Source organism: Leiobunum rupestre, chromosome 8 (genome assembly GCF_980474605.1).
Source record: "Leiobunum rupestre chromosome 8, qqLeiRupe1.1.hap1, whole genome shotgun sequence".
Classification (NCBI taxonomy): Eukaryota; Metazoa; Arthropoda; class Arachnida; order Opiliones; family Sclerosomatidae; genus Leiobunum; species Leiobunum rupestre.
In genome coordinates, this window is record NC_143391.1 from 31,053,051 (window position 1) to 31,301,065 (window position 248,015).

At 38.0% G+C, this 248,015-nt stretch overlaps 5 protein-coding genes and 2 non-coding genes across 20 annotated transcripts; 3 read left to right on the plus strand and 4 right to left on the minus strand.

Moving 5' to 3' along the window:
• Positions 1–8,361: 8,361 nt before the first annotated feature.
• Positions 8,362–9,142, minus strand: LOC149933159 (protein lethal(2)essential for life-like). Its single transcript, XM_090156090.1, has one exon. It carries the CDS (start codon positions 9,040–9,042, stop codon positions 8,443–8,445), a length of 600 nt encoding a protein of 199 aa, XP_090012216.1. The 5' UTR covers positions 9,043–9,142; the 3' UTR covers positions 8,362–8,442.
• A 1,579-nt stretch (positions 9,143–10,721) lies between these two features.
• LOC149933160 (body wall muscle protein HR-29-like) lies at positions 10,722–11,656 on the plus strand. Its single transcript, XM_090156267.1, has one exon. It carries the CDS (start codon positions 10,868–10,870, stop codon positions 11,606–11,608), a length of 741 nt encoding a protein of 246 aa, XP_090012393.1. The 5' UTR covers positions 10,722–10,867; the 3' UTR covers positions 11,609–11,656.
• A 5,423-nt stretch (positions 11,657–17,079) lies between these two features.
• On the minus strand, positions 17,080–44,103 carry edl (ETS-domain lacking). Of its 3 annotated transcripts, none has more exons than XM_090155731.1 (3): positions 43,992–44,103; positions 20,694–20,983; positions 17,080–18,752 (listed from the first exon to the last, which is right to left on the minus strand). In XM_090155731.1, exons 1-3 carry the CDS (start codon positions 44,000–44,002, stop codon positions 18,538–18,540), a joined length of 516 nt encoding a protein of 171 aa, XP_090011857.1. In that variant the 5' UTR covers positions 44,003–44,103; the 3' UTR covers positions 17,080–18,537. The 3 variants fall into 3 exon arrangements, with proteins under 3 accessions (XP_090011857.1, XP_090011860.1, XP_090011858.1); XM_090155734.1 differs by lacking the exon at positions 43,992–44,103 and adding an exon at positions 29,786–30,016; XM_090155732.1 differs by lacking the exon at positions 43,992–44,103 and adding an exon at positions 21,066–21,146.
• A 17,655-nt stretch (positions 44,104–61,758) lies between these two features.
• On the minus strand, positions 61,759–61,830 carry TRNAP-UGG (transfer RNA proline (anticodon UGG)). The gene has a single exon. It is a non-coding gene; the product is annotated as a tRNA-Pro (tRNA).
• A 381-nt stretch (positions 61,831–62,211) lies between these two features.
• On the minus strand, positions 62,212–62,283 carry TRNAP-AGG (transfer RNA proline (anticodon AGG)). Its single transcript has one exon. It is a non-coding gene; the product is annotated as a tRNA-Pro (tRNA).
• Positions 62,284–81,715: 19,432 nt separating this feature from the next.
• Sik3 (Salt-inducible kinase 3) lies at positions 81,716–118,245 on the plus strand. Of its 6 annotated transcripts, none has more exons than XM_090155174.1 (15): positions 81,716–81,786; positions 106,661–107,020; positions 109,285–109,465; positions 109,537–109,698; positions 109,770–109,894; positions 109,965–110,088; positions 110,157–110,392; positions 111,798–111,948; positions 112,048–112,172; positions 112,346–112,676; positions 112,736–112,869; positions 114,403–114,512; positions 114,582–114,730; positions 114,793–115,028; positions 115,109–118,244. In XM_090155174.1, exons 2-15 carry the CDS (start codon positions 106,874–106,876, stop codon positions 116,672–116,674), a joined length of 3,777 nt encoding a protein of 1,258 aa, XP_090011300.1. In that variant the 5' UTR covers positions 81,716–81,786; positions 106,661–106,873; the 3' UTR covers positions 116,675–118,244. The 6 variants fall into 6 exon arrangements, with proteins under 6 accessions (XP_090011300.1, XP_090011302.1, XP_090011298.1 ...); XM_090155176.1 differs by lacking the exon at positions 81,716–81,786 and adding an exon at positions 96,083–96,238 and having other exon boundaries at positions 115,112–118,245; XM_090155172.1 differs by lacking the exon at positions 81,716–81,786 and adding an exon at positions 96,083–96,238.
• Positions 118,246–118,452: 207 nt separating this feature from the next.
• Positions 118,453–239,628, plus strand: CdGAPr (GTPase-activating protein CdGAPr). Of its 7 annotated transcripts, XM_090155167.1 has the most exons (20): positions 133,649–134,162; positions 161,687–161,816; positions 163,480–163,570; positions 198,757–198,866; positions 204,178–204,262; positions 205,848–206,120; positions 222,669–222,764; positions 229,214–229,336; positions 233,172–233,249; positions 233,317–233,419; positions 233,485–233,634; positions 233,703–233,805; positions 233,879–234,023; positions 234,103–234,290; positions 234,378–234,520; positions 234,673–234,862; positions 234,936–235,098; positions 235,173–235,305; positions 235,370–238,149; positions 238,242–238,413. In XM_090155167.1, exons 1-20 carry the CDS (start codon positions 134,057–134,059, stop codon positions 238,275–238,277), a joined length of 5,226 nt encoding a protein of 1,741 aa, XP_090011293.1. In that variant the 5' UTR covers positions 133,649–134,056; the 3' UTR covers positions 238,278–238,413. The 7 variants fall into 7 exon arrangements, with proteins under 7 accessions (XP_090011291.1, XP_090011293.1, XP_090011290.1 ...); XM_090155165.1 differs by lacking the exon at positions 133,649–134,162 and adding an exon at positions 118,453–118,814 and having other exon boundaries at positions 161,695–161,816; positions 235,370–239,628; XM_090155164.1 differs by having other exon boundaries at positions 133,650–134,162; positions 235,370–239,628.
• The last annotated feature ends 8,387 nt before the right edge of the window (positions 239,629–248,015 follow it).

The window sequence follows — 248,015 nt, forward strand, 5'->3', positions numbered from 1 at the left end:
GCTGAAATTAGATTTACAAGTTATGGTTTGTAAGATTGGCTAGGTTTCCGCGTTAAGGGGTTTTCCCCCGAGCTCTTCGGTTTCCCCTTCCATAAAAACTTGTTGAGGTTAACGGCAGCGTTGCCAGACGTCCTATAATTATAGGAAAAATCTATAAATTTGTCACGAAATTTTGGTGTCCTATAATTTTAACATTGTACTATATAGGGCAACGCTGGTTAACGGTAATAGGGATTAGGGAGCTGTTGGCTCACGTGGCTTGCAGGGCTTTCCACCACCCTCCTACGCGTTGTAACCCGGCCACCCGAATTAAAGGCTTTAAAAGTCGCTCGATAACTTAGGCCTAAGGTGGTGCCTTGGGTATTAGCCTAGCGGATTATTATTATTCAGGTTTTCCGGTTAAGTTATTTTAGATTTTCAGCTTAAACATATAGGTTTTTGGGTTTATATTTTTAATTAGGAGGATTTAATTTAGTATTGTCCAACAAAGAGTGTCTGTTTCGGGTACCCTGCGTTACCAAAAACATACTCCACCAATACTGCAATTATGTTTCCCATTATTTTCGTATTTTTTCGGCTAGTAAACACTTGATTGTTAGTAATTTTATCGATTGCGAAATGGTTACGTCATAGCGGGGAGAGGGCCGGTGATTGGTTGGTTACGAGTGCGCCGGTCATATACCTTTCGCTCGTAAATTACGCGAAAGTGACGCGATAAATTTGAGTTCCCTTATCGACAATTACTCTTATCCTTGACCAAGACGGGCTTTACTAAAAGATGCTAACAATTAGGGGTGACAAATAAACTTCATTGTGCAAAATCCGTACACATTACTGTTCTCTGGTACTAGTCTAGACGCCAGACGGAGATACGGAGAAAATTTATTTTATCACAAAGCTTAATTTTGTAAATTTTTTTATGGAAGATACGCGTAAGCGTGACATTTTCCAGATCCTTGTCATAACAATGTTCTTCAACTAATTATTGTGGAACAACGAATTTAAAATTTCAGCCACTAGGTTTAATCAAGAATGTATTTATTTATACTCAGGGAGAATGAATATGTCGAGACTATCGGTGGACACGTTGAGGCCCTAACGGCCTAACCCCGTCACGCTAAGGGGGGGGGGGGGGAAAGGAGGGGGTCTTATTTTTTGCGTCCTCGCAGCAGCGTTAATCGCGTCGAAAAACGTAATTTTTAAGAACCAATGAGATTGCAGTATTATTTGATTTTATTAAAGCGGAGGAGAATACCGGGGGCCCCAACGGGTGGAATTGGGGAAACGTTAAAAATAATCTCGACATATTAATTCTCCCTGAGTATAAATAAATACATTCTTGGTTTAATAGAAGCTTGGGGCGATTGAAAGAACCTTAAATTAACAGTCTTCTTTATGAGCAGTTAATAGGGCTGTGCGAGTAGGGGTTAGTCGAGTATTAATAAATTTTTCATCGGGTAGTCGAATCGGGTAATATTTTGATCGAGTTGGGTTGTGTTGGAACTTAGGTGTTTCAAAATGGTATGTTCTCATTTAACCCAATTTTACCTTCTCCCAAAGTTATCAGTTCTCCCAAAAACATGGTGTCCCATTTGTCCCAATTCCATTTCTCCGAACCGGAGTTCATTTAACCCAAAAATATGTATACCCATTTTTCCCAACGATCAAGTTTCCCAAAAAAATTGATTCCCATTTCTCCCAACGATCAATATTCCCAAAAATATGGATTCCCCTTTCTCCCAATCATTATTTGGAATCGGTAAACAAAGTAAGTTTACCGTTTTGTGAATATGTGAATTGACTTGGCGTTAGGTTAGGTTAGGTTAGGTTAGGATCCAAAACCCCAGAAGAATTCCTCGAAGCGATAAAATGGGGATTCGATGTAAAATAAAATGGGCAAAATTTGATGTACTTGCATATTAAAATAAAACTTAGATTCATGTTTATACCAAGTGTAATTTTGGGACAAATGGGATTTGGGATAACTATTTTGGGACAAATGGGATTTGGGATAACTATTTTGGTACAAATGGGATTGGGACAAATAGGATTGAGAGAAATGGGATTGGGAGAAATGGGAATTGGGAGAAATTGGAATTGGGAGAACTATTTTGGGCGAAATGGGGGTAAACCTTTCAAAATGTGTCGAAACAAAAAAGGAAAAATATATTTTTGTAACAAGTGTTTTTTTGTTTGTTGTAACCGTGTCGAATTTGGTTCGGAAGCAAGCGTTTGTGTAAAAACCCCAAAAACGTTTTCTAGCAGAGCCCCGATTCCAAGAAAAGCCCGTTACCCGGACCCGAACAATAAGAGTGGAAAAATTGGGAAGTAGACCTGGAGGGTAAAATCAAATTACAGGTGGGCCTGAGAAGACGCTCGAAATTGAAGGCGGAGATTTTTGGAGAAAAACTTCGTAGAGAACCAAGTTCGAAAAAATAAGCTCTCCCATAAAATCAACCATTACCTATTAAACTATTTTATATATTTTCAAATAAGAACGACTTTTTATTTAACCTTCCAAACCAGAGTTAAGTTAAAATAACCTCTGTCATAGTTCCCGAGTTATTTTAGGTTGTCCAGTATTCGATTACTTCCAACTTTCCCTTGTTCGAGTAGTCAAGTAGTCAGAAAAATCCGTTCGGGTATCCAAACAGTTAGAAAAATCGTCCGGTTACTTGATTAATCGACGAGTTCTATTCGTGTAGTCGAATAATTAGGAAATATTTAAAATAGCCTACTATAGGGACAAGGCACTTGACGCCATTTTGAGGGAGGGAAACGTCACGACATCGTACCGTTATAGCTAATTTCGCGCGCTTTTCCCCCAGTGGGTGGATTTTCAGGAGTGTGAGATAGAGCGTAGTGACGTTCTACCTCCCCCAACTGCCTTGTCCCTATAGTTAATACTTAAAAGGATGTTGGGTAACAACTAACAAGTTAGAAAATATAAAAATAATTAACAAAACGCGTGTTAGAAGAAAATTTCTCTATTTATTTTCAGTTCGCGGAATATCTAGGAATTCGGACGTAGTGGTATTGCGCGCCACCTAGCTCACATAACCTACAGAAAAACTTTGAAGTTTTGAATTAATTTTTTACCCGAACTTTCTAGCAGACTTTAAATCATTTCTGGGTACTCGTCAGTTGCAGGTTAAGAAGGCAAAATATCTAGTTCATTTGGCGGAAATATACTAGCACGAATTTCCGGTAAAATAAAATAATAAAATTACGCTATAATGAAGATTAAAAATAATAATGTACAATAAATATTTAATGATTACTTTGAAATTTACGCAATGGCCATTTCTAAAATGGATTAATATAACACGGCGTAGAAACCTTTAGGAATACAACAGAAAATAGGTGAAAATCGAAATTTCCGCCACCGATTTACCGGAAATTCGTGCTAGTATCTTTCCGCCAAATGTACTAGATATTTTGCTTTTCTTAATCCGCAACTGAAAATTGTGAGTATAACGCGTAGACTGTTTCCAATATTCGTTGTTTTTACGCGTTTTCTATATTTAAGGGAGTATACAACCGTAACAGGGTAGGTGAAGCTTCCGTCAATACGCACACGTGGCGCGTCAGTCTAGAATGTTCTAGAAAATCCTGTTGCTTATGTAATGTATACTTCTGTAAACTTTGCAGCAGGATTTTTAATTTTATCCTACGTTCTAGACTGTAGCGCCACGATTGAGTATTGGCGTAAGCTTGGGTTTCCCTGATAAGGATATATTCCCTTTAAATACGGATGTTCTATTAGCACTTTAGCAGGACGAGAGACTGCCTCGAGTAAATGGCGCCATAAATGTCTTTGTTTTCAGCGCATCATTTTTCGCGCATTCAGAGTCAAAGGGAGTCGATGAAAACAAACAATAACGTCACGTTTTCGACAGCGTGTTTAGAAATTGGAAAATAAAAATTAGTTAGCTTTACAAACGTAACTGTCAGCTAGGAGCAACAAACACAAGGAGAACGCGGCTAGCCTTTAAACACGCTAACGCAGTGTTGTGTACAAAATTCATTGGACCAGCCTTTACGCTGAACGTTTTACGGAAAGGGGGAAGACAATTTCAGATTTTTCCCCTTCGACGGCAGCAGGCGCTAAAGCGTCTAACCGATGAAAATTGTACGCGAGAAAATCGACGACTTTTAACGGGTTGCGTTCTCCTTGTGTGGGCAGTGCGGTGTTTGTTTCTCCTAGCTGCCAGTGGCGAAACGCACTGTACAATTTTTTTATTTCTTGTTTTACTTTTTTTCATTGTGTGCCCTCCCCAAAACCAAGTCCTGGCCATTGAGTTGGGAATATTAATCTAGAGGTCCAATCAAAACGTCGGATTTCAGTATTTCGCGAAAAAAGAATACTGCCGTCTGCTCCCAAATGACGATCAAACTTTATCATTCTACACGTGGCGCCGTCTATCTCTCAATGGTTCGTTCAAATAAGACGCGTTTTCCGGCAAAAATATATTTTTTCAAAAATAATGGATGGCGCCATGGGTCATATGATAACGTTTTCTCGTCATTTAAGAGCAGGCGGCACATTCGTAATTTTCAAAAACTTGTTTCGCGGGGAGCAGATTTGATTGGATCTCTAGATTAATATTCCCAACTCAATGATCCTGGCTACGCTACTGCAGGTACCTTCACTCTATATACGGAAACTCAAACTCAAACTAGCGTTTCTATTTAACCCTCGGCTCCGCTATTTTGTTTGTTTACATCGACTCCCCCGTTCAACACGATACAAATTTACAGCGCTGCCAGACTTTTGGACAAATAAGGAGAAAGGTATTAGCATAGGCGACTCAATTCATTTATCAGTCCCGGTAATAGAATGTCGCTGCTTTAGCTATATTTGAGACGTGCGTCATAAACCATCAACGTTGTGTTACAGTACGCGTAGATGCACCACGGTAATTTCCCCGTCAGATTGCGCGTTTGTATTGAACACCTGGAAGACTTTTTTGAATCCCAATTGCAAAATATTTGGCTTTGTGTCTGATTTACCGGTACAATTGTTACGCGTTTATTTTTGCAACCACCTAAATTTACACCTAGCAGGTGAAACCAGTGCGGCGAGCATTTTTACGAACCTTGAGGTAAAACGAGGGTAGAAGATGATGATTGACACTGATTGCGGCCAGCACATTTTAAATAAAATAATCAATATAGTATTTCTGGGTAATTTAAAGTGGGCTAAGAAAAGTAGAGGAGCGTATGGGTACAAACAGAAATCAACACGAAAATCGCGCTCTGAAATCTCAAAATCAATTTCTGATTTCTGAAATCACTTTGAGATATAAAATGCCGTGCACAAAATGTTAAAATGTCGGACTCCTCGGCTTGTACATAGTATGACCCCACTTGAGGAATTTATAGCTACGCAACTGCTACATTCATATATTTATCAACTAAACTGTGCCCAAAATATCATAATTTTTTTTTACTTTTTCCAGTGTAAAGAAAACCGATATCGAGATTGGTTAACATTTCACAGATCGTAGCGACATCTGAAATTATTTCTATTAATAACCATTATTGTTTGTAATCGTTAGTGAGTAATTAAATTTTGCGTCACCGGGTTTCATAATACACTGGTGAATATTTAGATAAATGACAAAATATTTTTATGACGCTTAAAAATTTCTCCCTCGCAATGCGCGTCATGTTGTTCGAAATAAATTCGCCATTATCTACCGGTAAAAGATCAGGCCGCGTATTCAATAAAAATCAGCGTTTTCGCACGTGCTTATCAATGTGAATTAAAAATATCCGAGTCGTACAAAATTCGACTCTAATCGCAAAAAAAAACTTTTTTTTTCCAGCTAAAGTAATTCTCGAGCTTTGACTTCCATCAAAATTCCCGGATACCCCCCCCCCTCTCCATTCAATATCTTTAAAGGAACAAAGATAACAATTTTCGTAGTATTCTAGTGTACATGTTTATAACGCATTAAATAGACGCCAAATAAATTATATAAACCAGAATGTTTTCTACCATTCATTTCGCCTTGTTTCTTAATATTTCAACAATAAACCTTTTGGGCTTACCAAATTTACATAAAGCCACGCAATATCAGACAGTTTGCTATTATAAAACGCAAAAGTGTTCTTAGCAGACTAAAATCTAGCAATTCAAGAGCTTCTCGCGTTGGCCGCTACATGACTTTATGTAAATTGAAAAGATTAACTCAACTTAGCGTGTTTATGCACTGTCCAAAAAGTGTAAAGAAAAATGTCTAAAATATTATCTTTAATCAGTATGTTGCTTAAAGGGCCACACCGGCATTTGAAAAATTCGGCCCGAATTTACACGTGGTAACACTGATCTAAAATATTTTCGGTCGGGCGGTAACAGGGTTGCCAATTCAACCGGTAACCAACCAACTTAGCCGACTTGTAAAATAGATTTTGCGTTTCACTTTCACAATGCTTTCACAAAAGAGACAAGCCTTTGCACACGTGTTCGTCCTGGTCGAAGTAAATGATAAATTTTATATGATATAAAGGTAAAATTTTATCTTTTTTTAACTTTTATATAACTTTTACCTCCTAAAATGTGGTCTTATTTTCGGCACCGCTTCAAAACCAAGAGACAAGAACTAAATAAAACCTAGCTTTATATTCTAGGCTCTCAGTGCTATTACTCCTTGGGGTCTCGCTGATCTGTTTTTATTGAGACGCCTATTAGCGCGTTAAACAAGTGAAATTCAAACGCCGGTGTGGCCCTTTAAGCCTAACGAAAAATAAAACCTTTTTTGGTAGGTGTTCAAGATCCTCACTAGGGTTTTATTAATTATCAAATATTTTATAACGTCTACTTTACATTTCTTTAAATTATCAAACGCTGGTGTGTACCTTTAACTTATTTTACCAGCGTACAGATGGCGTGGCATACATAAGTGAGTTGCTCTGACCGAAAATATTAGTTTATTAGTAATAGAGGAGGCGGTAGGTAACTGGAAATATGATCATCTTACAGTTATACAATCTGAAAGGGAGTACAAAGGGTTTTGAAACATGGAGGTAATACTTTAGCGGTAATTTAAATTCAAATCCTCATTTCACAATCATCCACATCTACATTTCTTTGCAGTGCAATAAAGTGTTGTCGTCTGAAACCCTGCGACGTCACCATTGTAATTTCCCTATTGATAAAAAACGGTAACTGTCATGGCGGCCAGAATTAACACTACAGCTGCTGTGACGTTACAAGTTTTCAAAATCGTATCAGACGACAACACTCTTTCAAACAAATCATTTTCCAACTAAACTAGGAGGAAAACACCCACGCGTTCGAATTTTTAATAAGCTCCAACTGATTTTTCATCCTAAAAGTCAATCAAAAACGCGCCTAGTGGATAAAACGTGAAATTCGTTAAGACATCGTACTTTAAATCTAGATTCTTTTATATCTACGCCATTTCAGCGATGTAGTATTCTTTGATAATTAAATGTATGTGGCGTGATAGGACTCTTTAATTGACTGAGCAGCCAGACTGGCAGTGTTAAAGTTCACTTTCCCCGTACTCTCTCTCTCTCTCTTTTAATCTCTTCTTATCCGAATGGGGGGGGGGATTTACGAATTGTCACCCCCTTTCAATTGATGATGAAACTGCGTTTTTCGGGCTGCCAATGACCAAATGTGAAATGAATCCCGTTCGTTGATCTTGGATCACGTGATTGTCTTTCGTCCACGACGATTGCTCCTCGATTTCATCATCACTTTTACAGTTTTCGTCGAAGGTTTCGAGCATGCGCCTTTTATCCTTTTTTTTATTGGATATCCTGACCTGTTTCATTGAAGATAGCTTAACTTTCCTTGTCCTTATCATTTATTTTCTATATTTACTTTATGATAGTGGGATTAAGATATGAATTTTCGCCCGGGCGTGTTAAAGTCAGCTAGGTTTATAAAATTTAGAGGTTTGAAATTAACGCCTTACAAATACTAGGGATGGACTGCCATCTAGCGCGAAAGTGGTCATAAAATTGTATATTGGTTTTCACTGATTTTGTAATTAATTTTTTTAAATTTTATTTACGAACGGGTACGAATTTTTTTAACATAATTTAGAAGAATTTATTGAAAATTTAATTAATTTATTTTATTTTATTAATTTTGGATCAGTACTCAATATGAAGAAGCTATCGCCATCTGTTAGATTTAATGTTAAACTATAAATTGTATAACAACGATTAATTTGAAGGAAATGATATTGATTAATTTTCTAAGACCCCTTTAATTTTTTAAATATATTTAACTGTAATCAAGAACTTACATAATGTAATAATATGAAAAATAAATCAATAAAGCAGAAATTTATTAATTTACAAAAGATTATTAGTACTCGAATATGTCAGGAACAATAATGTGAATAAATAATGGTATTCAAAAAGTAACGTCATGATATAAAGGAATGTTCAACCCATAAATTAACCTTCGACCATTAAGTCTATTTCCGATTTATCGTTTTCGACTGGGATTATCCGTTCGTTTTCGACTGCGGGCGACTTCGCCGTCGCTTTGATGGTTAAGAGTCCTTGGCTGGTCATCTCGCAAGTCACCGTGTCGGGATCGACGGACTCCGGAAGTCGGAATTTCCGGTTCAGCCGCCGGAAGTAGTAAGTGCCTTCCTTTTCGCTCTCCTCCTCTTCCCGGGCTTCCAGGGTGACGTATCCCTCGCGAACTTTGACCGCGATGCTCTCGGGCTTGAAATGTTGGGCGTCGACTTGCACTTGGAAATCTTGGCCATCCCGGTTCCAGCCCAGCGTCTCCGTTTGAATCGAATCGACGCGTTGTCGGCGACTCTGAGATTCTTCATCGGGCTTCGATGTCTCGACACGGTTGTTGATTAGGTGGGATAATTCCCCCAAGGCATTCAATAGTATCTCCTGGTCGAATATTTCTCGTTCCTGGAGTCTGGAGGGTGACAATTTGCATACGGTTTGGGGTCTAATTTGCCGAGAGCCAATCAGGTCCATCAGTAAAGGATGGTAACAGGCTGATCCGTTGTCCATTAAATAGAAAACCATGTTGAATTATTTGTACAAGTTCAAGGTTTAATTTATAACACTTCAAAATATCGTTTCAAGTTTTATCCGTATAGCTGATAACTTTTCTCGAGGCAGCTCTTGATTCATGCCGCTTTGTTGAAACGCGCGGCTTTTATATTCGTAGTGAAACTTCCCGGAGTCACTAGAATTTTCTAGGCTTCGAAAGCTCCAGAAAAACAGGTCGTCCCGCTAGAAACCCTGGTAATAAAGTTCTATATTTAAAGGGACTACAGCTTAATAACGATTAATTTAGAGCCCCTCAATCATGGAAAACATGGAAAGTGTAATTTTTCCATATAAAAATATTTATTAAAAAAACTCGTTGCTGATATACTTAAAATAGTTAAATTGATTTTTAGTCATTTTAAAATAATGGTTTTCGCGTGGCAGGGACCTTTACCAAAAAATACGGGGAGGTTAAATTAAATAGAAATTTGAATTGTTAAATCGTAATTAAAATAATTTAATCGGAATGGAAATAATTTAATCGGAATTGAAATGATTTAATCGTAATCAAAATGATTTAATCGTAGCTAAAATGATTTAATCCTAGCTAAAATGATTTAATCGTATCTAAAATGATTTAATCGTAGCTAAAATGATTTAATCGTAGCTAAAATGATTTAATCCTAGCTAAAATGATTTAATCGTAGCTAAAATGATTTAATCGTAATCAAAATGATTTAATCGTAGCTAAAATGATTTAATCCTAGCTAAAATGATTTAATCGTAGCTAAAATGATTTAATCCTAGCTAAAATGATTTAATCGTAGCTAAAATGATTTAATCGTAGCTAAAATGATTTAATCCTAATCAAAATGATTAAATCGTAATTAAAATGATTTAATTGTAGCTAAAATGATTTAATCGGAATCAAAATGATTTAATCGTAATCAAAATGTTTAATCGTAATCAAAATGATTTAATCGTAGTCAAAATGTTTAATCGTAATCAAAATGATTTAATCCTAGCTAAAATGATTTATTCGTAATCAAAATGTTTAATCGTAATCAAAATGATTTAATCGTAATCAAAATGATTCAATCGTAATCAAAATGATTTAATCGTAATCAAAATGATTTATTAATTTTTTAATTTTGGCGTTTGATCAAAATTTGGGTTGTTAAGACGATTTTCACAATTATAGGTGTCCTTTTTTTGGGAATTTGAGGTGGTTTTTGTCGGATTTCGGCGTACATTTAAGTTTTTATTTTTTATAATTCCTTATAAAATTGATATTTGTACCTTATTTTGAATAAATTTGAGCAAAAGCACCATCGGATTCAAATATTTTAAAATTATTGTTCAGGTGAAGTTTATAAAATTGTCAAACAATAGTTATAATTTTGGGATTATTAAAAACGAAATCAATCCAATAGTTCAAAAAGAAAATACTTTTTGAAATTATCAAATTCAAATAAAGATTTAACTTTGTTCAACATTGGTTCTTATATTAAAAAGTTTCTATTTTAACCTTTTTTATTAGGAATTATTATTATTTTCCTGTCTTCATTTCCCAGCTAAATAAATGTGATTATTGTAATTATATTTATGCGCACCGACAAAGTGTTCGTCTCCATAAGCCCTCGTCCCTTTGAATGTTGGCGCGTCGGGAACATTCTCTCTACGGCCGCCTCGATCGATCGCGAAACATCCAGAGAAATCTCGTCATCGGAACTTTGTAGTATATAAAAGCCGGGCCGCGACGGAATCGTTATATTTACTAGTTCTAGGTCGAAGCAGGTTGACCGCTCCGAGAAACGATATTCGAGTTCAATTTATTTATAAACAGTGATTCGACATCATGCTTCTACGCGGATTATTGATCAAGTTACCGGGTCGGTGGAACTTACCGAGTCGCGGTTTCAGCAAAGACCTGGCCAACGTCGTGTATATGTTGGAACGTCTTCAACGACCCCGACCTTTCGCGGTGCCACGGGTCTTCCTGGAGCCATTCCCGACGTACCGACGACAACTGGACGACGTCTTCGACGAGGTGTCCCTCCTGACGCGACCGGACAGGATGTTCCGGGAACTGGACGATCTCTCCCGAATGACCACTTGGGGCTTCGAAGACGCGCCCTTGAAAATCCAACGGAAACCGACGGAAGGACAACACGATGGGCAAGTGGCCACCGGAGAAGCTGGCCACGACGACCAGAAGTACGCCGTTCGGGTACGAGCGGCAGAGTTCAAACCGGAAGAGATCGTGGTCAAGATTCGGGATGGGTACGTGACCGTTGAGGCGCAAAAGGAAGAGAAGGACGTTGAGCACGGCACTTACAAGTACCACCAGATTAGGAAGAAGTTTCTGTTGCCCGCGAATGTGGACGAGGGCAGCGTCAATTGCGAGATGACCAAGGATGGCTACTTGAACATCCGGGCTGAAACCAAGCAAACGGGCCAGTTGGAGGACAATACGCGTAGGATTCCAATCCAAAACCAGCCCGAACACCAGCCCGAACACCAGCCCGAACGCCAGCCCGAACACCAGCCCGAAACGGAAAATCCCTCTAAGGAGAAAGACGAATCAGCCAAAGAATAAGCGTAGCTTCTCATTATCATTGTAAATACCATTTTAATTTGTACATCAACAGTTATAAGATGTAACCAATAATTAATTATTAATAATAAAATAAATAAAATATTTTACATTGTCATTTCTTTATCAAACAATTTTAAATGTAGTTTTCATTTAGATCCCTACTGATTTTTTTCCCATCGTTAGGTGGAGCCTGTGAAAATGTAGATCAGTGGCGTACAATTGTTTTTTTCAATTGTGTGCCCACTCGGAGGCTACTGTTGTAGATTTCATTTATACAGGGTGTTTCAAAAAGGGTGAAGACCTACGGGTTCTACAGATTATTTTAAGACGTAAATGTTTTATGACATGGCTGCGTTCAACAACTATCAACGGAGAAAAACCACTGAGTTATCGTTGACTTCTTTTAATCAACGCTACGTCACAAAAATCTAAAAGTTGTTGTACGATTTATAGCTCGCTGACTTAACGAACAAAATATCGTCTGCTACCCCTCCTTTAACTTTGTCGAATGACGTCACGACACCGATGAGAAACGGAAAAACCTGCTCCTCCGACCGCTGACTTCGTTGAGCAACATGACGTAGAAACCGGAAGTTAAAAAAAGCGTACAGTAAGCTCAACGCTCAGCGCTGACCTCAGCGCTGAGTCCGCTGAGTCCCGCTGAACGTAGCCAATTGTTTCGATTCGGGCCGCCGTTTAGAAGTTACGAGACGCTAGTTTTAATCAAATAATCAACGTAAATAAATCGTTTCATTCGTGGCTCTCTGCACGCGCCCAAATAATATTTCGCTGTGAGTAGCGCGCAAACGTACAGCTTTGAATATGAATGAAAAATTCACGCGTGGGTACGCGCTGCTCACCACTCTCCCCCATTTCGGCTTTCCGTTGCTACGCAACTCGTTTTGAAATTTTTAATATTTAGGCTTAGTTTATCCACGGCCAACTTTGATTTCTCGCGCATCTCTCGCGCTACAGCGGCCATCTCATTCGTTGACGTTTCTGTGTTAACCTATGAGCAAAAGATGTGTATGACGTCAGCGCCCCTAGCGGATTATTATTTTTAGTATAGTTTTTACATTGGGGACAATATAACCACCGAGCGTGGCGCTGAACTCCTACACATTATAGTACAGTTTATAGGGGGAAAATCCTTGCTCGCGGAATTTCGACGAATGTGTTGGCCGTAGTAGCGCGAACAGCGCGTGATCAAAGTTGGCCGTGGTTTATCTATTCGGTGTTTTAGTCGCGAGCCAGATTTCCCGCACGGTACTGACGAGTCACAAATAGGACGAAACCGGTCTACCGTTGGAATTTCTGGCTATTTAATTTAATTTAATTTAGTTTTTCACTCGAAGATCTATTTGGTCGGAGTTTCGCGTCTTTTTTTGTTCGCTCGAAGACCTATCGGTACGAGCTATTAGTAAGTTTTTAAATTTCTTCAAATTTGTTGGGTTTAGCTTTATTATCCCTTTTCATAATGGACTTATCTACTTATTCGCTAATTATATAATCCTGCACAAAACAGTTTTCGAAGCGCGTGAATATTATTTTGGGCGCGTGCAGAGAGCCACGAATGAAACTATTTATTTACGTTGATTATTTTATTAAAACTAGCGTTAAAATTAGGGGTCATCCATACAGCAAGTGTCTCGTAACTTCTAAACGGCGGCCCGAATCGAAAAAATGTCATAAAACGTTTTCGTCTTAAAATAATCTGTAGAACCCGTAGGTCTTCGCTTATACCCCCCTTTTTGAAACAACCTGTATAGTCTAGAATTATATAATATTATAGGAAAAAGACATTTTAAAACAATGTCAGTCGTTATTTAACATTTTAAATTAATTTATTATTTGTTAATGAAAATATTTTAAATAGTTTTTAAAATATACTTTGTGACGTATTAATTATCGGCAATTACCGCGAATGCTAACTCTAGCACGTGAACATATGCCCCAGAGTTTTGACCAGGGGCTGATTTACAACCTAAAAGTTGTCATCCATTAAACCATTAAACAAACTTTCTGACAGAGTGATTGTTAGGAGGCAGGACCAGGATTCGACATAAGGATATTTTTTTTAGTAGTCAGCCTGACTAGTGAGCCTGCTAACTTAATTTATTTTAGTAGTCACTAACTAGTGGGGGTAAAAAGGGGGGTATAAAAACAAGAGGTACAGCCAACATTTGGCTTTACCCGTCAGAATTAAAACAGGAATTTATTATCACTTGAGTTACGTGACTTAGGTCGATCACAATTGTTTTAAAATAAAATGGGATTGTTAAATGATGAATTTATGCTACGCCATATTCGCCATTATTTATGAATATTTAGTTAAAACTTTCAATAGTCGACTTGACTAGTGAGATTTCAATGGATCTTCCGAGAATCGTACCCGAGTCTTTAGATTGATAAGCTACGTAACTGTTTTACAACCGAATTTCAAGATTTCAGATATACAGATTTCACGTCGGATTTCAAGATTTCTCCTCGGATTTCAAGATTTATCGTCAGATTTCGGGATTTATCGTCAGATTTCAAGATTTCACGTTGGATTTCCAGATTTCACGTCGGATTTCAAGATTTATCCTCGGATTTCAAGATTTCTCGTCAGATTTCGGGATTTCTCGTCAGATTTCAAGATTTCACGTTGGATTTCCAGATTTCACGTCGGATTTCAAGATTTCTCCTCGGATATCAAGATTTCACGACTTATTTCCAGATTTAAAGTTGTATTTCAAGATTTTACGTCTGATTTCAAGATTTCACGTCGGATTTCAAGATTTAACGTCGGATTTCAAGATTTAACGTCGGATTTCAAGATTTATCGTCGGACTTCAAGATTTTACGTCAGATTTAGGGATTTATCGTCGGATTTCCAGATTTCACGTCAGAATTCGGGATTTATCGGCAGATTTCAAGATTTCACATTGGATTTCAAGATTTATCGTCGGATTTGCATATTTATCCTCGGATTTCAAGATTTAACGTCGGATTTCAAGATTTAACGTCGAATTTCGGGATTTCACGTCAGATTTACGGAATTATCGTCGGATTTCAAGATTTCACGCCGGATTTCCAGATTTTAAGTCAGATTTCGGGATTTCTCGTCAGATTTCAAGATTTAACGTCGGATTTCAAGATTTATCCTCGGATTGCAAGATTTAACATCGGATTTCAAGATTTTACGTCAGATTTAGGGATTTATCGTCGGATTTCCAGATTGCACGTCAGAATTCGGGATTTATCGTCAGATTTCAAGATTTCACATTGGATTTCAAGATTTATCGTCGGATTTCCAGATTTATCCTCGGATTTCAAGATTTAACGTCGGATTTCAAGATTTCACGTCGGATTTCAAGATTTCACGTCGGATTTCAAGATTTTAAGTCAGATTTCGGGATTTCTCGTTGGATTTCAAGATTTATCGTCGGATTTCAAGATTTCATGTCGGATTTCAAGATTTCTCCTCGGATTTCACGTCAGATTTCGGGATTTCTCGTCAGATTTCAAGATTTAACTTTGTATTTCAGATTTCACGTCGAATTTCCAGATTGCACGTCGGATTTCAAGATTTCACATCGGATTTCCAGATTGCACGTCGGATTACAAGATTGGATTTCCATATTTATCCTCGGATTTCAAGATTTCACGTCAGATTTCAAGATTTCACGTCAAATTTCGGGATTTCACGTCAGATTTACAGAATTATCGTCGGATTTCAAGATTTATCGCTGGATTTCAAGACTTTACGTAGGATTTTAAGATTTAATGTCGGATATCAAGATTTATCGCTGGATTTCGGGATTTACTTCCGGATTTAGAGATTTCTTCAAAATTTCCGGATTTCGAGATTTTTAAGAAATTCAGGCCGGATTTCGTATTTCTTGGAAAGTGTACGGGATTTCTTAGAATGTCCGACCCCTCGGCCTACCTTCTTTGAAAGTTAGGTATGCCTATGACTATGTCTCCTCCAAGCTCGTCCTGCTCAGCCAACACTAAATTTATTGATCACACTTTCTCGAAATATTATGAACATAGTAAATTGGTTATTTAGTTCTATAATTATCCTATAAATTGGAAATTTTTATGCTATAATTTAGAAATTTTTATGCTATAATTTAGAAAATTTTATTCTATAATTTAGAAATTTTGATCCTTTAATTTTGAAATTTTATCATTTAATTTTGAAATGTTGATCCTATGATTAGGAAATTTTTTCTTATAATTGGGGAATTTGATATTATAATTTGGAAATTTGTACCTATAAAACGCTATAGGGTCAATGGAGGTAAGTGTGATCAGGGGGTAAGTGTGATCACCCCTTATTATTTCCCCAAATATTATTAAAACCAAATATTTGATGAATAGATATTGAAATATACATAATTATACACATTTTGTATATTTTCAATATTAATTTAAATTAAATTTAGTTTTTAAAAATTTTAGTTGAAAAAATGTTATACTTTTCTACTCGTGTTTAGAGATTTTATAAAAAGAAAAGTTTTGTAATTTTTTTTCTAACTGACAAACCGGTTTTACATTTTGGTATTTTGTAGTCTGCTTAACCTTTTACCTGCTTGGAAAATTTTGTGTTTTTACTAATATTTTGAGGTTTTCAGAATTTAATCTGAAAAAAGTCTTTCAAAATTTGACCACACAAAGATATTATTTTACAGCTACGAAAAAAATTAAGCTTTATTGGGACACCATATTTATCCGCTGAATGCAATTTCATTGCGATTGATCAAGGATTTCTCAAGATCACAATTAACTAACCTCCCTATCACACTTGCCCCGCATTTTGGGGGTAAGTGTGACCACACGAAGATATTATTTTAGATCTACGAAAAAATATGGCTTTATTGGGACACAATTTTTAACCTCTGTATGCAAATTCATCGCGATTGGTCAAGGATTTCAAGTGATCACAATTACCCCACCCCCGTATCACACTTGCCCCGCATTTTGGGGGTAAGTGTGATCAGTAACAGAGTTAAACTAAATAATTAATATTTATATAAATATTTAATTGATAATATATTTGATTGCGTGGTTGTGTAGCATACATGGCCGTATTAATGGTACCAATTCTTAAGAGGGTGCTATTTGTAATTTAAAGGGAATATAACCCGCAAAGCAATCTTTACGGAAGACCCCTTCAATTTTTCAAATTTCCCTGTACAGTGGCGCCAAACATTTCTAAAGAAAAAGGCAAGAGCGACCAAAGCTGCAAACGTTGGTGTTCCACACCGAATACCCGAGGTTATATTCCCTTTAAGAGTAATTTCAAGTAAACTCCCAAAAAAATATTTTGATCACACTTACCTCCATTGTCCCTAATTTTGAAATTTGGATGAATTTTATATGTTTAACTTCGTATTGAATGAGACAAACAAAATGGCAAGAATTGTGTTATAATCATAGCGTTTTAATTTCACACTTGACAATAAGGAAATGTTTGTTTTGTACATGTATCTCTTAATTTAATACCGTATGTTTTTCAATAGGAACGATATAAGCCCTAACTTAATTATACAGACAAAGAAAATAACTCGAAAGAATACGAAGAAAGAAAAGTTCTTAGCACAATATTATCCAAGGGTATTTGCTCGGAGTTTACGAGAAAATTTGGGGGGAAAACTATACATAAAAAAAGCCAAAAAAAAAAACACATTGTATTCTATTTACATATATTTGGTGGACAGCTGTGATTGGCTCGAACATAATTTTTCAATATTCGTTAGCCATGGAAGTTTTAAAAATTGGCACAAAATAAAAAAACAATTAAATATTAGCTTTGAATACTTTGAAAACTAAATCTATTTGGACGACTTGTTTTACGTTTTTGTTTGTTTTATTCACCGTTGGTAACCAGTCAAATTACCATTAATTTCGGATGGGTTTAACTAATGGTATAAATTTTAGTCAATACCAACAGCGAATAAGCTATAGCTCAATAGAGTAAGCTATTATTAGTGACGACCTCAGACGGAGAGATTGGGAAACTATAAAACCGTATAGCTTAAAATTTGCTGATTTTTGGAATTGGGCGATTTCGCTTTCAGATTGAAATTTACTACGTATAAAAATTATATAAAGCACTGTTTTGAACTTCTGTTATCACTATATTGAAACTATTTAAGTTATTACTAGTATTAAATTAGTTTTTAAACTGTTTATTTAAATAAGTGAAACAACTTGACCTTTTTCATCCTTAATTAAAGAAATTTTTAAACGGATTTTTTGAGCAAGCGTTGTTTACTTTTAAGGACGAATTTTATGGGCCACAAAAATTGAAAATTTTAATTAATTTTAAAAGCGGGAAAACACACGGTGAAAAAAACACGTAATTTCATAATAATAATATAATGACTAGTTATAATAATTAAAATATACAGGCGATAGTGTAACCGCGCCGAGTAGGAGGGACAATGGCTGGAATTTGATGTCAATTATAATTAATTAATAGCAATGTTAGCAAACCGACATATTTGCGTTTCTTGTTCTAGCATTGTACTTATTTTGAGGGCCAAACCAAGCGGGTTCGAGAACCATAATATTATCAAGTTAATTTCGTCTCGAAATTTCGACATTGTACGAATAGGCATTGTCATTGTTAGCAGTTTTTCTCTCTCTCTCTCTCTTTTGTTTTTAGGTTAAACGCGTATAATATTCACACTTTTACAGCACGGTACGCAGCTAAATATTTGTATTTATTATATATGATATATCACAAAAAAGTGGACCCGATTTTTGTCAACTACGGAGAGAAAGACACCATTATTTTTTTGTTTAGGAATACGACAATTATTCCTCGTCTGCTATATTTATATATTGAGTTTTTGTATTTTAGCGGGGAATGTAATTTTCTTCTCTTTCCTCCCATCTTGAATAACGAATTTATCCGGCGACGAGAGTGGCGTTCCTTAACTGTAGATGGCGCTACTGAGCCGTAATCGGAAATCTTTGTAGAGCAGCTTCCCTCCGAGAGGCACGCGTTTCACGAACATGTCCATTGTCATCAAACAGAGCGCTTTTCCGTTCATCAGAAAGCGGTCGAGATGGATGGCCGGAAGTCGATGGACCAAGGTCATGTGTATTAACCAATGAGTCACGTCCTCTCTTCCCCACATTCGAGGATCTGCAACAGAGACCAAAATAAATACAAATTAGTTATTCTCGTTGCGCCAAACGCGAAGAATAACAAATATAAAACAAACTTCCGGTAGTTAAAGTGGTTAAAGCTATTTACAGAAACCGCGAAGCGTTTGGATCTCGATCGGAATTCGGCGATCATCAAAGACACCTTGTTAAATATCGCGTCACGCGAGGCCTTTTCAACCATTTCCTCTCAATTTTGGGAGATGATTTATTTGGAATTTCGTCGTAACGATCTTCCGAATGACGCGCGGCCTAAAGGGACTTATTAGCTTTCCACGTGACGCCTAATAATCGCCATTTCGTCGCTCAAAAGTGAAATGAATTCCACGCGAGTCCGGTTTGAGACGCGCGACGTAACGGCCGACGTATGCTTGGCGCTGTCAGAAGGGGATGCGTCTTCGTTATGTCGCAACCCATTTCCGTCCCCGCGATATCCTCTTCAACTGAAAATGGTAATTAACACGACACGTTGTGGAAGGAGGGGGGTTGTACTTTCTTTAAGAAACGGAGAGTGGAGGCGACGCGCGGTTGGGCAACGTTCGTTAGTCTTAATCGAAAGCCATTTCCTCCCTGGCGTAGTCTTCCCCGGAAACGCTCGATACGTTTCCGGGCAAGATCTCTGTCCTTTTCATCGCTCTTCTTTCGACGATTCAAATTTAATTTTATCCTTTCACGTTCTCTCTGAGCGAGTTCGTCTTCAACGAGCCCATCAGACTTCGTCAGGATATCCCACTTAAAAAGTTTCTTTTCATTAGCGCTCTCAACATCCACCCCCCGCCCCTTCTCGCCTCTACACATATGGTTTCGATTTCAATAGTTTTTTCACATTTTCTGGTTGATATCTCAAGATCGCCTTTTTTATGTTTTCATATTCTAAATATCGGATTAGGATTTCACGAGGAGTCAAACATTTAAAAAAATCCCGTACATTTTCTAAGAAATCTGGCCTGTTTCAAAAACTCTAAATCTGGCAAGAAATCGGACGCAAAATCTCGAAATCTGGCCAGAAATCCAGAATTGCGACGAGAAATTGCAAAATCCGGGACAAGAGTTTAGAAATCCGAAATCCAGAGTGAAATCCCGTACACATTTTTAGTGAATGTCCGGGATTTTCGCATCGTAAATATCGGATTAGGATTTACAGAATCGTAAATATCGGATTAGGATTTTCGCATCGTAAATATCGGATTAGGATTTACAGAATCGTAAATATCGGATTAGGATTTACAGAATCGTAAATATCGGATTAGGATTTACGATCGTAAATATCGGATTAGGATTTACGCATCGTAAATATCGGATTAGGATTTACAGAATCGTAAATATCGGATTAGGATTTACGCATCGTAAATATAGGATTAGGATTTACAGAATCGTAAATATCGGATTAGGATTTACGCATCGTAAATATCGGATTAGGATTTACGCATGGTAAATATCGGATTAGGATTTACGCATGGTAAATATCGGATTAGGATTTACGCATCGTAAATATCGGATTAGGATTTACGCATGGTAAATATCGGATTAGGATTTACAGAATCGTAAATATCGAATTAGGATTTCCGCGTTCTAAATATCGGATTAGGATTTACGCATGGTAAATATCGGATTAGGATTTACAGAATCGTAAATATCGAATTAGGATTTACGCATGGTAAATATCGATTTAGGATTTAGAGAATCGTAAATATCGAATTAGGATTTCCGCGTTCTAAATATCGGATTAGGATTTCCGCGTTCTAAATATCGGATTAGGATTTCCGGATTTGCCCATTTATAGGGACCCACAAAATATTACCTAACCCAGGATAGACTATGTTATTTCGACAAATATTTACACTGATACCCTCAAACGTGTACGTGACATTTTGGGGAGTCCTAAACGCGTATGCTAGATGGAGACAAGAACGAGGCTTACCCTTGGGCAGCAGCGGCTCCTCGATGATGGTTTTGGGCTTGGTGACTCCGTAATCGGCCAAACTTTTCCAACTTTCGGCCACGACCATGCCGGCGGGAGGGTTGGAGGTCACTCGGGCGTTATGGTGAGGATTGGGCAGCGAGTGACCTCCGCTGCCGGCCAAATGACGGTGGCGGCCCCAGGGGTCGACGTATCCGGGAGCCACGGTCAGGGCGGAAACGCCTCGGCACGGATAAGCCGGCGAATCCGGGAAACACATTAGTGTCGGGTACATCACCACGTCGTCCACTCTGAAACGACAATTTGAAAACAAAATTAGAAACTAACTACGAATTAAAAAGCTTAATCTAATAATAGTATAACGCGACTCACAACATGTTTAATTCAAATAATCCTTCTGTTTGAAATATCGACAAAATAATACAATTGAATAAGACTCTATTTGATCGTCGAAACGCGTCAGGCCAAGACGCGGCGTACGCGGCGAGTGAACCTTTCCGGCTGCCAACGAACACGCCGAACAGCCGCTCCGAAAATATTTAAAAAAAAATCGACTACTTCCGTTCTTTTCTACCGACGAGCGCGCGTTTCGCTCGGCACCGTTGTCGAAGGCGGGAGGCGCCTATCCCGAATTAACGACGGAAGGAACACCGACCCCGCCATGAAAACCGGGGACCTATAAAACCAACTATTGTTATTAATGTAATGGCAATGTGGAGGGGGGGTCGACGCGAAAGTACAACTAACGTCTGCTCTCGCGGAGGGGGGGGGGGCGAAGGGAGAGGGACCGGATGTAAGCATCATCCGCGCGTGCCACCACCTGGACAAAATGGCGAAAACACCTGCCCCCCCCTCTCTCGCTCCCCCCTCATCTGCGGATGATACCTATCGAGTTTATCCTCCGGAGTGTTTTGGCTCGCTTTTGAGGAAATGAATAATTGTTTCCTTCAAAATAGGCCATCTCTTTCAAATACGCTTCGCACTCTCGATCGGTTGCGCCCGATTGCTCATTATTTCCATTTTAGGCGAGTTTCTCCGCGGATCAAATGTCTCGTCAGCTGGTCTCTCTCTCTCTCTCTCTCTCTCGCTCGTTGAAGCCGGAATAATCACTTTCGAGATATTTTTTTTACTCGCTATAATTATCCCGTCGAAATGCTTTAATTGCGGCTTTCTCGCTAATTGCATTTTTTTTAAATAATCGGAGCTCTTCTGGTTTTAAAGGTATATTATTATTGTTATTATATTATATTATTTTATAATATTATAATATTGAAAAGTATTATTGCTGTTTTTATAACGTATCGGTTTGTAAATTAGATCTTTATCAATACCGTTGAATAGTAAAATTAAATAAGTTATTGTATTGAACATTTTAAAAATATTGTTTTCAATAGAATCACAGGTTTTGGGGATAGCCTCGAAACAACACGTAACCAAAAGTATTACTACTTTGAATCCCTTATATATTATAATAATATTACAATTTTATATTGCAGTAATTATTTAAATTTAAAATTAGAAACAATTCAACGACAATTTGTAATTCAACGGCATCAATACTTAAAAAAAAAGCAGGTACAATTATCTAACAATTCTTAAACCAAACGAACTAATTTTCTTTTATAAATTAATAAACAACATAAGCTCCTGCTCAAATCATTTACCCCAAATCAATTTATGTGTGCCTATTTATCAAACAAATTTTTTTAATTTGTATAAAACCAATTTAACCCTATTAACAGAGCACTAGTCACTGCAAATATATTTAGCAACGAAATAGATCTTTTTATTTGCAAAATTGCCAACTTAAAATTACTATAGAGACAGATATTTCATGGTTTAAAATAAACTTTTATTAAATATTAAATATTCTTTTTTAATAAAAGTTTATTTTAAACCACGAAGTCTCTGTCTCTATAGTATATTACTTACTATTTACTAGTTTAAATTAACCATGGTTAAATATATACACACACACACATATATATATATATATATATATAATTGAATATTTGTTTATTTCCTGCAAAATAACATGATTTACATAACTTTTTAGAATTTTACCGGATTAAATTACATTGGTTTATAATGTTTTAATTTTCGGTCATAACCTATGTCAATTGTAAAAAAGAAAGCAGCAATACGTATTTGTCTTGAAATGTAGAAGATAAAATATTTATATAAAGCACTTATGTACTCTTATATATATATAAACAAAATACCCTCCAAATTGTTAACGTTGTTTTAAATTTATCATTTGTTATTATAACAAAATACCCCCCATTTCATTTCATTATAATAATATCATAATTTTATAATAATATCATAATTTTATAATAATATCATAATTTTATAATAATATCATACCTTTATAATAATATCATACTTTTTATAATAATATCATACTTTTTATAATAATATCATACTTTTTATAATAATATCATACTTTTTATAATAATATCATACTTTTATAATAATATCATAATTTTATAATAATATCATAATTTTATAATAATATCATAATTTTATAATAATATCATAATTTTATAATAATATCATAATTTTATAATAATATCATAATTTTATAATAATATCATAATTTTATAATAATATCATAATATATACCGTTTTGCTGTAGCCTTTTTAATGGTCCCGCTTACAAATTTCAAAGGTATATTTCATAAAAGTGAAACTTGTACCTTCCCAGCAGGTTCGAAACAGATGCGCAATGCTGAACGAGGAATCATGGCCCAAAAGTTTCCGTCTGTCGATGTAAAATTTACTAATTACCCTGCATATGGATATTAACTTAAACCCAGTGTAACTGTTTAGAAAATCATTGCTGTGATCAGAAGTATTTGTCTTCCTATATTGCTAATGTTATTCACTTTAAACATATTACTTCGCGGGTTACAAGATCTCGTTGAAATGAAATAATTCTTGATTATAATGAAATTTTATACTGTATCGCGCTATATATAAAATTTGGAGAAACTTTTAATTTTCAAAATTAAAATAGGACACGCAATTTTGAAAATAGGAATTTTTTTAAACCAATAGGCGCTTAAATAAATCATCCTTCGAGGAAATCGCCAAGTAGTAATATTTCCGAGAGCCAGGACCCGCAAGCTATTGTTTATATAGTGCTTGTTGAAATAATGGAAATTTTCAGCTGTAAACAGAACATCATGTTTTTGCTAAGCCTTAATATGTCAAAAAAAAAGTTACCTGGTTCAAAGGGAACGCTTGTTACTGCCGTAAATGTGAAAAATCTCCATTATTTTCACAAACACAATATAAACAGTGACTTGCAGGTCCTGGCTCTCGGAAATATATCTTCTGGGCGATTTCCTTGGCGAATGATTTATTGAAGCGTCTATTGAAACTTTATCTTGAATTAAATTATCCAATAATCTGACACTCTTTTCAAATTTATTTAGTTTTTAATCATCCCATTAAAACCTACTTTTGTATTAAAATGTATATATTACGTATCGAGATGCCTCATCTTTGACATTTTTTAAGCAGTGGCGTAGGAACGGGGTGGTATACGGTAATGTATCCCTTAAAATTTAAATGGCGCCAAATTGGTCCGTAAGGGGCGCCAAAAACGTGTTGAAGAGGAGGCGGCAAATTCAATACCCAAGCTGTACCCCCTTGATCTAAAACTATCCTACGCGCCTGTTTGTGAACTACCCTTAATAGAGATAAAAATACAAATATTTGAAGTTTATGATGCACCCCCCCCCCCTCCCCAAAGTTATTTAAAATAGGATTCTTAATAAGGACCAAATCTTGATTTTAGGGTGGGTTAAGGACTTTGACGAAAAATATAAATTTTACTTAAAACTCCCGTACACTCTAGACAAAAAATTAGTTTTGAAATTTTGAAATCAGCTTAAACATTTCGAAATCTGGCCAAAAATCAGTTCCACAATTTCGAAATCAACACGCAAATCGTACTCAAAAATCTCAAAATCAGTGTCTGATTTCTGAGATTCAAAAACCCGTACATAAAATTGGCCTCTGTCTTTTAGGCATTCAAGGGATCCGATCCTTTAATTTTAAATTTACTAATAATATTATTATTCAGGTCAAAACAAATTTAAATTATTATTCCAATTTCTTTATCATCGTCTTTGCAAATCGTCAGCCGCTTATTTATCTCGTGTATATGTTTTGCTTCTCCAAAGTAAACAAAAGAATGAGAGAAGGGAAGTCTGTCGCTACTATGTCGCGTCTACTCGCAATTATAACAATGGGCACGCTCGATAGATCTAATTAGAGTTTTATCTCTTTTCTGTACACTTTTTAGCCATTGAAAAATGCATTCTATTTTTTTGTGGTGCAAGCCCCGTCTCGAATGCGTGGCCCGGGTTTCGGGGGGGGGGGTGCCTTTGCCTGGTGGCATCCTCTTTCTTCGCAGCGAAAGAAAGAGCGGATCATCTTACCGCGAGCCGCTCAACCAACGCCCCTTCCGTCTCTTTGTGCGCCCGTTCCGCCGCGACGATATATTTTTCAATGGGTGCGCTGCACCGGGCCAAGTGTCACCTCGATTCCTCCTCCCTGTCCCCCTTCGAACGCGCGAACATAATCTGGGGCCGTCTTCAAAATCAGTTTCTATATTTCTGAAATATACAAACACGTTTAGTTACGCGCGTTTTTACGATGTTAAATAATTTGTTTTAAATTTTGGCAGAAAATCGAGGGGCTAGCCACTCCAGAGAAAGTTGTACACTTCAATTCAGATTTCAAGCGATTTCACTGATTCCCAATAATTTCATAGTGATTCTCTGTAATTTCATAGTGATTCCCAGTAATTTCATAGTGATTCCCAGTAATTTCATATTGATTCCCAGTAATTTCAAAGTGATTCCCAGTAATTTCAAAGTGATTCCCAGTAATTTCAAAGTGATTCCCAGTAATTTCAAAGTTATTCCCAGTAATTTCATAGTGATTCACATAATTTCATAGTGATTCACATAATTTCATAGTGATTCACATAATTTCATAGTGATTCACATAATTTCATAGTGATTCACCTAATTTCATAGTGATTCACCTAATTTCATAGTGATTTCAAGGTGATTTCACGCGATCTCAGGGTGGTTTCAAGTGATTTCCCTGAATTCTGAAGATTTCAAGTTATTTCACTAATTTCACTGTTGATTTCACGTGATTTCATTATGTTTGTACACCTGATTTCAAGAGTGATTTACCCCTCGCAGAAAATGAATGAGATTTGTAATGAAAATTAGGGGAAATCCACTCAACATCCTATGTAATTTGATTTATTTATTGAAAAATAACGTCAATTTATTCCATAATTCATGGAGTAATCGGAAGTTACGAAACCGGAAACTCGTCACTCCCCAGTGGTCTAACTAAAGTCTCTTGGCTCCTCCCGACAAATTCGTTTTGGGGACCCTTCTTTTTATGAGGACCATTATTTTTTTCTGGAATCTTTGGAAGCTCCGATTCTTCGGGGCCCTGCGCTTTTAGGTGTGTCAAATTCGATAATATCTACCTTCTGTTATTATTCACTGTTTATTAAAGAAAATTCCATAATTCATCATTATTTTTCCTGAGTATTTTACTTTTGAAAGAATTTCAATTTTTAATGATCTTTGGCTGCTCCGTAAAAAAACGGCTGACGTCTTAGATTTCTCGGACATAGTTACATGGGAATTGCAAAGAATAGTAAAAGAGCGAGGAGATTAAAACGTGTTAAGTTCGTTAATTAGTAACGAGGAGCTTGCAACAGATTTCCTTTGATTTCCAATTATTTTATGATTTCAAAAACAATCTTTTTAAGATTTATTTACCAATTTTTTGAAGAAGCCACGATTTTAAAGATTTTTTACCATTTAATAAAGATATCCCTGATTTCCAAAATATTATATTTTTTAAGATACGCATTAAAGATTTCCAGATATTTTACCATTTAATAAAGATATCCCTGATTTCCAAAATATTATATTTTTTAAGATACGCATTAAAGATTTCCAGATTTTTTACCATTTAATAAAGATATCCCTGATTTCCAAAATATTATATTTTTTAAGATACGCATTAAAGATTTCCAGATTTTTTACCATTTAATAAAGATATCCCTGATTTCCAAAATATTATATTTTTTAAGATACGCATTAAAGATTTCCAGATTTTTTACCATTTAATAAAGATATCCCTGATTTATTTATTTTCTGATTATTTTCGATTACTTTTTACACTTCGCAGATTTCTTAAAATTTAGAGATCTCTCGAGTGGCTGGTCCCTCAGTTAGTGACCACATCAGGCATAGGAAATATTTAACCGAATTGAATGAATTGACGAAGACCATCCTATCTGTGACCCGAGATAATTGAGGCCAAAGTTTATAGCTCACAAATCTATGGGAACTTTGAACCACCTGTACTTCCAAATCGACCCCAAAGTTATTTCCAGATACACGGCTAGAGCTGTAATTCAAAGTTACCATCGTCAATCATCCGCGTGTAATAGTTTTGTAATATATCCATTGAAATGGTTTATAAGCAAAGCTAAAAATTAGTTTACTGCTCCTACAAAACCAATAAAAATTTTAAATATAGTGAATTTTCGCTTGTACAAAAAATTGTAAATCGTTGAGTCAGGCTAGCCACTAACCTAAGTGGTTTTGGCTGATCTTACCTTCACTAATTTCTAAAATGTGCCCAGGCCCGTATATGGAGAGCGGGGCGCCAGGGGATGCTCAGCACCCCCAAAGGAATACTTAAGCATCCCCAACCCAGCCGACCCGAAAAAAATCGATTGCTCTAGCTGTATTTTTAATAAAATATTCTGTTTTCAACGAAGTCAAAATTCATAAATTGAAAAATAACAAAATAAAGCCAATTTCTGTATATTTACCAATTTCTGGAGTGGGAGTTAAAAATTACGATTTCTAGTATAAAAGCATTGGCGCCCACGAGTTGTGGCGGCTGGAATCTCCTTACGTCCCCGGGTGAGCTTTGTTGAATCTGATATCCTACAGAAGGGATTGCCCGGTCGGGGGGGGGGGGGGGGCGCGAAACCAAACAAAAAAGGCTCCAGCTCTAGCTTGTCCACGTCATAAATCTTCAGCCGGGACGTCCCGGCGGAGGAGGACCAAAGAAGAGAAGGGCCGTCACACGCGGAAGATGAAGCGGAGTTACGAGCGTGACGGCCTGTTTCCGAAAACCTCGCCCCCCTCCTCACGTGGATATAATGATATTTAGGATTCACTGTAAGTAAACATTGCTGGCTGAGAGGTATTTTTAGAAGCACTCTCCGAAAGAGCGGATTTTTCTCCTTTGGGGATTTCTTTTATACCGAAAAAGCCTCTCTTTTCGCGTCTAGTAAGACTAGTAAATGCAATTTTCTTTCTTTTTAAGGAGGACGAAATTTGCAAGTTTAAAAGAATTTCAGGCTCTAGGAAAAAGACTAAAAATGGGCCTTTTAAAAAAATCATTCAAGTTATTTTAAACCATACTATTCGCGACCGAAAACTATCGCTACGCCCCCTTTGGTTCGCCATTGAAACCTAGATAGGTAGAGGCTTTGAAGCAGACTTTATTAGTTCGTCCTCATCGTTATTCGTAAATTTTACTTTATAAATAATGATACTTGCATTATAATATAATTTTTACATCGGGTGTTTATATTTTGATAAGTTTATTTAAGAAAAAACGTTCTTATGACATTAAAATTTGCCTGTAGCAGACGCTGGATCATAGCCGCGACCTCGGAGAAAGATTTTCAGGTGGTGCGAGATCTCTGAATACCCGAGTCTCATGACAGCGGGAGGTCAGGCGTTTCGGTCTTGCGGTCACAGGTCGTTCTACGGCACCCCCCCCTATGACAACGCTGCGTTTCGGTCGCGAAAGAATGACATTAATAAAAGGGAATTATCTTAAAACAAGATTAATGAAAACCCGATTCTGAGTACTTTGCCTTTTTAGAGCCTTAGGCAATTGCCTGTCTTGCCTAGTCAGTATCGCGGCCCTGATTGCGCTAGAAAATATGACTGGTGAGATAGTAAAAAGGTTTTAGTCTTTTCAGATGCTATTATTTTTGTTTAGTAACGAATGAAAAAGTTTAATTACAGAGCCATAATTAAAATATTTCAAACATGGGACAAAATAAGTACCATTGTTGGTAAACTTTTTAACTACGAAAAAGGGAAATTATTATTATTATTAATAATAATAACGTGCAATAATCCAGAAGGAAATTGTGTCGAAATGAACCGGGTAGAAAGTAGAGACGGGTATATTTTAAAGGCAGCCCAGGATGACAAAAGCAAGAAGGCCCGAACTCCCCAAAAAAATTGCCTCTTTTTCGTGCGGTGCAGTATGAAGAAATTCTTTTATCAGTAGCCAGGGATCGTTGGACGCGAGGGGGGGGGGGGATGACGGAATAGAGCCTGCACTAATCAGCCTTTTCTCCGAAAAAAATCCATTCTGCAGTCACGAGCGGAAGTGAGCTTGGTCCTTCCGAAAAACTGGCTAACTGGAAGGAAGCGTCGTTGACCGAATTTCACCCCCCCCCCCCGCCTCTGGTGTCCCGGGCTAAACGTTTTTGCACGGAAGCGAGCCAGATTTCAAACCAGTGATCCTCTCGCCGAGGTATCAATTTATCGCGATTTTTACGTGTATATTTCTGCAATTTAATTCAACATCTTCGTATAAATTAACCGCGGGAGGTACATTCTAAAATTGTTTTGACAAATTATACCGTAAGATTTGACGAAATCTTAAGACGATACGCTTGGAGAATCGCGTGCCCCTGTTTTCAACAATAACAAATACAATTGTTTTTTTTGCAATCGTATCCTCGTTTTATATCAAGCTATTTCCTCTTGGAAGAAACTTTCCCAATTATTTAAAAACTTCGGGTACGCGATAAAAACCGTACCAAAGTATCACGTTTTTACGAATTGAATAAACGCCATAAAAAATGGGCTTTAGGCTTTCAACGCAATCGATACTAGGTCGCTCGAGGTTAGGCATCGCCGTTTCGCTTCGGTGCCGTAGGAGAAGCCGAACCGTTCGCTTTTCCCCGGGACCCGATCGCGGACGCAAACACTTACCCGGTCAGAGCGGCGGTTTCGCTTTCCAGATTTCGATTCTTTCACGCTATTGTTAATTTCTCACTTTTAAATCGCGAAGCCGAAACGGGATGAGACGCGTTTAAATATTATTCCTCGGCAACTCCCGGAGCGAACACTTCGACGGTCAAAGCGGCGAGCAACGCGACTTTCTCTATTGTAGGTGGCGCTACGGACAATATGGGAGTCGGAATTGCTACCGCTATTTCAACGGGCGCTCTCGGTCTCCTGGCGGAAGCAATCCGCGATTTCGCGTTCCCGCGAAATCGATGATCTTGGAGCTTTCGCGCGCGCCTTTCTTCGCTTAAAATTGCCGTTTCGTCGGGGGTCACGTGACGCTTGGCTCGGCATTCTATTGGCTCGTTCGCCGTTGTCAGGCGCTGGACTCCCGCCTCGCGACCGAAAGGGGGTCGCGATATGTCTACTTTCCGTTCCCCTTATTAATGACTATACCGTTAAGCCGTATATTACGCTGTACGATAATTTTTAAAACCACCGAATGTTTGCACCGCGCGTCTTTTAATTACGAGCCTCAGCCAGCGCCACTCGAATTATACAACATCCTTACTCCGAGTGCGCACTAGTCGAGCTCTGGTTGGAAACTAAATATACCCCAGTGGATGGGCGTGGGTTTATTTTGATGATGATCAAACTCTGATTTCCCAATTGACCTTTTTCAAAGCGACTAATAAGCCTATAACGTATTTATATAGAAGACGATAGGCTTAAAAAATACCCGTATAAAGGTCGTAATGGTCGACGAAGAAGGTATTTTGGTTTGTCAACGACTCTATAGCGTTGCAATTTGACTCGCAGTTTTGAGAAAAAATACTGAAATAAAATCTTAACGAAATTTTATATTGTTTAAAGCCAGCAGAGTATTGATGGCGAAACCTTGGATTCTCTAAGGATAACTTTAAAATATAGCGGTTACGATATTTTAAATTATTTTTTCTTTCTATACTCTTTTTAAATAAAGGGGACTCAAATGTCGTTACTTCGTAATTATTTTCAATATAATACGTACGTATGTACCCGGGTAACAAAAGCCTTTGGGAAAAGATTCGATTGTTTTAAGGTTTCCACTTGTTTCGGTGGAAACTGGAGGAACAATGGGTGTTTTTTGACGTCGCGACGTGACAATTCGAGGACTGTTTTCCACGCACCGAGAAAAAGGACATTGTTACTACGCCCGTTATGAAACTTCATGTCTAGCATTCGAAGCTCATTTTCTACAGACTTCCTTTTCGCAAAAATGTACGCGATAAAGTTCTCTTTATGAATTATCGCGTATATTGTTTCAAAGAACAAATTAATTGGTACGAGACTTACCATCCCAAATGGAAGTGTGAGAAAAATTTAAAGCTGAAACAAGGCTTCTTCATCTGAACGTGCATTTTATTAAAATCAGGAAATTTTTCACTCGCTCTTTTGTGAAAATAGTTTTTTGTTAATTCAGGGCCCCACTCAAATCTTAAATTTTTTATAGGAAAAATAGGATTAAATTTCTAAAAATATAGGACTTAATAGGACCATTTTTTTCAAATTTATAGGATTTTATAGGACAATTTTTTCAAATTTATAGGATTTTTTAGGACTTTATAGGACCATTTTTTCAAATTTATAGGATTTTATAGGACTTTATAGGACCATTTTTTTACGTTTATAGGATTGTCTAGGACAATATATGCCATTTCATTTACTAGCTTTGTGCATTAAAAAACCCAACCTATATTTAGTGAAATAAATCTTTAATTTTCACTTAAAAAATATTGTACAATCACAAAAGTATAGACTAGAATGAATTTATCCTATAGCTAAATCTAGCAATTTAACTGAGTGGCGGGATTTGAAATGGCCAAAATATAAAAATTATAGGATTTTATTTTATAGAAATTGTAGGACCTCTTGGGGGCCCTGCTATTTGTCAAATGCTCAAATTTTCAATTTCTATGTTACCTGTAATAATATTCTGTGGAATTTTAAGGAATTTAAAAGTGAACCTGCAAAGGTTTTAGCTGATTTTAAATTTTTCTAACCCGTAGCATACCTTGCGTACCCTCTGGGTCCTGGCGCCGCCACTGAAAATCGGTGTTTTTTATGAAATGTTTGCAAAACATTTTGCCCTCTTATCAGTCTTAAAAACAGGGCCGTATTAACCCCAATATCTGCCCTAAGCAATTTAAGAATTTTTGTGCCCCCCCCCCCCTCATTAGTTAGTAGACGCCGGACTCAGGAAAACAAAATTCTTATTTGGAATCAAGGATAATACTAAATTACTAATACAGATGCATTTACATTTTATTTATATCTTACTCCGTAACTTAATTTTTTAACGTGTATGAGATACATTTTGTAGGATAAATTTTATATTTTTTAAATTAAATTTTATGGTAAATCCGCCACTGAAATAAGACGAAGCGTCTACAGCTGACATCGGCAATTCGCCAAAACGACTACCTCAGTACCTCTATAATTATATTGGATACCGCAAAACTGGTGGCGATAACAAAATGGTAACACGAAATGTTTGTATTATATTAAAGTATAATAGATGATGCCAGACTACCATTATTGCCAAATTTTTTCCGAGTTAAATGTATTTACTGAACTGTGAGTTTTAATAAATAAAAATTTTACCAAAATACCTGACTTTAGTAATATTTAGTGTAGTCAAAACATTTCATGTATTCAATATATTTATGGAGGTAATCGTTTTGGCGAATTGCCGATGTCAGTAGACGCTTCAAAGGAGTATATTATTATAAATATTATATATTTATTTATACTGATATAGTTATTTTTTTATTTAGTTTTAGTTCCATTGTATCATTATCACATTTTTTAGTTTTTCCTAACGAATAAAATTTCGATGGTGCCCCTAATTTCTATATTTCTTGATGCCCTAAGCAATAGCTTTTTTTTGCCTAATGGTTAATCCAGGGCTGCTTAAAAATAAGGTGGTACTGTCGGCTCAGATATTTAAATGGTCATATTGACCAGTTGGTTTTTTAATCGAAAGTATATAATTAACTAAATGGAATTGGTCATAGCTAACGGCCAAATTAATAACGCTCTTACAGGGTACGTGATTTGCTACGATTCACTTATTTTTACCTCTCCGAGGGCACTTTGTACCCTAGGAGGGGTTATACAACCACCGTGTTTGTCTGTGGATCTGTCTGTGGGTCTGTCTGTCAGGCCTGCGAACGCGTTCGCATTTTCGGGGCAAAGCGTAATCACTGCGTACCCAGTTTCTTAGAATCAGGAAAAAGGTTTTTCTAAAAGCGCCCTCTTTTTGTCATTGGGTGTAGTATAATTTTTTAATCGGCCGAGATTCGAACTAGAGGCCTGCGCCGATCTGATATGGGTCGGCGGCGGCGTTTGACCCAAAATATACCGGCGGCGGTGGCTTACGCCGGCGTTTAGGCCTACGGCGGCGGCGTCTTCGGCGTGGCCAAAATGACCGGCGGCGGCGGCGACGTACGCCGGCGTTTGTATAAATTTTAGAGCTATTTCTTGTAGTGACAGTTTAAAAAACGCGCGACCAGAAGGGCAAGGGCAAATACCAACTCATACTAGTCCTTCCATGGACTAATTAATGTACTTCGCAAAGGGACGCCCCGTTCCCGAATATTTGCTTCGGGCGATTGTTAAATGTGCGCTCTGGCGGCGGAGTTAGGAACTAACTCACTAATGATAACCGGGGAAGAAGGAAAAGGGGTGAGGGGAGGGAAAATACAAATGTACCTCAGCAACTGGAAAACACGTGGGACTGTCCCAATTTGTAAAACGTTTGTTTTAATATTTTGAAGTACATTAATTAGTCCATGGTCCTTCCGAGCTAGGCCACTGGCCTGACGTCAAACGACAACCAAAAATATTCGCAGTTATGCTGGGTCGAAATTCGGTTGAAGGCTCGATATTGGCTTTTTATTTTTTTGATCGTGCTCTACGATAACGCTCTGCAGTGGCGTAGACAAGGACTGTTCAATGTCAACTCCCTGGGCCTACCTTGACTATACTAAATTGACACCCCCTTCTCGACACCCCACTTAATATTAACATTCTTGGACCCACTGACGCGCTGAGCCTTCCAATCAGAAATAAATCCGAGTTACGAATAATATCATTTTTGCTGCCGAAGGTTATCATCGCACGGTGAACATACATATTGCTATTTTGATATGTTATTTTCCATTTAAATATAATTTAAGGTATTATGATGTGATTTTATAAACGTATTGGACGTCTAAAATGCAGTATATCAAATGCTTCATTTATTGAATTTCAAGTAAAAAATTATTATTAGTCTCGGACTGGCCATAGAGGTAACCTGCCCGCGATGGCGTGGATCCCATGGACCGTTCATGAAGTGGGCCTCCGTAAACATGGTAGCGTTATAGTTGTTAAAGCTGGGACCCTTAGTCTCCTAGCAACCGAAAAATATTAGACCCAGTCCGCCATTGATTATTATAATGCAATTTTAGAAAACATATCGATAAACCAAGCAACATTTAAATTTAAAGATAATTAAAATGTGGATAAGCCTTGGTTATATTAGTGACTCTCTATAGCCAAGATAGCAATGCTGGAATCTATTGACGCTAACAATTGTAAGTGAAAATGCTATTAATCTGCGTCGACCGAAATCCGAAAACCAAAATTTGACGTTCGACGTCGTGTTCAAATGTCGTTATTTTCGCGTAAATGAAAACCAAGTTTAATATACCAAAAACAAAGTGTATAAATAAAAAAAGAAACGGCGGCGCGCCGTTCTTTGTATCGGCGGCGGCGGTGGCGTGCGCCGATTTTCGAACAATCAGCGGCGGCGCGATCGGCGCGTTAAAAATTATCGGCGGCGGCGGCGTTTAGCGGCGGCGCAAGTTTCTAATTCGAACCCGAACCCTCTTGCACGATAGGTGAGCGTTCTACCGCAGAACCACGGATACAGTTACGCTTCACTGAACTCTTCCGAGGAGAGGTATATTTTGGCTTGCCAACTTGTTCATCCTGACACCGAAAGTAACAAATTTGCATACACGATTTTAAAGCTGCTAATTTCAAACATTCATTCAACTTTCAACACTATTTTAGGCGATGTTTTATGTAAAAAATGGATACTCGGGAATGTGCAGTTAAATTGAGTTAATTTAAAATTGTTAAGTTTTAGACTGGCCGGGAGTAGTGGCTCACTCCTGTAATCCCAGGCGTCCGGGAGGCAGAGTTTGTGGATGGCCGTGTGAGGACGACCACCAATCCCCCAACGGGTTGTCGGAATACTTCCGCCACGGGTGTCCCCACCCCTGTCCCCACGTATCCCCCCGTTGGCGTGGCCGTTACACATATCTCGCCCTGATTAATCAGATGGTGTCTTCGCCGGGCTCGCGGTCTTCTCGGACTCAAATCAGCCCGTTCTTCTTTGAATTAAAAAAAAAAAGTTTTAGACTGTTGATAGCGCCCGCTAGAACTATTAAAAAATATCCCTCTAATGGCGTTTACCCTGTAAAAGGATGTTCTCCCTTGACAAATTAGCCTCCCCGCGTGCATTCTGTCAGATGATAAAAAATTATCAGCTTTAGCAGTAGCAACAGTCGCGGTAACACAATCTATAAAATTGAATTTGATTTAAAATTTTATTGTAGAGGCCATTATCGAGGGAATTAAAAATTTCATACGAATGTGAAAACGTAACGAAGGTTATAAAAAGTACGTTTACATTGTTAGTTAAATTTAACAGAAAAAAATCCGCGGTTGATTTCGAAAACAGTGTCAGAAAGACAATTATTTTCAACGTATTCCGTTTCTTGAAAAAAATTCTTCGCAATTAAGTAATGAGACTACCGTTTCTTACACGGGCATTTAGCGAAAGACTAAGAAATGGAGAGTAAAGTTTTCCACTTGGGGTGGAAAATTGTCGAAAGGTCTACTTCTAATAGGCGAAAAACCAACCATCCGAGAACAAATTGGAAATATAGACACGCTGTAAGACGTAGCGTGGAAAAGTCGCTGTCATTTGACGCGCGTTCGCGTGGAACGCCGCGCTAGAATTATAACGAGTCGCCCGCCCAGCATACAAGAAACGAAAACACAAATCTCTCGTTGAAAAAATAGCCTATTCTTTCCTAGGGTTCTTCCGATTTTCGAACAAATCTTGGCTTTCATTATTTTTACAAAATTCGTTGGTTCGGTAACGCCATAAGCTTATAACACGGGATTTTGAGATTTCAAAGTGATTTTAGAAATCAGAAACTGATTTTGAGATTCCAAAGTGATTTTAGAAATCAGAAACTGATTTTGAGATTTCAAAGTGATTTAACTGATTTTTAGATTTCCAAGTGATTTAACTGATTTTGAGATTTCCAAGTGATTTAACTGATTTTTAGATTTCCAAGTGATTTAACTGATTTTTAGATTTCCAAGTGATTTAACCGATTTTGAGATTTCCAAGTTATTTAACCGATTTTGAGATTTCCAAGTGATTTAACTGATTTTGAGATTTCACAGTGATTTAACTGATTTTGAGATTTCCAAGTGATTTAACTGATTTTGAGATTTCCAAGTGATTTAACTGATTTTTAGATTTCCAAGTGATTTAACTGATTTTTAGATTTCCAAGTGATTTAACTGATTTTGAGATTTCCAAGTGATTTAACTGATTTTTAGATTTCCAAGTGATTTAACTGATTTTTAGATTTCCAAGTGATTTAACTGATTTTTAGATTTCCAAGTGATTTAACTGATTTTTAGATTTCCAAGTGATTTAACTGATTTTTAGATTTCCAAGTGATTTAACTGATTTTTAGATTTCCAAGTGATTTAACTGATTTTGATATTTCAAAGTGATTTAACTGATTTTGATATTTCAAAGTGATTTTAGAAATCAGAAACTGATTTTGAGATTTCAAAGCACAATTTTCATGTTGATTTCTGTTTTTTTAGGCTGATTTCAGGATTTTTGGAACTGATTTTCGACCATATTTCGAAATTTCCAAGTTGATTTCACGATTTATAAAATCATTTTTCTTACGGCTCAAATGTTACCGCTTTTATTAATCCGCCTAACGATGAAAAATTAAAAAAAAAATTAAAAGGCGTAGCCATATTTTCTTTAAGACACTGACAAATTACGTAACGCAGTAAGGGTTTGTAAAAGTGTTACTAAATGTTACAGTGCACGGGAAGATCACTCAAATGTTACGTCACAAAAAATAAAGGTATATACCAGAAACTAAATTATAATTTTTTTTTAACGAACAGTCGAAATTTAGTACTTTGTTGTTTTGTCATTTATAACAGTATGATTAGTTTTCTAGAGGTAAAAGAATAAATAAATAAGCATTATTTTGAATGAAATTTAATAATTTTAAGGTTGATGGTGCTATTATATTTGTTAAGTAATTTAGGGGTAGGGTCTTCGTTACGAGTGGTAGGGGGTTGTCGAAAAAGGAAGAGTATTTGCATAAGTTAAGTTAGAAGAGACCACCTATGGACTGTGAGAAGAGTATTTGCATAACTATTACGTAATTTGAGAATAGCGCCATATTTTCGTCTAGAATCTTATTCCGAAACGTAAAAATCTCGTTCACTCTTGTGATAAATAGACTTAGAAATCTTGAAATCAACTTGAAAATCCCGAAATATGGGCGAAAATCGGTTCCAAAATCTCGAAATCAGTCTAAAAAAGCCCAAATCAACACGATAATTGTGCTCTGAAATATCTAAATCAGCCTAAAAAAGCCCAAATCAACCCGATAATTGTGCTCTGAAATATCTAAATCAGCCTAAAAAGCCCAAATCAACACGAAAATGGTGCTCTGAAATATCTAAATCAGCCTAAAAAAGCCCAAATCAACCCGATAATTGTGCTCTGAAATATCTAAATCAGCCAAAAAAAGACAATCAACACGAAAATGGTGCTCTGAATTAAATATCTTAATCAGCCTAAAAAATCCAAAATCAACAAGATAATAGTGCTCTGAAATATGTAAATCAGCCTAAAAAAGCCCAAATCAACCCGATAATTGTGCTCTGACGTTACTATGTTCACTTAAAGGCCGACTACATAGTTATTCGGTTTACTCCGTCTTTCACTTTAAGCTGGCTCGCTGCGAGATACATATACTATACAAGCAGCCAACTACCAGTGAGAAACAGAGTTAACCGAATAAATATGTAGTCGGCCTTTAACAAACAACAACGTGAGAAGGGAGCGCGCGCAGAGGAAATTATATCTTGTAGGCGGGGCCAAAGCCGTCATGAGTGATCTTACCACACGAGATACGGCAGGATAAGCATTCCAAGTAGAGGTATGGATTCCTGCTGAATGAAAACCTGGTCAGCGTTGCCATATTATTATTAAATAATAAATGCTGTTATAATTTAATTATAATAATAACTATTCTAATATTAATATTTAATAAATACACGAATCTATTTAATTAAATAGATTAATGATAAATACTGCAAAAAGGAACCATAACGAGTTCTATTTCTGCAAAATAAATTATTATTATTATTATTATTATTATTATTATTATTATTATTATTATTATTATTATTTCGACTACGACACTATTAATTGGCCGGAGGTGACCTAGGGTATTCCAGTTGAATATTCATGGGTTAAATAGATTCATTATTATGGGTATATAAAGAGTAATACTTTTCTCTTAGATTATTTATTATATACATCTGGTAACACCGAAGGGATTGCCTTTGAGAAGAGTATCAAATTGTTCGTAACAAAACTCTATTAGTAGAGTTTCTTGTCGACTCACATTGTAATGGCTTTTTCGCAACTTCGAAATTCCGAACGAGATATATTAGAGTCATATCCTTCTGATTAGAATTTCATCGGAAAGCCCATCAAAGCGTATCGATATAGACCAATTTCCATTAACGACGAATACTTTTCTAGACGATCGTCGTGTATCAGGGTAATTAGGAACGGAATTTCTCGCCCGCCAAACCAATTAAGTACTAGTCAAGGGAAACGGCCTGCTAACACGCGCCACGAAGAGACCCACTGAAGTCTAGACATTTTGAATTAAATTACGGATAAAGCTTTGGAATTTTGGATTCTTTCTTAATTATTGTTCCGAATAAAATTAATTCGTTAATTAATAAGAGATTATTTCTGGTTTTAATCGATGTTGTCCCTTTGAATTGGGAATAATTTTGACGATAATCTAAATCTTAAATTTTATTACAAAATATGAATCCCGACGTGAACTTCCTTTATGCAGCAGGTTTTCATTTTGTAATAATTTTAACGCGAACCACAATATTAATTCGATTACAAAATTATGGATCCAAGCGTAAAACTCGTTTATGCAGCAGGTTTAACTTCTACAACAATTTTAACACAGTATTGTATTGCAAAATTATGGATCCTAAAGTGTAACTCGTTTATGCATCAAGTTTGCTTCCTATACTTCAACAATGTGAACAGTAATCTAAATTCTATTACAAAATTTTATTATTGATAATTTATCCTAAGATAATTTATCAATAATATCATACCGGTAATTAATATGAGCTATACGTCTTACTAACATAAATTATTTTCTGCCCGGTGAATTAACAACGGGCTAGCTGGAAAGGGGCTCATAGGTAAAGCTAGAGGGGCGTGAAACGAATATATATATTTTCCGCCCTAATAATGTCGCCATACCGAAACGCTCTGTTTCGACGAGAAAATTGACTGGGAGGGGGGGGGGTAAATGAAGAACGTATGTAGGTCTTTAAGAACGTTCAGCTAAGGCAATGTTGGGGCCATGCTCTTGGTTTTTTTTCAGAATGATAATTTGCATATAGCTCTATCTAGATGTTTCCTTTTTTCAACGACCCAGATAAAAAATCCCTAATATAATAAGACATAACATATATCCATAATTAATATAATAATATAATACAATATAATATATAATATATTTATATAAAATAGGGGTAATTAAATTTCTATTCGTAACGTATTTTTCGCGTGTTAAAAACATTTTCATCATTTCATGCTATTTAAAACTTAATGCAAGTGGCGGCTCGACGTGAAGTAGCTCTTTTTTTTCAATAGATGTCGCTAGCGTAAAATAAAAAAGGCGGGACTTATAGGTACCCCTCGCGTTGATTGCATCGTTTGTAAATTGGTCAATAACATAAATTGCAGCAATTTTTTTACACGGGATATAATTTAGGTTAAAGTGGACTTTAACCTAAATTATATATCCCGTGTAAAAATAGTAGATTATAAGTGGTCTAACTATAATACTCTACAATGGCTTTCTGACAACGTTTTCATTTGACTATTTTTAAATTTAGCTTACTTTGACATAAATAGATGGCACTACGCTCTCCAGTAAAGTCGCGTTTTTTGAAGAATTGGATAGATTCATGGCCATCTCTAATAACGGGGGCCTTTTCATAATAAAGGTGGTAATGATAGAGCCGACACTTGCTTTGTTCAAAGTCTTTAAAAACACATTTGATGTGTATAGAAATATAATTTGAATAATAACTAGTCAAGGGATTCGGTTCATTTTATAAAGAAAATATCTTGGATTTTAAACCTACAGATGGCGCTACAGTGTGGCAGCTGGAGCCATTGCTACCGTCCAAGGTTCTCAGGGAGCTAAAAGCGTTCATGTTTAAACCTATATTCCGGTCGGCCAGCTTAATGGTGTAGACAACAACCTTTGTGTGGCCATAAAACAATAAGTCTTTTCAGGGAACCTGTTCACGTACGGTAGTTAAATGACTAAACACGGGGTAGAAGGAGGAAAACGTCTGCCTAGTACTGTGCAAGTTTAGAGGCTTCCGTTCGGAACGTAAGTACTTAATCTCGGTAATAACTCTTTACACCGGTACGCTTATTTCTGGACACGTGAAACAGTAAGGCCTAGCTATAAATACTCCGTTACTACCTGCTCAGAAGCAGGCGGAAATTATTCGCTTGGAGCCGTGTAGGGCAGTGGTGTAGCCAAGGGGGGGACATGCCCCCCAAAACGTATGGTTGCGCGTACAAATATTTATTTTAATCTTTTTTTATGGATGCCCCCCGCCGAAATAAATACTGGCTACGCCACTGATGTAGGGAGACCTTGTAGACAGTGGCGTAGACAAGAGGGGGGTTTCCGGGTTATGGCCCTCCTTGGGCCTACCTTTGACTGTACTAAATTTTAACCCCCTTCTCGACCCCCCTCTTAACATTCAAATACTTGACGAATTTCTGGCTACGACACAGCTTGTAGAGTTGTAGAGTGTACGCAATGTAGCCCCGCAATATAGCTACGTTTACAATCATGCACGTTTCCCGTAAACGTTTTCTAGCTCTGGCTTAATAGCTAATGCTAGAAATCGATGCATTTGGTCTAACCCCGCGGGGAGGGGGGCCCTAGGGTGTCTAAGCTACGCTACTGCTAGGAAGGGCGTAGGAACGTCCTAGAATTTGGAGGGGCCAAAGAGAAATGAAAAGGGGTCTGGAAAATGGTTTTGAATTTTTAATGGAGTGTAGCTTCTCAGAATACATGTGTACTTTTTACTAAGAAAAGACTGAAATTGGAGGTTCTATAAGATTTAAATGCTTTTAAAATGATAATTTGAGCGTTTTGAAGATTTCAACTGACAAAAAAGTTGGAGGGGGCTATAACATTAGTTTCCCCTCCCAGCAAAACTAACTCTAGGGGGGGATTGCCCCCCCCCCGTTCCTACGCTCCTGACTGCTAGCAAAAGTGTAGTTCGAAATTGGCCTGTTAACTTCTCGGAGCAGGTCAAAGGTATTCGCCTACTAGCAGTGAAAGGCTTCTCTGATTGGCTTGAATTGTGGTCTGCTTTATAAATCGTCCGCTACTTTAAATTGGTTAGGACGCGTTTCTCTCCAACGTCTTCGGAAGCAAAAATAATTCGGGGAATTTTTTTTGTTAGGCGGAATAATACACACGTTAAACTTTGAGCCGTGATGCGGTGTATACCTCCGCCGTTTGGTGGGAACGTTTTGCTCAATGAAAACTGACTTAAACCTAAGAAGGTACATGTTTTTTTTCTACATTCTAAATGTACACTTAATAATAATAATAATAATAATCAGCTAGGCTAATACCCAAGGCACCACCTAAGTCATCAAGCGACTTTTGAAGCCTTTAATTCAGGTGGCCGGGTTACTTATCTGGCTATACTAACAAGGAGACATCCCTAAGTGTAAACCACCGATTTTGTTCAAACTCGGGGGATTGGTAGACGTTCATGTATGATGAAAAATCCTAAAGGGAATTTATTCAATGGGCAACCGTTTTGCCATGGCAACGAAAAATGTTTTTGACAACAAAAAATTGAAATTTTCCCATTGAAAATAACATGGGATTCTGACCGATTCCCTGTGAAATATTTAAACAAATTTCAAAACTTCGAAAATGCCAAAAAAGAAAAAAGAAATAAAAATTGACCATAAAAACATCAAAATTGATCAATTTTTGATCAAACTCCCATGTTATTTTCAATGGGAAAATTTAATATTTTTTGTTTTCAAAAACATTTTTCGTTGCCATGGCAAAACGGTTGCCCAATGAATGAATTTAAATTCCCATTAGAATTTTTCATGATTCATGAACGTCTACCAATCCCCCAAGTTTGAACAAAATCGGTGGGTTACCCTTTGGGATGTCTTCTTGTAAATGTTTCTGGTAAGATAATAATTTGTTGCTCGTGAATGCTTTTACGTTGACTATTTCCGCTACATTTCGACAGATGGCGTTATGAAATTCATTTCTGGAGGTAATAAAATTAGGCGTAGCATTTGACTGATTTCAAAATGACGTTTTTGAAACACTAATGCCACTAAAAACACCACGACGACGAGTGTCTATGAAAAAATCTCCGTTAGGCCTAAAGCCAATATTTTTGCGTCGCCACTCGTAGTTTCGCTCTAGCCTTAATTGTAACCCTCGCAAACTTTACCTTTTACCGTTCAACTATGTATAGCTAACCTTATACAGCTAAGTTATTCCGGAAACGGGCTATTAAGGGTATACTTTTAAAAGTAACTTTTTAGAAAATTCAACGAAAGAAATGTAAGTAAAGAGTGTCGGAGCGGATATTAAGCCTTTTTTTGCGGTTGGGTTAACGTCTTGAAAAACTTTACAAAATCCTACGCGTTTTCGTCCGACTCGCTGCGCTTAATCTCCGCAACTTTTTTAGCAATTTTCTCTCAATTTAACCACTATTTCGGTTTGATGCGCGCGACCAACTTCGGGAGCGATGTTTTGGCGCCAAAAATGGAAAAAAAGGGAAAAAAAATCCGGTTGCTAGTACGTTAAGTTATATAAAAAATGGGCTATTTGGGAAAATCCTCGAACCAAGAAATCGTTTGAGACGAGCGCGTAATATTCTTTTTGATGAATATATGTACGCGTTTGGCTGGGAGAGTCTGAGAGATTTTGACGCGTTTCTGGGCAGCGTGTGGATGGCTGTTTCCGGTTTCCCATCATTCGGTGGGCTCGTTGGAACGTGTCGTTTCCGAAATTATCGGAGCCAGCCCCAAAAAAGCTCTGCTCGACTAAGAAATAAATATTTTCCCATGACTCGCCATTCTTAATTATATTTATAATCTTGAAAAAAATACGCCTTTATCAAAACTTGCAAAACCTTTTCCGATATTTTGGTGTTTCGGTTTCCATAGTAACGACCTAATTAATAATTACCGGATTTCTGTACGCTATCGTTTACCCGAAAATCATATTTCTGCAAGCAACGTCGTTTATTTTGTTTCCAATAAATTTAATTAAACATTTTCTATAGCCTTTTATTAACGTTTAATTTAGTTACCGAATAACGATTTAAATTACATCAAAAATAAATACATTGTAGTCTATTTAGTCAATTAAAGTAATTAATTTAATTAGAAGCATTTAAAACTTCCCGATTTTATGATGTTTAAAATTTATTTTTAGTTTCCAAATTTGCCATATCGGAAAGAACCCATATTTTATCAAATTATCTGACAATCTGAAAATATATATAATCGTATTTTCATCTTCTTTAAAAGCTAATCTTTTTTAAAATTAAATTTTTAGTCATTAATGCTTCTATAAATCCGAAATTACGCCCAAATACATTGCAAATCACGTAGGATAAGTTAATAAACACGAAACAAATTATTCAAATTGAGGATGCAAATTAGTAGAAAAGTGAGAGTTACCTTTGCTTCATGATGGTCGAGAATCTACTTCCTCCAGATCTGATTCTCTTCGAGGATTCTTTCACGAAGAATCCCGGAGATTTTTCAATTAGTTTCCGTATTTTGGAAGCCGTTTGGCGCGGACCCTAAGCCGCGCTTTTAACAAATCCGAATAAACACGGTTTAAAGTTTTGGTTGAGCCGCTTACGCAGTTCTCCCGTAACTGTCTCTATCAGCTTGGTGGCATGTGTTCAGTCTGCGTTGTCTCCCAAAATCCGTCGGATGCTTTGGCGCTCCACCGACGGGGAACCCCCGAGTTCGGGGGATGGCGTTCATATATCACAGAGTGCAGGGGGGTCTAGAAACGGGGGACGACATTGTCGTTGCGTTTCGTCATTGGCTACGCGACGGAAAACCGGAGAAATCGCTCGTTCAGAACGAGTCACAAATTGCTGTTTATTTTTGGCAGACCACAATCCGTGAAATAACGCGGGTTTTGTCTAATTATTTTTTTCTGTTAAAGGAGAACTGTCACCACACTAAAATTGGTTAAAAACCATCTTAATGGATAGAGGACGTCCGAAAATGGTTATACAAAAAAATTTATGTTAATATTTCGAGTATTTGATTTATTAGAAGCAACCAAATTTCGTGTTTTATCCCTCTTGACTCGAGAATCTCAGAACCGCTTGGTTGAACCTACCTGCAGCGCCATCTCATGAACGAAATATTTTTTCCCCGGTTTTATCGTTTTTCGGTCGGAACTTCCGTCTGCTACGACATTCTCCTTGGCTTTTTAACCTAGGTAAGCGTGTTTAAAATCTAGCTGCGTTCTCCTGGTGTTTGTTGCTCCTAGCTGTCATGCTGAAGTCGATTTCCGACGTAGTTTCGTAGAGAACAGCCTTGAAAATAACGGTGGTCAGGTGGTCAAAGACCAGTTAATTAATTGCTCAGACCAGTTTATTTATTCAAAATTTGGGGGGTCACTGGTCACCGTGTCCAGTTTATTAATTCGAAATAATAACAAAAAAACAGAAGGTGACTAGTTTAATAATTCCAAATAATCAATCAATTTTGATTTCCCTATTCACTGGATTTATATGTACAGCGACTCCGCTTACTAGCGCCGCGGCCGCACGCCAAGGTTTTATGTAGAGTCCCTTCGCTCGCATCCCTTGAACGAGTCGAACTGTCTAACCCCCCTCTGGCCTCAAACCCTCAATCCTCTAGTCTCGCTTTCCCTGGAGTACGGTAGGCTACCTGGCTACGCGGTAACGGACCGGAGACTCTGGAGTTACGGGGCCTAGAGAAAGAGAGATAATACGGTAAATTACGAGCGTCTTCTAGGCTATGGTAGTAGTCTTAGGTGAGATAGTACTATATTGTACTATTCTTGTGGTACTCATAAAATACAGTTAACTATTTTGAATACGTGTAAAGTTAATGTTACCAACATAATCTAACTTCTAAACATGTAGTATAGGTTTTTTTAGGCTTATAAATGACATTAGAACATTTTATATAAGACCAGTTTAATAATTCCTAAGCTAGGGGGTCACTGGTCATAAGGACCAGTTTAATAATTCATATGCTAGGGGGTCACTGGTCATAAGGACCAGTTTAATAATTCATATGCTAGGGGGTCACTGGCCATAAGGACCAGTTTAAAATAAAACCTTATTTCCAAGGCTGGTAGAGAAGCCATAGCTTAACGGCAAAGACTATATATACGCTTCGCTAAATAGACTGGCGTGTTCAATGGCTCCACTTGCATACGATAGCAGAAGCTGGTCAAAATTTTCCCGGCGCTTCAGAGTGCTACTAGTGGCGCCTCTACCGGCTGGTCAAAGGCTTCTCCCGTGTTTCGAAAGTGTTAACAGGTTTTTTGTATGGAGACTCCTGTCTAGTAAGCGTAGCGTATATATAGTCTTTGCTTAACGGGCTCGTCTCACACTAAGAACCCGAGCTCGATTTGAGACGGACCCCAAGCTTTATTATGAGAATGATACGAGCCCAAGAAGAGACGAGATTAGTATAAAATAATTCCTATAATATTACACACTTATGAACTGAGCATTTTATTTCTTTACGAAATCGGTTAGTACAGAGCCAAAAAGAACGCAATTTTTTACCATTTTTAATTATCCGCGGTTATGCTTAAAGACGCGAAAAACGCAAACACAAAACCATAGCGACAATGTTTAATGCGCGGATAGCCCGATTCCACCTTAATGGCAGCGTTCTAGCTTGCCCCTTTCCTTTAAAACCATTGGCGGAAAGCGCAGTGGTTCTAGTCTCATTTCTATTTCTATGATCGGAACCTAAACTCGGTTATTTAAAAAATGTACTTCGTATTTAGAGGTAGGGTAGGGACGGGCAACATGGAACACCTTTTACTAATACCATAAGTGTATAATATTTTTACATAAGTGTGACACTTCCTATTCTTCACAAGCAAAAGTTTTACTGAGAGCTATTCACGAGACAGACTGCATTACGGGCTTCGCCGCAGTTTTGCGTCCGCTTGCTAACGCGTCACACGTAGCCTTTGATAGCGCCTCGCTAGAGGGAGATTTTCTTCTTGTGATGACGTCACTCCGTTACTAGCTCTCACTGGTTTAAGGGGTTTTCCCCCGAGCTCTTCGGTTTCCCCTTCCATAAAAACTTGTTGAGGTTAACGGTAATAGTGAGTGTAGGGAGCTGTTGGCTCGATCGCGTGGCATGCAGGGCTTGCCACCACCCTCCTACGCATTGTAACCCGGCCACCTGAATTAATGGCTTCAAAAGTCGCATGATGACTTAGGCCTAAGGTGGTGCCTTGGGTATTAGCCTAGCTGATTATTATGATTATTATGATATTCCTCAAAGTGACAAACTTATGGAACAATATTATAAACTTATGTTAATACTTAAGTAATTTCCGTATCAATAAAGCCAGAAATTTTATTATTCTTGCAATATTTTAAGCCACATTTCCACCCTGCATTCAGCTTTTAAGCCCCTTTAGATATTGCACAATCTTAATTTTTACAAAGGCTATAACGAATGTCCACTTGGAACAGAGTATGGTAACTTGGAACGGCCTTACGCCAACTTGGAACACTCACTACTAACTTGGAACACCAATGATAATGAATGGCAAATAAGAATTTAGGGTAGGATGTGGTAGTTCCGAACATACAAATCCTTGAATAAATTAGTTATTTGTAAGCATAGAGAAAAGATTATAGGGGGATATTAAGAAAGATTCTTAAAACACTGTCACACAAATTTTCTACTTTCTAAGTTAGCCAAATTTTAAAGAAACTCAATTTCGGCAAAGGTATTTTTTTCTGGCTAAATCCGAACACCGTTGGATAACTACGAACACTTAAAGGGGAACGGTCAAGCTTTAACCAGTTAGATAGCCCTATAGCCCATTAAAAAGTAAAATTTATGGCGAAAACCGCATCAAAAAATATTAAGTGATTAATTTTTAATAAAATAAAGAAATTTCGGGAAATCGAAAAGCGCGCGTCCGCCGCGACACTTGGTGAGAAGTCGGTGAGACAGAAAAACAACGTAAAAGCGCGCGCTGCTGAAGACGCAAAAAATTGTTTTGCACGCGCGGCGCGTTCCAAGAGACCTAAGCCTAAATTGCGCGATTTTAAAAGTTAGGATAGTTCGCAAATCGCTCATACGGGATTAGGGGCGCTGGCGTCAGCCCCTAAGATGGCGGCGAAAATTCAAACCCAAACACCTGGCGTTATTTTTCGTTTCAACTTTTTGGGCCAAAAGCTATTTTTTCAAGACAAAAAAAGGTACGTGTTAAGCAGCGTTCAGACTATGTGAAAATATTACGTTAGCATCGGTCGTGTCGTTTCGGTTATGTTGGTCGCGTCGGTTCGTTCATTTCACTGTTCAGAAAGGAACCAACCTTGCACGGAGATTAACATAAAAAGTGATTGTTCATCCAATCAGAGCTCAGTAATAACGGCGGAAAAATTGAAATAATTTTTTTCCACCTCTGATTGGTTATAGTATTTCGATGGTTCTAAAGGTCGCCACTACCTAGAGTCAGCGCTGATGAGGCATAAGGCTATATGCCTGCTGTGAACTTTTTGAGCGCAACGAAATGAAAAAATGTAAACGACACGCGCGAAAATTTAGAGTCTCTGTTGAGAAGTCTGAACGGTGTAAAAACTCGAAAGAACCGACACGATCGACGCAAACGTAATATTTTCACATAGTCTGAACGCTGCTATAGTATATTGAACGTCTTGTTAATCTTTTGATACGGAAAAAGGGCAATATTTGGAAAAGCTTGGCCGTTCCCTTTTAAGAATGTGTATGCCACTTATGCCTAGGTAGGTATAAAAATATTAGTTTTCGATATTTGTACCTAGGGTCTATGTTTATAGGCATAGTTCCTTTTTTTATAATATTTAAAGCTTTAAATGGCTGTTTTAAAGGTTAAAATTTTAATAAACTTGAGCTGTCCATCGTCAAACGGTATTTTACCTCTGCAATCATTGAGCCAACGCAAAAACTCTCCGCTAGGCCTAGAATCTTTTTTGTCGTCCACGCTCTCGCTCGTTGCGTTTTTGCTTTAAATATCATAGTCTTACCATCAAGCAAATATTTACTATTCACAATACTGGGTGTTCGGAGTTACGAATATCACAAGTATTTTTTTAATTAAATTTTGAAACAATTTTGGGTCTAAAGAGTTGATATTGCAGAAAAGATTTTGCCCTTTCTATGGGTTACACGATTGTTTAGATACGGGTTTTATATCATTTGTGAACCCTTATTTACCAGGCCTTATGAAGTGAACCGGCATCAAAATTTGCGCTATTTAACCAAGTAACTTTTTTAAACTATTATCTACGAAAGCGAAAAGTGTTCGGAGTTACCCGCAGAGTTGCTAAATGAGTGGATTTCCCGCCTGATTGGGCTTCTTTTCAAAGTGTTTTGCGGGATAAAAAAAAAAGATTGGGCGGGAGGCGGATTTTTGGGCTTGTTGTGTGGTTTCCACCGAATAGCGACTGCCCAGCTGTTTAGGGAATAATTAATATATCGTAAAATGTGCAAAAAAGAGGGAAAGAGGGAAAGTTGAACGAAAACGAGGCGATATCGTCATCGCGGAAGTCCAGGGGGTAAAGATGAGGTGTGACTACCCCTGGGCCGTTCAGAAGGGGAAATCCCCGGAGCCTGGCGAAAAAAGGGCCCGGAAGCATGCCTTTTAGGGGCTCATCGGCATCCCCCCGCCCCTTGAATATTTCAGTTAGAAAAGCTTCAAAAGCCCGAAATGTCTTTGCACGGCCCTGGACTACCCTAATATTAGAGCGTAATTCTGCAAAAACAAAAATTATTTTTTTTGTTTTGACCGAAAATTCGCGCTTCTATAAAAGTTTCCACTCTATTTTCTGAAAATTTGGCTGTAAAATGTGCATAAATGTGGGCTATTTTTCGAAAAAACATTTTTGACGAGGGGCGCTTTTTGGGCTAGTTTAGTTTTTGATTGGGCTGCAAGACGTCATTTATACCTGGCAACACTGATTACCCGTACGTTATAATATTTTTCTAATTTGCGATGCAAAGTTTGATCTGGAACCGAAATTTTCCCAAATATAATGGGATCAGCTGAATTTGCATTTGATACTGTGAATTATGAAAAAAGTACTACCAGTAGTCATGTCTCCTGGTACTACACAATGACTGTTAAATTTTTGTAATATTTCTACTAATTTGCAACGAATAAAGTAAAAAAAATTTTACTTTATTCGTTGCAAATTAGTAGAAATATTGCACCAAAAATTTACCGAGTAAAAAGAAAAGTCTTGCGCCGGGTTCGATATTTTTGGCGAGCGAGGCGCTTTTTTCGTCTGCCGGAAATGCCAAGAAGCAGCTTTTCTCACCCGCTTCCGGCCCTTTTGTACTATTCTCCTGAAAAAGACTCTAGAGAGAGATTGTAGGGAAATTTCGAAAGAGCCGCTGCTACGTACGGGACAAGAGGCGAAGGGGTGCTCGCTATGAATAGAAACTTTTATATAGTCATTTTTACGTTAAAGAATTGGGGAGGGCTCGAATTACAAAATGTTGCGTATCGTTCATTCTTCGAATAAAATTTTCGGATTTATTAAACTAACGTTATGGTGTCTCGGAGAAGTTATCGGATTCGTTTTGGTATGATCCTCTCACTTTCCGTATTTCCTACAAAAAAGAACGGTCGTGAACGGGCCTGTCCGGGATTTGAACCCGGGAACTCTAGCATCCTAAGCGAAAATCATGATACCCCTAGACAAACGTACTTGTAGTTCGGGGACTGGAAATAACTACTACCGTGGCGCCATCCGAAGCGCTTTCTTCATACTAGAGCTATTGCTTAGTTTCGTATCTTTTGGCTAGATGGCGACTTCGTTTTCATTTTCGACTTTCGGAAATTCGGTGTCTAGCTACTGTCGAATGTTAAGGTCGTGCAATAAGATACAATAATTCATACATTTATTTAATATTTTGGCAATATGGGAACGCCCCCCTTCGCGTTAATGGACGCAACATTGATTTCACCAGAAATCAAGTCGTGGTAGAAATTTCTCTAAGTGCATTTCGGTATTCCAGAACTGCCTTGTTTTGGTAGTGTAAAATGCCCAAGTATAATTTTTGTTCTTGTAGGTACAGAAAATAAATTAGGGGCAAAGGAGTCACGGAAGAATTTGGCAATTTTGTAAACCGAGATGGTAAAATATCAGTTTATTCCCTCCCAAATCATTACTTCGCTAGTCCCTAGGTCAGCGGTTCCCAATTTGTTTTTGCTATGGAACCCTAAATTATCTAGCTAATTCTGGCGGAACCCCAACTCATTTTTTTTACTTATCTTAAAAGACTCTTGACACAAACAAAGATGGCCACACTGCGAATTCTCGGAACCCCTGTGACCCTTCCACGGAACCCCAGGGTTCCGCGGAACACCTTTTGGGAACCGCTGTCCTAAGTTACGGTTCAAGTTGCCCCCAAAAGCACCTATAAGATGTTCATTTAACCTCGGAATTCAAATAACGTCATCGATGACGTCCGGAAGTAGGCGGAGTGTCTTTGGAGCTATTCCTACTTTGCCAAACACATTCTCCACCTGACTGGAGAATTTATCGACTGACAATATGAAATAGTTTTTAAATAGATTTAATTATACAGATTTTTACTAACGCTATTATTATCATTAGATCGGGTAGTTGAAATTAGGATTTTTAGCTCGATGGAGAAAGTAGGGTCAAGGACAAAATAAAATTAAACAGTAGGAAATAAAAATCGACAATTTTGTGAAGGCATGGCTACCGCGCTACTGGGAGAGAGGGGGGGGGAGCAGCCTCCTGCGCTCGCTTCGGTCGTTGGTCGATTTTCTCTCGTTCCGAATACCAATGAGACCCAGTGACGACTATGAAACGTCATTTGCTATTGTTATTACGTCAGAGGGATAGAGTTCGCGGCTATTTCGCTATAATGAGTCTGGCCAATACGGTAACACCCTTCCTTTGACCAGATTAATAACCACTTTGTACGCGGCTCGGTAAATAAGAAATATATTTTTCAGGTCCATTTTTAAAACGCGACGTAGAAAAGACGACACATCAGGGGCTGACAAGTCGGTAAAAAAGATGATTGTATTTTAAATTATTTAACGAATTTTCATTATTTGCTGTTCACGGGAAAATAAGAAACTAATAAAAGCCAATAAAGGCTAACAACCTCTGGGACGTAGGAATCAGGGTGGGTCAGATGTCATTGTACTCCCAGTTGAAGAGTTTAATATAAAAAGGTTTAATTAATTAAAAGTTAAAACTTCCGGTAATTTGAAAAATAGTTAAATTATCAGGTTATCCGCGTACCCTCTGCGTTTAAAAAAATTCCCAAAATCAAAATTCTTTTAAAATTGTTGCGATTTTTGCTTCGAAAAGCAACTTTTCTTGGAAATCCTTAAATAGCTTCTGATGAGTTTAATGGCTATACATACACTTCAAGCGCAAAATAAACTAAACGTTTTTTTACCCTTTTAAAATATACGTTGATTTACGCTTGGTAAACTCTTTAAAGTAAAAAATTATAAAGGGAGAAGCTTTAAATATTTCTTCAAAGTCAGTTAAATGGGAACGCAACCTGGTTTTAAAAGCCACCCTCGCGGTCTCATATTTCTTGAAATATTAAATTTCTTCGCGTGTAGCGGAATGGTGGGAGGGGTTGTCAAAAAGTAGGTTACGATGTAGGCGACTTTGTCATCGGACACACATTGTCCACCTTATGTGGTTTTCTCAGGTAGACATCGATCCAAAGGCACGCGGTGGACATGATCGCAACACGAGGTTATCTCGTGGATTGTCTCTTCGTAACATACCAAACCAAGAATGCATTTATTTCTAGAGAATGACCACATTGTGGAGACAATGTTTAACGTTGCTCCAATCCACCTTAGATTTAAATTCTGAGAGCTTCCCGATTAACAATTTTGTAACGAGCGATTACCCACTTCCGGCCATAGGTCGGCAACACTTTTGGTCTCCAGTCTCCGGTCCTCCAGTCTCCACTGGAATATTTGGCCTCGGGGGTCTCCGGTCTCGGAGGACGGAGCCGCCGATGTATGATCGTGACTATAGGCATTCGGTCTCCATCACGACTTAAGGCCTTCGGTCTCCATCACGACTTAAGGCCTTCGGTCTCCATCACGACTTAAGGCCTTCGGTCTCCATCACGACTTAAGGCCTTCGGTCTCCATCACGACTTAAGGCCTTCGGTCTCCATCACGACTTAAGGCCTTCGGTCTCCATCACGACTTAAGGCCTTCGGTCTCCATCACGACTTAAGGCCTTCGGTCTCCATCACGACTTAAGGCCTTCGGTCTCCATCACGACTTAAGGCCTTCGGTCTCCATCACGACTTAAGGCCTTCGGTCTCCATCACGACTTAAGGCCTTCGGTCTCCATCACGACTTAAGGCCTTCGGTCTCCATCACGACTTAAGGCCTTCGGTCTCCATCACGACTTAAGGCCTTCGGTCTCCATCACGACTTAAGGCCTTCGGTCTCCATCACGACTTAAGGCCTTCGGTCTCCATCACGACTTAAGGCCTTCGGTCTCCATCACGACTTAAGGCCTTCGGTCTCCATCACGACTTAAGGCCTTCGGTCTCCATCACGACTTAAGGCCTTCGGTCTCCATCACGACTTAAGGCCTTCGGTCTCCATCACGACTTAAGGCCTTCGGTCTCCATCACGACTTAAGGCCTTCGGTCTCCATCACGACTTAAGGCCTTCGGTCTCCATCACGACTTAAGGCCTTCGGTCTCCATCACGACTTAAGGCCTTCGGTCTCCATCACGACTTAAGGCCTTCGGTCTCCATCACGACTTAAGGCCTTCGGTCTCCATCACGACTTAAGGCCTTCGGTCTCCATCACGACTTAAGGCCTTCGGTCTCCATCACGACTTAAGGCCTTCGGTCTCCATCACGACTTAAGGCCTTCGGTCTCCATCACGACTTAAGGCCTTCGGTCTCCATCACGACTTAAGGCCTTCGGTCTCCATCACGACTTAAGGCCTTCGGTCTCCATCACGACTTAAGGCCTTCGGTCTCCATCACGACTTAAGGCCTTCGGTCTCCATCACGACTTAAGGCCTTCGGTCTCCATCACGACTTAAGGCCTTCGGTCTCCATCACGACTTAAGGCCTTCGGTCTCCATCACGACTTAAGGCCTTCGGTCTCCATCACGACTTAAGGCCTTCGGTCTCCATCACGACTTAAGGCCTTCGGTCTCCATCACGACTTAAGGCCTTCGGTCTCCATCACGACTTAAGGCCTTCGGTCTCCATCACGACTTAAGGCCTTCGGTCTCCATCACGACTTAAGGCCTTCGGTCTCCATCACGACTTAAGGCCTTCGGTCTCCATCACGACTTAAGGCCTTCGGTCTCCATCACGACTTAAGGCCTTCGGTCTCCATCACGACTTAAGGCCTTCGGTCTCCATCACGACTTAAGGCCTTCGGTCTCCATCACGACTTAAGGCCTTCGGTCTCCATCACGACTTAAGGCCTTCGGTCTCCATCACGACTTAAGGCCTTCGGTCTCCATCACGACTTAAGGCCTTCGGTCTCCATCACGACTTAAGGCCTTCGGTCTCCATCACGACTTAAGGCCTTCGGTCTCCATCACGACTTAAGGCCTTCGGTCTCCATCACGACTTAAGGCCTTCGGTCTCCATCACGACTTAAGGCCTTCGGTCTCCATCACGACTTAAGGCCTTCGGTCTCCATCACGACTTAAGGCCTTCGGTCTCCATCACGACTTAAGGCCTTCGGTCTCCATCACGACTTAAGGCCTTCGGTCTCCATCACGACTTAAGGCCTTCGGTCTCCATCACGACTTAAGGCCTTCGGTCTCCATCACGACTTAAGGCCTTCGGTCTCCATCACGACTTAAGGCCTTCGGTCTCCATCACGACTTAAGGCCTTCGGTCTCCATCACGACTTAAGGCCTTCGGTCTCCATCACGACTTAAGGCCTTCGGTCTCCATCACGACTTAAGGCCTTCGGTCTCCATCACGACTTAAGGCCTTCGGTCTCCATCACGACTTAAGGCCTTCGGTCTCCATCACGACTTAAGGCCTTCGGTCTCCATCACGACTTAAGGCCTTCGGTCTCCATCACGACTTAAGGCCTTCGGTCTCCATCACGACTTAAGGCCTTCGGTCTCCATCACGACTTAAGGCCTTCGGTCTCCATCACGACTTAAGGCCTTCGGTCTCCATCACGACTTAAGGCCTTCGGTCTCCATCACGACTTAAGGCCTTCGGTCTCCATCACGACTTAAGGCCTTCGGTCTCCATCACGACTTAAGGCCTTCGGTCTCCATCACGACTTAAGGCCTTCGGTCTCCATCACGACTTAAGGCCTTCGGTCTCCATCACGACTTAAGGCCTTCGGTCTCCATCACGACTTAAGGCCTTCGGTCTCCATCACGACTTAAGGCCTTCGGTCTCCATCACGACTTAAGGCCTTCGGTCTCCATCACGACTTAAGGCCTTCGGTCTCCATCACGACTTAAGGCCTTCGGTCTCCATCACGACTTAAGGCCTTCGGTCTCCATCACGACTTAAGGCCTTCGGTCTCCATCACGACTTAAGGCCTTCGGTCTCCATCACGACTTAAGGCCTTCGGTCTCCATCACGACTTAAGGCCTTCGGTCTCCATCACGACTTAAGGCCTTCGGTCTCCATCACGACTTAAGGCCTTCGGTCTCCATCACGACTTAAGGCCTTCGGTCTCCATCACGACTTAAGGCCTTCGGTCTCCATCACGACTTAAGGCCTTCGGTCTCCATCACGACTTAAGGCCTTCGGTCTCCATCACGACTTAAGGCCTTCGGTCTCCATCACGACTTAAGGCCTTCGGTCTCCATCACGACTTAAGGCCTTCGGTCTCCATCACGACTTAAGGCCTTCGGTCTCCATCACGACTTAAGGCCTTCGGTCTCCATCACGACTTAAGGCCTTCGGTCTCCATCACGACTTAAGGCCTTCGGTCTCCATCACGACTTAAGGCCTTCGGTCTCCATCACGACTTAAGGCCTTCGGTCTCCATCACGACTTAAGGCCTTCGGTCTCCATCACGACTTAAGGCCTTCGGTCTCCATCACGACTTAAGGCCTTCGGTCTCCATCACGACTTAAGGCCTTCGGTCTCCATCACGACTTAAGGCCTTCGGTCTCCATCACGACTTAAGGCCTTCGGTCTCCATCACGACTTAAGGCCTTCGGTCTCCATCACGACTTAAGGCCTTCGGTCTCCATCACGACTTAAGGCCTTCGGTCTCCATCACGACTTAAGGCCTTCGGTCTCCATCACGACTTAAGGCCTTCGGTCTCCATCACGACTTAAGGCCTTCGGTCTCCATCACGACTTAAGGCCTTCGGTCTCCATCACGACTTAAGGCCTTCGGTCTCCATCACGACTTAAGGCCTTCGGTCTCCATCACGACTTAAGGCCTTCGGTCTCCATCACGACTTAAGGCCTTCGGTCTCCATCACGACTTAAGGCCTTCGGTCTCCATCACGACTTAAGGCCTTCGGTCTCCATCACGACTTAAGGCCTTCGGTCTCCATCACGACTTAAGGCCTTCGGTCTCCATCACGACTTAAGGCCTTCGGTCTCCATCACGACTTAAGGCCTTCGGTCTCCATCACGACTTAAGGCCTTCGGTCTCCATCACGACTTAAGGCCTTCGGTCTCCATCACGACTTAAGGCCTTCGGTCTCCATCACGACTTAAGGCCTTCGGTCTCCATCACGACTTAAGGCCTTCGGTCTCCATCACGACTTAAGGCCTTCGGTCTCCATCACGACTTAAGGCCTTCGGTCTCCATCACGACTTAAGGCCTTCGGTCTCCATCACGACTTAAGGCCTTCGGTCTCCATCACGACTTAAGGCCTTCGGTCTCCATCACGACTTAAGGCCTTCGGTCTCCATCACGACTTAAGGCCTTCGGTCTCCATCACGACTTAAGGCCTTCGGTCTCCATCACGACTTAAGGCCTTCGGTCTCCATCACGACTTAAGGCCTTCGGTCTCCATCACGACTTAAGGCCTTCGGTCTCCATCACGACTTAAGGCCTTCGGTCTCCATCACGACTTAAGGCCTTCGGTCTCCATCACGACTTAAGGCCTTCGGTCTCCATCACGACTTAAGGCCTTCGGTCTCCATCACGACTTAAGGCCTTCGGTCTCCATCACGACTTAAGGCCTTCGGTCTCCATCACGACTTAAGGCCTTCGGTCTCCATCACGACTTAAGGCCTTCGGTCTCCATCACGACTTAAGGCCTTCGGTCTCCATCACGACTTAAGGCCTTCGGTCTCCATCACGACTTAAGGCCTTCGGTCTCCATCACGACTTAAGGCCTTCGGTCTCCATCACGACTTAAGGCCTTCGGTCTCCATCACGACTTAAGGCCTTCGGTCTCCATCACGACTTAAGGCCTTCGGTCTCCATCACGACTTAAGGCCTTCGGTCTCCATCACGACTTAAGGCCTTCGGTCTCCATCACGACTTAAGGCCTTCGGTCTCCATCACGACTTAAGGCCTTCGGTCTCCATCACGACTTAAGGCCTTCGGTCTCCATCACGACTTAAGGCCTTCGGTCTCCATCACGACTTAAGGCCTTCGGTCTCCATCACGACTTAAGGCCTTCGGTCTCCATCACGACTTAAGGCCTTCGGTCTCCATCACGACTTAAGGCCTTCGGTCTCCATCACGACTTAAGGCCTTCGGTCTCCATCACGACTTAAGGCCTTCGGTCTCCATCACGACTTAAGGCCTTCGGTCTCCATCACGACTTAAGGCCTTCGGTCTCCATCACGACTTAAGGCCTTCGGTCTCCATCACGACTTAAGGCCTTCGGTCTCCATCACGACTTAAGGCCTTCGGTCTCCATCACGACTTAAGGCCTTCGGTCTCCATCACGACTTAAGGCCTTCGGTCTCCATCACGACTTAAGGCCTTCGGTCTCCATCACGACTTAAGGCCTTCGGTCTCCATCACGACTTAAGGCCTTCGGTCTCCATCACGACTTAAGGCCTTCGGTCTCCATCACGACTTAAGGCCTTCGGTCTCCATCACGACTTAAGGCCTTCGGTCTCCATCACGACTTAAGGCCTTCGGTCTCCATCACGACTTAAGGCCTTCGGTCTCCATCACGACTTAAGGCCTTCGGTCTCCATCACGACTTAAGGCCTTCGGTCTCCATCACGACTTAAGGCCTTCGGTCTCCATCACGACTTAAGGCCTTCGGTCTCCATCACGACTTAAGGCCTTCGGTCTCCATCACGACTTAAGGCCTTCGGTCTCCATCACGACTTAAGGCCTTCGGTCTCCATCACGACTTAAGGCCTTCGGTCTCCATCACGACTTAAGGCCTTCGGTCTCCATCACGACTTAAGGCCTTCGGTCTCCATCACGACTTAAGGCCTTCGGTCTCCATCACGACTTAAGGCCTTCGGTCTCCATCACGACTTAAGGCCTTCGGTCTCCATCACGACTTAAGGCCTTCGGTCTCCATCACGACTTAAGGCCTTCGGTCTCCATCACGACTTAAGGCCTTCGGTCTCCATCACGACTTAAGGCCTTCGGTCTCCATCACGACTTAAGGCCTTCGGTCTCCATCACGACTTAAGGCCTTCGGTCTCCATCACGACTTAAGGCCTTCGGTCTCCATCACGACTTAAGGCCTTCGGTCTCCATCACGACTTAAGGCCTTCGGTCTCCATCACGACTTAAGGCCTTCGGTCTCCATCACGACTTAAGGCCTTCGGTCTCCATCACGACTTAAGGCCTTCGGTCTCCATCACGACTTAAGGCCTTCGGTCTCCATCACGACTTAAGGCCTTCGGTCTCCATCACGACTTAAGGCCTTCGGTCTCCATCACGACTTAAGGCCTTCGGTCTCCATCACGACTTAAGGCCTTCGGTCTCCATCACGACTTAAGGCCTTCGGTCTCCATCACGACTTAAGGCCTTCGGTCTCCATCACGACTTAAGGCCTTCGGTCTCCATCACGACTTAAGGCCTTCGGTCTCCATCACGACTTAAGGCCTTCGGTCTCCATCACGACTTAAGGCCTTCGGTCTCCATCACGACTTAAGGCCTTCGGTCTCCATCACGACTTAAGGCCTTCGGTCTCCATCACGACTTAAGGCCTTCGGTCTCCATCACGACTTAAGGCCTTCGGTCTCCATCACGACTTAAGGCCTTCGGTCTCCATCACGACTTAAGGCCTTCGGTCTCCATCACGACTTAAGGCCTTCGGTCTCCATCACGACTTAAGGCCTTCGGTCTCCATCACGACTTAAGGCCTTCGGTCTCCATCACGACTTAAGGCCTTCGGTCTCCATCACGACTTAAGGCCTTCGGTCTCCATCACGACTTAAGGCCTTCGGTCTCCATCACGACTTAAGGCCTTCGGTCTCCATCACGACTTAAGGCCTTCGGTCTCCATCACGACTTAAGGCCTTCGGTCTCCATCACGACTTAAGGCCTTCGGTCTCCATCACGACTTAAGGCCTTCGGTCTCCATCACGACTTAAGGCCTTCGGTCTCCATCACGACTTAAGGCCTTCGGTCTCCATCACGACTTAAGGCCTTCGGTCTCCATCACGACTTAAGGCCTTCGGTCTCCATCACGACTTAAGGCCTTCGGTCTCCATCACGACTTAAGGCCTTCGGTCTCCATCACGACTTAAGGCCTTCGGTCTCCATCACGACTTAAGGCCTTCGGTCTCCATCACGACTTAAGGCCTTCGGTCTCCATCACGACTTAAGGCCTTCGGTCTCCATCACGACTTAAGGCCTTCGGTCTCCATCACGACTTAAGGCCTTCGGTCTCCATCACGACTTAAGGCCTTCGGTCTCCATCACGACTTAAGGCCTTCGGTCTCCATCACGACTTAAGGCCTTCGGTCTCCATCACGACTTAAGGCCTTCGGTCTCCATCACGACTTAAGGCCTTCGGTCTCCATCACGACTTAAGGCCTTCGGTCTCCATCACGACTTAAGGCCTTCGGTCTCCATCACGACTTAAGGCCTTCGGTCTCCATCACGACTTAAGGCCTTCGGTCTCCATCACGACTTAAGGCCTTCAGTCTCCATCACGACTTAAGGCCTTCGGTCTCCATCACGACTTAAGGCCTTCAGTCTCCAGTCTCCATCGCCACTCGAGGCCTTCAGTCTCCAGGTCACCAGTCTCCATCGCAACTCGAGGCCTCTAGTATCCAAAGAAATTGCAGGGCTTCGATCTCGGAGACTGGAGACTGGAGGCCGGAGCCGCCGATTTACGCTTCCGGCACGTGACCTCCGAAAAATCTGTCTCCATCGTTTGCTGTAGGGCGCTATCCATAGTTGGTTACCATGGTATCTATGGAGCTAATTTTTTCGGAGTTCCGACAGGAAGTGGGTAAACGCTATTACCTACGTGCTAGTGTTGCCACTAGATATTTTCTAAATATACCTTTAAAAAATACGGAAAGGTACTTTTGCTATAAAAAACAGGGCGCCACCTATTTCGGTATATTTTTAATACCTACTAGTTTCAACAGATGTCACTTAAATCTATATTTTTGCAGAAATGTTTCAATTTTAAATTGAAATGGGGTACAACCTAATTTTGGTAACTTTGAGCATGTGAGTCTCAAAAGCCAAATTTTGTATATCATTGGAAATCTAAACTAGTCAGCAGCTCTTTAAAAGTCGTTTTTATCATATTTTGATGGTTTTGGAAGAACCACCAAATTTTAAAACGTAACAAAATGCCTTTAAAAAAAACCTAAAATGTACTTTTGTACTCAGAATTTGAAAGTACAATTTTACCAATTATGGCAACACTGCTACGCGCAATGCAGTGAGTCCCATAATCTACTCGCTTGTTCCGGAGTATTAGGGCTACTCCAGGGCCGTCTTAAGGCATGGGCTAAATGGGCTACAGCCCAGGGCCCCCAGCCAGTTTTGGGGCCCTGGAAAGGCCAGCCATACAGCCTCTACTCTAGGGATAAGGGTTTAGTTGGTTAAATATTATTTATTTATGCTCATTTAATATTATCTATCTTTTAGTTACGTCTAAAGTAATTTGACTCATCGTCACATCGCGTATCATACGGTACCAACAATTTCTAAAACCAGTAAAAATCTTATTTTCAGTAGGCCCACGTTATACTTTTGAAATTTAAAAGTTTTGTTTTTTAGTTGAATTTAGGCAACGGACATACAAAGGCTGACCGTTGGGGTTCGCAAAGGTCTTAAAAAATAATTTAGCCCAGAGCCCCAAAAGGTCTTAAGACGGGCCTGGGCTACTCTTTTGACTCCTTCTGAAAAGAAGGCGTAAACAAGGTTGGTAAAATTTGGACTAGAAAAGGTTGCCTCGAAAAGGGGGCTTTGATTTACCCGTCGTCTGATTCTAGGTCTGTTACTCAGCCTTCTACTGTAGTACATGACGTCACTGGTTCGGAAAATGCTAGGCTTCTCAAAGTTACAAGTGACGTCACCTGGTTCGGCCAATAGCATTTATTTTCGTACATGAGACCCCCTTGGGCGTAAAGAGAGTAAATTGGATTTTGTCGTCTGCTAGCCGGAATTTATCTGCCAAAAAGAACACCGGCAGCCATTTTGGAATAATGTTTATACTCCGACCACAGAATCGGAGTAAAATGTCGTCATAGCCCTACTCTGAAATCAAGCGAAAAGAAACCTTCTTCCATGATAATAGTAAGTTCCTTCCCCCTTTAAAAAAATCAAATCAGTTCTACGTCACAGTTTTTTTTCAATATTTTTTATCGTGGGGAGAAAAATATGACCACAATGGCGGCCATGGCCAAACCTACGGAGTGCCTAGTCTCCATATCTCATAGGTTACCTGAGACGTTTATCCTCCCCCCCCCCTCCCCTCGTGCCGGGGGAAAATTCGACCATGATGTCCCGCCGATAGTCATTCTACCTAAAAATAAATAAATTCATTCTTGAGCCAGCTTCCCATATTCGACTGATAAATGTTAACTAATAATTTATCTGGTAGAAGGAGGTAGTTTGAATTCTAAGCAGCCTAAAAACTCTTTATTTTACCTTGAGACGAGTCACTAGCTTTTCGCTTTGATGTAAACAATATTTCGTTGTGAAATTCCCTTAGCACACGCTACATTTCACTGTGGGAAAAATTTTAGGTATTTTAGTCGTGTATAAAGCAATTTATATTTTACTTTTGCGGGTTGTAGAAAAATAAATATGGGCCCGTCCGGGATTTGAACCCGGGACCTCTCGCACCCAAAGCGAGAATCATACCCCTAGACCAACGAGCCATGCGTAAAAATTGTATTTCATTATTTATGAGGATAATTTGCGTTTTTAGGGTGTTTTGGGTGGAGTATTAATCTCATTTTCAAAGCTACTTTAAAAGCCCACTTTAAAACTAGTTACCTTCCTCATAATAATAAAAAATGGATTAGTCGTAAGCTCTTTTAGAAATTCCACAATGGAAACACTTATAATTATTATATTATATTATTTAATTTTTACTTATTTTTATTAATAAATTTACTTGTAATAAGGTATTAAGTATAATAACGTATTCAAAATATTATATAATAATTTGTTTATTTATTAAACTTATCGTCTTATTTTACAAGTAGTGGGGCATTAAATGCAAAAATTAATTTATATAAAAACTAGAAAAAATTTCAGGGTCCGTCCGGGATTTGAACCCGGGACCTCTCGCACCCTAAGCGAGAATCATACCCCTAGACCAACGGACCACGTTGATACGAGCTCTACAAGTCAATAGTATGCGCCAGCGTCACGGTGAAAGCGCCTCAGTTGATTTTGTTCCTCTCTCGCCTAAGGGGAAATGTCGAAGCGTTGAAATAATTCTAGTGCTACACGTCGCCGCTAGATGGCAGCTGACATACGGTAGAGAAAGGAAATGCGTATACAATTTGAATGTCTCTTTTTACTACGGCGAGAGCCCCAAGGGTTTTGTCAAAGTTATATGGTGAAGAAACTGTAGCTTGGTGTTTTTCTACTAACTGTAGCTTCTTGATTTTTTAGCGTAAAGGAACTTGAAAAACAGATACAGAATAACCACATTCATAAAACAAACATTTGGGACCAAACCATTAGATGGCGTAAATTTAAACCTTTTGGTAATAAATATTAACTGCTTTATTACAAAATAAACTTTTAACATTATTTTAAGCGATATTTAAAAACTATAAATGAAATCATTTTAGGATAAGTTAGGGCCTACAATTCCATATTATATTACTGGTAAACAATGTCAACAGATGAAATCATTGAAATGACAATTATGGGTTAATTTAGTTCACTTAGCCGAGCTATTGATATTTTTTGCGTCTCTGTGAATACATTTCAACACATTTAACACCCAACTCTGTCCTTGATAATAGTTCTGGTTGGGTGATACAAAGCCGGGATAAAAGATTTCCCAACCAGAATGAATAATCATAATATTCAGTAAGGTTAATAGCCAAGGCATCAGCAGAATAAACGCAAATCAGACACCGAGTGACGTTTAATGCAATAGGGATTTAACAGCATGACGTCACGCCATACCCTTGGCTATGGCTGCCATGCTGGTAATCTTATTTCCAATTAGAAAAAACTTTCGATAGAACAAACATTAGACCTCGCATTAAACGCTCTAAAAATATGGGAATGGACATACTTTAGGCTTTGAGTTAGGATGTGATGGAAGAGACGCTGAGAACGGCTTTCTAAATACAATTGTGACCATTGCGCTGGTTAAGTCGATCGATGACTTAGGTCTAAGGTGGTGCCGTGGGTATTAGCCTAGCTGATTATTATTTATTTATTATTATTTTTTTTGTACATCTAATATGATTCAATTTCATGCGTAAGTTGAATGAAATTATCTAGAGAATTTTAGAAGGACATTTGTTTATTTTATCCATAGCGCCAGGGTATCTTTAACATATTGTTCACAGATGGGGAATTGTAGCGCTAGATTTTGTAATATGTGTATTTAAATGACGGGGCGTCCAGAATCTTCAACCTTTAAAAGCCAACTAGTTTGGTGGGCAAACTAATGAAGCAGTGTGAACTTTTTTTCGGGTAGGTGAGCTATTTTGGGGTGTACAACTAATTGAAATACAACCAATGAAATTGAGCTATTAGGTAATGTCGCTGACGCAGGAGCATTGAAACATTTGACCCGTAGACTGGTTACTATATAATATTGTTAATATCGAAATATCAGACCTAAATACAGTGCAACATATTATTCATAAGGCTGATTAGGCTGAAGCCAAGAGCCCACCGGCAGTGTCGTAACTAGGCAGGTGCGACAGGCGCGGCCGCACAGGGCCCAGAAGCTAAGGGGGGCCCATAAACGAGGTTAAAATCCAATATGTAAAATTAGTTTTTCGAAGCTGTGGTGGCACCCTCTACATTTCAATTTCTTTGCCCATTAAAAAAATTTGGTATCTTCCCATTGCGCCGAATCCCATTCGACCGAATTCCCATTAGACCGAATTCCGCCAATGTTTTTGATGAAATTAGCCCAAAGGCGGGTTTTGTATTTTTCTAATCGACCGACGCAATATTCACAATTGAACGACCGCAAAAAAAAATAGTTTTTCTTTTTACTCCTTTTGATTTTTTATGGAAGCGTTTTAAAATATTTTTAAGTCTGTTAGGTTAGGTTAGGTAACACTGCATGATGTTCTGACAGATGCTGAAACGGATAAAACCGAATCCTAAACCCGGAGAAGTGCGGGTTTTTCGGTCGAATTTGACAATCCCACTAGACCGAGTCCTAAATCCGCCAAAGTGTGGCGTTTTCGGTCGAATGGGATTGGGTTCGGTCGAATGGGATTCGGTGCAGTGGAACAGATTCAAAAATTTCAATTATTTTAAGGGAATTTAATAGTTTTAAAATGCTAGTTTAATTTTTTGACCGCCTTTTAAATTACAAATTAAGCCGTCACTGAAAATAAACTGGACCCCTTAGGGCCCTATAGTAGCAGTAAATGAAGCTTAATGTTTTGAGATAAAATTGAAAGTTCAAACATTGTCAAATATTTGAAAGGGAATATAACCTCAACGCGTTATTTATGAAAGACCCCTTACAATTAGCAAAAATTCACGAAGAAGCGGCAAAATATCTAAACCCATACGAGGAAGCGGACAATGTTGGAAATGTTGGTGTTCCACACCAAATACCGGAGATTATATTCCCTTTAAAGCGATCAATATCATATCACGAAATTTACGACTCACAATGTTCTGGTAACACAGCAAATTCAGCTCTGCACTATACATAATTAAGCCCTTGATTCAATTAAACTTCTCTTGATCGTCCTATTTTTTAGTGTTTTGTGAACTACCGGTGCCCGGGTATCCAATTGATTTGTTAGGACAGACCCAGGCAGTAATGTAGCTACGGTACAGCAGGCCCTTTAAGTTAGGGGGCCCTTATTATTTCAGGTGTATTAAGGGTGAGGAGAGAGTGCCCAAAAGCTGTAGGTACGCAACTATGCCTAGGACCCGATTTCCGAGAGTAAAATTATGTTTGATATAATAATAATCAGCTAGGCTAATACCCAAGGCACCACCTAGCAAACTAAATTAATGGAACTGACGGCGGCTATTAAAGTTGAACGCCGTCGTTTGAGTTTTAGAGGTTTCCCGAGTTGCAGGTCACTCTGTTGCAGCTATGAGCAACAAACACAGCACCCCACTCAAGGAGAACGCAACCCGTCAAAAGTCGTTCATTTTCTTGTAAACAGTTTTCATTGGTTAGACGCTTTAGCGCCTGCCGTCGGAAGTGGAAAATTTGGAAATTGTCTTCCCCCTTTTCGTAAAACGTTCAGCGTAAAGGTTCGTCCAATAAAATTTGTACACAACACTGCGTTAGCGTGATTAAAGGCAAGCTGCGTTCTCCTTGTGTTGGTTGCTCCTAGGTTGCAGGGTGTCCTAATAATCATGATTTCAAATTTAATAATATATTAATAATTTTAATTTTTTGTACAGCCAAAGCTGAAGATTTTATTTTAACTATATTTAATCATGATTTTAGTCAAGAAAGTGATCTGCTCCTCGGGTTTACTTTTGGAAATAGTTCTGAAAAAGTACGAAAATACTCAAGAGGAATTTTTAACCAGATTTTAGTAAACGTCGGTGTGGCCCTTATAAATCAATTATGAATATTATTTAAGCCTAACACCTCGCTCGCTCGGCCAATAAATTTCAAATATTTACTAAATTCAGTAAATATCAAAAAAGGGCAATGAAATTAGTAAATACCCTATATAATTTGAATTTATAGACGCCAAATGACCTGGAGCTCGGTTAAAAATTACATTACAATTTCATATGTGTATGCATAGAACCACCATTATTCTCACCGTCGAAAATCACGCTCACAAACTTGTACCATAAAATTTCAATCTTAATTATTTTCCGTGCACAATTCGTTCTTAATAATTTACCTAAAAAATAAGGGGCCCAAAAATTGAACTTTGCAATAAGAGCTAGTTACGGCACTGCCCACCGGGCCACCAAGAGCAGGGACCAAGCAGAGGCCCATGCATCACAAGGGGGAGGGGGATGTTGAGGGGTCGAGGGGCCCAAATAAGCTCGAAGCCTAAGGGCCGTGTCATGGGTTAATACGGTACTGCTTCTATCACGCGACTTATGCCAAAGAATATAAAGCCCCAGGAATGGAGGTGTAGCGCCGTCTAGTGGAACTTTTGCGCCTCTCGTTTTTAAAGAGGGACTGGGTTGCGGTAACCGTTTCCGGTTACTCTGATTTGCTTTGCCGGAAGTTTCTAGCACAGCCAAAACAAGTATATGAATGTTAAAAGGGGGATCGAGACGGGGGTGGAAATCTAGTACAGTCAAAGGTAGGCCAAAGGGGGGGGGGGTCTGGATCCCTTGTCTACGCCACTGCCGTCATGACATTATTCTACGTCACAGATCACGAGATGAAACGCCACTAATCCTGCGAAAACATCACGTGACCGCCATGGGCGTCTTAATGTCATGGCCGACCTAAACGCTTTACCATGGCAACGAAGACAAACCACACCCACGAGCAATTAGCTACGAATTCGTTCTTCTGAAAAAATCATCAAAAAGTCTGTGACGGAAGTTGCTATGCTTAAAGTGACGTCATTCCGAAAATGCAACATTTTTTCGAGGATTATGTTGAGAAGATGCATTTTGGAGAATATTTCATTCGTCTGTGAACATAATTAGAGTAAAATAACTTCAAAGGACTACACTACCTTGATATCTCAGAGGTTGCTAGAACCCGCGAAAAGTATTAATTGTAAGTGTAGGGGAGCCTGTTGGATCGCGAGTAAGGATGGCCAGATTGGCAACCACCTTCCTGTCACCTGCAATAATAGGGACTTGGCAGCATGACCAGTGGCGAAACTGTTGGTCCGCTGGGCCAGCGTTGCGGGGGGGGGGGCCTCAAGCTTCAAGGGGGGCCTCGAGTTTTGGAGGGGCCCCGCTAACCATAAAAAAATTAAAAAGGGGGGGCCTCATAGAGATTTTTGCGGGGGGGCCTCTGAGTTCTCAGCTACGCCACTGAGCATGACGTATATAATACGTCACCCATGCCTTACCTTAATAACGTACTCAACCTGGTCATAGCCATAGAGGTTATACCAATAATTTCGTTAATAAAATTATACTAGGACGTCTCAAAACCCGGAGCCGGCATTCTCGACAAAGACTTGAGCGGAGCGTGGGCGCTACGATAATCGTGAATTACGGAGTTGTCGAAGAGTTGTATAACTTTTGTAATGTCGTATTTATGTTAATTGAACATTAATACCAAAAGAAAACTAAACGAATTTTACTAAGCTACAAACAGTTTATTAGTACAAATAGTACAATTACAACATTAGTATTTTAAGTCTTTCTAGTTCTTTTTTTTTGGCGGATAAGCCGCTCTTATTGTTTACTTTTAAAAGCCGCTCCACTCTTTATTTTTCGCTTAAATTATATCCTGAACGGCAGTGCCTTGTCCCCCCCCCCTCTCTTTTCTTGTCCCCCCCTCTCTCGCGGCTCCCTCTCTCTTCACCGTCTCGTTCAGAGTCCCTTTCTCTTCTCCCCCAAGTGCGACACACACACATACCCTCACACACACACACACACACACAGCCAACTTTCCCATTGAAGTCACCACAGTGAGAGCTCCACTCACTCGCTTCGCTCGTTCGCTCCGCTCAATAAAAAAATTAAAGGTAATTTGAGCCTTCCCTAAACAAAAAACTTGTATTAAAATAATCTGAGCATTGATAAATAAATTATGAAACGAATTAAATAATTACGATATAAGTCAGTCTTCAAACCTAATATTGATTTAAGGGGGAAGTCAGCAATAACTCTAGAAGACGTTCCTACGACACTACCAAATTCTACAATAATTAGGATATTAAACCTCAGATTTTTGCATAATTTGGTTAGAAACCTTAACTATAGTCAATGATTATTTTTAATATTTAATTTTAAATATTTTACAAACTATAGTATTTGGAAACTGGCGGGTCTAGCGGGTTTGAAAAATTCTTATAGCAACTGTCGGCTCTATCATTGCCACTTGTATTATGAAAAGGCCCCTGTTATTAGAGATGGCCATGAATCTATTCGAATCTTCGAAAAAAATGACTTTCGTGGAGAGCATGGAGCCATCTATTAATGGGAACGGAGGCTAAAATTCAAAATAGTGAAACAATAACGTCGTCAGAGAGCCATTATAGAGTGTTATACCAAGAATGTATTGAAGTTACTAAGAATATTTCGGCATAGCATTAACCTGGTACCATCTTCACAGCTTTTGTGGAGAACGTTCGTCTGCATTTAAGGCGCATTCAAGGTCATACCATATAGCAAACTTGAATGGGAAAGCAGACGAATTTAAGCTACAAAGGCTGCGAGGATGGGAATCAGAATCCTGTAGTCCAATATTCTTAGTCACTTCAATACATTCTTGGTTATACTTAGACCACTTTTACTCTACTTAGTTAACTTTAACCTAAATTAAATATCCCATATAAAATACATTGTAAACAATTACTATAATTGAAGTTATTGACAAATTTACAAACGAGCCAATCAACGCGAAGCATACTTTTATGTCCCACCTTTTAGGTCGAAATGTAGCTTCAGCATCTTGTTTTTATTTCGACGCTAGCGACATCTGTCGAAAAAAGAGCTACTTCACCTAGAGCCGACACTTGCTTTAACTAGTGGAGCGATTTTTAAAATTAAAACTGCTCTCCATAGGTTTGACATAAATCTAGTTTACGATTGAAAATGGCACCGCTAGCCCAAGGAACTAATTTTATATTCAATTAAAACTGTATTTTTTAGTAATTAGCCTAACTGACGCGCGAAGTCGCTACGTTCTTGGTGAGCGACTTTCTTAAAAAATAGTAAAATTCAAATGTAACGAGCTAAAGTATCGTTTCATTCCGCGAGCTAATATTTCAGCGCGAGTACGTTTTTTAAATGCACGCGCGCAGCTTTCATTTTTAACAGTACAATGAGCTTAACTAAATCACGTGAAATTGAAATAAAAATATTTTTTCTGACAACACCAGCAAGAGACGTGTTTCAGCGCCATCTCTTATTTTTTCCCAGAAACACAAAACCACTTACTTCCGCCTTAACAAACACTACTGGCTCAGAAATTAACGATGAAATTTCTGTCAAACCAAATAAGCAAATCCCAAAAACACTCGAGAGTAAAATTATTTGTAAATTAGGCAACTATTTTAAAGAGATACTTCCACAAAAAAAGTTGACACTGAAATAAGCGTGATTTCACATATAAATAGTCTTTAATTACTAATTTCTTATGTTTTAAGTAAGAATAATTCGTTAAAAATACGTTAAAAGTAAAGGAATCATAAGAGATATGAACCTAGAAGAAATCTCTTTTTAATAGAGGGTTAAATTTGTAAATCGTATGAAACAACAATTAATTGAATTCATTGCCATGATATTGGGACATGAAGACGATTAGACAGAATTTAGAGGGCTAGTCCAACCCCGGGCTATGTTTCAAATTCCCGAGAGTGACTGATCATTTACTGTAATTCCCGTACAAGCTTATACTTAAGTAATTACGCAACTGATTTCAGTTTAGCATTACCAAAGTCTGTACACAGTTTCATAGCCTTGTAATCGGTGTACAGATTTTTAGAACTTCTACATTTGAAATGTGGTTGCGGAATAGTTATTACTTTCACCTCGCAACAAGAGGAGCCCGATTCGCACTCGGAACAACTCCTTCCGCGTTGAGTTCTCTTCCCACTGATTAAAGGGGTTTTTTTTTTTAACTTTTTGAGATTAATGGTAATTGAGTAGTATCAGTGTGACGTCACGCAACGTCACCGATGCTTTTTTTCATAAAGAAAAACATGCCCCTAAAATGGCAGCCATGGCCAAAGCTACGAAGTGATATTACTACACGAAGGAAATTTTTTCGAGTGCCCACATTTGACTTCCACCCACGGACACAAAAAAGAACTATTCCTACCTCACGTCAACCCTTCATACCGCAACCGCCATTTTACACACCGCACCCTCTCCATTTGGAATTCCCTCCCTCAAGACTTACAATTGTTATTCTTGAATTTTTTTTATATCTCAAACTTTTGTATTCTCTGTAACTGAAATTTTCCGATTAGGCCATCCAAATGAATCTTCCCATTCCTACACCCCTGAGTATCCATTTAGGCCATTCAAATGAAACTTCCCATTTCTACACCCCTGAGTATCCATTTAGGCCATCCAATTGAAACTTCCCATTCCTACACCCCTGGGTATCCATTAAGGCCATCTAATTGAAACTTCCCATTCCTACACCCCTGGGTATCCATTTAGGAAATCCAAATGAAACTTCTTATTCCTACACCCCTGAGTATCCATTAAGGCCATCCAATTGAAACTTCCCATTCCTACACCCCTGGGTATCCATTAAGGCCATCTAATTGAAACTTCCCATTCCTACACCCCTGGGTATCCATTTAGGAAATCCAAATGAAACTTCTTAATCCTACACCCCTGAGTATCCATTAAGGCCATCCAATTGAAACTTCCCATTCCTACACCCCTGGGTATCCATTTAGGAAATCCAAATGAAACTTCTTAATCCTACACCCCTGAGTATCCATTAAGGCCATCCAATTGAAACTTCCCATTCCTACACCCCTGGGTATCCATTTAGGAAATCCAAATGAAACTTCTTAATCCTACACCCCTGAGTATCCATTAAGGCCATCCAATTGAAACTTCCCATTCCTACACCCCTGGGTATTCATTAAGGCCATCCAATTGAAACTTCCCATTCCTACACCCCTGAGTATCCATTTAGGCCATCCAATTGAAACTTCCCATTCCTACACCCCTGGGTATCCATTTAGGAAATCCAAATGAAACTTCCCATTCCTACACCCCTGGGTATTCATTAAGGCCATCCAATTGAAACTTCCCATTCCTACACCCCTGAGTATCCATTTAGGCCATCCAATTGAAACTTCCCATTCCTACACCCCTGAGTATCCATTTAGGCCATCTAATTGAAACTTCCCATTCCTACACCCCTGGTATCCATTAAGGCCATCCAATTGAAACTTCCCATTCCTACACCCCTGAGTATCCATTTAGGCCATCCAATTGAAACTTCCCATTCCTACACCCCTGGGTATTCATTAAGGCCATCCAATTGAAACTTCCCATTCCTACACCCCTGAGTATCCATTTAGGCCATCCAATTGAAACTTCCCATTGCTACACCCCTGAGTATCCATTTAGGCCATCCAATTGAAACTTCCCATTCCTACACCCCTGGGTATTCATTAAGGCCATCCAATTGAAACTTCCCATTCCTACACCCCTGAGTATCCATTTAGGCCATCCAATTGAAACTTCCCATTCCTACACCCCTGAGTATCCATTTAGGCCATCCAATTGAAACTTCCCATTCCTACACCCCTGGGTATTCATTAAGGCCATCCAATTGAAACTTCCCATTCCTACACCCCTGAGTATCCATTTAGGCCATCCAATTGAAACTTCCCATTCCTACACCCCTGAGTATCCATTTAGGCCATCCAATTGAAACTTCCCATTCCTACACCCCTGGGTATTCATTAAGGCCATCCAATTGAAACTTCCCATTCCTACACCCCTGAGTATCCATTTAGGCCATTCAAATGAAACTTCCCATTTCTACACCCCTGAGTATCCATTTAGGCCATCCAATTGAAACTTCCCATTCCTACACCCCTGGGTATCCATTAAGGCCATCTAATTGAAACTTCCCATTCCTACACCCCTGGGTATCCATTTAGGAAATCCAAATGAAACTTCTTATTCCTACACCCCTGAGTATCCATTAAGGCCATCCAATTGAAACTTCCCATTCCTACACCCCTGGGTATCCATTAAGGCCATTAATTGAAACTTCCCATTCCTACACCCCTGGGTATCCATTTAGGAAATCCAAATGAAACTTCTTATTCCTACACCCCTGAGTATCCATTAAGGCCATCCAATTGAAACTTCCCATTCCTACACCCCTGGGTATTCATTAAGGCCATCCAATTGAAACTTCCCATTCCTACACCCCTGAGTATCCATTTAGGCCATCCAATTGAAACTTCCCATTCCTACACCCCTGAGTATCCATTTAGGCCATCCAATTGAAACTTCCCATTCCTACACCCCTGGGTATTCATTAAGGCCATCCAATTGAAACTTCCCATTCCTACACCCCTGAGTATCCATTTAGGCCATCCAATTGAAACTTCCCATTCCTACACCCCTGAGTATCCATTTAGGCCATCCAATTGAAACTTCCCATTCCTACACCCCTGGGTATTCATTAAGGCCATCCAATTGAAACTTCCCATTCCTACACCCCTGAGTATCCATTTAGGCCATCCAATTGAAACTTCCCATTCCTACACCCCTGAGTATCCATTTAGGCCATCCAATTGAAACTTCCCATTCCTACACCCCTGGGTATTCATTAAGGCCATCCAATTGAAACTTCCCATTCCTACACCCCTGAGTATCCATTTAGGCCATTCAAATGAAACTTCCCATTTCTACACCCCTGAGTATCCATTTAGGCCATCCAATTGAAACTTCCCATTCCTACACCCCTGGGTATCCATTAAGGCCATCTAATTGAAACTTCCCATTCCTACACCCCTGGGTATCCATTTAGGAAATCCAAATGAAACTTCTTATTCCTACACCCCTGAGTATCCATTAAGGCCATCCAATTGAAACTTCCCATTCCTACACCCCTGGGTATCCATTAAGGCCATTAATTGAAACTTCCCATTCCTACACCCCTGGGTATCCATTTAGGAAATCCAAATGAAACTTCTTATTCCTACACCCCTGAGTATCCATTAAGGCCATCCAATTGAAACTTCCCATTCCTACACCCCTGGGTATCCATTAAGGCCATCTAATTGAAACTTCCCATTCCTACACCCCTGGGTATCCATTTAGGAAATCCAAATGAAACTTCCCATTCCTACACCTCTGAGTATCCATTAAGGCCATCCAATTGAAACTTCCCATTCCTACACCCCTGAGTATCCATTTAGGCCATCCAATTGAAACTTCCCATTCCTACACCCCTGAGTATCCATTTAGGCCATCTAATTGAAACTTCCCATTCCTACACCCCTGGTATCCATTAAGGCCATCCAATTGAAACTTCCCATTCCTACACCCCTGGTATCCATTAAGGCCATCCAATTGAAACTTCCCATTCCTACACCCCTGGGTATCCATTTAGGAAATCCAAATGAAACTTCCCATTCCTACAACCCTGAGTATCCATTTAGGCCATCCAATTGAAACTTCCCATTCCTACACCCCTGGGTATTCATTAAGGCCATCCAATTGAAACTTCCCATTCCTACACCCCTGAGTATCCATTTAGGCCATCCAATTGAAACTTCCCATTCCTACACCCCTGAGTATCCATTTAGGCCATCCAATTGAAACTTCCCATTCCTACACCCCTGGGTATCCATTAAGGCCATCTAATTGAAACTTCCCATTCCTACACCCCTGGGTATCCATTTAGGAAATCCAAATGAAACTTCCCATTCCTACACCTCTGAGTATCCATTAAGGCCATCCAATTGAAACTTCCCATTCCTACACCCCTGAGTATCCATTTAGGCCATCCAATTGAAACTTCCCATTCCTACACCCCTGAGTATCCATTTAGGCCATCTAATTGAAACTTCCCATTCCTACACCCCTGGTATCCATTAAGGCCATCCAATTGAAACTTCCCATTCCTACACCCCTGGTATCCATTAAGGCCATCCAATTGAAACTTCCCATTCCTACACCCCTGGGTATCCATTTAGGAAATCCAAATGAAACTTCCCATTCCTACACCCCTGAGTATCCATTTAGGCCATCCAATTGAAACTTCCCATTCCTACACCCCTGGGTATTCATTAAGGCCATCCAATTGAAACTTCCCATTCCTACACCCCTGAGTATCCATTTAGGCCATCCAATTGAAACTTCCCATTCCTACACCCCTGAGTATCCATTTAGGCCATCCAATTGAAACTTCCCATTCCTACACCCCTGGGTATTCATTAAGGCCATCCAATTGAAACTTCCCATTCCTACACCCCTGAGTATCCATTTAGGCCATTCAAATGAAACTTCCCATTTCTACACCCCTGAGTATCCATTTAGGCCATCCAATTGAAACTTCCCATTCCTACACCCCTGGGTATCCATTAAGGCCATCTAATTGAAACTTCCCATTCCTACACCCCTGGGTATCCATTTAGGAAATCCAAATGAAACTTCTTATTCCTACACCCCTGAGTATCCATTAAGGCCATCCAATTGAAACTTCCCATTCCTACACCCCTGGGTATCCATTAAGGCCATCTAATTGAAACTTCCCATTCCTACACCCCTGGGTATCCATTTAGGAAATCCAAATGAAACTTCCCATTCCTACACCTCTGAGTATCCATTAAGGCCATCCAATTGAAACTTCCCATTCCTACACCCCTGAGTATCCATTTAGGCCATCCAATTGAAACTTCCCATTCCTACACCCCTGAGTATCCATTTAGGCCATCTAATTGAAACTTCCCATTCCTACACCCCTGGTATCCATTAAGGCCATCCAATTGAAACTTCCCATTCCTACACCCCTGAGTATCCATTTAGGCCATCCAATTGAAACTTCCCATTCCTACACCCCTGAGTATCCATTTAGGCCATCTAATTGAAACTTCCCATTCCTACACCCCTGGTATCCATTAAGGCCATCCAATTGAAACTTCCCATTCCTACACCCCTGGTATCCATTAAGGCCATCCAATTGAAACTTCCCATTCCTACACCCCTGGGTATCCATTTAGGAAATCCAAATGAAACTTCCCATTCCTACACCCCTGGGTATTCATTAAGGCCATCCAATTGAAACTTCCCATTCCTACACCCCTGAGTATCCATTTAGGCCATTCAAATGAAACTTCCCATTTCTACACCCCTGAGTATCCATTTAGGCCATCCAATTGAAACTTCCCATTCCTACACCCCTGGGTATCCATTAAGGCCATCTAATTGAAACTTCCCATTCCTACACCCCTGGGTATCCATTTAGGAAATCCAAATGAAACTTCTTATTCCTACACCCCTGAGTATCCATTAAGGCCATCCAATTGAAACTTCCCATTCCTACACCCCTGGGTATCCATTAAGGCCATTAATTGAAACTTCCCATTCCTACACCCCTGGGTATCCATTTAGGAAATCCAAATGAAACTTCTTATTCCTACACCCCTGAGTATCCATTAAGGCCATCCAATTGAAACTTCCCATTCCTACACCCCTGGGTATCCATTAAGGCCATCTAATTGAAACTTCCCATTCCTACACCCCTGGGTATCCATTTAGGAAATCCAAATGAAACTTCCCATTCCTACACCTCTGAGTATCCATTAAGGCCATCCAATTGAAACTTCCCATTCCTACACCCCTGAGTATCCATTTAGGCCATCCAATTGAAACTTCCCATTCCTACACCCCTGAGTATCCATTTAGGCCATCTAATTGAAACTTCCCATTCCTACACCCCTGGTATCCATTAAGGCCATCCAATTGAAACTTCCCATTCCTACACCCCTGGTATCCATTAAGGCCATCCAATTGAAACTTCCCATTCCTACACCCCTGGGTATCCATTTAGGAAATCCAAATGAAACTTCCCATTCCTACAACCCTGAGTATCCATTTAGGCCATCCAATTGAAACTTCCCATTCCTACACCCCTGGGTATTCATTAAGGCCATCCAATTGAAACTTCCCATTCCTACACCCCTGAGTATCCATTTAGGCCATCCAATTGAAACTTCCCATTCCTACACCCCTGAGTATCCATTTAGGCCATCCAATTGAAACTTCCCATTCCTACACCCCTGGGTATCCATTAAGGCCATCTAATTGAAACTTCCCATTCCTACACCCCTGGGTATCCATTTAGGAAATCCAAATGAAACTTCCCATTCCTACACCTCTGAGTATCCATTAAGGCCATCCAATTGAAACTTCCCATTCCTACACCCCTGAGTATCCATTTAGGCCATCCAATTGAAACTTCCCATTCCTACACCCCTGAGTATCCATTTAGGCCATCTAATTGAAACTTCCCATTCCTACACCCCTGGTATCCATTAAGGCCATCCAATTGAAACTTCCCATTCCTACACCCCTGGTATCCATTAAGGCCATCCAATTGAAACTTCCCATTCCTACACCCCTGGGTATCCATTTAGGAAATCCAAATGAAACTTCCCATTCCTACACCCCTGAGTATCCATTTAGGCCATCCAATTGAAACTTCCCATTCCTACACCCCTGGGTATTCATTAAGGCCATCCAATTGAAACTTCCCATTCCTACACCCCTGAGTATCCATTTAGGCCATCCAATTGAAACTTCCCATTCCTACACCCCTGAGTATCCATTTAGGCCATCCAATTGAAACTTCCCATTCCTACACCCCTGGGTATTCATTAAGGCCATCCAATTGAAACTTCCCATTCCTACACCCCTGAGTATCCATTTAGGCCATTCAAATGAAACTTCCCATTTCTACACCCCTGAGTATCCATTTAGGCCATCCAATTGAAACTTCCCATTCCTACACCCCTGGGTATCCATTAAGGCCATCTAATTGAAACTTCCCATTCCTACACCCCTGGGTATCCATTTAGGAAATCCAAATGAAACTTCTTATTCCTACACCCCTGAGTATCCATTAAGGCCATCCAATTGAAACTTCCCATTCCTACACCCCTGGGTATCCATTAAGGCCATTAATTGAAACTTCCCATTCCTACACCCCTGGGTATCCATTTAGGAAATCCAAATGAAACTTCTTATTCCTACACCCCTGAGTATCCATTAAGGCCATCCAATTGAAACTTCCCATTCCTACACCCCTGGGTATCCATTAAGGCCATCTAATTGAAACTTCCCATTCCTACACCCCTGGGTATCCATTTAGGAAATCCAAATGAAACTTCCCATTCCTACACCTCTGAGTATCCATTAAGGCCATCCAATTGAAACTTCCCATTCCTACACCCCTGAGTATCCATTTAGGCCATCCAATTGAAACTTCCCATTCCTACACCCCTGAGTATCCATTTAGGCCATCTAATTGAAACTTCCCATTCCTACACCCCTGGTATCCATTAAGGCCATCCAATTGAAACTTCCCATTCCTACACCCCTGGTATCCATTAAGGCCATCCAATTGAAACTTCCCATTCCTACACCCCTGGGTATCCATTTAGGAAATCCAAATGAAACTTCCCATTCCTACAACCCTGAGTATCCATTAAGGCCATCTAATTGAAACTTCCCATTCCTACACCCCTGGGTATCCATTTAGGAAATCCAAATGAAACTTCTTATTCCTACACCCCTGAGTATCCATTAAGGCCATCCAATTGAAACTTCCCATTCCTACACCCCTGGGTATCCATTAAGGCCATTAATTGAAACTTCCCATTCCTACACCCCTGGGTATCCATTTAGGAAATCCAAATGAAACTTCTTATTCCTACACCCCTGAGTATCCATTAAGGCCATCCAATTGAAACTTCCCATTCCTACACCCCTGAGTATCCATTAAGGCCATCTAATTGAAACTTCCCATTCCTACACCCCTGGGTATCCATTTAGGAAATCCAAATGAAACTTCCCATTCCTACACCTCTGAGTATCCATTAAGGCCATCCAATTGAAACTTCCCATTCCTACACCCCTGAGTATCCATTTAGGCCATCCAATTGAAACTTCCCATTCCTACACCCCTGAGTATCCATTTAGGCCATCTAATTGAAACTTCCCATTCCTACACCCCTGGTATCCATTAAGGCCATCCAATTGAAACTTCCCATTCCTACACCCCTGGTATCCATTAAGGCCATCCAATTGAAACTTCCCATTCCTACACCCCTGGGTATCCATTTAGGAAATCCAAATGAAACTTCCCATTCCTACAACCCTGAGTATCCATTAAGGCCATCTAATTGAAACTTCCCATTCCTACACCCCTGGGTATCCATTTAGGAAATCCAAATGAAACTTCTTATTCCTACACCCCTGAGTATCCATTAAGGCCATCCAATTGAAACTTCCCATTCCTACACCCCTGGGTATCCATTAAGGCCATCTAATTGAAACTTCCCATTCCTACACCCCTGGGTATCCATTTAGGAAATCCAAATGAAACTTCCCATTCCTACACCTCTGAGTATCCATTAAGGCCATCCAATTGAAACTTCCCATTCCTACACCCCTGAGTATCCATTTAGGCCATCCAATTGAAACTTCCCATTCCTACACCCCTGAGTATCCATTTAGGCCATCTAATTGAAACTTCCCATTCCTACACCCCTGGTATCCATTAAGGCCATCCAATTGAAACTTCCCATTCCTACACCCCTGGTATCCATTAAGGCCATCCAATTGAAACTTCCCATTCCTACACCCCTGGGTATCCATTTAGGAAATCCAAATGAAACTTCCCATTCCTACAACCCTGAGTATCCATTTAGGCCATTTAAATGGAACTTCCCATTCCTACACCCCTGAGTATCCATTTAGGCCATTTATTATGTTTTTTTTTTTATTTCCTTCTTTATGCATATATACTATCGATCCCCCACCCCCTTTTCGGACCGCACATAAGTCGCTTGTGGCTTAGTGGTCTTTGTATATATATAAATAAATAAATAAATAAATAAATAAATAAATAAATAAATAAATAAATAAATGGAACTTCCCATTCCTACACCCCTGAGTATCCATTTAGGCCATTTAAATGGAACTTTCCATTCCTACACCCCTGAGTATCCATTTAGGCCATTTAAATGGAACTTACCATTCCTACACGCCTGATTATAAATTTAGGCCATTCAAATAAAACTTGTACATTCGGAATCTCAAGACACTTTTAAAAGTGAGCGAATAGCTGATTTCATAAAGTAGGAGGAGCTTAAAGATAAAATTGTGCCCTTTACGTCATAGACTAACTTCGACGAGTCTACGAGCGCGAGTTAAAATCACGATCTACGTCAAAGTTTCCAGCGCACGTGCAAAGCGCGCACGAGAAAACCATTAAATTAAAGCTCTGCTTGGTGATTTTGTAAGAGAAGCATTTTAAAATTCTACATATATTGAGTTTAGTTTGTGTATACCGCATCACGGCTAAAGTTTATCGCGTTATGTGAAATATAAGAAAATCACTGCGTAGTTATATTTACATTTTAATTAATCATATTTTCCCAATAAAATAGTTTTAGGAAGTTAGTTTATGTAAAAATCAGAGGGAGTCTGCGAAAGTGTTTTAAAAGCAGTATAGTGAGCGGATACTTCTCTCGTAACATAGTTTTATACGCTTCTGATATAAACAAATAAAAATAAGGCATAAATCGAGCTAAAATGTCGTAACACCATGAATCTATTTAACCCATGAATATCCAACTCTATCATTAGCCACGGTATACTCTGAGGGAACGTGGGGCGGAGCCTATTTTCGCGCCATACGAGTGATTTACTCTTTAAGCCAATAAGAACGAATTAGGAAATGATGTCATTTTAGCGCCAGATAGTTTACGAGAGCTCGGAGAGCAGAATAGCCGCGAAATGACTTCTCAGGTGCGGTTCACGTTATTTTGTTCAAAATAAGCTTTACAGTTATAATTCTTTCTAGTATAAAAATATAAATTAAAAAGGAATGTTACTCCGATATTATGAAAGCAATCTTATGCTATCGAGTGTCTGTGAGATTTATAACAATTTAAACATACAAACTATCTCTGAAAAGCTAAGCCTCGGTGAAACTTTGGAAGAAAACCTGAGTCAATTTTTGCCATATTATTATTAAATAATAAATGCTCTGTTATCATTTTATTCTAATAAAATCTATTCTAATAATAATATGAAATAGATCTATTTATTTAAATAGATTAATGATAAGTACTGCAAAAAGGAAACATAACCATAACGCGTCATTTTAGGAACTAACGCTTCGATTGCTTATAAATAACAGCTGACACAGCTGAGTTCTACTTCGACTCCGTCACTATAAATTGGCTCCGCCCCACGCGTCGCCAGAGGTGACCTAGGGTATTCCAGTTGAATATTCATGGGTTAAATAGATTCATGGTAACACTGATTTCTGTCCGTATAATTCCCCGGTTTAATTTGTCACATTATTATTCAGATTAAAAATAACGTTTAAAACTAGAAATGTCGGATTTATATAAATCAGTGGCGTAGACAAAGGGGGTTCCGGTTCCAGACCCCCCCTTAGACCAACCTTTGACTGTACTAAGTTTCCAACCCCTTTGTCGACCCCCTCTTAACATTAACATACTTCGACTTGACGAATTTCTGGCTACGCCACTGACACAAATACGCTCAATTATTCATAAGACTGATTAGGCTGAAGATTAGGGGCCCACCAAGAGCCCTGGGGTATTGTGGCCCCGTGCACGGCATTGGGGATATTAGAAGCAAAATAATTGGTGGGGGGGGGGGGCATGAAACGTTTAAAGGGGCCGTTTTGGAAACCATTCACCCCGATGACTTTATTTTTAATAAATATGTATACTTATTAAATGGATGTCATAGTCTTTTGTCTATACGCGAAGGGCTATGGCGGAGGGATACTCCGGGTCATCTGTCCGTTCTGTCGCGCGTGGGGTATGTAAAGCGCCACTGAGAGGAAGCGTATCAATTGTCTCTGATTGCTGGTTAAAAGGGAGGGTGGAATTGCGGGTGGGGGAGGGTCGAAAACGGGCGAAGTTTGTCCGCGGCGCGCGACATAAGGGTCACCTAGTTTTCTTTCCTAACGAGAGCCCCCGCGCGTCCCCTTCCCCGCTCCACTCGGTCCGTCTTTTTCTTGTTCGCTCAGTTTCCGAAAATTGGGGGCGGCCCGTTAAGGCAATGACGTCAATGGGTGATCGGCGCGTGCCGAAGGGAGCCAGTTCTGACGTCACGCTGACATCAAAGAGCGGCCGTTACGACGGAGCGAAGACTTTATAGATCGAGTGAGCTGCGCCTCCGGATTCAATGAAAACTACCGTTTTGTTTTTCTAGTTTCTCGGACAGGCCGAAAATAAGCGCTCGCTACTAGAGTGTCGCCCCCCCCCCTCCTGTTCTCGCTTTCCTAACGGGGTAGAGCGTTGTCCGGGCGGGGAGGTAGGTACGGTCTACGGCCCGCGACCCTTAAATCGGCTATCAGATGGTCTTAAGCCGTGGGTGTGTGACGTATTTGAGAGTTAAGACGTCGGTAAGAAAAACGGCAACGTTATTAGGCGGCGACCGAAAGCGCTTTTCGGAAGAACGTCGCGTTTTATTTACTTAATATATTCCGAACGAGTTGTGATGGCCGTGGCTTTTTATCAATATTGAAATATTCACTGGAAAATTTAACCGTTTAGTTCTCTTTTGTATTGGCTTTTCTTTTTTCTTTTTTAAGAGAACGCGGCTGTAAAAATACGATTTTTGAAAAAAAAACCACGACAAAAATTAAAAACTTACGAATACGTTGTAAAGTTCTTTCGCTGATTTACTGGGAAAATTAGTGCGAAGATTTTTTTGGACCTTTTGGAACTGGGGAAAATATGGAACGGCTGTGGACACCGAAACGAAACAAAACTTTATGAGTGAGTTTTAAAGAATATTTCCTTTCTACTCTCTTTTTAGTGAGGGGCTAACCACTATCCCTAATCAATGTAAAATCCCGTATCTTTAATAATCATTAATAATCAGCGAGGCTAATACTTTTCGAGGTTAACGGTAATAGTTAGTGTAGGGAGCTGTTGGCTCGATCTCGTGGCATGCAGGGCTTGCCACCACCCTCCTACGCATTGTAACTCGGCCACCTGAATTAATGGCTTCAAAAGTCGCTCGATGACTTAGGCCTAAGGTGGTGCCTTGGGTATTAGCCTAGCTGATTATTATTATTATTTATACCCTTGGCACCACCTAAGGCCTAAGTCATCAAGCGACTTTTTTAAAGCCTTTAATTCAGGTGGCCGGGTTAAAATGCGTAGGAGGGTGGTGGCAAGCCCTGCAAGACACGCGAGCCAACAGCTCCCTACACTAACTATTACCGTTAACCTCAACATGTTTTTATGGAAGGGGAATCCGAAGAGCTCGGGGGGAAAGAACTTGCAAACTCAACGCGGAAGGAGTTGTTCCGAGTTTTCACCTAGTGCCACAAGCTGGGATCGAACCCGGCTCCTCTTGCTGCGAGGCGAAAGTGCTAACCACTAAAGTGATTACGTAATCGATTACAGATTTAGCACTACCAAAGGCGGTACTCGCTATAATCGGTGTACATAATTTAAGGTTAACTCATCGCTTTTTAGCAGTGTTGAAAAAAAAAACGGCTTTTTTTAAATTAAAAAATTCAGTATAGTTAAAACCAGTTGCAATCGGTGGTTTAAAATGGATAAATCCACTAATAAAAAAAATCAAATTGTTTATATCTAGCCCTCATTACTTCGAAAATGCTCAAATTGAAATATTTCAAAATTACATTTTTGAGCGTGACAGTACCGTTACATTGTTAGGTATAGCAGGCTTATTTATCCGCTTTTATACCCAAACATGGCGGCGTATTTTCACGCGCAAAATTAAGTTTAAGTTCCCCCAATCTAGCTCTCATTACTTACGACGAAAAGTGAAGGTTAAGTTTTAGTTTCGTTTTGAAATAAAAAATTTAGAATATTATATTCTGCATTTTTTATTTGAAATAAATTGGCCTTTCTATAAATTCATCTACGCTTGCCGAACTTGTTTTTATGTTGCTCCTACGTCACGATGTCCTGGCTTTATTAGAAAAGTTTTGACACGCGCGGTTTGCACGCGCACGTGAAAATCCGAGGTTTCTCGTGCCTTAAGTGCGCGCTCTTAATATTACCGAAGTTAAAGCAGTGACGTAGTAGCTAAGTTAAAACAAGAAGGCCACGTTAATTTATAGAAACATCTATTGTATTTAAAATTTCAATATTTCCAATTCATTTCTCAATATTTTTTTGAATAAAAAAAAAGTATTTTAACCATGGATTTTTTTGGTAGTTAAAACCGACTTAATCCAGTCTGGCTGGTTCTTGGCAACCCTGCTTTTTAGCAATCTTTTGAATTCGAATTAGCCTTTTCAGTTGACGTACAGCCACGAAGCGGTCAACGCGAGAAGTTCATAAGCCGCTGACATTTCACGTGCTAAGCAGGCGCTTTTAGATTTATTATAGCAAGTCTGCTAAAACCGGCAGTTTACAAACTTCTCGCATTGACGGCTACGCGTATTTTTCGAGGGCCAACCACTCTTAGAAAATCTGTACACCAGATTACGCTTAGATTAGCACTGCCAAAGGCAGGGACTTCAACGATTACGCGTATTCCCATTAGTACAGTCAAAGGTACGGCTCTGTACACCGATTACGCGGAGTGATCAGCCCCTCGGTATTTTTGGACACTTCTAAGCGGACAATGCCGAAACAGACGCCATTAGGTGGTTTCTTTTCGCCTGTTCTCGGACTAAAAGTGTACTCATTTTTTTATTCGCATGTGTTCCGGCCCTTAAACTATTCGCTTGTTCCGGAGTATTAGGGCTACTCTTTTTACTCCTTCGGAAAAGGAGGTGTAAAGGCGCGAGTAAATTGGATTGTGTCGTCTGCTTTCCAGAATTTATCTGCTGAAAGGCCACAGGCAGCTATTTTTTCAAAAAAACTTTTTTTCTCCGACTCAAACTATTCGCCACCACAGAATCGAAGTAAAATGACGTCATAGCCTTACTCTTTTTACCCTACTCCGAAATCCCGGAACAAGCGAAAAGAAACTACCTATTGTAACAGGGTTGCCATCTATATTAAAAGTGGAACAAATATTTTATCACGAAAAATGCTTGGCAACCCTGTTTTCTAGTAGTTGGATAACACGGTTGCCACCCATTTTCAAGGTGAAACAAATATTTTATCACGAAAAATGCTTGGCAACCATGTTTTCTAGTAGTTGGATAACACGGTTGCCACCCATTTTCAAGGTGAAACAAATATTTTATCACGAAAAATGCTTGGCAACCATGTTTTCTAGTAGTTGGATAACACGGTTGCCACCCATTTTCAAGGTGAAACAAATATTTTATCACGAAAAATGCTTGGCAACCATGTTTTCTAGTAGTTGGATAACACGGTTGCCACCCATTTTCAAGGTGAAACAAATATTTTATCACGAAAAATGCTTGGCAACCATGTTTTCTAGTAGTTGGATAACACGGTTGCCACCCATTTTCAAGGTGAAACAAATATTTTATCACGAAAAATGCTTGGCAACCATGTTTTCTAGTAGTTGGATAACACGGTTGCCACCCATTTTCAAGGTGAAACAAATATTTTATCACGAAAAATGCTTGGCAACCATGTTTTCTAGTAGTTGGATAACACGGTTGCCACCCATTTTCAAGGTGAAACAAATATTTTATCACGAAAAATGCTTGGCAACCATGTTTTCTAGTAGTTGGATAACACGGTTGCCACCCATTTTCAAGGTGAAACAAATATTTTATCACGAAAAATGCTTGGCAACCCTGTTTTATAGTAGTTGGATAACACGGTTGCCACCCATTTTCAAGGTGAAACAAATATTTTATCACGAAAAATGCTTGGCAACCATGTTTTCTAGTAGTTGGATAACACGGTTGCCACCCATTTTCAAGGTGAAACAAATATTTTATCACGAGAAATACTTGGCAACCCTGTTAAAATAGTGTCTGCATCACGATAGTTCACTTACAAGCTTCCAAAAACTACCGCTTGGGGAATTACTAAAAACACCCCTTAACCTTTTTATTTCTGTCCAACCAAAAATAATTTAAATGACTTTCAATTTGTGAATTTATTCGCTGCAACACTGTAGGTGCATCATTTGGAGCTATTATCTGAAAAACACTAAAATATGAAAGTAGTGGTGACGTTAATTTCCGAATGTCAGTGGGTGAAAATTAACTGCCCCTATATGGTGTAGAGTAACTTTCGCTACGTCATAAAACGTCATAACGTAGTGGGAGGGAGATTTCCCTTATGCTAAATCATTAATTTTATTTTTGGAGTGAAAAAAGTTAACATTTTAAATATCTTTTAATGAAAACAGAAAATAATGAACCGTAATTATACGATAGATTTAAATTTTGAAGTGGCATTTTCCCTAACGTTAACACCAAGTAATTTTGTTTGATGAACTTCTGATATGATATAATCACCTTGATAAATTATGTATAAAAATTATAAAATATTATTAGCATTAATTTCTGATTCATAATTTTACTATTACGTATTGAAACGGGTTATGTACGCTGCATTTATACCACAGATGGCGATAGTTATCTACGCGATAACAAAAAAATTATGTTAGAAGTATGATTTATTCCGCTGGAAAACAGGCTAACTATTATTTCTCAATAATCGAACTCTTATCGGAATGGCTGTCACTGTTCTTATCTCTGTCAGCCCTGTTAGAGATTAAACCCTCGTAGACTTTACTCCGTCGTGACCTTTGACTGCGCTCACTCATTTAATACCGCGAATAATGACGAACATTCCAGACGATGTATTAAAAAAAATTTCCAGGGGCGTGAATACCATTATTAGACGATCGGTGCCTCTAAACATTTCGACGGATATACCGAGACAAAACTAAGTAACTCTATTTCTATCATTTTAACATTATTAGGTTGTACCAAAAGCATACACCGCCACACGGCTATTTTACCTCGTGTGTTACTCCGTTTGTTGACGTAAAATGTCACCAATTACGCAACTCAAAAAAGGTAACGAAAGAATAACAATTTATATACGGTTTTACATTTTAATAATTATAAAAGAGAAAAACAAGTATTAGTATATCTTAAAATAATTGATAATTTAGGTATAGAATTATGATATGTGACGTAACATTTAAAAAAAAAATCAGCTAAGCTAATACCCAAGGAACGACACGGGACTTAGTCAACTAGCCGGCAGTGCTTCCACATGCGGGGATTTTTCAACCTTACAAAATGCTAGAAGGGAATAATGCAATTTAACAGGGAAAAGGGGAAAAGTGAGGGAAAGCGCCCTTTCGTGGGGGGAAATGAGGGAAAAGTGTTCTTTGCACGGGAAGAAAGGGATTTTTGAGCTTTTCTGATAACATTGCCTGTTCTAGTCTACTCAAATTGTATATTTAGTCCATGGATATGTTATGAGTCACAGATGTAAAAAATATTTTCATTGCGTTAGATAGTAATGAAAGTCATGATCTAAATATCTAATTTGCGACTTTTGAGGATATATTTTTGCAAAATTATTCAAATGTAAGTAATTTTGTAAAAAATAAAACCTTATATTTGGAATTATTTTTAGAATTAAACTGAATATTTATATAAATTAGTACCAAAAGCTCCAAAATATAGCGAGGGATAAAAATGGGAATTTCCAATCCAAAAATGGGATAAAAGGGATTTTTCGTTAAATTAAATTATCGGCAGAGGGAAATTTTAGACATCAAATGTGGAAGCCCTGGTGGCCGGGTAAAATTGCGTACGAGAGGGGTGACCATAGACATAATAAAGAAATAGACCCAAGGTTGTACGGGTGGTTAATACGGAGCCGACGCCAAGCAGACAACCGGTAGTTGTTCCGTATTCCTGTGGTACTACGTTTAAGCGACGCCTGTCGATTAAGTTAGAAAATAAAAAATCATCACGTGACACGTCACACATGTTCGTGTTTGTAATCGTTTAGGTTCTCTGACGTGATTCGCGAATATTTCGGCTGTGAAAATTTAAAATAAGGTTAATTTTAATTATAATTTGTAAATAAGTTAATTAAATCTTTCGAAACCCAAATAAAAAGCAGCGAATCATCTTTTAATTAAAAATAAATAAATTCTAATTGACGAAATGATATTTTGTCAAAGGCTTAAGCAACTCTGGTACTATACAGGTGTTGTGGTTATGGCTTGTTATTGGGAATATTCTGAAATTCTAAATTGTAAACAAAAGTAAATGGAATTTTGATGAAATGGATGATTCTACAAAAGGTGTGTAGCTATTGTCCTTGAAATAAAATGAGCTTTGACAAATATGGCTTGACCCTTCATTTCTAGATTTTTGTCCTTCGCTAATTTGTGGAGTCTGACCTTGAAATATAAATTAATAACTTTCTTGATCAAACTGAGGTGATGATGTTCGATTCCAACTTCCGCATCAAACATATGTTTCTGGAGATCTGGGAAGATATCCATGCCAATAATATTTCGTAATACAGCAAGTTCTAGTTCTTAGACTACATTTCTTTTATAGAGAGAGGAATATCTCTTCATAACAACTTAACAAAATTGGCTAAAAACCAAAAGAGATCTCGCTCAAATTATAATAACATAATTAAACCTACACGAAATGATCCTTGGTCAAAACTTAAAGGTGAGAGGTTAGCCTCACAGGTTTTTTCTATTTCACTTTCAAGTGGATGTAATTTCTTTACATTAAATAAAAAAATAATTTAGACTATTTTTACTTGTTTTAATTCTATGGAAACAAAACCGGAGTTGGAATGGCTTTTGGCGTGACCCACCTTTTGCCATTTACAATTTGTATATCCCGTTCTAAAAAGTGATCATTACAAATTAAATCATGATTTGAAGGTGTCGCGATTTACAGCAATTATCCATTGAGAAAGAATTGTAGGTTTAGATAAGGGAAACCGATTGTTATATAAAGATTATAAATAAGAATGCATATTTATCTAAATAATATTTTAATTTAATCCTACTTATGGAATGAAACCTTTTCCGGTATTGTTTTACTGTTGAAAAGTTATTGCAATGCGTAAAAGCACAAATATTAACAGATTTTCAGTAGAAAACACTTTGACTACTACTTTTTTAATAAAAAAATCACAAAAACTTGGTTATTTAATTATAAAACATGTTAGCTAACATAAACGTACTACCCGTTTTTCAAATTAAACGCTAAAGTTTTTGCGTCTGATTTTAAACCCGATAAATATTCTTAAGCGTTAGGTACTACGTGTAAAGCTTGTTTTCCACTGGCGCGCGCAACGACGCGTTTCTCAGCTTTGAAACGTTCAAACGTTTTTACGCGCGTAAAGAAAATAACATTATGACGCGCGCTTGTGGAAAACAAGCTTAAGGCCAGGCGCTCACTGCTCTTCCTAACGTCTCCGTCCCACCTTTCACAAGCCTTTGCTTCGTAACGGAGGCAATGCCTTGTGGAATGCCGGACGGATACGAAACGGAGAGCCAGTGGGCGCCTAGCCTTAGTAAAGCGCCACCCAACTTAAGTGGCGCTTTACACGTAGTACCCCAGGAATACGGAACAACTGCCGGTTGTCTGCTCTAGGAGGAGGCGATTACCGTTAACCTCAGAAAGTTGAAGCCGAAGAGCTCGGGGGAAAACCCCTCTAAACAGAAGGTGAAATAATTTACATTAATGAAACATGTATCTTTGTAGGCTCGACCATTGAGTTGGGAATATTAATCTAGAAATCCAATCAAATATGCTCCCCGCGAAACAAGTTTTTGAAAATTACGAATGTGCCCTCTCCTCTAAAATGACGAGAAAACGTTATCATATGACCCAAGGCGCCATCCATTATTTTTGAAAAAAAAATTTGGCCGGAAAACGCGTCTTATTTGAACGAACCATTGAGAGATAGACGGCGCCACGGGTAGAATGATAAAGTTTTCTCGTCATTTGGGAGCAGACGGCAGTATTCTTATTATTTAAAAACTTGTTTCGCGAAATAATGAAATCCGACGTTTTGATTGGACCTCTAGATTAATATTCCCAACTCAATGGGCTCGACGCTGATTCCATTGGGCGCCAATTTCCCGCCAAATCGCGGATGTGTACACCGGATCATGGCTCAAAATTTACTGAGTCTATTACTTCGCCACACACTATTTTTTCTTCTCTAAAGGTTTTTGAAAAATCAGCCGGTACCTGCGTAGGTACATGTTTCAAGCGAATAACATATGCGAAATAGGTAGACGGATACTCCTCTCGTAAGAGATATATTAAATCATTATGTTATTATTTACTTTGTTTGACTTAAATCAAAGATTATTACTTTATTTACTAAATAAAGTAATTATGATTGCCTTAAATCAAAGATAACTATTTTATTTACTAAATAAAATAGTTATGATTGACTTAAATCAAAGATAACTACTTTATTTAGTAAATAAAATAGTTATGATTGACTTAAATTAAAGATAACTATTTTATTTACTAAATTAAGTAGTTATGATTGACTTAAATCAAAGATAACTATTTTATTTACTAAATTAAGTAGTTATGATTGACTTAAATCAAAGATAACTATTTTATTTACTAAATAAAGTAGTTATGATTGACTTAAATTAAAGATAACTATTTTATTTACTAAATAAAGTAGTTATGATTGACTTAAATTAAAGATAACTATTTTATTTACTAAATAAAGTAGTTAGATTTCATTTAAGTTCAATTGTCGTTACTTACGGTATTTATAAGAGCAAAATAAAAATGTAGCCTTGGTATTGTGGTAAAAAAAGCAGATAAGTATAGGCGATTTCCTCACACCAGTAAAACGTTGGGGAAAAACCAACTATTCGCGTGTACAACACCTGAGCAACGCGAGGGAATGTGAATTGTAGTTTCTATTAAATAATTCAAGCGAAAAGTCTCAAACTTCAGCTCGCTGCAAAGCTTTTAAATAATATTTATAATCATGTAAGTTTTTAAAAAATTTAATTTTAATTATCATTGAAAAACGAAAAAAAAAATAGGTGCATTTCAAATTTATCTTTGATATTTTAAATTATTATTTCACAACGGAATTAGGGCTAAGTCGACTTAGTAACTCGTAAGCTCGCGTGGGACTATTATATACTTCTGGTGTGGACGTTTTAGATATAAAACCGTCTATCTGTAGTGATGTAATAGGGCCTTTATGGCGCCCTGGCGTATAATTCAAATGGATTTGGAGCGTCCGAGAAGAATCATTTTAGCGTCGCGCGATCGGCTGCGACCCCGAAGCGTCACGACAGAAAAAAATAACCATAGAATTCCCGGTAACACGTTAATTCATTTTAAAAAGAATTATTCACCCTCCTAATGATTTTTTGAGCCAAGATGCGAAATAGATTTGACGAGATAGTCCCGTGGGGAGGGTGCCGATACTGAGTGGGAACCAGACATTTTATAATTAATTAAAATCGATGATAATGATACTACAAAATATACTTACTACTTTAAAAAATATTATGGAATACTATGTATACATATTCTTTATCATTAAAACTTCATTAAAACGAATTTAAATAAAGCACTCGAAATTAAAACGTGGAAAAAGGCAATAAACTATAGGTTCGCGAAAGTTATCATAAAGCCGATTGAAATATTTACAGTACCTAAGATTGAAGTTAATTAACTTTTTTTCTTCGTTGTACATATATAAAAATCGATATTTTTTTATATATTGATAGTTACCCCGTAATCAATATATTCATGTTCAAATGTACGTTTGAATATATGCAAAAGCACCTGTTAAATTTCCGAAATGTTTCCCTAAATATTGGTGGTGGATGTCTAACTCTCACTATTTCTATAGGGAACGTCAGGACCAATTTGCAGCGTTAAATCTATAGGGAAAAAAGCGAATTATAAATAAAATTCGATGTCTTTATGGGCGGACACCTACCCTAAGCGCAGCTGGTAATGTTCCACATAATTACGGGCTTAGGTTCTACACGTGATCCGCTGATAGACGACTTCAGAATCATCATACTCGGGGCCGTGTTCTTCGCCAATACCCACTTTTGGAAATTCCAGTCTGAGAGGGCCCTAGACGACATTATTTGCTCCGGGCCGGTGGCGGCGCTAGGATTAGTAAATAAGGGCACCTAATATTTTTATTTTTTGGACCCTTAAAAGGATTTTAAAGTTTTTTTCTCAAGTTAGCAAAATATGGTTGTTTTATACTCAACATTTAAATTTTTACGCTTTCTGTAATAATTTTCTGTACATTTTTAAGGAATTTAACAGATAGCCTTCGAACGTTCCCGCTTGTTTTATTTTTTTTGGGCCCGTTTTGGACGAGGCCACTGCTCCCGGCCCAGAAAAGTCTGCGCGTGGCCCTGATCAAATTCTATTGATTGATAGGCTCTTCGGCTGTGCCTGACCAAGAACTAGCAAACGCCTTTGGGAAACGTTTCACGTTGGTAGTGAACGAGGGGCAGATGACTTTGTTACAGGGTGTCCTAATAATCATGATTAAAAATTTAATCATGATTTAAACTTTTTTAATCTTTGCACAGCCAAAGCTATAGATTTAATTTTAATCTAATCTAATCGCGATTTAATCATACGAGGGTGTCCTAATAATAATTGGAGTGAGCTTAGTGCTCGGAATTGTTTATTCATTATCCACAAATTTTTCGATTTATTTAAAAAACGTTGGTAAAAAGAATATCATTTTAACTTATTTAATTATGTTTTTTACGCAACCAAGCATTTATTTGAATAAAAGTGGTATTTATTTAAATAATTGTTTGCTTTATTTAAATAATAGGCTTATTCACTTTCGATTATTTAAATATATTTCAATTTTTATTCAACAATTGGTTATTTAAATAAACATTATTTAAATATCGCCGAGCTTATTTTATTCGTGGATAAAAATTAATCGAAATCCGAGCACTAAGTGAGCTGCCCTTCGATAGTGAATGATTTTCCAACATTCCTCATTAAATATAATTATTACAATAAGATTCGATAACTCCTCGATAAATGACATCAAAAAATGTATAATATTTATCTCGTTTTACCATGCACGGGTATGAAATTCACATGCTAAAACCTTCTACAAAATGTAACATACATGTTTTCACCATGGGAGTATTAAATTGCTATCGTTTGGCAAACAGATATACAGAGTGTTAACTAAACAAGGTGGCAAGACAAAATAATACCTCTTCTCGGAAGAGTTTGCCCTTGGGCGTATTAACTACTAAACACGCCATATTCAGAGCATACAAAGATAATTTAAACTCGTACCCTAGATTCGAAATCACTCCCTCGCGCGTTGCCGATAGCGTTTACCCACTTCCCGCCGGAACTCAGAAAAAATTCGCTCCATGGTTTGCGCCTTACCGCAACCACGGCCAACTTCGATCACGCGCTATATAGCGCGGCAGCGCGTGATCGAAGTTGGCTGTGCCGCAACCGATGGAGCCTGATTTTTCTGATGTCACGTGCCGGAAAAGGGTAAACGCTTCGTAACAAAACCGTCAATGGGAAAGCTCTCAGTATTCGAATCTAGGGTACGAGTTTAAATTATCTTTGGAGCATATAAAAACGTAATCCCGGTCCTATCTCGACCGGTAGAATATTTTTTATTATAATTAAAATAAATATTACAAATGTTATGCAACAAAAATGAGAAATAGAAAATACAAAATTAACAATTATTAGAACGCTCACGAAACGTAAAATATATACGTGAGAGAAACTAGTTTAAAGACAATGAAAATTTCAATGACCTTGAAGACATGGTTCAAGGTCATTGAAATTGAAAATGTATCTCGAGAACCATTAATGATAGAAACTTGGTTTAAATTATAAAAGTGTTCCTCATCACCATTTATGTTGAAATTGCTTAAATTGGAACCTGAGAAATTTTAAACCAAACGCAAGAAGTTCGTGAAGGGAATAAAGATCGAAAACTACTAGTTCTAAGGCATCAAACTTTTTATGACAAACTAGTTTTAGTGAGGAAATTACATTTACCTTCATTGGCACCCGCTGATTTTTCATAGTGCGGGCTGAAATTCATCATATTTTATTAATTTACTACATGTTCCTACGCGGTGTAATTTTAGCACTATCTAGCGATCTAAAACGTAAATATTACACTGCCTGGAAATAAATACTTATTTATAAAAAGTTTTTACGCTTTGTAATAGTTTTAGAAATCGACTATATTTTGATTTTCGCTACGCACTATTTTATCTTCCAAAACGTATTTTGAAAAACCAACGGGAACCTGTGAATGTACATGTTTCGAGAGAATAACATTAACACTATTAAGTAACTCCGTCTACAGTTACCATAAACGAAATGCAAACCAACGACCCCATTAATAGTTTATAGTTAAACGTCCTACTTCGACTTTTGTTGGTGGTGTCGGTACCCGTTTGCGATTGAATGAAAGATTTTATATTCAGTTTTACCGTGATACAACTCACTGTATATATTTTAGATTATTATTAGAAAACGTGTTGGTTAAACTTGTAGCTAAATGTAGACGTAGCTTTATTGATTGATATTAATCTATACGCTTACAAGTTATCCCGTTCACGTTCTCTAGGGGTACCTTAACCTGGCCATTATATAATAAACGCGTACGTGACGTGGGGTCCGACATACATAAAAATCTCGAACACTCTAACGAAACTTTATTGAGAAATCTTGAAATCAACTTGAAAATCCCGAAATCTGGGTGCAACAAAGTTCAAAAATCTCAAAATAATCCTAAAATACCAGTAAACAACAAGAAAATCGTATTCTAAAATCTCAAAATGAATTTCAGATTTCTGAAATCACTTTGAGGTCCAAAATCCCGTACTCAAAATTTATATATTGATAAAAAACAAGATGTCACGGGCATTTAATATCCCCGATTTATTAAATATATTTTAAATAATAAATTTTAACAAATTTCCAATCATCTTGTACATTCACTTAACAAACCCAAGAAGAATTTTATCGATAAAGAATTTTTCGAGTTACTTGTTTTTGGAGATAAAGTAGCGAAACGCAAACACTTTAATTTAAATAAATTTTTAGACAAATCGAATATTTAGAGTTACCTGGTTTTGGAAATGAGGTAGCGACACGCGAATGAATTTTTTTTTTGAGTTATTGAAAAAAAGTAGCGAAACACGAACACTTTAATAAAGTTTAATTTAAATTAATTTTTAACGAAAAATATAATTTACCCTGTCTCACCAATGAACATACGCTATGGAAACACTCAATTTATATGCGGGGGTTCATATACGCTGTCCAAAAACCTTTACTTCTAATAAAAATTAACTTACGCAATTCCAAATCTAGGTTAAATTTAGGTCGAGTTATTAAAAAATATAACTTTCGTGAAATTTAAGGAACGTTATGTAGAGTTTTACGCGAAAATGGAAAATCACGAAAAGGGGGAAAAAAAGCTAGGTGGCCAAGTAAAATGGCTTGAGTGGTGGTGGCAAGACCTTCATGCCACGCGAGCGAACAGCTTCCTACACTAACTATTACCGTTAACCTCTACAAGTTTTTATGGAAAGGGAAAAACGAAGAACTCGAGGGAAATTCCCTTTAACCAGTGGGGAGATAACTTGTTAACTCAACGCGGAAGGAGTTGTTCCGGATTTTCACCCAGTGCTACAAGTTGGAATCGAACCCGGCTCCTCTTGCTGCAAGGCGAAAGTGCTAACCACTCCGCCACCCCACAGTAATACACTCCAAAACTTAACTTAAAATTAATATTTACCGATAAAACCGAAGTAAATATGGTCCCAACCTAACCAAAAATATAATTTTTAACGTTATCCGACTGAATCTTCAATAAAATATCTAATGCAAAAATCAAAAAGAGGAAAAACAGTAAATTGGGCAAACGCCCAAATATTGGGATAAGATTTAAAGAAATTTTATTGGGATACCGAGGCCGGTAAATGTAGCGTGGAACTAGATATCGTGGAAAGTTATAACCCTAACTGGTAAAGAGTTATGTACGACACGGCGGCATCGGCTGAACTGTACGTGAAACCAATACCCACAAATCCCTTGAACTGTGTGTAAAAACAGTTTTCTTATGTGCTAATGTTTAATTATGTATTTATTCAACCAATACTTTAATTTTTATCCTTTATTTTCTATTTCTTTATTATATTACGTAAAATTCCACACATAAAGCCTCAATAGATTATTTACACAGTCACCAGTTAATATTACCTTTAAAAAGGCTTTAATTGTTTAAAATTTATATTCTGACAAATTTTAAGCTATTACGACTTCTTGACATTAAATTCGTATAAATAGCTAATTTTCATCTCTTAAAACTTGTATAAATAACTAATTTTAATACTATAAAATTTGTGTAAATCAGTAATTTTTATAATAAATGTATAACTTTGAGATGTTTATTATATAATTTCTATAGTTTTGCTGACTATTGGCTTGTAGGCCAAACGAATCATTAAACACGGTGATTTTGTTTTAGCAATCTGTTAATTTAATTGTCGAATTAAATAATAATTAAATCAAATTGAAAATAAGGAAAAAAATTGCTAAGTACAGTTCCTTTATTGTAATACTTTTCGTATTTGGTGTTTTGTGATATATAATTGGCCTACTAATAGAAAATATCGAATTATTATTAAAGAAAATTTAAAAATTGACGACAATAAGTAAATTAGTACGTCAGAATTTTAGAATTCAATAGGTAGTAAGTATATCTAGGTTTAAATTGTGGGGGGTAGGTAGGGGGGTTAGAAAAGAGCAAGATCGAGAGGCATTCCTTGGAAAATGTATCCGATCCGCGTTTATACCGTAAAAAGAGAAACACTAAGCCTTGCCTATATAAGCGCGCTGTGTGCAGCAGGTCGTTCTAGGGACGCTTCTTCTCGTTGCCATGGCAGCATGACGCACGAAAGACGTCAGAGCCTGAGAGAGAGATTCGCGCGAAAAGGGGGATGTAAAACCAGCGGTAGAGAGGAAGAGTGTGGATGCGAATTTCAGATTGGGGGGGGGTGATAAATTAAGGGGAAAAGAGGGGAGGAGAGAGGGGGGGTTGATTTGGCTCCCGAAGTTCCGATTGGGGTAGCCCTTTAAGCGCCGGCATTCTATCGTAACCGTTTGGTAGCATCGGACGCGCGATCCGCCGCGTAGTTTTAAATTCTAAAATATACGTTTCTCTCTCCTTCTGAAGATCCTGACAGTCCCACTCTCTACCTGGCTCCCGGGAGTTCCCCGTGTCCCTCTCAATCTCCGTGTGCACGATAGAAATACACTTTTAGGTGAGATCATTTTGGCATTTTACCATTTTTCTTTCTCGTAACCAACGTTTGAGACTATTCTTAATTGGTTATATATTTTATCAAATTATTATTCGTTTGTAGCGTAGTACGTAATGTTTAAACACATGTTACAAAGACACATGCTTTAGAAATTCGTAAAAAGTTTTTCGTGGTTTTGGATAACTTGTTCGAAATTTCGTGTTTTTTTACCACAACCATTTTCTGAAATAAATTGTTATAAAAAGTATTAAGCAAGTTTATGCGAAATTTAATTAACCATAAGATTTCAGTTAATAACGTGATTAGAGAGATAATATAACTTCATATATGGAATGGAATGGAATGTTTTATTAACGTGTACAACAACAGTTACAAATTTAACCAACAAGGTTGTACACGGAAGGTGTGATATAGTTTTTTGTTTGTTTTAACATAGGTTCGTAGCTTTAAATGGTAATTTTACAATATTTTCATTTTAACGGTTTTCGAAATGTTGTACATGAAAGGTGTAAAAGAGCTATTTATAAATAAACATGATAGGGAAATCCCGATAATATAGATTAATATTAATTTAAAATATTGATATTGTATTATTATTATTATTAATATTATAATTTATAAATATCAATAATACATGATTAATATATTAATTTATAAATATCAATAATACATGATTAATATATTAATTTATAAATATCAATAATACATGATTAATATATTAATTTATAAATATCAATAGTACATTATTAATATATTAATTTATAAATATCAATAGTACATTATTAATATATTAATAAATAAATATCAACATATATTAATAAATATCAACTTATTAATAAATAAAAATCAACATATTATTATATTAATAAATACATATCAACATATTATTATATTAATAAATACATATCAACATATTATTATAGTAATAAATACATATCAACATAATATTATATTAATTAATAAATATTATTATATTAATATTATTATATTAATAAATATCAATATTATATTAATAAGTAAATAAATATCAATATTATATTAATAAGTAAATAAATATCATTATTTTATTAATTAATAAATAAATAAATATCAATATTATATTAATTAATAAATATCAATATTATCAAGAATGTATTTATTTATATTTAGGGAGAATTATTATGATGCGACAATCGCCGGGCACGTTGAACGCCTTTCCCCCGTCTCGCGCGGGGGGAAAGACAAAACGTCACCGGCGTTTGATTTCCATCGCGTTAGGTGACGTAAATTTTAAGCAGCCAATGAAATACCGGGACTATTCGTTTTATTTTAAGTGGAGGAGCGAACTGGGGTAACCAACGGGTGGATTGAGAGAAAGGTTAAAAACCGTCTCGACATAGACATTCTCCCTAGGTATAAATAAATACATTCTTGATATTATAAAATTAATAAATATCAATATTATATTAATTAATAAATATCAATATTATATTAATTAATAAATATCAATATTATATTAATAAATATCAATATTATATTAATAAATATCAATATTATATTAATAAATATCAATATTATATTAATAAATATCAATATTATATTAATAAATATCAATATTATATTAATAAATAAATAAATAAATAAATACTAATATGAAATTAATATTAGATTAGACTTTTGGTACAAGAATTTTTTTTTAATTTTCTGTTAATTAATGCAAAAATCACTCCCTCCATACAAATTCAAAATTTGGCTCCGATTTCGATATTTGAGGTGGCAACGTGTGCGTCTGCGGCCCAGTTTCTATTTGTCGATTATGTTCTCTCTCGGCGTTTATTTGGGTCAAGGGAAGCCCCCTCCCGCTTCACCTTCACTCGGTTTAGCTCCCAGAAATGTCATTTTCACAAATTTTAGCTCACCCCCCCCCTCTTTTTTAAAAATATCGAAAAAGCGAAAATTTCGTGATATCTGGGGATTTGTGTAAAAATACCCACATATCCTCTTAACCCTAATACATTTCTTCCGAATATATTAAAATATCGGTATTATTTTCAACCCCTTTAAAGATATATTTTATAAAACAATTTTTTGATTTCCAGCTAAGCGTATTACGGGCTGCGTTACCATAGCAATGGGAAAAACTTCTATTTTCTAATACTAGCAACAAATGAGTGAACTTTAGCATTTAAATGGTAACGCGCGATGGAGAAAACGCGCGCAAAAGACTCCGTATGCGTGATATCGAAGTTTATTTTAAATCGCTATGTTGAAGACGTGTAAAGAATTCACTTCACGAGAATGGACTGACCACTAGGTGCCTAATAATATTTCTTGACTTTCAAAAAGTAGATCCACCCGTAGTCGGCTAGAATAGAATTATCAAAAGTAACATATTAAAATAAGTATGACACTTTCTACTATTTTAAAACTAATTTCTTCACGAAACCTTTTTTCGATACTGACATTATCACGCAGTTCAGATTTTGACTGCGACCGAACTGAGTAGTATATTATCGTCCTTGGTGGTAATAGTTTATATTGTTGTTGGCATATTCAGGCACCAAGGGGCTCTGTACTGAACTAAGACTTGATTACGCAGTATCTCTGAAAATCAGTTCGGGTATAATTTTTTCAAATTTTGTTTTTCTATTTTTTTAAAATTGGAGTGACTAAACGTAGCAATGGTTCCCAATATTACTGGTTGCGGATTTACAGCATTGGGGGTCTTATACGTGTTCTATCGAATTGTCTGTATTTTGGTTAATTTAGATTAGTTTACTTTAATACTATCATCGACTGTTTTTTTGCTCGTAAAATTATGAGATACATTTTTGACCTTGGAACCGCTGCTACGTTTAGTCGTACATTTTCAAGTGCGCGACTGCACGAAGAAGGTTTATTTTGATGATCCATCGCTATGTATTGTTAGAACCTTACCAAAAATAATGCTTTAAATAGGTCAAATTTATTCAGAATATATATATATATATATATATATATATATATATATATATATATATATATATATATATATATATATATATATACATAATTGTATTTACACTTATTTGTTACTTTTAGTCATACTTTGAAAGCATCGAAGATTCTTTCTTATTTTTTACTTAGATCACACTTATTTGTTACTTGTGGTCATACGTTGCAAGCATCGCGTACTGCTCCGATAAGTGTCACACTTATTTGTTACTTCAGGTCATACGTTGTAAGCATCGCGTATTTCTCCGATAAGTGTCACACTTCTTTGTTACTTCAGGTCATACGTTGCAAGCCTCACGTAAAGCTCCTTCGCGATTTACCGAGGTCCTTTCAAAGGTGAAACGCCAATACATTTTTTTTTCAAAAATAATAAACTTTATTTTGGTGCACATGACAACTAGGTCTTCGCACCATACACACCCTGATAAATTACCCAACTTCTTACCAGATGGCGCCAACAGTGTAAAAACTGTCGGCTCTATCATTGCCACCTGCATTATGATAAGGCCCTTGTTGTTAGAGATGGCTACGAATCTATCCGGTTCTTCGCAAAAACGACTTTACTCGAGAACGTGGTGCCATCTATTAATGGCAAAGGAAGCTAAACTTCAAAATAGCGAAACAATAACATTGTCAGAAAGCCATTGTAGATTATTGTAATTAGACCACTTATACTCTACTAACAAGGAGACGACCCGAGGTGTAACACACCGATTTTGTTCAAACTCGGGGGTTTGGTAAACCTTCATGTAACTTGATAAACCCCAAAGGGAAATGTCTCCATAGAAAACCGTTTTGCCATGGCAACCAAAAATGTTTTTGACAATACAAAATGGAACTTTTCCTATTGAATATAACATGGAAATCTGGCCAAATGTAAGGGTACCCCTGTAAAGATTTTAATCAACTTCGAAATTTTTCATTATTTTCTTATTTATATTTTCTATTTTTAGCATTTTCAAAAATTAAATTTTTTTATTTAATATTGGTCAGATTACGGTTGCCTATGGAGACATTTCCCTTTAGGGTGTTTCAAGTTACATGAAGGTCTACCAAATCCCAGAGTTTGAACCAAATCGGTGTGTTACACCTCGGGTCATCTCCTTGTAAGTGGATTTAACCTAAATTATATACCCCATTACTTAAGTTATTGTCAAACGCGGGGGGTACTTTTATGTCCCGCCTTTTAAGTCAAAATTTAGTTTAAGCATATTGTTTTGATTTCGACGCTAGCGACATCTGTTGAATGTTCAAATTAAATGTCTACTCTCTGTAACGGAAATTTGCAAAAATAACTCTAAAATTTATTTCCAATGATAGAACGCTGGCGTATTAAAAATTTATTTACTCAGTGACTGGCTAATTTGAACGGATATGACGTTTCTAGGGAAGGAATTAGTATTCGCCAACTCTGGATTTCACTAATTTGGGTAAAATTTGTCCAGACTGGAATGGCTTTTGATGACGTCAATTCCGCGCTTGAAAGACGATGGGCGGTTTTTCACCCAATTTGTTACGATTTAAAATGTCACTGGATTGAAATTACTATTTGAAAATTATACCTAACTCTGAATTCTATTTATCGTCCCGAGATCGCTTCGTTAATGTAATAAAAGTTGAAAACGAAAACCAAAGCCCGATAGAAATATTATCCGCAATTTGATAATGCTTTGAACGAAACTTCCCATGGCAAAACCTTTTAACCAACACGATCGTAATTTTTAGATATTTGACTTTTTCAAAACCTAAGTTATAAGATTTTAACGTGGTTTTTAATGCAAAAATTATAAAATCCAAAACCATTTTTAAGTCATAAATAATTAAATATTTATGACTTTTACCTGAAACTTTTACAGTACTTTTGTACATGCCTTAGTAATACTGATGCGTAAAAATCTAATGATTCAAAAATTTGTTGGCTATAAGGTTTTGCCATGGGGCAGCCTAGACGTTCGCGGTTTTTAAATTTAGTTGCTTAAACTCTTTTTATTTTTAGTTACACCGCGTCAGGTACGTAATTTCGTTATACCGTAATAGTGAAGATAGTGTAGTGAATTAAGGATGATGTCTGTCCTCCGCGGTGAAAAGGTCACTAAACCCCGACCGTCGTACGCTGAAAATACAATAATGACATTTTTAAATTTCCGCGTTCGCGCGCTTACGTACGGCGCCGCGATAGAGAAGTTAAGTTCGTCTTCGTTCCCGCGATGACCTCGGATACTTAACCTATAATATACCGGTTCCAGCGCGGAGCCCCATTCAAAATGAACCCTAGAGACGCAGGGTCAAGAGACACGGCTTCGATAAAGGTCGAAGACTCAACTCTGGCCAGTGTCATATTTTTTGGGACTAAAAGGGGGTTGTGGCTGACAATGGCTCGCTCTGTCTCTCCCTGAATGTAAAGGGAGAATTATTAAAACGCGCGTTTCCTGCCTCGCATACTAAACATTTAAATTAAAAGGGGATATTCTGCCAGTTTCCTCCGGGCTTACGCGCACCCCTGTCCTGGAATCGCGTTCCAATTATCTAATTCAGTCGCGCTTATTGTCTTTTTCGGGGGCCAAACGGACTTCCTACCCGATACTTTTGAATAAATTAAGCGACCAGCTCAATGCGGGCTTTTGACGCCTTTTTTTTAATCTTTAAAGAGTTCTTTACTTTTGAAAGAAATTAAAATTTTGCGTGGAAATGCGATAGAAATTCAAGTTGTTTAAAATTCAAACCATCATCTTCTTAAACAAATTGCCAGACTAATATTTATTCCGATAAAGAAGGACACACGACGACGAAATCCGCGTTTGGACGGTACTATATAAGGGAATTTGAATAGCCTTCGTGTCTTCCTTTTCTTCTTCGCGTACCCTACTTTACCAAAATGCAGCTATGGGATTTTGAAAACCAAACATATTTTCCCATTTTGTTTGGCTAAAACTACTGGTGTACAGTGAAATATTAACAGTCTGACGCGTTTTCCTGCATACGCCTTTTATGTTGTACAGTACATTTATGTTGTTTAGTGTTTACGAGCAGCCTCTACTTCGCGTCATTAAAAGGTTTTTGCCACTTCTTCTACGTGGATTTTTGTTCACATTATTTAAAATTTTAAACATTTTTAAAGTAGATTAATTTTTTAGTTAAAATTGAGAATGAATCGAAAAATTAGACAAACCGAAATTTTCGAGTTACCTGATTTTGAACGCGTTAATTTAAATTAATTTTCACTCAAGCCGAATGTTTTTTGGAGTTAGATGGTATCTGTATCAATTGGTACGAAATTCAAATATGACAATTTGTGGTATCCCGAGAATTGGGCAGAAATCTCACTTAAAATGAAAATTTCTTAATTCAGAAATGATCGGTATTAACTAAAAATAAAAATTTCAAGCAAGTCGGTCTTAAAGGCCGACTACATAAATCTTCGGTTTAATCTTGTCTTTCACTGGAAGTAGGCTGACTGCATGGCACACGTGTATTGCAGCAAGCCTACTTCCAGTGAAAGACAGAGTAAACCGAAGATTTTTGTAGTCGGCCTTTAATTAAAAAAAAATATGTACATTTAAATTCGAAAATTGACAAAAATCACTAAGATGGGCAAATGCCCCAATTCCGGGGCCCCCATCTCACAAATGTTAACAATGCCGACGAGGGCATGATATCTGCCATTAATTGACGTATCATGTGTCTTTGTACCTCTAACGCACCGCGAGAAATCGTGCGAACACTGATGGCGGCGGACATAATACGTGAAACTAATACACATAAATCCCTCAGGGATTGTGTGCAAAAACTACTCAATATTCCACACAAAAAAAAAACCACCAAAGTTAAAAAAAAATATTTGCTCGGCTTTATAGTTGCATCGCAGCTAGATACCATGAAGTCCTGGCATTTAATAATTCCAGTAACTACCGATAAAATATAAATCGGAATATATTTTAATATTTTTGCCATTACGAAAAAGTAAAACTAATGGCTTTAAAAGTCGCTCGATGACTTAGGCCTAAGGTGGTTAGAAATAATACCGGGAAAAATAATACCGAAAATAATATTTTTTTGAACGTGAAAAAATTTCCGCCATCGAATTGTCATTGAAATAAAACGATGAGGCACTTTACCGGAATGTATCGGCACTAAAATGCGGTTAATTCAATTTGAAAAATTGTATCGTCCTTGATCCTTTTAGACAACTGAAATACAGTCCAATAGCCTAGCGCACTCCCGAGGTAACAGGATAAAATTAACATTTAATTGGATTTTAACGTAATATCTATTACCCAGTCCGATGGTCATAAAATTGGCAGTTTTCGATGGCGAAAAATCTATCATATAGAAACCCTAACAAATCGGGAGAACATCGCGATGATTAGGAACTGTGTAACCCTGGGCTGACTTCATTTCGAACGGCGCCTTTAATCAAAACACCCCCTACCACGGCGAGCTTTCCCTCGCTGATAATTTTGAAGGTCGAATTTCGGTTTGGACAGAGTTGTTTGAACGAGATCCAATTTGTAAGACTATCATTTTACACACACACCTTCTATTACACTGTATTACGTTAATCTTTTCCACATATTATCACTTAATTGTCCGTATATGTCATTAGATTTTTTTGCTACGGTTCCTTTACCTTATTGATATATCAGATATGATAACCCATAAAACGAAATCTCAATGTCAAACTTAATATTTGCAAGATACATAATAGAATGTTTTTATAAAATGTGACACGTTTTAATTATCTGATGGTGTATTTGACCCACGTATTTTTAACCTTGATTTTAAGTAAAGCTGTTATTACGGTATCTTCCCATTGCGCCGAATCCCATTCGACCGAATTCCCATTAGACCGAATTCAATGTTTTTGATGAAATTAGCCCAAAGGCGGGTTTTGTATTTTTCTAATCGACCGACGCAATATTCACAATTGAGCGACCGCAAAAAAAAATAGTTTAGTTTTCGTCTGCTTTAAAAAAATTAGTGAAAATAGTTAGGCTTAGGAAAGGAAAGGAAATTGTGGTGGTAGTGGGCAAATGAGTTGACCACTTTATAAATTGCCTGGTTATGTTAGGTTAGGTGACACTGCATGCTGTTCTGACAGATGCTGAAACGGATAAAACCGAATCCTAAACCCGGAGAAGTGCGGGTTTTTCGGTCGAATGGGACAATCCCATCAGACCGAATCCTAAATCCGCCAAAGTGCGGCTTTTTCGATCGAATGGGACTGGGTTCGGTCGAATGGGATTCGGCGCAATGGAACAGATTCGTTATTACTAGCTAATTTTCCCTCAATTTGTTAATCGTAGCTTCTGGCCAAGGTTGAGAAAAACAATATTACTGTAGGGTCAAATAATAATTAAATATTTTAAATTCAAGCTTTTGCGTTCTAAAGGAATTAAATTTACAATTTAATCTCTTATACTTAACTCGGTTTAAATCGTGTTTAAGCGCGTAAACATGCAGTTTGCCTTTGCCATGACACTGAACAATGAACGTTTCTTCGAGCTAGTAGCGTTTCCCCCCTGTTTTATTGTACGCAATTAGTTTTTCTGGAAAGGTTATACCAACTACTACAATCAGGTTGGTTGGTTTCGCTTCGCTACCCGGCAAGTAGAAGGGGAAAACGAATTCTAGGGGCCACTGCGTCAATATATGTATAACCAGAAATCCAAGTGACCCAGAAGATCTAACAAGAGTATATTAGTTATGTGTGTCAGCTGCTAAACATTTTTGTGGTCATTGAGACATTTCAGTATTTCAACGTTTACTTCCGCTTCAAATATGGTTATTAGGCAAACCAAAAAAATTACATTTTGAAAACAGGTAAAAATTAGACTATTCTAAATCGTAACATCGTCTGCTACTTCTTCGTTTTTAACGTAACTAGTACCAGTTAGCCCTAGTTTCTGTTAAACCTGGTGGCATGTGAGGTTACGCGAATTACCATAAACATGGAAATTTATAATCCCTTTAGGGAAATCAATGTAAAATTTTTTACCACAATAATTTTGAAAACACTAAGGCCAAAACCGCGATAATATTGTTAAGGATTTTTTAAAGTACGGGTTTTAGATAACAAAAATATAAATTATGACCTAACACTGTTGAGGAACCCATGGCCCTTTTGTATGTAGATTGTAGATTCCAATATTCGCGTTGTGGAGGAACTTTAAGAGTTCACAACGATTATACGCAACCCCCCCCCGTATACTTTCCTCCTTCTTGATAGTGGTTTTATCCCGGGAGCCTACTATGTAGGCTCAATTCATATTTCTTTTTTCAAGAGCGAAACCTCTCTCTCTCTCGCGGCCGGCAGCGGCATAGACGCACCCAAGGCCTTCAATTGTGGCGCGTCTGACGTCAGTAATGACGTCAAACGCGCGCCTCGCCTCAGCTATCGATAAGCTTTCGCTCTCCTTTTGCCAGTTTTCGCTTTCACTCGGAATTAACGAGATTCTAGCAAACTTCAATCCAGTTTTGCGCTTATTTTAGCCGTAAAAGAATGTAAATATTCTTATTATTCTCGTTTTATTTCGTGTGAACTTCGTATTAAACCGTAACGTAGCTAATAGCGGTAGTACTGGGTAAGGAAAATACGCGTTTTCCGCCGGTTTTTCCAAGTGTAGAAACTATAGAACGCGAGGCAAAATCATCTTCGATATAAACAAGATAAACGCGGTAGCGCGTAATCAGAGCTGGCCGTGGTACGCGCAAGGGCTAAATTTATTTTTGCAACCCTCTATCTACCCAGACTACCACGAGTGGCTACCTGAGAGCAAAAATAAAGCAAGTAGAGTTGATACGTGACGTTTGATAGAAATTGGAAATGTGAATCATCGAGTGTTTTTAAATTACACTAACTTATTACTTAATTTTTTGTAATGCCTTTAATTTTCATTTAATATATATTCATTATTATATTACTACTCGTATTATTCTAGATTTAAATACCAAAAACTAGTTTTTCTCAAGAAATGGGTTTTTAACAGTTGCTTGACTTTTTATCTCAGCTAGCCCTTTGTAAACTCAATTTTTTTTTCATGGGAATCTGTTTATAAAGATAAAGCGCGTCTACTATGTTTTCGCGTTTCTTTCGTTGCAAAATCAAACCTCCTTCCAGGTGCGCATTACAGTATACTTTTATCTATAACTTTAGGCCATAGCAGAGAGTCGGGGATTCCCGCGATAGTTCAAAAACTGGCGATCGTAACCGCTGTTGCTAAGAGCCCTTTCGAGAAGCGCTCACATTTCGAGAAAGTTTTGCGACGCGAGAGAAAAAGGGGAGTTTTTGAAAATAGTATTTGAATATAGAGTGTAACGCCGAATCGATTGCGTAATCGTTTCATATTTTCAGGAGATAACCTCCCCCCTTTTCGTTATCGGCAATATTTAGTTCGATGTACGGGTTTTTACAATTTGATATAACATTATTTCCCGTCTTTTAACTTTCAGATTCGAGCGATTGGAAGGATGGAATTGTTCGGAGAATCTTTAATACACCGTGGCATTTCTCGTAATTCAAAAAGCGCGGCCGGAAAATTCGACGAGAAGATTTGCATTTGCTTAGCCTGCGGACGCTCTATCGCCATCTACAGGCGCGAGCGTCGATGATGATCCGATACATGCGCGCGTAATAATACATATACACCCAAAGGACCGAAAAAGATGGCGACGGACAGAGCGAGAGTTGTCGGTGTCAGTGGGAATACGGCGGGACTGGTTAGAGTTGGCTTCTACGAATTGGACAAAACAATTGGGAAAGGAAATTTTGCAATCGTCAAGTTAGCCACTCACATCATCACCAAAACTAAGGTAGGTCTAGTTTTGTTACGATTAAAAATCGCGAGTTCCGCGGTCCGGGCTTCCGACGGTTGTTTTACTTAGGCCTAGGTCTCCACCAAAAAACACTTGGCTCGCATCCACGGGTATCCTTCAGCTTAGCGCTAGCCAGTCTCCGATTTTGTTTACGCCTCGGTTTATGCCCGATAGACCGATATCGTATCGGGTTCTCCGACACTCGAATAAATCGAAATGATGCGCGGGGATGAGGTCAAAAAATTAATTCCTTCCACCGCGATCTAATGAAAAGTCATAGGTTAGACGGCCGTTCGATAAGTTACTATCTGAATGTTGCAACTGATAACAAAAATACGTCAGCCTTGATGTTTAAATTTATGGATGGGGTTGTACTCGGAGCGATTCAGATTATTCTATAGATTTTTCTACTAAGTTAAATAAGCATCGTTACATTCTTAATAATTTGCGTGGTTAAACGAAACTTGACTTAATTTTGAATGATTTTCGCGTAGGCTCGTCTAATAATTTGATGTCCCACGCAAAATGAGTTGATAAGGAATCCAGATAGATTTTTTTCATTTCAATTGATCACGTCATTTTGTTCTGGGGTCTGGGAACTTCTCGGATAGATTGACTTCCTTTAGACTTGTAGATAATGTCAACATTTTTGTTTATGATAGCCTAACTTATTTATCACTACAGTGCGGTAGTCCGGTATCCGTTCAAAAACCCATAAACCCAAGGTTAACAATATGGATTTGCGACAGACAATAACTAATGTTTTTATACAAGGCATTTTCTTTTTGAGGCGGAATAATTATCTATAGGCGATCTCAGAATGGAAATTGATTTTATCGCTAATTTCTCCGCAGCCACCTGTTTTCGTGGCTTTTGTTGTGATTTGTTTCATTATTTTTCCTCAACCTGTTATTGTATGGTGTCCGCTCTTAGCCTCTTATTAATTATAGAGCCTAGTAACTAGAAATTTACATGTATTAAATTTAGGGGCCAAATTCTCAGGGTCGTTCTCTTAACTTCCGATGGTTTTATCATAAACTTATTTGTAGAAACTAGAGATGAATGCATGGTTTTCTTCCCCCATTTTCAAGGCTCTCTTAACTAGGCGTGTAAAGAGCATTTACTGAAAATTAAATATTTTACGAAATACCATAACGGGTAATTTGGTCACTATCGGTTTTGAAACGCTTTCCTTTGTTACTCTACTGTGAAAAATAGCCGAGTTACTGATATTCCGAGCCTCCTCAACCCCGGTTGTTTCTCGCATTACGAGCGGCGTTCTTTCCTTTTTATATCAACTAAGGAAATAGAATATTCTCAATTTTCCTATCCGTGGCCTAAATTACGTAGAGCTTCAGGATGTACCGGATTTTCTTCATTTTAATCTTGAGAGAACACCCACGATTATGGAAGGGAACCTCGAAAAGAAACGAAATTACTTATGCAACGACCACCCTATTTCTCCTTACAAAATCCGCTTATTTGGTCTGTTTAACAGACTCCACACTGCCTCAAAGGAGGTCGACCTTGAGTCCGTAATAACAAAAACAATAACGTGTTTATTTTCTCTATTCTTATGGCGTGTTTTTTTTAATCTAGTTCTTTTTAAAGCGAATTTGAATAAGCCTGTAGCGCTCGGCGTACATTTTACGTTCTTAACCCCTAATGCTGAGATTGTTAAATAATTAAAACCATAAAATGTGGGACCTCTAGAATTGATCCGCTCTTTTTACCTCATTTTATATGGCAGCTATCCCACACCTCCCCAACTCCGAAGGAGGTCAAGTTTCAGAAAGGAGGTTAACCTGACTTTTATCAAGCTTTTATAATTTTTAAGAGACGGCATTCGTAACGTTTTGGGAAGCGGGTTAAACTGATAGTTCTGTTTTGGCTTAGAAGGAGGGACGACAATTTCCCCGCGTTCAAATGAACTTTAAGCCAACATCTTTTATGTTATTGATCACTGACCTGGGAGCGAAGTACAAGGCGGGGAAGCGATTAATCCGATATTGTAGATTTTTAGTGCATTCCCGCCTTTTCAGGCGCTGACAGGTGGCGTAAAACTTATGACTTTAATAAATTACGTGAACCTCTTGACCGAATTCAATTAGTTAATTGAAGAGTTTTACTCTCTCTCTCTCTCTCTCTTTTCTTAATTCTTTTGAAAATACGCATCTACTGACCTTTCCAATAAACTCTTGGCCTATTTTTAGTTCTTAATTTCGTTAATCATACTTAAAAATTTTTAACTTTTCCATTAGGTTGCCATTAAAATTATCGACAAAACACAGCTCGATGAAGATAATTTAAAGAAAATATTTAGGGAAATTCAAATAATGAAGCTTCTTAATCATCCACACATTATAAGGCTTTATCAAGTGATGGAAACTGAGAAAATGATATATTTAGTCACTGAATTTGCTCATAAAGGAGAAATATTTGGTGTGTTGACTATATTACTAAGTGAGTTTTAATACTGATTGGCTAGCCTATAATTATTTTATTACTCGTAGATTATCTAGTTGCGAATGGTCGTATGAGTGAAACTGAAGCTAGACAAAAATTTAAACAAATAGTAGCAGCCGTGAGCTATTGCCATCAGAGGCATGTGGTGCACAGAGATCTTAAAGCTGAGAACTTACTTCTAGATTGCGATATGAATATTAAAATTGCTGGTAATTAAATTTTTAAGATGGTATAATGATGGTGAAAAAAAAATATGAATTTACAATAAATTTCTTGGTAGATTTTGGCTTTAGTAACCATTTTCAGCCTGGCAAACCATTGGCTACTTGGTGCGGAAGTCCTCCTTACGCCGCTCCGGAATTGTTTGAAGGAAGAGAATACGATGGCCCTAAAGCCGATATTTGGGTAATTTTACAAATGTCACGCCTTTTGCGAGATAGTTAAAAAGTTTCTAAAATTGTTTATATTTTTCCAGAGCCTGGGTGTTGTGTTGTACGTATTAGTGTGCGGGGCTTTGCCCTTTGACGGCAGTACTTTGCAGAGTTTAAGAACTAGGGTTTTGTCAGGGAAGTTTAGGATACCTTATTTTATGTCAACAGGTAATGAATTGTTTAAAATATTAAAACTTTAATTCAAATTTATTAAAATAAGTCATGTTTTTATATAGAATGTGAACATTTAATTCGACACATGTTGGTTGTGGATCCGGAGAAAAGGCTCACAATAGACCAAATATTGAGGCATCGTTGGACTATGCTCTCTGGCCCTGACTCTGAATTTGATAGGCTGATGAAAGAAAGTAGTTTAGACGCTACTTTAGAAGAAACAGAAGCTACGATTAATGAACTTCTGGTAGAGCATATGGCTCAGTTGCCTGGCTTTTCCAAGGATAGAGTCATAGAGGTGATTATCGTATCTTATACTTTGCATTTTGGATCTACGAAGCTTCTCCGCATTGAATTTGTGGTTATTTTTAATCAAATTTGTAAACCTTTTTCCTTTTATGCCTGTTGGTCAGAGACAAATACTTCAGAAGTTATTTTTGGCTTGATTTGAGTAGAATGAAAATAATTTATCTCTTACGAGAGAAGCATCCATCTAGAATGTGAAAATTAAACATGTAATTTACCAGATTCGAGACAATTTTCAATGTTAACAATTCCCCCCCACCACCCCAAATCGCAGAAGCAAATACCAGATCATGGCTCAAAATTTACAGCGTGTGTTATTCCCCCTGATGATATAAAATGTTAAAATTACACTGTGTAGGGATATTTACTTGGCATGTGCGAGATTTGATTTTTGAGTCGAGCTTCGAGTATGAAAAATTTCACTTTTCACATATCGAGCCCAGCTCTAAATTTTATCGAGCTTTTAGGCTTAGCTTAAAAAGTGGTTTCTGATAGGCTTAGCTTAAAAAGAGGGTTTCTAAATAATTAGGGTTAGCTCTATCACTAGGTTATACTATTTCTTCATTAGTATGATATTTACTGCCAGAGCTTTTACGTTTATTTGAAGCCATATTTGCAAAGTCTGATTTAATAACTAGCCATACAAGGGATTGGAACAAGAAAATAGTAGACTGATGAAACGCCAAACAACTATAAACAGCTAGGGCACCCTACGTCACTTATGGTTTTGGTTTCGGTTTCGTTTTATAAATTTAAAATCAGTGACCAATCAGAAACAACTAGGACTTGTAATCTCACCCAATAAGATATCTAAAAGGCGGGACCAAAGGGATTGTTTTTAGTAGCTTTTCCCGCCATTTTTAAAAGTTCCCGAGTAGTATTGGTATGAATAATATTTTCGAGTACTCGAAAGTTAAGCCTAGGCGTCGATTTAATCCTTGAACCATTTTCGAGCTTTTCAGTTAACGCTTTTTGAGCTTCAAGCCGAGTACTAATATTTACATACAAAAATATTTTATATATGAAATAGTTTTAGTAAGTCACTTTAATAAGCCATTTCTCTGGTACTTCTCTCAAAAAGATATATTATATATTTCTTATTATAGTAAATTATGTGGCAATTTTATTTTAATGTCCATAATGCCAGGCAAAATGTCTTAAAAATGCATGCTTTAAAATTAACCCATATTATTTTTTTAATGTAATTTCTCTAAAATTGATTATTCAATCAAATTTAGTATGCATTCTTATGCATAATGATATCTTGAAATAAATTAGATAACCATGAAGGATTGTTGTATATAGTAGAAGCATGTTATATTTATCGTTACTAGTTTTTTCTGGCTTGGTTGAGTTTCATACGAATGCTTCTTCCCCCTATTGTTTTGTTATTGCAGTCTGTACGAGAGAAATGCTTCGATCACTTTAGTGCCATTTACCATCTTTTGTTGGATAAGCTTAAGAGTCATCAGCGAGCCTCACTTTTATCGCAGAATCTTCCCGTTACTATTCAACCTCAGAGGAAGTCCAGTATCACAACCGGAGTCGGTGAGCGCCTCATTTTCTCTCCCTCAACCAGAGTGACAACCAAAGATTTTTTAATAGTCTCATCTCACCTAACACGATATAATTTCTTTAACTAAACAGTTGAACGAAGTCCGCCGTCTGATTCTGGAACGGAATCTGAACCCTCTCTGGTACCTTCACCCGTTCTTACATTTAGTCCTATCCCGGTTTTACACTTAGTTTCTGAAAATCAGTCCTTAGAAAAAGTAATTTTTTTGTTGTTTCAGTTGTTTTTAGAAATGTTTTGGGGTGTGCAAGTGCTTGTTTAAATGTGTAGACATTTATTTTTGAGTATCATTTCAAGCGAGGACTCTTGCACCCTGGAGATGCATTCTGGATTATTCAATTTCTCTAAAAATTGCTCTATTTACTTATTTAGTTTGGAGAGATAGAGCTTGAATCTGATGAAGAACCGCCTCCTCATCCCGAAACTGTTTCTCGATACCAAGTTATTCGCAGACATACTGTCGGACCTGGTGATTCGAGGAGGGAACATATAACAGATCCCGCAAATAATGAAGGAGCAAATTCTAAGCGCAATTGCTATCAGTTTCAACCGATTGCCAATGTTATTCCTAATACACTGCCACTGGGAGCTTTGCCAAATACTAATTTGGCTCAAAACATTCCTCAAGTTCAAAATCAACCTCTTCAAAACTTCTCGGTGAAAGATCAACATTTACTAAAACCACCTCAAGTTATGGGAGCAGGTAAGATAACCTAATTAATTGGTAAAAGTATTTTTTACAAGCACCTTCATTCCTCATAGCAGGTGGGCTCGGTAGAAGAGCTTCTGATGGAGGAGCTAATATTCAGTTGTTTTTCCAACGACAAATGGTTCAAGGGCAGCTTAGTCAACCAACTAGCAAAGAAAGAATTTCTATTTCACCCGTTGGCCTTCATGTGAGATTTATTTTTTTGCTCAATTTAGATGGCTTGTTATCGTAGCTACCGGTATTTAAGATGGGTCCTGACACATAAGCTGCTAAATTACATTTTGAGGTTGACTTACCAAGCTGTACAGGTCAAATATTTCCCTGGGTACTAGAGGTGAGGCGGTCTGGTTTACCGATGGATCTAAGACCGGTTCTGGAACAGGCGCAGGGATGTACTGCCTTATTAATAACATAAGTAACATAATAACAATAAGTATGGCCATTAACGATATTTACAACCAAACTGATTTTCATAGCTATTGCGTAATCAAGATGTTTTCTCAGCACAGAGCCCACTAGTGTCTAGAATATGCGAGACTTCTGCTAAGCCGAAATATCTGGTTTCCGATAGATAGGCATAATATTAGGCTATAATGATAAAAATTAAAAAAGTTTTTCTCGGCGCCACAAGCTCATGTTTTTTTATGATTCGCACGCGCGCTTCTAAACAAAGCCAAAGACCCTCGCGACTCCAGAATGTGCTCTCCGATATTAGGCTTAAATTTTTATCAAAAAGTAGTCATCCAAAACGGTAAGTCGCGAGTCCAAGTCGCAGCTTGAAGAGAGTATCAGTGTCGAAAATAGGTTTGGTCAGAAAATTAACATTAAAGCAATAGGAAGTGTTATACTTATTGTTATTATGTTACTTATGGTAATAACTATGGTTTTAATGAAAGCATGGGAGAATATGCTACTATTTTCTAAGCAGAAATTTCTGCCATTTGCTTCTGTGCCGACTAAGAAGACTATTGTCTGAAACTACACGGATAGTCAGGCTGCTCTTAATGCTCTTAAGCAGTATAGTATCACTTCTAAACTGGTTCTTAGCTGGTTAGATCTCCTGTTTGATCTTGGGACGCACAATAAAGTTCAACTTTATTGGATACCTGGTCATAAAGGGCAGGGCATCATGGGAACAAAATGGCTGATGCCTTGGCCAGGGAGGGTGCAAAAGCTGGGTTTAGTGGGCCAGAACCTGCTTTAACCAACCCCGTGGCTTGGTACACAGCCTGGTCTCCAAGTATATGTTGGATCGTCAACTCAAGCTTTGGCTTGAGATGGATGGTCAATGCAGGCCAAAGAATTTATCTCAGGCCCCTCTAGGCCGAGAACAAAAGAGCTCCTCTCGCTCTCTAACTGCCCTACTTACAGGCCATTTCGAACTTAACAGACACTTAAATCTAATTGGAGTCAGTGATGACCTAATTTGTAGGGCTTGTCTGGCTGAGGAGGAAACTGCCTCTCACATTCCCTGTAGCTGTGACTATTATGCGGCTCAAAGGTTTGAGCATCTCGGTATGCATCGGTTGGAGACGCATTACGCCTTCAACATCCCGGCCAAGAGGATTTTAACTTTGTGTCGGAAATAGGACTTTTTACCTAAAGTCACAAGCTGGGGGTTGCACAATGGACCTATGGTCGAAGTGCGCGACTTGCCACCCGTTTCAATAATAATAATAATATCGTAGTAAACAACAGGTGTTTTTTTTGGATATTTTAGTTGTCTCCTGGAAGTCCAACTTATATCCAGGGCCTTCAGACTTTGACGGTCCAAGAAGACGAGGGAAAAGAAGCTTTGGAGCAGGCCGAAAGTTCAGCTGTGATAAATAGGTAGGTTTTATAACTAACTATAATTTATTTTATTTTTAAATAAGTAAATATGTATTGTCCTTTTTTAAGGTACCTTATGACTCGTGGCATTAGTAAGAGGCATACACTGGCTATGGCCAATGCTGAAGAAGTTCAAGAAGTACAGTGGAAAGCCGCTCAACAACAGCCAGTCAAACAACGCAGGACAGGGCTTTTAACCGTTATGGAAAAACAACCAAGTATATATAAATTAATATATTTTTGAAATGAATAAATTCTGACATTGTTTCTTTTATTCAAGTTACCACTTTTATGGCTGCTGGCCGTGAATGTTTTAAAGACCTTAGCCCTTTGCATACACCAACCGAAAGATTTTCCCCTGTTCGAAGGGCTAGTGACGGTAGTACAACAGTCCCTCCTTACAGAACGCAGTTGGAGAACTTTTATGCTCAGAATGTAAATCTGGGTGGAACTGCGTCAGCGGAGCACCACGCGGTAACTGTTAAAGCCCTACAACAAGAATATCACCAGCTACAAGTAATTTTATTGCTTTGTCAAATTAATAAGACTTGATTTCATTGACACTTGGGCTTCTTCTTTTATTTATTACCCAACAGCAGAAACATAGCGGTATGTTAGATGCCCAAATGTTAGCGGAAATGCAGAGGCGTCATTCCCTTCACCTCCAATCAATGGGGGGTTGCACTAACGGTGCTGGAACGGGACATCTTCATCCAGGGCCCAGTTTGGTTACAACATCGGCTTCTTCCCCACCATCGATTGCAGGTTCCCCGATTCACCAAACACCCGCAACATCTGGTACAAATTCGGCTTCGGCCGGTTATTTGGCTCATCATCTTCAAAAGCTGCACCTGCAGCAAAGGAGGGGCAGTCCGGTTGATTTTACGGGTCACGAAGTGATGTTACAAAATTACCAAAGAGCTCCTACTCTCTCTCAAAATCACGGAAGTAATTCTCCTCCAAGTAATATTTATCAACCCGAATTGCCAACTGCCGGTGTCATTTCTCCACCTTATTGTAAGACTGGAATTTCTTCACCTCAGCAGCGTACTTCACCACCTCCAGCCTTTCCGGAATCACCGACTCATCTTCCCCAGAGCGCTGTATTCCCACGATTGCAATCTCTAGTCTCAACCCAGCATCATCGTAATAGTCCTCCTCCTACCTTCCAAAATTTAGGCATGATTCGCGAAGATGTAACGGAACTCGCCAGTGCGGATGGTACCTTGTTGGCACCTTTACTAAATCAATCGATGATACCTCCACCCATGGTTCCCATTCTTGCAACCCAACAAAGTTACCCTCCTCAGATTAGTATTACGGATGAAACTGGAGAAGTCAGCATGTCTCCTATGACTATGTACCCTGAAAACACTTCGGTTTCCCCAACTGGTTACGAACCTTCAATTTGCGTTCCTCCTCCTCCTGCCTTTTCCGATTTCACCTACGTATCGCCCCCACAACCTTTTGTGGAAAATCTTCAGAAAGGAGGTGGAAACAATGGAATCCAACGTTCCTTTCCTGGTTTCTTCAGCGAGGGCTACAGCATCGCTCCCCAAGAACAGGAGGAGCAGCAAAGGGTCTACACCCCACCTAGTTCCCTTCCTGGATCTCCCCATCGAACCTCTAAACAACTGCCAAGATGGACAACCTATCATTCAACTCGAGATTCCTACATTCAAGCCGAACACTTGAGGCAAACCTTTCCACCCCCCGGCCATAGTTTTCCTGAATTGCTTTCTAGCAGCGAAGAGGAGATATTAATGAAACTGAATCAAAAGACTTCTCAGAGTGACCCAGCTACTCACACTTTGGGCTATAATAAATTAGGAACGATGGTTCACGGACCGGTTACTACAGAGCTCCAAAAAACACCCAGCGGGAGTTTACGGATGGCTTTTCCCACCAACGCCCAATTTTCCATGTGCAATAGGGATATTTTACTAGATATTCAACAAAAATTAGGCACCCAGATGTCGTTGCTTCTTCAGCCTTCGGAAAGAGGCCTGGCTGTTGAACATCCGACTGGAATACAGATAGAACTAGAAGTGTGTGATGGGCCGCGACCAGAAGATAGAAGCTTAAAGATGAGGAGAATTTCGGGAGATAGTTTTCAATATAGTCAAATATGTCACGAATTAGTTTCGTGTATGAACATTTAATAAGGAAAATAAACAATCTAAATTGAGTGTACCTTGTAATTGAGAAATAGGAAGAATCTCTATAGTGCACTATAATTTTTGTATATAAAGTAATTATTTCTCAAGAGTGCTGATAGGGATTCGTGTATAATTAAAAAATATACTTTTTTTAATGTCTTCAGTATCATTTTTCGTTGTTGTACAAGAAAAATATATAAAATAGAATAGGGTTAGAGAAAAAAAGTATATAATTATAAACAAACAAATATAACTAGTCAGCATTGGTTTTTTGAATGTTGACATGGCCAGTTTAAACCTGTGATTCTTTACGTTCTATTTTTGGTCTCGATTCCAAAACTGATGAAACTATAACTTTGCGAGATTTGTTTTCAATTTAATGTTCTTTGCTCATTGTACATAAATTTAGGAATATGTAATTTTTGTTCAGATTCACTTTAAAACCATCATTATCATCATCATGTTATCATCAATGAACAATTAGGACTATCTTGTTTATTTTTAAAATAAACCAAACTTGAGAGGTTAAATTATGAACAGAGATTAACTGCAAGAAATGACAAAAAAAAAACAAATTTTGAGACAGTGTACAAAAGAGTATATAAAAGAGAAAAATTTAAATATATAAGCTATATTCTGGTAGATATGAGTGGTATATGTCAACAACTGACACCAAAATTACAGATATTTCTCTAAATTGTACAGTAACTGTTTTTTAGTTGAATAATTTGTGCCTGTTAAAAAACCAAAATATTTTAGATTGACTTCATTTTAAAGCAAAATTAATCACTGAAAGAAAAAAGTTTTCACATAAAATAATACTTAAAAATTAGATTAGGTTTTCACTATCCCCAAATGTACGTCTATATAGACAATAACTGCATTTAGTAAAGGAGTAAAAACAAAAATTAAAATTTACTAATATAAAACTGAATTTAGAATTGTTGTAAAAATGCTTGTTTACGCTGTGTCTAAATTTTAGTATCTATTAGTAATTTTATTCATTTTAAGAAGTGTTTAATAAAGATTGCTAAAGTGACAAAAGTTTAGACATATCAGTGCATATCAGAAAGGTCACTAAAAAATTCCCCTAAGATCCTGCGGCATTTAAATAAGTTTCATCTGCTCAGAAAATTTTTAATTCTTTGTAAATTTTCTATTCAAAAATTTTTTAAACGAAATTTTCAGGAATTGTTTAATGTCAAAGAATCGTTTTAATTCATTTTCTTATATTGAAACTTATTTAAATAACATAAAATTTTATAATTTTTAAGTATATTGGTATTTTAGTTCGGAATAGTGGTTAAAAATTGCAATTTTTAAGGAATTAAATTAAAATCTAGAATAATATTCTAATCATTTTTCCTGTACAATTTCTTTTAAAAATTTAAGGTGCGAATGAAAATTAATGAAAGCAATAAGGCGCAATTTTTTCAAGTACTGGGTTTTTTCTCAAAACGTGAGCTTTAAAAATTAATTTAAAATGTGCGTATTAAATGAATATAAAAATTCATCTATAATTCTATATGTATTGTAAGAGGCTTATTAGTTCCAAAAAACGTAAACAGGAGCCGTGCCATTCAATCCAGTAAATTATATTAAAATTGTAAATAAGAAAATTCTCTTCTTTTTTTATTTTATCATAATTTATAAGCCACTCTTAGAAACCACAAAAAAATGTACACAATCGTTGCTATTAGGAAAAACACTAGATGGCGACATCGCTCCGAATTATTTTTCTGTTAAACAAATCAGCTGTGATTGTCGCCATATTCTTTTTCCTTGTAAAGAGGCGCCGAATGTGCAGCATTAGTTACGCTCATTTCTTTCTTAAATTGTTTGTTTTTTGTTAGTTTATTTAATTGTATATTATTAGAAAGTATTATCTTGAGCTATCCCACAAAGCTTTACGGTTTCAAAGGCACCTAAATTAGATTCGTCGTTGTCGATGTAGTTTCATGGCAGAGGCTTAGCCATCTGGCCAGTAGCTACTACTACTCGAGAATTAATTTTTAATGGTATCGGTTGAACTTTTCTGAAAGTTTTTAGCGATATTGATATCTATCTCAACAGTCAACCCTATAAAAGTAAAGCATTTCCCTGAATATAAAAATGGAGTTTGACTTGTAAATTGGTAAGTCAACTTTAACTTTGTTTTAAACTTTCCCGAAACATATTTTTTTTAAAGTATTTTTCTATTTTTGACTTGCATTTTGAAGAGTGGTTAATTTAAACGTTATTAAGTTTACTAAGTATGCGTTAGGTGAACATCATTGTCATAATTTTTTTAGCATTAGCGTTCGGTGCTAAAAAATAGCTTTTTAAAGTAGGCTCTTTTTATTGCATTTATTAAAAATCATCTTAACTTTTTATTAAATATTTAAAAGCGCCTAATTAATTTATTGTGGTCCTTTGTGGATTTCGTTAAGACACGCGTGAAGAGTGTAAATGGTTTATCAAATATAAAGTTTTGAGACTCGTATAGTCTTAAAACGCATTTAAACCTATGCATAATATATTTTATTATTACGACATGATTAGTCAGTTCTTCTTTCATTTGACACGCAGAAACTACGAAGGTGGATAATAGTGTTTGAATAGACATATCCGAAAATTGCCATCATGCGCGTATTGTGAAACGTTTGGTTTATGAGCCATGTCAACTCCCAACGGTTCTTGCTTATATTTCCGAGCTTATCAGAGCGTGCATAGTACTATTTATTTTTTTCCTAAGCTTATGGGGGTCTGCGCAAAATCACCCAGCCGAGGTTTCTGTAAATGTATTTTTTCCCGCTACCAAGAATCAATTTTTCGGAGCGCTTTGCGTTCGACGTTTCAGGTATGAATTTCTTATTTTTGTTTATTCCCCAACCGCGACCAGCTTCGAATATCCCTCCCCAAATATCTTTTCACGGTCCCTTTAAATCGAAATATGCTGGGTTTTACGTCATAATACCTACGGGTACACATTATCCGCAAACATAACCATCTCCTGGCCTTATGGCAAACTATCAGGTAGCCCGAAAACATGGGACGGGAGTACATTTTGCAGCCTTTTAATAAATGTTGGGACGCGTTTCGAAAACTGTTTTTCGTTCGCTCCCATGTTTCCCCTCTTACGTCTCTATACAACTATTTTCTTCCGATCGACAAACTACAGAACCAAAATTTAAGGAGTTGTAACAAAAAATATCCACATTTCGGTCGCCATTACATTAGTGACCGATTTCAATGACTTTGTTGGGCGCGACACTACTTTTACATTATGAGGTATATCAGGCTAATTTACCCGCTTTTATACCCTAACATAGTAGCGTATTTCCACGTGCAACGGTGAAAAACTAATTTTGGGTGGTCACGTGTAAATGGATTTTCAACGTCACTAGCTATAGCAGAGTGGCACGCGCTGTAGTCGATAAAGAGTTTGGATTTTGAAGTCCACGTGCGAAACGCGCTTTAGAAAAACCTATATTCCTCGCGACGCCATCACACGATCGTAGACTTTTAAAAGTAAGAAACGCATTATCTCCAATAATTGCATTTCGAGATAAATCGTTTTTTTTTAATTATGAAAAATAACAATACTACAGTATTTAGGTATCTATAACTAGTATCTTTTCTTTTAGTCCGCAATCTAAATATGACAACGACTATCGCCAAAATTAAGTAAATCTCGGAATAATTTTACATAACGCGTTTTGTACGTTTATATTTGGCTAAATATCCTGGTAGAAACGCATTTTGTGGTATAATAATACTGAGTAACGGCCATTGTGACTGTTACCCTAGGAATGCAGCTGAAGAAATTAGAGCAGACGAAATTATACGAAATGAAGACTTATTGGCTAATGACGACATAATGCGTTTCTGCAAATTTCCGACGGTCGTTAATGCGTTTCTGCGGAGTATTTTCGAAACTTTTAGGTTTTAATGCGTTTTTGCATTTTAACATCTCGGAAACTAGACCAGACTTGAAATTTAGAATCAGCGCCCTAAAATTAGTATGATGAGCATTCAAACTTAAAAAGTCAAAAATGGTCGATAATGCGTTTCTGAAACGTAGGGCAGTGTGATGTAAGAGCCACATTAAAACATGGCCACATCACTTTATAAAAAGAGCTATTGAAAATACTTTTTCGCGAGAATTTTAATTAAGATAGTGTTTCACGAAAGTAAACTTTTCTTGAAAAAGAAATATCCGCAGTTCTTGCGAAAAAAAGAGTTGTAGTCATCTTAGCTCGTACCATAAGTAACATAATAACAATAAGTATGACAATTAACAACCAAACTGATTTTCATAGTTATTGCGTAAGCAAGATGTTTTCTCAGCACAGAGCCCTCTAGTATCTAGAATACGCGAGACTACCGCTAAGCCGAAATATCTGGTTTCCGATAGATAGGCGGAATATTAGGCTAAAAAGATAAAAGTTAAAAAAGTTTTTTATCGGAACCACGAGCTCATGTTTTTTTATCACGCGTGATTCGCACGCGCGCTTCTAAACAAAGCCAAAGCCCCTCGCGACTCCAGAACGTGCTCTCCGATATTAGGCTTACTTTTTTATCAAAAAGTAGTCATCGAAAACGGTAAGTCGCGAGTCCAAGTCACAGCTTTAAGAGAGTATCAGTGCCGAAAAAAGGTTCGGCTAGGAAATTAGCATTGAAGCAATAGGAAGTGTCATACTTATTGTTCTTATGTTACTTGCGCTCATACGAAACCATTTTTCCCTTTGTTTCTGCATGCGCGTTACGGGGAGTGTAATCAGGGGATGACGGATGATACTTTGGTTTCCTCAGGAAGCTAGTGTCTTTTTCTCTCCCGTCCTCCAGTCACGCGACGAGTATTAAAAACTGAGCGCTAGAAGAAACGGTTCCATGGGACTAGTTGTATAATATTTGTGCCATTAGGAATAGGTCTAAACTTCCAACATGTTTTCCTCGTAAGTAGACGCATTTTTAATATCCTAATTATTATTCGTAAATGGTGTTTTGGTAAAATGTGTCACGGGGAGGCGGCGACGGTTGAAATTGGGGTAGTGAAAGACCCCGTCGGAAATGTGTTATTTTTATAGGCCGAACAACCCCGCCGAAGACGATAGAGAAAAATTGCGGTTGACTCCAGTCTCCGGAATTGCGTTTTCTTTTTCAGTTCTTCAAAAATTTCGTGATAAAGATGATAATAGTTTTTTCTCCGATGTATCTGTATCGCGGTCAACTGACAGTTTACTACGAGGCGAGTATTAAGTACAATCTGCGAAGTACGGGATTGCCCGAGATACTGTTCGTAACCTTGTATATCGCGGTCCAATTTGCCCGGGGCTCTGGGTCGTCTTTAGCGTCGAATTTTTTACCAGTGGACTACTTGATTTTTTTTATATTTTTTTTGGTGGGGGTGTATAAAATATCCCGCGCAACTAGCCTATTATCACGGTCATTCTGAATTTTATTTTTTTATTAAGCTAGCTACCAAATAAAAGTTTGAAATATAAATACGAATATTAAACTCGATCGTCCATAAGAAGTTTTTCTGCCCTTCGTAGCGACAATTTTTATTGTAAATATTTTTTTTCATTCTTAAATAAATATTGTTCCCACGGTTAACCGGTTTTGATGCCACATTTTTAAAAGGTGTATGTCTCTTTTCTAGCTTCGGGGTAAAATCGTGATGCCACATCCGTTATCCGACCCTATTTTTTTTCCGAGTAGACTTAAAATAGGCCACAAATGCCGTCCATTTCGTTTCGCGTTCTGAACGACTAAAATGCGTTTCTAACTTCTAAGCCTTTTTTTAAATAATGTTTTATCGTTTTTGCACAATTCCTAAAGGATTTGTGTGTACATAAATTTCCAAGAATTAGGCTTAGACGGGCCAGGGATATCTCAATCGAAAGGAAATAGCATGCCCTCGGTATGTAGCCCGCTATGAATTTTGGAGATCGGGACCCCACAAGTTGGTCATTTGCCCATTTCAGTGCTATATGGCGATATATATATATATGACTTTAAATCTACATACTTTTTAAAATTAAGACCAACTTGGTTGAAAATTATCTTTTTAGTTAGTACTGATCATTTCTGAACTACGTTTTCGGTTGCATTACGCAATTTTAATTTTAACTGAGATTTCAGGCTAGTGAAATTTAAATTTCGTACCAATAGTTGATTTTTTAAAATGGCTTTACGCTTGCCCAACTTGTTGAAATGTTGCCCTGGAATAGTTCAGCCAATGCCTAAGAATGAGTTCATAAGCTCTTTAGTGAGAGAGAAAACGGATCCACAGCTGAAGCGGGGAGGCAACATTTGAACAAGATGGCCAAGGTTATTTTATAAAAAGAAATATTGATACAGGCGCCATCTAACTCGTTCGCGTTTCGCTTCCTTATTTCCAAAACCAGGTAACCCGAACAATTCGGTTTGTTTGGAAATCAATTTAAATTAACATGTTTGCGTTTCGCTACCTTATTTCCAAAACCAGGTAACTCGAAAAATTCATTTTCGATAAAATTCTTCTTGAGTTTATTAAGTTAATGTACAAGATGATTGAAAATTTATTGAAATTTAAATTTAATATTTAAAATATAGTTAATACATCGGGGAATTGTGTATACTTAAATGTCCGTGACATCTTGTTTTTCTTCATCTTAAAATGTTTATCTAGATTTATGAAAGGTAGATTAAAACTAAACAGCGCCTTTCTGGACTAGCGGTCGAATTGATTAATTGAATAACCAAAATTGTGACTTAACGATGTCTCGGTAACGACTATTTTAACCCCTTTTAGGATTTAGTTCCACCCCCCGCACTCTCCCACCGCTCCCTAGCGCCCCCTCGTGGCGGTAAACGATAACAAAAAGGGAAGCGCCCTCCGTTCCCCGCGAGAAATGGAGTAAGTGAGATTTCCCCCTTCGCCTTTTCGGACCGTAATCAAATTATCCCGCTTTTGCGTCTCAACTTTCTTTCCAAACTCCCGGTTCAGCCTGGTTTTAAGCCGATTAACATTTTTGCTTTATACATAAATTGCAATAGGAAATTTTCTCTTAACGCTTTATTAACTCAAGCTGACGAACATTTCGGTGACTAGAATATGTGGTCAAGTTAATATTAATCGTTAGTGTAGACTTCTAGATTTTCGTGTTACAGGCTTTAACGTACAGCTGTTGTAAAGATAATATAGATTGAGCAGGCAGCTATAAATACATTAAATTTTAAACTCTAACGAAACCTACAATATTTAATTTTTAGGATTATTAATATTTTATTAATACGCAATTTCAATATAGATAATAAGCTTTTTCAATTTACATTGAGCCACGTAGCGGGTAACGCGAGAAGCCCCAATGTTCGTCTGCGAAACATACGATAAATCCGACAGTTCAGTGCCGTATTAACCCGTGGCAGGGCCCTAGGCTTCTTTGGGCCCGTCAAACCCTGAACATTCCCCCGCTCCCTTGGGACCCCTTGCTTGGCTCCATGCTCTTGGTGGGACCCTAGAAATTCAGCCTAGTCAGCCTTATGGATCATGCGGCACTGCGGCAGTTTATGAGCTTCTGATGTTGGCCGCTACGTGGCGTTATATGCAAATTGGAAAGGCTAATTTGTTTTACCGGAAAGGGCCAAAAATCATTTTACCCGAAAATATATTGAAAATTAACAATGTCTTTCACGATAAATTGAAACTTATTGGCATAGTTTCTCTTTTAGTACTTGAAATTTGATACTATATCGGTTCTATTTTGATAGCACTCTCCCATTGAAATGATCGCTTAATAAGATATTAACCGAAATGTAACCGCTGTTAATTCCATTCGGGATTAATTTCTCGGAAAGGCAATAATTTTAAGAGCCGCCCTCAAGCTTCTAGTCGAAGAGAGCCTGTTGACTATAATAACGCGAGTCAACACGCGCTTATATCGTATATTTTCCCAACCAACCAACTCTCTGGTTCGCGTTCCCCATCTCTAATTCTTCGGAGTCTACGTACGCGAAAAATACGTTCCTAGGGGCTATTATCCATATGTGTGGACGGGGAAAGCCTTTGATACGCGGCGGGATGGAATCGGGGAAATGGGTTGATTCCTCCCCCTTCTCCGCTCAAAGGGGGTAGTCTTTCCTGCAATGCGGATTCCTCTATAGATGGACGCCAGGGGCCGCTGACTGCCGCCTTTCTCTCTCTCTTGGGCGCGCTTTCACCGGGAGATCTTTTCTGTTACCGAAGGCTGAACCCGGGGACTCCCTACAAATGTATTTTACGTATGTGGATTAGATCTATCATCTTTCGGCGATCGTCCGCCCTCACCTGACAGTTAGCTTAAAGCCGGGGGTTCCTTTCGCTTTCCTTTCACACGACGATTTGGTAACGTCGCCCCTCGTACTCTTTCCGTTTATTGCTTAGAATTAATAGCGCGATGTACTCGTTTTAGTTCGCCAATGCGGATGAAAGGCGAGTAGCTTTTACCCCCGACTAGGCCTTCGAGTATACTGTTAAACGGCGCCCTTCTTCTCCGAAACTCTTCTCGTATTCCAGGGCGCTTCACTCGTCGAGTACATGTAGTTCCTTTAGCCCAAAAAAAATGTCCTCGACATTTTTATAAAAAGACTATCCAAAATTGCTCTTCTTTTGGGGGAAAATATCAAATTTGTTTTTTCTTCTTCGAAGGAGGTAAAAACGCGTAAGCTGTTACGGAAAGTAGAAATCAATATTTAACGAACGAAAATTTTGGATAGTGGAAAACGCGGCGACGTTTGTTGGAATGGGGCTAGAGAAAAAGGGTTGGATGTTTTCTTCGAGGGCTCTCTTCCAGGTTATTATTCCCTTCTTTCCGCGGGGCATCGTTCTTCACTTTCTCCTCTGTGATATCCTTCCGCGCGTGCTCCGTCCAGCCGAAATTCGGCGGCCGGGAATGGCTGGACGACTTCCAAAAAGCGACTCTCTCTCGCCCCGACTGATTTATCCATTTACGCAATTTGGAACGAGAACAAATTTTTAACGCGTGTACTAACACGCTTTGTTATGTCACTGAAGTTCTTATTGTTCCGTTCGAAGATCATTATAAACGGCGAATCCAATATTTCAACCTTGAAAATTTCATCTCGATTGTAATGTTAATATCGGTTAGTGTTGCGGGTCTAAACTGAATATCGGTAAAAAAAATAATTATTTTCGCCTGTTCGGGAACTAAAAGTGTACTCTTTTTTTTTACTTTAATTCCAGAACAGGCGAATAAATTTATTAAGTGTTCTCGGAAGTAAATGAACCGAAGTTATCAGACTGCTATACTCCCCATGTTGGAGGCGATTTCCTTATGAAGTTACATTTTGACCTCAAATTTGAAATTTTGCGCGCTCCTAGGCCGAAAAAAAAACGTTTTGGTTTTTATGAAACCTTTTTTTATACATAGAAATAGCTATACCCACAATTCCCGGGTGCAAATTATCGCGTCAAAAGACGGGGATGGAAATTAGCTTTTATTTGACTCCATTTTCTCATCATTTTCATAAGGAAAACGCCCTCCGATTCTGAGTGCTAGTTCGATAACTTCGGTTCATTTACTTCTGATGTTCTCTTTTTAGCCCAAAACGTTTTATTCGACTGTTCTGTAACTAAAAGTGTACTCTTTTTTACCATAAAACGATTTATTAGGCTGTTCTGTAACTAAAAGTGTACTCTTTTTTTAACCCTAAAACGATTTATTCGCCTGTTCCGGAGATGAGGTTTACTCTGGCCCGTAAACTATTCGCTGGTTTCGGAGTATTAGGGATACCCTTTCTACTCGAACTCAAAAGCGGAAGTAAAGAAATAAAACTGACAAATCGTCTGCTTATGCAGAATTTATCGGCTAAAATGGTCGCAGGTAGCCATTTAGGGAAACCCCGATTCGAACTATTCGACTCCAGAGAATCGCGGTAAAATGACGTCATAATGTTACTCTTCTTACCGAACTGCGAAATCCTAGAACAGGCGTTAAAAAACCACCCGATATCGGTTTTTTCTTAACATTTGGAGTACTATTTATCATTTTACTGTTTTGACTCTGCGTAATGTACTCGCTGCAGGCAAAACTCCATTTTACAATTTTCCCCGGTAGATGGTTCTGATGTTTATTAATTCAGGATTTCAATTGACATATTAGCGAAGAAGCTGAAACTTCGCATGAGCGCCCTTCTTTGACTGCCTTCCTTTTGTTAAAATAATTTGCTTCGTTTGAAAATAATGGCAATTTTGACTCGGTACTATTTTGTGGCCTCTAACTAAAGACGAGGAACTGCGTCGTTACCAGTTCTTTTGACCCATCATGCGCTCCGATTTGAACAACAAAACCACAAAGTTTCTTTTAACCCTTAAACCGAAAAAGACTTAACTCAATTTAATTTTTTATTATTATTTTTCAATTCTTTACTGGAAGATACGGCAAATAATTTTGGGTTTTGGGATTTTTTTTTTAAAGAAAATGGCAGATATTTCTGACCTCCAACTCTTCCATCATCCGGTTTTTTTACGGAGAAATTGAGATATCCGCGAATTTAATTGCATTTCCAATAAATGTCCAAGTGCAATATCCACTGGAGGCAATCCAGGTAGCGAGAAAACTCTCGAAAAATAATTATCGGAAAACTTCCGAATTCAATCTTCAAAAGTGGTCGGCTTTTTTTTACGTCATTTTTCTGTCTATAAAACAAGCGAGGGGAGATTTTTCAAGCAGATTGCTTCATCCTTTGAGGTTTTATTCGAAATTAAATAATAAATAAATTTTAAAACTGTTAAAAGTCATGGCTAAAGTTAAATTTAAACAGGGTTGCCACACGTCAGGGAAAAGTCAGGGAATGTCAAAAAATGAGCCTAAAAAGTCAGGGAAATGTCAGGGAATTTTAAGCATTTGCAAAGATTCAGGGAAACGTCAGGGAATTCAATTTTATATTGGCACTTTTTGAAGGTAATTTTACTCTAGATCTATGACCAATTCTATGATTATCATTTATTTCCTTGAAAGTTGGCTAATTTTTTCAACATAGCAATAACCTTTTTCTGAAATTTAAATTTATTAACTTCTGATAAATTTAAAGTATAAAAAAATTTTTGGCCTTAAAAAGTCGGGGAAAATTTCTTAAAATGGTCAGGGAATAGTCAGGGAATTTGAATCTCAAAATTTTGTGGCAACCCTGTTAAAATATATAATAATAGTCATGAAGTATCTCGTCTCTATTATTATATATTTTTAAATGTAATACCTTAATCTTCCTTTTGTTACAAATTTAAATGTAATGGAAATATTCATTAAGTCGAGAAAATACGTATTTTCCATATTTCTCAAGCCTAACAAGTGTAGAAATAGGAATTATTAGGCTTAGGAAATGGGTTGATAAAGTATAAAACTTTAGACGTATTCTCTCGTCACTGTTTTGGGCTCTTAACCTCTATAAATGTATGTGCTTGGAATTGTTTTAGCTTCGCTTGGCTGCGTTTACAAACGGGAAAATTGTCTCATTTCTATAAAGGTTAATTTCTAACGCGATGATATACACGGTTCAAGAGCGAAAAAAACCTATAACCCCAATTTGTCATAATTATACCGTATCAAATTTGCACGGGTTTACTTTTCTATAGCGAGCTTGTTTAAATTTACACCCGAGTCCTTCTAGAATCTTTTATTTTCTTTCGTCTTATTTTTCAGCGTAACAAAATTATATTTAGACGTAGCAATATTATACGTAGTCAGTGGCTCCTCCTTAAAAAACCGACAGGTGCTTATCTACCCCCGTTTTTGCGTCTTCCCTCCCCCCTTTAGCCGTCTCGTTTTCCCAGCCAGATAAGTTTCACGAATTGACCCCTGCAGGGGGGCATCTCTCCGCAACAGCACGCTTCCCGTAACAGGATGCTTAAATCATAACGGTTACAAAACATTATTTCCCTCGACTAAGCTATCACGTTCTAGAAAATCGTTTTCACGTTTTTATTTACGTAAAGCTACTCGCTTTTGAACTTAGTTTTGTTCTTTTATTATTTTTAGGGTAACTTAAGTTTATTGTGTAGCCCGCACGGTTGTATATAAGCTTATGGTTAAAATATAGTTTCATAAGTATTATACTATATGGCACTCGGGATCTCATATTTGTGGATGATTCAACTAAAAGGCATTAAGCAACTACTTTGCGGGTGACGGACGTACGGTCAGAAGACAGTATAGAACCAAGTGACTAGTTACGCGACAAATAATGCCTGGGGATGGAGATAAATACTGGAAGTGTTGGGCATTTTCGTCAAGGGCCGCTCAGCACACTCACCGCTCGCACTGGCCAGGCTAAAATCCGCTCACGCTCACGCATTTTGGAGCGGTAAAATCGGCGCTCCTCTCTTTTCGCTCTTTTTTTGAGAGGCTAAATAAGGGCTCGTCTCTTTCTCGCGCTCTTTCTTGAGGCCAAATTGACGCTCCTCTCTTTTCGCTCTTTTTTCAGAGGTGAAATAAGCGCTCCTCTCTTTTCGCTCTTTTTTCAGAGGTGAAATAAGCGCTCCTCTCTTTTCGCTCTTTTTTCAGAGGTGAAATAAGCGCTCCTCTCTTTTCGCTCTTTTTTCAGAGGTGAAATAAGCGCTCCTCTATTTTCGCTCTTTTTTCAGAGGTGAAATAAGCGCTCCTCTATTTTCGCTCTTTTTGAGAGGCCAAATAAGCGCCCCTCTCTTTTCGCTCTTTTTTCAGAGGCCAAATAAGCGCTCCTCTCTTTTCGCTCTTTTTTTGAGAGGCCAAATAAGCGCTCCTCTCTTTTCGCTCTTTTTTTGAGAGGCCAAATAAGCGCTCCTCTCTTTTCGCTCTTTTTTTTGAGAGGCCAAATAAGCGCTCCTCTCTTTTCGCTCTTTTTTTGAGAGGCCAAATAAGCGCTCCTCTCTTTTCGCTCTTTTTTTTTGAGAGGCCAAATAAGCGCTCCTCTCTTTTCGCTCTTTTTTTGAGAGGCCAAATAAGCGCTCCTCTCTTTTCGCTCTTTTTTTTGAGAGGCCAAATAAGCGCTCCTCTCTTTTCGCTCTTTTTTTTGAGAGGCCAAATAAGCGCTCCTCTCTTTTCGCTCTTTTTTTTTGAGAGGCCAAATAAGCGCTCCTCTCTTTTCGCTCTTTTTTTGAGAGGCCAAATAAGCGCTCCTCTCTTTTCGCTCTTTTTTTTTGAGAGGCCAAATAAGCGCTCCTCTCTTTTCGCTCTTTTTTCAGAGGTGAAATAAGCGCTCCTCTCTTTTCGCTCTTTTTTTGAGAGGCCAAATAAGCGCTCCTCTCTTTTCGCTCTTTTTTTGATAGGCCAAATAAGCGCTCCTCTCTTTTCGCTCTTTTTTTGAGAGGCCAAATAAGCGCTCCTCTCTTTTCGCTCTTTTTTTGAGAGGCCAAATAAGCGCTCCTCTCTTTTTGCTCTTTTTTCAGAGGTGAAATAAGCGCTCCTCTCTTTTCGCTCTTTTTTTGAGAGGCCAAATAAGCGCTCCTCTATTTTCGCTCTTTTTTTGAGAGGCCAAATAAGCACTCCTCTATTTTCGCTCTTTTTTTGAGAGGCCAAATAAGCACTCCTCTCTTTTCGCTCTTTTTTTTGAGAGGCCAAATAAGCGCTCCTCTCTTTTCGCTCTTTTTTTTGAGAGGCCAAATAAGCGCTCCTCTCTTTTCGCTCTTTTTTTGAGAGGCCAAATAAGCGCTCCTCTCTTTTCGCTCTTTTTTTGAGAGGCCAAATAAGCGCTCCTCTCTTTTTGCTCTTTTTTCAGAGGTGAAATAAGCGCTCCTCTCTTTTCGCTCTTTTTTTGAGAGGCCAAATAAGCGCTCCTCTATTTTCGCTCTTTTTTTGAGAGGCCAAATAAGCACTCCTCTCTTTTCGCTCTTTTTTTGAGAGGCCAAATAAGCACTCCTCTCTTTTCGCTCTTTTTTTTGAGAGGCCAAATAAGCGCTCCTCTCTTTTCGCTCTTTTTTTGAGAGGCCAAATAAGCGCTCCTCTCTTTTCGCTCTTTTTTTGAGAGGCCAAATAAGCGCTCCTCTCTTTTCGCTCTTTTTTTGAGAGGCCAAATAAGCGCTCCTCTCTTTTCGCTCTTTTTTCAGAGGTGAAATAAGCGCTCCTCTCTTTTCGCTCTTTTTTTGAGAGGCCAAATAAGCGCTCCTCTCTTTTCGCTCTTTTTTTTGAGAGGCCAAATAAGCGCTCCTCTCTTTTCGCTCTTTTTTTTTGAGAGGCCAAATAAGCGCTCCTCTCTTTTCGCTCTTTTTTTTTGAGAGGCCAAATAAGCGCTCCTCTCTTTTCGCTCTTTTTTTTTGAGAGGCCAAATAAGCGCTCCTCTCTTTTCGCTCTTTTTTTTGAGAGGCCAAATAAGCGCTCCTCTCTTTTCGCTCTTTTTTTTGAGAGGCCAAATAAGCGCTCCTCTCTTTTCGCTCTTTTTTTTGAGAGGCCAAATAAGCGCTCCTCTCTTTTCGCTCTTTTTTTGAGAGGCCAAATAAGCGCTCCTCTCTTTTCGCTCTTTTTTTTGAGAGGCCAAATAAGCGCTCCTCTCTTTTCGCTCTTTTTTTTGAGAGGCCAAATAAGCGCTCCTCTCTTTTCGCTCTTTTTTTTGAGAGGCCAAATAAGCGCTCCTCTCTTTTCGCTCTTTTTTTGAGAGGCCAAATAAGCGCTCCTCTCTTTTCGCTCTTTTTTTGAGAGGCCAAATAAGCGCTCCTCTCTTTTCGCTCTTTTTTTTTGAGAGGCCAAATAAGCGCCCCTCTCTTTTCGCTCTTTTTTCAGAGGTGAAATAAGCGCTCCTCTCTTTTCGCTCTTTTTTTGAGAGGCCAAATAAGCGCTCCTCTCTTTTCGCTCTTTTTTTTGAGAGGCCAAATAAGCGCTCCTCTCTTTTCGCTCTTTTTTTTGAGAGGCCAAATAAGCGCTCCTCTCTTTTCGCTCTTTTTTTTTTGAGAGGCCAAATAAGCGCTCCTCTCTTTTCGCTCTTTTTTTTTGAGAGGCCAAATAAGCGCTCCTCTCTTTTCGCTCTTTTTTTTGAGAGGCCAAATAAGCGCTCCTCTCTTTTCGCTCTTTTTTTTGAGAGGCCAAATAAGCGGTCCTCTCTTTTCGCTCTTTTTTTGAGAGGCCAAATAAGCACTCTTCTCTTTTCGCTCTTTTTTTTGAGAGGCCAAATAAGCACTCTTCTCTTTTCGCTCTTTTTTTGAGAGGCCAAATAAGCGCTCCTCTCTTTTCGCTCTTTTTTTGAGAGGCCAAATAAGCGCTCCTCTCTTTTCGCTCTTTTTTTTGAGAGGCCAAATAAGCGCTCCTCTCTTTTCGCTCTTTTTTTTGAGAGGCCAAATAAGCGCTCCTCTCTTTTCGCTCTTTTTTTTTGAGAGGCCAAATAAGCGCTCCTCTCTTTTCGCTCTTTTTTTTGAGAGGCCAAATAAGCGCTCCTCTCTTTTCGCTCTTTTTTTTGAGAGGCCAAATAAGCGCTCCTCTCTTTTCGCTCTTTTTTCAGAGGTGAAATAAGCGCTCCTCTTTTTTCGCTCTTTTTGAGAGGCCAAATAAGCGCCCCTCTCTTTTCGCTCTTTTTTCAGAGGTGAAATAAGCGCTCCTCTCTTTTCGCTCTTTTTTTGAGAGGCCAAATAAGCGCTCCTCTCTTTTCGCTCTTTTTTTTGAGAGGCCAAATAAGCGCTCCTCTCTTTTCGCTCTTTTTTTGAGAGGCCAAATAAGCGCTCCTCTCTTTTCGCTCTTTTTTTTTGAGAGGCCAAATAAGCGCTCCTCTCTTTTCGCTCTTTTTTTTTGAGAGGCCAAATAAGCGCTCCTCTCTTTTCGCTCTTTTTTTTTGAGAGGCCAAATAAGCGCTCCTCTCTTTTCGCTCTTTTTTTTGAGAGGCCAAATAAGCGGTCCTCTCTTTTCGCTCTTTTTTTGAGAGGCCAAATAAGCACTCTTCTCTTTTCGCTCTTTTTTTTGAGAGGCCAAATAAGCACTCTTCTCTTTTCGCTCTTTTTTTTGAGAGGCCAAATAAGCACTCTTCTCTTTTCGCTCTTTTTTTTGAGAGGCCAAATAAGCACTCCTCTCTTTTCGCTCTTTTTTTTGAGAGGCCAAATAAGCGCTCCTCTCTTTTCGCTCTTTTTTTTTGAGAGGCCAAATAAGCGCTCCTCTCTTTTCGCTCTTTTTTTGAGAGGCCAAATAAGCGCTCCTCTCTTTTCGCTCTTTTTTTGAGAGGCCAAATAAGCACTCCTCTCTTTTCGCTCTTTTTTTTGAGAGGCCAAATAAGCGCTCCTCTCTTTTCGCTCTTTTTTTTGAGAGGCCAAATAAGCGCTCCTCTCTTTTCGCTCTTTTTTTGAGAGGCCAAATAAGCGCTCCTCTCTTTTCGCTCTTTTTTTGAGAGGCCAAATTGACGCTCCTTTCTTTTTGCATTCGTTTTATTTACGCTTTTTTTAAATGCACACTTGCCACTCAAGTTTGGCTCAAAATGATAATATTGATGTATATTTTATATAAATTTATTTAACATTTGATCATCGAGTCGAAATGACAAAAACGTCTGAATTGGGCGGAGGGGTGCCCATCTCAGATTTTAGGGGACATCTGGTCCTTCCAAATGTTATGGGTGGAGAATGCAAATCCCCCGAAGGGCGCGCCAAGTGAGGTCTAATTATTATGATATCCACGGAATAATTAGTAGCAGACGCCGTTTCCCCCCCCCCCAAGTTCTTTTCTGATTAAAATACCCACTCCAATATTACGCGCCATTTTTTATTTATTCAACTATCCAATCCTTATCCGCGGGCGAATTAAATTAAGGATGATTTTTTATCATTGTCATTTATTTACGCCGGCTGAGCCTGGGCGAGGGTGACGTTTACACCCCGTATCGACGCCGCGGCTCTCTTATCGACGGAGAGGAAATGACGTAGAAGCGGCAGCTTGCGCCTCGGCTTCATCCGTGGCTTCGCCGACGGCGTGGCAGCCAACTCCCCGCCTTTTGACTGCTAGAGATTGACGTCGGGTGGCGCCTCGCTCGCTTTAGAATTTTGGCGCGTTGCTACGGCGGTAGCGTTTCTCTATGCAGCGAGCGACCCGACAGCAGCCGACGTTTCTGCAGTGAGCGCTACGTAACGTAACGGACTCGGCTGCCCGCCGCCGTTGGAAAAAAGAAGACGCGTTTTTGTGGTATGGACGTTCGTCGAGAATTTTCGTCCCGTGTCCCGTAGGAGGCTTTTTGAAGAAGTATGCGATTGAAGACTGTTTATTAAACGTATTTACCCGTCGTTTCTCGAGCCGGCATGAGTCTGTCGAAGACAACGAAGTCTCGGTTGTCGCAGTAACGAATAATTTCGAATTCGAAAGATCCACCCCCGATCGTCGCCGCCAGAAAAAGAGAGAACAGGAAGAAGGCGACGGCGCTTGTATTCTTCCACGTTTTTTCGCGCTATAGAGAGCGTAACGTGAGCGTCGAGCGAAAATCATGTTGAGACGGCGCAGCATGGCGAATCTCGGGGCCGATTCTCGCGGAAGTACCCGATCTCTGTCTCCCTCGCATCTTAGGAACGCCGCCCAAGATCATAACGCTGGTAAGCCCTCCTCCTTTCATTGTTTCAGCTTCCCGCGTGTTGCCAAGTTATATCGCCCCTTCCTTATCGCTCGTATCAGCGCCATGGACCAAGCTTTACGTTTCCATAGCAGCCGCGATACGACCTCCATTTGTTGATGGTATTTCTCCATCCAAATTACTATTAAAGCGTTTGACGGCGGGGCCCCTAAGTTGTTTTCACGGAGTCACTCAAACTTCCCCCTATCTACGTTATTGACCTTTGATAGGCGTTCAAATTGCCTCTTCAACGACGTTCAAAATATATATTGAAGGTTTCGGCATATATTAACGATTCTCTATAGTTGTATACTACAACTTAGTATTTATATCGCGGCTTTTAAAAAGCGTATTTTAATATTACCTCTGTCTAGTCTTTTGTATCGCGTGAATGTAAATATTTGTACAAAAAACCAGAAGCGTTTAATACGTCAATAACCCAGTTTCGTTAAATAAACGGGATGAGTGTGTATTTTTTACGATTCCATTTACATTTTTGCGGTTAAATATATTTATGTTAATCCTTCTGTTGGGAATAGGAGGGGGAGAGTATTTTGGGAGCAGGATGAGGGGGGGGGGGGTTAGTGTCGGTGACGCCATGGACTACTGTCAAAGCGTTATTGTTCATCGATAGGGATGCGCATTTAGTACTTATCATTTTTCTTCGCGTCTCAAAGTTCATCTCTTCCCCCCTTGCCAAAGCATTGTTTTCAATAGTAATCCTTTCCATAACTTCTCTCCCCCCCCCCTCGGTTTCTCGTTTGCAATTTTGATATCGGAAAGCTGAGGTTCGTGGTATAGTGTCACTAATTACTGATCGTCTCTTCTTACCGAATTTTCGGGGCGTAAAAAGCATCGACTTTCTCGTCTCGGGTCACATTACGCCCCCCCCCTCCCCCGTCATTGTTATACGCCGATGAAAAGAGGCTCGGGTTTACGACGTTATAATGACTGTCTATTGCATAGCGAATGCACCGTGATAGATGGTAAGAATGTATTAAAAAAATCTTATGACACATTCCAGGAACAAAATAGGGCTACCAGCGTGTCGGAAAACAGCCTAAAATAGTACTTTTTTTTAAATAAATTAATTAAAATATTCAAGATCACTTTACAGATATTTTAAGGTGATTCTATTCGCGACCGAAACGAGTCTAGATGGCGTAACGGCGCTAGTTTCTCCGAGGTCGCGCCTATGATCTAGCGTCTGCTACAGACAAATTAAAATGTCACAAGAACGATTTTTTCTTAAATTAACTTATTAAAATATAAGCAAACGATGCAAAAATTATATTAAAATGCAAGTATCATTATTTATAAAGTCAAAATTGCGAACAACGACGAGGAAGAACTATTAGCGTCTACTTCAAAGCCTTTACCTATCTAGGTTTCAATGGCGAACCAAAGGGGGCGTAGCGGTAGTTTTCTGTCGTGAATAAAATATAGACGTAATTATATACTTATTGTTAAGATAATTATAGACTTATGCGATAACTTAGTCGACAATGTCTGTTTTTTGGGATAATTTAGTCTAAATACCTTTAGAATCTAGTTTTTTTTAACATGGGTATCTATTTGGTCCGCCTAACGATTAAAAATGTAAAATTAAAATGCCGAAAGCTAATTTCCAAAGGTGCTTGAAATCTGAGCTTCTGTCGATGGTTCTGATAGGCTAAGTTCGACGAACGATACCTTTTTTCAGTTTTCAAACGCATTTGGAAAAGGAGCTTGTCGCTCGTAGCGCCCTGGTGTCTGATATTAGAAAGATTTCCACCCAAACATTAAGCACGTGCGCAATATAATATCTGGAACGCGACGCTTTTATGGGCATGCTTTGAATTTGGGTGGAAATGTTTGACGATTTTCTCGGTAAGAGCTCTGGCGGACGATGCAAGCAGGGCTGATACTGGGTTACTTTTTTAACTAAAAGTTACTTTTTTTTAAATCGGTTACTAAAAGTTACTATTTGTCTAATTTGGTTACTAAGAGTTACTATTTGTCTAATTTGGTTACTAAAAGTTACTATTTGTCTAATTTGGTTACTAAAAGTTACTATTTGAAATTTGTTAGGTTATCTCTACGAAAAAATATTTTACCATATTTAATTGTATCATATTTAATTTTAGTACTGCCCATAGAAATAAAAAATGCCGTCTTTTAACAAAAAGAAAATGGCCGACTTAATACAAAAGAATATAGGTAAAAAGAAAAATAATCTAATAACAAATATTTTTAAGAAACCTAATTAGCAAATAATGTAGTGCGATTTTTTTAAGCAATAAACCGATTTTTACTTCAAATTCGTGTTTTTAAGTTATTTCTTAGTTACTTTTAGGTTACTTTTTGGTTACTATTTTTGAAGAGGTTAGGTACTATTTCCACTAAAATTAGTTATGAATTTGAGTATCAGCCCTGTGCAAGTATAAGATTGGGTTTAATTCGGGTCCTTTGTTTTATTGGTCCGAGGTAACACTAACCGTAGTCACGTCAAAACTCCCTTTAGATTTCGTCCCTTTGTTTGATTTGAAGTATTTCGTAACGCCTCGGGACTTTGTTTATCCTTCGAGCCACCTATTTCCATCCTTGAATCTAACGAATCTCTCTAGGAGCTCCTAATTCCGCGATCAGATTAAAATGTTCCTGTCAAAGTAGAGGGTGGAGCGTGGCCTGTAGTCCTCCGAAACGTTGTCGCGTCTTTTACGCGTGCTTCCTCTCGCCGCGTCGTATTTTTTGACACTTGAAAAATGTGGCGGCTTCCCTTTTTAACCCTCGCTGTTCGCTAAAATACGTCCTTTATATTAAACTTTATAATAGCTTCACTGACGGGCTTAATGCCTCTCTCGGTCGAGTCGAGGGAGAATAAAGTGGGGTTAACTTCGTAGTCAAACTTAATGACTCGGCCGCTGCTAGGTCGCCAGGAAACGACGGATTTCGACACAGCACCGCTTTTATATCGCGCACTCTCAATTGGCACACCGGCTCGTAGTGGCGGGGAGGATACTTTCAACGTATACTTCGGAAATATACGCTGCTTAATGCCTCCTTTGATTACCTCAATTAAGGTTTTTAGTCGAGATAATTAGTGCTGGACTGCCATGGATCAGGGAATTTCGAAACGGCCTTAAAGTCCGCGAATTTAAATTTATCTTTATTTATAGTTTTGTGAAACATACTGTAATAATTCCTTACGCGTTCTAATCATATTTAAACGTATTAAAATGTCTTTTTTTTATTAAACCTGAAATATAGGTGGGGTGCCGGAGTGGTTAGCACTTTCGCCTCGCAGCAAGAGGAGCCGGGTTCGATCCCAGCTTGTTGCACTGGGTGAAAACTCGGAACAACTCCTTCTGCGTTGAGTTTGCAAGGTCTCCCCCCACTGGTTTAAGAGGTTACCCCCGAGCTCTTCGGTTTCCCCTTCCATAAAAACTTGTCGAGGTTAACGGTAATAATTGGTGTAGGGAGCTGTTGGCTCGCGTGGCATGAAGGGCTTGCCACCACCCTCCTACGCATTGTAACCCGGCTGCCTGAATTAATGGCTTTAAAAGTCGCTCGATGACTTAGGCCTTGGGTATTAGCCTAGCTGATTTATATTATTATTATTTTTTAGAGTAAAAATTTAAATAATTCGTTCGTTCTGATAAGAGTAAAATTAACTGTTTTGGACCGTTTAGAAAAATGAGGAAACTGAATCTGAAAATATTGTTTCATTCCACTCAAAATATCCAAATCCGGTTGCAAATGGAGAATGCAATTTGTTTGGCAATTTTGCTTTTCGGCTGGTCTTAGTGGCAGTACGTCCCTTAAGCACCGACCCCTCCAAAGTTAGAAATCTAAATAATTTTTAAACGGGGGCTCGATTTATCTCGTAGAAGTTTCGTAGTCAACTAAAGTAGCGACCCCTACAAGCTAAAAATCAGAATAATTTGGAACGGGGGCTGGCTTTTCTCCCAACGGGGGTGGGGTTCGCTTCCAACCCCGAGAGCGCGTTTGTTAAAAGGCGCAATGACTCATTGCAAATTCGTCTTTGAACTCCCGCGCGCCGGTGGGGAGGCCAAACCGAACTGGTGTCTATAGGGTGTACGCGCGGTGTGCACTTATAACGCGCGCACTTTTTTGAAAGATCATTAAAATAACATCGATATATGCCCTCGAAAAATGGCGGGGAGTGAAATATGTAATTTCCATAAATTTTCCCTGGCGTACATCTTTTTATCGCGCACCCAGATTTTTCCAGCTCTGTCGCTGTGAAGTCTGGACTATAAATCAGAAAACTATTTTCCCTTTGTCCGTCTTCCGAAGAAGTCTCCGTTTACCCGACGTAGAGCGCTAAGTAGTCTAAAGATATTTCTCTAACTGACGTTTTAATCCGTAATTTGTAAAATGCAAACTTTACCGTACGCCCTAGTTTCGATTGAGCCGTTAAGTAACCCGCAGTCGTAATCCGTTAGAATATACGAAGCCGTCATTTTTGGAAGTTAGCGGCGGCTGAAGTTCCTGGAGTGGAAACTTTGTTTCTAGTCCGTAAATAAATGGCGGACCGGCAGCGCCCCCTAATGAATAAAAGAAGCGACGGGAGAGCCGTCGTTTTTCGCGCCACATTTCGAGCAAAAAACTCCACACAAGCGCCCATTCATTAGAATCTCCAACGACGTTACGCATTTTTGAATGACTTCTAAATACGTCCTCTTGTCTCGAGCGCCGCTTGTGCCCCGCTTTCTCGTACATTACGGTTTTACTACCGCGTTTATTTAACCCTCGCTTTACCAGTCGCTTAAGGCGTACACGTACGAGTGACGGGCGACTAACTCAACCCGGGTAGATGTACGTGGATTCAACGCCTGTAACCGGCCTATTTACCAGCCTTGAACTCTCTCGCCTGCTGGATTTGATTTCATTATTATTAAGTTTCTCAAAATCCTGTTTTAACTCGATATCGCGGCTCGTATCTAGCTTTTCGCGTTAGATTTATGGTGGACGCCGCCATATTGTTTTAATAGGATTTTTGCCCCGATCAGAGGCCGACTTCGAATCGGATCCGTAGCTCGGCTGTATCGAGAGAGTAGACCGGACTACTAGTTTCGGACGAAACTGCGGTTGATACGCAACCGATCTCTAAGCCTCCCCTTTTTTTAAACTTAAAAAAAAATTATTTCTAAAGATTATATTTTTTATGCCAGTTTCAAATTTCAACGCGAATATTTTTTTAAAGGTAAAACGAAAATTACTGTTTTATCTATAGAGTAGTATCACCTCGTAGCTTTGGCCATGGCCGCCATTTTAGGCGCGTTTTTTTATCTATAGGAAAAAGCATGGGTGACGTTGCGTGATGTAGCACTGATACTACTCCATATCTTGGAAGTAGCTTTAAAGAATTTCTCTTTAATCAAATCTGACATTTTTATCGTGTTAGACACGGACATATTACGAGACTACCAAAAAAATAGAGATATTAATTTAGACGAACTTTGCGAAATTAATTTACGAGTCCTACGTAATTTTGGGTACGTAATTACTTAAATTAATTAAAACTTCGTTATTACCGCTAAGAACGCGCGGGTAAATTTGGACTATTAACTTAACCCTAACCTTGTATAAACGTGAATAATAAATAAGGCTTGTTTCCTAATTAACATTCGCGTAAAAAAATAGTTATTTATATCTCGTTTATATCTCAGTAAGCAGTTAGCTACTTTAATATATTTCCGGTCCTAATATTTTCAAATGAATTGGGCCACGCTAGCTGCTAAAAATTTGTCGTGACTGTTAATTACCACCAATAAATCAGCGAGGGGCCCCCTTTCTCGGTAGTGCAAAAGGCAATCTCCACATTTTCCAAGCAGCTTTACCCGTGTTTGCTAGGCCTCGGCTGTGACACAAAAAAATCCTTTCATTTATATATATATTTTTTAGTTGAATTTTCCTCAACCATCTCCCTCCGCGCGCATTACCGTTTACCGTGTTTTTTTTTTGTGGTGATATAATTTCTGTACGCGTCGAACCGTACCCTGACGCGTATTTTTTTAATTAATATTTGCGCGTATTCTTTTACTAAATACTACAATATTATGCGCGCTTTCGTCTTGGTATTATTTTGAATAATCATAAGCGCATAGCACCTGCGTTTCTTTATTTTTCGCGTTATTAGTCGAGGTAAACTCTGGGCTCAGTTGGTAGTGGATTATTAGGCGTTTTCTCTTTTAGCCTAGCCGTGATTCAGATAGCAGCTGACTCCTATTGCTTTTCCTAGAAAGGTCGTCTAAGTTTATTTTACCCCTTCCCCGTGGCATTTTTTTCGTGGTGGCGTGCGCTCACGAAGTTGATTTATTTTTACGGTTTCTTTTTCAATGATCGTCGTGGATCGCGGCTTTTACCTTCCACGTTTGCCTCTTTTTATCCGTAAGGCAAATGCGAGGTTGAAAGACGTACTTCGCGCCTTCCGCGTTCGTCACGGTCACGCCATCTTTTGAGAGATTTCGCTTTAATTATTGCCGGTATTTTACGACGAAAGATTAAACCTGATTAAAATCAAACGCGGATGGCTTGCCTATTTTATCCGCCAGAGGGTAATGTGTGGTTATAGATTGGTGGCGTAATTTTATAAGTCGTTACTCTTAACGGAAACACCGTTGACATCGGTCAGGTCCCCTGCAGTTCTATGAAAAAAAACATATGAATATTTATTTACCCTTTGAAATACAAATACCTTTTATATTCAGAAGGAAACTATAATCTGAATTATTGGGCTCTAAATAAAAATTAATTACCGAGAGCTTTTTAAGGCATATTATGTTTTTTGTACAAATCCCTTTTAAATCGAGGAGGAATCCAATTACTGGTTCCGCGAGCAGGATTAATGATTAAATAAAAATAAATAAAAGTACACTTTCTCTGATAGCGAAATAAACATAGTATAAAAAAGACACAAAAATTACCAATGAACTACAAAATATTTACACACATTTGACGAGGGAGAAGATCCTTTCACAGGGGTAATGCAGGTTTGTTGCTGAGTCACTTTACTCACTTAAAATCGCTTTTTTAAATTCTGTCACTAAAAGTAACTTTTTCAAAATTAGTCACTATCACTTTTTTGAGATTTTTGCGTTATTAATATTTGTCTTTAGCTTGAAGTAACTATTTTTGAGTGTCATTGGTCCTCAGTAAAACATTAGTTTTTCTTTTTTAGTCTCTTTACAGTTACTATTTTTAAAATTGTTAGCTATTCACTAAATTTTGTTGAGGACGATAGAAAAAATTAGATCCTCAATAGCCCAATATTATTTTTGCCACTAGGGGGCCCACAGGTTGGTAATTTGCCCATTTAATAATTTAGGTAGATTTTCGACTTAAAATGTACATAACTTTTTAAATTAAGACAGAGTTGCTTGATAATTATATTTTTAGTTAGTACTGATCATTTATCAACTTACTTTACCGTTGCATTAAGAAATTTAAATTTTAAGTGAGAGTTCTGGCCAAACCCGGTACGTAGATAAATTCGGTTTGTTTAAAAAATTAATTTAAATTAACGTGTTCGTGTTTTGCTACCTTATTTCCAAAACCAGGTAACTCGAAAAATTCGGTTTATCTAAACATTAAAATAAATTGAAGTATTAGAGTTTCGCTACTTTATTTCCAAAACCAGGTAACTCGAAAAATTAATTTTCGATAAAATTCCTCTTGGGTTTATTAAGTTAATTTACAAGATGATTGAAAATTTGTTCAAATTTAAATTTCATATGGAATTTTGTGTACTTAAATGTTCGTGACATCTTGTACTTTTTTTAGTCACTTTTCAGTAACTATTTTTAAAATTGTTTGTCACTTTATTCACTAATTTTGGTTTACACAATAGGCCTATAAACGCCATTAGAAACGTAGAAATTAGAATTAAATCTGCAAAATATAGAATTTAATGTTTTTCTTATAGTTTTTACATACTCCAGAGTTGCCAGTACCTGTAATTTCTGGAATAGTCGGTGATTTTTTTGAAATGGAAAACATTTACTAGTAGTTTTATGAATTGAAAATGTTTTACATAAAATAAATTGTGTGAAAACTCTGGAAAATTTCGGGGAATTTGAATCAAAAAAAAATAACTCGGTTGATACAACATACGTAAAATATAGCTGTTTTATCTCGGTAATAAATTAGGTTTACATAAACGCCATCTAGTGTAAATAAAAACATTAAAATCTAAACCCGCCAGGTTTCCCTGTAAGCTTTTTGTGAATCCGCCTATTTTTATTTCATGATACTGAGCCTGTTTTGGTTAATCGCCATCTCTAAAAATTATCTGCCCTAAATATTTAATTTTCAAGTTAAATTTTAACTTTTTTAGATATATTTTTATGGTCGATATCGCCCTTTTTATCTGTATAAATTTAAAAAATAAATTATCAGGCTAATCTTATAAGAAGGTTTTTTTTTTTAAATGTGATATTGGAATGGCGCTTCGAAATATTCCGAGAATATCTTTTAACTTTCGTTAGATTTGAAATCCGGTCCGATTTCCGTAACTTCGAAAAAATGTGACATTTTTAAATTCGAGATAGAAGGTTCTCGGAGTTACTGAGAGTTCGCTAAATCAAAGTTTAGATATAAACCTACGAGACGTGAATTAAAATTAGTTATTTTGAACGTAACGTCGTGATTAAACTTAAGATTATGATTTAAGTAGAAACTACGTTATAACTATCGTATAGATTGATTAAATTTTAAAGGTGGACGTGGTAAGATTTATTTCTGTTAATAGAGCCACGTAGCGGCCAACGCGAAAAGCTCATAAACTGTTTGATTTTAGTTTTCTTAGCAGACGCTTTGTGATTTATCGTTTGCTTAGCAGACGAAACTCTAGCAGTTTATGAACTTATCAGGTTGGGTCACTCAGTTTGAGCTTATTGCGTCGACCGTTAAGTGGCCCTATATATACTAATAAGGCTAATTGATGTATTGCTAATATTTCAATCTCTTGGGAGAAAGTTAGTGTTAGCTATTGCTTCAGAAAAAATTAGGTTACTAGCTTACTCGCTCGATAAATAGGCCTTTCTATAAAATAAGCTCCGCTTGCTGAACTTGTTTTTATGTAGCTCATTCGTCACGAAATGCGTAGAAGCTCTATTCGGTATTTACTCTGTCCATGGCGTTTCGTAGTAAAATGTCATCGATACGTCACCCGTGATGTAGCAGCAACATCAAGATGGACAATGTTACTATATAGAATGGCCTATTATTTTTCCTTTAATCCGTAAAAATCTAAGCAAAGTGTAAGCTCTAGCTTTGTAGGAATAGTTATCTGGCCCATTTATGTAATAAAAGATAAAAACCAAGGTTCTCATGAATCCAATTTATGAGGCCTCAAATAGTGGTCGCTTAGAAAAGAGTAATATTATAATCTATGACTAGGGTGTGCTTCTATACGAACACGGTGTTTCTCCCGTACAATCACTCTGTTCAATCTCTTCTTTTACACCCGGAAGAAGCCGTAAATAAGTCGCAACTAGAGTTTCTAGGAGCAACAAACACAGCACCCCACACAAGGAGAACGCAACCCGTCCAAAGTCGTGCATTTTCTCGCGTACAGTTTTCATTGGTTAGACGCTTTAGCGCCTGCTGCCGTCGGAAGGAGAAAATTCCAAAATTGTCTCCCCCCCCCCTTTTCCGTAAAACGTTCGCCGTAAAGGTTCGTAAAAGGAAATTTGTACACAACACTGCGTTAGCGTGTAGGGTTGGCTGATTTAAATCAACTTGATTTTAATCACGATTTAAATCAATTTTTATAAAGTATTTATGAAAAAGAAAAAACCTCGCCAATTGCTATAATTTAGGTTTAATTATAATCTTTCTTTTTGCATTGGATTCTACCTGTGGGTGGAGATTCCGCAGAATTTGTTTTGTAAAAGTACCTAAATAGGTTTTAAAATAAAAACTTCTATGTGATTATTAGCTTAAATTTAATAAATTCAGTATACATTAGTTTTTAAAAATTAAAACATTTGTTTTACAGGGCTCCCACCAGGTCCCTAAAATGCCTAAAAGCCCCTACTTTTTTTCGAGGTCACCCTATTTCTAGTACATTTGGTGAAAAGTACCATAGGCTTAAAATATTTCGTAGAAAAGCGAAAAAAAACCCGATTTAATGTGATAGAATTATTACAAAAAAATTATAGCCATTTTTGGGATTGATAAAAGTTTTTTTAGAAATTAAAACTAAGTACTTAATTTTTGTGATAAAACGTTTTTAAATTAAAACTAAGTCAGTTTTAAAAATTTGCTGCTTTTAAAAGTTTAAAGATCTTATTTTTGTTTATTAAAATGGTCACTATTTGGTTCCTACTTTAAAATATTTGGTTCCTATTTCACCCTATTTCTAGCCAGAAAAATCCCCTATTTCCCTATTTTTTTAGATTTTGGTGGGAGCCCTGGTTTTAGGTAAAATTATGATACTAAAGTATATAAAACTTTGAAATTTTAATTAAAATCAAATACATAAAAAAAATAATAAAAATCCGATTTAAATAAAAAAATCGATTTATTTGATTTTTTTTTAAAAAATCAAAAAATTGCCAACACTTTTTAAAGGCTAGCTGCGTTCTCCTTGTGTTTGTTGCTCCTAGAGTTTTACCCCTAAGTTTATTTGGGCTCGCTTCGAATATACCAGAGAAGATTTAGAGATTTATATAACCGGCGTATATATATTAACTAACTTTCACGTGACGTCAACTACTCCATAGAGGAAACCTATTGACACTCCCTACTACCACCCCGTCGCGTTTTGCCTTGAACCGTGGCCGCCATTTTGACCAAATCACTCGAATCTTTTATATTCCTTTTATTTTAGTTTTCATTTTTTCTTTATCTTTGGGGGTTTTAAATACGCGCTGCTAGTTCTATCTCTCGGGGTAATTTCGGTTTTCGCTGGCAATTTCGAGCTATCGTAGCCCTGAATCTGGCGGGCCATGGTCTATCTCGAAATCGTGATTTATCTTTCTTCATCTTGGGCAAGGTAACATATAGGTATCTTTTAGGATCATTCTGCGGCGTATAGCCATTTTTAACCGGTTTATTGAACTTTTTCTTTAACTCGGTGTTATTAAACCAATGTCCTTGCTTTCAGTTGTGTGTACCACGTTTTAGGGGTCGTTTAAAGGGTGGGGCTTCAATCGCACCCTCACGCCACCTCCTTTTTAGTTATTCACTATAATTCGATAGTCTCGTCTGGCGGTTAGTATTCATATTCTTACGAATAAGCCAGTTTGAAGTAATCGCCTTTCGAGTAACTTGGCATTGCTTGGCGTGCTTGAAATTTGAACGTGCAAAGTATTAAAAAAATGAAACGTTTTTACCATAAGTACATTATTGAAACTGGCTTATTAGGAAAGTAGATGACCTTCGTTTGCGAACGTCCACTTAAGCTCGTTTTGTCCTACCCGAGGTGGTTATCACCAATTTTGTTGAAACTCGGGGGTTAGGTAGACCTTATGGTAGTATGAAAGTTTCCAAAGGGAAAAGTTGCAATGGGCTTTCGTTTTCCCATGGCAACCGAAAATGTTTTCGACCTCTCCATTTAAAAAAGCACGGGATTTTCCCCGGTTACCCAAATTTTGTTAAAATTTAACCAAAATTTATAAATTTTACAAAAATATATGCTCAATTTTACCCAAAATAAGTCAAATTCATCTTTTTTATGGTAAGTTTTGAAAATTAAATTTTTTCACGTTTTTTAAGTGCCCTGTGAAACCGAGAAAATCCCATGCTTTTTAAATGGAGATTTTTTTGTTTTGAGAGATCAAAAACATTTTCGGTTGCCATGGGGAAACTAAAGCCCATTGCAACTTTTCCCTTTGGGAATTTTCATACTACCATAAGGACAACCTAACCCCCGAGTTTCAACAAAATCTGTGATAACCACCTCGGGTAGTCTCCTTGTTAGATAATTTTATCTTGATAGGCTTGGTTTTAACGTAACTAGCGCCAATTTCCGCTAGCTTCTGTTAATGTAAAATTCGTTGATCCACCATAAATATGAAAGTTCATACTCCCTTTAAAGCAAGTGGCTGCTCTATCATTGCCATCTGTATTATGAAAGCCCCCTGTTATTAGAGATGGCCATGAATCTCTCAGATTCTAAAAAAAACGCGACTTTACTGGAGACCGTGGCGCCATCTATTTATGGCAAATTAAGCTAAAATTAAAAATAGTCAAAGGAAAACGTCGTCAGAAAGCCATAATAGAGTCAAGAATGTATTTATCCATGCCCATGATTTATCTATACCTAGGGAGAATGTCTAAGTCGAGACGGTTTTTAGCCTTTTTCTCAATCCACCCGTTGGTCCCCCCAGTACGCTCCTCCGCATAAAATAAAACGAATAGTCCCGGTATTTCATTGGCTGCTTAAAATTTACGTCACCTAACGCAATGGAAATCAAACGCCGGTGACGTTTTGTCTCCCCCCCCCCCCCCCCCCGCGCGAGACGGGGGAAAGGCGTTCAACGTGCCCGGCGATTGTCGCAACATAATCATTCTTCCTAAATATAAATAAATACATTCTTGGTAGAGTATTATAAGTTAGACAACTTATACTCTATTTAGTGGACTTTAATCGAAATTATATATCCCGTATAAAAAAAATTGTTTATAATTGCTGTAATTTATTTTATGACCAACTTAAACCGATTCAATCAAAGGTGACACGACTTTTATTTTTACAGAAAATAGCGCGTTAAAATTCTTTTATTTTACGAAATTAAAATACAAAATTGGTGCGCGAGCCAGCAGGGTTGGCTGGTTTAAACCACACTGGTTTAAACCACACTGGTTTAAACCACACTGGTTTAAACCACACTGGTTTAAACCACACTGGTTTAAACTATGGTTTATCTAAAAATTATTCCAAAATATTTGAACATTTTCTTACCGAAATAATTACATTTCTAAAACATTTACAAGGTGACCACATTTCCTACATTTTCAATACCTTCCTATTCCCCCCTTATGTTTTCCCGTCTTATATAATATCGTCGTGTACCCTTCTTCATCCTATATTTCACTACGGTTTTTCGATAATAATCCTTATTTTTGCTTCTGGTTTTTCCTATATTTTCCTTTAATTCTCTTTTCCTGGTCATCAAAAATGAAACTGAAACTAAAACTTTGTTCTGGTCATGTGAGGCTTGTAATAGAACTCATTAATTTTTAGTTGATTTGTAATATGTATGCACGGTTATACAAAAGCGAAAAATAGATTAAAAGTAAAATAAAGGTGTTTAAAAAACTGTTTTTTTGGGTTTTTATAAAAAAAAAACAGGTTGCGATGCGTGTCCATCTTGGGGTAGGTGGTCTCTTTTGGCAGAATGGACTAAAGAGAGGTGACATTAGACTGGGTCAATCTAAGGGGGGCTATTGAAGGGACATCTGCCCCGGGTTGCCCCCGCCCCCTCAAATGGGTGCACCAATGAGAAGAACTCGACCCGCACTAACTCTTTACGAAGTCGGCCATTTCATTACGGGCCTAATTTAAAATAGTACAGGCAAGGGCGCCTGCACGTGCTTATCAGCTCGAGACGTCGCGTGCACTTGACCGATGAAGCGGCCTTGCATCTAGGAGCAACAAACACAAGGAGAACGCAGCTAGCCTTTAAACACGCTAAGGCAGTGTTGTGTAAGAATTTCATTGGACGAGCGTCACGAGCCTTTACGCTGAACGTTTTACGGGCGGGGGGAAGACAATTTCCTAATTTTCCCCTTCCGACGGCAGCAGGCGCTAAAGCGTCTAGCCAATGAAAAACGTACGCAAGAAAATCCACGACTTTTGACGGGTTGCGTTCTCCTTGTGTGGGGTGTTGTGTTTGTTGCTCCTAGCTTGCATCTAGTGTTTGTTTCACCTAGCTTGCATGCACTATTTTAAATTAGGCCTGTAATGAAATGGCAGCTCTCACAAATAAGGATATAAAAGAATGTATAGTGTAGAATGACGTCACGCGTATACCGAGAATAGCGCCTCGTTTAATATTCCGGGTTTTCTTTGGTAATTGAGAATTAATTATTACGTTTTCAAGAAAGCTAGAATCGCGTGTGAGTAAAAGCGCGCATTCCGTCCGTTCTAAAGCCCAGTAATCGCATTCCGGAGGAGCGCCGCTGTGTTCCCATTAAATTAATTAGCCCGCTCAGAATCGCGTCTCGATTAAAACAAATGACCGAGCTCTCGCCCTAATCTTAATTAAAACAGGCGAGCTAATACCCCCCGATTAATAACAAACCTACCCCCTCACCTCCCACTGTTGTATCACTATCGCCGTTATTTGTACATTTTCGAGAGCTAGGCACTTCGGGATCAGAGTGCGCGACGAAAACAAATCGCAAAAGGGCAATATCAACACTCTCAGACTGTACCTGTTCCCGCGGGCTTTACTCTAGTATCCGGTTATGGATGGGGCTAGCACGAGCTAACTTTTTTAATTAAAGCCTTCGTCTAGGCCTCTTCTAATCGAAGTCATCGGGTGTGTCTGTCTGTCTGCCCTCGCGCGCTCCGGAACCTTTTCATCAGGGAGAAAATCCATTGTTGAGCCGCAGCGCCGCGGCGTGGCCGGCTTTTTATGCACTAGCCCTCGAAGCGCACTAGTGGCAGAAAGTATTCCTTTCGCCATTCTTCCTCCTCTCGCTATCAGATTTATTTCTTTTGACATTAAGCTCTTGAGCTGGATGTTCCCTGTTGCTGGGATTCCGGCAAGACATCCTCCGGATCCGGACCTCGCTTCCGATAAGATTTGTCACTCCAGAATAGACCCCGACGCCGCGAAAATTTCATGGTGATTTTCTATCGGCGGCGTTTATATGAAATTTCGTTTTCATTGTAGGACGTTCAAGTAATCCCTTTACTAGGAGTTTAAGACGTTAAGAGTACACACTAAATACCAACAGACGTTAGAAAGTAATAACTACATTTTTGTTAAAGCTGCAAAGAGACTGATATCAACAGAAAATCTGGTAGCCCTGTTACAAAATATTATAAACCGGTGGCGGCGCGCCGAGAAAACATCGGCGGCATCGTGGTCTACTCCAGAAACTCAACTCCCTATCGTCGGATTTACTTAGTTTTTCGGTTTCAATGTGGATCGAATATCGATACTTTAATGACATTATATGTAGATAATTTATTAAAATACCACTTTTTTACAATACAATGTATTTATTAATATTTAAGTAGGCAACTCGCGGGTTTTTAAGGGTTTTTTTACCCTAAACTTTCTTTCCGAAATGGATCAGGGTAAAGTTTCATTAATTGTAAGTCTGGAGGGGGTGCAAAACGAAATTTCACATTTTATACTCCCAACAGAAATTAGATTCTAGATACGCCCTTGCCCCCAGTACGTCATCCCCCTCTTCGTTAGCAAATGTGGCTATTTCGACTGCTATAGAAACCCTTTTGATATCTTGTAATTGTGTTCCTGTTATCCAAGAAGTACAACCTTTATATAAATAATAATAATAATAATAATCAGCTAGGCTAATACCCAAGGCACCACCTTAGGCCTAAGTCATCAAGCGACTTTTAAAGCCATTAATTCAGGTGGCTGGGTTACAATGCGTAGGAGGGTGGGTAGCAAGCCCTTCAAGCCCCGCGAGCCGACGTTAAAATCATAATCTTACTCTTTAATTTTTTAATATCAGTACACAGAATTCCAAATTTAAAAATACTAATTATTTCTAGAAATAATCCCTAGCTACGTGTTGTAAAAAATGGTTCCGTTTTTTCGGAGGGAGGGAATGGGTGCGAGATTGGTCCAAATGGGAAAAGAGGGCCATCATTTCTGGTAACAAAGGGATTTCTAGACGATGGTGTAGGTCTTGATGCGGCCGGTTTCTGTCTCGATATCCCAGCCGAGATTCATCATTTCCCGAGACCATTTCGGAGATGGCCGGGAGGAAGTTCCCGCGTTCCATTGTAATCCGAGAGACTTTTAGCGGGCGCAATAAAAGAAAGACCCTTTCCATCAGCCAAACTTCTGTTTGCCGCCGCCCCGCCTATTTCATCCCTTAATCGGATTAAGTAGACTTTACCCAACCACCAGCGGTATTAAGCGCTTCCAAGTTGACTCGAAGGGAGCTTAGTGAAGAGACTCGCCCGCGCGAGTAAACAAAGCTTCTTCCGTTATGGTCGGGCCACTTCTTGGATTTTTCGCTCGCTGGTTCCGGGTTCGAGACGAATTTCCTTTTGTCTAATCGCTTATTACGGAGATTTTAACGGTCGCTCTAGACTTTACCCCAATAATGTCATTTTCAATAAACTTTTGGGGGCAAACTTTGCCTTTTGTTTGAACTAGATTCGCTTCAGCGGCCCGCGATGGACTAAGTAGCGCGCTCCGTAACTTTGGCCGTGGCCGCCATTATGGGGGTGCAACTTTTTCACTTAAAAGAAGAAAGCGTGGGTGACGTCACAGTGGTATTACTCTATACATCGGGAGACGCCCACTCCAAGGACAAAAACAATGACTCGTGATTTGCCAGTCATAATATACCATAATTAAGTTTAAACGGAGCGAATTAAATCCCAAAGGTTTCCGATAAGCTTAAATTTCGTATAGTTGCTGGTTTAGCGGAAATTGACGGTTCTTAATTTTGAAGTCGTATTTTTTCGGTTTATTTGTTTAATAGTCGACGTAAATAAACATTCGCGATGGTGTATTTGTGCCGTAAAATATTCCAGGCCTGATACTGAGTCACTTTTCTCACTTAAAATCCCTTTTTTTAAATCTGTCACTAAAAGTCACTTTTCCCAAAATTAGTTACTACTTATCACTTATATATAAAACTTTCAACGGCTCTTACACTTAAAAATAAAATTAAGCAAGATAACCACTTATGTGTAATAAAATCGTTAATTTTATTTATTTATCACTTTTTTCGAATATTTAGATTTCCTTAGCATTGAACGTTAGAAAACTGTCTAACAAAACTTTTTTGTACAAATAATAAAACAAAATCAAACTCCGGTCGCTTTTTTTTATTTTCCAAAAGCCCGTCAGTTACTTCAATAATTTGGTCATTTTGGCGTCGCTGTACAAAAAGTACGTCTGTTTATTTGATTTCGCGGGTATTCCGTATAAACACTTGTAAGGCCGCTAGGCGTAATAGTAATAGTTACTATTTTGGTTGCGTAACTAGCAGGGTGACCAGACTTCCTATATTTTCCTATATTTTTAATGCCTTCCTATAAATTCCTTTATTTTCACCTATTTTCCTATAATTTCACGATCTTTTGAAAATGAGATAATTTTTTAAGTACGTGTCATAGAGCATGTAGTGAAAAAACTGCCACTTTCGAACAAAATCTTTAAATCCGCTAAGTGATAAAATAATGCAAGAAAGCAGTGTAAAAAAATTATCAATATTCTAGGTGATTCGAGTCAAAGTACACCGAAATGCAGTAATTACCTGATTATTTTCCAATTTAGTTACCTATATTTTCCTATAATTCGCTTTTTTCTATTCCTATATTTTCCTATAATTCGCCTCTAAAATTCCTATTTTTCCTATAAAATTTTCCAAGACTTTCCCTGGTCACCCTGAACTAGTCAAAAAAAACCAAATAAAACAGTATTTATTTACCATTTTTGGTAGATTTTCAGTCACTATTTAGTCACTTTTTTAAAATGTTTAGTCACTAAACTCACTAAATTCTACTTTGTAAGTGAGTATCAGGCCTGATATTCCAAGGAAAATATTATCTCGTATTCGAACATTGCCGAGTGGGATTTTTCAAAATTCTTCCAACAGACTGTATTTAACGGTATTAAAAGAAAATTGCCCCGGAGACAATTCCAAAATATTAAGACAAAGGCTATTATCATCTCTTTCAAACAACGATTCAAACATTGAAGTTGTGATTTGTTGTTGGTTTTAAAAGGGGAAAATTACCGGGTGCAAAGCTCCTCGAATTTTATTTTATCCGTGTGTTTAGAAACAAGTTGGCAAGCCAAAATATACCTCTCCTCGGAAGAGTTGTTAATTTTCAGTGAAGCGTAACTGTATCCGTGGTTCTGCGGTAGAACGCTCACCTGTCGTGCAAGAGGGCTCGGGTTCGAATCCCGGCCGATAAAAAAATTATACTACACCCAATGACAAAAAGAGGGCGCTTTTGGAAAAACCTTTTCCCTGATTCTAAGAAACTGGGTACGCAGTGATTACCCTTAACCCATTCGCAGGCCTGACAGACAGACCCACCCACAGACAGACTGACAGACTGACAAACAGACAGACAGACAGACCCACCCACAGGCAGACAGACCGACAGACCCACCCACAGACAGACAGACCGACAGACCCACCCACAGACAGACAGACCGACAGACCCACCCACAGACAGACCGACAGACCCACCCACAGACAGACAGACCCACCCACAGACAGACAGACAGACAGACAGACAGGCAGACACGGTGGTTGTATAACCCCTCCTAGGGTACAAAGTCTCCTCGGAGAGGTAAAAAGTCTAGAAAATAAAAGCTCGGAGTAAAATTAAAATTGAGAAAATCCTCTTCCAGTAAATTTATTATCTCATCTCTTTTCTTTGGGAAAAAATCCCAGCCGTTATCTTTGTTTCTTGGGGACTTTTTACCTTCGGTTTATCCTTAAAATTGAGAACGAGGATCAGGAACCGAATCAAATGGCGCCTCTTTTTTGGTTAAAGGGAGTTAATTAAGATTTATTAGGCTAATGACTGAGAGCATCTCGAGGCGTCGCGTTGGCAGGTTCAGCGACACGGAATAATAATTTTCTTTGTTCTGTGGCCGTTAATTGGAAAAGATTAGTCCACTACCGAAGTGGTCATTTACATTTTTATCACGTATTTATAATGGTAAATTACGTTATGATATAAATTTAAAAGGTAGTGGATCGTGGTAAATAAATAACCATAAATTATTTGGAATTAAATTAGCATTTATCATTGACTAGCATTGTCCGTGTAAAAGTTTAAACCTTCAAAATTGAGTCTTGTTTTGCCACTGTTAATTTTCTAGATTTCGCCAAATATTTATCAATATACCATTATTCACCAAAATTTACCAATATATCATTATTCACCAAAATTTACCAATATATTCACTAATATTCATCAATATACCAATATACACCAATATTTATCAATATACACCCAAAATATCGTAATTTGTCAGTTATTTACCCAAATATCATAATTTATAAATATTTATCCAAATATCGTTAGTTATTATTTATCCAAATATCGTTAGTTATTATTTATCCAAATATCGTTAGTTATTATTTATCCAAATATCGTTAGTTATTATTTATCCAAATATCGTTAGTTATTATTTAGCCAAATATCGTTAGTTATTATTTAGCCAAATATCGTTAGTTATTATTTAGCCAAATATCGTTATTTATTTAGCCAAATATCGTTATTTATTATTTAGCCAAATATCGTTATTTATTAATTAGCAAAATATCGTTAGTTATTATTTTGCAATATTTACCACAGTAACGTTATTTATTATTTTGCAATATTTACCTCGGTAACGTTATTTATTATTTTGCAATATTTACCTCGGTAACGTTATTTATTATTTTACAATATTTACCTCAGTAACGTTATTTATAATAATTTTGCAATATTTACCACAGTAACGTTATTTACCCAAATATCGTTCTTTACCAAAATTTATATAGATCCACTATTTACCAAAACACCGTTTTACCATTATTTACCATTGGTAAGCGCAATATTTTTGTAAAAAAACCTGTACCCCACTACCTTTATATTTATCCTTTATAGTCTATAGTCCAACACATGATTAATTCTCAACTTTCTCGTCGCTATAGTCAATCGCGCAAGGCCTGGCTTAAGGCTATAAGCAATCCCATCACGGGAATACGCTCGCGAAAGTGAGTTTCGGCTCGCTCCATCCTAGACCCAGATACGTCAGAAACTCTCCTTTGGTCTATATATATATTTTTCCACGTATACCGTTATATATCGAGGCGCGGGGTTAAGGGTCGAGTTCGCAATGCCGCTGTTCACAACTTCGCGCCGCTACACTGGATTTTCCTTAATGTTTTAGAACGAGTGCGAACGTCCTCGACTTTCTCCATTCTACGCGACAGAAATAAACCTAACCCGCTGCTATTGTCCTAGGCTAAGCGCCCCTCTTATTTCTTCGCGTTTAATCTCGGATAACGTGGATTTGAAGCAACCCCCGAGTGATATGAAAAATGCAATTTCTTGTTGGATCAATTGGTTTCGCTCCATTAATATCCATTCGTGATTCGTCGCCTCTTTCTCGAAGAATGATGAGCGCGCTTTCAGGATAGCTGATACGAGGCCATTTTTCCCCGGCCCACTCTCTCCGAGACCGTCTATCGTCTCTCTATTCCAAGTCCCCTCGCCGCCTTCTTATTAAAGAGCATATTTCCTCCGTAGATCACCTCTTGAACTTCCAAAGATAATTCCTCTCTCCTCCCCCGCCCAAGTCGTCTTTAAGTACTTTAGGTGCCACTTAAAAATCTTCCATATTACATACCCCTAGACATTTTTTTGAGTTATTACGGCTATATTAGCGAGTTTTACCACAAGTAGATAAAAATATCTTGCTGGAAAAGTATCCATATAGGTTGTAAAGTAGTAACACTTACCGGAATTATAAGGTCGATGGGACAGCCCTGTATTTTCCTATATTTCCAAAATGTCCCAATTGTGTTTTAATTTAAATTCAAAATTTAAGTACCGCACTTGAAAAGTGGTTTTTGAAAGTTTTCATATTTCTAAGTTGATCGGTAAGTATATAAGTTCTCTTTCGAGAGAAGTATTTATATAGTCTATTGAAATAAAAATTTTGAAGTAAATTTGTATTTCCCCCACCGCATCACGGCTCAATGTAAGAGTTTTGTAAATTTACAAATTTTTTTCCTATAGTTTCGAAATGGTCCTTTTCAAATCCCATAATTTCGAAATGGTCCTCTTCAAATCCCATAATTTCGAAATGGTCCTCTTCAAATCCCATAATTTCGAAATGGTCCTCTTCAAATCCCATAATTTCGAAATGGTCCTCTTCAAATCCCATAATTTCGAAATGGTCCTCTTCAAATCCCATAATTTCGAAATGGTCCTCTTCAAATCCCATAATTTCGAAATGGTCCTCTTCAAATCCCATAATTTCGAAATGGTCCTCTTCAAATCCCATAATTTCGAAATGGTCCTCTTCAAATCCCATAATTTCGAAATGGTCCTCTTCAAATCCCATAATTTCGAAATGGTCCTCTTCAAATCCCATAATTTCGAAATGGTCCTCTTCAAATCCCATAATTTCGAAATGGTCCTCTTCAAATCCCATAATTTCGAAATGGTCCTTTTCAAATCCCATAATTTCGAAATGGTCCTTTTCAAATCCCATAATTTCGAAATGGTCCTTTTCAAATCCCATAATTTCGAAATGGTCCTTTTCAAATCCCATAATTTCGAAATGGTCCTTTTCAAATCCCATAATTTCGAAATGGTCCTTTTCAAATCCCATAATTTCGAAATGGTCCTTTTCAAATCCCATAATTTCGAAATGGTCCTCTTCAAATCCCATAATTTCGAAATGGTCCTCTTCAAATCCCATAATTTCGAAATGGTCCTCTTCAAATCCCATAATTTCGAAATGGTCCTTTTCAAATCCCATAATTTCGAAATGGTCCTTTTCAAATCCCATAATTTCGAAATGGTCCTTTTCAAATCCCATAATTTCGAAATGGTCCTTTTCAAATCCCATAATTTCGAAATGGTCCTTTTCAAATCCCATAATTTCGAAATGGTCCTTTTCAAATCCCATAATTTCGAAATGGTCCTCTTCAAATCCCATAATTTCGAAATGGTCCTCTTCAAATCCCATAATTTCGAAATGGTCCTCTTCAAATCCCATAATTTCGAAATGGTCCTTTTCAAATCCCATAATTTCGAAATGGTCCTTTTCAAATCCCATAATTTCGAAATGGTCCTCTTCAAATCCCATAATTTCGAAATGGTCCTTTTCAAATCCCATAATTTAGCATATTCGATGAAACCCTAACTGATAAGTTTTGATTTACGCACCAACAAGAAATATACTTAATTTGACCGCGCGAAATCCCAAAGGAGCAAATTTGAAATTTATTTTCTGATCTTGATCTGTCTTGCATTGAAATGACCTTCTTTTGAAAACACTCTATAAAACTTACGTATTTCGGTTTTTTAAGCCTATAAAACTCCTTTACATTATAGGATAATTCTAGGACTAAATTATCAATCTTTAAATTTTTATTCTATAATTCCAGAAGTAAAGTAAAAGCGTTTTCCTTATGAAAATGATGATAAAATCGAGTCAAATAAAAGCTAATTTCCATCCCCGTCTTTTGACGCGATAAATTGTACTTGTGTATTGTGGGTATAGCTATAAATTTTTTTCATAAACACAAATACGTTTTTTCGGCCAAGGAGCGCGCCAAATTTCAAATTCGAGGTCAAAATGTAACTTCATAAAGAAAACGCATCCAACATAGGGGGTATAGCAGTCTGATAACTAGGATCATTTACTTTTGATAATTAATATATATTTTTGGCACTATTGGATGGGAGCCCTACGCTTACCTTCGCACTCTCGAACAAGTTTTACTATAAATAATTTTCCCGCCAAATCGCCGAATCTTACACCGCAAGTAAAACGTAATAATTATATTACTTTATAATGAACGTGTGTATAGTACCGTTTCTGCTTGTGAAATCAACCTATTAGTTTGTAGATATGGTGAACATTGGCATTTTAGTAGGAATAGTTTTTGGGTTATATACCTAACCTTCCATATAATAAGATTAAAGCAATATTAATTTGAAATAAGCTCTAGGCTCTTTCTGTATGTAAAAATGTCGTTCTATATGACAAATTTAAGTAATGGAAATCAACCAATGCTTATTACGCCGTCCAATTGTGTTTTAATTCTCAGACTTAGACTATATGAAAGCATTCATGTAGTCTATAAAAATTAAAATATTGAAGCAAATTTGTATTTCCCCCACCGCATCACGGCTCAATGTAAGAGATTTATAAATTTATAATTTTTCCTTCCAAAATCATCGGAAGCCTTTCGAGTATATGTTTGAAGCGAATAACAATCGATGATGGTTACTGTTATTTCCATCGTAACAGATATATTATATATTTATGGTATCTCTTCCGTCCTCAAAAAAATATCCCCCGATAATCCTCTGGAAGCTGAAATACTAAAAATCGAGTCTACACAATGGAACATTATCCTTTTTTTTTTGGTATGTTCAGTTTTGTATACATATAGTGATGGATGTTTCGGAAAAAAGGCATCTAATGGGCCCTTTCAAATCCAAATCTTTCTATGGCTATTTTTGGGATGACCACCATTTTTGTAACGATCGTTTCGCGCTTGAGGGTCAGTGGGTCAAACCGTCGCAAATCCAGGTCGCTTATGGCCGCGCCGGATTTAGCCGTTGACAACGGATGAAAAGAGGTGAAAGAGGGGGAACCAGCAGCGGGGGGGGGATTCCAGGGCGAATTCCCCCGTCGGGAATAAAGATACAACACCTAAACAAGCCTAAACGATTCTGGATGGTCTCTCTTATTAGGACGTGCTTCTTTTTCTGAAAAGAAGAAAATGAAGCGCAAAGAATGCCGCGCCAAATTAGAGGAGCCAGCTCGCTGGTGAAATAAAAAAAAGGAGACCGTATGATAAAGCGGCTGAAATGACACCACGCCAAATTGAAAGCCTTTGAGAGTGGCACTGCCTCCCCTTAGAGTCATTTAACGGGTACTGGGGATCTCCCCTCTTGGCGCGCGCTTTCAAGTTGAATTGGACATCCGTCTAATCGGTATGGGTCGGCGTGTCCAGAGGGAACCCCGTTAAAGTACCCCAATACGTCATAGACAGTGGTCGCTCTACTTGAGCCTAATAATAATTCGCTCGCCCCCGCCCTATTTTTTGCCGCGGATGACTCACTGGTTTTGGCCCCACCCTCCTCTCTCTTCTCTTCGCCGTATCCTTCCGCCCCTCATCATCCGCTTCCTAGATTCCTCGGACTTCTCTCTCTCTCTCTCTCTCTGTTTCATCTTGCCTCGAATAATCGATATTTTGACTCGACTCAACTCGTTCATCCGATTGTTTGGACCCGATTTCGCGTATCTGGACTTTACCCACTCCTCTGTTTTGTAGGTATTGTCAGCTAAAGCGAATCGGTCCGCTTCTAGTAGTTGGGATTTTCCGCGCGCCTTCCGCTGGACCGAAACCGGCTTCCATTGATTTTTAAAGCATTTTTAAGCGGAGCTCTTTACCGAGAGTTTCTTTTTAACGCCGCTAGGTAGCGGAATTTCGCTAAATTCCATCGATATATTTGTTGTCAAAGGGTTGAAATTGGCCTTTTTTTAAATTACCTGTTATTCGCTGATTTTGCGGTTTGATAATTGGATAGATAAATTTACATTTTTCATTACCTTTTTAATGCAATATTTGTATTGGTAATTTATAATACTTCCAATTTTTATTTAACTTTTTTTTTATAATACAATAATTCTTATTTTAACTGACAAGGAGACTACCCGAGGTGTTACACACCGATTTTGTTCAAACTCGGGGGATTGGTATGTAACTTGAAAAATCCTAAAGGGATTTTATTCAATGGGCAACGGTTTTGCCATGGCAACGGAAAATGTTTTTGACAACATAAAATAACATGGGATTTTGACCGATTTCCCTGTGAAAAAAATTTAAAAAATTGATAAAAAATGTGACCAATTGATTTTTTTCGTCAGTTTTTATAATTTTTTTTTATAACTTTGGTATTTTAATTTTTTTTCAATTTTGTAAAATGTTTCACAGGGGGGACCCTAGGAATCGGTCAAAATCCCATGTTATTTTATGTTGTCAAAAATATTTTCCGTTGCCATGGCAAAACCGTTGCCCATTGAATAAAATCCCTTTAGGATTTTTCAAGTTACATGAAGGTCTACCAATGCCCCGAGTTTGAACAAAATCGGTGTGTAACACCTCGGGTAGTCTCCTTGTGAGTACATTGTATTATTTATATTTTAGTAAAACCTTCATATATTATCATATTTTTATTTGAGATTCACAATTTTTATGTATTTATTTTTATTTTTTTCTATAAACGTTTGTATTCTTATAACTCTGGTAATATTTTTATTATTATAAACTTATAAAAAATTATTCTTATTTATTACTAAAAGTAGATTTAATTACTAACTTGTTCTGTAATAACGAGAGCTCTGCTAATTAAAATTCCTTTGCTAAACTAACGTTTAATTAATTAATTAACTAACGTTTAATTACTTAAACAGTTTCCTTGAAAGTTCTCCAAATATTTGCTTTGGTACTCTGAACATTTTTTCAACTGTGTCGCCCTTTCGATTTAGTTCCGAAATTGGCAACTAGAGGCCGCCACGTCCCCGCCTGCGTTCGCGGAGGTTTTGGCAGGAAAGTTTATCTCCCAGCCGCCGCGTATTAAAAAGTAGATCGCGAATCTTCCACTTTCTCTCCCTCGCCAGATCCGTTAAAAAGAGAGGAAAGAAATATCGATCGTGGTGCCATCTCTCCCCAAATTGCTACGTTAATAAATAAAGATTCTGGTCGCGGCGGTTTAGGTTTGACCAAAATATTGGAGATTTTGTACGCTCGCTCGATTTATGTAAAAATACGTTTATAGGATAAAAAAAAAAGCTTAAGCTCTTTTGAACCAACTTAAAAAATCGATTTAGTTTTGCATAAACCTAAAGGCATAGGTAAACTAAGAACTATAAGTATGACACTTAAATACATTTTTTATTACATAATTTTTTTCACGGTGGCTTTCAAAAACATGGAAATAGCGCCACCCGGTAGTGACTTACTGAACTATTCTTTCGAGAATGTAAACGAAATTTAAAACCCTGTCAAAAATAACGCTTTCTTTGGCCAAACGATGATTAATTATGAAATCGGAATATTAATTTAATATTAGAGGTAATATTTTCGAAATTCGGATCTACATGCATTTTGTGTATTGTTTATTAATATCAATTAACCTAAATTTTTTTCGAGTATTTAATTTTGGTTGAATTTGAAAAAGGCTGACATATAGGGAAAAGAAACTTGCAAAGACTGTTTTATTTTCATTATTTTGATTTACTGATACTTTTACTAATTAGCCTTTGGTGAAGGAGGTAGTAAAAAATGCATGAACAGGGCTACAATTGTCAAACTTATGGTCCTTACCTTACTTATGCTAAAAGGCAAAATTATGGAAAAAATGAAGATCTATTGAAAAGGACATTTTAACTTCCTATTTTTGTAGTAGGAGGTGATATTTATCGATTTTCTAAAGATAGTTTTATTTTCCACTAGGCCTAAATGGTGGTTTTTTAGGTGCAAGGCCCAAAGGGTTAAAGCTGTTGGGTACCCTCACAATTTTTTTTTCTCATTTTGAGGGAAGATTTAAGGGAGAAAACATTTCAACCTCGAATCGTTCAAGTGAATAAAAAAACTTTTTATGTCGTGAATAGCCGTATTCATCCCAGGTTGCGTCTCTATCGGCGGCGGGGGGGTATTTGTAGTTTTAAAAGCGGGATGGTGGCCTTTATGGTAAAAATTCAAAAGCCCACAACCTTGGCAAGGTCCCCCAATCTATTCTAGAGTTGCTTTTCTTATATACGGCCCAATGCATTTTTCTTTGAACAGGTTTTGCTCTGTTTGTTGGGGGGCACCTTCTGTTTTGGGGAAAGTTTTAGGAAAATATTTTCGAAATTTTTTGAATATTGTTTATTTTATGTGATCTTCCTAAAGAGGCCTTACGATAAAGGAAATTTATTGTTTTTGGTGTAATCATAAGTAACACAATAACAATAAGTATGACAATTAACGAGATTTACAACCAAACTGATTTTCATAGTTACAGAGTAGTATCGCTCTGTAGCTTTGGGCTATGGCCGCCATTTTGAGGGCAGTTTTTTATCTATAGGAAAAAGCATGGGTGACGTCGACATACGTCACGCCGATATTACTCTATTGCGTAATCAAGATATTTTCTCAGCACAGAGCCCTCTAGTGTCTAAAATACGCGAGACTTCCGCTAAGCCGAAATATCTGGTTTCCGATAGATAGGCGGAATATTAGGCTAAAATGATAAAAATTCAAAATGTTTTTCTCGGCGTCACGAGCTCATGTTTTTTTATCACGCGTGATTCGCACGCGCGCTTCTAAACAAAGCCAAAGCCCCTCGCGACTCCAGAACGCGCTCTCCGATATTATACTTAAATTTTTATCAAAAAGTTGTAAGTCGCGAGTCCAAGTCACAGCCTGGAGAGAGTATCAGTGCCGAAAAAAGGTTCGTTTAGAAAATTGGCATTAAAGCGATAGGAAGTGTTATACTTATTGTTATTATGTTACTTATGGTGTAATGTGATTTAGGAGATAGGCGGTCGTTTGATTAATAATCATTGTGTTTTTGTCTTTCGTTAGATTCGAACAAAATGTTGGATGTGGAATCGGGCCCCTGTTTGCTAGCTACCTCTCAAAACATCTCTCTCCCGTTACCCGTTACCTTTCACAGACGATCTAGACTCTCTAGCGTTCCTCTCGTCGAACTTGGGTAATTATCTCTTTTCCGTTATTATCATTATTCAACTATTCTACTTTAAAGGTTGTACGCGCAAAAATTTAAGCTTTAAATCTTTAGTGTCGATTTCGAGAACCAGATGGCGATGGCTTCTCTGAAATAGATTTGTTTTCGTCGAAGAGGCACGCTGTTGCGTGGACTAAGAATCTAGGGACTCGCGTTTCAATGTTTTTGACGCGATATTCTGCTGTACGTTGTCAATTTAGTCAGGAAGTCGTACAGTACCGCCATCTCTAATTTCGTTGTTGAACCACTATTTAGCTAGTATTTCTAAAGTCCTGAGCGCTTTGCTAATTAGAAGTTCAGCAATGAATCCGCATGACAGGGTGGTATCGACTTATTCTGGTTAAACGGGGGTATTTTAGGAGGTTTAGGGACCAATTTTTGTTTTTGTTTTGGCATTGAAATTATATTAATTTCTTAAAATTAGATTTGATTGCAAATTATGTATTTGTTTATGCCTAGATATATTACTTAGACACTAGTGTGATATTTTAAATTTATTAAAAATTTGAGAACCATCTATCTCAAAATATTTGACCTCTGACCTTTAAAGATATTTACAACCAACGGCTGAAAACTTGAATTTTATAACATTTAAATAAAATATTTCTATTTTGAGAAATTTAATTTCAAAATATTTCCTTAAATAAATAGCCCTGGTTCATCTAATCTCTATACTACGTGGTCCAAAATCAACAAATATTTTTCCAATCAATCTTGGTTCGTGTATATAATATAACACATTTAGAAGTTTCAAAAATAACATGGAATTTCGATTTAATACCAATTGCGAATAATAATAATAATAAAGCCTTTATTATGGGATATCCTCTTCAGCATAACTGATTTCCAAGTGGGTCCCTACCACTATTTACAATAAATGATAATTAAGCTGCATTAAAAATGTGAAATACATGCTTAAAGAAAGTGTCCAATCATATATTAAACGCTTAATAGTTCTAGTATTAGGTTAATCTTGAATTTCTGAAGGTAGACTATTCCAAAAAGTCACTCCTCTGAACCCGAGGGAGATATTTGAAATTAATTTCCAAAGTTAAAATGTAACATATGTAAATATTGTCACGCAAAAGTTCGGCGAATGTTTCCCGGAATAAAGTATCTAATATACTTTTTGATCGAAGCAAGCTTAACAATGAAGATGTAGGAAGTTGGAAATTGAGACGGGCTACCGCAGCCAGAACAATGAAACGAGCTATTTTCATTTCGTTTTTTTTCCCCGTCGCTTGTTCGATTTACATTAATTCTTGGTGTCCCGCGGGGAATTAATAATAAACCCTTTGAAATTAAGTGATAAAAACTACCGGAAACGCCAGTCTTTCCTTTATTAATTTGATAACTATTTCAAAATTAAACCGGAAAATTGATAGCTTGACTTTCCCATTTTATCTTCCTCTTCGAATCGGTATAATTTTCTACGTATCAATGATAGTGAAAGAATCTACAAGTTTCAATACTAAAGACCTAGTTTCTATTTTCTTAGAAATAAAATGTTTTAATGCCAAAGGTTTTTGTATAACCTCGAGATTAAAATACCCCTTCGCTACGTCTACTTGTTGTTTTACATTTTAGATCTTTTTTTCTTAATCAAATGGATGTTTTTTGTATCTCTCAGCCGCCAGTTGTCTGAAGAGGAAGTGTCGTCGTCAGCCGCCAGGCGTCGTTCGTTGAGTAACTCTTTTCAACCAGATTCGTACGTTCTGAAGGTGAATATTCTTCATTTTATTATTTTTTCTAATTTTATTTTTGTACGATATTTGCGCGTTTAAAAACCAGTCTCGATGGCCTAATCACCTTTTTCATTTCGCCATCTCCCGCTTTAGAAATTTACACCGGCCCAGAATTAAAACCTAGATTATAATATTTATAAGACACTAAGGACAAAAATAAGAGATGGTGATATCATACGTAAATAAAGTGGTTTAAAAGGTTAAATGTATTCGCTCTAATTCTGCGAAATGCCTGACGTCAGTTTCGCGTGTCTCTTAAACAAAAAAGTAGGGGTATAATTTTTTTGTTAAATTATCTAGTTTATGACTACTCGTGAGTGGGCGGTAGTTCTAAACTTATTAAAGTAATTGGTTATAAAGAAATATATCAACAAAAAGTGTTTTTGTAACCTCCCCAAAACTAGCAATTTTCGTTCGCAGTACCAGTTACAATCAAAATTTCAGAGTTGCGAAACGTATATTTATTTCTCACGGTTATATTTTTTTAATATAACACCCATTTTATATTTATTTTTATGAATGACATAATTGTTTACATCGTCATCTACCTGATTAAAATATAATTTCAATAAGTTACTTTCGTTTAGTTTAGTTGCTTACGCAAAATACATCGAATTCGGGCTTTTCAAATATCTTTTTAAGTCTAACGTAACTAAATTAACATTGTAGTTAGACTTAGTCGGAGTATTTGCGAATTAATTTCCTTTCTTGTAGTTTTCTCTTTTTCGTTATCAATTCTCCTTTAATTTGTTTTAAAATGAACGCTGGTTTGGCTACCCGTTAATTTTTTATCTTGGGGAGATAATGATTTTCTGTAGAGGGTGGTAATCTTTTTTCTTCGGCTTGTTTTTGAAGTGGGTCAGCGCTGTACGCTAAATGTAAATTGATAAGGAGCTTTTTAATCTATATGGCCACGGACAAGTTATATATAAATAACAATTGTAAAAGAACCGGGCTTGGAGAGTAATAACGGTAATAAGTGACCGCGGTTTTCACACCCTTTTATTCAAGAGGCGGTGCACGAGGAAATATCGACTTTGCTCGACGCTCAAGTCCGAAGATAGGCTGTTAGCGACGCGGACTTCACCCACCGTACGCGCCTCGGATTCCGCTGTCGAGTGAGTTTTTAGTAGATATAGCGCATCCAGGGTCGCTCGTTGACTATAAATTATAACTCGTATAAAATGAAATGGAAAATGGGGGAGTGCTGGTGTGTACTACACGCTATGAATGCTCGAAAGAAATGGCCCCATTTTTTGGGATTGCCAAAGAATTCTCGGTCGGCCTTATGAATAAAAGTGAACATTTTCTCGTCTTCTTAAATATTCCGTTTTAGTTTATGAAAAATGAGTCTCTTCTTAGACTATAATCGCAACAAAGGATTGCCAAAATAAGGGTAAAATTTAAATATTCCGAAATGTTTTACTTTATAAAAATGGGCGAAATATTTAATTTTTTCCTAAACGCGTATTTAAATGTCAAAGACCTTTGCCACAAATCCCCGAGGGGAATAGAACCTAAAGCGAAACTTATCAAAAATGAGATGTCCCATTTTTGTTCGAGTTAATGAGGATATCTCTTAATTCGCTCGTTCGAAAGCCACGAAGGAGAAAACAACGACGTGAAGGATGAGCGTAGATTTATATTTCAAAATAAACTTCTTCTTATATCTCCGAATTAATTATCTATTAACGTTAACCCTTCCTCAATCATCGTAGCTATTTTTTTTCCTATCACTGTGTTGAATGTGTTCTTGACTAAATAGAGGTGAAATGACTTTTTCCCACGACGTCGGAGGCCTCTGTTTTTGATTATTTTTGACCTAGTAACGAGTTGTCCAATACTCGATAAATTGGTTTGACTTAAGTTACGACCGCCGTTATTTCCAGTTTTTTCCCTCAAGAAAATGAAGATGTCAGTCTTAAAAGGAAAAAAAAACCGTCACGAATGTAAGCGGATAATTAAAATATATCCCCAACTGACACGCTGATGTTGTAATTCGTTAAAACATTTTTTATTTTAACTTTAAATTTTAAACGAGACGGTTTTACTTTTGATAAAAATTAATTCAAAATTTGGATTATCGGTCTTGAATTTTACGAAACTTATTTAAATTGAATTTAAAGCCTTTTTGATAGTCCGCCTTGAGTAATAAAATTAGTTAAATTTCCGTCTAGACAATATTCTCGGTATTCGGTAATATCAGAAGTAAGTAAACCGAAGTTATCGAAATAGCGCTCAGAATCGGAGGGCGTTTTCCTTATGAAAGTGATGAGAAAATCGAGTCAAATAAAAAGCTAATTTCCATCCCCGTCTTTTGACGCGATAAATTGCACTTGGGAATTGAGGATATAGCTATTTCTACGTATACAAAATGCTTTCATAAAAACAAAAACGTTTTTTTTTTTCGGCCTAGAAGCTCGCAAAATTTCAAATTCGAGGTCAAAATAGAACTTCATAAGGAAAACGCTTTCTACATGGGGAGTATAGCAGTCTGATAACCTTTTGGTAATATGAGATAAAAAGCGTCGCTCTCGCTAGAAACCGCATATTATATAATCCCCTCGCAGGGTTCTCGTTTTAATACAACGTTTAATTGCGGTTTTAATGTCCCCTCGAACTATAATAAATAATTAACTTTTATAAAATTAAATTTTTTTCTTCTACCGTACGTAGCTTAATTAACCGTACTTTTTAAAATGAGGCCCGTTACTGTCTTTTTAGTCGCGCCAACGAGTTAACGAAGTAGCGTTTGGGGGGGACTTGTATTGTTACCGGTGTTTGTCTGTCTTCAAATTTGCACGCTGGGCGTTAAATAACTAAGGATATCTAAACTTGAATGTATTTTATTATCTCTGCGTTGGGCTTGCAAGTTCTGTCCCCATTGGTTAAAAGGGTTTTCCTCGAGCTTTTCGGTTAGGTTGCAAGATCTGTTAGATTTGGTTAAGGGGGAAGAATACAGTAAAAGCCTCTTTTTCGTTCAAGCTGAACTTTTCTGTTTTAACAATTACGTAATTGAATTATATTTTTCTTATTAGGATGAAATTTCCTCTAGTGCTTAAAATAATTTTGATAATATTAATAGTTATCGAGATATAAGGTCCTAACTAAAGGGTAGTTTGGGCGCTTGCTCAACTTGTTTAGCTCCGGGGGTCCGAATTAAAACGTAATAACTTTATTACTTATAAATTTAAAATTGTCAAAATTATTTTAATCACTAAACAAGAGGCTGTTCTACACATAAATATTAATTTTATAAGTTAAAATACAAAATTAAAAGAGTTCAGCTTGAAATTGCGCGAAAGTAGGCAATGGCCCTTAACGGGTCTTACCCCCTGAGTTCTTCGGTTAATTTACGAAATCTGTTCGCTTTGGTTAGGTTTTTCCCCGAGTTCTTAGGTTAGGTTGATTTTTTTCCCTATTGGTTAAAGGGACTTTCCCCGAGCTCTTCGGTTTTCCCTTTCTTTAAAAACTTGCAGAGTGTAACGGTACTAATAAGCGTAGGGAGATATTAGCTCGAGTATTAGCTAGCTTGGCACGATGGGCTGGCCGCCACCCTCCCACACTTTAGTTCTGGAGTAATGTCTTTACGAGTGGTTCGAAGACTTCGAAATACCGCGGTGTCTAGCGTATTAATTTAAAAATATTTATTTTTAATAATTTGCGAAATTGAAATTTTTCCATTTAAAATTAAAATTTGACGTGACTTCTTATTTCGGGGATCGAATTTTGGCATCTGTTGCTGACTGCTCGGGAACATTTCCCCCTCTCGGCCGACTCTTTCCGCTGGAGCCAACTGTCCCTTCTTTAATTTCGGTATTTTTTTCTCTTCGGGTGCCCCTTTCAATCACGATTTTTGAACATTTTTCTTCTGCCTGTTTTTTAGTTTTCGAAATATCGAAGATCTTTGTGGTTTTGAAAGAGAGAGGAGAGTTAATAGAGAGGTTAAGCTAAGCCTCGTATGTTAATGCTAACGGGAACTTCGTCCGCTTTAACAACGCCGCGAAGTTAGACTGACGAAACGCCTACGAAGCACCGCGGGAGTCAAAACGTTCCGTATTTGGCGGGCTCTTAACCTCTCTAATATTTTCTATTTTGAAAAGAGGCCTCTTCTCTTTCTCTCTCAGCCGTGGTTGTCTCGACTTCCGTTTTGGCGTTAAATCAGCCCGTTGCCCCAACACACTCGGAATTCGATAGGCTTAGCGTGACCAAAAATTCTCTGATATGTAATTAACCGTTCCAAACTTCTAGCGGTGATTTAGGGATCTTATACGCGAACGGAGTGTCTGGGAAATCGACGCGAACACCTTTCAAGCGTAGTTCCTCAAGGCGTTTTTTCTTAATCCTCCTAAACCCTATTACTTAACTACGGTACATATTTTGATCCGTGTATTTCTTGAAATTTTGTTGTGACAAAAGTAACGTAATCAGGATTCTTACAAAACGTGGTTAAGTCAGGGATATGTAAAATGGAGGTAAAATGTCGGGGATAAGTCAGGGATTTAAATAATTTCGTAGAAAGTCAGGGATTTTAGTTAGTCAACCAAACCACACATTAACAAAGAATTTTTGACCTAAAACAATAAAAAAGGTCCAAATTTGGGTTTACCCCCATTTCGCCCAAAATAGTTCTCCCAATTTCAATTTCTCCCAATTCCAATTTATCCCAATCCCATTTCTCCCAATCCTTTTTGTCCCAATCCCATTTGTCCCAAAATAGTTATCCCAAATCCCATTTGTCCCAAAATAGTTATCCCAAATCCCATTTGTCCCAAAATAGTTATCGAACTTTATTATGAACCTACCATAAAAATATATATTACATGAAATAAGTCCAAGTAATTCTTTATATTACTACAATTTGGATATGCCTACTAACCTAACCTAACCTAACGCCAAGTCGTCAAAAAATATAATGCCGTCAAAATGTTACGTTGTATTTTTTTCGACATATCGACTCGCACCGATGAGATCTAAAACCGCGCAATTACCATATATTTGGAAAATAATGATTGGGAGAAATGGGAATCAATTTTTTTGGGAAACTTGATCGTTGGGAGAAATGGGAATCAATTTTTTTGGGAAACTTGATCGTTGGGAGAAATGGGAATCAATTTTTTTGGGAAACTTGATCGTTGGGAGAAATGGGAATCAATTTTTTTGGGAAACTTGATCGTTGGGAGAAATGGGAATCAATTTTTTTGGGAAACTTGATCGTTGGGAGAAATGGGAATCAATTTTTTTGGGAAACTTGATCGTTGGGAGAAAGGGGAATCAATTTTTTTGGGAAACTTGATCGTTGGGAGAAATGGGAATCAATTTTTTTGGGAAACTTGATCGTTGGGAAAAATGGGAATACATATTTTTGGGTTAAATGAACTCCGGTTCGGAGAAATGGAATTGGGACAAATGGGACACCATGTTTTTGGGAGAAGGTAAAATTGGAATAAATGGGAACATACCCAAAATTGGTCAGGGATAACTTGGAAAAGTCAGGGATTTTAGATCAGAAACCCTGGTAATACGTTTGACTTCTAAACAGATGGGCATTTTCAGTCAATTAGCCTTTTAAGTTTACACACAGCCACGTAGTGCCAAACGCGAGAGGTTTTTATCTGTTGGATTTTCGTCTGTTAAGACGATTTTATATTTTAAAATCGATTAAAATAGAGTAGTTAAAGGAACTTCTCGCGTTGGCCATTAGGTGGCTCGGTTTTCTGAAAATATAAATATTAGACTAGTAATGAAATTAGCAACTTGGACAAACAAACGCACCCCAATACAAAGAGGCAAATAAAAGATAATGAAAAATACCGACACATTTTTAATTAGCTTTGAAAAATTTGATTTTGGTTTTCCCAATTTCTATTGATCAAAAATCCTTTTAAGGAAAAGGCAATACAATGTAAACCTTGTATTATAGAACAAATAACCTAACCTGAAAATGAAGTTTCGAAAGATGTATTAAAAATACATATTAAATATTTTTGAAGATTTTAGCTCAAATTCTTCATTTATTCTACAAAAATGGTCGGAGGAAACTTGGAAAAGTCCGGAAAATTAATTCCGGAAATTTTGTATAAACCCTGATAACATAAATTAACTAAAACGCGGCGAAAAACTAGGCCTAATAATCAGTACTTTTTACATTAATTATCTTAAACTGTCGAGTATGCTGCCAGAACTTTGACAATATCTTCGGCCGTATAATGAAAAACCCGTTGTAAGTCCAGTCGCACAAATACTATATTTAACTTTGACATAAATTTTAAAATCATCAATTAATGAATTTCGGAGATAATTCCTACGTTTAGTCGCTTGGGTTTAAAGGGAGTATGAACGTTCGTATTTATGGTGGGTCAACCAATTTCACAATGCGCTAGACGACTTTTCTACTACCTTTAAATCCATAAAGTTATGCCCAAAAATATACAAAGCAAATAACATTTGGTCCATTACGAGCGGTGTAAATCTACGTTGTCAGATATAGGACGTTATCAGTTTATGTTTGGGATGAAAGTTTGCTTATCTTTTCCCTGACTCTTCCCAAAATGGAGGAGTGAACGGAACCAATATTATGAACGGGGGGGATAATCCGTGGATCGTCCATTGCTGGCACCTCGAGCCTACGGCTCTCCCCGCGCGTCGCAGTCTCCAAAAAAGGGGATAATGACACCGCACTCTGTTCTTCTTCCACTATTTGGTTCTTTTTCCTTCAGTCGGCAAGTTTCTTTTATTAGCTCTAAGAGAGACGCTGAAGGGAGAATAAAAAAAGGACCCGAAAAACGCCCATTTTTACGAGCAGTTTTAAATTTAGCTCTTTATATAAAGCTTCTTCCTCAGGTATACTATTTCTCCCCTCCATCTCTAGCTTCGTGTTTATCAACGTTACGTCCCAATGCCAGTACAAAAACATTAAACGACCATGACTTCAACCTTTTCAAAGTTACAATTACGTATTTTCTGACGTATAATAATAATAATAATAATAATAATAATAATAATCAGCTAGGCTAATACCCAAGGCACCACCTTAGGCCTAAGTCATCAAGCGACTTTGAAGCCTTTAATTCAGGTACATAATCGCTCTTACGAGAGAAGTGTCTTACTAGGCTCGAGGCATGTTTTTGGGTGTAAATAGCAGGCCCCTCAGAGGTCCTGTAATTCCTATAAAATCCTATATTTTCAAAAATGTCCTATAACGTCCTATGTTTTTAGCAACATCCTCAAAAAGTCCTATAACATCCCATAATTTTAATATTTTGCCCATTTCAAATCCCGCCACTCACGAGGAGACTACCCGAGGTGATAATCACCAATTTGGTTGAAACTAGGTGGGTATGTAGACCTTATGGTAACATGAAATTTAACCTAGGGAAAAGTTGCAATGGGCATTAGTTTTGCCATGGCAACCGAAAATGTTTTGGACAACACAGTCTGTATATTGTCCCATTGAAAATAACAATTGATCAATTTTTACATATTTTGATCAAATTGACCAAAATTCATCAAAATATCATAAAATTCATTTCCATTTGTCAATTTTGATCTATTTTTTTTGGTTTTGAAATTTGAAATTTCCCATGTTATTTTCAATGGGAAAATATGCATACTGTGTTGTCAAAAACAGTTTCGGTTGCCATGGCAAAACTAATGCCCATTGCAATTTTTCCCTTGGTGAAATTTCATGTTACCGTAAGGTCTACATACCCACCTAGTTTCAACCAAATCGGTGATTATCACCTCGGGTAGTCTCCTCGTCAGTGAAATTGCTAGATTTAACTATTGGATAAATTCCTATACAAAGTCATTCTGGTCTATACTTTGGTTATTGTTAACACGGTTAGCTACTAGTATATTTTGGTGATAAAATGGTTAAATAGTTTCTATTTTTTAAGTGAAAATTAAAGATTTATTTTACTAAATGTAGATTTGGTTTTTAAATGCATAAAGTTAGTAAATGAAATAGCATATATAGTAATATAAAATCCTATAATTTTGAAAAATAGTCCTTTAAACACCAATATTTTTTAGAAATATCCTATTTTTCATATAAAAAAATAAAATTTGAGTGTCGAACGCAGTTACGAGCGTAACATTACTGGTCTAGGGGATGAATACTTATGGTATGTTATATTTTGCAACCTAGTCGTATTCGTAGGTGGCTCGTGGGTGTGGCCTATTTTCGTTGCCATGGTAACGAGGTTTTCATTAAAACTCGCATGGTGGTCACGTGATTATTTACTAAACAAAATTCTTCCTCAACGTGATTTTTAACGTAAAATATGTCATGACGGTTGTTTCAAGTCGGGGCTTAGCTATGACGTTTGTTTACGATGGTACGAGCAAGCACCGAATAGTAATTAAAAATCAAAATAAGTTTAAAATATACTAAAATGGAGATACGTTGTCTTGGGAGAAAAGCTTTTTTTTTTAAGTTAAAAAAATTTCAACCCATTACAAAGAAAAATAAAGCAAAAAATGTTATAAAACTTTTTTATTTTGGTTGGAAATTTTTATTTTTATTTTGGGTTGAAAAGGAAGCTTGCTGGCTGTTCGTATTCTAAGCTTCCCACTTTTTGCGAGGGGAGTTGTGGCATAAAATAAGCCATTTTTTTTTTCTTTTCTTAAACTCGGTTCCACTCAGCTTAACATTTTTTTTTCTCTGTTCCACCCTCTAAAGAAAGAAGAATCCCTTAATTTTTAGCGCGCCAAACACGCGGGAAAAGTAATCTCGCGGGAAAGCCCCTTTTTATGTCGTATACTAGAACCAGTGGCCACTCGCTAATACAGTTGGAAGGCAGGGGTAAAAAGTAATCGCGTCTTCCTCCCGCTTACTTTAACACGCTGTAACTAAAACTACTATCTTTCTTCATTATTTTCGCCGCTTCAATGAAATGTTTTCTTGGCCGCGCGGCTAGATTCGAGGAAAGGGGGCAAAACGTTGCTCGTGACGTAATTCCGGGCCGCTCGCGCGTGACGTATACGAGTATCCGGCGGCGCGTTTTCCCTCTCGCGTCGACTCCCGCCATCCTCCCTCCCTCCCGATGACGATGTGCATTTTTTGGGAACCAACCTCTAAAAGCCCCGATCTCTCGCGAAGCTATTTGCTTCCCCATCAAGCAGTCGCGTTTTGCTTTTGTTACAATCCGCTGGTTCGTTTATTTACGGCGCGTCTTCGCTATACGTCAAAAAAAAGGTCGCGTATTGGAAAAGTTTCGTATAGAAAAATCACGAAAGTAGCTCCATCTGTACGTAACTGTCGGAAGGAATTTTAACTCGACGTAATCTTTCTCGCGAACGTTTTCGACAAGTTTTGACACCCGGGGTAATTGGATACGTTACGCCGTTCTCTCTCCCAGGAACATTTTGGTAATTCGAACCCGTCGTCCGCGCCGTTTTGAGTTTTCAATGAAAGAGTGAATTTATTTTGGAAGGGGCGGTTGCCCCCGACGAGCTCCTTGTTTTTTTCACGAAGCGCCAAAACATTTTCGGATTGTTGTGGTTGAAATGTTTTCCATAATGGGATACCTTGTTTGGATTGTCGAGAAGAGCGAGTACGCGAAACGCGTTTCCTAATCGGTAAGCCTCGGCGATTGTTCGCGAATAAATTATATTAACAAAAAGTAAAGCGTTATAAAAGGAAGAGAGGGACCTAGATGAAGCGGTTGACCGAGAATTTTTAACCGGTTCGATTCATCGCGTCTCGGAAGGTTTTTGATCCTCGAGAATTAAGAAAATGATTCCCGCCGGGAAGAGGCGCTTTATCCCCGTCATTTTTTCGGCATTATCATCATCAAGTCGAGCGCCTAAGCCGAGGGCTTTTTTCGCCACGACCTCGCCGCCTTCGCCGGCCTCGATGCCCCGGGCTGAACCAGTGTCAGATACTTCCGACCATGTCGCGGGAAGTGTCGAGCGCTCCTTCCGTCGCGATATCTCGTTCCCGTCGTGAAATAACTCGGCAAATAAATAGACTTTTCCGCGGAATAAACGCGGGATAAACGTTAAGCCTCGGCTCGTCGTTCGCGCGAGAAAAAAACGTTTCGACGCGAAGTTTGAGAGAGATAGGGTTTTCCAAAAAGGAGCCGTTTTTCGGAAGGAAAAACCATGCCTTCGGGCTGGAGCGAACTCGCTTTACAATGCGTGAGTATTTTACTATCTCGCGGCGTTGCCAACAATCGCAAATTGTCGTCTTTTTACGATTCTGAAATTCCTAATATCGTTAGAAAAACTCCCGTAAAAAGTATTCGATTTCAAACACTTCGCGTGTAAAATGGAGCTTAAAATGAACTAGAAAGTCAAATAATGTCGGGAGGCTAAATTTCTACAAACCTAATAACTTACTCATTTCCACCGAGTTATCGTACTTGGTACCGAAAGATAAATTGTCGTACAAAACGATAATTATCGTACTTGTTGGCAACGCTACTACCTTGTTTATTATTATACGTTGATTTGCGAAGTTGATACTAAATTACGATGGTGAAGTTGATGAAAAGTTATAATCCGCGTCTCCTTTTCCCCCCTCGCATTCTTCTTATAAATCTGACATTCTTTTTGGAGAAAAATTCGCTGGCGTTGAGAGCCGAAATTGCGGGGTTAGTGGCTTTCGGAATGCGCCTCCCCCGCCCTCCACCTCGCTGTACCCCAGATATATCTCGACTCACTTGACAACTACAATGGCGAATCTTTTCTCCCGCCACCCCCCAAAAATGTTGTTCCGATATTTTTCTTTCGTATCTTCGATTTTTGACGGTCTAGAATTACGGTATTTGTAGAACATTTATCACGTATCGGGATGGGTGCGAGAAACGGGTAAAGCCTCCTCTTTTCGAGTATCACTGAAAGGAAAAGTGTGGGCCTGTATACGCGAAAATAAGGGCAAACTTCGCCCACACGTACTACTTTTTACCTCACCTTTTTCCTGATAGTTTTTCTTTAAAAGTTCTTCGTCGCCTGCACTCGCTCCCTCTCCCTTTTCTCGGCCGATATCAAAAGAAACGAAAGTCGAAATTACGAGCTCAGAAAGTTATAACTTTTCTTACTGATAATAATAAAACCCTTTCCTGACGGAAAAACACTTGCCGGATACTATTTACCCAGAAATTACTTTTTGCAGTAAATAGTATTCGAAAAGTGATTTTATTTTCAGTCAATGGTATCCGAACAGGCTATTGGTAAATGGTATTTACTAAAGAATTATTTTTCGAATATCGTACAAAATAATATTTTTCGAATATGTACTAAAAAGTGTTTTTCGAATACTATTTGGTAAATATCGCCTTTTTAGTACTATTTGGTAAATATCGCCTTTTTAGTACTATTTGGTAAATATCGCCTTTTTAGTACTATTTGGTAAATATCGCCTTTTTAGTACTATTTGGTAAATATCGCCTTTTTAGTACTATTTGGTAAATATCGCCTTTTTAGTACTATTTGGTAAATATCGCCTTTTTAGTACTATTTGGTAAATATCGCCTTTTTAGTACTATTTGGTAAATATCGTTTTATTAGTACTACGTATTTGGTAAATATCGCCTTTTTAGTACTATTTGGTAAATATCGCCTTTTTAGTACTATTTGGTAAATATCGCCTTTTTAGTACTATTTGGTAAATATCGCCTTTTTAGTACTATTTGGTAAATATCGCCTTTTTAGTACTATTTGGTAAATATCGCCTTTTTAGTACTATTTGGTAAATATCGCCTTTTTAGTACTATTTGGTAAATATCGCCTTTTTAGTACTATTTGGTAAATATCGCCTTTTTAGTACTATTTGGTAAATATCGCCTTTTTAGTACTATTTGGTAAATATCGTTTTATTAGTACTACGTATTTGGTAAATATCGCCTTTTTAGTACTATTTGGTAAATATCGCCTTTTTAGTACTATTTGGTAAATATCGCCTTTTTAGTACTATTTGGTAAATATCGCCTTTTTAGTACTATTTGGTAAATATCGCCTTTTTAGTACTATTTGGTAAATATCGCCTTTTTAGTACTATTTGGTAAATATCGCCTTTTTAGTACTATTTGGTAAATATCGCCTTTTTAGTACTATTTGGTAAATATCGCCTTTTTAGTACTATTTGGTAAATATCGCCTTTTTAGTACTATTTGGTAAATATCGCCTTTTTAGTACTATTTGGTAAATATCGCCTTTTTAGTACTATTTGGTAAATATCGCCTTTTTAGTACTATTTGGTAAATATCGCCTTTTTAGTACTATTTGGTAAATATCGCCTTTTTAGTACTATTTGGTAAATATCGCCTTTTTAGTACTATTTGGTAAATATCGCCTTTTTAGTACTATTTGGTAAATATCGCCTTTTTAGTACTATTTGGTAAATATCGCCTTTTTAGTACTATTTGGTAAATATCGCCTTTTTAGTACTATTTGGTAAATATCGCCTTTTTAGTACTATTTGGTAAATATCGCCTTTTTAGTACTATTTGGTAAATATCGTTTTATTAGTACTACGTATTTGGTAAATATCGCCTTTTTAGTACTATTTGGTAAATATCGCCTTTTTAGTACTATTTGGTAAATATCGCCTTTTTAGTACTATTTGGTAAATATCGCCTTTTTAGTACTATTTGGTAAATATCGTTTTATTAGTACTACGTATTTGGTAAATATCGCCTTTTTAGTACTATTTGGTAAATATCGCCTTTTTAGTACTATTTGGTAAATATCGCCTTTTTAGTACTATTTGGTAAATATCGCCTTTTTAGTACTATTTGGTAAATATCGCCTTTTTAGTACTATTTGGTAAATATCGCCTTTTTAGTACTATTTGGTAAATATCGCCTTTTTAGTACTATTTGGTAAATATCGCCTTTTTAGTACTATTTGGTAAATATCGCCTTTTTAGTACTATTTGGTAAATATCGCCTTTTTAGTACTATTTGGTAAATATCGTTTTATTAGTACTACGTATTTGGTAAATATCGCCTTTTTAGTACTATTTGGTAAATATCGCCTTTTTAGTACTATTTGGTAAATATCGCCTTTTTAGTACTATTTGGTAAATATCGCCTTTTTAGTACTATTTGGTAAATATCGTTTTATTAGTACTACGTATTTGGTAAATATCGCCTTTTTAGTACTATTTGGTAAATATCGCCTTTTTAGTACTATTTGGTAAATATCGCCTTTTTAGTACTATTTGGTAAATATCGCCTTTTTAGTACTATTTGGTAAATATCGTTTTATTAGTACTACGTATTTGGTAAATATCGCCTTTTTAGTACTATTTGGTAAATATCGACTTTTTAGTACTATTTGGTAAATATCGCCTTTTTAGTACTATTTGGTAAATATCGCCTTTTTAGTACTATTTGGTAAATATCGCCTTTTTAGTACTATTTGGTAAATATCGCCTTTTTAGTACTATTTGGTAAATATCGCCTTTTTAGTACTATTTGGTAAATATCGCCTTTTTAGTACTATTTGGTAAATATCGCCTTTTTAGTACTATTTGGTAAATATCGCCTTTTTAGTACTATTTGGTAAATATCGCCTTTTTAGTACTATTTGGTAAATATCGCCTTTTTAGTACTATTTGGTAAATATCGCCTTTTTAGTACTATTTGGTAAATATCGTTTTATTAGTACTACGTATTTGGTAAATATCGCCTTTTTAGTACTATTTGGTAAATATCGCCTTTTTAGTACTATTTGGTAAATATCGTTTTATTAGTACTACGTATTTGGTAAATATCGCCTTTTTAGTACTATTTGGTAAATATCGCCTTTTTAGTACTATTTGGTAAATATCGCCTTTTTAGTACTATTTGGTAAATATCGCCTTTTTAGTACTATTTGGTAAATATCGCCTTTTTAGTACTATTTGGTAAATATCGCCTTTTTAGTACTATTTGGTAAATATCGCCTTTTTAGTACTATTTGGTAAATATCGCCTTTTTAGTACTATTTGGTAAATATCGCCTTTTTAGTACTATTTGGTAAATATCGCCTTTTTAGTACTATTTGGTAAATATCGCCTTTTTAGTACTATTTGGTAAATATCGCCTTTTTAGTACTATTTGGTAAATATCGCCTTGTTAGTACTATTTGGTAAATATCGCCTTTTTAGTACTATTTGGTAAATATCGCCTTTTTAGTACTATTTGGTAAATATCGCCTTTTTAGTACTATTTGGTAAATATCGCTTTTTTAGTATTTGGTAAATATCGTTTTATTAGTACTACGTATTTGGTAAATATAGTTTTATTAGTACTACGTATTTGGTAAATATAGTTTTATTAGTACTACAAAAATTACTTGTTAAGGGTACTATTTTTGAACTAAAAATGAGCACTTCTCTTAATTCATTCGGAATTAGCTTAAAACAATTTATAAAAAATAATACAGATATTTTTCGTTAAGTAATTAATCATCAAACAATATATATATTTTATACACGGTCAAAATAACTTATTGTTAGTGATCCACAAATTCCCCCTAAATACAAGCCCTGCTTAGGTAGGGGGAATATGCTGTGCGCAGTTTTTGTCTAATGTTTGTTGTAAAACTAAAATTATTGCGCAATAAATAATAATAATAATAATAATAATAATAATTGACTAAAAGTCTCGTTTTTGAAAAATATTTACAAAAAATGTTTTTTATGGAATAATTGGTACGATTTTGACGGTTACCGGGACACATAATGTTGGTCATTTCAAAATTTCACGTAATCTTTTTTTTTTCTATAAATTGGTGGAAAAAATGTCGATAATTTTCTCTGAAATGCTCTCTTCGTACTTTTTGTAGGACGATATAGGTTACTAGAACACTCGGAATCGTTTGCGAGTTGCGTAAGCGTCTAGTTTCATTTACTAATATCGGCCCCCTTCGTTTGGTCCCCCCTCCCCTTCGTCGGATCTTCGATAAGGAGCTGGAACCTCTTTTGTTAAACTCGCATTTCTTCGTAATTTGGAAAGCAACTTTAATTGGTCCGAATTGGAGGCGTTCAGCGTTCTTGGCGTTAATCCAAACAATTATTCCTCCGTCGGTGCCCAACTGGATCAAATGAGCTTGAAACGGCATCTCGATAAAACCAGTACACATTTCCAGGGTGACCAGACTTCCTATATTTTCCTATATTTTTAATGCCTTCCTTTAAATTCCTTTATTTTCACCTATTTTCCTATAATTTCACAATCTTTTGAAAATGAGAATTTTTTAAGTACGTATCATAGAGCATGTAGTGAAAAAACTGCCACTTTCGAATAAAATCTTGAAATCTGCAAGTGATAAAATAATGCAAGAAAGCAATGTACAAAACATTATCAATATTCTAGGTGATTCGAGTCAAAGTATACCGAAATGCAGTAATTACCTTATCAGGGTTGCTACACGTCAGGCAAAACAGGGAAATCAGGGAAAAGTCAGGGAATTTAAAAATGGGCCTAAAAAGTCAGGGAAATGTCAGGGAATTTTAAGAATTGGTAAAAATTCAGGGAAAAGTCAGGGAATTCAATTTGATCTTGGCACTTTTTGAAGGTAATTTAAATCTAGATCTAAAACAAATTCTGTGATTATCAATGATTTCCTTGAATGTTTGGCTAATTTTTTCAACATTACAATAACCTTTTAACTGAAATATAAGTCCATCTAAATTTATTAACTTCTGATAAAAGTGAAATATAAAAAAAAATTTGGCCTTAATAAGTCAGGGAAAATCTCTTAAAATGGTCAGGGAAAACAGGGAATAGTCAGGGAATTTGAATCTGAAAATTTTGTGGCAACCCTGCTTATTATTTTCCAATTTAGTTACCTATATTTTCCTATAATTCGCTTATTTCTATCCTATATTTTCCTATAATTCGCTTATTTCTATTCCTATATTTTCCTATAATTCGCTTATTTATATTCCTATATTTTCCTATAATTCGCTTATTTATATTCCTATATTTTCCTATAATTAGCCTCTAAAATTCCTATTTTTCCTATAAAATTTTCCAAGCCTTTCCCTGGTCACCCTGCATTTCTCACTTGACAAAGTCGATAAAGTAGAGTTCGAATTTAATTGATTTCTTGAATTTTCTTAATACTCGAGGTTATATTGTCGAAGAGGCCCTCTCGATTGAGAAGGTGCATCCACGGGATCTGCCCGATGAAATGACGCGATGAAACCCTCAAATTAGGGGTCAGAGACAATAGAGAAAAAATGTCTCTAAGCGATCGAAACGAGTTCCTCGCTCTCTCGCCTCCAGATCGAATGGGAAAATAATTGTCTTCGAATCCTAATTATAGATATTGGGTTGCCAAGATTCTATCGTCGTATGTTTTCGTATAGTTGACCTGTAACGTTATAACGATAAGTATGACAATTAGCAAACTTTTTCACCAAATTTATTTTCAAAGATATTGCGCAATCAAGGTTTAGTCCCCTAGTGTCTAAATATACTTTTATCAAGGATGATAATATACTATTCCGTTCGATTAGAGGTCCACTTAGCCGGGCGTGATTTTTACAATTAAAGCAATATGAAGTGTCATACTTATTGATATTACGTTACTTATACCTTTACTAATAAATAGTTTATATTGAATTTTTAAATTTAATTTCGCTACTAATAATTATATTTGAAAACCATATATTTAACGCCCTATGAACCGGTATGCCAACTTGCCAAGTCATAGTAATTTGACATAAACGTCTGTCTTTGACTTTTTTTTTCAAAATTTTAAAATTTTACCTTGGATAGTTTTTAGCTCTCTGTATATATAACAACAAGAATTGGTGGCGGCAACTATAACCTCAAGAAAGGCGGAGGGGCGTGGTTTTTCTTCCGGGAAAAACGAGGCGATTAGATTCTTGTTACCGACTTGTTAGTTTCTGTGAAATTGTTCCCGAAAACCGAGCTAATGAAGTCCCAACATTTCTAGCGAGTATTTATCGCCGCTCCTCAAGGACATGCAAAATAAAACCCTTATCTCTTTTTTTACACCAACGTCATTTTATAAAATTAATCGTCCTTACGATGTACGTTTAGAGTATCATGACGTTTCGTGGTCAAGATGGCGGTCATCCAGAAGGTGAAATAGAAGCGCGTGTTTGGCGTTTGTAGGAATGTCCTTAAACAAATATTATTGGTAACATATAAAGGGGTTTATTTTGAAAAGGAGACGCCAGAAGCTTGAATCTACGAGTGACTGACTGACTACCAGGAGATTGCAGCTCAACGTTTCCAATTCGGGGTCATTTTCGGCTTGGGTCATCTGTATTCGTAAAAGATAACTATTCTTGGCCAGTATACCAGGGTTTTCAGCGAACCTATAATTCCATTTTGATATATATATTATATATATATATATATATATATATATATATATATATATATATATATTATATAATTAAATATTATTCCTATATTTTCTTATAATTTCTATAAGTTTTTAAAATGTTTGCACACTAACAGGTAACAGTAAAGGTGGGGTGGCTGATTGGTTAGCACTTTCGCCTCGCAGCAAGAGGAGCCGGGTTCGATCCTAAATTGTGGCACTGTGTGAAAACTCGGAACAACTCCTTCCGCGTTGAGTTTGCAAGTTATCTCCCTACTGGTTTAAGGGGTTTTAATCCTAGCTCTTCGGTTTCCCCTTCCATAAAAACTTGTCGAGGTTAACGGTAATAATTGGTGTAGGGGGCTGTTGGCTCGAGTGGCATGAAGGGCTTACCATCACCCTCCTGAGCATTGTAACCCGGCCACCTGAATTAAAGGCTTTAAAAGTCGCTCGATGACTTAGGCCTTAGGTGGTGCATTGGGCATTAGCCTAGCTGATTATTATTATTAATATTTATTATGGTATTTTCCCCGATAAGCATGACAAAGATTTAAGTTTGTTGTATTTCGTATTTTAATCCAATTATTATAAATTGGTTATTTTGCTCCTATAATTATCCTTCAAGTTCGTGATTTTTTTGTCCTATAAATCCTAGGTAGTATTACCTGCCGTAAGCAGACGAAAATGGGCCCTCGCATGAGAAGCAACCACTCAGAACTAAACTCTACACCCGTCCTCTACTCCTGTATGCCAGCTTTATTCCTCCGAGGGTAGGGGGGGGGGGGTGGTCCGTTTAAAGGCTACTCTATTCCGTGGTGTAAAATTGTAGCTGACCAGGCGATCCATTAAGGGGAATTAATTGAAAGCAAGCAGCTTTGATTAATCGGCCCCTCTTCATTCTCCATTTAATTTTTAATCGCCTCCGTTCAGCTCTGCTCTAATTAATATCCAACGCTAACGGCAGGGTTTCACTTTGGAGAAGTTCGGCGAACGGCTGGTTATCGCAACACCCGAATAAATGTTTTTACAAGGACTATATAATATAATGACTGTTGGCCCTTTCGAAAGGGACGATAATGGCGCGTTTTAGTCGGCGGGAATGATTGTAGATGGCGTTAGGTGGCTTGATAGCGATCTTCAGAAAATGGACCGTGCTCATTTTGGCCTCTTATTGAGAAAATCGCGTTCTTGGGCGAAATCATAAGTAAGGTAAATAGAAGTACGACACTTTTATTCTTTCGACGTTAATTTTAATCCTAATTTGGCCAAGGAATTACAATTGTGTCAGTTTTTAATTGGATTTGGAACTTGCAAGGTAACCGAGAAATCTCCATCTCCCGCTTCTTGAAAATTGTAATGCTTTCAAAAGAAAAAATAACTTTCACAAAATAATGAATTATCGAAACGCAACGAAAAATGTATTGTTAATGCGCTAAGCTCCTATTTGTCACCATAAAACTAGCCCAACAAAGAGAGAGATAGGGTGTGACAAATGCCTTTTCCGGAAATTCCAATTATGCAATTGCTCCGTGATGAACTGTTATTGACCTATAATGTTTTGTGTCATACTTCTCGTTCTATGTTACTTATGATTAAATGTAATTTTAAAAATTACTATAAAATTGTCAAAGACCTACTGGCTCTAGTCACTCCTCCCTTTTGACTCTTTTCAATGAATGATTTTGTCGCAACCATCGAAACAAGTGGCTAGGGATTTTGGTACAGGCATATAGCGATTAGCCCGCCACCTGTTATTTCCTACAGGAATATTGTTGTAATATTGAGTTTGATATCGTTGCTCGCGTTACTGAATATTAATGACTGTTATAAAGGCGCCTTTCTAAATTTAGCCCCGTTCGTTTTACGGATGCGGCTGGTATTTTAGGGCGCCCCATCTGGCGGCCATTCCCGATATTAATTCCCTCGGCGCTGGCCCAGTCGATTCTCCGGGGTGCCGCCGGACTTGATTGTTTTAGCTTGACCCGCGTCCCTCCTGGCGTAATTATTCCCGGGTCCCGCTCTACACGGCGCCTTTGAAGCGGGCCACGTCCCGAAATAATTACTTTGGCGGCCAGCTCCAGTAAAACCCTTCATCCCGAGGATTACCAGATTTGTTTCTCTTCTCGTTCTCTCTTCTTTGCCTTCGATAAAAACGGGACACGAGATTTTGCTCCAAGTATTAAACGACACCTCGACGCAAACATATCGTAACTCACTATTCGTTAAAACTTTACATTCTTAACTCAAGAATGTAAAGCCTTAACGAATCGCGACTCGAGAATGTAAAGCTTTAACGAATCGCGACTCGAGAATGTAAAGCTTTAACGAATCGCGACTCGAGAATGTAAAGCTTTGACGAATCGCGACTCGAGAATGTAAAGCTTTGACGAATCGCGACTCGAGAATGTAAAGCTTTGACGAATCGCGACTCGAGAATGTAAAGCTTTGACGAATCGCGACTCGAGAATGTAAAGCTTTGACGAATCGCGACTCGAGAATGTAAAGCTTTGACGAATCGCGACTCGAGAATGTAAAGCTTTGACGAATCGCGACTCGAGAATGTAAAGCTTTGACGAATCGCGACTCGAGAATGTAAAGCTTTGACGAATCGCGACTCGAGAATGTAAAGCTTTGACGAATCGCGACTCGAGAATGTAAAGCTTTGACGAATCGCGACTCGAGAATGTAAAGCTTTGACGAATCGCGACTCGAGAATGTAAAGCTTTGACGAATCGCGACTCGAGAATGTAAAGCTTTGACGAATCGCGACTCGAGAATGTAAAGCTTTGACGAATCGCGACTCGAGAATGTAAAGTTTTAACGAAAAAATCGTAACTCAAATGAAACTTTTAACGAAAAAATCGTAACTCAAATGAAACTTTTAACGAAAAAATCGTAACTCAAATGAAACTTTTAACGAAATCGAATCGTAACTCAAATGAAACTTTTAACGAAATCGAATCGTAACTCAAATGAAACTTTTAACGAAATCGAATCGTAACTCAAATGAAACTTTTAACGAAATCGAATCGTAACTCAAATGAAACTTTTAACGAAATCGAATCGTAACTCAAATGAAACTTTTAACGAAATCGAATCGTAACTCAAATGAAACTTTTAACGAAATCGAATCGTAACTCAAATGAAACTTTTAACGAAATCGAATCGTAACTCAAATGAAACTTTTAACGAAATCGAATCGTAACTCAAATGAAACTTAACGAAATCGAATCTGAAAGTATTTCTTATTGCTGTCAATCTGGGATTTCGGGATTTCAAAGTACCCTTATTTACCTTCTATTAAAATGTTAACGAAAAAATGCGTTAGGGCGAACACGGAAGGGGCGTGGCTTTTCTTCCGATAATGGGGTGGCGGAGTGGTTAGCACTTTCGCCTCGCAGCAAGAGGAGCCGGGTTCGATCCCAGCTTGTGGCACTGGGTGAAAACTCGGAACAACTCCTTCCGCGTAGAGTTTGCAAGTTATCTCCCCACTGGTTTAAGGGGTTTTCCCCCAAGATCTTCGGTTTCCCCTTCCACAAAACTTGTTGAGGTTAACGGTAATAGTTAGTGTAGGGAGCTGTTGGCATGCAGGGCTTGCCACCACCCTCCTACGCGTTGTAACCCGGCCACCTGAATTAATGGCTTCAAAAGTCGCATGATGACTTAGCCTAGCTGATTATTATTATTATTATTATTATTATATTCTCTGTAACATTAATATATAATTGTTTTTGAGATATTTCATCAAGTTGCACTGTTTTGATCTACGGATAATACCTAAAGTTTGGTTTATTTCTACAATTACAATAAGTAGTTGGGGAAATTACTAATATATATTAGACGACGTAAAAATCCCTCTACCCAAAAAATGTGTTAAAATCATAGTTTATCCAAATTTCACCAAAAAATCCGAGTAATTTTACACTTGTAACCTTAAAACTGGGTTTAAATTCCGTTTAGTAAACCATTTTATTTTTTATACTGATGTTGTAAATATACTGTAAAAATTAAATTTTGTTGGACAGGACTCGTCTGAAAAGATTATAAAGAGCTATCGATAAATATCTTCTATATTTTTATGTATCGAGCCAAACGGTTTAATTCGTATTTTGGCATTCTTTACTCTCCATTGGCTTCTCGGTAGGGGAGGCATTTTTTTCCAACTCAGCGCGCAGCTGTTTTGGCCAGTCTAGCGTGAGATAATTTTCTCGTATTGGCTTGTAGGGGGCGTTGAGAGACGGTTTCTTATTACAAGTTTCCCCCGTTTTTAATGAGGATGCAACGTCTTAAGACCGCGATTTTAATATCCTATAGCAAGTGCTCCCCACCGAATTAATTTTAACTACGCAATGTCCCGTACCATATTTAGTTGGGCTATTCCGAATTTTCCGAATTCTTGTCCCCCATTTGTACGTAACGGTGCATTCCTGGGCAGCTGCTTTGCCCCTCTACGTACCTAAAATTTCCCTTATTAATCTTGGCCTAATGTTTCACTTAACTCTGTCAATACAGGTATTTTCCGTTATCCATTTACGGAGGAATGTTTGTGTTGATATAATTTTACATTTTCGCTAACTAACGTGCGAAAATAATGCAATTAAAATGTACCTCTTATTTATTATAAAATTAATTACTGATATTTTATGGCCTTCTTAAACTTAACTTACAATTAATATATATATATATATATATATATATATATATATATATATATATATATATATATATATATATATATATATATAATGCGATTAAAATATACCTCTGATTATTTATCGTAAAAATATTGCATATATATTATGGCCTTCTTAAACTTTTAGGAGATTTCGTTACTAACATAAGTCTAAATTTTCCATGAAGATAATTTTAAAAATTGAGTATAGTGTATTTAGAAAAAAATAAGATTTCAATGGTATCACTTTTATCAAAAGAAACCACGGAAGTAATCTATGACGGAAAAATTAATAAAGATCCTTCACGCTTCCCGAGCTAATAACATTAGCGGTATTGGTAAATGGATTATAATTAATGATCTCAAAGGAGGTAATCTTATATAATTTCGCCTTTAATCTTGTTAAGACATATTTAATTCACGGGTCGTTACTCTTTAAAACTGTACTAAATTGCGTAATTTAATATAGTTTTAATTACAACTGATTATCGCGAATTGAATCCTTTCTCTCTCATAAATTCGTCCTTCTTCAGCCACTAGGCGCCACTAACTTGTAAGTCCCGAAATTAATTTTGTTCTAATGATAAATAGGATTGAATTCGTTCTTTTACGTGTACCGCCGCCTAATCTCCGCGTCGCTATTGCTAATGTAAGCGTTCATATTGAAATAAGACTTTAATCGAAGATTTGGTTTTCGTAACGAGGGCAAGGTGAACCGTCGAATACCATGATGGAAATTGTGTCTCGATGTGTTTTTGGGGGTGGTGATTAACCCCGAAGTAGAGTCCGACGCCGCCTTTTTGTTTCATTCTCGGCGCGCCGCCGCCACGGTTTCTTCGGCGCGCCGCCGTGCTATTTCCAATTTCTTCCTAAAAAACCAAAAAAAAACCAAAGCCAGAAAATTCTAGTGTACCAAAGCTTATTATCTCAAGTGACATTTATTTCTAGTATTGTTTCGAGTCGGAAAATAATAAAAATAAAATAAATAACCAGTTAGGCCTAAGGTGGTGCCTTGGGTATTAGTCTAAGTCATCAAGCGGCTTTTGAAGCCATTAATTCAGGTGGCCGGGTAACAATGCGTAGAAGGGTCGTGGCAAGCCCTACATGCCACGCCAGCCAACAGCTCCCTACACTAACTATTACCGTTAACCTCAACAAGTTTTTATGGAAGGGGAATCCGAAGAGCTCGGGGGGAAAGAACTTGCAAACTCAACGCGGAAGGAGTTGTTCCGAGTTTTCACACAGTGCCACGTGGTACCGCTGATTTTTACAAAATTCTCGGCGGAGTTGAATTTGTACGGCGGCGGCGGCGGCGCGAAGGGGCAAAAGATCTCCCATTTTAAAAATTAGGAAAAAAATTCCAAAATGTATTTTTTTAAGGAAAAAAAAATTGGCGGCGGGATCAAAATATCGGCGACGGCGGCGTTGGACCCTAATTTCTAGCAGACTAAACAAAGAGGATCAATTTCAATTTTTATATTCTTTGAGGCATTTTTAAGGCTAACGCCTCCGCCGCTGAACAGAAATAACCTTACGCCGCCGCAGAAACTAGTTGAACGCTTTGAAAATGAGTAACGCCGCCGCCGCCAATTTAACATCGGCTTCGAACTCTACCCCGAAGTTATGGTAATATTGGGGGGTATCTGCTGGCTCCCCCCGCTTGTTTTGCGCCTCGGTTCATCGAATGGCTTTTGGCGCGCCTTGAACGATGAACCCCGATAGACGCGTCATAGTTCAATAGAAGGCGAGGAGAGGGTAAAGTTCTTTTCTTCGCCGCCCTTTGATTTCTTCTAGTTTTTCTGTCCGTCTCCAGACATTGTATCGTAATTAGTCACGATTTGTGTATTTTGTTTCCGAAGACTTAGGCCGACGGGGATTTGCTTTTGAGGCCTTGCGTTCGCGCTGTGACCTTTTTAAGCCTCACCCTCTCTAGATATGCAGCAAAACGATGCGGTTGTTTCCGACGTTGTCGTTGTCGGTGCTGGTGAATACACCACGACCCTAGCTCCGACTCTGTCCCCGCGAAACGGCAATTTCTCCTCAGGCCATTTGATAAAATGTAATTCGTTCGTTATTAGGTCCCTTTATATAACCAGGCTTTACATAGCAGAATAAATTTCGGTAATCCGTGGCCCCCGTAAAATTGGGTCTTTGATATCTGAGCGGGGGGTGGAGCAAAATCCCCGGGGTCCAACGGGATAACGTCACCTCACCCCCTTGGACAGGGTTGCCAGACGTCCGGGAAAAGTCAGGTAATTTAAAAATAGGCCTAAAAGTCGGAATTTTAAGAGTTGGTAAAAAAGCCAGGGAATTTTAAGAATCGGTAAAAATTCAGGAAAAAGTCGGGGAATATTTGTAAAAATTCAGGAAAAAGTCGGGGAATTTTAAGAATTTGTAAAAATTCAGGAAAAAGTCTGGGAATTTTAAGAATTTGTAAAAAATTATGGAAAAGTCGGAATTAAATTTTATCTAGACGCTTTTTGAAGATAATTTTACTCTAGATCTATGACAAATTCTATCATTATCATTTATTTCCTTGAAAGTTTGGTTAATATTTTCAACATCGCAATAACCTTTTTACTTAAATATAAGTCCATTTAAATTTATTAACATCTGATTAAAGTAAAATATAAAATACAAATTTTGGCCTTAAAAGTCAGGGAAAATAGGAATAATCAGGGAATTTTAATCTCAAAATTTTGTGGCAACCCTGTTGGATAAAAGGGCCCACGACGACATAATTTCCACGGGGCCCGAAATGTCGCAGTATCTATTTGGGTAATTAGGGGACCGTAAAATGGTTCAATTAATTTCTTTGAAGGATTTATAAATTATACATAAATCTATAGTCATTACCTTATAAAGTTTTAGTTCAATTAGATCGGTTGTACTAATTTTAACATTCCTCTAGTATTTAAAATAGTTTTGACAATTTAAGAAATGTCTAACCCGATGAAAGGTGAATTCGCTCAAAACTAAGTTGTTTTAACCACTAGAAGGAAGTTTGGTTGCAACCAAGGAATTAATATTTTTGGTATAACGGCTAAATCTAATACGTAGTACTTGAACTATAAAAAAAGATCCTATAATTAAGAAATTGACAGGGAAATCGAGGGTTATCGAATTTAAAGGTACAACGGATTTAGGCTGGGCCATTTCGTGGGAGATAATTGGAGATGTGGCTACTATGATGGCGTGTATAATCTTGTTACTTTCGTTTATAGCCTTAACGAGACATATTTACAAATATCCGCTGTAGATGGTGCCACCGTTCTAAGGACCGCGAATCCTGAGCAAACAGGGTTAGTACACGACCTGGAATACCTGGAAAACCTGGAAAAGTCAGGGAATTTGAAAATGTTTCTAAAAGGTCAGGGAAAAGTCAGGGAATTCGAAAATGATTCCCAATGGTCAGGGAATAGTCAGGGAAATTTAAAATGGTCCGAAATAGTAAGGGAAATTTAAAATGGTCCGAAATAGTAAGGGAATTTTAAAATGACCCCAAAAATAAATCCGGAAAATAAATTTTTGGAAAATGTCTTAAAAATACATAATTAACATTTTTCAAGATTTTACCTCAAAACATAAATTTATTCTACAAAAATGGTCAGGGAAATTTGGAGATTTAGTCAGGGAAAACCTGGAAATGTCAGGGAATTTTATTCTGGAAATTTTGTACGAACCCTGGCAAAGTGACTCGGTTAAAAAAGACACGTACTCGTTTTTAACGAAATGGTGATTAGGCCACCGATGTCCGAAACCTATAATATAGTAAATCAGGGTTGGCACTTTTTTGATTTTTTTATTAAAAATCAAATGAATCGATTTTTTATTTTATTGAATTTATTGATATTTATACAATTAATGGCCCTTTCCTTGTATAATTAACGGATATTTTACTTCCTTCAGTTAGCTAATCTTGATTTAAATCAAATCTTAATAAATTTAATTACTATTTATTTTATTTATTATTTTAGTTTGTTAAAATTTTCTATGGATTTTAATCTGTTAACTTATTTTTTGCTATTTTTCATTCCTCGATTGAAATACATTGTGTGATTTAAATCAATGATTTTTTTAATAATAATAACTTGATTTAAATCAGCCAACCCTGTAATAAATTTATTTATTCAACGAACAAATAAACGTACAATTATGGGGCAATATTTATTGAACATTTCCTTTTCCTATTTTATTTAATACGTAGAAAATACATTTTATCGGCGCTTGTTTTATTTGGGTAGTTGTATTCATTCTTGGAATTTTGGTGTTTATAGCAGTCGGTAGTATAGAGCGTAACGAATGGCGACCATTGTTAACTGCAGGTTGAACGGCCTGCGCCACTCCTGATCCTCTTTTGAACTCTTCTTTCTCTCTCCGTGCATCATTCTATTCTCATCCTATTCTCTCTCTCTCCTCCTCTTTATACTCTTAATACAAATTCGCTATTCAGGGCGTCTACGTAGTACATAGTAGGTTTTCTTTATTTAGAAAATTATCTGTGTTTTTCTGACTGTCTTTTCTATTTTCACGCTATTTTTGCATACCCGCATGTTTGTTTCAAATTTGACTAGACTCTTCCTCAACTGTTCCATTTACATCAGTTCCATCTACTGGTCAAAATTATAGGCGCCATTAAGCTAGCCCCCCCCCCCCCCTTTAGTTAAATTTTAGTACTTTCATACGCGATCGAATGCGAAAGCAAGTAAGAGATGCGACTTAACTACTACTTCAGATTAGTTAAAACAAAGGGGTAACTAAACGATACCCCCCCACTTTCAACAGGGTTACCACACGTCAGGGAAATCAGGGAACTTAAATTGGCCTAAAAATCGGAATTTTAAGAATTAGTTAAAAATCTGAAAAGTCAGGGAATTCAATTTTATCTTGACACTTTTTGAAGGTGATTTTACCTTAGATATATGACAAATTCTATGATTATCATTTATTTCCTTGAAAGTTGGCCTACTTTTTTCAATATTGCAATAACTTTTTCACTGAAATATAAAACGATTTAAATTTATTAACTTCTGATAAAAGTATAATATAACAAACAAATTTTGGCCTCAAAAGTTAGGGAAAATCTCAGGGAATAGTCGAGGAATTTGAATCTAAAACTTTTGGGGCAACTCTGTTCAATTATCGATGCGGGAACACTCCAACTCGAATGCGACGTGAATGCGAAGCAATGCGACACTATACATTTCGAACGTGTCATCTTCGTTAACGAGATAATTAATTAAACAAATGTGGGGCTAGGTTAATGGTAGCCCCCTCCCCACCCTTGTTGGAATTAAAACCAATAGTCTCTGCTATTCGAATGTGACGTCAACGCGACAGCTTTGTTCACGAGATATCAAGGAAGTGACCTGCCCCTCGGTTCTGGTTCGATCGATTATCGCGATAAGATGTCGCATTCGAATGGCAGAGACTAGTGGTTTTAATTCCAACAAGGGGGAGGGCTACCATTAACCTAGCCCCACATTTGTTTAATTGCCTCGTAAACCAAGCTGTCCTATTGACGTGCGTCCGAATAGCAGAGACTAGTGGTTTTAATTCCAACAAGGGTGGGGAGGTTTCCGTATGGAATAATTGAAGGGGGGGGGGCTATCGTTAAGGTTCCCCCCTTAGGTTTTAACTATTCTGACGTAGTAGTTTCGTCGCATTCGATTTCACATGAAAGTTTTAAAATTTAACTATAGAGAGCTAACTTAATGGACCTAAAATGGCTACGATAAAACAAACTAATTTTTGCCGACCCAACAAAAGCGATTTAATGGGGAGAAATATAGCTTTTAAGTTGACCAAGAGATGGCTTTGATATCAGTCGAACTGGCGTGTTTGTATTTAACGTACGCGTCTATTGGTCCGACCGCGTTTTGAAGCGGAATAGAATGAAGTTTGTATTGTTTACTATTCAGCTTTGGTAATTTATACCGAATGATCTACGTTGTGAGGTTCGCTTCCAAATTTCGAGCCATCTCTTTCGGGAATTAATGCGCTATACTCGATTACACCCTTATAAAATGATAATAGAACAATCGTGTTTAAATAATACACGTTTGACTTTATTTACCCGCATTGAGATAACGCCAGTGTGTACTGATAAACAAACTTCAACACGTCAAATTTTAAATACGGTAAATAAGTATTTAGAAGAATTTATCCCTTTCTAAGTTTGTAACCGAGTATAATGAATGTCGTAATGTGGTACGAATCTCCTGGCTATAGCGTGTAATTATAATAATGGCAATTTACGTTGTTTGATAATTAATGTAAGTATACATTGCGATTAAATCTGCCTTTTGCAAAGCGCCGTTTGGATTGTACAATTTGCTTTGATTTATTGATATCCGATATTTTAGAGATCTCCCGATTAGCTAGCTGGTTATTGTAAGTGAAGGTTTAAATTATGGAATTTTAAGTTGGCGGTGCATTATTAGCCTAATTGAGCAGTTTTATAATTGATTTATAAATTTAAATATGCAAATTATCAACTCGTATATTTTTTTTTATAAAATTACATTTTAAAATAATTACGAATAACGGAGTTTACCGAATTCTTAGGTCACGAGAACGAAAAATATTGGTGGCCTACTTTTCCCCAAAAATATATCGCTTTTTAAATACGATTGCGTGTTCCGCAATTTCTTTAAAAGCCATTAAAAGTAATTTAAAAATTTTCTCGGCAATAAAAAGTGGTTTTTCGTCCGATATTCGGTGGCGCGTGAACTACGTGTCATTCTGATGACTAGAGATTATTTGTTACGAGTCCTACGACAAAAACTCGTCCATTATTTTTTGATGATACGCGTGACGCTACCGGAGTTTTGGAAATAGCGCGGATTTTATTTTTCTCGTCAACGAACACGCTTACTTGTTTAGTCCCCCCGCCATCCCCCTTGTTTAGTCCCCCCGCCATCCCCCCAGCGGTATTTTCTATTATCTTTTCACCAAGTTTCGTGAACACTGTTCCTTATTTTTTCCCGCTTTGAAGGAAATAAGGTTTAAATAAAGATTGTCGAGAGAAAACACTTAATATTTGCAGCGTCAAAAGGTCAAAGGTTGGAAACCTAAATATTGAGACCAGAGGATTTTAGGAACCTTTTGGTATTCGTACCAAAATGGGTTAAAACCCGGCTATTTCTTTTGACCATTATCATACTAGCAGATAAGTATTCGTATATTCCATACAATTGAAATTTAGCTTCGGAGACTCGAAGCACTTCAATGAAAAGGAATTTTTCCAAATTGTGGAAGTTTGCATCGCGTAAAATTATAATTTAGCGACTATAAGTATAAGTTGGTATGTCCTTATTTCTAGAAACTCGCTTTAAGTATTTTTTATCCCGAAATATCTTTTAAAAAATCATATTAAAAATAAAGTTAATAACATTTAGCAGTATTGGGAGATGAATACTTATATCGCAATTGTTATGTACTTCTGATACTAGCAACTATATTTAGAATTAAAAAAAAAAACAATTTACCAGCGAAATATAATTCAAAGTTTTACTTTGAAAACTGGGCTTGATTATTACGTCATCGGTCGGTAATTTAGGACTATTACTACTGAGTTAATATACATCGCCCTCTGGGAGATAAAATTAGGAAACTCGGGGACGGTTGAGCGGAGGGGGGGGGGATGAAACTTCCGGTCTGTCTGAAAAAATGCTCATTTTTTACGGGTTTAATTAGCATAGATCCCTTTACTTTCTTATTTCATAAAGATCATCCGGGGGGGGGGGGGGGCTGCATCATCTGGAAACGTAGACCCTTTCTTTCTCAACACTCGGTTTGCTGCATTCCAGGAAGTCAAGAATGCCCAGAAAGGCAAGAGAGCAACAAGAACTCTTTTAGGTTACTGAGAACGTACGAGTGCGACTTCCAACTGTGAAATTGGCAAAGTTACGTCATCTGTTGGGGACTTGTTTAAACAGGGCTTACACAATTCTGGGAATAAAAAGGCAGGGAATTTTTAAAAATTCAGGGAAAAGTCAGATAATTAAATTTATCTTGACACGTTTTGAAGGTAATTTTACCATAGATCTATGAAAAATTCTATGATTATCATTTATTTCTTTAAAAGTTTGGCTAATTTTATCAGCATTGCAATAACCTTTTTACTGGAATAAGTCCATTGAAATTTATTAACTTCTGATAAAAATAAAATATAAAATTATTAAAATTTTGGCCTTAAAAAGTCCGGGATAATCTCTAAAATGGTCAACTAATAGTCGGGGAATTTGAATATCGAAATTTGGTGGCAACCCTGTTAAAGTACTTTTTATTGGGAAGTACGATTTAAATTAATCGACTAAACTTGATTCAACTAAACTAACGACGTTAAGAGTTAAGTCTAAAAGTCTCAATTTTTCCGTAACTAATTTTACATATCGGCTATCTGTTGACGGAAACTAGTTAAATGCCATTTTTAAAAACTTTCAAGCTAATAGTGAGTTTAAAGTCTAAAAATAATCCATCCTGTAGAATTTCAACTATAAATAAATGAGTTGAATGACATATTTCATGATGTTAGCTAATTACCTAATCAAACAATTGGACAATTATTTTAAGCAATAAATTAATTAACGAAAACATTAGCTCAAATCGAAAACGTTCTTCAGACCGATAAAAGATGGCGCTATACAATATTGGAACTGAAGGGATTCAGTTTGAAGGAGGAGCTTAGGTAGTAGATAATGCTAGCTAGGAGCAACAAACACAAGGAGAACGCAGCTAGCCTTTAAACACGCTAACGAAGGGTTGTGTACGAAATTCATTGGACGAGCGTCACGAGCCTTTACGCTGAACGTTTTACGGGCGGGGGGGGAAGACAATTTCCGAATTTTCCCCTTCCGATGGCAGCAGGCGCTAAAGCGTCTAGCCAATGAAAAATGTACGCAAGAAAATCCATGACTTTTGACGGGTTGCGTTCTCCTCGTGTGGGGTGTTGTGTTTGTTGCTCCTAGATGCTAGCGAGTTTAGAAGATAAACTCGTACGTTCTTAGTAAGCTAAAGACGTTCATGGTTGAAACCTAGAAGGCGCCTATTTTTTTGTGTTGAACCGGGTAATGGAGATGGGCTAAATTAACCGTTTTGTTATGACGATGTTGGGTGGAGGAATGCGGACAATAATATCCCGCGAAGAAAGTGACGTCTCCGTCAGTTCAGGCGGAAGGTGTCTTCGTCCTCGTTCCAGAAAGAAGATCGAATTCTAAGATTCCAATCTGTAAACCGTACCCGTCTCCCCCGCTCGCTAACGGGAGAGGGATGCCCTCGAATTTATTTTTGCCGGCTCGGCAGATAATTCTCGGGGATTTCGCTTTCTTCATTGTTGCGGGCGTCGTTTCGCTGGAGGTCATTATTTCCCATTCTTTCCCCTGGGCCCAGAATGAAGATGTTTTTCTTCCGCTTCAGTTCGGACACTATCGCGACTCCGCCTTAGTTTCTTTTGTCCTCCCGCGCGTCGGAAGAGATCGTTGATACGGGATAAAGTTACGGCTCAAATCTATTCGCCAGCCACTCCCGCGAATAAAATCTCCCTCGACATCAGTGCCATCTTCGGAGCTAAATTCTAAGCTCTTTTCTTTCTGGCGGGTTTACCGTCTGCTGTAAAGTTTTTATCTCGCTATAGCGGACGACAATTCACCCGGGAAAACAACGGTTCCACAATGTTGGACTAGGAAGGGTTTTTGATGTCAGTTGTACGATGTTCAGTAACTTCAGTTATCCACCTTGAGGTAATCCTGTAATCGGATGTACAAATCGCGAGAAAACCTCTCAAATAAAATAAATCTTTGGAGAACTCGGTTAAAATGGAGATAAATTATTAGGAAATCATGGGTAGAAACTGGGTTGAAAACGTTTGCTTGAGTTGGTAATAGCACGCTGAAACCCTCGAATGATTTGTTTTTGCTGGATTTACCCGGCTGTTTTGTAGTTTTTTTCTGGTCTTCCCCGGCTGTTTTGTAGTTTTTTTGTTGGTCTTCCCCGGCTGTTTTGTAGTTTTTTTGTTGGTCTTCCCCGGCTGTTTTGTAGTTTTTTTGTTGGTCTTCCCCGGCTGTTTTGTAGTTTTTTTGTTGGTCTTCCCCGGCTGTTTTGTAGTTTTTTTGGTGGTCTTCCCCGGCTGTTTTGTAGTTTTTTTGTTGGTCTTCCCCGGCTGTTTTGTAGTTTTTTTGTTGGTCTTCCCCGGCTGTTTTGTAGTTTTTTTGTTGGTCTTCCCCGGCTGTTTTGTAGTTTTTTTGTTGGTCTTCCCCGGCTGTTTTGTAGTTTTTTGTTGGTCTTCCCCGGCTGTATTGTTGATTTTTTGCTGGTCTTACCAGGATTTGTTGTTTTTTTTTTCTGGTCAGACTGGTCTTACCAGGATGTTTTGTAGTTTTGCGATTTTGCAAACCCTCTATATAAATATTATCCTGGTAACTTCATTTCCATCCACCACTCCAGCGATTGTCTTTGATATTTTTTAACAATCTCGAAAATAAGTATGTATTTGCTGGTGGTGGCGAGGATAGATACGATATCGCGTACCTTAGTAACCCAGGAAATATAATCCCCGAAATTTCGGTTACGATAGATACCGTTATGAATCGCGTTATTTCGCCTCTATTGTTTCCCCAAACACGCAATCTGATGATGTACGACTCGGTTTCTAACATTCTTTTGTAAGAAAATGTTTATTTTACACGCGCGCTTATGCCTGGCGAGACGAGCGGCTAAAAAAATCCATCATGTATTCCTGGTTCTATACTATACGTGAGAGCGGATACGAACAAATATCGCTGGAGATACATCTCGCCGTAATAATTCGCCTCGAGCCGAAACGCCTAAAATTAGAAGCGATTGTTTCGAGTGCGCGCGTTCACGTCTCTCCCGCCCTTGCCGCAAAGTGTTAAGTTAGCCAATTCGACATCATCCGTATGATATTATTAACTATTGTTCATATTTGTTAATAAATTAATATAATTTAACTTACGTGAAAATATTATTAACTGTCTAAAGCCCGCTTCCTACTTTGCAACATTCATCGAAAACTAACGCTACGCCCCCTTTGATTCGCCATTGAAACCTAGATAGGTTTTACTCACGCAACCATGGGTCGGCCGATCCAAATGAAATTTTTACCACGTAAAATAAGGACAAATTGATGGGCAAATACTAAGATTTAGGGAAAAACATTAAGCGGTTGCAAAACTAGAGCAATAAGAACAGAAGTCACTTTTTCGAAGTGACGTAAAGCTCACTTTGGTACCCCCGAAGGAATCGTTAAATAAAATATAATATACAGATACGTTTTAAGCAAAATATTCGGTTTTAGTGTAATACATACTGTAGATTTCAAAAAACACCATAGAAAGTTTCTATCTTAAACCGTTTGTTTAATAATAATAGTTTTCTTAGAATTGGTCGAAAATGGGGGGTCACCTTCGAATTTTAAGAACTAGTAAAAACAATTTTGGTTGCGAATGTAAAACGTTTACTTAAATATGGCAGTAATTTGGAAATGTTTCCAAAAGGTCAGGGAAAAGTCAGGGATTTTTGAAATGGTCCTAAAAAATAAGGGAATTTTAAAATTACCCCAAAAAAATTGGCAAATAAATTTTTTAAAGATTTATTAAAAAAACATAATGTTTCAAGATTTTACCTCAAACCATTCATTTAGTCTACAAAAATGTTCAAGGAAAACCTGGAAATGTCAGGGAATAGGTGTTTTCATAAAATCCCCATCACAAAATTAAGAACTGCCTAGGAGGTGGTATACTCTAGGAAGGGACATGTAACAGTATGTAGTCTTTGTTTTTATGGATTTTTCGGGATTCATGTTTGCCGCATTATTGACGTACATTCATACGAGTCGCGCCGACTGTTTTAGAACTGGAACGTACTGAACCGAGGGGCTGATCACTCCGCGTAATCGGTGTACAGAGCCGTACCTTTGACTGTACTAATGGGATGACGCGTAATCTTTGAAGTCCCTGCCTTTGGCAGTGCTAATCTAAGCGTAATCCGGTGTACAGACTTTCTAAGAGTGGTTAGCCCCTCGTACTGAACTGAACTCCTATCAAAGTCCGAGGTAGCAATTTTGGTCGGGTGGGGGGACAACATAGCCGAATTTTATGAAAACACCTATTTAATAGGCGAAACTATAAAGTAAATTTGGTCTTAACCAACTTGTTAAAATGGAAAAACAAAATCACGTGACTAGCATATCACTGCCAACTTCGATTCGGTAACTCGTGTAAATAGATACTACAGACAGCTAATTAACTTCCACTTTTCTATTACAAAATGTTTTAAATAATAATAAATAGATAATTTGGACGAATCTATCAAAATTTAAACCACCATTAGCAAAATAAAATGAATAATAGTTCGCATTTCTTAGGATAGATGGCGCTGCAGTTCTCCACAAAGTCACGTGACTACCATCTTTTCAACCCCCCCTGGACTTTATAGTTTCGCCTATAGGCGAAACTATAAAGTCCAAGGGGGCTGAAAAGATGGTAGTCACGTGACTTTGTGGAGAACTGCAGCGAACTGCAGCGCCATCTATCCTAAAAAATTCGAACTATTATTCATTTTATTTAGCTAATAATGGTTTAAATTTGGATCAATTCATCTAAATTAGATAATTATTATTATTATTTAAAACATTTTGTAATTGAAGGGTGTAAGTTAATTAGCTGTCTGCAGTATTTGGAAGGAAGAATTTTTTACTTTACCGTCGCACGGCCAACTATGAACACGAGTTACCAAATCAAAGTTGGCTGTGATATGGTGGTCACGTGATTTTGTTTTCCCATTTTAGCAAGTTGGTTAAGACCAAATTTACTTTATAGTTTCGCCTATTCCGAAAATTTTGTACGAACTCTGTATAAGTTGTAAAATTTGGCATAAAAAATTCCGGGTAAATCTCTGGAAATGGTCAAGGGATTTTGAATCTGAACTGGCAACACTGATTTTACTCGTTAGCGACTTCGTATATTTTGTGTACAATCCACACTTAACTTTCATTATTTATTTCTTATGACTTAACCCTGTAACCTGATAATTTTGTTTCCACGCGCTTTACAACTAATTTCGTAATTATTACCTTTTTTTAATGCTTACCGCTTTTGCCTGACTTCTATATATACGTGTTTTTGTAGTGATTGGTTGAAATGTATTTAATGAGACTTTTATTTTGGTGTTTCAGGGTGGCATGTGTTCCGTGTCGGACACGATGGAGAGTCTCCACCAGCGAGGAGGGCCCAACAGTCCCGTCGCCTTCCCATCCGGCTCTGTGCGCATCAAGCATCTCACCCGGTCAGTCTTACGAATATATTTACATTGGAGCAATCCAGCCGGTACAAGTTACAGGGGCCCTTGAAGCCTAAGGGCCCGGGCTTGGAAAAAACCGGCTTTTTAAAAAAAACGGTTAAAACCACTAATAAAAAAATGCTCAAATTGCTTATATCTAGCCCTCATTACTTCGAAAATGCTCAAATTGAACTATTTCAAAATTAGGTTTTTGCGCGTGACAGTACCTTTACATTGTGAGGTATAGCAGGCTTATTTACCTGTTTTTATACCCTAACACGGCGGCGTATTTTCACGCGCAAAATGAATAAATAGTATTTAAAATTTTCAATATTTCGAATTCATTTCTCAATATTTTTTTTAATAAAAAAAAGTGGTTTTAACCATGGATTTTTTCGGTGGATTAAACTAGTCTGGCTGGTACTTGCCAACCCTGAAGGGTATACTTATCCCGGGGCTATCTCCAGTCGTAACCGCTCTCTTTCGGGCCCGGAATTTAAATTTTACAGGAGCCCGGGCCCGCTCCCGGTGGCCCAGATTAGGAGCGTAAAAGAATTGGTTTCATTAAACGGTGGAGGTCATATTCGTGAGTGGAACAAAAAGGTTATTCTTGTCCATTTAAAGAATACCTCGATGCGGGGGTAGGGGGGTTGGAGGCGCCCACGCTTGCTTCTTCGGACTCTCTTAAAAGCGAAACAAAGGGTATTTGTCTCGCACGAAGATCCAGGCGCTCTCGACACGCGGATTATATTGGCGGAAAGGTCGAAATGGCAATGGGTATTTTGGCTTCGTGAGCGGCTTTTTAAAGATGAAATATTGAGGTGGTAGCGAATGTGGGCGGTGGAGCGGTTATCTCTTCCTATATTTTTTTTCCCGAGGTCAAGATCGAGATTTTTGTTCCACTCCCGCGGGATGAAGGATTGAAAGACACGGTTGGCTAGAGACTAGACGTCGGAGCTTCAGCCGGCTTCGAGGAAATGTTGATGTTTTCCACCCTGTTTACTTAGAATGGGCATGTGTTGTTTGTTTAAAATACCACCCTCCCCGAGCGAAAACTCTAAAGGAAGAGCTTTCGCGAGGTTTTTTTTTTACACTCACGCATCGACGCGTTTTCAAATTTGAACGTAAATTATGCAAATTTAATATCGCGACTTTAATTGGGAATAATTTCGGATGAAACTCTTTCGGAATTTTAATATTTTCCCGAGTGGAAATAATTTAACGGTCATTTTCGCATTTCACGCGTTTCAAAAGGTCAAATGTAGAGGGAGCCACGAGCGAGAAGAAACTGGGTTGGTGGAAGGAGGACCCTCGGTAACCGGATCCCCATCGTAATCTTCGTCATCTTCCTCTTGTCAGAATCCCCGGAGCAGGTGACGAAAATAGAGGGCCCCCACTCCCATCCCCTTAAATGTCTTATTAACTTTGAGGCTTCCCTATTTGACGCCTCAGGAAGGGTGAAAATCCGTACAGGGAACTGACATCTAGGAGCAACAAACACAAGGAGAACGCGGCTAGCCTTTAAACACGCTAACTCAGTGTTGCGTACAAATTTCATTGGACGAGCCTTTAAGCTGAATAATTTCCAAATTTTCCCCTTCCGACGGCAGCAGGCGCTAAAGCGTTTAACTTATGAAAACTGTACGCGAGAAAATGCGCGACTTTTGACGGGTTGCGTTCTCCTTGTGTGGGGTTCTGTGTTTGTTGCTCCTAGCTGACAGCTTGCAGACTCGCGTTTACTCTTCTCGCTAAACAATACTCTTTTGAAAGATTCGGTTGGGAGCTATATTTAAGGTCTTTATGGGTCTCGGAGTTTGTTAAATTACGAGTATGAGGAGCGGTTCGAATTTCCTAAAAGTTAAAGTTAAAAATTTATATATTTAACTCTTAATCTCGGCTCTACAAAAGGGCAGATTTCATTTTGAAAATTAGCTCGGTACGCTTTTATTAAAAGTTTCGAAATATCTCCCCGTACGCGTTACGCGATATAATAAAAGTTGGGAGATAAAAGTCGACGCTGCTTTAGCGTAGTAACGAGCGGGAGGGAATTAGAATGTCAAAATTGGAATTCTTCGTACTCGAGTTGTATATTTTACAAGGTAAAGGTATCACCGCGCAGTTCCTTCGCTGATAACGGGGTGGTAAAGTCCGCGCTGCTCTATTCTTTTTGTAACTGAACGGAAGCTTGGCTTTTCCGTCTACCGAGCGTCCTCCCCCCTTGGGCCGTAGTTTGTAGTCTCGAACGAGAGATGGCAGCAGCGTCTCCGTTGAGATATAATAATGGGATAAGGTTGACCCCCTTTACAAGCTTTCGGTCTCTGGCGTTTTCATTTCCCGCCGTGTTCTCTCTGTTGTTTGAAATCTCTTGAATTTATTGTACACCGGTTTCCCTCAGGCGAAAGGCTTAAATGAAATCCGTAAAATATTGTGGTGACGCGTTCATTTTCAACGAGAACTAACGGATTCAACCGTAGTTATTTCGCGAACCTAAACATAAAGAACAATGGTCTTGGAACTCTTCCCAATGAGTTGTATAGGCTCTTTGGTTTCACCACAGTATTTTCTAATTCCTAGCAATGCTCCAATGGCTTAAAGGGACTATACGTTATATAGAAAAATAGTCTGCTTATTTTAGCTATGACTTGTTTTTAACTTAATTAGCCCTAGCTTCTGCGAAACATGGTGACCGAAATGTTGGCCATAACTCATTTATCTCATTTAAATCGTAATTTTAAATTGATTTGATTAAAAAAATCAATGATTTTTTAAATAGCCCAACGTATTTATGAAAATTAACAAAATTAGGTTTGTAGCATTGTTAATGCGGAGCAAAACTAAATTACTAGTAATAATTAATTTTAGTTTACATTATCGCAGCGCCTAAATTATAAATCAGTTCAGCAAAAAATATTAAAAATAAAATAAATACAAATTTGATTAAGTTAAATAAGATTTTTTATTTGATAATTTAAGTCAAATATTTTTCAATAATAAAATATTACTTTACGTGTAAATCATCTAAAACCCGTATCTACTCAGTGGTAATTAAAAACTAATTAGAATTGACGTTTCCATCTACAATTTAAATAATTCGTGTCTACGTCATCTATCCAATAAAGTTTTTAAAATCGTTCCAAAATGTAAAATAATCCACCTTGACCCTCGGAGTTGATCCCGGCAAGCTTGTCACGAAAAACACAGCCGAATTATTATTACCAACAAAGCTTCGGTTACCCGCGACTCGATAGGGCTAAACTTTACCCTCTTCCCCGCTTTGAAAGTCGGTTTCGGCTAATAGGGCGGAGGGTTGTATTTGAGAATTCCATTAAGAATCGAGTGTCGATTACCACCGTGAAGTGGTGAGGTCGTTAATATTCCCTCTTATACTTTCTTACGCTCGAATTACCATTTTTTGTTCACTCTGTTTCGAGAGACTCGTTCGAATGTGTCTCCAAGGCTGAAACCACTGTGTCGGCGCTCAGACTTTGTTTGCGCAATGTCCGAGTAAGTGTTCCCCTCGCGCCCTCCAAGAAGAATGACAAATTCCACTTAATACCCGATGTAGCAGTTTTTTTCGCTATTTTCTGTAAAGCGTTAATTTTACAAGTCCCGCTTCCTTGTTAATGTTACCGAAGACCGATTCCACAATTGCTTACGCGGAAACAAACGTTTAAAGCGAAAGCTATACCAGATGGCGCCAAGTTAAACTTTTTAGCGGGACGGGGAATAAATACTGATTTATAGCCAAAAAAAACTACTAATTCTAACGGCATTTAAGGGGGTTTTTTATATAAAAACTGTAAACAAGTGATGCCAGATTGAGGGAAATTTCCTACATCTAGGGAAATTTCAAAACGGTGAAAAGGGGAAAGGGTAATCCAAACAAAAATTAGCTAAAGCTAGGGAAATTCGATGGAAAATATTATTTTATTCAAAGCACTTATTATGAAATAGTCAATTAATACAATCATAAGTATTTGGTCGAATTCGCTTTTAGCTGGCACCCCTGCAATTTTTTTATGGCAATTTGGAAAGTCGTCTGCTAAATAACAGGCCCACAGCAACGAGTCCGAACGACGCTCTATCCCTAGTACAAACTGATCCTAGTTTTTAGTCATCGCGAGATGGAAATTAAAGTATTACAGGGTTGCCACGGTACCTGGAAAAGTCAGGGAATTTGAATATGGGTATTAAAATCAGGGAAAAGTCGGGGAATTTTAATTTCGGTCGCAAATAGGAAACTATTCTAAAATAAAGGTTAAAAAATACAAAATCTTGGCACAAAATAAGTCGGGGAAAATCTCCGGAGATGGTCAGGGAAAACCTGGAAAAGTCAGGGAATTTGATTGTGAAAAAACTGTGGCAACCCTGTATTATTTTCTGCAGGTCATTTGTTATTTTTGTTTTACAACGTCCCAAGTAATTGTTTTACGCAAATAAAGCCAAATATCATTGTTTTTAGTGTTTCGGAAAACTAGGAAAATTTTAGTCCCAAAAAAGGGAAATTCCATTTTCGCGACCAGGCAGTACTGTGATCAACTCTGGGAATATTCGCCATGAAAAGAACCTTATCTATAATATAGACATTTTAAAACGGTACCGTCGGTACCTGATAAACAAGTGGTCCAACGCGCGCACCACTCGAGATATACCTGCTACCATAATCATAAGTGGGTTGCTTTTTTTCGCGGCGTGTGCCTAAGAGACGATTAACGAGGGTCATAAAGCGGAACGAGACTGTCTAAATTTAATGGTTTTTATTTCAATTGTAGATCCCTGTTCGAGGACTCTTTTAATTATTTCAAAACGTGGTGATTAGGTACGCTCTTTGGAACCATATCGGAAATGGCCCCTTCATTCATGGTCTCCCGAATCGGGAGGGGGGGGGGGGCGTTTTTACCTCCCGTAAAGGTGTTTCCGCGTCATTAGGTCTCTAGTTTAATGACCAATTCGTAGACCCGTTTCAACTTCGCGACGTCACGTGATTTCTACTTCCCTGACTTTACTTTTTGGGGGGCCTTTTTTTCGTCCATTTACGTTTTGTAAATTAGCTGGCATTACGGTTAAAGGCGGGGGTGGGGTCAAGTTTCCGTAACGTAATACCGCGGGCAATATTCAACTAGGTTGAGATATACCCTTAATAGCGTTTGAATGGGTATTATTTTTTCTCTCAACAGAACAAAAACGTAACCTTGGTTTGCCGTTTTTTTAGCGGGGTTATTTTTTTCTTTTGAAATGAGAAAAAAACCTATTTTATGCCTATTTGGGCTCTCCTATTCAAAGAACCTAATGGTAGTTTTCGTTTTGTTTTCCGCAGATCTCAAGATGGTTCCAGTCGTTTTCCCAAATTAGACGAGTGTGCCCATTTCCATTACGAACACGTTGAACTGGGGCCTCTCAAGGTGAACTCTTCAAAGTCTTTTTTCTATTTGCCTCTCTTTATCTACGCGTATACCTGTTCTTTCGAAGCGGGATTTTGCTGGGCCTATGGCGGCTAATGGTGCCAATCCCTCAAGATGGGATCAATTTTGGGCCCGCTTCCGGTTGTACAAAGGTTATAGGTTCTCAAGGCTATCCTCTTCGTTAATGTTCTCGGTACTTGTCTCGCTTGGATACAATCTCGGGGTACGATTTCTTCGCTTATGCCGGTGCTTATAATTGGGTACCTTAATTCGGATTGTGGTTTATTTAAATCAGTTTTTGGAAATTCTAACCTTCGTCATTTAGTCAATGCCATATTTTCGTTCAGAGTTGGCTGATTTAAATCAAGTTATTTAAAAAAAATGTAATTTGGAGGTGGAATAAAACAATGACAAAAATTAGATTCCAAAATAATTCCAATACAACGCAAACCTAAGCAAACTAGAATATTAAATAGTAGTTAAATTTAAAAAATTATATTTTATACGCAAAGTATACAACTAGTTTCGAAAAGAGCCATTAATTAATAAACATTCAGAGTGCCCTATATGTTTATTAGTTTAACTGATATCGGCAGATCTCCGAGTAAAGCCAGAGTTCCTACACGGTACTGATGACCCCCAAAAGGGCGAAACTGGTCTACTGTTGGAATCTCTGGCTGAAATTTTGACTTTTGAGCCATTAATTATTTAAAAAATCAATAAAGTAAAAAATATCGATTGATTTGATTTTTATTTAAAACTAGCTGGGGTACCCGGTATTTCCCGGGGAAAATATGCCTATTTGTATAACCAAGAAAAAAGGCTGTGACGAAACTCCGACACTTCTAAACGAAAATAGAACGCTGCAATAACTGTCTCCACGCGTGCCACCGTACCCAATACAACCAATATTGTCATTAACCAATGTTACGTTGATTACATAATTGCCTTTTATTATACGGCCTTGTGTCTATAGAAGAGACTTTTAAAAGCATTGCAATAATCTTAAGATTTTCTCGTGTGTATGCCTAAGGAACTAAGAAACTAGGTCTTTTGACTAAGATCGAAGTGTAGTATCTTGTATATAGCGGATATACCTAATTATTAAATTAATTCAATTAAAGTTATTTTGCCAACCGTAACCGTCTAAAACCACAGTCAGGGTACCATGAGATAGTATACCGAATGTGGCCGACTTAAGTTGAAAACTCTAGATTCCTATAGCGGACAAACATATATACAAACACTCATCTTTATATATTAGATTAAAAATGGCAACCTTGTCATTTGGTAGGGTGCTTATCTTTATCGGCTTCATGGTCGCGCGCCTATTTCTTTTATTAAAACGAGATCCCCGGGCAACTCAACTCTGAGTTACGAATCTATTTCTCCACTATCCGCGGGGAAGTCTCGCGGACTTCTCATTTCGGGAGGTTTTATCGGAGCAGTCTCCCGGGAGAGATTCCTTCATTGGCCTCCGCAAAATCCCGGGTTAATGAAAAATCGATGCCTTAAACTCTCTTTATTCAGAGTCGCCCGTGGCGGGCTTCTTACGGGTCTTTCTTTTTTGGTGTTCGCTTCGCAGGTTTGTTTGTCGGACGATAAACAAGAGGGTGTCAACAAGTCCTTGCCGGCCTTCGTGGCACCAGCCATCGGCGCCGACAAGGAGAACGAGGGCGGCTGGTGGCTCTGCGTGCAGATCCACAGCAACACTCGCTGCTGGACGGTGCGACGCAGCTACGACAATTTTCGCATGCTCGATCGCCAACTGCACCGGTGCGTCTACGACCGGAAGTACAGTCTTCTTCCGGAACTGCCCGCCGTGGATCGCCTTCCCCAAGGAGAGGAATGCAGACAGGTCAGACGCGCTTTTATCTACTTTTCTACGACTTTCTTAACTTCCGTGACGGTTTTCACTTCCGAACACCACTCTCTCGTCCAATGACCGGTTTGGCTTCCCGCTTATCGATTCCCAAAATAGAGCAGCGAAGCAATGGGATTTTAATTTGAAAACGTGTCCCTTAACCTACAATATCAGAAGTACATGGACACTATCTAATTAGCACTGTTACGCCGGATTTTTCAGAATGTAAGAAAAATAAATTAATTTAGTGATTCTTCTTAAATCAATACAATACAATAAGTTAATATCCTTAAATTTTCTTAAGGGGGTTAACAATATAATAATCAGCTATGCTAATACCCAAGGCACCGCCTTAGGCCTAAGTCATCAGCGACTTTTGAATCCATTAATTCACGTGGCCGGGTTACAATGCGTAGGAGGGTGGTGGCCAGCCCTTCCATAAAAACTTGTAGAGGTTAACGGTAATAGTGAGTGTAGAGAGCTGTTAGCTCGCGTGGCATGAAGGTCTTTCGACCACCCTCCTACGCGTTGTAACCCGGCCACCAGAATAAATGGCATTAAAATTCCCTAGATGACTTGGGCCTAAAGTGGTGCCTAACTGATTATTATTAAGAAAGATATAATATCATAATGTTGAAAATCTTGAGGTGAAGAATGGGCAGACATAGATTAAATGCTCCTATCCTGGTACGGCACAATTTAATTGGAAATTCTTCACCAAAGGATCTTTCTCAACGCGTTAAAACGTTTTTATGAATTTTTCAAGTGCTCTCTACAATGTATCAAGCATTCAACCCTTTTTCGGTCGCTCTTAAAGTTCATTAGCATTTCAAAAGAATATATTTTGGGAAGGCCTCTATTTGGTCTCTCGAAAAGGGGTTTCCCCTCGGACCCCTCTCGCGCGTTCTATTCGAGCGCGCCCCATTAAAGGGACAACCCAAATTATTTTTTTAATACGATTATTAATGGAAGGAGTTCCAGGTGTTATTTAGCATAATGCGAGAGGAAGTATGTTTTATCACGACCCATCCGTCGTACAAGAATCTTTCTTTATTTTTTTAAACTTTTTTTTTTACCCGTAGAGGGGAACTCGTTTGCAAAACCCATATGGTCTTTTACATAAACAAATACTTCTTTTCTATAATATCAAATAAAGAACGTACACTGATTAAACTTTTGTGTTTGTTAAGTGTCACTAAAAGGGTAAGTTTCTATAATTTAAGTTTGACTGAAATATTGTACTCCTTACCGGAAGTAAGCCGTTTAACGGTAACACCATTTGTCCGACTAGTTTTTAAATTATAATTGGTTTAGGAATTATTTTGCTATTTATGTTAAATTAAAATTTAATTAAAGTTATACAAACTAAATTCAGTTCAATATAACTTTCAGGGGGGGTAAATTCGCTCATTAAGTAATTTCTTTCGTCTTTGCTAGTGTTGTAAGTCGGAAAATAACCGAGGCATTTTTTCCGGAAAATTTTCCGTGTTTTTCCGTAAAAAATAAAAAGTTTTCCTTCCATGATTTGTCTTTGCCGTGAAAGGATGTCACACTTTTTGACATACGCCACCTTTTTGTAGGTTTATGAACTTCTGGTGTTATTAAATTTACCTCCAATCGTGGCGAAGCGGAGGGAATACCCTGTTTTATCTCTCGTAGTAAGAGCGTACAGTGACGCGCAAAGGGCGACTGAAGGAAGTGCAGTAGGAATACGCCCAAAAATTATTCTTTATTTGACGCTGTTGGAACATAATAATTCCCCTTTTAGAATTACACTGGGTGTTGTCGCTGTGTTTGAATGGAAACACCCCCGTTTATCGTTATACAAACCCCGTACGTGGAACGCCTAGAACTTGTATCGCTAATAATTCGAGTAGTGAAATTCAGTATTTGTTACTTCGCTTTACCACTCGTCCTGACCTAATTAAGGTTATTTTATGATAAATTTCCTATTAGAAAATAAAATGTCTATGAATGAGGTATTGTCTTCGCGTTCTTCCTAGACGTTTTATCGTCGAGCTTATACTCATTATACAATGGATATAATTAGTGACTTAGCCTTTGTTACCCGCGCGATTTGATTGACGTTTTTTTTCTCTAGTTGTCTCCAGGGTTTTCTCTAACGCGAAAAGCAAACATAATAATATTATACGTTTTCTACCTATAGTTTTATTTTATTTTTTCGGTTTCTCTGCCATCTCTTTTGTGTATTTGTTTCCACTTTGTTTTGGCGTGCTATCTAGAGTGACGCCCCTTTCGGAGTCAATGAATTGAGGCCCTCCAAACATTTCCAGCCACTCTCGTCCGCCCTCTGTGTGCCGAAAGGGGAATTACACCAGATCTGTATAATATCAAGAATGAATTTAATTATGATGAATATGTTGAGACCATCTAGTTTTGCCCTTGCAGGGTTGCCACACGTCAGGGAAAAGTCAGGAAATGGGCCTAAAAAGTCAGGGAAATTTCAGGGAATTTTAAGAATTGGTAAAAATTCAGGGAAAAGTCAGGGAATTCAATTTTATCTTAGCACTTGTTGAAGGTAATTCAGCTCTAGATCTATGACAAATTCTATGATTATCATTTATTTCCTTGAATGTTTTGCAAATTTTTTCAACATTGAAATAACCTTTTTACTAAAATATAAGTTCATCTTAATTTATTAACTTCTGATAAAAGTAAAATATAAAAGAAAAATTTTGGCCTTAATAAGTCAGGGAAAATCTGTTAAAAAGGTCAGGGAAAACAGGGAATAGTCAGGGAATTTGAATCTGAAAATTTGGTGGCAACCCTGCCTTGGAAAGTCGCTCGCGTCGGTTAACGTCAGTCTTAGACCGTGAGGTGCATTTTGAGAAAAGAGATCAGTGGCTTTGATGTCTGTGTGGTTCGAATTAATTATTTATTAAACAACGTCGAAAAGGTAAAAAAGACCAACGTTTGGAGAATCTAAAATATATTTATCATTAAATTGAACAGTTTTCTTTTAATTCTTTATTTACTATTTTAGTAAATTGGATAGGGCGTTCTATTCGGGTATACTTGTCAGGAACGATTTCTATAAATCGGTACCGTGAAAAGGTGGAAAACCACTATATCAAACGAGTCGGTTAAATTTATTTTGGCGTTGTTTCGTATTTACCCTGCAGGCAGAACTTTTGATAAACTCTTTTCCTAAACAACAACTCTTCAACAATTAGGTCTAGAAAGGTCCATTTTATGTCAATCAACAGAAAATATCAGCCCAATATTATTTTGGCGCCAGGGGGCCTAAAAGTTGGTCATTTGCCCATTTTAGTGATTTTTGGCGATTTTCAACTTTAAATACGCATAGGATGATAAAATTAGCGAATAAGTAGATTAGTCCATTATAAAAGGGATAATAAAGCTAAAAACTATACAAATTTGAAGAAATTTACTAATAGCTCGTACCGATAGGTCTTCGAGCAAACCAAAAGACGCGAAAGTCGGACCAAATAGATCGAGTGAAAAATTAAATTAAATAAAATAGCCAGAAATTCCAAATAGGACGAAACCGGTCTACCGTTGGAATTTCTGGCTATTTTACAGAAATCTATTACAGGGTGACCAGACTTCCTATATTTCCTATATTTTTAATGCCTATAAATTCCTTTATTTTCAACTATTTTCCTATAATTTCACGGTCTTTGGGAAATGAAATCACTTTTTTATACGTGTCATAGAACATTTAGTGAAAACACTAGCCCTTTCGAACAAAATCTTGAAATGTACGGACTTTGTAAATCCGTTAAGTGATCCAATAATGCAAGAAAGCATTGTACAAAAAATCGATTCAAAGAGAATCGAAGTATACCGATATGCCTTATTCTGTTTTCTATATTTTCATATTTAGTGTCCTATATTTTCATATTATTCGCCTATTTAGTTTCCTATATTTCCCTATAATACGCCTTTTTTTTCTATATTTTCCTATAATACGCCTCTAAAATTCCTTTTTTTCCTATAACATTTTCTCAGCCTTTCCCTGGTCACCCTACTAGCAAAGATTTAAAAAAATGCAAAAAAACCGAATATAAATTATTTTCAGTTGAGGGCTAGAATTTGGGCTATTTTCGCAACGCTTTTGGCGGGAAATCTGTATCCCAAACGGAAGGAAGGAAGAGCTCTCTGATCCGTCCGCCCCTGTAATGTATTCCTTTCCACCCTCCTCTTGACACACGCGCGAATGCGTAGAGGAGAAGCCGTATTTACAAGGGGCTTCCCATTTATACAGAAGCGGAATTATGAAAGGAGAGAGTTCTCTCGAAAGCCGTCCGACTTCCAACTGACCGAGCTTGTCCCCCTCTTTCACTCATTACATATTGCGACGCTGATTACGTTAGGGTCTTCATCGGCCCCCATTCTTTGGCTTACTGGGGTCCGGGGGCGCGCATTATAAAGCGACTACCGCCGTTAGCGCGTGTCGATCTGGCCTTTCGCGCGCGCGCCGACGCCGGGCCTCGTGACTCACGGAGGCCAGCGGTGAAGGCCTTATTGGTACCTGACTCACGATCGCCACCGACCGACGCTTACCCGACATTGAAGCGCGAACTTACCCGCAGAGTGAAGTCTACGCGACGCCTTACTAAGGCGGTTTCTTAGGAAGCGTGTCCCGAACGTGGCAGACTGCGTGGCGGTATAATAAGGAGATTTTTCGAGCGCCATCCGTATCGGTGGTGGCTGGTTCAGGCGCGCTATTGAAAAATATCTTTCCCATCATCCCGCATCCTCGAGATGACTCCGACTTCCGCGCCGTACGGTATACAGTCATCTTTTCTTCCATCCTTAAGCGTTAGGTTCCCCTCCAAAGCGACCAGATTTCCCACGTACGCGGGTTTTTTTTTTTCGGACTGGGTTTTTCTCGAGCCAGTCGCTGCTTGCCAAAAATGTTCAGTTCCGCTCGCGTAGAGACCCGGAGAAGAAGCCGCTTTGAATTTTCCCCCGGTTTTGTTCGGCCTCATTTGCCTATTTATTTCCGCCGCGAAATTGTCTTCATCGCGACGAGTATTTCGGGTGCGTTTGTGGATTGTCGCCTTGTCATCGACGAACGGCTTCGGATCCTTCCGTTTTGACGTCTGGCTATGACGGAAATTCGCGGAATACGCCATGGTTGTCTCTAGTAATTATGGGTGGATGCGGACACGGGATTAAGAGGAAATGGGTGAGATCATTGCGTTACCGATTTTTAATCCTTGCGAGTTATTCTTTTACGTTCAATTTATAAATAACTTTTTAAGACCAGTGACCCCCTTAGTTGAAATAAATAAAATTGAACATCAAACATTTTCCAACGCGTCTTTTAAAGCCCGGTTAATCATTGCAGCTGAATTATTTCTCTGGTAAAGGCATTTGAGTGTTGTTAGACGTCACAAATACTTTATTATGCCCATTAGGAGAGTACTTAACGGTTATCATCCAGCACATTTTTTTGGACTCACAAGGAGAGTACCCAGGTGTTTATGGACGATTTGGTTCAAAGTCGGGCGTAATGTAGACCTATATGAGATATTATGAGACGTTGCACTACCCATTCGATTTGTCATGGCAACCGAAAATGTTTATGACCACTCTAAACAAAAATAAGAATTTTTCCTTATTTTACCCAACAATTGTTACAATTTTACCCCAAAAATGTTCCAATTTACCCAAACTTGAGGAAATTTACTTAAATGTGGTCCAAATTATACATTTCGTGATTTTCAAGTTTTTAAAAATATTCGTGTAAAACCGAGAAAATCCCATGCTTTTTTAAATGGAGATTTTTTGGTTTTAAGTGGTCAACCACATTTTCGATTGCCATGGCAAATCGAATGGGTAGTGCAACGTCTCCTTTAGGAAATTTCATATCTCATATAGGTCTAGATTACGGCCGACTTTGAACAAAATCGGCAATAAACACCTCGGGTACTCTCCTTGTTGAGTTCAACCTCACGTTACTCTCAGGATGGGTTAATCATGGGCAAACTACTACTAGTAGTTGGCCCATGGGTTAATATAGGTCATCAAGATGACAATGAATGTACTGATTTTAGATTTAGTTTAGGGTGCTGGTAAATGGTGTGTTTTAACGCAATTTAGCGACGGAGTCTAGGTATTCCATTGATAATTAAATCTAGTATTGAAAATAGCGTCACTTTAAGCGTTTATTTCGGTAATACCCGTGTATCGAATCAGAAGAAAAAGAAATGCTTACTATTTAATTTTTGTTCCTATTTCTATTAAACGTAAATATTATCTGCTTTCGAAAACTTCCGGTGATGGCGCCACAATCAATTCTGTTTTTTATAAAAGACAGAAGATCCGCTTTCTGTGGTTTGTTGGTGGGAACGAATCAAGTTTTATTCGTGGAATTAAATTCTACGTTTTGAGAAATAACATCCGTTCGCCTTCTAAACCACGCTCCCCTTCCTTCGCGTCACACCGTCCTCGAAGCACCCCGTTAAGACTATCGCAGACTGTACTACATCCCTTCCTTTAACTCTGGCTAAATGGTGAATGTCACACGCGGTATATTCCGACTTCCTCCGCCTTACGTCAAAAACGGCAAAATATGAAGAAAAATAATGGAATAGGACGTGCCAGGCCTGTTTTAGCTTTTTAGATTTTTTTGTTGGAGCTGAATTCGACGGAGTACGCGTATATGTTTATATTGGCGGTTTGGCGCGCGGCTAAACTTGAAAAAGTTGCCGAATTTTTTCCTGCTTCGGAAATGTGTACTTTGTCGGCTTTTTTATTCCAACGCCAAAACCGCGACTAATCTAATTTTTAGATTAATTATACGGTCGTCTGCTTAAATGTCTTTTAACGTCGCGCTTATTCAGCCACTTTTTAGCGTCAAAAAATAGACTTTCCCAGTTATTCGCCTCGCGGTATCCGCTTTTGAAGATTCTGAAAATACCCCGATGCCAGAAAAAAAGTTAGTTTTTTGGGGGAGGGGTTATAATTATTCATACTTCGTTTCGAAATAAAATGCGAACTTAATTCGTTGAGTGGAAAGGTTTATTCTTGTGAAGTAAAATTGTAAGAGCAATTTGGTTCCCCCTGCCATGCCCCGCCTTTGAGTAGTGGCTGCCATCTGGGTGAAATTTTTGTTGAAATGTTCTTAATTTTTGACTTTTTGCTTTTAAATTCAAACGCTTATTTTTAAGCCACGTTCACACCGCGAGTTTGGGGAGGTTGGCGTCTTTCAGGGTTCGTACATGACCTGGAAAAGTGGGGAAATTGTTTCCGAAAGGTCAGGGAAAAGTGGGGAAATTTTTTCCGAAAGGTCAGGGAAAAGTGGGGAAAATTTTTCCGAAAGGTCAGGGAAAAGTGGGGAAAATTTTTCCGAAAGGTCAGGGAAAAGTGGGGAAAATTTTTCCGAAAGGTCAGGGAAAAGTGGGGAAAATTTTTCCGAAAGGTCAGGGAAAAGTGGGGAAAATTTTTCCGAAAGGTCAGGGAAAAGTGGGGAAAATCTTTCCGAAAGGTCAGGGAAAAGTGGGGAAAATTTTTCCGAAAGGTCAGGGAAAAGTGGGGAAATTTTTTCCGAAAGGTCAGGGAAAAGTGGGGAAAATGTTTCCGAAAGGTCAGGGAAAAGTTGGGGAGTTTGAAAATGTTTCCGAAAGGTCAGGGAAAAGTCGGGGAGTTTGAAAATGTTTCCGAAAGGTCAGGGAAAAGTCGGGGAGTTTGAAAATGTTTCCGAAAGGTCAGGGAAAAGTCGGGGAGTTTGAAAATGTTTCCGAAAGGTCAGGGAAAAGTCGGGGAGTTTGAAAATGTTTCCGAAAGGTCAGGGAAAAGTCAAGAAATTTGAAAATGGTCCAAAAAAGTAGGAGAATTTCTAAAATGACCCCAAAAAAATCTGGCAAATAAATTTTAGAAAGATGTATAAATACAATAATATTTTTCAAGTTTTTACCTCAAACCATACATTTATTCTACAAATATGGTCAGGGAAAATTTGGCAATTTGGTCAGGGAAAACTTGGAATTTTTGTACGAACCCAGGTCTTTGCTTTTAAGTCTAAATCCTATCATAAGGATAGGCAACTATACACGTAAATCGGCAGACTGGAATTTCCAACTACGACGTCAGCGGGCAACTTCGCGCTAGCTCTGGTACTACAAATTAAATTCGAAAATCGGCAATGGCGTCTCGTGCGGTTACCGGCTTTGTTACTGATAAAATTTGGTATCGTAACATTGTTTTTCAAATTAGATTAAAACTTAAAATTGACACTTTAAAGGGAATATAACCTGCAAAGCAATTTTTGTGGAAGACCCCTTCAATTTTTCAAATTTATCTGTACAGTGGCGCCAAACTTTTTTTTAAAGCCAAAGGCAAGAGCGGCCAGAGCTACAAACGTTGGTGTTCCACACCAAACACCTGAGGTTACATTCCCTTTAAACACTAGTTATATTTCCACTCGATAATCCTTTCGAAGAATTTGTTAGATGTCGCTAAACGCGGCTGATTTGTACATTGAGTTGCTTATCCTTAAGACCGATTTTAAGGTTCGAGTACATTCTTCGAGAGTGTGGACGGAGCCTTATAAACCCCTTTTAAAAGGATCGTATGATTTTCTTTTTACTACCCTCTCGCGGCAAAAGCTTTTAAATAGAGATTCGTTTATAATTTCTCCGCTGGTGTATAGCGCGTCGAGACAGTCTGAATTTACAGTTGGGCGAACGGTTCTTCGAAATGGGGTTGGAGTATCGTCGAAAAGGAATCTCGAAACTTCTCTCTCGCCATTCTCGGAGATCAATGTTTGAAGACGCTTAATCCGACATTAGTAAGCTCTTCGATACGCGCAGCGTGTGGTTGCCAACGCCGTACATCCATCCATCCACCCACGAACGCGCCATTTCCAATTTCTGTCGGGCTAGTAGTTCGCCCTTTTCTGCCATTGCTAAATGTCCAATGATGGCGGCGAAACCCGTTTCGGAATGAGACGAAACCTCGGTTGCGAAAGGACGGCGTGTGGGTTTCGCCACGCATTTTGGTTTCTGGCGTGTATGGTGGAACCGCTATCGGGGAGTATTCTCGTCTCCCGCTGAGGTATAAATATTACGCCGATTTGGCCCCGGGAAGTTTCAATTAGGCTTTCGCGTCTCGCCGTAAACAGTCGCTTTTCAATTCGGAACTTCGAAGCCCTACAACAGGGTGTTACGTATTTAATGATACAAATTGGTTTATTATCATCTCAGGGTGACCACGTTTCCTATTTTTCCTATAATTTAACGTCCTTCATTTTTTCTCCTATAATTTCATTAAATTTCCTATAACTCCTATTTTAACTCAAAAGTCTGAAGAAATTGAAATAGTTAATATTTAACCCTTAGATATTTTCTTTTTTTGAAAAAGTGATATTATTAATCGAAATCGTAGTAATAAAGATGGTTCTTACTTTTAATTAATATATTTTTCGGTTATCAATTTTATTTTGAAGGTTATGTCCCCTTTAAACAATTTTGACAACGTTTTACTCTTATTTTAAAATTGTATCCCAATATTCTTCCTATAACTACTTATATATCACTGATAAACTTCCTATAATTCCTTTAAATGATTTTAAAATATTCTGTGATCACCCGGTAATCTACATTATACTTCATTATTAATCTCTTAGAGGCCTGTACTGCCTATGTTATTCGCTAACTAACCGTCATGCCGTAATCCACGCATGCGCGAAGGTATTACGTACAACGATTCTATTAAGTAGATCTGATTTTTAAACATGGTCGCTCCTTGTGACTGAAGGAGGAACTAGACGTAGCAACGGTTCCCATTTTCATTGCCAGCGGGTTACGTCATCTTGTTTCTTTTCCGGGGTCTGTCAATTGCAGTCTAGGACTAGTTTACGCGCTGTTTTGATTAATTTAGGTTAATTACTTTGGGTTGTTAAGATATTTTTGACCAATGAAAATTGAGAACCACCTTCGCTGTTTACGCCAATTTCTCCCGATAGAGGGATGCTATCAAGCGTTTGAGCTCTTGCTAAGAAAATTAGCACCCTGCAAAAGTACTCGTTTCATTTATAAATCTTGGAATTTTTCTTTCGTTAGAGAGCTAAAGAGATCATCTTGAACGAATGTAAACACATTGTACTCGAATGTTCTCCAAACGATTACGTTTTCGATATTGTTTTGTTAGGAATCCTAACCCGGGTAACTTTCCGGGGATGTGACGCGTAATGGGTCCGGGTACCCTCATTGGGAAGGGCTAAATATAGCCTGGCGACTCATTACCGTTAAGTTTTGCCGTATCCCCGGTACAAAAGTCTCCATTCCAGTAGCCCAGGCTCGGTTCGCATTTCGGTCGTAGGCGGCCATCGGGCGAAGTAGGCCTTAATTTGTACGAGTCGCGAAGTACTTAGTGACTCTGGTGATTACGGCCGAACACGCGATGATGCGAGAGTCGTCGTTTCCGAAAATGATGATTTTTTTCCTCTGGAGTGGCTGAATGGCGTCCTCTCATTTCAGCAGCCACGCCCCCTTTTTGACGTTAGCAAGGTGCCGCTCATTCGTTGTTTTTCGAGTCCCGGCGATCTGGACGAATTTACTCTTTTTTGTCCATTTGCCAGACAACCAGAGTTACCAGCAGACGCTCGTTTCGCGAATCCCTAATTTGGCGTTAAATAAGACGCGGAGAAATTGACCTAGTTTTATCATAAGTCACGTAATTTTTGACGTAAGTACGGAATAATTGTTTACTACGTCGGATTTTCGATGGATACTTCGGGAAATAAATCTTTGTCTGCCAAGGCTTAGTGAAAATTAAAACGTTTTAAATTGACGGATTTTGAAATGACGTTTTAGCGCGCGACACTACAGGTACATGTCTTGGGCACACAGCCTTCTTTGTGTGCTTTTTTGACCATAACATGTAGAGGTATTTTCACGCGCAAAATGAATTTTAAAAGCCGTGCCAGCAGCTAGAAACCCTGCGACGTCACCAATGTTAAACGTCTATTGAGAAAAAACGCGAGTTTTCATGACAACCACTACGGAAGCTACGGCTGTGACGTCACTAACTTTTAAAAACGCATCAACTGCTAGCACTCTATTGAAAAAAAAATGTTTCTTCAAAACTCATTCTGAGCGTATCAGAAGCAACCAACATTGACTGAATTGGAATTTGACGGACCAATAGGAAAAAACTACAAAGATATTATGGATTAATCCTTAAACGTTATTGGTCAGTGGCAACATTTTATTGTAGTGAGATAGAAAATGTGTAGACGGACGAGACTACAGATATCATACGTTACGCTTTGTTTTCAAAACCAACAAGGAAATGAGTTTGCAATTTTACCAAGGACATTTCTGATGCCCGAGTAACTGTGTAATCTACCTACAATAAGTATTTTAATATTTTAAATCATATTGCAATTAACTCTCGCGAAGGTTTTGACACTATAAAGGTACGCTCGCGTTTTTATAAATAATCACGGTTACGAAATAGGATTTTATTATCGAAATGTATTTTTGGCTCGTACGAAACTTCAGTTCGATTCGACTAAATCCTAGTAGGATAGGTTATTCCCCAGAAAAACCCCCGACCGCCATTTAAGTTATTAACTTTAATAATACCACCGTGTATTTATCCCATTGAACGTATCGAGTTTCGAAGATCCGCTCCGGGGCATGGTTCGGCCAACCCACGCTACGAGACAAAAAAGTCGCGCGACCTTAAAATAATTTGGATAAACATTTTCCAGTTCGACCGTAGGCTAGAAATTGCGCTCTATTTATAGGTAATTTGCGCGTGACGTCATCGTCTCTCTTGCGGGAGGCTACAGTGTCACGTCTCCCGCCTTTGAGCCCCGGCCGCCATTTTGACCAAATTTATCGCGAAACCTTGGTATTATGGCACGAACCGGGAAATATATTTCTTTCGAGTATATTATTACCCCCTCCCCCTTTAAAATCTGACTTCAGAAACAGTAACTTATTACTTTCCCCCGCCTTTGTTTTGGAACAACGTTGGGTTTGTTTATAAGCGTGTCTATAACTTCGGTAGCGTACGTTTAGGTATTATTTTTCGGTCTCAGTCGCAGTTTCTATTTTTAGCGAACCGGGCTTGTTGTCTCTTGCCATTTTTACTCTCTCTAGAAAATGCTGACATTCGAATCGTCGAAGGAAATAGGCGCTGTTCTAAATACGTTTTGACGCCAAATTTATCGCCCTTCTACGCAAAAAGCTTCGGTTAAAATTAATACCGTGGAAAAGCTAATAAAACTCTTTAAGCCGCGTATAGTAAAATTCCCGTGATGTCTTTAGTCAATTGAACTTGAAGTTGTGAAAATAGTTTGATTATTTAAATTAATACATTTTATACCTAATGCAGTGCGAAAATATAGCAAATTGAATTTAACATATTCTACACTGTTTCCCTATTATTAATGATAATGTATGAAGAAATACATTTCTGATAGAGCTTGAATAGTTAAGTAATAAATCTAAATTTATAAATTTCCAGTAAAATTAATTTAACAAATTATTTGGTCGTCAAATTAAACTATTAATAATAATTTGTATGATTTACAGCAATATTGGGCAAAATTTAACTTAGTCTCGCTTTGAAATTATATTTTTTCGTAAAATTATTCTTCAGATTCTTCTCTAGCAAAATATTGCATATGTTGTATGAAATATAAAAAGTAAGATTTTGAGTTTTTTGACTCGTACTTGTTTAATTTCCCAAAACCATTTTCTAAACAACATTTTTAAGTTACGGTTGTTTTGCTCTAAGCTAGAGAGTTGCGTGTTCGGCCCCTAATGAAAGCAAATTGATTGTTGGGTCATTTATTTTTAACTACAGATATAGGTTTTTTTCCTCTAGTATTAAAAATCCCTTTTCTGCGTGACTTCTAAATTGCGTAGGACGACGCAAATCGTGATTTGTTTTTAATTGAGATTACCCACATTAACCCCATATAGAAAACGCATGCCCATTTTGACTCTGGCTACGAAATAAATTAATTTAGCTATTATATAAAAAAAGGTTAAAATTTCCTTGTAAACAAAAAGACCCTTTTTTGGGTGGATCTCGTTTAGGCCCTCGAAAATTGATCACCCAAAAAATCTTTAAATAGAAAATTGAGAGGGGAAAAGACTGACCACCCAAATGAAAAGCTTAGTCTCCTCTCAGTGGCCATGGGCCAATTTAGCCGAGAAGCACGCCGTTGGCCGCTAATTACACCCCAATAACCTAAAGAAGAAGAGATATGACTCTGATATAAAATTAATATACCTGACTTTTCTGTCGTTTATTTTTGAGGGTTGAAACGTTCGTAATATTCTTTTCCTCGTAAAATTTGGGCTTCGCTAATTATCGAATCTGATACCGTATTAATCCGTTTCATTACGGCGTAAAGGATCTACAAAGAAGTTTATTTTCTGGTGCCTGCCGGTTTAATTACACTTTTATCTGCCTAAAAGATACCCTTTTTATGGGCGTATTTTTTAATAGAAAATATTTTAGTTATGTAATTAATAAACTGCCCACAGAAAATTGCCTTTGGGTATAGTCATTTTTAACTGTCATTTTTAGGGCCATTTGGAGGGGGTTGTGGCTTTTGTTTTCGCTAGATTTTTTACCATTCATTTTTTAATCTACTGTTATTTTTCATAATAAGAAAATTAGAATATATGTAATATATTTATATAATATAATAAGAAACACCAGGGTTTCCACGGTACCTGAAAACCTTTATTTCCTGGAAAAGTCGGAATTTGAATATGGGTCTAAAAATTAGGGAATTTTAAAAATTAGTCTAAAAATCAATGAAATGTCAGGGAATTTGAATATGGGTCTAAAAATTAGGGAATTTTAAAAATTAGTCTAAAAATCAATGAAATGTCAGGGAATTTGAATATGGGTCTAAAAATTAGGGAATTTTAAAAATTAGTCTAAAAATCAATGAAATGTCAGGGAATTTGAATATGGGTCTAAAAATTAGGGAATTTTAAAAATTAGTCTAAAAATCAATGAAATGTCAGGGAATTTGAATATGGGTCTAAAAATTAGGGAATTTTAAAAATTAGTCTAAAAATCAATGAAATGTCAGGGAATTTGAATATGGGTCTAAAAATTAGGGAATTTTAAAAATTAGTCTAAAAATCAATGAAATGTCAGGTAATTTGAATATGGGTCTAAAAATTAGGGAATTTTAAAAATTAGTCTAAAAATCAATGAAATGTCAGGGAATTTGAATATGGGTCTAAAAATTAGGGAATTTTAAAAATTAGTCTAAAAATCAATGAAATGTCAGGGAATTTGAATATGGGTCTAAAAATTAGGGAATTTTAAAAATTAGTCTAAAAATCAATGAAATGTCAGGGAATTTGAATATGGGTCTAAAAATTAGGGAATTTTAAAAATTAGTCTAAAAATCAATGAAATGTCAGGTAATTTGAATATGGGTCTAAAAATTAGGGAATTTTAAAAATTAGTCTAAAAATCAATGAAATGTCAGGGAATTTGAATATGGGTCTAAAAATTAGGGAATTTTAAAAATTAGTCTAAAAATCAATGAAATGTCAGGGAATTTTAATAATTAGTCTAAAAATCAGGGAAATGCCAGGGAATTTAATTTCGGTTGCTAAAATATAGGTTAAAAAATACAAAATTTTGACACGAAATAAGTCGGAAAATCTCCTGAGATGGTCAGGGAAAACCTGAAAAGTCAGGGAATCGCAAAAACTATGGCAACCCTGATATCTTTTCTAATTTTTTATAATTATTTGACATTTTTCATTGGAAACTTTAATTAAAATTAAAATTGTTTAATCTCTAATTGAAAGTATATATTAAATATTGATTTTTCTTAATACTATAGTATTTTATTTTTAATTCAATATTATTTGAAACTCCTTACCTATTGATTCCCTATAACTATCATCTTCCCACGCTCTTGAAGCGCACGTTGGAGACGTTTTTCTCTTCCCCGACATGATTCGCCTCAAAATAATGATAATCCAGAAGTATGAATAAATAAATACATTCTTCACAACCGTATTTTTATGTTAATAATTTAACATTAACATTATATAATTTTTTCTTAATACAACAGTTTCTATGTTCTTCATTTAACTTTATTTTATCTTAATTTCAATTTTTTTATTTTTTTAAGGAATAGAATTAGATTTTTTCTTAATTTCAATCTTCCGGAACATTATATTTTCAATTTTACCAATTTCGATGAATAATTTGATAACGAGTCGATGAACAAACCGTAATTTTCTTAGTATTCACGGTATATTCCCTCAGTGTGACCACAGTTCCTATATTTGATATAATTTAACATCTCTCCTTTTATTAGAAGTCTTCATAGTGTCCTAGTTTTTAAAGATGCTTATTTTCAACAGTTTGCCGATAGTTTTCGACTATTTCTATCGGTTATCCACTTTATTTTGAATGTTATTCCGCCTTTAAATAATTTTGACAACAGTTATCTCCTATTTCTTCCTTTTTTCCCCAATTGTCTTCCTATATTTTCCTTTTCCTACCTATTTTCTTCCTTCCCCCCCCCAATTTTCTTCCTATATTTTCCTTTTCCCACCTATTTTCTTCCTTTTTCCCCCCCAATTTTATTCCTATATTTTCCTTTTCCCACCTATTTTCTTCCTTTTTTCCCACCTATTTTCTTCCTATATTTTCCTTTTACTACCTATTTTCTTCCTATATTTTCCTTTTACTACCTATTTTCTTCCTTCCCCCCCCCCCAATTTTCTTCCTATATTTTCCTTTTCCCACCTATTTTCTTCCTTTTCCCCCCCAATTTTCTTCCTATATTTTCCTTTTCCTACCTATTTTCTTCATTTTTCCCCCCAATTTTCTTCCTATATTTTCCTTTTCCCACCTATTTTCTTCCTTTCCCCCCCCCCAATTTTCTTCCTATATTTTCCTTTTCCCACCTATTTTCTTCCTTCCCCCCCCCCAATTTTCTTCCTATATTTTCCTTTTCCCACCTTTTTTCTTCCTTCCCCCCCCCAATTTTCTTCCTATATTTTCCTCCCCCCCCCCCTATTTTCTTCCTATATATTTAACTGATAAATTTCCTATAATTCCTTTCAAGGAATTAAAAATATTCTGCGGTCACCCTGTTCCCCAACACGGCCAAATTATTTCGGCGACATCGGTGGGTGGTAGTGGGAAGATGCTCGTCACGGATGTTCCGTTCATCTGTGTACAATCCCGAACGGAATTCGAAATAGTGTCCCAACCCCTCCTCCATTCCGTTCTCTCTGCCGGGTGCATTGACGGTCGCTGCGTGATATAACGAGTCCATTTTGCAGCTGCTTACCATCATTATCCCCCCCGCGCATCTCCGAGATGAAGAATGTGGGCGCGGGTGGCCCATCTCTATTTCCGACGTCTCCTTCCTACGTCTCTTTGTATTTTATAATGATCCCTTCGAATGCCTCTCCTGACACGCCAATTTCTGCTCTCGACTTTCTTCCTACAATTATTTCCAATCCTAATCCATGGCCGTGTTTTATATTTTAATTTATTTTTACTATCAACTAAATGGAATGGTATTTGTAGGAAGCGTTGCGGAGTATGCTGACGGAGTATCTGGAAAGATTTTCGCAGCTAGCCGGTAGTCTCATCAACTGCGGAACTGTCCTCAACTGGTTGGAGGTACGTATTTTTCGAATCTTACGTCCTTTATGCCTGTAATTAGACTCATTGTCTGCCACATAGTTGAGGTGTCCAGTGACGAAACCCTGTAAACGCCAAAAGTTCAATATTTTAGATATTTGTTTTTATTGGTTAATTTATTGCTTAAAATAATTCAAGTCGTACATGGAAGAAAAAATGTACGTTATCTAATTAATGATCTTCCGAAATACCCTGGAAAATGCGAATAAAACAGAGGGGCAGATCACTTTGTTACAGGATGTCCTAATAATCATTATTAAAAATGTAATCGTGATTTAATCATTTTTAATCTTTGTACAGACAAAGCTATAGATTTAATTCTAATCTAATCAGGATTTAATCATACGAGGGTGTCCTAATAATCATTGGAGTGAGCTGCCTCTCGAATAAAATCGTATTTTCCTGATAACACCTATTTCGTTTGAATTAAAATGTTTTGTAAATTTTGTATTTAACCATTTTCAGACCGCACATAAGCCTGTTGTGGCTTCGTGGTCTTTGTTGATGTCAAAAAAATAAAATAAACAAAATGGTCGACGCTTCCATGGTACAATCAACTGGAAAATAATTTTTTTTACCAAAACTAAAAATTGTGTAGCTAGGCTTATTGCGCTTTTAGAAGGGTTAACCATGATAATATAATGCCTCCCTTGTTAAACTATATAGGGGGTTTGATGTGGTAATTGAAATAACTAAATATACTTCTATATAATGAAGAAATGTTGTTTTTAAGTTGTTGAAGTATATTAATAACCAATGCCATAATTTAACTGCAAATCTAAAATTTACCAATTTGGCGTTTACTAGTTTTGGGGTCATTCCATGACAAAACGACCTAGTTTTTTTTAATTTTAACACCCGACCCCTTTCGATTTCGCCAAAATTTTGTATACAAGGTTTTTTGGGCCTAGGAAAACGATTTTGACAGTTTCATAACGATCGGTTCAGCCGTTTACGAGATACAGCATACGCGTTTTTTCAAAAGTTCGCCTTGACCCCCTAAATGTTTTCTAGTATATCTTATGACATAATGATCGCAAAATCACATGTAATACCTCATTTTAAAGACAATGCGCACCCTAATATGAATATTTAATCAGAGTTGTCATTTGACGTAAATGTCATTAAAATCTGGGCCTTTAAATAATTTGACCTTTGACCTTGCCCAGACACCTCAGTCGTAGGTCAACGATTTTAGCATTTTTAAAATTCCCACTATCGAATACATAATAATCACTCAAAATCTCAAAGTAATATTTGTAGTTTTCGAGATATTAATTTTTGAAATTTACCCCACCACACACAAAATGAAATACCAAAACCATTTATTTTTATAGTTTACACACCAATTAATTTTTTATTTACACAAAACAGCTTAAACTTCTTTATACATGGAAAAGGCTTTGGTAATTTTATTTTTATCGTGTTCTTTGATTTGATAGCCTTTCGAATTTGGTAAACCTACAAGAATTTCAATTGCACATAGAACATTTTCACTTGACACCCAACTGCTATCGATCCTTCTGGGCCATGTGTATTTGTCCGAAATACCAGGGGGACGCAAAAAGTTTACAAAGAAGTCTCCAAACTCTTCTGATACTTCCTCAATTAATCCAACGTAAAGTTGGCCTTTGTAGACGCTGGCTACCAAATTTCCCACTTTAAAGTTTTCAGCCTCTTGATTTCGAGTATCTGACAATTCTAAAGTCGAAACCTTAACTGTGGTTAGCGAATCGTCATTAGATAACGGAGAAACCATGATTTCATTTAACGATTTCGGAACGAATTTATGAAACCCTCGAGTTCCTTTTACTGTTATGGCTTTAGAAAACCTTTCTTTTAAAAGTTCCTTTTGTCGCTCAATTTCTTCGTTTTTAACATAGATGAACTTGATATTTTCGAAGTTTGATAGGCAGAAATTAAACATATCTGTTGGAGTCAAAATCTGTCCAGTCACTGGTCGCTGAAGACTGACTCTTGCTGTTTTACGCTTCACTGTTCCGCCAATTCCGTCACAAGGTCCCTTGCCATGAGATGTGGCAAAAAAATGCCATTCAGCGTCCAAACCAAAATCTTGTTTGTGGCAACAGAGATTAGAAAAGTTGTATTTGTTTTTATACTGTCCAGCACATCCATCCGTAAAATAAATTAGCTTTCTAACATTAGGAACATGTGTTTTTATATTTGGAATTAGATAAGTTAAAAAACTGTGAACAGTATTGGTTGTATGTGTTCTGGTATCACTGATAATACAAAAATTTAAGTGGTTAAGTTCTCCGTTTTCGACTACCCTGAAGTAGATTACGAAGGGATGCACTGTCGCTTGAGAATTGTCCCAATGGAACCCTTGTGCTTCGTCTTGAATTACGAAGGAATAATTCTCCGCAAAATCACCGAGAACAATTACGTCACCAGGTTTTAGAGTTTTTTAAGATAATTAGATTGCGACTTAGATGTGTAATGATGACGCGTTAGTTCAAGTAGTTTAATGGCCAAAGAGTCGAAAAAGTTTTCAACACTCTCGCTCAAGGTGTGCTGTCAGTTGTCACCCATTGCATGAACTTTATATTTTCAAAATCTTCTAAAAGGTTCGTTAAATATTCATTTTCAAGTAGACCATTTTTCCCAGGACAGTCCTTGCACACCCTCATCATACAATTCCTGTTTTGAGTGTCACACACGGTGAGCGCCATGAAATCGATATCACATTTTAAAGGACAAGGAGACGGTAGAGCTGATATCATTAGCTTGACATTTTGGTGATAGGTGCAGACACACACTGAATGTGTACCTGACGAACCTGCTAATACACACCAAGGTGGTCGTAGATAACAAAATGACGAAAATCCTAACGTCAAATCATGCTCTTCCTTGAATTTGTTATAGAGCTCTCTCAGGTTCAGCAGTACAAGCCTCTTTTGATGATGTTCTTTTTGACCTGTCTCGTGGTTTCTAACTGACACAAACTCCTTTTGTCCAGGTGTCATACGACTGTTATCGTCATTTTCGTAAAATTCAACGACCTTTGATTTAACGTCTTCGGTCAATATTAATCCCTTCGATTGTTTCTCTGGTAGCGAAAGAATTCCTTGACTAGATTTAAGATTCCTGCTTCGTTTGACCATGTATTCTGGTGCTCCAAATTTCTCCATTGTGCGTTGTATTCCAAATGGTGACAAGGTCAGGATCTGAAGCTTTTCGCCGTATGATGTCTTGGAGTTATTGAATTTCTCTCTCAGTTCGTTCAAAATATTCTCATATAATCGATGTTCTTCGAGCTTTCTAAAAACATCGTCCGTAACCATATTATCGTCTGTTTCATCAAGAGAAATTTCCATTGACTCTTCTAATTTGCGTTTCAATGAATTGTTCACAGCGTTTAACTTAGTCCTGCTTAGAATTGTTTTTTGGCGAGATGACAAACCTTCTGTACAAAAGTTAAAAAATATATGTATTTATATATGTATACATATATAAATTCTTTCAAATTGAATATATTTCTTACTTCTTTTAACAGGAGATTCTCCCAAGTTTATTAGAGTTTCGTTAACTGCCACTAAAGCTATAGCTTTGTCGTCTTGCGTCGCATCTCCCGATGAACAAGGTTGACTAAATGAAAAAGAATCGCTTTCTTGTGATTCTTGTGCAGTGTGAACTTCTGAAACGTCCAACTGTATTTGGAGTTCATCCTTTACTTTTTTTCCAGCAGACATAAAACACTGGATGCACAACTTATTTCCAGCGATAACTTCAATTCCTCGTAACTTTAATTTTTTGAACAAATCCAATGAAATAGTTTTTAGTCCACTCTTTCTTTCAGCGTCGTGAGTCCCAAAAGGATTCATACACTTCTTTTGACTCGTTGAATACCTTTTCATAAAAAGTTCTTCATGGTGACGACATATGTTTCTTATTTTGGACATAGGTATAGCTGTTCGGCTGCTAAGAACTAATTTGTCATCCTCGGACAGATGGTTGTTGATACCAACTGTTTTCGAAAGTGTTTGCAAATGACATTTACTACTGTCTCTCCAAAACGAACAATTTCGATCCATTTCAGGGCTTTGTTCGAGAATATACAGTTAAATAAATTCTATTTCGCTACTCAATTATCGCTGTTAATATATTTAACTACTCAATTATAACTATTATATATTAAAAAGATATTAAAACATTTTTACGTTATTAAAAACGTAATCGATATGACTAAGAGCAATATTGGGTTTTCTTGAGATATCTAGCACATTTCCATTTTAGGGTGCAGTAAGATACGCTACAATAATATTGAACGCCAGACTATACTAAGGACAAGCAATTTAGTGATGTCTTCTGTCTACAGATAACATGCAAAACTAAAAATAATATGTAAATAACTCAACTTAATTTAAGAATTAGTGTATTTGATATTCTAAACTCAAAATTACCAAAATAATAATATTTTTAATTTATTTAGTAGGTCAACTAGTTTCGTGTATAAAATAGCATTTTCATTAATTTGAGGGGTAAATTTCAAAAATTAATATCTCGAAAACTACAAATATTACTTTGAGATTTTGAGTGATTATTATGTATTCGATAGTGGGAATTTTAAAAATGCTAAAATCGTTGACCTACGACTGAGGTGTCTGGGCAAGGTCAAAGGTCAAATTATTTAAAGGCCCAGATTTTAATGACATTTACGTCAAATGACAACTCTGATTAAATATTCATATTAGGGTGCGCATTGTCTTTAAAATGAGGTATTACATGTGATTTTGCGATAATTATGTCTTAAGATATAGTAGAAAACATTTAGGGGGTCAAGGCGTACTTTTGAAAAAACGCGTATGCTGTATCTCGTAAACGGCTGAACCGATCGTTATGAAACTGTCAAAATCGTTTTCCTAGGCCCAAAAAACCCTGTATACAAAATTTGGGCAAAATCGAAAGGGGTCGGGTGTTCTGTGGCAGGCGTTTTGTCATGGAATGACCCTTTGGTCATCAATCAAAGGTAAAAAAAAGCGAACCCGGATAAAAAAAACGCGCTTTCATAACGTTTAACCAGTTTGAAATGTTCCAAAATGTTCATTTTCAATTTACACGACAAAACGTGGACGGATTAATCTGTATAGGGATTAATTACGCTATCGGAAGATAGGCAACCCGAGAATAGATTTTGAAAATATTGATAAACTAGCCGATGTCATTCATTACAACATGTCTTTTCTAAAACCTTTTATTTATTTATAGAAATGGCGTAGAAGTACCCCAGAGGTCCTATAATTCCTATAAAATCCTATATTTTCAAAACTGTCCTATAACATCCTTTATTTCTAGTAAAATTCCCAAAGGTCCTATAAAATCCTTTTATTTTGATATTTTCCCCATTTCAAATCCCGCCACTCACTTGTCAGTTAATTTGCCAGATTTAGCTATAGGATAAATTCATATACAAAGTCATTCTAGTCTAACATGGTTAGCTATTAGTATACTTTTGTTATAAAATGGTTAAATAGTTTATATTTTTAAGTGAAAATCAAAGATTTACTTAACTAAATATAGATTTCGTTCTTAAATGCATAAAGTTAGTAAATGAAATCGCATATATAGTCCTATAAAATCCTATAATTTTGAAACAATCGTCCTTTAAAGTCTTATATTTTTAGAAATATAATCCTATTTTTCCTTTAAGAACATTGAAGATTTGAGTGGGGCCCTGTTGTAGTTATTTATTATTTAACTAAAATCGCGTGTACACATGTATCTCTCCATTTGGATAGATGACGGCCCTTCGTCCTTAATACGCTAGTTTATATCCTCCTCAAAAAATGACCAAAGAATGGGGGGGGGGGGGCATGTCTTTCCTATCAAATAGCGCGTGACGGTGTAATATTATTGCTTATTTTACAATTACGTGCTTTTGGAACGTTAAATGGAACTATTATAAACTGAATTAAGTCCAGATTGAATAAATTTAAGGCTTTTCCGATAATCCGATTTTCTCTAAAGCATTTCTTCCCTAGCCGATAAATTATAAAAACATTTAGTGGATTTCGACCTCATTACGGTTTGAACTAAACGTCTTCCGACGACCCGAATACTAAAATTAATACGAACGAAATGATCGCGATTTTTAACCGTCTTCAATATTAAAAATAAAAGAGTTTCTTTGATAGATTCATTTATATTAGCCGTATCTTTTGACACGAATGTGTCAGTCTCTGATACGTAAAATCTTTTATATCTCTCTGGCAACTCGATAAAGCTTTTCTTGGGGAGGTAGGGAAATACTGGACATTCTATTTTAACTCTTTTTTTACGGGAGTTGTATTACCCGTTACGAACCCAAAATAGCAACTTTCCGAAATTGTAAAGAGGCTTATTTAATTATTTACTAGGCGTGTACCAAATATTAAAGATATACGTTTCGTCGTTGTTTCTTTTTGCAGCTAGACAACCGAGGGAACCGTTTAATAGTCACTGACGAAGCGGCCATCAACACTCCGGCAGTCGCTGCCGCTTACGTCGTCAAGCGATACCGAGCGCAGGCCGTCGACGAAATCTCCTTCGAAGTAAGTTCTTCGTTTTTGGAATGAGTCTTATTTGATTAGGACGCCGTATTTCGACTAACTAGCGAGCTTATAGGCTTATGGCGTTGCTTATTCGCGACCGAAACGAGTCTAGGTGGCGTACCGGCGCTAGCTTCTCCTAGGTAGCGCCTATGATCTAACGTCAGCTACAGTAAATTAAAAAGTCATAAGAATGGTTTTTTTAAACAAATTTATCAAAATAAAAGCAAACGATGTGCAAATTATATTAAAATGAAAGTGTAATAGCTCTTTATATAAAATACAAGGGGTCACGTGATTACGTTAGATTCATCGTGCAGTTAAAGTTAGAGAGCGCGCGCATATTTTTGTTTTGTGGAGCTCGCGCGAAAACGCACGAGACCCTCTACACGGAAATATTAGGAAGCGCGCGCTCCAAAAAATAACACTTTTTATACATGTATGCCAGGAGCAACAAACACAAGGAGAACGCAGCTAGCCTTTAAACACGCTAACGAAGGCTTGTGTACGAATTTCATTGGACGAGCGTCACGAGCCTTTACGCTGAACGTTTTAAGGAAAGGGGGAAGGCAATTTCCTAATTTTCCCCTTCCGACGGCAGCCGGCGCTAAAGCGTCTAGCCAACGAAAAATGTACACAAGAAAATCCACGACTTTTGACGGGTTGCGTTCTCCTTGTGTGGGGTGTTGTGTTTGTTGCTCCTAGATGTATGCGTATATATTATTTTATAGAAAGAGCTATTATTTATGAAGTCAAATTTACGAATGGCTTAAGCCGCTAGTTATGTAGGTTTCAACGGCGAACCAAAGGGGGCGTAGTGATAGTTTTCGGCCACGAATAGACTTATGGGATTGCTTACGAGGCGCATTGTATTCCACTGTATATTTACGGCTCTTTTTGCGCAAAGTGTAGTTTCTATTTGTCAATTATAGCACTTATTACGGAGAGGAGTGCCGCTCACGAGCCTCCGATAAACAAAAGATAGGAAGCCCTCATTAATCAAAGCTGTCAGTACCCCAGGCCACCTCCCCCCGCCACCAAGCGGAGATACCAGCCCCGAGAAATGTTACGGAGCTTGTTTATTTTCGCGCGGAGGTTTAAAGCTTCTGTTGATATTTCCCTTCAATTAGGCCTAGCCTCGAACTCGTCCTATCTGTATTGTCTCCTTTGAGACCCTACACAAACTGAGGGAACACTTTTATTTTTCAGCCATTTTAATCTTTAATCATTTGAAGAATTTATTGTCTAGAAAGTTATTGTAAATTTGTTGTGAAGTTGAACAAATATTGGTAGACTATATCGGAAGTCTATAATTACGTTCCTTAAGACTATCGGTTATGTGTAAAATTGACGTCACATACCAAAAAATGAGCGGGAAAATAAAAAAACTTATAAACAAATAATGATCACGACGCAAAAAGCTTAAGTCTGAAATTCACCAAAAATGAGTGGTCATTCTAGAAATGGCTGTCGGTAAATATTTAACACGCGGAAGATAAATAACTGACACACTTCTGTGAAACGTAATTATAAACTTATGCCAGAACGAATCGAATAATATCGTACCGATTACTTTTTAAACGGTTAAATACGTTTATTTTTCAGTTTTAATGTAAACTGAATTTGCCAGTTTCAATAACATTACCGCCATCTATCGGTTTCAAATATTTTGCATTGAAGAAGGCAACGCGTTCTTTAAATTAGTCTCGCGCAAAAGTACCATCTTGGCCAATCGCGATATAATAAAAGCGCGTGTCAAATCTATTGAAGTTGGCTCTACTCTTGTGGTATTTGAAAATACCTTTACACGATTGAAACTGGCGATTTGAGCAATGAGGAAGACTATTTTTATCTGACCCGTGCACGTTTGAAAATAGCTTTGAATTATTACCGATTTTTCGGCAGTAGGCCTAAATACTTGTGAATAAAAGGCGTTATATTCACGACTCCGAAGAAGCCATCTATTGAATTTGAGAGAGAAAGCGTTTAATGACGTTTATAAACGTTCAAGATCCTTTTCCTTCAATTAGTTTTTTGGCCTACTTCCCAAAATTCGAGCCGCGATTTTATTTTTGGTAAACACGTTGTAATTATTTTGGCATGTCCGCCACTCGGAAGGTTTCTTTTGATCGCGTTATAAACAACTTTCGTAACCCCACGACGCCGAACGTTTAAAGTTGAATAGTGTCCGGGAAAATCTGGTTTTGTGAGGCCGAGTTTCTCTCTCAAATCATCTTGATCTATCTTGTTCTACTTCACAATGTATTTATTCCCTTGAAAAAATAAGCCAGTTTATTCCATTATTGACCCGTCCGTTGATCGGCTTATAGTGATAGTTAGGTTTCGTACTTTCGTTATTTCCGCTTTGGCTCGCTGGAATAGTCAGCGTATCAAAACGCGGAATTAAACCCCCGTATATGTTTGCCGTCCCTTCCACCCCCCTCCCCTGTTTCTGTGGCGTTTCCTTTTTGCGAGAGTTGTTTGTGTCGGTCGCGCTCCGTCTCTGTTCTAGGCTCGGCAGTCTCTCGCGAATCCCCAAATACGTCGGAGAATGACTTCGGTTCTCCCCGCGTCTTCTAGAATGAGGATGTCCCTTCTCTCTCCCAACTACGCCAGCGCCCGTTCTCCGTGCGTTCTCTCTTGAGGGGAAAAATCAAGAAATTTGCGGATTAAATCTCCAGCGAAGATGGTGAATTGTTAGCGCGGTTTTTGGGGTGTTTCCAAGTTCAGCGGTTAATTATTTGATTGGTGGTGATGCGTGTTCGTAAATATTTTTACTATGACCTTTTCGGATTTATCGTATCGATGCGCGCTTGTTATTGTTTGTAATTGGAAACCTCGACTCTGCGCGTAACCAAGCATTTTCACGTTGCTCTACCCATTTTCCTAGAAGAAATTAAGGGTAATGGTATGGCTGTTTTTTCAATAGTTCATTTTGATATTTTTTCACGATTGTTTGATATATTTAGTGTAGTACGATAACTCCATTGATTATTAGGACCCCCATACATGTTTAAATCTGTTTAAAATCATATCTGTAGCTTTGGTTATGTATAACATTAATTTATTTTACCCAATAAATTAATTAATGGTTGATTATAGCATATGTAACATAATTACTCAGGGTTATAGTGATAAATCACGCTCATTAGTACACCCCATTAACAAATGAAATGCCTGTGTGATGTCTTTCCTCGTTTTTGTGACTTTTGTACGGTGGAATTCCCAAATTTGGATTTACATTATTCTAAGAAATCTAATAACAATGTTACTTATGATAACATCAACATATTTATTTTTATATTTATGGTAAAATCGTTCAATTAATTTTTTGGGTAAAGTTAAACAATGTTCAGCATTTTAAACAAAAATTTTGTGTGTAGATTGAGTTAGAAATATAATAATACCTAGTTTTATTGATTTTTGCGACGTCCCTGATGCCAAGCTCATTGGTCTTTCTACATTATAAATTTCAAAAAGTCATTGACCCTTTCTTCCTTGTCATTATATTTTACAAGAGTGGGAGACAACAACGATCCTTATTAGTTTTTTTTTTGCCCATTAGTTCCTTGTTTCATAGCATATTGACTTGAACCTGGTTCTGCTCAATTTTAAAATAAAAGCTTTTAGGATCCAAAATTAAAACCTCTTTTCCAGGTTTAAGTCTATTAATCTCAGGGATATACCAATGTTACCTTTGAAGTCCTTTCCCCATAGCCAATATTTTCAAAACTAATATTTGGGATCCTAGATTTCAAACTTCAAAAAGGCCTTGGAATGCAATATGAAATATAATTTCTAGAATAAGATCGTTATATTGAAATTTTTTGTTTCGAAGGTTGGAGACATGGTTTCTGTCATTGATATGCCTCCTCAAGATGAGTCCACTTGGTGGAGAGGGAAGAAAGGATTTGAGGTACATTGAAATACCTCAGGATGTTCATCGCAAGTTTGTGACTAATTTGCCATTTATTACATTTAAGGTTGGTTTTTTCCCCTGCGAATGCGTGGAGGTTATTGGTGATAAGGTTCCACAATCTTTGAAAGTGCCAAATTCTTCTTCCATGCCTCCATCTTCCAAACCAGGTACTTTGCAATTTGTTTTATTTATATTAGAAATTTTTATAGTTAATGCTCTTTGTTTTTACCAGTTTTAAGGAAACATGGCAAGCTTATTGCTTTCTTCCGGTCATTCTTGGTGACTAGACCATCTAGAAGAAAACTGAAACAAAGTGGTATTTTAAAAGAAAGAGTATTTGGCTGCGATCTCGGGGAACTACTCATGAATACAGGCAGAGACAGTGAGTTGACATAAAGCTATTTTGCTTTTGAATTATTGTTATTCAATGTGGCGTGGTTTTTTGTACAGTTCCATTAGTATTAAAATGTTGTGCGGAATTCATTGAAAACCACGGAATTGTAGATGGAATATACAGGTTATCCGGTGTTACTTCTAATATTCAGAAACTAAGGTAAAATACATTGACCATTGAACTTTTTAATTGAGCCACGATGGAATGTTGTAAATGAACAATCCCATTATAGATTGGCTTTTGATGAAGACAGAACTCCCGATTTAACTGACGAAGCCATAATACAAGATATCCACTGTGTTGCGTCTCTGCTCAAAATGTACTTTCGAGAGCTTCCTAATCCTTTGCTCACGTACCAACTTTACGACAAATTTGTGGTTTGTATTTTTATTTTATACACTTTTGCTCTGTATTTCATAGGAAGTTTTGTGTTATATCTCTAATTTAATTCTATAGACTGCTGTGCAGTCTGAAGATGATGTCCGTTTGTTACGATTACGAGATGTAGTTCAACAACTTCCCCCTCCTCATTACCGAACTTTAGAGTACCTGATGTGCCACCTCGCTCGAGTTGCCGCTCACGGGCAACAAACTGGAATGACACCCAAAAATGTTGCCATCGTGTGGGCTCCTAATCTCCTCAGGTACTTATTTTCTACTTTAAAACATTTTTTTATAGAAACTTATTTTTAGAATATTCTTTTAACTAATGATATATCCTTAATGAACAGGTCCAAAGACTTGGAAGGTGGTGGTGTAGGAGCCCTTCATGTTGTTGGCGTTCAAGCTGTCTTAACAGAATATCTTATTCGTTACGCTGATATACTCTTCAATGAAAAAATGCCCATTTTTCAGAGTCCGGATTACGGACTTGGTATGTTTTGTCTTTATAATTTAAATAAATATTACACTAAGTCAATTTTGTAACTTTTTAATATTTTTATGAATTTTTTGTAATTTTTAATTTCCACAAAAATTGGCCAAATAAAAACTATCTCACTAGCATGTCCTTTTTTTCATTTGTAGATACACCTAAACGTAGTCGACCGAAATCTTTGGCAATTTCAACCCCGACAAAACTGTTAAGCTTGGAAGAAGCCAGATCACGAGTGTTGTCAACAAATTTACCCCCCTCACACCAAAAATACATTGATGTTGGTGGAGGACCGGATAAACTTCCTCCCAAATATCATACTGTCATAGACCTTCCGCTAGGGTTAGCATCTGAAATTTTGTATATTTAGAATGTTTTTATTAATTATTTTACATAATTTCAATTACGTTTATAGAAAAAGATCAAGTGCAAAATTAAAGAAATCTCCTTCGGGCTGGAAATCGTTTTTCTCCAGAACTGGCAGTAGGGAGAAAGAGAGGTCCGGCTCTTCTCGCAAGATTTCTAGTCCAAGGAAAATTGGTCCTAGCTCATTACATTATCCTTTGTCTCCATTCCAGGTTTGTACTATTTTTGCCAATTGTCATTTCTGTTCTAAATAGTTGCGGGATACACTAACTAATATCTTTATTAGGTGAAGCCAATAGATTTTGATACTCGGATGAATACGAAAAAGCTACGGACTGTTAAAAGTGCTGAATCTTTAATATTGTCAACCGGAACATCTTGCAGAAATTCGGCTAATCTTGATTTAACTAGTCCAACTGGTAAGGGTACAAATAGTTTATCCTACAAAGTCATTTTTGACTTCATTATTTTTTTTGAAAATAGACTTCAGTAAGCTATCTTGGCCTCTATACGAATACTCGACTGGGATGGAAGGTCTAAGCTGCAGCTATACATCTCCCCCTAAATCACCCAATATTCACAAACACGTACGATCTGTATCGCATGATTCTTACTTTGAGCAACTTGAAAGTGGCTGTAATAATGACGACGTTGATGAGGCTGATGAAGAAAACGCCATGGAAGAAGGATTACGTGATGATGACCTTGTTAGTGGTGATATGCAAAATACTTGTGCTTTCCAATTATATACCGAAGTTGTAGAAATGATGCACAGAAATGAAGAGTTTAAAGATATTAACTTGAGATATTCGTGTGACAGTGAGAAGGATACTAGCAACCATTCGAGCAGTAATGATGATAGTTATGTGTCAGATACAATCCCTTTTGGTTCGAAAGGAACGAGGAAACAGAAATTGCATAGTTCTGATAGCGACGTTGGTAGCCCCAAAGTTCAGAAACTAAGTAAGAAGTTTCGGCAATCTTCTGGTTCTTCAACAGAGAAAATACCTCGCGAAAAAGACTACTCGACTGATGACATGGAGAGCCAGCCCGTTCAAAGTGAATATCTGGACAAAAATGTGGAAGACGACGAAGGCTTGTTTATAAATTACGAGCGAGAGACAATGGATAAACTCTTTTCCAACTCTGTATCAAATGCTTGCAAAATGAAGGATGTTCAAGTTACTTTGGAAATGGGAGCGTGTCGTAACGAAGCCACTATTGTAGCTGAAATTCATGCACACCAAGAAACCCCTCATGAAAAAGACAACTTTGTAAATTTAAGCAGCGAAGTGTCTGGCCACCAACATTTGAGGAATATGGGAGAAGAAGACAACCATAATGTGAAAAATGTTCCCCAAGAAATATTTATAGAAGAAAACGAAGGTGTTTCCAGCAATTGTTGTTCTTTGGAAGTTACCGCTTCAGATACATTGAGCACATCTCAGTTGAGATCTTTCGAGCATGGGGATCATTGCGTTTTATCTGAAAATTATTTTATAGAAGACCGAAACTATTTGAGTCCAACTGGAATGGATACTTCCTTAGAAACTCCTGATTCTCCTACCATGGCCAATATTTCAGAAATGCCCAGCAGTAGTAGTGGTTCAGAAGGTAGTGCTTGCGGCTCGGATTTAGACGCCCCTCCCTTTTTGGACCATACATTAGCTCAGTCTAGTCATATAGAAAGAAAATCGCCAAAATCTTTTTTGAACGAAACTGTTGAATTCCCTGAAAATTCATCATTGGTCTCTCCCAATGATAGTAATGATACAGATTTAAATGATGGCGGTACAAGCCCATTGTCAGTAAGTGACGATGAAGCGATAGCGCATTATTTTATGAAGAAAGTTGTCCCTTCTAGTTTTTTAAATGAAGAGGGTTTGTTAAAAAAAGATGAAAGTGACGAAAATGAGACTCAACTATCTTTCATCTCCAATTCCCAGAGTAATTCGAGAGAGCCAATTTCAAGCGTAAGTGTTTCTGAAGAAATAGCCTACAGAAATTGCGATGCAAACAGACAGATGTGTGGCAGTGAGACCTTGCGAAACAGTTGGAGGAAACCTTGTTTAGATAAAACTTCACCGGCTTCACCCATTGAAGAATCAAGAAGAAAATTTGAATCTGAAATAGGTCGTTCTATCGTACGAGAACATCAAATGAGGCTAGAAATGGAACAAATCCAGGCAGAGGGTCAACAGAAAGTGATACAATCTAGTTCTTCCAATCGGCTCTCTTTAATTGAAAAATCCCAAACTGCGGAAACTGAAGTGTGCATTTCTCTTCACCAGAAAATGCCTAAAACTACTTTCGTAAATGGTGTGGAATTGAGACGTTCCGTAGCTCCCCCTATTCCCATCCCTCCTACTGAAAATGATCGTGACAAGAAAAGGAATTCCGAACCACTATCCGCTCTGAAAGAAAATATTGCTCCTACTGAACCCAAAAGGTTTTCGGAACCAACTGGCGCTACTCCAATTCCAAAGTATTTACACGGTGACAAAAAGACATCAGTTAAAGAGCTTCTGTCAAAATTTGAAGTTACTGGTGACCAATACGAGGTTGAAGATGTGGACACTCAAAATCAATCTCTACCCTCACCTGGTAAGAGGCACACAGTTGCTGTAGTTGAAGAAGAAACCCTTTGCAAGCAAAAAGCAACGCAATCGCAGCCTAGTTTATTTACACAAATAAAAGTATTCAAATTGCAAAATCTGCAGTCACCTTCGCAGAATGAAAGCCCCAAAATTGATCCTTGGTCAGATCCTATCTTGGACTTGATGGAGGAATCGGAAAACCATCGTAAAAACATGAGAACCACTTTGTTACAAGAATGCAATGCCAAAGAAAAAGCAACTGGCATCTTCGAGTCTTCCAAAAGTCCACTTACAATGTCAGTCAGTCTTCCTTGCTGTCCCTCTAGCTCCGCATTAGAAAGGCCTCAATCTTTGAACTTAAATAAACCACCTAAAGGCCAACGCAAAAATGAAGCCACCTACTCCCGCAAAAGAGAATCTGATCCAAACTCTCCCGTTACACCAGTATCGGAATCTCAACCCTCTACCTTGGAAGAAAATTCCAAGAAAAGTTCAACACCAGTTTCTTCACCTAGTGAAGAAATACTTTCTCAGTCATCTTGCCCCGAAGAAACGGAAGCCATGAGAAGGGAAAGGATAGATAGGATTAAGGAAGAGAGAAGAGCTCAATTAAGAGAAAAGTTGCGGTCTGAGAGTTTCAGAGTGGAAGCTGAAGAAAAGGAGAAGGTACAAAATGAATTTAGGGTTCGCAAAGGCAGTTGTACAAAACTGGCATCTAGTCCTACGTCTGATGAAAGTTGTTTTGATCAATCCCGCAGACGGAGTTTGTCTCCCAAGAAAGGAGTGCGAAGTGAGCCTGAAACTAGTAGTGGCGAAAGAAGCAAATCTTCACCCGGAACTCCAGTAACCGAATATCATCAACAAACTGGAGTGGAGAGTTTTTTTCCCGGGGAAAGTTGCAATACTTTAGAAAAAGGGCTTAGCTCAAAAAATCGCGTTGTTAGCGAAAAATCATTGGCTACCAATGTTTCGGCACCCAGTAGCCCAGTAAAAGTTTCTCCAACTTCAAAAAATGTTGGAGCTAGCATTTATTCTGTAAAAACTAAAGATTTGAAAACATCTTCCATTTCTAATTCCTTAAAAAAAAATTCCAAATCAGTATCTAAAGGTTCGCCGAAACAATCCGAAACAAATAAAAAAGAACCTATAAACATTTTAGCTTCTAATTTTAAATCAAGTTCCGAGAATTCGGAAAAAGAATTGTCCAATAAGCGGTCATCACCACCTAAACGAATCAAAGACAGGGCAGCCATGTTTGAATGTCAGCCACCTTCTAACCCAAGAAGTGGACAAACTGCTAGACATTAGTTATTTATAAATGTAAAAAACTAAGATAAATCAGCTTCTAGTAATTTGCCACTGGCCTAGCTCCATTAAGAGTGTGTTTGATCAAAATTTGGAAGACTAAAACCAAGCTCTTGTTACAACTTTGAGAAAAAGGACAAACTTAAAGCTGAAGTAAAGTTTGGTCATTATATAGAATTTTCGTTTTTAAGTATTTATTACAGATAATTTAAAGTAATTCGAGACGTTAAAGTTTGGTAAATAACCAAGTAATGGAATATTTTCAAAGGGAAAAAGTTCTATTTCTATCTTATAGGTATTTTTAATATGCTAATGCCTGAAAAGCAATTGAACTATAAACTTATAGATGAATATATATGACAAAAAATTGATATTGTAAATATTATATACTACATAATTTTTGTGGTAGATCAATTTCTCATAAATAGATTTCATTCCATTATGTGAATTACAATGAAAAATTTATTCTAAAAGAAATATAGCCAGCTGTTTTAGTCACGACTGGCAATTGTGATATGTAAATATTCTATTCTAATGTATAAACCGCGTATTCATGTGAAAAAAGGTTTTGCTTGGTTTCTTATTTTTTTATGTTAAATGAATGATGATTTCTTCCAGAAAGAGTGAGTATAAAGTACCAGAAGAGTGTTGATTTGCGTATGTCAAATATGGACAAAATTTACTCTTCACCCAATTACGGTATTTGCTGTAAATAGTTGTGCATCTGTAGTGTTACTTGTGTGTAATAGTGAAACATAGACTAAGAAAGTTGTTCTTAATCTATGATTGAAAATACGATAAAATACAGTGATGTATTGTCAATAAAACTTTATATATAGAGCTAAATACTTTTTTTAACACTCAAATCGCCGAGACATTCACAAATTTTATCTTTTAGAGACATTCATCAGAATAGATCTTAAAAGAAATTGATTTGAAAAATTCAACGGTTATATCAAGGAGGTTATATTGTGTAAATTGGCGCGTGCTTGCTCGGAAGGGATAATCTTATTGGCTAAGACAAATGCGGATAAATATTGCTAAGCCCACGTGATTCTATTTTATTATCAGAATAAATAATTACACGTGCTACGAAAAAATGGGCGATATCATCGAGATTCACGCGTTTTTAATTTAAAAACCCTTCCTTTTGACGTTTTTTATTTTGGAGCGAATAATTTCTTTTAGCGTCTATTCTTGGAAAGACATTTCTATAAAATAAAATGAATAAAAAGTGAAAAAATAGAATATGTTGCTCTTAAGTCACAAAACACGGCTTTATTAGTATATTCTTAGCACGGATCTAGGACAAAATCCCCCCAAGTAAGTCCTAATTGATTTTAAGTTTTGGCCTAATTTTTAAATTTAAATTAACCCAACCCAACGAAAATTCTCCAAAAAACGATCCGCCGCACAATGGGGCAAACTGAGCCCAAACCTGGTCAAAATTAATATCTCAAAAACCGTTTCCTGTACTAGTTTAAAATTTTTGTGACACTTAACACGTGTTGGGGGACAATTAAAAATAATAACATCGATGACCTTGAACCATGTCTTCAAGGTCATTGAAAAATCATCTCGAAAATCGTTAGCTTTAGAAAAGTTGTTCCTCATCATATTTTATGTCTGAATAACTTTGGCCCGAATTCATTTGATCAATTGAAAGCCGAAAAACAAGTTGGTCATCAAGTAAACAATGCTAAACTGTTTACAATAAAAATTTAATAAATCTAAAAATTACATAAAAGAAATTCTCCCATTGACTTAGCATAGTTTTAAGTTGAATCGACGAACTTTAAAGAAAATAAATTTTCGATTACTTGGCTTTCTTTTTTACAAATTGAATCATAATATCAAAGCCCATTTAGCATAAAATGTGGCGAAGAACACTTTTCTAATTGGATTTTTTTTGAATATCCATTATGGTTCTCAACATAAATTTGAATAAATAGAATATTCGTGAATTCATAGTTTGCACCGAAGGGAGGGGGCCTATGGTCTCCAAGGAAACTGGGAGGGCGATCAAAAATTCAAACCATTTCGCGCGTAGCTACTAAATAGGTAGCCATTTTGTTGGTAATCTCGTCAAAGCTACAAAACGTATTAGATTTATGCTTTAAAATTTTAAATGGGCCCTAAACAAAGCCAGATAAGATTCTAAGGCCGGGTTATTTAAATAAAATATCAAATTACGACAGAAATATCTACGAAAAGAAGTTAACAAAGCTTATCAAAGTTAGGCCTTTGCGGTCATCCTTTTTACAATTACCTTCGCTATCGAATAAAATAAACAATTTTCGCTCTCCATTGGTAATTGAACTACTCGAACAATTTTTAACCAGGCAGATAACCATTTTTAACGTGAAAATAATTCCTTAATCATTTGAAAATAATTAAAATCCGCAAACAGACGATTGAAACTGTTAACCCTCGCGTTTTAATAAGAAATCTACACCTTCAAAATGGCGGCAAAGAACCGTTCATTCTTGCTCAAATTAAATATTTATTCTTGGTTCTTATATCTATACTTGGAACTCAAGTATAGATATAAGAACCAAGAATAAATATAATATTATAATACAGTATAATATAGAATAATAATCAGGCGACTTTTAAATTAAAGCCATTATATATGGTATCTCTAGTTATACTATTCCCAGCACAATGGGTAGAATCCCCAGAGTAAATATGGGTTTCTTTGCGCGTTTTTTAACATATACAACCTGTTTCTGAAAAATTGGTAAGTTGTAGCATAGAAAAATAAAAGATTCTCCAGGATAGCAATCCCGTGCCTTCCCCCGTACTATATGTATTATTTTTTTGTGAAGATCAAACTCGGCATCGGGTCTTAAGGAACCCGTTGATGACTACTCATAAGTATGCCACTAGCTCTATTTCTTCACTAACGGTTTTTTTTAACAGATATTGCGTCATCCGTACCCTACGTAATATTTGACGTCATCGAATCTCAAATGCCAGTTAGCTCTACGTCTGATGAACCGACGGCCATTATTTTAGTAAACAAATCGGTTTGATGGTGCTCATCATCGGGATTCTTTACGTTAACTCCAAGCTCAGTCCAAGAGTGAGGAATTGGACTGATTGGTTGCTGAACCCATAAGGGAACGAGTCCAAAGGCCCAAGGACGTATATAAGGGGGGTTTAGGGAGTTCAAACCCCCCCTTAGGACTCGATTCCTTTCTTACGAAAGGAGCGCAACATTAAGAAATAAACAGTAAGACGTAAAAATTAATTGAAATATCCGCAACGCAGCATAGTAAAATATATTAATATATTTAATATATTAATAGGATCATTAATATTATCATTTTCTCGCAAATGTATTAAAAAACTTCGTTTGATACACGTGCGGAAATGTCATTGTCACTCGTCAAGCACGTAGATATAGAAAGTCTAAGGGGGGGGGGGACGGGTTATAACACAACCAGATGAAATCGCGAGCGCGAAATTTTTCGTTAGCAATAACGCATATTTAAAGCACTGGCTAGACTCGGGACGAGTGACAATGACATTTCCGCACGTGTATCAAACGAAGTTTTTTAATACATTTAATGTTGCGCTCCTTTCGTAAGAAAGGAATCGAGTCCTAAGGGGGGGGGTTTAAACCCCTAAACCCCCCCCCCCCTTATATACGTGCTTGTCACTCGTCCCGAGTCTAGACTAGCCAGTACTTTAAATATGCGTTATTGCTAACGAAAAATTTCGCGCTCGCGATTTCATCTGGATGTGTTATAACCCCCCCCCCCCCCTTAGACTTTCTATATCTACGTGCTTGCAAAGGCCGATTCACTTCTTTCACTTTATCCAGTAAAGGATGATTAATTTTAATGTCAAAACTAACTCCTTAATCGCTTTTTTTAACATAATAGCTTTGCCTTAGCTTCTCCAGATGAAAGTTTCCGAGAGTCTGATGACCGACGACGTTGATGTACTTGTAGAAACCTTTTGGCTTAACGTGTTTCAATGATTTCTTGTACGCTATGAGAAGACCTGTCTGTAAAATAAATAATAGGATTTCCATCAACACTTGTTATTGATTCAACTAGCAACGTTTAAACTCCCTTTAACCAGTAGTGAGAGCACTTGCAAACTCAAAGCAAAAGGGCTTCAGAGTTTTCACTCAATGCCAAAGCTATAAATGAGCCTATAGACGCTTCAATAAACATCTTCAAGGAAATTTCCAAGAAGTAATATTTCCGAGAGCCCGGACCTGCAAGCCACTGTTTATTTATTTATTTGTTTCACTAATAGGAACTTGGCCTACCAAGCCGAAACGGCTTTTGCGCAGGCACTTACAGAAAAGAATCACTCGCATGAAGCGAATATACAAAGTACAAAAGAAATAATATTAAAAAAAACATTGACATACCGTTGAAAAGGCAAGAATATTTAAGGGGAAAGAACAGCTCAGTGCAGGAATTACGGGGTGACAATTAAGTGGTCAGTTACAGAGGAGCGGAATTTATGATAGTCCTTTATCAAAACAATAGACGGCGGAAGTTTATTCCAATCGTTAATAACAGAATGGGAAAAAGAATTGAGTCTCTGTGCCGTGTTGGCACGTGGTTTGCTGAGCTTAAGGGTGTGGCCCCTAGTTCGGTTCCCCGAGTCTAGGGCAAAGTTGTCGGAAAAACCCAGATCTAATTTGTTATTGAAAAATTTGTGGAGTAAGCACAGCAGGTTATTGAGTTTATGGCGCATCATTACAGGTTCTATTTTTAGGGCTTTTAGCCGGGCAGGAGCGGGCCGTACTGAAAATTTGGAAGCAAGTTTTGTAAACTGGTTCTGAGCTTTTTCGAGTGCCTGTTGGTCTGTCATCGCGTGTGGGGTCCAAATTGGTGAGCAGTAGTCCAAAATGGGAAGGATCAGAGAGTTGTAAAGCGATTTGACCAACAGAGGCGACCGGAAGTAGAGGTTCCTCCGCACTAGACCAGTGACCGCGCGAACTCGTTTGGCAACCTTGTTGGTGTGGCTAGAGAACTTCACGGAGGGGTCAAGTTGTACACCCAGATCTCGCTCCGAGAGAGTAGTTTTGAGGGGCGTACCGTTTAAAGTGTAAACAAAATTGTAGTTTTTGTGGCCCAGCTGGAGGACAGAGCACTTTGAGTCATTAAAGGATAGACCGCGCGATTTGGCCCAGTGTGCAGCCCTATCCAAGTCAGATTGAAGATCATGACAATCTGAGAGAGTTTTGAGACGGTGAAAGAGCTTAGAGGAGTATAAGCGCAACGATTATGGCGTCGGGCAAAGAATTGATGAGAACATTGAAGAGAAGAACCCTGGGGAACGCCCCTACCAATATCACCCCAGCCGGACGCCACACCATTGAGCACCACCCTTTGCCTCCTACCGCGCAAATAGTCCTCAATCCAGGCCAGAGCATCGCCAACAATGCCCGCAGCTTCTAGTGAATCAAGGAGACAGGCAGTAGCGGCGCTAAGGGTTTTTCACAGGTGGGCTAATTATTTTGTGGCCCCTAAGAATTTTGTGGCCCTTACAACCATGGAGTGTAGCTTCACTCCATTTTACAAATTAAGTAACCCTTTATACATTTTTCAGGAAGCGAGAAGAGCAAGGTCGTTTTCTTGTTGCGGCTCTCGTCGGGTTTACTGGACCCCTATATGACCTTGTATCCGACCTGGAGGGGACACGTACATGCCCGGGGTATTTCCATAAATTTCCTTTCTTTTCTTTCTATTGTCCATTCAACTTTCTCTCAATTTCCGCTCCCGTCCTCCCGAATCTATCTGTTTATGGTCTACTATCTTATTGAGTAAACAAATTGATTTTGAAAGGCAATAAAACAAATTTCTAGAGATAAAGAAAATTCATAAATTAAAATATGTGGCCTCTTTATTATAAATTTGTGGCCCCTTTAATATAAATATGTGGCCCCTCTCAGAAATGCAGGGGGGCTAAAGCCCACTTCAGCCCACCCTTAGCGCCGCTACTGGAGACAGGAGTGGGGTATCGAGTCAAACGCCTTGGCCAAATCTAGGTAAATTTGCTTCTAGTAGGTTAGTCAGACAGAATCGCCTGGCGAGAAAACCCTGCTGGTAACGGGATAAAAAGTTGGTGGCGGATAGGTGGGCGGTAGTTTGGCTATGGACCAATTGTTCGCTCAATTTGGGGGTTTGGTTAAGGTTACTTATTGGGCGGTATTTGGTGCGGTCAGCTCGGGAGCCCGATTTGTGGACTGGGGTTATGTTGGCCTCTTTCCAGGACAAGGAAAGCTGACATTCAGAGAAGGAGCGGTAAATTATCAAGTACAGTGGGAAAGAAAGAGCAATAGAAAGGGATTTTAACAGAAACGGGTGAACACCATCAGGGTCCGGGGATTTTGAAATATTTAATTTAGATATTAGCCCTTTAACATGTGGGGAGTGGGCCTGGAGGAGGATATAGGGATTGAGAGAGGAGGTGACGGTGGCGGGGAAGCGACCGGTGTTTGTAGGGTGACTGTACTAGTAAAGTAATCATTCAATAGGGAAGCGGCTTCTGCAGTAGTGACAGTGTATGTTCCATCATGTTTCATTAACTCGGTAATACCTACTCTAGTGGAGCGAAATCTATTAACATGAGACCAAAAGGCTTTAGGGTTGGCAGCGATATTTTTGGCCAAGGTATTTTCAAATTGCCGCCTCTGGTTACGACAGTGGGAAGTGTGGGCATTGCGCGCTTTTCGATACCGTTCGTATGCCGATGCCAGAGTTGTCTGGGAAGCAGATCGCTTTTTGGTTATCAGGAAGTGAGACCCATAGAAATCGGATAACAAACTAGAACGCTTAATCGAATGGCTGGCAAGGTACCGATTAGATTCTTGGCTAAAACGACAGTAACGCCATCTGCGCTGCCTAAAGAGGCACGCTCGCGCGTAACTTGGTTAAAAGTTTTCCCAAACCCCATTGAAATTAATGTAAAGTTGGCGATAATTAAACGTTAAGTAACCTACCAAATGATATAAGAAATATTCCACTGACAATTTTTCCCGTTTATATGAACTTAAATGTAATATAAAATCGTCTTGAAAAATCGTTTATCGCTTTATAACATTCAAAAATAATATTTTTCCCGCATCATGTAGATAACCGAGCATCTGCTCGTCTAGGTAAAGTTTGTGTTGTCAACGCGCGTATTAGAAAGAAAAATGAGATTTTAGAAAGTAGGTTGTAATTCGGAACGATATTAATACTTTTCACGAATTTTGTCATCGGTGAATTATAAATATGACTTGAAATAAGTTTCAAGGTTTATTTAAAAGCTAGTTTCATAACTTTTCATCCATTGGTTCGTTCAGACTGTATCTTTAAAGTAGACGAAAATTTTAAGGCGCGGAATCTTGCTCAGTCTTAAGCCTCGGTTATGTACTGCGTATTTTGATTTTGAAAAGGAAAAACCCGATTACTATCGTTAAATGTTGGTTAAATGATGGCGAACGCTCCTTGTAATAGGAAACAAATAACGAAATACGTTCTAAGCTTATTTAACGCCAAAAATTCCACGTATTTCGTTATTTGTTTCGTATTAAAAATATCATATTATTAATCCAAGATTTAACAATAGAGTAGTATCACCTCGTAGCTTTGGCCATGGCCGCCATTTTGGGCGCGTTTTTTTCTCTATAGGAAAAAGCATGGGTGACGTTGCGTGATGTAGCACTGACACTACTCTATAGTAATCGGGTTTTTCCGTTTCAAAATACGCGCGTTGACAACGAAAACGTATTATATTATTGATGTTAATAATTTTAATATTATTTTTGAATGTTATAAAGCAATAAACGGTTTTATATTACATTTAAGTTCATATAAACGGGAAAATTTGTATGTTGAATATTTCTTATATTATTTGGTACGTTGATTCGCTCGCGTTCTACATGTCGTCGATGATGTCGAACAGTCTCATCGGTGTCGTGTTTTCTTTTCAAAGCATTGATACCGGTCTTTTGGATTTATTCCTTACGGCAGTCAATATGAACTTAAATTGAAGTGACCCATTATTCCGACTTTCCAACATTTTGTCTCACCACGGCCAACTTTGATCACGCGCTGTTCGCGCTACTACGGCCAACACATTCGTCGAAATTCCGCGAGCAAGGATTTTCCCCCTATAAACTGTACTATAATGTGTAGGAGTTCAGCGCCACGCTCGGTGGTTATATATTGTCCCCAATGTAAAAACTATACTAAAAATAATAATCCGCTAGGGGCGCTGACGTCATACACATCTTTTGCTCATAGGTTAACACAGAAACGTCAACGAATGAGATGGCCGCTGTAGCGCGAGAGATGCGCGAGAAATCAAAGTTGGCCGTGGTCTCACACAACCTTCACAATAGCTTCATTTTCAAGCGATTTATTGCAAAAATAACAAGAGTTAGCTGGGTGGTAAATTTTAAACGCGGTTACATGAAGAGCGGCGGATGCGTTTTAAGTCAACGAAGGCGCAAAATTGTAAGACGCGTTTCAGGTACAACGTTAAAACCGCGATTACGACACAACGATTGCTCGTATGTAAAATGTTCATAGAACATTTTTTGTAGGAAATAGCCGAACCCTAATGTTCATACTTGGGTTTATAACCGTACATACAATACTAACGTAGATATTCGCGATAAACCATTACTGTGCACCGGTTTTCCCCATAACCATTGCTCGTAAAACAACTATTTCTAACAGTAACCTGTGAAAAGATATGTTTTTGTTTGAGTAATTACTCCTTAAATATTTATTTACGGAATTTTGAACCATTCTTCATTTTTTATTTAAAAAACTATCTTTCTATGATTTGAAAGAAACGCGTTTTCTAGTGCGTTCTTAGCGATTGGAAATTATGGTAAAAAGAAAACTATTTCTAACACTAACCTGTGAAAAGATATGTTTTATTTTGAGTATGTACTCTTACACGATTTGATTACTTTAATTAAACATAAGTTACTTTAAAGATGTAAAAAAACCGCGTTAGCGTCGAGCTAAAGTCGGCCATTTAATTTTAGGCGAAATAGAGTGTTAGTTCACCAGTTTGGCACCGATGGCGTAACTTTCGTTGCCAGCTAAACGAAAAGCATGGGCCAAAGGCAGGGTTTTTTAAAAGTTCTAATCGGAACCCACGACAAAATTTCAAAAATCGTTCTAGTTTGTTATCCGATTTCTATGGTGAGACCACGCATTGTTTTTAAAAGACCGACTGCAAATCGTTCGTAATTT

Coding starts and splice junctions, on each gene's coding strand:
- edl (XM_090155731.1), bottom strand. Junction 18,753..20,693: donor GGAGCCGCTGCTGCCCAAGG/GTAAGCCTCGTT, acceptor TCTCTGTTGCAG/ATCCTCGAATGTGGGGAAGA.
- Sik3 (XM_090155174.1), top strand. CDS start 106,874: ATGGCGACGGACAGAGCGAGAGTTGTCGGTGTCAGTGGGAATACGGCG. Junction 110,393..111,797: donor CCAAGGATAGAGTCATAGAG/GTGATTATCGTA, acceptor TTGTTATTGCAG/TCTGTACGAGAGAAATGCTT. Junction 111,949..112,047: donor CAGTATCACAACCGGAGTCG/GTGAGCGCCTCA, acceptor TTAACTAAACAG/TTGAACGAAGTCCGCCGTCT.
- LOC149933160 (XM_090156267.1), top strand. CDS start 10,868: ATGCTTCTACGCGGATTATTGATCAAGTTACCGGGTCGGTGGAACTTA.
- LOC149933159 (XM_090156090.1), bottom strand. CDS start 9,042: ATGGTTTTCTATTTAATGGACAACGGATCAGCCTGTTACCATCCTTTA.
- CdGAPr (XM_090155164.1), top strand. CDS start 134,057: ATGTTGAGACGGCGCAGCATGGCGAATCTCGGGGCCGATTCTCGCGGA. Junction 204,263..205,847: donor TTGAACTGGGGCCTCTCAAG/GTGAACTCTTCA, acceptor TTCGCTTCGCAG/GTTTGTTTGTCGGACGATAA. Junction 233,250..233,316: donor GAGGGAAGAAAGGATTTGAG/GTACATTGAAAT, acceptor ATTACATTTAAG/GTTGGTTTTTTCCCCTGCGA.